Source organism: Rhinolophus sinicus, chromosome 4 (genome assembly GCF_057876585.1).
Source record: "Rhinolophus sinicus isolate RSI-liver-muscle chromosome 4, RSI-T2T, whole genome shotgun sequence".
Classification (NCBI taxonomy): Eukaryota; Metazoa; Chordata; class Mammalia; order Chiroptera; family Rhinolophidae; genus Rhinolophus; species Rhinolophus sinicus.
This window is the reverse complement of record NC_142504.1, coordinates 33,382,643-33,629,273: the sequence shown is the minus strand read 5'-3', so window position 1 is coordinate 33,629,273 and position 246,631 is coordinate 33,382,643. Positions and strand designations below refer to the sequence as shown.

Genomic DNA, 246,631 nt, shown 5'->3' with positions numbered 1-246,631 from the left:
ACCCACACATTCATTTCACGCTAATTTCTGAACATCTATGTGTAATCAGTAGGTGACTGGAAGCTGGCTCTGGGGCAGGACACAAAGATAATGAAGACACAGTCCCTACCTTCATGGGGTCTGATTATAACCTCGTAGGGAAGATAAACATACACAGGGCCACCTTGACTGCGTGTCATGTCATAATATTGTCAGTACACTACTAAAACTTCAAGGGAGGTGATGGGGCTTCAGAGAAGGAGTTATATTTAGTATTTATAGACCAAGGTAAAGCGAGGCCCCTCTGGGCCCATCTCAGCACAGTGTCATTAGAAAGTAATTGAAAATTAATTTGAATCTTTTCTGGAATCTCGGAAAATGGCAAAATTGGCCCCCACTCACTATATACAAGAAAACTCCTTAAAATCTTTTCCAGTTTGTCTTCCTTCCTCCCTTTCTCATACTGCATTGCACAACAGATGCTCCCAACCCCCATTTTCTCTCTCAAAACTTTCCCAAACTCTCTCAAATGAAGCTGTTAGTGGTTCTACCCCCCACTAAACGTTCATCCTCCTGAGTAACCTACTTTGCTTTTTACTGTAAATTAGACCTCCCGAGTTCATTTCTCCTAATCTTCCATGACTTAAGCTGAGGAACTCTCTGATCAAAGACAGGCTTCTCTGTGTGCCCAACAAAAAGAAGAGACTTTTTGAATATTAAGGTTTTTTTTCCATGGCTCATAGTATTTTTAATATTTAGGCACTTTACAGATATTATTTCCAACACTTAAGATAAGCTTGATAATACCCATGAGAGGATATAGTGTTTTTCCTCTTTAGCTCTTTCTTATCTTTCACTTTCCTTGGCTGATTAAACAGAATACAGAAATTTCAAAAACTATAATCATGCTGTAAGTCAACAGAAGGGTTTATATTTTCTGTAGATGTCTCCTCCTCTGGCAATGTACACAACCCCTCCCCAATGGAACATGGATTCCAGGGGAGGACAGAGAAACAGGAAAATGACCGAGGAGCATGTACTGATAATGAAGAATGCTAAAACTATTGAGAGCTCATCTGAGTGGACTCCATAAAGACTGGGTCAGTTCTAGCCTTCTCAGGATATAACTCACAGTGACTCAATAAGAAGAATAAAGAAATGCTTTACACACGTTCTGTATATGTGTGAACACATTTGCCTTCTAGCTATGGACCTACATGCCCTCCCAAATGTCCTAGGCATGAACAAATGATTACATTCCATTTTTCAGATGAGGAAAACTGAGGCTAGGAGAAGCCAAGTAATTTGACCCAGGTCCTATAACTAGAAAGTGGAGAAGCTGGGGATTCAAACACAGGTATGACAAACGTAAAAGCATGTGCTTTCCTTACAACATCACACTGCCTTTGGAGAGGTGAAGGAGAATTGAGAAGTGGTGTTACCAGTGGACTATGAAGGTGGGCAGACTTCCCACAGAGGAGCTGAGATGGAAGGACATTCCAAAGAGGGAACAGCTTAAGTAAAAGGAAAGGTGATGCAGTCAGAAGTGGCAGCATAGACCACATGTGGTATAGGGAAGCAAGGCTGGAAAGGAATGTTGGAGCTGTAGGCCAAGGGCCTTGAATGCCAAGGAAAGAAGTTTTATTTTATTCTGTAGGCAAACCATTATTTTTAAAGAGAGCTGTCTTTACACCCACTTTTTTTTTTTTTTAACTTTTATTTATTTTAAGTGTGTTTTTCCAGGACCCATCAGCCTCAAGTCAAGTGATTGTTTCAATCTAGTTGTGGAGGGCGCAGCTCACAGTGGCCCATGTGGGGATCGAACCAGCGACCTTGGTGTTATGAGCACTGCGCTCTAGCCCATGGAGCTAACCGCTGCCTCCCAGGCAAACCTTCTTGAACAAGGGAGTTACATGGGCATTGATGAAAGGCAAAGCTTTAAATAGTGACATAATAATAATAATAATAATAATAATAATTTACTGGGGAAGGGATTTTCAAATTAAAAAGCATTCAAAGATGAACTCAAATGGCATCTTTAACATTAAGTATGCTTTGATGCACTTGGATCTGTATCTAAACTTGATAATATAGTTTACTTTCATATACCTTTCATTATTGTGTGAATATTAAAAATTTTCAACAATAGAGAAAGACACAGAAACCCAATCCACCAACCCTAGTGTCTGTTCTTTGGGTGGGACTGGAGATGGAAGCATAGCACAGCAGCCATTGTGATCATCCAACTATATTAACCAAGAGAGCAAAAGACAGGAAACAAGTTAACTATCCATCCCGAGGGAACTGGCTAAAAAAGTATGGTATAACCATGAAATGGCAAACTATGCAGGCATCAGAAAGTGATGTACAGCTGTTTGTGCTAATATGGAAAAATGACCACTATACATTGTTAAGAAAATGAGAGAATTATAGAACAGTGCACAGAATATGAGAGCATTTGCAGTTACAAGAGGATATATTGGTTTAATCATATATAATTGTTGATGTTCAACAATTTCTAACCTATAAGAATGACAATTTCATATGGTTTAACATATATATACATATGCTTGAATATGTCCAGAAAAATTTCTGAAAAGTTAACACAATAAACCCTTAGTGATGGTTACTTCATAATAGTATCAGTGGGTTGAGGGGAGGCATAGGAATTTTTATTTTTCACTTCTTTTCTGGTTTATTGTACTTTATGAAAGACTTCTCAACTAATCAACTCCACTTTCTCTGATTCCACACTCACCCTGTAACTTCTGGATGTAATTTGCCTACATAGGAAGGAAACAATGATCAGTAAACATGATTATCTTGTGCTCTTGACAGGTATATTTCTCACTATAAAAGACACGAGGATTTTTAAACACAGAATTGGAATCATGAAAACCAAGTAGCCTTCACTTTAATAAACCTCTGGTTCAGTACTATTCATGGATGAAGGCAGTGGAAGTTACCAAGTAAAATGACTCAGAAAGGAAAATTCCTGATATTCATGAGAGCTTCAACTGAATCAATGCGTTATAGTTTCACTATAATTCTCCTCTTGTTCCATCCTTATTGAGGTGACTCAGAAGCTATAAAAATTTTTGGCCAATTATTTCAGGATGGCTTTTGTTAGCATTGAAAGAGAACACTTTTAATTAAAAAACAAACAGCTCTATTGAGGTATAGTTTACATATAATAAAATTTACCAGTTTAAAATGTAGTTTGATGAGTTTTGACAAATGCATACAGTCATGTAACTGCCAGTACAATTAAGATACAAAGCAATTTCATTTCTCTAAAAAGTTCCATTGTGCCTTTCTGCAGTTAATACCTTTCCGTGTCTCCCAGCCCTGGAAACCACTGATCTATTTTCTGTCACTAAGGTTTTGCTTTTTCTAGAATCTTATAAATGTAATCAAATAGGAGGTAATCTTTTGTGTCTGACTTCTTTCACTTATCATAATCTTTTGGATTCACCCATATTGTGCATATCAACAGCTGTTCCTCTTTATTGCTGAGTAATATTCCATTGTATTTATAAATCAATTGCTTCTTCATTCACCTTTGATGGACATTTGGATTATTTTCCGTTTTTGCCTATTATGAATAAAGCTGCTATGAACATGTGTGTGCACGTTTTTATTTCTTTCAAGTAAATACCTAGAATATACTGGGGGTTCCAAAAAAATGTATACACATGACTTGTACTCATCTTTTATTATTGGTATATATTATTACAATTTTAATAGTTTTTTTCCTTTCTTAAAATGTGTATAATTTTTTTGGCACCCTCTGTATTTACATTGCATTGTAAATACACTGAATTAAATTGTAAGTGTATGTTTAACTTTAACTCCTCCACTCTTTGCAAAGTGGTTGTATCATTTTGCATTAGTGAGATCAATGATGAGTGTTTCAGTTGTTCTGCATGCTTACCAATACTTGGTGTTGTTAAATTTAAAAATTTTAGCCATTGTAGTAGGTGTGTAGCAATATCGCATTGGTTTTTATTTACATTTCCCTAATGACTAATGCAGTTGTTCACCTTTTCAGGTTCTTGTTTTTTCTTTATATTCTTTGGTGAAGTGTCATTTCAAATCTTTTGCCCATTTAAAATGATTTGTCTGAACACCAGTCCTTTGCCAGAATGTGTTTTGCAATCTTTTTCTCCAATCTGTGGTTTACCTTTTCATTTTCATAAGACTGTCTTTCAAAGGGCCAGTTTTTAATTTTGATGAAGTACCATTTATCAATATTTTCTATTTGTGTCTTATCTAAGAAATTTTTGCCAAACTCAAAGTCACAAAGATTTCATTTTATGTTTTCTCTTATGATGTGAGATAAGCATCAAAGTTCATTCTCCCCCCATCCCCAATATGGATATCCAATGTCTTCAGAACCATTTGTTGAAAAGATTGCCCTTTCTCCATTGAATTAATATATTATTTTGCTGGGGCTGCAACAATGAAGTACCACAGACAGGATGACTTAAGCAACAGAAATTTATTTTCTCACAGTTCTGGAGGCTAGAAGTCCAAAATCAAGGTGTCGGCAGGGCCATGATTCTCATGAAGGCTCTAGGGAAGAACCTCTCCTTGCTTCTTTTGGCTTCTGGTGGCCTCATGCATTCTTTGACTTGTGGTTGAATGAATAAATGAGTTTCCAATGACTAGATGACTTAAACTGCCAACACATGCAAACAGATATAGTACTACTCATGGGAGCATTGTTTCATATAGTGAAAACTGGGGGTAGGGTGGGGAGAAATATCTATCACTAGAGGGTTAACTAATTAAATTATAGTACATTTATACAATGGCACGCTATACAGCCACAACAGACGGTGATGTAGATTTGTCTTTATTAAAATGACAAGTTATCCAAGAGATTATGTAAAGTAACAAACAATCCCTAAAGCAGAACTTTTTGAATGGGGTGTACAGCCATCTCCATGCTGTAAAATTATATTCATGTATCTTGCATGTTATCTATGTAAAGCTAGGTATCTAGAAATTATCAAAATGTTAGTAGTGATTTTACCTACAGGGTGGGATTTAAAGTAATAGTTTTCTTTGTAGTGTTTGCATTCTTTAAGCATTTTATGGTGAGCATGTAATCATTTTATTTTGACAGTTACACACCAATTGTCTGGTCACAGGAAACTCACTCACTTATCCATTCAACACGAATTGAACTTCTACTCTGTTTCAGGCCCCTCTACATCCCCGAGCATGCAGTAGTATTTCTTTATTATGGGTTATATGCAATCTTATTCCAGAACTGTTTGGAGCTGACCACACCATTTACTTCTTTTCACCTGGAGATAAGAATGGCCTGAGGAAACAAGATACAGTTTGAATGGCATGTTCCAGAATGCCTGGCACTGGGAGGATTCACTGAATGATAATTGCCTCCCTTCTCCTCTTGAACGTGCCATTTTTGCTGCACTGTATCACAATGAAATCCAACAAGGGTCTATTATCAATCATCACTGTTGAACCAATGCCGCTTGACACTTCTGCTTCTCTATCAGATGCTCTTTGAAAGTTGAGGCCAGTCGTAGATGTTCAGTGAATATGAGTAAATGTCACTTTCCTTAGCAGCATTCTGAATACACTGTCGGAACAGATGTCATTTTCCAATGAGGAATCCTGCAGACCACAGGAGGTACAGCATTCAGAAGAATGGGCTCCATTCCAAGTGCTACTATCTCCTCTTGGCTGACACAGTGCTTCTGAAAATTTTCCACAGGAGAGTGAATTATATCAAGGTGCGTCTGGTGGTGTAGTCCAATGTAGTTGTTGAAGTCATCAAATGTCTTTGAAGTCATCTACATTATTTTAAAATTTCGAATTTTGCATTCTATTCCACGTCTTTTTTATGTATTTTAAAAATAGCATCTTTCTTTCATAAAAAAACATTTTTATCTTTCAAGTCAAATTGATGCTCAAGGAAGGGTAGACCTTGTTTATCTAGACTCATATTCTCCCTTACACATCCCAGGTTTCTGGGAGCCCCAATTTGAAAAGTGTAGGCTCTATTTTTGTTCTTTTCTTAATTAAAACATTTTCAATTAGTTTCAGGTGTTACTATTTTTGTTCTTATCCACACTTAAATAAGGACAGTATTCTTCCACTTAGATTTTCAATACCTTGAAATTACAATGCAGTGCAGGGGCTCCAAGCTGCACTGCTGATAGGAGGAAGCAGCTGTATTAGGACTTTTGCTGTAATTAATAGAAATTTACTTGAGCTACCTAAGTTGAAAGAAATGAAAAAACGCTGGAGGCAGATTTCATTATAAGGGTATGGGGGTATTTCAGAGCCTAGGGGAACAGAACAAGAAGGTTGTCTGGATTCCGTCTCTGCACATTTCCTTCTGTCTCCACAGATTGGCTCCATGATCCTCTGTGCCCGAGTCATGTGGCCACCATTAGCCCTGAATTTACAGGTAATAGTTCCAGATGTGTAAGTGATTGACAGTCAGTCTCTTGGTCCCACATCCCCGTGGAATAGTCTGGTTGCTCCATCCGCTATGTCTAGGAAAATGACGTTTGCAGAACAAATATGGCCTCCTAGGGCCCATCGGGGCATGAGGAGTTCTTGGTGTTCTTTCCCAGAGAACAGGGAAGTGTAAATTGGGCTGACACTGTAAAGGGCAAAATCAGTGGCAAAGGCCTACTGGGCTTTTAATGGAATGAGTTGCTAAGTGAGTAGAGCAGAGATAAATAACTGAAGCACCTTTTTGTAGAAAATAGATCTACTTTGAAGAAAATAGTCCAGTTATACATTTTTACAAACCATAAGAAGCCCATGGCTTGTAAACATGTGTAACTATGACTGACCTCTTAATAAATTACAGACTTTCAATGTCTCAATAAAGATCAAATTCTTGACTCTCTGTGTTATACCTCCTGAATAATTTCATACAAGTTTTTTTAAATTAACATGAAATTTAGGGTCTGTTAAAAAAAAAAATTAAGGTGAGTCCTAACGAGAGCTCCCAGGAAATTCTGGGGGACTAATTTAAAAACACCTGACATTGTACACACAAGAGAGGGGAATATATGTATCAGAAAGCCACTATGGTCCTATTTTTGATTTGTTGTGCTCGGTTGATCACTCTGCATCTGCAATATAAGTGACTGAACAAAAATGGGCAAACATCAACAGAAATTATCTCCCTCTTTAAAACCTTCAGTGGTTCCAACCACTGAATGACATATTAAGCTCTTTGTGACATCACCTCCTCACTCCTTTACAGCCTTACCCACCCACCCCTAATTGTTTTCAAACATTAAGTCATGGCCTATTAGAGGGGCTGTGAAATCAATTTAGTGGGTTGCCACCAGTATTTTCAAAGAGTAGAGGATAATAAAATAGGAAAGAGAACACATGTGGAGCACATCGCATCATTTTGGGAAATGCAAGTTTCTGATATATGTACATGTGCGTCTGTGTATGTGTACCAGATCATGCTGTTAGATTCTATTTCTTTCTAGAGGTTATGATCCAGATGTTTGAAAGCCACTGCTCCAGCTGCAAGCTCACTGATCTTCTGGCTCTCTCAGAATTGCATGCCTCTGCACACACAGAGTATTTTTCCTTGTATGACTGGCAAACATTGACTTTGGTTTCTGAGTCCACTCAGGCATCATTTCCAGTGTGAAATCTTTGCTCATCTCCAGGTTCTCAGCAATTGGTTACACAAACCTTTTTCACAGACTCACTCTGTAAGCTTTGGAAAGGACCATCCATGCCTTACTCATTTCTGGGTCTTTGGTGTTTCACAGTCAACTCATAATAGCTTATTAAATATGTCACTGAAGCTCTAAGCTCAATGAGCTGCCATTTACTTTTTTTGTGTACATTTGAAACCTGAAAATGAGTCTCTTAAAACAAAAGTTTAAAACATATTCTGCCAAAACTTACTTTATTATATGTTACTTTACTCACTGTAATTATAGTCATTTTGCATTAAACAGAAAAATAGCTAGAATAGTAATTCATCTCCAAGAAAGCAGTTTAAAATTGCTGTTTTTATTACTTTTATTTGCTACCAATATTTTTATTGTAAGAAATACAAAAGGCATGGCAAATATACAAACCATTTTCTCTTTGTGCTTCAATTTAACTTGTGTGTAAGTGAAAACAATGAACTGGACAGTGATATTTCAACACCAATTCTTAAAAAACAATAAATTCAATGATCTGACAATAAATACCTAAATTTGCATTCTAGCACCCAGTAAGACATCCAGTTTCCAAAGGATTATTGATCTGTAACCCTCTGAATTTCCTGACATGTTACCTTTGCCATTGCAGCAGTCACCATTGGCAGTTCTGCCTCTCCAAGGAAATCTCAGAGTAAGGCAGATGCTAGCATGGCTACCTCAGACCTCAGAAACCCCAGGTCATAAAGCGTCCCTTACTTGAGCTACTTTTAAAAAACAGAATGCTAGGGATGGGGTATTTAATGTAAGTTTTGGTGCTCATTGCATTATATATTTTACATTTCACAAACATCTACTTTTCTACTTTTTTCTTCAGGTGGGAAGAGTCTCGATCATCAGACCTGTATTTTCATCTACCTAAAGGGAGGGAAGCAAGATCCTTCAGCTCAGGGCGCTATGAAGATGGTAACTGTACAGACAAGCTTTACTTCCTTTTCTTTGGGGGGGGGGGTGGGGAGCCTCAGGAGGGCTTTCTGGATGGAATGGAGAGATAGTCACTAGAGTGAGACGGCCCTCCCCATTATGTTCCCGAGGCCATTTTTCTTTGAGGGCTAAATGATCCGGTTATGTAGGGGAGGTCCCTGCTTTCAGAGAGCTGCACTGCGCTAACACTTGGGGAGAGCACAGGGTGTATGTACCCTGTGAGGAAGGCTACCCAGGTGAACTTGCCAGGCCAGTGTGGTCACTCTCAATCTTGTGTACAGAGAAAGCAGCACAAGCAATATTTAACACCAAACCATCTGCCAACATTCTTGTAAGACTGTGTTCCAGGCAGTGAATTTCCACACTGCTTCTTTGACCTGAGGAACCCAAAGCACCAAAACAGAGCATTCTGTAGCAGTATGAGCAAACGGAATGAGAGCAATTTTGCACCTTTAAGGAACATGCACCCTTATAAGTCTGTACCCTGATATTAAAACAGTGGAATGAGTTTCAAGTATGAAGAAATACAGTAAAAGTACAGCCTGTAAATGGATAGGAAACAGCAGCCTGGAATGTGGTGTATATTCTTGGTTAGTTTTTCTCTTTGTGCCACAGCCAAAACTGAACACACTGTGTAGAATAACTGGGTTTATAAATCAAGATATAAAGATGCCAGAGGGCATTTGTGATTGGTGTCATGAGTACACTCTGTGCCCAGCACCAGGAACCTTCTCTTATGACTGTTGCCAGCCGCAGGTCAAGTAAGGATGGTGGCCACGCCTGAGGAGGCACACCTGTGCTGCCTAAAGCATGTCTCATTATGTTCCTGATGCCCACCAAGCAGCAGAGGGAAGAGAGAGCACCACGCGGACTGGCCAGGATGGGGGCAGGGAGCACTTCAGAGGAAGGGGGGAGGGATGCAGAGGATGGGCTAGTACTTGTTACCCTGGGCTGCTTCACACAGTCTAGATTAGTATCTGACATGCACACGCACAATCTCTACATCTCCAGAACCGTGATTTCAAACACAGGAACCAACAAATCAAATGTCCAAAATTTGTTTTCTACTTTTAGAAAGATACAAGTTTTCTTTATAATACAAGTTTTCTACTTGTATTATAAGACAAAAAAAAAACCCCACAAAAAAACAAAAAACAAAACTCACTGGGTGTGACATCCTTGCCAAAACCTAGAAGGAAGTTTTAACTAGGCCCTATGGGAATGCAGAAACACTAATGCATTTTACACATCTCAGAAATGATAATCCTATGACCCTCTCAGTTCTAACCTGTACCCTACGGGAACCGATATTGTGCTTTTCTTAACACACACAGCTCTTCTATACTGAACACTTGCTATTTAACCTTCAGCTCAAAACCTAAAATACCAGAAATGCAACAAGGTTTTGAGGTGCTTGGGAACTGTTGGTTGTTAAAATCCCACTGTTGATTATTGTACATGCAATCCTTGTTTTTATTACTCGACTGGACTGCTTCTGTACAAAACCAAGTTGCTTGAAGCATGGAAACTGGGACTTCTCCATCTGACACATTCAGGAAGCCTCAAAGCACAAGCTGACAGTTCTGCTTCTACAGAAAACTTTCACACTGCTCTCCTTTCGACAGTACTACCTGTTCCCATTAATGCACACAACACCTACAAGGGCAATAGATCACACGAGGGAAGCTTCTTCTCAAGGCCAGACAAGAGGCACTGCCCAGGCACCTGTCTCTGCTTGGTACCTACTCCGATGGCCATCTGGCAGAGTTCCTAAATTAAGGCAGTATCTGATGCTTTTCTATCTGTAGTTTTTATTTTTGTTATTTTCACACTATACTATATGCACATTTGACAAAATAACAACCACAAAGTCCTTTGCTTTAATTCCTTTATACATGATAAAACACCTAGACACAAAACACTATATATCTATAGACTCAAATTCTATTATCATGTTAAAATGCATGCAGCTTATTTGGGGGTTTAGTATAATTTTTATTTTCTTAACTCTGTCAAGACAATGATTATGAACATTAAATGCTATTGTGGTCTGCCTTCAGTTGCACTTTCATAGGACTAGTGTGATACAGAAATAAATAATATAAATGAATAATAATAGAAATAACTTATGCAAATGTAGAACAACTTGAAATAGAAACTTCCCACCTTGTTAAGTGCTAGGGGTAGTTGATGCTATTCATTCCACGTATTAACTAATATATTACTTGTCATAGCGAAATAAATGAATGCAAAGTAAGTGAGGAACTATAATAGTCATACGGACATTGTTGCAAACACAGGACCAAGATGAGAAGATGTATAATGCACTTGGGAGGGGAGGGGGTTCAAGAAATGTATTGTTGCTGGGATCTATTATTCAGACTTCAAGGTCAGAGTTGCTGGTGATCACAGACCTATTGCTAGTTAATACGTATTATTGCATTTCATAACACTTAAAAGCAGAAACTTTCAAGTGAGGGTACAAAGGGTATCTTCAGGATTGTAGCCTAAGCACCTCAACGGAATCTGGCCAGAAAGCACAGAGAGTTTGAAATTAAGTGAGTGAGCCTCTATGCTTGTTGATTAGTGCTACCGTTGTAGTTCTTGGTAGCAGTATGTAGTTATGTGCCTCCCTGTAAGAAAACCTACATTTGACAATCCAAACTCCTGAAACAGAGAAGGGTTGATTATTTGCTCAACAAAACAAACGTCCTCTAAACAGGAAAATCCCCTACTACATGAGATAATTTGCTTACATACCTTTAATTACTTAACAAAGAAAAAAGAGAAAGAAAAAAATTAGGAACACAAGAGTTAGGAGCTTTTGCCAACTGAGGCTGAAGCAGAAAGATAAACAAATTTTCAAAACAAAACTTTCCAGGCATATCTTGTGCCATCATATACGTAGAATGATAGAAAATAAAAAAATAAAAAATCTTTCCTGTAATCATACATTTTCTCTTAAAAAAAAAAAAAACAACCCCCAAAAACAAAAACAAAAAACAAAGAACTGAGCTTAGAGCTTGAGAGATGCCTGATAGTTTCAAACAGAGTAGCATCTCTTTATACCCGAACTTTCGGAGAATTGTGTTGTACTTACTTATGCACAGAAGGCACACGTCTGCTTCTAGGGACATTTTACTTCCTAAGATTGCAGAACAGATGCCTCTAAGACAGCAGCAGGGAACGTGGACCTCGGACAGTTTCCCGCCGGGTCCCTACATCATTTCAGCACTAACAGGTGAGCAGCGGACCGGGCCCAGCCAGCTCCGTCTACTGCCACTCTACTGCCGAAGGGGCGGGGTAACGGTGCAGCGCACCCGGGAGGTTTTCAGGTGGGAGTGAAGTTTTAAGCACAGGCAAATAGAATTCAGACAGGCCCAACTGGTAACAAACTCAAGGTTTGAATTCGGCCTTAAACTGTAACCTACTTCAGGGGGATTTTAAGCAGAAGGATGAGGCTGACGATTTCTCAAAGCTTTTCACAGCCCCTGGTGTGTGCGGTAGTTTGACTCAGTACGCATTACCGACACTCGCCTGCTGGTTACTGTGTAGGCAAGTTAAGCAGGCACAGTTGAATTTTTGCCACTCAGAAGGAATAAACTGCCTTCTGTTAGGTTGCGCTAAGGAAATTCTGAAACATGTAATTTGCTTCCTCCTGAATTTCAGTGACACAACTGAGGAAAGTGATTTCTAAAATGAACTCAAGTCACCTGGGAGTTAATGACTCTCTGGGCAGACCCGAGAATTAAAACATAAGAGCATATGGATATCTATATCTTTATCTAAAATAAAGTTGCCAAAGAACTTCCCAAATGGAGAAATTAAAGACTTGTGTAGACATACTACTCCTAAATTATTATAGTCACATGTTTAGACAAAATTTTTAAAAGTTAGAATTTCTTGCGAATTTACACTTGTGAGTACACTTGTGAGTATTTCAGGACTGTTTCAGCATAGCCAATTCTTTAGAAAAAATAGTTTTGCCATTTAATAACTGATGTGCTATTTATTTTGTTCATCTGATTTTTAAATTAGGATTCAAAAAATTAATTGATGTCTAAAGGCAACCGTGGTAGGGAATGTGACAGGAGCAGACAGGGGGTTTGGTATTTTGACTGGGGACACTGGAGGAGTTTTACACTCCTAACAAAACTGTCCTGTTCACAGGTGAGTGTAGCCTTTTTAGTAGTAATAAACCTGTCTGTCCATCTTTGAAACATCTGCACCTAGAAAAGTGAGGTAATTAGGTACCTCAAAAAATGTTTCTTAAATAAATGAATGACTAGGCTTTCTTTATGCACTTAACGGATCAAAATGAGTGTATTATCCAATCTCAAGAACAATCCTGAAACATCTAAGTTACTGAACATTATGAAGACTGTTAACCATCCTGAAAAACGAGTGCTGGGCACGAGTTAAGTATGTGCAGAAAAATAAAGTTAGAATTCAGTCTTCAGAAATACCTTTTTAGCTTTACTCATATTTCCCCTCCCCCTGAAAGTGCCACCTTGTGGAATACCCTGGAATAAAATGAGAAAGCCTACCTCTTAGGACAGTGTGAATTTTAAAACAGACTTTTGCACCTCTTTTTCCTACCACACTAACTTCCCATTGCTGGAATATAATTTAAATAGATGCTTGACAAAAGCCTGCATTTGTTTTCAGGTGGCTCTTGTTTTTCCTTCTTGAAGGCCAGAGTACCAGTATCAAGGAAACAGAAATATGTTGATGGAAGTCCATTCATTTATCTAAATTCACTCCCTGGGACTGCTGAGAAATAGAAAACATTTTGAAAAGCCCATTTGCACTTCATTTAAAAATAAAACCAAACAACTAATTGAGAAAAACAAATTTAAAAATCAGAATCCTCCTCTTTTTGTGGTTGACAAAGGTCAGAAGATAGAAAAGGCCAAAAGAATATTTTTGGTTTATTTTCTGAAAAAGTACAAGTTAGAAATGCTTGAGATATAGGTATGTAACAAAATTAGGTTGAAAATTGCATCACTAAGAAATGAAAATGCTATTTTCTTCTGCTTTTGAGGGAAGCACTGTTACTAATTATCTGAGGACTTACATTGCTTGACAGGTTTTTGGCAGCCTCAAGAAGTTTTTCCACAGTGGAGGAGGAAGATGTAACGATCTTCCTAATCATATATCTGAATGTACTGAATGCACATGCACATGATAAATGGTTTGGGTTTCACAATTTTTCAAAAATTCTGGTGGCATAGAAAAGACATGCCTTTAAATTAAAAAAAATTTTTTTTTTTTTTTACAGTGAACATCTTTGGGCTTGCATAACAAGTGTAGCTTCATGTGGCTGCTTCTTCCCATGAAATGAAGAAGGAATACACATGATTTAGTTCGCTTAGCTCAACTTTTGAAATGGTAACTGTTTGGAATGGCTTTTTCATAAAATTTGTTTTTGAACATATCAAGTTCATAGTTGTCAGATGACTTCAATATAAATTCTTACAATATATTTAATAAACTATATATCCCTCAAAATATATGTGATTTTGCAACTATCCTTCTTTGAATACCTTCATTTTCTCTAGAATTTCCTCTATCCATTGCCTGCTGTTTTACGATCTTTAAAGATTTAGAAATTATATAACATCTTTATTTTTATACATTATTTTTGTGTCACAATGTAAAAACATGCATTCTTTTGAATTCTATTAATAGCTAAGAATTTATATTTCAATATTTTCTTTCCAAAGTAAATATTCTATAGTTTCTATACTAACACAATGAAGTAATAATAGGGGCTTATTAACTTTTAAATTATTCTTTCCTAGACCCAACTATGCAACAAAAGCCTGCTTTTGGAAAAATGTGCGACAGTCTCATTTGCTTATCATAAAAATAGTCATGTTGTCATTTGAAAAGAAAAAAAGCAATTCTTTGGAGAGAAGAATTTTAATATGTTTATGAAATTAAGAAGCTTACATGATTTAATTTCCATAATGGAATGAGGATTACCATTATTGACTTTTATAGGCACTACTTTTAAGAGAAGCTGCTATAGTTAGTTAAAAGCTCAATTTAAATACATAATTTAAGATTCAAAATGTTTGGTACAATTTAAGTTTTCCCTCGTCATTATGGGTAGTACCACATTCTGGAGTCAAACTATAAATTTCTCTATTAAAAGGTACACGTTTTCTTTATAAGATATTAACATCCCGTGTATTCTGAAATTTTCATTTTGATTTAAAGCTAAAAGGCTGAGATTCTATTCTTAGGTGAATATTTTGAACTGTTTTTAGTAAGTCACCTGGGGCTAAATGAAAAGTCTGCCATTCATAGTGTGTGTTTCCTGAGAGAAAATTATGAGAATACATGGGGCTGAAATGGCCTAGAGCGTTCCTCCAAAACTGGTTCTTTGCTTCGTGAATTCCCATCCACTTCAAAGGAGAGACAAAGTGGGAGGCTCCATCTCACTGGATTCTTAGGAATTGTGTTTTTAAGATTATAAGGTTAGATCCTTAGTACCCTTTGCCACACTATAGCTATGATGCCTAAAAGGAGGTTTCTCCCTTACTCTTTTTAAATGTAGTTTGTTACAAACACCACCCTGCACAAGTTCCCACAATGCCTGGGCTTCCAGAACAGAGTATCATATAGAAACTATCCAGCACATTTTTGGACCAGTCCTAGGAAATTCAAATGTGATTTCAAATTTGTCACCATATGTGTACTGCTCTAAGCTGCTTCAGTACAACCCTGAGGCAGTATGACCTTTTCGGCTAACCCCTGCCTAGCTTTTGGCTAAGATATCTGAAACCATATGTCACAAAAGAATAAGCTGTATTCAGTAAGTTCACGTTCTGCTGTTGCCTCAAAGTACCCTAACTGCAAGGGTGCTTGTGTGGGAGTTGGATTTCAGAAGCAGTGAGCCCCAATGTAACAGACATAAAACAAGAAAGTGACTACTCAGGTGCACCAACCACATGATGGAAAAGCTGGGGACAGACTCTTAAGTTCAGAGGGGCTGAAATGCCCTCTCATTCCGCCTCTCAGGGGATAATCTGGCTATTAGCTAATGCCAAAATGCTTGTGCCTTACATTTTCTTTATAAACACTACTGAGAAATGAACCAAAAGCATGTGCTAGAAATAAAAAAGTTGAGCTCCTATTTGTTTAAAATTCTAAAGAATGCTGAAAAAAATTCCAGTTTAGAACAGCTGCGTTTTTCTTGAGGAAACTTACAAAAACCCAACCTTTTGCAAAAGCAGAAACTCAAGTTAATGTTCATTCTAACCATGGATACTAACTGAAAAGCTCATGGTGAATCAGTGCAGTGAGTTTTAAAAGTCAACTTCTAGGCCTGAGCAAAAATGTCTTTGTATTTAGACCCCAATCAAAGGAAACACAGAACTCACTTTTCCAGGGGAGACCACAAATACACCTTGCCCTGAATGCTCTGGATTCATTATATCTCAAGCATTTACAGTGATGACAAAACATAATTATTATTGTCACAAGGAACAAAAGGGTAAAACATCCTTATGGCCCATCTTCATATTTTGCTTTAGAAAAATTTTCCTGCTCTTCAAGTTACTGAATTAGAATAATGTTAAATAATGTATGTATTAATAATAAATGGTTCCTGACTCAAAATGCTCTCAAGGAGAAAACTCTCCTAATTTTTCTCTTGGCAAGGCAGTCATATACAATATTAAGCGGTGAAGAATTCAGTAAGGCTTGACAATGCATAAACATCACTTGGAACATATTCTACTGAGTGAAGCAATGTCTATTATTTGAAAACTCTAACCCTAAACATGGTCTAACTGTTGCATGCGCTCAAAATGTGCGTCAGAAAGCAAAGGTAGCTAAAATTCCCAAAACATACTTAATCTCTGTGTCTTCCGGTTATTAGAGCCAATTGAGCACTAACCACATGAAAGGCAGAGAAGGTATGAAATGGAAAATACTAAATAGAAAACGGCAAGAGAAAAAATAAAGCTGTTCACAGTGCCCGGGTCAGGCTGACTCTGCAGAGAGCAGGAGTGTGCATAAGGCACTAGAAATGAGCAGAGCCTTCGGGATGGAGAAAAGATGTTTTATAGAGTAAATATTTATTTCTAAAAAAGAGTTCAAGATACTCTCTCAGAATATCTACAATGACAATCTATTCAATAAGAATGTAAAACACTAACAATACTTTAAAGCAATCTATATGGTAGTGATAAAGAACTAGTCCTCTACTCATTGCCTCGGTAACAACTGTGAATGCCAGGTAGGAAGACTGCACTAGAGCTAGAAAACAGGAGACCTGTTAATATTGGGAAATTGGAGCCGTAAGCCATAATCTGAATCTATTTACGACCGGTTCACTGAAAGCAAGAAAGTGCGTGGGAACAGCTTAAGCAATCTGTTATTAGTTATGTAATGGGTAGTCATATATACCGGGGGTGCCAAAAAAATGTATACAAGTGGACACTTTGGTTAACATTGCTCAAGGAGTAGTTTGCCGGAATCAGAAGTGTCTGGATGCTGATGGTAACCAATTTGAGCACCTCTTTTAACTGAAGAAGTCAAACGTGACTTGTATACATCTTTTGTTATCGGTATATATTGTGCATTACAGTTTTAATACAATTTTCCTTTCTTAAAATGTATATACATTTTTTTTGGCACCCTCTGTATATTAGAGGCACTGGGGGAGAGAGAAGATGCATACAAGGCAGTGCATGGTAGAAAAAGTACAGTGTAATAAGTGGGGAAAACTTAAATGGTATTCCCGTCTCTAGTCAGAGGCTATTCTCCAAGCCAAAACAGGAAACAGTTTCTGACAAATTCCTAAAACCAAAAACAGAACAACAACAAAAAACAAAAAGGAAATACATTTCAAACTAGGAAATAAAGGCTTTCTCTATTTTTTTTTTTTTTTGACAATTTTACCTATTTGAGGTACACTCCCTAAATCTATAGCAAGTAAGAAAGAGCTTATAGAGTTCCCCCCCACCCCAAAAACACAATAAAGCATAGTATATAGGTTAAAATTGACTTAGAATGAGTAAATTCAGCTTTTTAAAGAGTAAATAGGATGTATGCTTTAAAAAATAGGTCTCTTAAAAGATACTAGAATTTTTTTTTTCTCTTTTGTGTGTATAAAACTTCATCTAGATAGTGAAACTTTCACTGCTAGCAAATTTACTGCTTTTGGCCAGAAAAGAAATTCTGAGAACATACGCTCAACTTTCTAATTTGAGAAGCCCATTCTGGTGAATCACCTTCAGTTAACAGATGCCTGTTATTTATGGGTCACCCCGAGTCTTTAAAATTCAATTATTGTTGTCATTTACAGAAAGTAACACTTTTTTAAGAGATCAAGACTCACACACGCACACACACATGCTCACTCAGAAGTACCAAATTAGGCTCCGGCAGCTGCAGAGAGATTACATCATAACTCAGCTGTGCCTGGATTGCTCACTTTACACTGGCAGCATTCAAGGTTAGAAAAATGAAACGGCAGCACAATTGGTCAGCAGCTTCTCTTCTTCTGGAATTTTTCCAGGTTCTTGAAACAAACAGACAGACAAACAAATGAATGAACATAAAGCTGCAATTTGCTCTTGCACTGATTTCAAACAGTAAACTAGGCAGTTTCCTTGGAGAAGCGGACCCCATCCAGAAGAAGGCAGGTAGCAAGAAGGTCTCCTGCCCGTGGTCCTCAGCAGAGGTGCAGGGCTTACTCAGGGGACCCATCAGCCACCGTGGGTGTTCTGTAGGTGATCGGCTCAGGGCCGCGGCTGGGACCTCAGGCTGTATTCATCTCGGAGCTGTTCTGGCTGGGTGGCAGATGGGAATCCGGGTTCTCCTTGAACCTCTCCACGTCTTGGAAGTATGGGTGAGACAGGGCGCCATAGGCAGATATTCTTTTGGCTGGATTAAACGTCAAGCACTTCTGTGATGAAGAAAAAATAATTCACTGACATAAAACATGTCCTTTTAAATTATGTGTTCACAGTTATACATTTATTCACTGCCATGAATTCTGTGTGTCTATAATGAATGAATATCTATTTCAAAGGACATGAAATAAAATGTAGATAGTACTTATATATAAATGCCCTTAAGGTATAAACTGCCTCTCAGAAAAAGGCAACACCTTTTGGGTTGCCTGTCGATACTTATGTACCCAGGATTTCTCTCCAACCCACCCCAGGTCCTTTAAAAGATATTATTATTATTGTAACTATTATTACTGCAGCATGCATATAACTTTATTTAGGTAGTGATTTTTCTAATGATAGAAATTTGGTGCTATCGTTGGAGACTTCACCCTAACTTTGTACCCTTCCCGGAGGTTTGACAATGAGCAGGGAATGGAACGGCATCGTTTAGGCAGAGAGGGGAATTACTGAACTACTCTCCAAACCAAAACAGGAAATGGCTTCTGACAGATTCCTAAAACCCAAACCCAAACGAACGAACAACAAAAACCATAAAGGAAATGCATTTGAAGCCCGGAAATAAAGACTTTCTCTATTAAGAAGGGGGCAAGGAAGGACTAAAACCTAGATCCTAATGATCCGGATCCCAGCAAGCCATGCACCCTGCCCCAGGGAGGCACCAGGGAGGATGCCTCCCTTCTAATTCACATGAGGTGCCACACGGGCTAGCAGTAGCCCTCCCTATAAGGAGTCCGTTAGATTCAATTCAGTCACTAAACTCTGTTCCAGGCTGTCAACTCAAGTGCAAGTAGAAGGTGAAAGGAGGGAAAGGTGAACCTCTAGAGCCATAATCACTGTTCCCAAACTGTTGGATCCATAATCAGTCAGTCAGAATGTTTCCCTAATCTCAGTTCCATTTCCACTCCAACCCCAGGTAATCTTATTTTCAAACCTCCCTCCATTCCTTCCACCAACACCTTCAGACTGCCTAGCAGGTGGCAAGCATTAATTATCGATGAGTAAGACGCACCCATTGCCCCAGGCATTCACAAGTGGCAGAGAAGCCATACCAGCTTTTCCATCCTTGTGACACAGCGTCCACTGAAGTGAGCCAGGTATCTCAGATGTCTATGAATTTGAGTCTTCTATGTAACCTGAAGACTTAATATTATCTCAGTTATGCAGACCACTTCTATTTAATCTGGGTTTCTGTTCTTAAGGAGCTCACAGGCCTAATCAGATCCTGAGTGGATTAGGGACCCCTCTAATAGGCTGCTGAACACTACTGACCTAGCAAATATGAATAGAAAATTCTACATATAATTTCAGGAAATCTTTTTTGGGTCCCCTGAAATCTTATTTATTTTTAAATATATATATATTTATATATATATATTTATATATATAATTTTTTATTGAGGAACAGTGTGTTTTTCTAAGGCCCATCAGCTCCAAGTCAAGTCGTTGTCCTTCAATCTAGTTGTGGAGGGCGCAGCTCAGCTCCAAGTCCAGTCACTGTTTTCAATCTTAGTTGAACGGGGCGCAGCCCACCATTCCATGTGGAAATTGAACAGGCAACCCTGTTGTTAAGAGCTCAGCGGCAGCTCATTGTCTTCAATCTAGTTGCGGAAGGTGCAGCTCACTGGCCCAGGTGGGAATCGAACAGGCAACCCTGTTGTTAACAGTTCGCGCGCTCTAACCAACTGAGCCATCTGGCCACCCTGAAATCTTACTTATCTTGAGCTCCTTACCAGTCCATGGATGCTAGCTAGCCTTAGTGACTTCTGAAAATCAAAGGGTGAAAGGGCAAGCAGAGGAAAGAGCTCGTTCATAGAACGGTTCTACTGTCTCTAACAGCAATAAACATCTTGAGGAAAGCTTTACAAGGAAGGGCTGACTTCCCCAAGGATAGGAAAACAGGAGCAAAATTCTTAAGCCTGAGGTCTCCTCCCAGTGTCTAAGGAGGACGTTATTCGTGGCACTAGAAAAGGAACCTGCCAGCTTAATCCCCAGAACATGGGAAAGAATGAAAAAAAAGGGCGGGGATATGTTCAAGATAGACATGTCCCTAGAAGATTATCTGGGAAGAAGCCCTGTCCCCACAGCTATACTGATGGCTTAGAGCGGGAAAGGGGGTAGAAAGAAGGAGAAATTCTTAGCTTAATGTGGGTGTGTGTGAGAATCTCAAGTCGGAAGCCTTAAAGTACATTATGTCCTCTAGAAATATTGTTAGAAAACGTGGCTAAATTCTATTATTGCTCTACTCCAATAAAGCAACTGGCTGGCTTGAGAATTAAAAAAAAAAATCTTGTGTAATAATGTTGTTTCTGCCAGAAAATTTAATTTACTCCCTAAATTACTGACTTGTAAAATGAGCTTTTTGAATTACAACTTAGTCAGGAGTTGAATACTGCATTGGAGTGGAACATTTTTCAGCACATACTCCCTTTTTTCCCTTCCCTCCCTCCACGGGAGGGGTATTCTTTGCTGAAGTTGGCCTTGGCCATGAAACTTGCTTTGGCCAGTGGAAATTGGACAGAAGTAACAGGGTAGCTCTCTCTAGGGGCCTTCAGGGACATCACATGTTTCTGCTTGCCTCCTGGGAACATCCTCCTTCTAGCATGAGAAAAACATGCTCCATGGAGCCAAAGTCAGAGAGCTGGCCTGGGCCCCAGAGGAAGACACATGGAGAAGACCTGCACTTGACCCAAAGGCTGGAGCAGAGCAGTCGCTGCCAATCTGCAGACCCATGGGCAAGAAGAAAATGTTTACTGATGTATACTAGTGAGATGTTTTCTTGGTTATTTGTTGTGCATCAAAAGCAGACTAATACAAACACCAAAAAAGCAAAATAAATAAATAAAAATAAAAAAGTACCTCAGCCTCGGAAAGCAGTAAGATAGCAGGAATTCTAAAACTGTTTCCAGCCAGAGCAGCATATTTGGAATAAACACTCAGCTTTCCAAGTTAACCATGATCAAGGGGACAAAACTCATAAAGATGTGTAGGTAATGGTTGTTAAAAATAATTCTTCCCCTGAATTGTCTTATTACTGTACATTACTCATAAACCTATGTAAGAGCATTTATAAATGTTGATGTATATAGCCATACATATGTGACTGAGGCGTTATATAAAGCCAGCCATTTTACAGATGAAAATGAAGAGTAACTCCTAACGTGCCAAACTTTTAAATGTTAACTGTTTCTGAAATAAAACAAACTTTCTAAAACACGCTTCACTTTTCTTGCTTAGTAAATACTTTTCAATAGAAGCCACAGGTATTGTTGAGGTCTTAGCTGCCTATCTTGTACCAAATGGCCCATCTCCTTCTGCTGTACAGTTCTAGCCTGTGTCCTTCCAGCATGAAACAGGGAAACCATAAAAGGGTTCTGAGTTTTGAGATCCTTTCCCTGAATGCTCATGGATATTATGCTTTGTCCTTAAATTTCCCCTAGTCCTGAAGACACTGGCTATTCCTCTCCTTTGCTTCTTCCTTTTCTCTTTGGTACGTTTCTTTGTTCCTTTTTCCTCTTTGTTTGTCTCCTGCTACTTCTCCAGTCTAACAGTAGTGTGTTGTCTGACTTTGAAAGCCGCCACGGCTAATGGGGCACTCTGAATGAGCACGTGACATTATCTGCTGTCTTTACATTTTAAGTTCTTCTTGGTGATTCCTACTGATGTTGGAGCTAGGAGATATTTTGGCTTCTCTTTAGATGTTATGGTAGCTGAAGGAGTAGGATACTGCATTATTGAAGTTCATCTGTGACTGTCCAGAATCCTCTTCTCAGAGGAACATTGCATTCAAAATTCCTGCTGAAAGGAAAGCCCATGGTGGCCATGTTTTATACCACATAACCCTTACCCTTTCTCAGCACAGCTGACTGGACCAGGAATGCCACCGGGCCCTAGGTAGCAATCCACATCATGGCTTGGCAGAATGGTGAGGTGTGTCAGCCAGATTCCTCCTTTTAGGAATCTGATGTAGGAAATACTGACAGGGCAAACGTTAGCAGAGTGGGTTAGAGCTGAATGGATCCATGAGTTAGTTGAATTTCTGATAGTCAAGGGACTAGCTAAAGTTAAGCAGAACAGACAGTATAATTGAAAAGATGCAATGAGGTAAAGAAAAGGTATTTGGGGCAGAGAAAAGCAGGGTTGCTAAGAGCAGGAGATGCACAGGACAGAGACAGAGCATGTATACCCTGAATGGCTTTCCATTTCCAGGCCACATGAAACATTGCATCAAATCCCCCTTTCTTAAGCTAATGCAAGTACATGTCTGTTATTTGGAACCGAAATTTTTTCCTAAATAACAAGACAGCCAGCAAGTAAGCCTAGATATATAGTGCACCTCTGTTTATATAAATATTCTCCCTTCTAGTTAATTTATTTCAAAGGATGTAGGCCTTCGTGAGTGTCTTAGAAATAAAGAGTGGGGAGAACTATAGCTGTCCTCATCTGTAACTGGGCAGTGGAGGGAACCTTTGCCTAAACATCAGAAAATGAGTCACTATCAGGTGAAGTTGGAGTTAGGTCTTTCACTGGGAAAAGCCATGGCTCTGCAAACATGCCAATCAACGGCTGTATCCACACAGAGCTGAAGCATAACGTTTCTACTAAACGCTATACAACATATTTGAAATCAGAATATACTGAGCACCGGCTCCTTCTGGTCTAGGAGCACTTTCTTGGCTAGATGTCAAAGGTTGTTAATTTAGTAGGTACAGGATACACTCATGGCTCGTTGGGTTCCAAACACCAAGAGTAGCCCAATAGGTAGACTCCTCTACCTCCGATATCTGGCCTCCAAGTAGAGGAAGGTATACAAAAGGCCACATATTACAAGTCTGAGTCTCAAATAGGGCTGAAGTCCTTCTTTTCAGTGCGGCAGTTCACATGTGCATAGCACACTTCAATACTTATGAGAAGCATATATCTAGACGAACGGAGAGGCTTCAAAGGCCGCATTCAAATGAATGTTCAAAGCTGGAGAATCGAAAGTGTGTGGATCAGACTCTTTTTCTTTCTACAGGAACTGAAGACATTCCAGAATCAAAAGCCACCAGCGACTACAGGTGTGGAAATGAGAGCTGCTGAGGGAGTGTGGCCTATGCCGTGTGAGGTCACGGCACATGACACTGACCTGATGCTGGACCCACCCCGCAGTGTGGACAAGGCAAGTCTCTTATCAGCACAGTGCAGACCGACTCTGCATCGCCTGCACTTACCAGAAGTAGGTCTTTGCCTTGTTCATCAATATCGGTTACAAACTTCTCAATAGGCTGAGGAGGTTTTGAGTGGAAAGCCTGCCTGGGAAGGGCGACATCTCTAGGCCAGTCCTCTTCTCCTGGGAGTCCAATTACGCTACAAAAGAACGACATGTGAACATAAACATTAGCTGCTATGCAGAAGCTATTTTCCCATCAAGTTCTAGATGAAGGTAAAGTCTAAGGGGCAGGCACGGGGGACAAGGGGCCCCAGGAGCCCCTCACTTGTATGACTGGCAGGACTCTCATTTCTCTGTCCTACTGCAATACAGTGACCAGGGTTAAAGGGTAATCCCTCAGGAGAATAGTAAAGATACTGGGAAGAGGGAAGAGATTACTCTGGAAGTAGATACTAAATACAAGAGATAATGAAGACATGGAAAATATTATACCACCAATAGGCCCTTACATACTGACAGAGCAAGACCTATATATTCAAAGGAGACCCACATGGGCATATTGTATTTTCCTTTACGCCCAAGAATGCTTTTTGTGTTCTGATCAAACACTTCCATATTGATACTTTTATGATGTTCATCTAACATGATCTGTTACCACATAAATCTGGTTGCACTTTTGGTTAAAGACTAACTCCCCAAATCGTAATTATGTACGTTAGAATCAGACCAAAACAAACAAACATACAAACAAAAAAGAGGCTAAAAACAGTATGTTAGTCCTGTGCTATTAGCAAACACTATTTTAAAATTTAATATCAAATATAATTTACATAATTTATATTATATAACTATTTTATGGTATTTTAAAGAGAGCAAACAATAAATAAGAACATCATTTATGTTTTCTCTGAAAGCCATTCCGCAATCAGAAATGAGGAGAGAGCATCAAATAATATTAAAACAGCACAGGCTTTGGAAATAGGCAGACATGGGTTCAAATTTGGCACCTGCCATTTGTGGGTAGGTAAGGACAAATTACTTAACTTCCATGAGCCTTAGGGTCTTTTTTTATGAAACAAGGGTAATTTATGGTTGTTAGGAGGATCAGCGATAATTTAAAGTGTATCACACAGTGCCTGGCACACAATACTTGCCAATATCAATACATTTCCCATTATTATCATGAGGAAAATAATGTGATTAATCTAAAACGTGTAGGTAATACCTCACTACCACACTAAAAATATGTACTGCTTGGGTTCTACTGATGATGAACTTAAGGTTCTTTAGAAATATTAATAGGTCAGTGGCCTTACACAACATAATCTACATTATGGAGATGTTATTTATAGCTTATGTATAGATGGTAAGTAGGTTTGAACAAGAGAAATCAGGAGATGCAAGAACTTATATCTCACATAGACTCTGATGAACTCTGAACTAAAATTATAGTATCGTGAACGGAATATAAGACTATTCAAATACTGATCAAACTATTTAAAATATAGTTAGAAATGCTGCTGGTCTGTATCTGGGTCTTCTTGGCCTGCACTCGCCGGGAATAAAGCCCAGGAGGGGTATTCTCCTGAAGGGATTTCCAAGTTTCAGGAAAATGTGATGGTAAATGTCATAGGATCTCTGTAGGGCTTTGTTCTCCTTCCCTTACCTCAAGAGAGCCCAGGTCACAGACCTCACCTGGGAAGAGCAGACACCTGTGTCATAACTGCACCTGTCACTGAGTATCTGTGGAAAGACAATTCTACCTCTTCAGGACGTGCTGGGAGAGCCATATTATTGGGGCAGATAAAAACAGACTCCTGGACATATTTACTGGAACAAATGAATGGAAATGGCAACTTGAGCAATACACAATTTTGTTTAACAGGAAGATCTAGAGTAAAAAGAAAAAGAAGAAAAAAACTTCACTATGAATTATTAAAGGAAATGAACGTGTATGTGTTTGGATAGACTGGGACAAGTGGAGGAAGAAAAGAATCCTTATTAAAGAACTTTAAGATTTTTCTTTCATTCCTTTTTAGCTTTTTAGCCATTTTTATATTAATATTTTTGCATATCATTACCACCTACCTAGAAATTGGTTATAACAACTCTTAGCAGTAATTTAAAAATATTTTTATTTGCATCTTTCAATATATTTATATTGAGTTAAATCTGAATGCCAAAAGTCCTCTGAGAAACAGTGTCTCCATATGTATATGTATGTGTGGTGTATAATTATATATATGTATATATTATATTACATATATAATATATATTGTATACATTATAATATATATTATGTTAATATATAAAAACTTACATAAATAACTTAAAAGTGTCTTTAAATCTGTCACCTCCTCTGATCCCCATAACGACCCTGAGATATGCAGGTCAGCTATTATTATTTCCATTATACAGATGGGGACACTGAGGCTGAAGAACGAAATGAACTGCCAAAGTCACCATAGTGAGGTCAGCCACAGAGCCAGGAGTGAACCCAGTTCTCCTTATTCCAAATCCAATACTTTGTTTCTATTTAATTGTGACTCCACTCCTAAAAATGTTCTGAAGTGCCACGGGTTAAAAGCATTCATTTTTATTTTCAAAGTACTTGCCGTTCTTTGAAAGTATAAATATTCCTAAACACAAACATTTCCCCCCTTAGGAGAATGTGAATATAACTTTCCCTTAGAATAAATTCAGTTCAATATCCAGTATGAACTTTTATGGCCCACATATGAGTGTTGTGAAATTCTGATAGATCCATTAACAACCGCTTGCATCGAATTTCAGTATTTGGACAGCTGAACATAAGACTTAAAAGTTGACATTTGTACTGGAAAGAATGACAGCACAAAACCTATAAATGGCAGTGATGGTGGGGACAGAAATCATTTTTCAAGTACTTTGGAAGTGACACTAGGGTGCAGCATTGTCCCTTTTCTTGACGCAAAAGTAACGCATGCGTTCAGAGGAACGAGAACATAAATTCAAGGAACAATGTCAGAACCAAAAAGTAATATCTAATGGCACAGAGCATATAGAACTTTATGGCTTCTTTCTGTTGGCAACCTAGGATGTCAGGCCTTTGCCAGAAGTGGAACTGGCTTTCCCTGGGAAGCAAGTCAAACACACTAGGCAGAGGTTCCTTCTGGCCCACCTCACTGACTTTGCATCTTGGGGGCACTACCAGTGTTCACAAGATTGCAGATGGCAGTGCTAGAGGGGGACCAAACGCTCAGGTGGTGTCAGGAAGGGAAGCAGGTGAAGGACTTTAACGCCTGGGCAAGCTACTTTCAGTCAAGATTGCTTTTCCTTCTAAGAGGGTCACTGGCGTGTATGCCTGACTTGCACAGTTCCCTCTTCAAGGTCACATACACACAAAATACATTCAACAGTGATGGGGAAGAACAGATGGGAGTTCATCATTGAATGACAAAGAACTTGACATCCAGAAGCAGAAAATGAAAATTTTGTTCTGAATCCGTCCATCTTACAGAGTAGTCAGCAGTAGCAGCAGAAGCACCAGTTGCCCTGAACCCAGGCAGCCCCCAGACAATAAAACCGGGAAATGTTTTCCAGACCTTAAAGCCACTGGGTTCTGATCCAGCAGTGACACTGGCACTGACAGAAGTCTATTGGAGCTGCTTCCAGTCATCAAAGAACAAAGTTAGGTTCCAGTTGCAATCCAATTATTTTAAGCAGTCACGCTTGAGTAGCTAAGATTAAAATATAAGTCTTTTCTTTAGGGGCACTTCTCCCCAGTTTTAAAGACTGCAAATATCACAAAAATCACTGGAATTCCTAACAAATGTCACAGACCAATGATCAGGGCTATTTTTGGTTCTACAACTCCCATTTTCATCTTATTTCACCCCAATTATGATGGGACTTGGCAAATGCACAAATCCCAAAAGGATGCCACACTGCATGCTTTGTGAGAAGAAAAGCCCCCTTTTTACATTCTAGAAACATGGAAGCATACATACCCTCACATGCACACATGTAGACATGAATGAAACTCTGCAAATCAACGAGGAGCTATGTAACAGACAATTGGAACTAAAGAATCTGAGCACAAGAAAGGATCTTAAAGAGAATTTAGGCCAAAGTTTCATTTCTCAGGTGAAGAAGATAAGGAACAAAATGGTTCAACAATTAATGATGAATTATAATAACTGGTAACATTTTTAAAGCACGTACTGTGTACCAGACACTGTGTACACCCTTTACAGGATGTGTTAAATGACTTTCTCAAGATTGCATGGTTATTTAGCCATAGATATAAGATCAGAACCTAGGATTCTCACCTCCCGTTTCAGGTGCTCCAAAGAAAAATGGATTGTGTAGCATACCATCCTTTGTCCAGGAGAACAAAAGAAAAATGCAAAACAAACCTGGATGACTAATGGATACTCAATGGGGACAAGAAACCCAGTGGCAAGGATGCATTACCAGGCCACCAAGTGCCCCACCTCCAATGGTGGATATATCTGCAATGATCCCAAGCAGACAATGCTCTGAACTAAAGAAGTGGAGCTCAGCCAAGCAAAGAAAGAGGAGCAGCGCAAAGATCCACATGAACGACACACAAGTTTCCAGAGCAGAGCAGTTAGGCCACACATCATGATGGTCTCTGCATGAAACAGCACAGCCACCATGCCCCACTCACCACACAAATAGTAACATTGTCTGCAGCAGCAGCTTGGGGTAGGAAAGATAAGAGATAAACATATTATATAAACGTCAGAGAAAAGTCACTGTAATACATGTTTTAATGCTACAGACACTGATGTAAAAGTACTGCTATTACTTACTCCAAGATTTTTCCTAGTTGATCGACATCTGAACTTCCACGAAAAAGAGGCCTAAAAGAATAAAGACACATATGAAACAACGAATTTTCCCAGGTTACATTTCAATCATATTTGTTATTATCTGTGTTTAACAGGAAGCAAAATATTATTTGGGGGGGGGATTCAGACATCTTTCTTTTGGTAAAGGAACGTTTTTTTCTTGCACGTTACTTCCGGTAAGGGTCTCTCATGAGTACCTGGTGGCACCTGGTGTCCACGTTTTAGAATTATGGGTATCCTGGTCACAGTCATCGCAACAATAGTGCCACCACCACATACAGGCCTCGGCATCACGGTTCTCATTAACTTCATGATAGGGTCGAACACATCACTGCCCTAGCTGCAAACCAGGGGTACGGGACACCTTTAAAACTGTTCTTGGTCAGATGCTTCTCAGAGCACTCTTTCCTCACCATGTGCCTCTCTCCTTCTACTTGTCGTGAATACTGCAGTGAGCTATCTCTGGGTTTATTTTTCTGATTATACCACTTCCCTTTCTCCCATTATGGTAGGTAAGCGCTACAAGTTCAAAATCCTAACTTCAGAGGCAATTGTGGATACTCAGCCCTCAATGCCTACACTGAGCACTTAACTGGCCATTAAATGAGCTCACTTGGTGACATTTCTGGCATTTACTCAAGTGGATCAATACCCCTTGAAAGCAGGGATTTCTCTAGGCTTGCACCTACCCTTTGACCTGGTGTTTTACCTGAACAGGTGGCTCAATTAATAAATATTTTATTTGATTTTATAAACACCTATGGTATACACGTAAATGTTCCCTAACTCCCTGCTCAATGAATGACATAAACAGGTATTTTTTAATAATTATGTGTTTTAAAAAATATTTGTAGCTTATTAACAGAAACCATATTTTTAAAATATTATATATCAATTTATAAATCTTTAAACTTGACCTCAAATATTTTCTATGCACAGTAAATGACCTCCCTATCTAGGTCATATATAAAGAATCCTGCAAAGTTATAGCATTTCAGTGGTTAGAAGACACCTTAAAATTCTACAGCCATACTTTCCATTCAAGTCATTATTCCTGAAAGTGGTTCCTTTCAAATGCATTGGAAAATAAACTTATCGGTGGCAATGTTATGGGCTGAATTGTATCCCCTCCCAAATTCACATGTTGCAGCCCAACCCCTGGTATCTCAGAATGGGACTGTCTTTAGAGATAGGGCCATTAAAGAGTGAAAATGAGCCTGTTAGGGCGGACCCCCGATCCAATCTGACTGGTGTCCTTACAAGAAAAGGACATGGGGACACACAAGAAGACACCAGGAGCATGTGTGCACACAGGGAAATGACCATGTGAGAACAAAGCAGGAAGACAAGCCAAGGAGAGAGGCCTCCGAAGAAATAAAACCTGCTGACACTTCCATCTTGAACTTGCAAGCTTTCAAAATTGTGAGAGAATCAATTTCTGTTGTGGAAGCCACCCCCGTCTGTGTTCTTTTGTTATGGCATCCCCAACAAACGAGTATAGGCAACTTGCACATCACTAACAGCCAAATGCATAAAGCATTACGGACCTTAAAAGGCAGCAAGGTGAGAAGTCCACGTGTTAGAAAAGCCACACCATGGAATCGTAACAGCTGTTATTTATGGAGCACGAAAGGTATCTGGCACAGGCCACATGCTCCCCAAACACGATCTCACGCAATTCTCACAAAAGCTCCAGGAGCACAGTACTGCAGTCATCCCTATTTTCCGATGAGGACACTGAGGAGATGTGTCATGACTTCTCCAAGGAGACGTGAGAAAGTGCGGCCTCGGAATTCAAACCAGGTCTGCCATGCCTCAACGCCTGAATGCTTCATGACGGTGTCATCCACTTTTATTTCAGTCACTCATGTTCTCTGCATCACAGTCACAACAGCCAAACCTCTGGGTGAAACAGCACAGGGGCTGCACGAAGAGCAGTTGATAGAAAGCCTGGTGTTTGTTTCCCAAGTGGTGCCCTTGGGATTCTGTATCCAGTTGCTTTGCATGTATCTTTAAATTCTCACTCTCCTTGAACAAGGAACAAAGCAAGGCTCATAGAGGCTCTACTCTCTCCATAAACCTATTGACTGATAGCCCTTCTAGGTTTCTACATGCTTCTCCCAGTCCAATCTTTTACAGCTATTCTGCTTCTATCTTAATTGACATACCATTTTTCATTCTTTCCAAAGCGCAGAACTTGGGTTGCATAGAAACAACAATCTTTTTTCTGTTCACACTCATCTGTTTCCTTCATATTAAAGTATGAAATCATGAAACGAAGTATAACTGGCAGTATGAGGGAGCAAACACAAAAGACTCCCATTCTTGTTAAGCATATATCTCACCGGCTACAGTGATACGTGTACTGGGCCAGCAAGCATAGAGAGCATCAGTTTAATGTGTAAATATGCCAAGCCCCCCACCCTTCATGAAGACCGGTATCCACGGAAACATGGGTGAAATTACCTTTGAGCATCATGGAGCAGTTTAAAATAAATATGTTGGTCATGGCTACTGGGAAGCAAACCAAGTGGACTAACTTGAATGGATGTTGTTCCTGGGTGGGCACTGAAACCCAAGCCTGACGCTCAGCGGCAGCAGTGGTTTGTGCCCTAACTGTTTTGGCTTTCGGTTCCCTTTTTGTTTTGTCCCTTGGCAATATCCTAACTTTTTTTGCTGGCTCCATCATGCATTTAAACAAATGCTTGTTCTATCTGATCTTCCATTTGGCAGGTGTTTTAGCAGAGGATGTTCAAGTCATGTCATCCACCATACTGCCAGAGCCAGAACTCTTATCTTTACGTATTGGCTGGACCTGGCCCACAAAATGAGATCGAGATGTGCTTGCCGTCCTCAAGTTAGAACTGGCCCATCAGTTTGGCCTCCTTGAATAAAGAGTGTGGCAAGCAAAGGTCTGAATCATGACCACTCTTCGGTGAACACTCTACAAAATGTGCTACAGGGAATACTGGAAACCATAAGGCAGCAACTCGGTGTACAGCTCAGAATGACTTTTGCCACCTTAGGAAGACTTGGTGTGTGACTGAGGTCTATCTATCAGCTTGGCTTTGCAGCAGGTATGTGTTGGCCTGCATTATACAGAACCACTGAACTCTGACGGCATGCAATGAACTCTTAGAAAATGGATTTGGGGATGCCAAGACACAGTCACAAGACAATGGAAATAGGGAGCGTGAAGGAGGGAACAGGTCAAATTGGAACCAGTACTCTCAGCTGACCAAGGGGTTGGACATGGACATGATCAAACTCTTAGAACATCTATTGACTTTCTGCCTGAAAATTCTGAGTATTTTGTATGAGTTGGTTTTATGATAGAGGAGCAGGAGCATGGGGTGGGGGAGGTATAACAGATGCAGAGGAAGGGTGAAACCTTTCATCATGATGAACTCTTGGGTGTGCAGTGGAGTACAAAGATGTAAGACTAAGACTGCTCCAGGGGCCTTGTATGATACAATCTGTTTTGAAATAAGGCTCTACGGGAAAAACTTTTGGCTATATCAGGTCTCTGACCTGTGTGCACCATGTACTGTAGAAACACACAGGACTGAATTTGCATTGAAGTTATTTTGAATATTTCTTCCTTAGACTAGCTGAGTTAAGTGTCCTTTAAATCATGTCATCTATGGCATATTTTAGGTGGACAAATATGGACATAATTTTTGATTATATTCTTTGGTTTAGTGGTGAGGGACAGTTTAATTCTGCTGCCTTGAATAATTTTATAATTGTAGGAATGATTCAGCTAAAACACACACAGGCATGAGTCGGACTTGGCTGGTTCTTTATTACCATGACATAGAGCTGAGCTGGAAGGAAGTAGAGGGTTGAAGGAGCAAAATGGGGGAGAATAAAAGACACAGAAAGACTGAAAGACTTAGTCTGAGACAGAGATGGCCAGATAGAGACAACCTGAGGACGTTCAGGTTGAACTTTGAACTGTTTCTTCCCACTGCCTAAAAATGTACCCCCTGGAAACCTTTATAGAGGACCTGCACGAAGACTGAAAATGACAGAGGAATGTTCTTTTACATACCACGAGACAGAGGCTCATAAAAGATAAAAAAAAATGCATTTTTTTTGAGTCATGGCAGGGAGGGGCTCCTCTAAATGATTCTATCTTGTCTGTTTTTAGACATAAACCCCCTTGAGGTGACATACTTACTAAAAATTCTTTTAAACTACATATTTAAAGAGAAAATTAATAATAGAGGTAGTATATCGAGGGTAGTAAGTCTGAAGCCTATTTTTATAGTTTTAAAAATATTTCTTCCTTATACACACTTTTTTTTGGGGGGGGGGCAGTCAAATAATAAAATGGAAAGATTACACCTACCAAGAATATTCCCAAATAAAGACTTGGCAATTGCTTTGACTGGAGTAACACATTAACAAATCTTGTTATACAGGAAATTACTTAAAGTCAGTATACTTTTACGCATTCTACTGTATCAAAAATTACAATTCCTTACTTGAGATAACTTTACAATAGTTTACCCAAGTGCTTGGATAATGGTGCACAAACATTATCTGCTAAAGACCTTTGTTGAATCTAAATTTCATGAATCCCATTTCTAACTTTATAACCTACATTTCTTTTCGCTTCACCTCGCTTATGATCCTCCTTTTTCTTCAGAAGATTTTTCTCCACACTCACTGCTAGGGACTATTACATCCTGTTGCATAAACCTTCCTTCCGTCTTTCATGGCCCTGAGCCTCTTTCTATTTCGAATTCCCACAAAAACTACAGCGGAGCATACTGGAAGGTCTGTGCCATACTACCCTTTGAAAGCAAGCTATTTGACAAGATAAGCAATGTTTGGGGGGAAAACATCTGAAATCAAACATGAGTTTTTAATGAAAGAGAATTTTAGGTTATTTCCAAGTATTTTCTTCAAAATCTTCCTTCATCATCATTCTTGATAATATTTGATGCTGACAAGATAAATTCTTTATGAAAGAAACATATTTTTCATTTATACATGTAAGCATTTTTTTCTAACTAAGGAGATGATTGCAAAGTATGAGGGTAAAATTGCATTCATCTCAAACCATAGCAAAGTCGGTTCTGTTCTCACCTCACCTTAGGCATAGTCATGCCAAAACAAGTATGGTTCTTGGGGAATTTTTAGCAAGGATTTTCCCCAAGGCTTTTCTGAATAAGCCATAATGTTTTCCCTGCGTTTAACATGTTGATTTTTCAGGATATTTCTTGACTGGGGAAAGGGCCTAGATTTTGGTGATGGACTATCCTGGGTGTGAACCCCTACCAGCCATTTCTCCCTGAATGACATTAAAGCAAGTCATGGAGTCTCTTTACACCTTATTTGCTTCATCTGTAAAAAGTTCAGTTTATAGCAGACTTACGATAAGTGGCAACTAAATACACACACACTTTTTCACACTCACACATGGTTATCTCTCGCGTTCCTGGCCACTGTTATACACAGATGATAACATAAAGTATTTCACTTGGTGACCAAGACAGGAAGAGGACATTTGTCACCATGTGTTGGGTGCCTAAAGTCATATTTAAGCCTAACAGTCCTTCCTTTGGAGTCATTATATATTCTCTTACACCTGTTACAACTCTTCCATCTTTTTCATAAAACAAAAAGAATAAACGTCAAGTTTTCCAGTAAGGATTAATTAATTTTGAATTGCCAATATCATTTTTTCTTCTGTATGCAGTTTTAGCTAAAAACTCACTCATCGTGTCTTTTATTAGTGAAGTGTATTTTCTTGGGTCAAATTACAAATGGAACCAAGTTTAAGATTATATGCCTTTTTAAAAAACAACTAAAAGAATATATAAATATCATTTATCATCTCAATAAACAGCGGAAAACAACATTTAGAAGTGTTGTTTAGAAGTTTCTAGCAGATGAGAAGTGTATGCTGATGTCTGTTATAGAAAGGAAATGATTCATGCATAATGGAAGATGAAAGATTTCTTTTAGTTACAATACTTTCATTGTACTAAAAAGAAACAGGAAGTCATGGATCACCCTATAGAACACCTCTGTAACCTGCATTTGACCTGCAGCTATGCATTAGCTGTTATCTTTCTTGATTAGAAGAGGAATTTTCTATGTTCATAAAATGACCTTTTGAAAAATATTACCCAGAAAATGTCAACTATTTTATACTTGCCCCCATGCTCAGTCCTAGAGCTGTTAGCTGTTAAATTAAAAATGTTAACTTATCACCTTACAATTACCACCTATTCAAATAAGATTAAGCAGAAAACCAATTAATTGATTTACTTCATAAACATTAATTGAGTGATCACTTGCTAAGCACATACAGCTAGCTGCCTTAGGTGCTGAGAGATAACCAAAAATTATATATTAAATAATATAGGGTCTAAGTATATAACATACACATATTTAAATTATACATTTTAATATAAATAAACATTAAAATATAAATTTGTAAATCTCTATAAATATATATACATGGATATATACTACATACTAACATAATAATCCTTGCCCACATGGGAGACAAGATATACAAACACAGAATCATGAAATAGAGAAGTTTATCTCATCTTGCAGGAGGGACGCAGAAGCCCAGGACCATCATTTAACTTTTACTGGAATACTGGGAGGCAGTCAGATGAACTGTTTCTTACTTTCTGTCTTTCTTTCTTTTTTTTTTTAATAGATGAGAAGTAAAGTAACTTATCCACGGAAACAGCTCGGTAAGTGGTTAAGCTGGTCTGACTCCAACGAGCAGCAAACAGGAGCAGCGTTTTAGAAAGATTAATAGAGCAGACGTTTACTGAGTCCATCGGAGGAGATGGAGATGGAGACAAGATCAGTGCACCAGTGAGAAGACAAGAATCCAAAGAAGGTGGACAAGAAAATGGGGAAGGACGCAGAGACGTTTAAGGGAAGACGGTCAGAACTGGGTGAAGGACTGAACATAACTTGGAAGAAGAAGCATGATTTTAAGTTTGTGTTATTAGGAAAGCCAGGCTGAATGAGAAAGGTGGGGAGAGGGTGAAGGAGACTGGAAGATAATTAACTTAGTTTTAAATGTGTTTCTTTATAATGAAAAATAAAGTATAAAACAATACTTTGAAATTTGAGACTGAAAAACATGCAAAAAAGGGTAGCTAAGCAAACCCAAGAGTATTGAAAACATATGTCCACACAAAAACTTGTACATGAATGTACCTAGCAGCATTATTCATACAGCCCCAAAGTGGAAACTACCCAAATGCCCACCAGCTGAGGAAGGGACAAACAGAGTGTAGGAGGGCTATACAATGTGGCGTCTGTCATTCAGTCGTAAAAAGGAAGGAAGCACTGCTACCGCATGGATGATCCCTGAAAACATTATGCCAAGTAAAAGAAGCCAGTCACAAAAGAGCCCGTATTTATTGTATGATTTCATTTATATAGAGGAGGCAAATCTATCGAGTCAGAAAGTAGATTAGTGGTTGCCTAAGACGGAGGTGGGGGCAACCTGAGGTAAAATGAGCAGCGACTGATAATGGGCATGGGTTTCTTTTTGGGTTCATGAAAATGTTCTAAAGTTGACTGTGGTGATGGTTGCACAACTAAAAACCATTGAGTTGTACAATTTCCACTGGTGAACTGTATGGTATGTGAATTATATGTTAATAAAGCTGTTTATAAAAAGTAGTTAAGAAACTAGATCTCCAAGCAAACATTACCGATTCAGAAGGACAGTAAAAAACTGCTAAGAAAACTGCTGTCGGCCTAAGTTTATGAAAGGCTTCAGTACATAGTATTAAAACCCAGCAACAAACATTTATTTTACCATACCCATTTGAACACATGTGTTCTGAAAGTTCTGAATAAATTACTAAGATGATCTGAATTTCCCCCAAGCACCTGATGTATCAGATTAGGCTGAAATAATAAACCAAAAAAAGGTCTACGCATAAAAAAAGGCATTCTTACAACACTATGTTATGCTTGCCTCTGGGTGGCGAGATTATGGCTGATCTGTTTTCTGCCTTTTACTATCATTCTATAGTCAGCATTTAAGAGTGCTAGTTACTTTTAAAATCAGAAGAAAACAATCCCAACACTGCTACTTGCCACATGTTGCATGTATGCAATTTGTTCACCTCACCCACTCCTATGCTGTTCCACTTCTATTACTCGTGTACTTGTTGGTCTCTACAGACAGACTGGAAACTCTGTGAGGACAGGGCCAACCGGCCAACCCCTACTTGCTTCTGGATCCAGGGCACATAATTTACTACACTCTGTCCATAACCGGCACTCATTTAATACATAAGAATGGTTACTGTTCCTCCTACCAAGAGAGTTTCTCTCCATTCTTTCCATCAACTTCAGTCCCTCCCATCTCAAAATTCCCTTCCTTGGTTCATCTCTGGGTAATTCAAGTGCGAGCATGTGTATTTGCATAGATATGTATATATGAATAGATGTATACACACTTACAGCCAAAGCCGGATTTGATTTATATTGTTAGATCCATTTATGCTTCAACTGGTCTGTGGCACTAGAGAGTATCTGCCTGCAAATAATGGGTATTTAAAAATCAGGGCTGGCTGAGAGCTGGCTGACAGTCCTCTAAGTCTAAAATCTTGCCAAAATCATCAGAGAAGCGGCAAGAGGCATGCAGGATAGGAACTTTGCCCTGAGGTGCTTACTTCACCCAGGTATGCAGGACAGGGATGGGCTCTTTGGAAGACAAAGAAAGGCAAGTGTTGAGAAAAAGTTTAGCAAAGGCAAAACAGAGAGTAAGGGATTAAAGAGGGTGTGGAGGGGAAAGAGGCACTTGAAGGAAACCCGTCCAGAAAGGAAGAAGGGCTGGTAGGAAAGGACATGGGAGAAAGAATTAAAAGCCCAAGTAATACAAGGGAAGGACTGGAGCAAAAAGAAGAATCTGAGATGAAGCTCTGTCACTGAGACAAAGAGCAACAGAAAACACCTGTATGGGGGGGAGGGAAGTGCCATTCACAGACAAGACCAGATGAACGTAAATTAGAGTGTGCTGCCACATCTGTCCATAGCAGGGGACTCTGAATCTGGTAATTTCCTTAAAAAAAAAAAGGCTGAATTAATTCTTCTTGTTACCAGATGTGAATAATTTATTTCTCTACAGAGGGCATATTTATTGGACTCGGAGTAATTCCTCAAGAGATGGAGAGAGCAAGAGACAAAAAGGAAAAATCCCAGTTTTTCAATTCAAAATTGAGAATTAAAATTAAAACCAGAACACACCAAACCACTTGAGATTTCTGAAATATTACAAAACTTACTAATTAATATATTAATGGACGTAGTCAACTTTATATATGACTAAAGAAGGCTAAGTGGTCCTTAAGACAAAAAACAAAACCATTTCTTATCACTTCAACACTTACTGAGCATCTACTATTTGCCAGAAATAATTATTTCTCTTAAATACTTAAAGAATTGCCTTTCTGTTCTTCCAGTGCCATCTCTTCCTGTCTTAGCCTGAGCTGCCATAAAATACCATAGACCAGGTGGCTTAAACAATAGACATTTATTTCCCACAGTTCTGGACGCTGGGAAGTCCTACAGGAAGGTGTCTGGTGAGGACTCTCTTTCTGGCTTGCAGACGGCCACCTGCTTGCTGTGTACACACGGTGGACAGCAAACTCTCTGGTGTCTCTTCTTATAACAGCCTTAATCCCATCTTGTGGGACCCACCCTCATGACCTTATCTAACCCCAATTACCTCCAAAAGGCCTGTCTCCAAATACTATCCAATTGGGGGTTAGGGCTTCAACATCTAAATTTTGGGGAGGCATGCAAACATTCAGTACATAACACTTCCTTCCTCATGCCACTAAATACCTTTCAGACCTTTAAAATCAGAAAGCTGGGCTGGCACATTCTTGTGCCATAGAAGCAACAAACATGATTTGTCTCATTCTGCGTCTGGGATCCAAGTATTCATTTGATATACTTTGATACGTTTTCTTGCCAAATCACACGATCATGACTCCCCCAGAGCCTCCCTTATTTCTTTCCTCTCCAATCACACTGCTCAGGTGAGTTCTTAAGGCAAGAAAGAAACATTATGTATTGAGCACTTTCTAAAGTTGGGGTTCCTAAGAACATTATGGCATTTTCATTCTCATTCTAACCCTCAAGTCAGAGGACTAGCAAGTACTAAATTAACTTTGCATTTGAAAGGAAGTTTTAGAACCAGGAAAGGAAATCTGAGTCAAACCGAAGAAGTAATAACTTGCAAAGGGTGAAGCATTTCTATTAGTTTTACTAATTATTAGGACACTGGAGGCAGGTCCAGGGTCTGTGACCCCCATGGAATTACCTGTCTCCCATGGGCAATAAGCTTTTTTAATAGTCAGACATCTTAGGCTCCATGCCCAGGGGAATGTCGTCTTTAGCCTCTTCCTATAACCAAAGAGCATGGCCGACTGTCCTTTTCCCTTACGGAAATTCTAGTTGTAGCACTCACTGTATGTTAAGTCGGGATTGGTATGGAAAAACTTTAATGACAACACACTGGAAGATCATTTGGGGCAAGGGTGATGGTGGTGTGTGAAGACATAGAAGAGATTGTTAGAGATTACCGGCGATACTGGCGAAATCAATGCTGTAGATTAATCAGTCAGGATTTAATTATTAAGTGGACTCAGGGCTTATCAATTACCTCCACTCTACAGAAGAACTGTGAACTAGAGACATCACTCAACCAAACTGGAGCCTCACCATACCCCAAAATAAAATCATTCTCGCTCATAGCTCCTTGCCTTATTTCTTCATACTGTGGCTTCCTGGGAGAGAAAGAAAAGCTGTAACAGGGAGCTGGTCCATGAATGAGACTCTTAGAACTCATGTTCCTCAATACCACCAGCGCAGTCTGCCAGGGATGGTTCCAGTGTTAGCACTGAAAATCCTGTATCCTGGGAAGCCTCTCTGTCCCAGGCAGGCAACTTAGAATGGCTGGTCACCCTATCTAGAAGACCCAGAACAAGAGGTTGTAGAAAAAGAAATTAAAAAAAAAAAATCTTAAAAAAAAATTATCTTTGATATTTCAGAGGGCTGTTTTGAAAAATCAGATGAGCATCTCTCAAAACAGAAAGAACAGAGGTGGTCCATAGAGAAAGGTTTCATTCTCTTTTTCCCTAACAACTCACTGCAACTATGTAATAAGGGATCAGACCATTGGTTGCTCCCTCCTCATACTGTAATTTTAGCAAATGACCTTCTAAAACTTTATGCATCTTGCCCAGGCAGAGAGCATTGCTTATGAGTAGTCCAAAGGTTAAAATAACAGTCTGAGGGAAGTGCATGATCTAAAGAGGTGGCCACCAGTAGAGATTGGGGTGGAGCTGCCTCCATATCTAGAATGACAAGGAAAATTCATCTTGTCCGATCGGGTTGATTGGTAGTAAGTAAAAGGCTGCAAGTTGGGTTGAGAATGATTCTGAAGTGCTATCAGGTGTAGCAGAAGAGAATGCTGAGATTAACCAGCAACACATACCACAGAAAAGAAATTAGCCATGTGAATCAAGGTGACCTGAGTAAGTTTACTTGACATAAATTGACATTAAAGCAATACACAAGGAATAAAAGTTCGAAATATAAAAGTAAGCCTATCTAATGGCGACATACTCCAAGAGCAAATATTACACATAGTATGATAACAAAATGTAGCTTTCAAAGCCACTTATTTTTAATCTAGGAATGCTGGAAATGTGTCTTTGACATATATTTTTGCCAAAGGGAGTCTTATGGACTCTATTGTGGGTGTGTCTTGGAGCATATAATTATGGTCACCTCTATGCTCATATACATAAGCTTTCTCTTACAAGCACTCCAATATTGACTTCTGCCGTCGGTCAGCAAAACAATTACTAGAAATTTTCTGAAATAGAAGTGTCTATTAGTCGAAGTGGCTTATTTTTATTTATTTATTTTTAAAACAGCTCTGCTCAACAGGGAACTGAAATATCACTCACAGAGCATTACAAATGATCCAAAAATATCCTCAAATTGGATTCAATCATTGGCTAAAAATACTCCAAACAGTGGAAGACTGATTGTCTCATTTTTTCCTTAAAAAAAAAAAAAAATCTGCTTAGCATACAAATATGGCTGGCCCTTGAATGTCAGTGATGTTATCTACGTATGACTCTAGTATTGAGAAATTAGTGTAGTAATCAATCAACCAAAGTTAACATTTCTCAGGATAAAACCTTACTGACCTGAGAGCCAGCTTAATCTTTTATAAGGCTTATTTATTGTGTTTATATTTTTAATGATGGGTGGGTACTTTAAGAATATTTTGCTGATTATAAAATATATATATATATATATATATATATATATATATATATGTACAACATTTAGAAAATAGAGAAAAGTAAATAGAAGAAAAGGAATCATACAACATCGCTTCAATTCTTTTCTCTCTTTTATATACAAATGGGTAAGATGGTATCTCTAAATAACTCTTCTCTTTCAAACCAATGATGGCACCATAACCCAGAGCAAGGTCTGAATCCTGGCTGGATAGTCCTTAGTTGAACAACAACAAAGAAACAGAAAGTGGTTAGCAGTCATAACAAAGCTGTGACTGAATATGACTCAAGCCTCTATAAAGAATCAAGGACATATTTTTAAAAAATTATTTGCACGCACATTTCCACCTACCAACTTAGAGTTTATATCCTATGACAAGGAGCAGTAGTAACCTTTTCCTCTTTCCCCCTTTCTGAATGGTAAAGACAACTGGTATCTGTATGAATATAATATTCCTATCCAGCACATTTTGGGTGGAATCCAATAGTGTGATAACTCAACAATTTAGCACAGGAAGCAAAGCCCACAACATTCCTTAGAAATTTCACAGACTATCTAGACAGAACAGACCCATCTGAATGGGATTTTTTTTTCCGTGATATTTGAAGAATGCAATTTTTCATGGTGAACACACTGGGTTTGTAACGGATGCAAATTCAGATATGTAGAAAACACAATTAAATGATTCAGACTCTTGCGTTTTTGCTTCCACAGACCTTATTTCTGTATGGGTCAAACAAAGGAAAGTTGGTGTTTGACAACTGTGGATGACTCATCAGAGGAAGTTCTTACCATATGGATGTGCTTGTTGAAATAAAGCTGGTTAACAAAGCCAGCCTTTTTTCTCCCTGTGGGCCAATGAGGGTTTCATTTTAGGAAATGGAAGTGACAATGTGGACAAACTGTCCTGAAGTATTTATAGCATAATGTGTACTTTCCTTAAACTGCCTTTGAACAAAGACTATGTGAATGGAAAATAATTTTTTCACTCTCTTGTGTCATCTAACTGTGTTCTCTTTATAAAACCCATTTAGCACTGTGACAAATACATAATGTGATAGGAAAGTAGAATACTACACTGGGGTGTGCTAGTGGTTTCCCAGTTAATTTTAAGAGCTCTTTATTCATTAAGGACATTACGCCTTTGTCATATTCATTGCAAACATTTTCTCTCAGATTACCATATGTTTTTAAATTTTGCATTATTTTAATTTTTTGATGAAAAAGTTTTCAATTTTTATATAGTCAAATATATTAAGATTTTTCTTTGTGACTTTTTAATGCTTTAAAAGTCCATCTCCATTCTTGGGTCATCAATATTTTCCATAGTTTATCCCTTTATGGTTTCATTTTTAATATTCAACTCTTTAAACCATCTGTTATGGGCTTCGTGGTAAGGAACAGAGAATCTAATCAGATTACTATTTTTACCCCCCAGCAAGTTGACCAGTTACCCTATGTCATGTGTGGAACAAGTCATTCTGTCCTCCAGGATTTGTGATTTATGATAAATTACATCACTTCCTAAATGGGGGTCTTATTCTGGGCTCTCTATTCTGTTTCATTAATGCCTGTCATTTCTTCTGCTGGAACCAATTTGTTTTTATTACTGTAGCTGCATTAATGCATTTTAGTGCTTGGTGGTAGAGTTTCCCTTTATAACTTTTTCTTTTTAAACAAAAAATTCTTGGCTATTTTCACCAATTTAACTCTTCCCAAATGCATTTTAGAAAATCCCACTGGGTTTCTGATTGTAGTTGCATAAACCTATAAATTAATTTGCAAAGATTTTATATCCTTTCAATATTTAATTTTCTCATTCAGAAAAATGAAGTATCTTCCTAATATTCAAAGATTCTCTACATCTATGCAAGTCTTTTACATCTCTCACTCAGGTTTTATAGTTTTCTTCATAGTATAGGTCCCACACATATGTTTTCATTAGTCTACATTTTTTATTTTTACTGGAAATGAGATGGAACTGCTACCAACTAGAGAAACTGTCACTCTTCTGTCTGAGGTCAGAATCCTGACTGTTTCTTAAAATCATGGGTTATCTTACATTTGGAAAGTAGAAACAGAAGGAAATAAAAGGGGCCTTGTGGGGGATGGTTTATATTCATAGTGTGAAGACTGTGAACCTCCCAGAAAGGCTCTAAAGGTTAAAAAACATGTACCCAAAAGCACCGGGGGTTAGTAAAAAAGAGAAATCATGTGCTAATAAGAACTCAGAGTGATGACTCATTGCATTGGATCATCCTTGGGAAACTACCTACTAAGCAGAATTTAGCTGTTAAGGCGTTATTTTTGGAGCACCATTTACTGCTACTTCCTCTGGGGAAAAAAATGATTAAACGCTAGCTCCCTACCACACATGAAAACTGTCATCCTGGCAGATCAGCCTGTCAGGTAACAATGCTATTTCTAGAACAGGGGAGGGTTGTGTCCCCTGTAAAGACTGCCTTAGAACAAGACAGAAGCCCTTAGCCATGTGTAATGGAAAGGAGGATAAACCAGAGACAGAAGATCAGGCTTCTCATGCTGGCTCTGTAACTGATTAACACATAATTGAGTGCAAGCAGGTAACCTCTGCTCACCTGTTAAAGAACAGGTATCACAGCTTCTGTACCACTCTATACCTCAGACATGCTATAACAATAATAAACTATGTGGACGAAGCAGAACTGCTGAGAAGTAACATGAGCTGCTCAGTAAAGGTAATGTCATCAGTTGGGTAGCAAATATAATGAACACTCACTCATTTCAAAGTTTTTCATGTTTGCTTCATACTGTATTACCTTCTATATGTCCCTACCCACGTTGGTTTCTTTCCCGTGGTTCCATTATGGCTAACCATGTAAAAACAAGCTCAATGATGTTGAACTTTGGGCCTGTCTCCGTACCAAATCTCTGAATTTAATTTATTCATGATATTTTGCTGTGCAATTTACAAAGATCACTGGCTCAGAAAACTTTAAAAATGATGTCATCAGGAAGACAACAAAAATGAGGGAAAATGTGTTTCCTTATTCAATACCTATGGCGGTATAGCTAATTAGTGAGAGCATCCCTCTCCCCCTTCAACTGAGCGTGAATATACGGTCTTTTCCTTATAGTGATGAAGAAACTGAGGTCCTGAGAGATTAAATGACTTGCTTGACGCTTGATACATATTTGGTTCATTCAGTCATTCCTTCAGAGACTATTTACTGAGTGTCAGATGCTGTTCTGGATGCAAGGAATATAGTAGTAAATGAAATACACTCCCTCGCTGCGAATGCAATGATATATTGTTGTTAAAATGTGTATTTCTCTGATTAGTGGTGAGTTTGAATACTTTTATTTTTATGCTTATTTACCATTGGTAGTAATTCTGTGAATTCCTACTTCTCAATTTCCAACACGGCCAATTTTACTTAATGAAACAAGCTAAGAACTATAGGTAACATATAGGTTTTTCTAATCCTTACAAACAACCCTGAAACAGGCATTGCTCTCTTCATTTTATAGATGAGGAAGCTGGGGCACAGGAGAGTTTTATAACTTTAAACAGACACAGTCATGTATGTGGTTAAGCGGAGGAGCTGGAATCAACATTGCTAATCCTGATTTCTTATTGATATTATTTTATCACATGTATAAATGCAATCTACCAGAAACAAGTGCAACCTACCATAGCACATTTAAAAAATATATATTAAAAATGAAATATTAATATATGTTAAAAATGAAATATAATAATAAATATTGAGTCAATCTCTGGACTCAAGTACAAAGTACTTAATTTATTTACGACACAAATGAATTTATAAGAATCGGGATGTTGAAGGCATATGATTCAATTAATGATCTGTTGGCATTACGCATTCTCTAGAGAGGTACACCTCTATCTGCCATGTATTTGGCTTTACAATTATAACAGAAGGACATCATGGGCAAAAGGTTTTCTGTCAGTCACACAAATGAAGTATTTGGTAAAAATATACATACAGTAACAATTGAATTTGGTAAAATATATATTAAAAAGACTAGAAATATATATTTAATGTGTTTCTATAATATAAAATATATTGATATTATGTAAAAATAAAAATTATATCAAAAAGACTGAAAAAAAGGACATAAAGAAAACGTTAAGATACATGTTGTGTATCCATAAGTTACAGGCAATTTTCATCCTCTTTCTTTTTGCTTCTTATATTTTCCTAAAACAAACTTTCTAAAATTTTGCTAATATATTACTTTTAATATGAAAAATGCAATAGAAGTTGTTAAAAATGAAAAATAAAAATCTTGTCACGTGCTGCAACCTTTATAAACTTATGGGCTTAGAGAAAGATGAATATATAGACATTACAAAAAGCCTTGGCAGGTATTTCTTATATACTAAAGACTATGGGGCCACAGGGGCCTGTCAGGTTACAGAAAGTTTCACAGACTTCTTAACTAAATTGAAGATTTCAATGGCAACTGAATATTTTCCTCAAAAACTGCTTCAGGATTCAGAAAACACTCTGGTTAGATTTTAGACATAAAGCACATAAATGTTTACTGTTAATGATAACAGATGCAATTTACCAAGCATCTCCTACAGGTAGGGGCTGCTTTATTCCACGTATATCATATCCTTTAATTCGAACAACATCCTGTTAGGTAAATACCATTTTCCTTACTTTAAAAGGAGGAACTCAGGTTTAGAGGCTTGGAGAGGTGAAGTCAAGATCGAATATCAAAATGTAAAATTCACACATCTACTAAGTAACAAACAGCGGATAAACAGTAAACCCAATGGTACACACACAGGGTGATTTTCCTGTTTTGGGAAAGTAGACAAAAAGTGGGGCTCAAAAGAAATTAGAAAATTTGAAAGTCTGCACTATATTCATCTCAGCGAATTAATTAGAGCCCTTTAAAGCTTACAAAGCATTATGGGTGCAAATATTTAATATATTTCAAATAATATGTTGGTATAAATTTGATAGTAAGTAATATACATTGTATGCTTTGCTCATAAAATACACTTGCAGATTTTATAGCTTTAGCACATAACTTATACATACTTTAGATTACTTTGGTTTGGCAGGCTAAGAAGTCTAAAAGACGTTTAAATTTTATATGGTGACTGAACCGCTCTTCTTTATGAATTTAGCAAAACATATTTAGTGTATCTTCGTTGTTATTATTTTATTAGCATCAGTACTATTTTTTTTAAAAAATAAATGATTTATTTCAAAAGATAAACCTGGCACCTGGAAGTAGAAAGGCCTTGATACCAGGGAAGAGTCTGAGGGCTGAGTCTGGAGCAGCCGAGTAACACGGCCACACCACTCCCATGGCCAATCACGGAACAATGTTTTACTGTCTCATGTTTAACTGATCCACACATTTGAGGCTGAACTTTCCTGGTACCTTTCCCCACTTGTTTGGGAGTTCTGCCAATGCCCAGATACAAGGACGCTTCAGAGCAAATGTGGGGCTTGTGTCACTGAGTCCTGTTTTGTACGGTGTGGGCTCTGACAGGCGGCAGGACAACATACCCTGTGTAGACCCTCCAGGCTGGGCACAGACCCCAGTCCTGCTCTGCCATCCACTGGCTGTGACCTGCGAGGCCTATGCTAACTCTGAGCCTCAGTTTCTTTAGTCTATTCCTTGCATGCCCCAAGGAACATCACTTCCACACTAAATTGTAATAAAAATGTCTGTAAATCAAATACATTTTCTCTGCCAGTGCTTGAAAACCTCTCTGTGACCCCTAGACGTAACCAGCTGTTGGACACGAACGATATGCAGAAAATGATTAACTATTGCTTTTTAAGCAGAACTACTGTATTTCATCCAATCGACGATGCTACCAATTGATTGCAATTTACATCCTGATTCTAGAAATAACCCAATATTAAAAAGGTTCACCTTAGAAACACTGAAATATGGCAGAATAGTGGGTAAAAATAGCTCCTTTCTTATTGGAAGGCAGTGAAATGCTTCAGGTGTACTGTGCTCAGACTCTCCTTGATGTTACTCTGGAACTTATGTCCTTTGTTCTTTTATAGATCCATTTAGTTTTTTAGTTCACCGAATACAGATTTACTTAGCTTTTTTTTTCTTTTGAAAGTATAACGCAAACATCTTGGAGTTTTGGTGAACACACAAGGAAAGCTGCCCATCTGAAGTTCTTGAAATAAAAACAGCAAACTGGAGACCTTGATTGCTAAGCACTTCTCAGTTACAACATGCGTTTCATGATAACTGATGCATGGAAGCAACATTATGGAACGTTTGTTCTGGAAAATTCAGTAAAGAGGATTATGGGGTAAACTCTTTCGACATCATTTGGTGATCAGACCCTCCACTTCCTATGTGTATTAGTGATCTGAGAAGCATGTCAGTAAGCTGACAAAAACAGCTTCATTTAAACTTCAGTCATTCTCTTCCCTCAGGAAGAGTTTTCTTGCTCAGCAGTATTACTGGAGAGCTCAGGTTTGGTACTTAAAGCCTTCCTGTTCTCACTGGAAACTTGGAGTCAATGCCTGACACACCACGATACTAGCCTTTTCCCTAACGATCACATCAGACTACGCAGGCTTAAACTGCTTTGTACAACTTCCTTTGTTCCCCCCTTCCTTTTCTGTAACTTTTTTTTTTGTTGTTGTTGTTTCGTTGTTATGGGTAGTGACAGTTTCTGGTTTCTTTCGTTTATCAACGGTTTCCTTTACCACAGCCTCTATTTCTCCCGCTGGAAGCCTGGCACGATTGGAAGCTGGAAGAAAAACCACAACTGAATAGCCTGGCACTCACTTTAACAGTCATTTCCAACCACAGATTAATACTATTACTGGATTTGACTAACGGCTCTCAATCAGCCCAACTGTCATCACTTGAGAACATATGAGCCAGTGAAAGCCAAAGGGGAAAATATAAGCAAATCCAAATCATGGTGTAATTTACTGATTTCTCATCTTTTGAATCCAAAGGTACATCTCTGAATATCCTCTTCTTGATTCTCTTAATGATCGGAATACTGTACGGATCAGGAAACAATATCCCCCTGCTCTAACTAGCTGGAGGCTTAAGTCAGCCGGGAAGGGTTGCCATGGGCACCAGCTAGAATAAGAGGGCAAAGTGCTTGGCTACCTGTGGAGTGTGACTGTATCCTGCACCTTCCCCTGTCCACCTCTGAGAACTGCACTGGATGCTGGTTCAAGTGTGTTAAGTACCCAGCATCAAAGTCCAAACGAAGGAGGCCCTCTTGGAGGTTCTGTCGATAACAGTGGTATTCAATGCTAGCCTATCACCATCCGGAACCAGGTTTTCCTTTTCATCATTGACCTTGACATAGCAGACTCCAGGCCTAGGGCAGGTGATAGGGCTTTCCAACAGATACTAAAAGACTATGGTATAGGACTGGCTCAACTAAAATCAGGTTCTATCCCAACCTGGAGCTTTCTGCATTAACCAAAACTCCATTATAAGACTGAAAGCTTGGGAAAACTGTTAGTATTCTCCACCTTTTGTTCTCGACAGAAGCTAACCTACCTACAGAGAGAAGAGGACTTGAATGACTATTATTTTCTGACCGATGACCGTTTAGGTCCTACTCTGGGTGTTCCACACACATCAATATCCATCTTTCTCCTTAAAACTGGAGTGCAAGACGTGTTTAACACACCACTGGTGGGAAATAAAGTAGGAAAATCTTTCTATAGGGCAATTTAGTTCCATGTAGCAAAGTCCTCGGGGTTTTGAATCTTCTTTACCTCACTATTCCACTTCCAGGAATGAGTCCTAAGGATATGGTCGTGGGGATGCAGAAAACGTTAGGTTCAAGAATGTGCATCTCAATCTTGCTTTAAAAATCCTTGCAAATTCCACTCATTCAATAAATATTTACTACATGCCTAGTATCTGCCAGGGAATATTGAAAATACAAATAAATAAGACCAGGATATATTTTTATACGAGAAAAGCAGGTTACAAAAAAGCATGAGCTTTTCTCACAAGTATCTTATGAGAGCTATTTTGAGATTATATAAATCTCCTGATCGTTTATCAAATGTTCATTCAAAAAGTTTTAGCATTCATTGATGATTTTCTAACTCTATCATTCCTTCTATATTTATTGGCATTCTACTGGAAGAAAGTGCTTTCTCTTCTCTCCTATTTATCTGTTTATATCAGTATGGACACATATGGATTTTTATTTTATTCAATAGGTTGTAATCCATTACTATAATTATATATTTTGATGCTCAAAGTGTCTCAGATTTGTCCAGGGGCCCATTCAAGCTAACTTCTGTGCGCTTTTGATATGTTCCCATTATTATATTTTTAGCATTTTCTTACTTTCTGGTACAACAGATGCTCAAGGCCTATCTTATACTCTTTATTCATATTTAAAAAAAGAATCTACAATAACCATCTATCACTTGTTAAATGAAAGAACACAATACATACTATTTTTAAAGCAAAGCCAACTGAGATGGGAGAGGGGAGCATCTGCCTTACAAATCTGTATGAAAGGCAGTTATGTCCAGTAAGATCATTAAATGCATAAGTCATTGTTCTTTCCTTGATTGAAACCAGTGAGCCAGCCATACAACCCCAGATATGAAAGGGAACAGTTAAAGTACATTCTGTTCAATTAATGTCTCATAGCCAAATGTCTCCTGTTTCCCCCGAGAAAACTGCCTAGAAGAATGGTGAGACAAAATCATTTTCATCTGTGATTGAGTTTCTTCCTGCTGACTGTTTGGAGTTTCCCTATGATCTGGTGTGAGGCACTTCTTCCTGTGGCTCAGAAGACTCTGTGAGATCCACACACATTGGAGCCTGCACTGCTCATTCTGTAAGGTACTAAGGAAAATGAAACAGGCTCCCCCAAATCCCTCCCTGTCAAGGATTCAGTGACCCCTCCCCCAGAGTGCCCTGCCTGATTTCTCTAATCTTATTTACTAGACGGCTTTCTTGAAGCTCACTGTATGCTTAGCCTCTCCCCAGACTCCAGGATCAGTTGTAGCTGTTGTGGTGACTGTGGTGGGGTAGAGAGGAAGGGACAGAAGGAGGCCTGCGACGATTAGTCATTACTTAAGTATTGAGTCATTTGGCCATACTTCCCAGATGACTGTGACCTAAGTTCAGAATTTGTGCCCTAGGCATAGGGTTCTGCCTAGAATGCCAGCATTCCAGGTCCTAGGCTTTTTGACTCTGAATTCTTCTACTGCCCGATGTTATCGCTGACAAGAAGCCACCCCATATCCTGTTCTAGAAAAATGATACACCAAGGTACTTGAACGATATGAACAATAACAGTGACTAAGTTTTACTGAGCCTATGCAATGCAAATAAATACAAAGCTCTTTACATGTGCTTTACATGTGCTGATTTATTTAACCTCAGACAAGCACAAGGTGGGAGATCTATATTAATATCCTCATTTTACAGTTGAGCAAATTGAAGTTGAGAGATGGTTAATAATGAGTCACCCTACCCTAAGAAGTGATAGAGACAGAACTAGATGCTCCAAAGCCAGTTTTTAAAACCACTTCACTGCATTATGTCCTTCAGATATGACTAAGGAACTGTTGTTAGTGCACTTGAGACGCTGAACAAAAATTCCAGTGTTTTTTTTTAAAGAAAAAGTAATGAATGGAAACTACCCCAGTAAGCTTGGTGTTAAGACCAAGTAATGTTCCTTAGCTGAATCTAAGAAATGACATGATCTTAAGGAACTGTGAGTCTACTAAGAACACAGAACAAAGGTGCCACATAGCACTTCAGTAGTTCATTCATTCATTCCCCAGCCATTTGGGGTCTGTGCCCCACTCTTCACTGTGCAGAGTGTAGGGAATACAGAAATGATAGGACTGACATGGTCTCTGGCGTAGTAGGGCTTCCACTTTAGGTAGGGAGAAAGGAAAACAATCCTTCAAGAAGGGCTGAGTGCTGTGAAAAAAATAAGATGCTCTAGTGAAGAAGAATAATAATGGAGTGGTCAGGACAGGCTTCTGTAAGGAGGTGACATTTAACCTAAAGGATGACACAGAAGAGGCGGAGCCGATGTGGTCTATTCACTTCCTTTTCATCATTGGTAATAGCTGGAATTTTCGAGTACTTTTCAAGGGCACTTTACCACTTGGGTTCTGTAAAGCAGGTCAACCACTACTTTACAAGCTGTGTGCTTTATCACTAATGCTGTCTCCATCCAGCTTAAAACGTCACAAATAGGATAAGAATGAGATTTTACTATTCAGTCTAGGCTGTCCTCATCTTTTTTGTTTTTGTTTTTCCAATACAGAAAATCACTTCAGAATCAGGGATAAGAGGAAAGATCTCTGTGTGTTGCAGAGGTCATCCAAGTGTACCATTTGTTTCTGCCCTGCAGAACTGTCATATCAGCATTAGTAAAGATGATGAAAGAAAAGAAATGGGCCCATAGGGTCCTCAGGAAACAAGGCCAAACTTGCTATTCACATGGGCCCTCAGGGGGAGAGCGAAAGGCAAAAGCAGTAAATTGGGTCCAATTTTTTTTTTTTTCTATCAGTGCTGTCCATGTAGCAGTCAGACGTGGCACTCAAAACCCAAAGGCTTTTTGACCCACCTTCTTTCTATTTCTGAAAATGGTACTTTCATTACCTCACAAGTAGAGATGTTGGAGAGCCTCCTGAAGGCAACAGCACAGAACACCTAGGGGCCTTCCTTGGTGGATTCCAACTGCATTTTCTCTGGGAGGAGGGACGCTCCCTAAGAATAGGTGGGGTAAGGAGACCAGAGGCCATTGCTAAGAAGAGAACATTTTTGATGTGCACAGAATTCCACTCATGATTATTTCCTCGTGCCCAAAGACTGTAATAAAATAGCTGTGTACTCTCTTCATGAGCAATGTGACGTTCTGAGACCCTCCACTCCCTGGCTTCCAGAAGTCTATTTTTTCTCCATCATAATATTTCCTCTAACTACTGAATAATTAACCCTAGTGACTAATCTAGTCTCACAGGAAAAAGGCTTGTGAAATCTGCTCCTGATGCATATAATAAGTGCAGAAGGACATATGAAGTAATGTGTACAGTCTGAGAAGGCCAAAATTCCTTTCCCGAGGCCTGGTCCACCCTGAAAAACAGGGAGGAAAGCCAGTACTCTAATGATGGGAGCAGCCATTTTCTGGTTTCACAACCATTCAGTACCAGAGGTTTCTTCTTTTCACACAGCAGTGACACAGAGCAGCTTGCTCCCCTTTGTCTGCCAGTGGAACTCCACACCAACTGACCAAAGCTGTCACCGCCCGGGGCTGCCAATGTGGGCCTCCAGATTGTGAGGCCACAGGGTCAGATATGTGGCTGGCGCTGTGCCGTCACAGTGCTGCGTATCCAAAGAGGCCAGCAGCCAGGCAGAGCCCTCTCTGTAATAGCTTGACCACCTGTCTGCTAGGGAAGACAAATCCCATTTCATGAGGCTTGGCATGGTAAGCAACGTGTCCGACCCCATATCCAAAAGCACTTGAGTAGCTGAAGGAAAAGAGGAGAAAAGCGCAGACCCCAAGGGTGGATGTGAAAAGGGGATCTCTTCAGGGAGAAACCTTCTGGTTAATTTGGTTTGGATTCTCTGGTGTTTTCACCCAGCTCTCATCAGTCTTAAGCTTTATTTCCTAGGCTTTTAAGATTATTCTCTTCATGAAGTAATGCAGTGCCAAAGCTATGGCATCACAGGGCTTTGCCCTTTCCTGCTTTTAAAAGGCCATCAAAAACCATCATTCCCTAACATACCCATACAGGAAAAAAGATGAGGCTTATCTTGTTTTTAAGCTACTGTGTTACCAGCATCTCAATGGCATGAGAAAGATAAGTACATACTTGCAAAATAAGGTCTGACCCAAGGCTCACCTGATACGCAGTTTCGATCTTACTGAGTGCACACGATAATAAGATTTCAAACTCATTAGGAACCGTAGTTCAATCCAGAAGTGTGCTTTTACAACACAGGGAGGGCTTCTGATTGCTTTGCAGTGAAGCCACCGTCACAAACAGGATTTCCTAAAGAGAGAGGTCTTAGGGCAAGGAAGCTTCATTTTAACTTTGGCTCTGCCATCTGGGCAGCCCGGCTGCTCCTCCCCTACTGTAAACAGGCAGTTGGAGGGGACTAGGGGACACTCCTTTCTATTGTTCCTCATGCCTCTCACTTCCCTTTCATCTCTGGTAATAGCTGGAATTTATGGGTTCATTGGATGAACTTCCAAGTCTTTTCTTCTGAGTTTATTGACTTCATGGATAGTCCTTAGAAGGCCTCCATCTTTTTGGCCTCCCTTATCCCAGCTGTATTTGCCCAAAGGTGTGGCTTTATCAATATATACTGTAAAACGGAATGGAAAAAAAGTCATAAAGACTGTGTGCAGTTCTCATAGTCCAACAGTGATTGTGCATAAAAGACACTCCGTCCCAATTTATACCTTCCCCTCCAGTCAGGTCTTGCTTTTCCAAGAATACACTGCTATTTGTATGGCTTGCCTTGATGAAGTTCTTGTTAAAGATGCAATCAAATAGCTCCAAGATCCAGCTCAGACTAACTTCATGATTCTCTATCATTTCATTCTAGTCTAGTTCAGAGTAATACCGAATTTTTCTAAGCACTTGTAGTATTTAAAGCTGTACTACATAGCTTAGCACTTCCATATACAGAGTCTAATACCACTTGCTAATTAATACAAGCTAACATCACGTCCATTTTTCTTATTTGCTCATGTACGTTATAACTTCCTTGAGGTCCCGGCCACAGACCTTGGTGAGAAGAAATGGTCTTTCACCTCTTTGCTACCTCCCCCAGTACGCAGAATAATATTAACCACCTCGTAGGTTTTTCAAAGAATATTTCAAAGAATATTTGAAAAACCAGAGGCGAGCCTGGTTTCAGTAATTTTCATTTCCTTATGATGCAAGTGTGTTAAATATATAAGTGTAAACATTAGAATTACCCATAGGAATAATGCTAGGATCAGTATCTATTTAATATGTTTACATCATTTCGATTAGTAAAATGATGTAACATCTCTAAATTTTAAATTAAGTACTTTGTGGGGATATAAGATAAAAAAACAATTAAACTTCACTGAAGAAAAACTTTTGAGATTGTGTGAATAGGGAGAAATATGTCAAAACTGTTTTGAGGAGCGCAAGGGCCAAATAATGCATTTGGCCCGTTTTATGCCAAAGCTACTCAGAACGATAGGTTCTGAGCTACGGGCTGCAACATATTCATTCATTCATTACTTATTCACTCAGTGACCACTTAGGCCATGCTCTGTTAGCTATTAGGTATACAGTGGTGAGCAAAACAGAGATGGCCCACAGCTTCATGAGTAATGGCACAAACAGGGTTTAAAACAGAAAACACTACAGTAATACACATGTAATCGCAAACTGTGATTAAGTGCTCTGGAGGAAAAGCACAAGGTGTTATTGCAGTGAATACAAGAGAGTTCTGATTTTATTCTGGGTTAGAGAAGGCCTCTGTAAGGACATACATTTAAGATGAGATTTGAGGGAGGAGCTGGAACAGCCAGGAGGTGAATTGGGGGGTCAGTGGGGAATGTTGCAGGCAGGGGACTCCAGCAACCACTGTGGGCAGCCTCTGGAAGGCACTGATATAACTGCTGCATCTGTATAGCAAAGCCAATACACTTATGGATCCCAATAAAAAGGACATAGGACATTCGTTTACTCATTCAAAAAATATTTATTGAATGCAGACTATGTGCCAGATACAGTTCTCTGCCCGTGGGATATCCAAGTAAACAAAGTAAATGTCCCTGCTGCTCTGGAGTTTATGTTCTGTGACAAGACATAAAAGCAATGAACTTATAATCATCTAAATACTGCAGGTCTGGCCACAGACTTTGGTATGTGTATGATGAAACTAGAGGAAGGAATAGTAAAGTAAGGGGTGCAGGGGACAGATGTTACAATTTTGCACGGGTACTTTGTGTTTTCGTACATGTTTGAGTTGAAGCCCTGAGTGCTTTTGTCCTGGACTAGATTTCCAAGTGAATGGCCTTGGATAGTGTCTCTCTCTAGAAAAGGTTTGTTTCTCTTCAACATAATGTCTCCTGCTGGGGCAAAGGTCAGGCAGACATACTGCTTATTACAAAAGAGTCAGGTTCCCTAAGCTTGGGGTTTCTTTTCTGTAACAGTTGTTGTGTATAGAAGTGTCACCTGCCTTCTTCTCATTTCCCTATGGGAACTGAGGATCCGGGTACTGGAGCAAATGCAGACACTGTAGTTACTACTATTGTTGTGAGTAATAGATGATCATTTGTTTCTAACCTAGCACTCTTGTGTCTTCTGCCAGCACCCAGGAAACTGTGGAAGGCTAATTTGGTGTTTGCAAATGGGGTAAAATCTCAGATCCTTCACAGTTCTTGACATCAGTCACCTGACATACTGATGAGTGCAACCGTTTTAGTTTAGAAAGACAAAACCCACGAGGGGGAAAAGGAGGAAGTCTACAAAATCAGTAAGAGGAAACCTGGCTGTGTTCACCAACCCTGAATATCAAACCAAGGGCTCAATCCCTAATATTTGGGAGAGGTAAGTTTAGGACAAAGGAAAGGAACTTCTCCACATGGAGGATCCTGCTCTTACAGAATTTACCGTCTCAATAAATGGTACTGGCTGTAAATGCAGATTGCTTTTAAAAAGGCCTCACTGAATTTGTGGATGACAGACACAGAATGCCCAATTCAATGTGTATTTGATGACTCAGTCTTTGCAAAGTGGAGGATCATGTCCTTTAAAATACGATCCTCATTATCTTCGTCAGAAGATTATTTGGAAAGGTCGTGAATCTGACCTAGCCAGGGCCATTTTTAATCTTTAAAATAAGAATTAGACTCGTCATTGCTTTATCTAATTTGAATTTGGATAATCATACAAAGACACATATATTTGGGATCTGTAACTATAAAATCTCCTTTAGAATAAGCTATAATTAATAAAAACCTTAATTCATAAATGTGAAATAATCTTGGTAGAATACACTCATATTTTAGAGCAGTTGTTTTCCAAACTGGATGTACAGAACACTTCCAGGAAATATTAATAGGCGTATCTTGAAAAAAAATGTTCTGTGGTTAAATCTGTTGGGGGATCAAGGTACCATGTATCCTTGGAATTTCAAAATTTCCATTAATAAAGTGCCCTGATAAGTCCTGAGTAGGGAAACCTTTGTTTAACCTAGTATTTCCCGAATTATTTTCATGTTGTCCTACCATTATCTCATCTTATGAAACACTATGTCATAAAACAGCAGATAGAGAAATGTTCTTTTAAGGTGTTAAAAAAATGAAGTTTTATATGGTAAGGAACATACTGCTACTATACTGCCGACGTTGTCTATAAAGACTCACTAATTTGAAGTGGAAAATAATAGTGGACAGGGACAGAAAGGATTTCCTGGTTTGCCTAGCTGATACAAGATGGGTAGGTCATCTCCACTCGGGGGAATCCTTGGGAGCAACTGTTTCCTGGGTCCAGGAAGTCAGAAAGCCCCAATTTCATAAACATTTCTTTTTTTTTTTTTTTCCAGGAAAGCATAACAATCACAATTACAGCTAATATTTATTGCTGTCAATTAATATGCTAGGTGCTATTATGAGCACTTTACATGGCATTCTCACAATAAACTATGAAAGAGGTAGTCATTATCTATTTTCACAGAAAAGGAAACCGAGGTACAGCAGAGGTTAAGTAAATGGCCCAAGGCTACACAGCTAGTAAGTTTGAAAAAGCTGGGATTTAAACCCAGGCAGTCTGGCTCTAGACTGTCAATCCTTACATTCTACTACCTTTGGAATTACAGCATATATTAGCAAACTTCCATATCACTGGTGTAATTCATATCACAAAGCAGTTTATTGTACCTTAAAGTTGGGTTGAAACCTTATGTAACTAGCCTTCAGAACTTAGGGACACAAAGTATCACCCAGATCTTGCGCTAACACATCTTGAAAAGCTTGTCAAAATTTTACAGTTATACCAGAAGAAATGGGACAGTATGTACCCACTGTCAAAACAATCTCCCCTTTGCATAATTTCTTGTACTCACAAATTTGTTACTGTACACAACATTAACCTTTAAGTAAACAAACAAGAAACTATGACTATACCCACCCTCTTTTAATCACAGCACTGCACTGAGGCCACTTATTTAAAATGGTTCATCTCTAGTATTTTTTTTAATGACAAATGATACACATATACATATATATTTGTGTTCTCGCCCCTACACACCCAATCCTTTGTATACTCTTAGTCTAGTGCTGACTACAGCCCCCCCACTGGGTCCTTTTGGCCTTTGGAACTGGTGCTTCTCTCCGTGCAGACATTCTTAGCCAGAGAGCACTTCTACAACCATTATGAATTGTGTGTTGTGCAATGTTCAGTGTTTATTCCACTGTGTCCTGTCAGGGTTTTCTATTGTTGTGTTGCCATTATTTGATTTGTTAGTATGTTAATTTTCTATTGCTGCTGTAAAAAATTACCTTAAATTTAGTGGATGGGGCTCATGTGATTAGGCCCAGAAAATTCAGAATAATCTCCCTATTTTATGCTTTATAACCTTAATTATACCTGTGAAATTTCTTTTGCGTTATAACAAAACAAACACATTGGGGTCAGGGTGTAGATAGATTTAGGGGCCATTCTAGGTACAACTTTTGGTGAACATTTCTGTGCCAAGATGGCTAACAGTGGTGAGTGAGAATGCTAACCTGACCTCAAAAATCCAAACAAATAAATAACAACAAACAAATAAAACAAAGGAAGTATTTCAGAGTGTGATGTTAAATTCCAAGTTTTACCCTATTTCCAAAAGCGTTTCAGTCCAGGAAATAGGGTGAAAGATCAGCAGCCAGTTAGGGACCAGTGAAGGGTCTTTGATATAAAAAGTATAATGAATTGCCCTAGATCAGCAATTGTTCAAATGACAGCTAGAAGACACGACTGTCAGAAGCATAGGATGACTTCAGGGGACTTACAGAGAATATAGGAATTACTGCAAATATATATTCCTAGGAATGTATCTCCACAGCCTGAGATCATATTAAAAAATTTTTTTTCCCACAATATAGAAGGGCAGGAGCAAGTTTCTGGACAGCCTTGGTATGCCAGCTGGTAAACCTTTTGTTGGATCCTAGGGAGGCGGTGGGGGTCTTGGGAAAGGGAGGGGCAGCTAGGGAGGGAGCTGAGGTACTCTGGACAGTGGCTTTTTTTTTTTTTAACCAATGAGCATGGCCATATGTCAATATTCTACCAATGGTAAGGGATGCAGTAATATGAGCAACACTAAGATATCCAATAGCATCAATAACATAAGCGTTAGCAATCTCACAGGGAGGAATATTATAGCATACACACGTTCATATTGCAATACTACTCATAAATTGTATTAATACATTGTTATTTATTAAGCACTTCTAAGGTTGAACATTTTAATTTCACTTTTGGTATGAATATAATCTTTAGAGAAATTCAGTGTTAAAGAAAAATTTGGGAAATGCCAGAAATTATAGCAGAAGGAATAAATCACCCACCTGAAAGTTTAACCCAATTTGCTTTTTTGCATCACTTTCTCAGTTCTCGTACACGTCAATTCTGCTCTTTGTGCCTCCTAAGAGGACTGTAATTTGGCTACTCCATTTTCTGTCTTTATAATTGTTTCTTATCCCATTCATCTCCCTTCCCATTTCATCTTTAGTTTTTCACTTTGACCTACTCTTCTGTTTTTTTTTTTTTTTTTTTAAGGTCTTTAGAGACCATTTCTTTCGAGTCAGAAGTGGGCTAAAATGAAACATAAGTTTAGTCATATTTAATTAAACTTTTAAATCTGATGGTACATTCTGCCTGAAGCTTTTTCAGGGAAATTTCTGAAGTCCAATTACAGGGCTAGTCTCATAATAAGGACTATTAATTCATAACGAAATTATTTTCTTTAAGCTTCATCCAGATGCTGTTGTGAAAAATACACTAAGCCAACCACATTCCTATAGGGTCATTATTGGCATGGCCAGTACAAACAGGTGAGGTCTCCTCACACTTCTCAGAACTTTGTGAAGAGTTGGGTGTTGGATCTGCAGACAATCCCTCAGAGGATCCTACCAGTCCTTCCCCACTGTGACTTCCCATTCTTGATATGTTCATTTTGATATCCCTCTCAGTCAGCTCAAGTATGTTCAATCCAGTTGGTATTTAACCAACCAACCAACCAACCAACCAACCAACCAACCAACCAACCAACCAACCAACCAACCAGTAGTGGAATCCTTGCATATCTGAATCTTTTCTGCTGCCTTTACACATTTAGGACAACTGACCCGAGAAGAAAGTTCTTGCATCAGAGACTTTCCTCCACAAAGATACATATACCAGAGGTGCCAAAAAACTGTATACAAGTGGACACTTTGGTCAACGCTGCTCAAGCAGTAGTTCACCGTAATCAGAAGTGTCTAGCTGCTGATGGTAACCACTTTGAGCATCCCTTGTAATTGTAGAAGTCAAACATGACTTGTTTTGTTATCGGTATACATTGAGTATTACAATTTTTAATAATTGTTTCCTTTCTTAAAATGTGTATACATTTTTTTTGGCATGCTCTGTATTTCTCTATTCTCCTCTGGCCTTAGTTAAGCAAAAGAGAAGTCCAAGGCCAGCCTGATTTCCCTTCCTTTTTGTATAGTTTCCAAATAAATTTGGTCCTTATAGTCTTTTTTCTTACTCCATGCAGTTCAAACATTTCCTAGCATGTGCTTTGTGTCCGTCTTTGTAGTGGATTCCATGGGTTGCCTCCCCAGGATCCATTTTTCCCTTTCACCTGGTAACAGAACCTGATTTCTTCAGACTACTGTCTCTCTGATCGGCAAATTCCACGTCTCTAGTCTTGGTCTCTGGTTCAACTGCAGGCATATGTCATAAACACTCCTAAGGATGAATCTGGCACTCCTGTTTGGAACCCGCGTATGGAGGAATGTGTTGTCTGAGTGTCCTGAAATTACCATCGTCACTTTGCCATGAGGAAAGACAGTCTTCGAAGATGCCAAGACACAGAAAATGGAATCTTAAGAGAAATGGAGCTGCTGCATCTGGATTACGCCAACCCGGAAGCACACCTGTCTCTGGAATCACTGTTTATGTGAGCCAACAAATTCTTTATTCTGTGGCTGATCTATAGACAATCCCTCTCCTGCCAGTCTTTCCATACTGTGGCCTCCCATTCTTGATGTGTTACTCCCAGACTGAGTTTACTACACTCACAACTCTGAACATCCCAACTACCCGCATCTCTTTTTCAACGATTTCCCCGCAAATATTCTGAGACTTTTTAATCCGCATACTCGAGTCTTGTTTCAATTTAGGAACATGTTTAATTATGTTTTTGATGACTGCACTTTAAGACCATCAATTTCTTAGGCCACATTACCATTCTCTATCCGTCATATTTGTCCTTTTCTCACCGTTTTGTTCTGTTCCTCACATTCTGTGAGAACTTCGTTTTACAGTTTTAATTCTACTTTTTACTCCCTCCTGACAGATTTTAATTGAGTCAACTGTACTTGGTTTCTTTACAATTCCACATCTCATTCACCTCCAAACCATCTCAGTTACTGATTTTACATTTCAGAATGTTCAATTCTCATGGCCTTTTGTTTCTGTTTTAGAGAGGGATGTTTTCTAGCATTCTTTTGAGTTAGTCCACTGATAGTTAAAATTTTTCTTCTGATTTTTCTAGTGAATCACTTTCAGAGTTTTGTATCTTTTTTAGTTAGGCTTCTGGATAATGTTACTTGCTTTGTTCAGTTATATTTGTTCAAAAATCATAAGAATTTCATTCTTTTAGCTTGTTTTTTCATTCTTCTAAGAGTGGCAGTTTACCTAGACAATTTGTAGTCAACACAATGTAGATTTGCACTGATTTTGTAATCATTTAATGCTCTCTGAGTAGCTGTTATAGCAATTATAATACCTAGCACGTTTCAGCTAATATTGCTCTCATGTCTCTGTCTGTGCCTACTAAATACCCCATTCTTCTTGCCTCCTGAACTCCTGATCCTTTATTGCACATGTTTTTCTGGTATTTGTACTCCTATCTGAGAAAGAGAGAGAATTCTGATGGCAGAGGGGAGTCAACAGCACTGTGGAGATCTCGGTAAGTGTAGGGAACAGCTGCCCATTTTTTGAATTGATATCAACTTTGTGTTTCTGAAACAGGGAATGAGGGAGGGGGAAAAAGGTCTATCTAACTATTTCCAGGTGCACAGAACAAACATGAGTCACCCAATGGGCTTTTAAATCTAGTTCTGGCAAAATGGGAATTCTTCCAAATAACTTTGATAACTATTTCATTGCTAGTCTTAATTTTTGGTGTTGGATATTTTTGTAGTTTTAGTAGGAAATTGAGAGAGGGGCAGTATCATTTTAAACTAAAAGCTCCTAATATTTGTAATGATTTTTGATTGAAGGCTCACTGAGGTGATACACCAGGAAGCTGTTAATATGCAATGGGTAAAATACGTACCAATTTAGAGAAAAAGGACAGGCAAACTGGTAGTATTCAATTCAGCTCATAGCAAAATCTAATTTCCACTGGAAACCTGCCATTTTGAATGGTCCCTTGCAATATTTCAATTTGCAAATAAATACAGCTCACATGTCTGTAGCTGTCTCGGTCATACCTTTCTTTCTCAAATTAAGATTTTGTAAAATGCTTGTAAGAAAACAAGAAAAAGATTCAGAAATGCATTTACCATATTCCTGGTTTCCTAAAAGTACATGTGCACGTGTGTGTGTGCAGAAGCGTGCGCGCGCGCGCGTGCACACACACACACACACACACACACCCATAAGCAGCCAACAGCTCTTAAACCTGTCTTTGAGTAAATTCTAATACCTGTAAATTTAACTTAGCCAGCAAAACTGGAACAATAAATCAGAAACCCAATACTACCATGTAATATCAGAGAAAGTATATATATGCCATGTTGAATGTTGTATTTCCCATGGTTAAACTGGCCAGAAGAGAGTGGAGAGAATGACAGAGGTTGAGTGGAGCAGAGAAAGGGCAAGAGGGACAAAAGAGGAGAACAGAAATTTGGAGGCAGGGAAAAGGAGAAGAGATAAAGGGAGGCAAAGAAAGAAAACTAGGTAACATCTTTTAATTTTCTTAAGAAAAATGCCCAATTCTTCTCATTTAAGCCAAGCCCTAGGTCTTATCAGACACAAGCTCCTCCAGCCACCACAGGAAGGCCAGATAGGAGGCAGAAACTCAGAGCAAAACAATGGAGAATGGATCTCAGACAGACACAGACCATCCACAGCAGTCATCCACATAGAGCTACAAACAGACTGTCACTACAGCCTGTCATTTTAGGACAAGACCAAACAGAGTCTTTTGTCATATTTTACCATTTGTCATAATTTAGCACCTTGATTAGTACTGTTCTGTGGAAAATTATTTAGGCATATGATAAAATCTCATAAACTTGCATTTATCTGAAATACCTTGTACTTATTCGCTCTATTTATTGTCTTGTCTAGCAAATTTGCACGAATGTTATAAAGCAACAAGCGTAATGTTACATCACACTTTGAAGGAGTTACCAAGGCCAGACTCAACTCGGATCACAGGGGCCAGCTCCAGCTAAAATAACTGTCTATGGGCCTGCTACTTTTTAGTTTAGAGAGCTGCGAAGCCCCTCTTGCTCATGAGTGCCAGGAGACAACGACTAGAAGCTTACCACCAACTAAAGACTAGACTGGTAAGAAATGGCGTTCAGCGTATAAAACAGCTACTTGCTCTGCCAGTGTTTTATAATAAAAAATGGCTTCTTATCTCAAACCAACTATTTAAAAAAAAATTTTTTTTAATTCATATCAATGGTTGACAAATGGGACCAGAAACACCTGAGACTTTATGGCCAGAGCAGAATGGAGGCTTTTAGTCTAGTTCTTTTCCTGTTTAGAGGAAGGGGCTAAGGCAGGGGCTTCCAGCATTAGTCCAATGAGTAGACCCAGAGGGAAAAGCCTGAAGGAAAGATTCATGAGGTCTGTTGACCAAGGAGACTTAGAAGGACGAGAGGGCCTATGTCCACATCCTGCATGGAAGGAAGATCGGAACTCAACATACATTATTCTCCAAGCCCAGGTACTCTGGCACACTGCACAACCATCTTCATGCTGTCCATGCACTGGAAAAAACTAGTCTGAAAAACTGCTTGGAACTTTATCTGAAGATAATTTTTTTTCTGTTGATAAAATGGGGTTGATTTTGTCCCTATCGCTACACAACTGATACAAAGGAAACCCACAGTGAATTTTACAGTTGAAAGAGGTCTCTTAGGCTTCAAACTAAGCTTGACAACAGCTTTTGTAAGATTATCATGTTCACTTACATTTTCTTCTTGATATTATTTTTAAATAGTGGTAGAGGAGGGAGCCGAGGCTTACAAAGAGTCGTTGTCTTGTTTTACTCTTGACAACCTTTCTTAATCTTTGAGAATCTCAATCCTATCTCCTGTCTTAAGTTAAAAACAGAGTTTACTTGAAGCTTTTTGGAGGGCAATTTGGTTTAGCTAAGCAGAATTTTAAATATGAGTGTTATTTGACCCTGTAATTTCGCTTCTGGAATTCACCATACAGAAATACTTGGACAAATGTTCCACAAAATAAGCACAAGAATTTTACTGCAACATTGGTTGTAATAAGACCACAAACAAACAAACAACCCCTAAATGTCCATCAACGGGAAATTATGAAATAAATGAACTGACAATTATTCAGCAGTTTAAAACTTAAGTTAGATCTCTATGAATTGACATAAAAATCATAATAAAAAAAGGGAATAAGGCAATGGACAGAAGAGTATGGTGTACAGTATAAGCCCATCCCTGAGAGAAATTTACAGAGGTGAGTGTATGCTTATGTATGTATATACTTATAAAAACACACACTTTTGAATTTGTAATAAAGAAGATTTGGAAGTATATCTAGGGGGTGATCTTTGGGAAGCAGAGTATAAGAAAGACAATATTTACTTTTTATACTTCTATACCATTTGGCATCTTTGCAACCAGACTATTTTACTTTGTGGTAAAAAAAAAACACATTAAAAAAAAATAAAGCTAACTGGTCTCTAGATCTCCTAACTGGTTCTTTCCCTCAGCAATTCTTGAAAGTGGGATGTAGAGTGAGAAATCATACAAATGGTGAGGCTCCCAGGTGCAAGCAGTGTTTAAAGTGGGCAGATTAGGGAAGATCTACCATGTTTCCCTGAAAATAAGACTTAACCAGAAAATAAGCCCTAGCATGATTTTTCAGGATGACATCCCCTGATCATACACCCTAATGCATCTTTTGGAGCAAAAATAAGACCCGGTCTTATTTTCGGGGCAACACGGTATCTGCCAGTGATGATACATACACTTGGGTGTTGGCTCCCAAGTGCCACCAATTCAGGGGACAAAGGCCAAGCAGCTGCTTCAACCTCAGCTCTCTTGGTTTTACAGACAAGGTCCCCAACTTCTGTAAGGCCTCTACCCAAACTAGAAAAGACGACAGTGGAGGAGACAGGAGATTGAGACATCAACGACTATTTCGCTCCCACTTTCCCACTACATGGTAAGTGGCCTGTTTCTTCTTTAATTTATCCTTCTATATAATGGTTTTGACTTGTGCTGTCCAGCACAGTTACAGGTGGCTACCGAGCCCTTGAAATGTAGGTAGTAGAAATTGAGATGGGCTATAAGGTAAAATATACATTGGAGTTTGAAGACCTAGTACGACAAAAAAATAAAAAAATAAATATTACACCATTCATAGTTTTTATATTCATGATGTGTTGAAATAGTAATACTTTGGATATATTGTGTTAAATAAAATATACTATTAAAACTGATTTTACCTGTTTCCTTTTGCCTCTTTTAATGTGGCTATCAGAAAATTTAAAATTACATGGTGGTTCACATATTTTCTATTGGAAAGAGCTGGTTTAGACCTTCACAGATACTCCACATGGAATATCTACATATTTAAATATTCATAAAAAGGAACAGCAGGATGGGGGAGGCATGCACATAAGCATCCTTTTGCATGTGAGTGTATACACACACACACACACACACACACACACACACACACACACGCCAATTGTTATATCGCTGCTCTCTGTCTTTGCGCCTTTCGAATTTCCCAGTGTTGTTTGTTACAGCTCAGTGTACCTGTTCTATAGGTCATACGGCTCTGAGTTCAAGCTCTGCCAATGACCCTATGTGGGATCCTGAGGCAAGTCACTTTTAGAGGGATTAAACTAAATAATGTACATCAAGTGCTCAGAAGCACACACAAGGCTATGGAATGAGCTATGACAACAAATGTGAGTTGTGCAAGACGTGGTAAGAGCGCCAGAAATGACCAAGTCATTGTTCTACCCAGAAGCAAAGACTATCAGCATTGGCATGAATCTTGGACAATATCCACCCCCACATTTTAAAGCCCTTTTACATCTCAGAAGCCCAATATATAAAGAAGATGAAATCAAGCTGCTCTGGATAAAGCTGAGTGAGGGAGCACGCAGGCTGGGAACTCCTGGACTACACAGAGGAGGGGGCGCCAGAGTCTCGGTGAAGCAGTTTCATCACCATGGATGTGGTATCTTATCCCGGCCTCCCCATTTGACAGGTGAAGACACTGAGCTCCAGGGTTGATGGCTTGCCTTCAGTCACAGAACTGGTGGACACAGGGCTAGAACCCAGACTTAGGTTCCTAAGAAAGGACACTGCTCTGCATGACATCGTCACCGCAGCTGTGGGGACAATGGTGCATGCACAGAAAGAATGTGGCTGAGAACAGTGCTGCACCACAGGTATGGACAGAGCGCTGAGGAGCCGCTGAGGTGGGGGGAGGGGACAGCAGCAGGTCTCCTCCCCGAAGACGCATTTTCTAGGCTTTGCTTTGGAAGATGAAAGAGGGCAGGTGGGCATCCAGGACAAGAGAAGCGCATGGGTTCTAAGGAAGAAAACCTTGAGGCATAATTTGGGGCCACAAGGTGGGTTGCTGTCACTAACATGTAGCTTACTCGTTGGAAAGTAGTATGTGCTAAGGCCAGAATAAAGTTGGGGCTTCTTTAGAAGGTCTTGAGGGCCAAGGGTCCTATACTGGTTTTCACAAGTATTTGAAAAGGGCTGACAATACGAAGATTAATTTATCCTAAGTCCATGAATGGGCAGGAAACAGGAAAACAGGCGGTGGGTTGCTGCTCTGGGCTGGGTGGCTGTTAAAGAAGGCCCAAAGTGGGGTGATGGAAGACGTGCTAAAAAGGGGCAAGGTCTGAGAGACCCCGTGGAGACAGGGACTGGCACATATGGGAAAGAGGAGGAAGACCCCGGGGTGGCCTCAAGGACCCAGCTGGCTAACTGTGGGGATGAGGGCTCCACCGACAGGAAAAGAGAAGGGGCGAGGAGAAGCTGGTTTGATGGGTTTGGTGAAGGTAAGGTGTCTGTCAGGTAGGGAGTCAGTCCCTCAGGGAACTGAAACGTGGCTCTGGAACCAATCTGAGGGTTACCTGTACCTTGTCTAGACAGAACATGTTGGGAACATCTAGGTTTGGAAGGAGGGAGGTGAAGAAGAGCTGGTAAAGGAATAGAGGCAGAGGCACCAACAGCAAGGGCAGGGAGGGTCTCATGGAAGGAGTGGTCACAAGACTCCAAGGCTGGGGACACCGCGCCAGGTGAGAATGGAGAGAGGGGCACTGCCAACCTGCAAGGCGGCAGCCTGAGTGGCAGGAGGACTGTTCCATCATATAGCCTGGGTTCAGAGCCTCTCCTCATCATTTATTTGCTGTGGTCCAGTGCACTACTTAACCTCTTCAGAACTCAGTTTTCTTACCTGCAAAACAGTACCCTATAAAGTTATTCTGAGATTTAAATGAAATTTATATATTTCAAGGCACTGACTCATAGCATGTGCCCACTAAGTAGTATCTATCATTTATATCACTGGGAAGGATTTAAGGAACAAACAAGTGGTGAAGAAGTGGAGGCGGCAGGTAGAGACACTATTCTTTAAGAAGTTTGGCCATGAAGGGAAGGAGAAAGACTGAGGGAACAGGCAGAGGTGTGAGGTCTTTCCAGGATGGGGAGATGAAAGAGCTAGCAGAAGGGGAGAGTTTGAAGGGGCAAATCAGAAGGGGATGAAGGATGGGTGAGAGAAGGAGCAGGGTAGTATCACAAGCTCAGGGTGAACCTTGTAAGGAGCGAGAAGGCATCCTTCTCAGAAAACGGAGAGAGGGTGAAGATAAAGATTTTCGAGTTGAAAGAAGGAGCATAGAGGAGCTCGCTTTGGATGGCCTCACGCATCTCAGTTAAATGGAGTTGAGGCTAAACGTTGGGTTGGGAGTGTGGGAACAGATTGGGGCTTAAGGACTGTGGGGGATGGAAAGGGAGGGAATCGATGCACGGGACCAGGTCTGAGACTAAAGGAGGGGAGCCGGATGAGAGGAGACGTGCCCACCCAAAGCCCGGATGGCAAAGCCGCACAATGCATGCTTTCGTTGCCCTTACTTCTGCCTGTAAGCAGAGCTTTCTTTTTAATGGTGGAGCATGTAGATGACAATGACCTCTAAGATGCAGTGCCCCTGAGAAGTGAGCAGAGGACACAAGCTCATCAGAAGGTCGCTGCATGCTTAAGTACAGGCTGGGGGCAGGGAGAGTATAAGCTGAATGAGGCAGCTAAGACCGTCAGCAACCTCAGCCTACTGTCTCCTCCTATATGCGAAGTACCTCCATCCGGAACCGTTCTTCTATCCCTGTGGTAGCTCTTTACTTAAAAAAAAAAATAAAAAATAAAAATCACTGGTTCTGAATGTGACAGGTGATGCAATTGATTGAGACTGGGGAGGGGAGTGTGAGAGGACGGCAGAAAGAAGTCGAGAGGCTTCGGCAGAATAATGCCCCGAAGCAGCAGATGGATAGGATGGGTTAGAAGGCCCTGATTCTCTTCTCAGGAGGATCGAGCACTGATGGAAAAAGGTCTGGTTTTCAGTTACCCTGAAAAAGGAGACTGTGAGGAAAAGTTCAGGGGAGGAGGGTGATCTGTTGCCACAGAACAGGGATTCCAGAGGCAGAGTGGAAAGGATTAACAGAAGCTGAGAGCCAGGGAAGGGAAGAGAGGGGATGGGACCCTGGGAAGAAGTCATGGATCAGTAATTGTCAGTACAAGCGAAGCAATGACTTGGGAAGTTGGAGGGAAGGACATGAAGGCAGATGGCAGGAAAAGTACCAGCAGGATAAAATCTAGTTTGCGGAGAAGACCTCAAAACAGGCAGAGCCAGGGTGCCAAACTGGAGATTCTTGGGTTTGGGCGGCTGGGGAGCTGCAGGGTGCAGAATGGCCCCAACAGGGAAATACCAGGTCTCACGGTGGCTTCTCAGTGCAGGTCATGAGAACGCATGAGTTTCTCAAATTCATGTTCAAGTATGATACACACGCATTAAGAATGAGAGAAATCAACACTGCTTACATTAAAAAGTACTCTTGTTCTTACTTAGAACTACCCCGTATGCATTATTCAACCATGATCAGTTCTTTTTCTGGGTACCATCTTGGGTATTTCCTTACTCAAGAAAATGCTTCGTTGGCATGTTTCCCATTTGTGTTGGTTCTTTAGAGAGAGAGGAAAAAAGGTATATAGGAAAATATCCAAGAAGAGAGAAGAAATCGCAAAGTCCAGCTGAGTGTCCTGGTTCCCCACACACGTGTTCTGACCTAACCTGAGATGATGAGTTTCCACTCACAGGCTAGGGCTTACTTTCCGGTGCCTTGGTGTTCAGACCAGCTGGTTAAGGACCTCATTTCCTGATGTCATGAAGGATAGCACTCAAATATGGGGCAACACAAGCACAGTAACCAATGGGACAATTGGTAAGGCACTCGGTGACATTTTAAAGATATTTGCCCACAGACCACTCAGCCACAAAGGACAGTTTCACTGTTAGTTTCTCAGCTACTGGGTGTGTAATTCATAGAAATCAATGACGACCAGACTAGACAGGCCACCATACATGGGGTAACATAACCATGAAGCCTTGTTTGTTTCTTTCCAACAGTAACTGCATTTATTACATTCTTTCTGGTGGCATTTGGCATTTCTTAGCTAGGCATCAGCAGAACTGGCAACTCAAAACTTCTAAGAATTACTATCTGTTTATCACAATCTCCACATTCAAAGAATTCGTAGCATGTGTTATTTTTTAAACGTGCATTTCTTTTTATGACTTTGCTGTAACCTGGAAAACCCCACAGCTATCAAACCACAAACAACAGTGCTGACCAGGATCACTACGTACGTGACAGATACCTGGGGAGCTAACAATTGTGAATTTAATTTCCCATGAAGTTCAAGTTCAGTCTATCTCACCATCTGTCCATCTGTCTATCCACCCATCCCATCCTCCCATCCCATCCCATCCTTCAGGCTAGCTAGCTGTCTACTCACCAAATTCATAGCAATGTTTTTTTTTATTTTTAGTATTAAAATATAACTCAGTGTGGAGTAAAGATGGATGAAGAACTGAAGGAGGAAGATGGAAATGCAGCTCTTCTCCATTTTGTAGAATGCTACGGTGGGGCAATGCGGGCAATTATTAAACCCAGATAATAGTGACAGATGGTATTTAAACTTTCTGGCTCTTTGTCAACCATCTGCCCCAACACTATTTTTATGGAGTTCATATTTCCTAGGTATTCCATTTTAGAATAAAAGGCATGCACCCCTTAAGATTATTACAGAGAATTGGTCAACCCTTCCAACATGGGAGACTGAAAATCAAAGCTATTGATGTGTGGTTTGCTTCTTGACCTGTCTAAAATATCATTGCTGCCACACTGTAATAACATACAAAACATTTCAGAAAAAATATGGCCTAAGAGGTAAGGCCAACAGCAAGGGCAGAAATATGGCAGAGTGGGAAAAATCAGAGCTGTGTGTCCAGGGACACGTTATTTATCATCCTTGGGGAAGGCTCTAGATTGTCATCTGTAGACTGGATAATAGTCCTCAGAATGTGGGTTTAATGACATAATGCATGGGGAAGACCCTGCCATGGGTCTGTCACATGACAGGTCAGTGTTAACTTCCTTGTTTGTTTTTTTCTCCCTAGGTTATGGAGGGAGAACCTTGCTGATGTATAAATGATTATTTCTCAATGATTTTATATAAACAACTAGGGTGTGGCCTCAAAAGAAGGTTAATCCTGACGTCTAGCCTTCCACTGAGAAATCTCTTTCCCTCTCTGGTAAGAGTCTTCTCATTACACTCATTCGCAGAAGCCTACACTTCTTCATAGCACTCACCCCAGCTCTGGTTAACTGTCGTGCATGCAATGCCGCTCTTCCCCACTAGCATTTAAGTTACCCCACTAGAAAAGGGCCTTGCATATAGTAGCCACTCAATAAGTTATTTGTAGACTGAATGAATAACACCTGTTACAGGCTACCCAACATGTAAAATGTACCACTGGAGATATGTGAGATGATTTCAGGGGTTGAACATAGACTAGATTTCTTAATAATATTAATGGTTATATTGTATTTATTTCAGTGTGTATTAGACAAATAAATAACTGGCTCATTAAATGTGATTTTCATATATTTTTGCTTGGGATGAGTCTAAATAAAAAACTGATTTAGGGAAGTAAAAAATTAAGTAAGAATAGTTGTCATAAGAATATGGCAAGGGAGGATGGGTGGCTAACTTGGTTAGACCACAAGCTCTGGGCAACAGGGTTGCAGGTTCAATTCCCACATGGGCCAGCGGGCTAGAATGAAGACAACAAGCTGCCGCTGAGCTGCCACTGAGCTCCCTGGTGGCCGGATGACTCAGTTGGTTGGAGCACGTGCTGTCTACCACAAGGTTACCGGTTCGACTCCTGCAAGGGATGGTGGGCTGTGCCCCCTGCAACTAAGATTGAACAACCGCAACTGGACTTGGAGCTGAGCTGCGCCCTCCACAACTAAGGCTGAAAGAACAACAACTTGACCTGGAGCTGATGGCCCTGGGAAAAACACACTGTTCTCCAATAAAGTCCTGTTCCCCTTCCCCAATAAAATCTTAAAAAAAAAAAAAAAAGAATACGGCAAGAACTTCAAGAAAGGTGGTAAAAAGAGATGACAAAATTTGGGAAGTCTGCTTCAGAATCCATGGCTTGTGAATTTTCAGCTGGACACTGTAACAGGAGGGTCAGCACGGAATCAAGAGTCAAGCTGGAACCAGGTCAAACTGGGGGGCTGAACCCCAGAACACATCTGGCATAAGAAGCATCCACATTCAGATATCTGGGTGTTATCATAGGAAATACCAAACGTTAACTGAGCAGAAACAAGGGTCAGACCCCATCGCCGTATCAAGGTCACAGTCAAACCGGCAGGAACTGTGTAAGAGACAAGGCACTGGCCATAGGAATGGCCTGGATTCATTCTCTTTCAGCTTTAAAGGCACACGAGCCTGGATTCTGATATTATTATGTTCAAAATGTAGTTACATGATAGCTCACAAGGAGAAGTAGTCAGCCATTGCTTGCTTATTTGTTTGCGTCAAATGAAGTTTTGTGCATGTAATACATTTTGGGGCCTATTTCTAGAACTCAGCAGATCTATCTGTATCTCACAAGAAGGGATCATGGATGGCAAGGATATCAAAGTACACAGATGTTTAATGCTGGCCTCGTGTGTGCCAAGTACAGGACCAAACCTTTTCTCTTACGTTACCTTTTGATTCCTCACAAAAAGGGGTAACTGAGGTGTTGTGGTGAACTGATTTGTCTCACATCAAGCGTAAAAAGTAGCAGAGGTACGATTCCAAAAGAACTCTTGTGAGTTCTAATCTAGTGTTCTTTTTCTCCCAAGCAGGGAATAAAAAAGTAATACTGAATTTATCTACAATGTTTGCCAAACAGGCTAAATGCAGGCATACCTCCCTTTATGGTGCCTCACTTTAAATTGTGCTTCACAGATGTTGTATTTTTACAAATTGAAGGTAAGACTCTCCACCAGCCAAAAGACTGTGACTCACTTTACTGTGATACTTGCTTTATTGCGGTGATGTGGAACCAAACCTGCAATACCTCCACGGTTTGTCCATAAGTGGTTCTGGGAGTGTGGTTGTTGGACTAGCGGCATCAGTATCAATCGGGACCTTGTTGGAAACAATTCTCAGGCCCCACCCGAGACCTACGGGATCAGAAGCTCTGGGGCTGGGGCCAAGCAACCTGTGTTTTAACAAACCCTCCAAATGATCCGTATTCACCCTCCAGGGCAAGGAGCACGGTGTTGGATGACAGAGCCATCAGGGATGGGCAGTCTTTCAGTGTTCCAGTTCCACACCTCCCCCTTGAAATTCATGTTCATTGCTAGGTTGCGGTCAGGCCTTCTTGTTTTTAAAAGTGTTCATGTAATTCTTTTCATCAGACAAGTGCGGAAAACATCGGGTTAAAGGCTTATGGTCAGAACCAGGAATAATTTACTGTCAATATTGTAGGATGGGAGTTAGGACTGTCATTCCAATTCATCCCAGGAATAATGTCGTGCAGCTGAGAGTTAATTAGAGAAAGGTTTTTTGGAATTACATTTATGTATCTAGAATTGTCCTCCAATGGAAAGACTGAGTCCTTTCGTTTCGGCAGAAGGGTGGTTAGTTATTTTTCAACAGTATAAGACTTAAATACCCTCTATAATTGATGATAAACCACTATTTTTCTGAAAGATGTGAAAAGAAAGATAAAATGCAAGACATAAAAGTATTAAGCGTTCGCTAGTGAGGAATTTGCTATACTTTTAAGCATAGGGAGTCACCACCTATGGAATGGTTCAACCCAAATTTTCATTTTATAGCATCAAAATGTTTTCCCACTGATATAATTGGTAATCTAGTTCCCAGTCTGGCTTGCAGAATCCTATATAACCTGGAACATATATAACCATTATTTGTACTAATTCATCAAAACCTATGTTCTATTTATAACATTTTTTCCTGTGGGAAGATTCATTCTATGTGCCAATCCAAGGTGACAGGATTGTTTCTTGACCCCTACATTGCAGTGGGGGAGGGGGACTCAATGTTGGAGGTTCAGAGAAAGGCTCCTGATGATAGCAACAGGTTGCTGGGAAAGTGAGATACTGGGCTCTTCAAAGGTGCACTAAAGAAAGTACTTCCTCTCTTGGAGCCTTGCACAGTGGTAGTAAACTGAGACATAATTGCCTGGAAGCAATATCAGAATATCTTGTGAGCTACAGATAAATCTGCTGAGTTCTAGAAGTAGGTCCCCAAATTTATTACATGCACAAAAATGTCATCTGATTCAAACAAACAAATAAGTAAGCAAGCAATGGCTGACCACCTCTCCTTGTCAGCGATCATGTAGCTACGTTTTGAAAATAACATGTCCAATGGGAACATACTCGGCTTCCCAACTCACATTTTTCCCATGGAAATAAAAATAGAAAACAAAGAGAGATTAGATTATAATTAGGTTCTATGTTTAATTTTGACCAGGCTGAATTTAGTACCCAGGTATGGGAGATTTTCCTGGCAGACCTTTATTATATTGTTTGGCTATTTCTTGTGACCTGAAAATCAAACAAATGAATCACAGACTCTCAGAATCAGAGGGGACTGGAGGTCATCTAGCCCACCCACCCACGTTATGAATGCTGCTGAAAACACCTCCGTGCGTGGTTGTCCAGTCTTTTCTTGGACACCCAATGAAAATGCACTATTTTCACAAACCCCAATCTCCTCTTCAGATACCTATCTAGCCGTTAGATTTTTTTCCCCCTTCTGAGCAAAAATCTTTACCTCTGTAATTTTAGTATCTCTGGTCCTAGTTCTCCTCACTATGGTGCCCAAATATGTCTAATCTCTCTTCCGCATGACAGCATTTAAAGTATTCTGAAGCAGTGCTGACACCTTCCTTTTTGGTCTACACATTCTGTTTTTTCAACTATTCTCAGCATCAAAATTTCCACATTCCTTGGTCCTCCTCCTGCGGACAAAGTCCACCTTGAGGATATTTCCTACTAAAAATATACCATAATACCCTATATGTTTACCATGTCCCATTATCACCAACAAAAACAAAATAAGAACAGTGGAGTGTTCCTTTCCAAACAGAGTTTCTAAGAGCTGGAAGCCACAGTCATACAGAACAACACTATAAGGACGGGGAAGGCGGTGTCAGGACAGGGCTGGGAGTGGTAGCCTGAAGCAGGATCTGGGTACCACGATCCTACTTGAACCAGACATGCTGTGCTGCCCCTTAAATTACTGAAAACCCAAAAAATTTCTTTCCAAGGAAGACAGAGTGAAACAAAGTATTTCTTACTTTCTACGAAACATTTCTGCAAATATGCAGCCAACGCTCCAGAGATCCACGGGGGTGGCGTAGCTGGACTGAAGCAAGACTTCTGGAGCTCTGTACCACAGCGTGACGACCTGCAACGGCAAACGGTTCTGAGCGTTACTGAGGAAGGCGGCTATTTGCTTCAGCTCCTCATCCTGGTGGTTTAATGCCAAGATTCAGTTTGGAAAGACCACAGGGAGACACTGAGATAGAAACAATAGGTAAGTAGGACTCATCACTGACAGGCTAGGAAATGACGTCATCCCTACAATGTGGTTCCCACCTCAGACTCTGTGTGTCTTACTAGGAGGGTGAAATACCTGAGTTTCAGAAAGCAAAGCAAAGACGTAAAACACAAAACTTATTTTAAAACGATTACTTTTTCCTTAAAGGGCTTAAAAAAGCAACATGGAAAACAGGTGATGGTCATGACTCCAGCTCATTTCCCAGGTCGGCATTATTGGGAAACTGAGGATGAGTCTGTGGCTCCAGGTGAGTCTGGTGATCCTGACGTCTACAGAGACCCCAGGAGAAGCCAAAACTACTCTTAGCATGACACTGTGGGAATTAAAATACAGCCCCTTTCAATGCTGCTCTTTTCAGAAAAACAAATAAAAAATAAAGAAGAATTGAAGTGAAAAATACATGGTACCTCCCTGTACATGTTTTGCAATTGTTTACAAATCTCTAATTATTTCAAAATGAAATGTTTTAAAAAAGAATACTATGGACCCGGCCAATCAGCAGAGTAGGTAAATGCTGTGCTCATCTCCTCTCAGGATCATATCAAAATTACAACTAAACTACAGACCAACCATCACTGAGAATCAGCTGAAGTCTAGCTAAACAGAAGCCCTACAACTAAGGACATACAAAAGAAGCCACCTTGAGACTGGCAGGCAAGGCAGAGATGCAGACAGGCTGGTCTGACACCTGTGTGTGACCATTAAAAATTGGAAGGGATATCTCAGCTATGGAGGTCTCCCCCTGGAGTGAGGGGTCCCAGCCCAACACCTGGCTCCCCAGCCCAGGGTTCCGGTGCCCATAAATTCTGGCTGTGAAAATCACTGAAGATTGTGGCTGAGTGAGATGGAGGGCAGCTGGAGTCCCAGGCGTTCCTCTTAAAGGGCCTGCACACGGATTTACTTGCTGATGGACTCACTGGCTCTGAGCTCTACAGCTGGGGTGGCAGCTCAAAAGGTGCCAGGGACATATAGGGAGGAAGTGAATTGTCTGGCTCCAGGGCGAGGGTGAGGGGGCAGCTTTCTCCCAACGGAGGTGCTGGTGGAAGTAACTGTTTCTTTGTTGAGCCTCCCCCCAGCATGCAGACGCAGATGGTCGCCATATCTGAGTTTCCATCAACCTGGCTAACACTGGTCGACCTGCCTCTGCTGATGCCCTGAGACCACACCCCACCCAACTTTTGGGCCCACCCAAGCCACTTCCAGTGGCTTTTCCACATAAACTGCCTGCCTTGGCTCATGCTGCAGACTTTCCTAAAATCTCTCAAAGGTTTGCAAAATGCAAGCAAGCAGCATCTGGCCTCCACATGTCCCGTATGACTGAATGAGCAGCTCTAAGACTGGCACTAGCAGCAGCCAATGTCGATTCACAGCTTGGTCTCTCGAGGCACCTCCAAGCTCAATGCAGGTGGTGGCCACCTGTTGACTGCTTTGTGGCTCATGCCAGGTGGACCTGGGAAGGGCACAGGCAGCAGCTGACCTTAGGCTGAATTTGGCCTGCAGTGGGGCCACTCCCGGAAGCCCTGGGCTGGCATGACCGGTGGCCAGCTTTGGACCTAGCTGGAGCATCATTTTAAGATTCTTTCTTTGTCTTTAACCTTTGGCCTTTTAATTATGATGTGTCCTGGTGTGGACCTCTTTGGGTTCATCTTGTTTGGGATTCTGTGCTTCCTGGACTTGTATATTTATTTCCTTCACCAGGTTAGGGAAGTTTTCCATCATTATTATTTCAAATCTTAAAAACAGCAAAACAGTTACCTACAAGAGAGTTCCCATAATGTTATCAGCTGATTTCTCAAAAGAAACTTTGCAGGCCAGAAAGGATTGGCATGAAATATTCAAAGTGATAAAAAGCAAGAACCTACAACCAAGACTACTCTACCCAGCAAGACTATCATTTAGAATCAAAGAACAGATAAAAGAGCTTCCCAGACAAGAAAAAGCTAATGGAGTTCATCAACACCAAAACAGAATTACAAGGAATCTTAGAGAGACTTCTTTAAGACAAAATGAATGAATGAAAATAAAATGGCAACAACTGCATATCTATCAAAAACTATTTTAAATGTAAGTGGATTATTAATAAATGCTCTAATCAAAAGATAGGGTTGCTGAATGGATAAGAAAACAAGACCCTTACTTATGCTTCCTACAAGAGACTCACTTCAGATCAAAATACACACACAGGCTGAAAGCAAAGGGATGGGAAAAAGATATTTCATGAAAATGCAAACAAACAAACAAACAAACAAACAAACAAAAAGCTGGGTTTGCAATACTTACACCAGACAAAATAGACTTTAAAACAAAGGCTATAACAAGAGAGAAAGAAGGACCCAGTAATCCCACTTCAGATCTTTATCCAAAGAAACCCAAAACATTGCTTTGAGAGGTCGTGTGCATCCATATGTTCCCTGCAGCATTGTTTACCATGGCCATGATGTGGAGGCAGCCTGGGTGTCTGTTAGTGGATGAGTAGATAAAGAGTAGGTGGTACACATACAATGGAATATTGCTCAGCCTGGGAAGGGAATGGGTTCTTGCCATTTATGGTAGCATGGATGGACCTGGAGGGTAATGTGCTGAGTGGAGTATGTCAGACAGGCAAAGACAGATGCAATGTGATTTCACTAATATATAGAATTTAAAGAACAAAATAAAGCAGAAACAAACTCATGGATACAGACAACATTTTGATGGTTGCCATATGGGAAGGGGGTTGGGGATGGATAAAAAAGAAGTACAAATTTGTTGTTACAAAGTAGTCATGGGGATGTAAAGTAAAACACAGGGAATACAGTCAATAATATAGCAATAACTATGTATAGTGCCCGGTGGGTACCTGACTAGTCAGGAGGACCACTTGTTAAATTATATAAATGTCTAACCATTATGCTGTACACCTGAAATTAATATAAATGAATACTGAATGTCAACTGTAATGGAAAAATTAGAAAAGGGGGAGGTGAGGTGAAGGGGAATAAGAGCTTCAAATTTCCAGGTACAAAACAAACAAGTCATGGGGATATAATGTACAGCATAGGGAATATAGTCAATAATACTGTGATAGCGTGGTACTGTGCCAGATGGTTGCTGGATTTATGGTGATCACTTCTTTAGGTCTATAAATGTTGAATAACTATGGTGTACACTTGAAACTAACATAATACTGTATGCTAGCTATATTTTAATAAAAATCTTAAAAAAATGAAGAACTTAAGAGAGATGTGTAACCCAATTGTTTATACCATGTATAAAAAAGACACCCAGAGGAAGGGATTCCAAAATGGAAAAACTCCATTTAATATGAACACTGCATAATAATAGATGAAACAAACACAACTGTTATTGTTTCTGCCAGATAGAGAGGTGAGGAAAGCATATCATTAAAGTTTTAGATTTATAAGACTATAGAGAGAGAGTTAAAGTGCTTCTTTCTGGGGGGACAGTGGAGCTGATAGTCTATGGATGCCTGAAATGAAGGTGTATTTTTTATTGTCACATAAGGAAATCAATACATAAATCTGTTACATAAGCATTTTATATTATTCACATTCCTTTTATTCTTACTTATTGTTTTGTCTAATTGTATTTTTGTTGGTGTCTATCTAAATTTTCTGATATATTGCTGTATGTATTTTGATGCTAGAATACTTGGTGCATTAAGACTGTAGCAGCAAGTCTCAAAAACTGGCTGCCATCAATTTCCTTGTCTCCTTGTGTTCACACAATGTTCCTCCCATCAAGGGATGGCGTCTAATTCACCTTCTTTTGAATCTAAGTTGGCTTTAGTGACTTGCGTGACCAACAGAGATGGTGGAAGTGATGTCTGAGACTGCCAAAGCTAGGTCACAAGAAACCTGGTAGCCTGGTCCTTTAGGAATGCTTCATCCTGAGATGCTTCCTCTTGGAACCCAGCTAGCTGCCATGCAGTGAGAAGTCCACAGAGATATTCCCGTTGACAGCTCTAGCTGAGCTCTCAAGTACAAGCCATGTATGTGAGTGAGCCATTTTGGACATTCAAGCCCAAGTGATCCCCCAGAAGACCGTGGCCTCTGCCAAAGTCACATGGAGCAGAAGAATCGCCCAGCTGAGTCTAGTCAACCCACAGACTTGTGAGTAATAATAAAATGGTTGTTGTTGTTTTAAGTTTTGGGGTGATTATATAGCAATATCTAACTGGAACAAGATTCGTAACTGGTTCCTCTTCTTCATCTCATGTTTTGCTTTGAATTCACGCAAGGGATCAAGTTTTGTTTAAGGGATATCTGGTTGCTATCTCATGGAGAGATGCTGGTGATGCAATAGAAAAAAAGAAAACAAACCCACAATACCAACACAATGTTATTCAGTTATCATTTGGCTCCAATATATCTTTCCAGCATCATCTTCCACAGTACTTCCATATCCCTTACAGCTCGGTCACACAGGAGAGCACACCACAGGCTGTCAACTCTGGCTGAGAATCACTATCATCCAAGGGGCCTTTAGGAAAACACAGGTGTCTAGTCCTGCCCCTGGAGTTCTTTTTCTTTTTTTTCCTTTTTAAGTTCTTGGGTAACCCTAACTCTTGGGAGGTTTGAACACCGTTCAGTTACATACACGTATCCTCCAGTTCCTGCCTCCATGCTTTTGTTGACACTTTTCCTAGGCTGGAAAGCTCTTTTTTCTCTCCACATGTGGAAATTCTATTTAGCCTACAAAGCCCAGCTTTGCCGCCATCACCTCCCTGAACCCACTGCCAGCTGAAAATGATACCTTAAAACATAGGTAGTTCACAAACAATATGGTTTGTTCCAGAGGGTATGGACCCAGTTTTATTCATGGTCTTGTCTGTAAATGCCCACCACCATACTGTGCACATAACAATTGGGGTTTGACAAATCCCAAAGGAATTTTTTTTTGTTTTTTTCGTGAACAAAGCCAAGCAAGCCAAGTATTTATTAAAAGAAAATATAGGGGCTGGCCCGGTGGCTCAGGCGGTTGGAGCTCTGTGCTCCTAACTCCGAAGGCTGCTGGTTCGATTCCCACGTGGGCCAGTGGGCTCTCAGCCACAAGGTTGCCTGTTCAACTCAACTCCCACAAGGAATGGTGGGCTCCACCCCCTGCAACTAAGATTGAACACAGCACCTTGAGCTGAGCTGCCGATGAGCTCCCGGATGGCTCAGTTGGTTGGAGCGCATCCTCTCAACCACAAGGTTGCCGGTTCAACTCCCACAAAGGATGGTGGGCTGTGCCCCCTGCAACTAGCAACGGCAACTGGACCTGGAGCTGAGCTGCGCCCTCCACAGCTAAGACTGAAAGGACAACTTGACTTGGGAACCGTCCACGTCTTCCCACCCCTCCATGGGGGTCAAGCTCTCCAGCAGCTGCTCCTCCTGGTTTTCCTGAGACTGAGTGTTCATACACACAAACTGCTCCACTGCCTTTCGGAGGGCTTTGGCCGGCACCATACCCTGCTCCCTGCGCCATGTGTCATGCGGGGGTCCCTGCTCACTGCACCATGTGTCATGTAGGGTGTCATGCAGGGTCTCAGCTCCTGCTCCCCACATAAGAATGCAGGATATGGTGAGGCCAAAAAGGAACACCCACGGAGCCACAGGTAGGGGAGTCACACCACTATAGTCTCACTGGAGGCTGGATTCACACGACGTGCGACCTGCTGTCCGCTTTTCTGCCAACCGACCGACTCTTCGCTAACTGCACTCTGCCGTGTAAACTGCAATCCGCGCTTGCCAGCCACCATCTTCTTGCTAGCCCCCATTTTCTGCTAGTGTAGCCATGGCAGTTATATTAGTGGCCAATGGCTCACTGGTTACAGCTGACGGCCAACTAGCCACAGCTGATGGCCATCCAGTCACAGTTGATGGCCATTTACTACCCGATCAAGCACCTTTCCATGTGAGGCCAAGAGCCTGGAAACTGCACTCCTGGCTCTGTCCCCACAGTTATGTTCATGGGATTTAATATTCTTACAGGTGGCTGAATTTCATCTCAGTAAGAGAGAAAATGTGCTTCAATATGTGAAAGCAAGACAACTGGCTGGCCATTCATTTGGAAGAAAATAAGTTCAATCCTTACTTTACATCATCTATAAGAAGAAACTATAGATACATGAAAGATCTAAGCAGTAGAATTAGGAAAACGTATCAGAAAAAAAACAGAAGAGGGCCTTGGAATGTGGATGTCTTTTTTAGCACATGGGCAAGTCTAGAAGCCTGACAGGAAAAGATTCCTAGGTCCATCTATTATTCCTAGGTCCAACTGAAATCCTCTTCAACAAACACTATAAATAAAGGTAAAGGACAAATGACAAACTAGGAGAAAACATTTAAAACAAATTACATCAATAAAACCATACAACAGAAAAATGGATAAAGAATATGAAAAGACAACTCGCAAGAAGAAAAATAATAAGTTTTGCAAAGTGTGACATACATACAAATTTTTATTAAAAAGTTATGTGTGGGTGTAAATATAATAATCACATGCACACAAAAATGTCTGCCAGGGCACATAGACATCAAAGTTAAATGCACAACGGACAAAAAACATGGCAGCACAGGAGGTTAGAAAATTGGAAGGAAAAGGGGCTGGATGCCACTTTCAGAGGTGCAATATCAGTCAGTTGCTGTCAGTAAGCACATTTTATAGCTGAGAAAATGGAATTTCAGAAGGATTAATTAGGTAATACGGCCAGAGTCACGGAGCTGAGATGTGGGAGGGCTGGGATTCTCAGCAGGACTGTCTGACTTCAACCCTCAACATCGAACAGAACACTTTGAATTCAGCATTCTACACATCCACAAATTAACAGGCAAATATACAGGTTGTAATTAAATAACCAATAGGAAAAAATTTCAAATTTACTTTGAAATATTTAATGTGAACTTTTAATACAGTTTGACAATCTCAAAAACTCATCTATCCTTTGAGGTTAAATGATTTCCTTAAAAAAAACAAAACTTTAAGTAAAAGATTTCTATGAGTTCAAAATTCAGTCTGGACCACTCTGTATGGTATGACATCTATTCAAATTCCCATTTAATAACTTCAACGAAAGCTAAGATTTAAAAATCTCTTTGGTATCCCTAAGATTTGCTTGGTCTGTATGTAAATCATTTTAATAGAGTGAGAAGACTTAGATTCATTAATTATGTTTATACTCTATTTGAATTATCAGCATTTATCTAAAGAGACATCCTTTTGGGTTAATCTTTGTGGGATTCAACATATTTGAATTCCAAGACAAAGTATGAATTGTACAAGACTTATATTTCTAGTTAATGCTCTAAGAAGATACCCCAACAATGCCTAGGGCCGACATTTAAAAGTAACAAATTACTACTTTTTGCAATAGATATAAATCTACGAAACGAGTTGTTCTCTCATTTATGTAATATTATCTCATCTATCAAGAGGGCTTTCCCAATTTCAATTTGCTAATTTATGTAGCTGCTCCACATTCTCTGATTCAGAGTCCTTTAATTTTCACGTTAAGTCACTGTAATTTTAAGTATCTCAAATGATGAGAATTTCTGTAATTTCATGGGATTTAAAATATATATGTTCCAAGTTTTTGACAAGGAATTGTACCAAATTTTCCTGATGATAAAATATAAATTCTGTTTGCTTTGGAATTATTATACTTCTGTTCCTCTAAAATCTTCTGAGGGAAGACTGCCTAACTTAAAACTCATTTAAGTCACACATAAGCGGATTTATTAATTTTTGTTTGAAAGCTTTATAAAGAATAGACAAAACTGATAAAAATGTTTCAAATTTTAATGCATGAAGGAAGTTCTCATAAGGTAATTAACGTCTACCTAAAAGTTCTCTACGTTTCATAATTTCTAAATATTCTTAAACACAAAAATATAAGGGTAAAATTAAGTATAAGAATATGTTGGAGATAATGAATGCAATGTATAAAGATCAACATTTAGAAATCTATGACAAAGGTGGCTTCTAATGATAACAATGCAGTTATCTCCTAAGCAAAGATAACAATAGGAACTACTGACAGAGTTTGGTGGTTGGAGCCAGCTGGAACCAAAGCAAATACGATGTTTATTACAATGATTACATGTATTAACAGCCTCTAGAGGTGCTGAATGGATTTGGCAACAGGAGGGGGAGCGGAAGACTGGGGGTGGGGTGGGGTGTAGTTCAAGGATATTTACACAAGTGGATGTATCTGTTTAAACTGCTTTGATCTCTAGTCACAATTTTTTGAACCAGTTCAGTAACAATATAAGATAAAGTAGAGCCAAGGCCAACTGTGACTCAAAATACATGTCACAGGGAAACCAATGTTACTTCATATTCAACGGTCTTTTGTTCAAGTACCCTTTCAACCAAGAACCCGAAAAAACTGTAGCTGTTATGTGGACCTTCCTTATGATATGGTGACATGCTCAAAGAGCAGAAAAGCGCGTCTGGAGCACTGCGCTGGATATCTTCCTTTTGCCTCTCTGAAGGGTCTCTGCCCTGGAACGTGGATTGGTCTCTATCCTGTGCTTCCAGCTTCTTACTGGGTTTGCAATGGGAAGCCTAGATAGAACTCAGAGAGAGGGACAGAGTGAGGCAGAATCTTGAACGCCTTGATTTTCTCCCAGCAAAGCTGTTGAGAGCTTGCGGTGCTGCCATCACGAAAGTCCATGTCCAACCCAGCAGCCTACTCTGCCTGACTCCAGGAACTGCTCGTCCTCCTCCCTTCAAGCCTGGGAAAGGTAACAGCCCGGCTTCAACTATTACTCAGGATATAGCACCATCCACTATGCTTCCCTTAAACTCACTGCTTCATAAATCTTGTTCCTGTGAACGCACCTTCATGCATTATCACCTTTTGAGTGTAGTTCCTGTGGGGACCCTGTTCGTTTGTAGATGAAACTAGTGTGGGTGGTAAGCCTCACTCAGTCCTTTCATCTGCCAAGAGGACATTTAAACTGGATGATCTGTAAGGTGACCTCTGTGAGCATCTTAATCCCTAAACAATGTGACAATGGTAATAAAGATTTTAAAAATGTATACACTGTATACAGTATACACTGTAGACCCAAGGACTCTACCTTTGGACATCCTTGCCTGTCCTTTAGTAATTATTTATGGAGTGTATCAGTGTGGGAAAATTCTTCTTCTGGGGCTAGCTTCAACAAGTCTCAAATGCACACTTAGATAATGATTTCTGAGGAATATGGAAGCAATAACTCAAAATCTTTATATCATCCAAGTGAAGGCTTTCTAAGCTGTCCTCTCAGCTGTTTATTTGCTTCATACCAATATAAAACTCTCTAGTATGTACGCTTTTCTTTTCCCTTCCAGAAGACTATTATGGTTTTGCAAAGTGAAAATCAAAATTAGTGGTAATTTCACTGACTTTTCCTAAAGGGTCCCCACATTCAATTTTTTGAAATTATACATTTAAATTAAGACTATTATAAATAATCATAATTCTAATTCTACCAAGCTGTCTTGTGACACTTAAATGGAAACTATTAAGTTAAATGGAAACTACTGAGTTAAACGGAAACTCTTAAGAGTTAAATACCAATAAAACTTAACATACAAAGTACTTTGCAGGAAATAATAATGGAGTCACCCCAATGGACTCATTTATAATCTAAGGGCCAGAACAAGTTGGTTTTGATACCTGACAAAAAACGGAGAAGGTCTGCAGCATTGAGCATTGTGCTGATAACAATCCTGGCGTCGGCTCTGATGCGTCCATCACCAGCAGGAAGGCTGTCCGTCCTTCCCAGGACCTACAGCTGTTCTGGCTCACATGGGGCCACTGGCTCCCATTTAGATGTGCTGATTTCCAACCACCTGGCCACTGCTTCTGTGGCTTTCTCTGTGGGATAGGCCTTCCCTGAGTCTCAGCAGGTCCAAAGCCTCACATGTCACTTCCTCCATGAAGCCTTCTCTAATCTTGCAGCTCAAAGCTCTCCCCTGAGCTTCCACTTTCTATAGCACCGGGCCTTTTCTATTTTCCATTCTAGCCATTCAATTCATTGGCCACAGTGTGTATACAGTGCCACACATGAAAGATGCTCGGTACTTATCTGATGATTGGGTACATGAATGAACCACAGGGAACTCCCAGGGGCTGTGCTGATGGTGGACAGAGGACCCCGGTTAGCCTGCAGAATAGAGGGACAACTGAGTACCTGCGAGTACAGTTGGTCCTCTGTATCCTTATGTTCTGCATCTGTGGATTCAACCAACCATGGATCAAAAATATTTGGGGAAAAAACAAAACAAAACCCAGAAAGTGTCAAAAAGCAAAACCTGAATTTTTCATGTGCCATGCACTATGCTGAATCCACATGAATGAAGTGACGTGTAGGCACACCCGGCCGTAGCCTACATGCAAATAGTATAGGTCATGTGCAAGTATTAGACCATTTTATGTAAGAGACTTGAGCATCTGAGGATTTTGGTATCCATAGGGGTTGGGGAGGGTGTCCTGGAACCAATCGTCCGTGGATACCAAGGGACAACTCCAATCATATATCTTTTAAACAGGAACTCGATCTGCGGAGGGAGGGGGCGCTGGACCCAGTTTGACTCAAGAGGATGTGTAGAAAGACTTGAAAGGCAACAGCATATGGAAAATGAGCTGAGATGGGATTCCCTCCAAGCAGAGACAGAGGGAGTCTTTGCGGAAGAATCACTCAGTAGATAGCGGCCTGCGTACTGTGTCCGAGGGGGGATGATAGTAACCCAGTGAAGGACGCGTGGAGGTGGCGTCCAGGGATCCAGGCTTTGGGCCTTCCAAGACACCAGGGGCACCTACCACCTTTCGGCACCCTTATACCTCTCTCTTATTTGGTTATGTCTAAGCAAGTCTACCTAAAAATGGCTTTACTTCCAACATCAAATCAAGCCTTTAAAGGTCCAAGTGAGCTTCAGTTCATCACGTGACTGCTCAGTAGGAAAGGTACCCTGTTAATCCTGGATAGGGGGGTCACAAATTAGAAAAGCAGCAAGTCAATGAACTGGCTGAAGGACAACTGGGGTGCGGTGGGGGTGGGCATCCACCTGCATAGTGATTTAAGTGCAGAACGCTAGGGTCCTATCCTAGTGTTCCTCCTGGTTTCCAGTAACCCGTTGGAGGTCTCCTCCCCAACCAGTCCCTTAAATAATTGTTTTCTCTAACGCCAGCTCCTCAGGCATTTAATGCTCTTAAGTGACACATGATCCCTGGGAAGCATCATATGTGGATGCCCCAGGTCCGATGGTGCCCAGAACTCTGCAGAGTATCTGACCCACATACCTAACTGCCTCCTGAACATTACCACTTAGTATTCCCACAGGTACTTCAATTTCAAAATGTGTGAACTGTATTTTCTCTGAAACTTGCTTCTCTTAGGCTCTCTCTGCAGGCGAAACCACCCCCTACTCAGGCACCCCATTCACCCCACTATCAATGAAGTCACCCCACTGACAATTCACTGTGAACCTGTCCTCTCCTGATGGTCACAACAGCTTTCTCTGGGGTCTTTTCCTGCCAGTCGGTCGCCTTCCTCTATCTTCTCCACTGCAGCTGAAGCTGTGCAAACCACACTCTTGCTTAAAACCCTTCATCCATTCTCCAGAGCTTTTAAGGCCAAGTTCAAATCCAGTTGACTCACAATGTCCTAATGACCTGGCTCCCACCCTACTCTGGTTTTATCTCCTGTTCCTCCTTCACACGAAAGCTTCCCTCAGCCTGCTCAGAGGCTTTCTGGTTGTTCAAATATGCGTGTTGTGTCATGCCTCACTGCCTTCCCACACGCTGAAACCTTTCTGTGGAATGTCCTCTCACAACACCATTCTTAATGCTCGTGAACCTTGCCCTGCCTAGTCCTCCCCAATTTCACGGCACCACAGTACTCATCACACTGTCTCCCATTCGGTGTTCTTATTGCCTGTTAGGCCCAAAGCCAGCTTTTTGAGGACAGAGACCATTTCTAAGTGGACTTTGCATCCCCAGCACCTCACAGAACACTGCGTATAATAGGCATGAAATAAATGTCACGTTCTGATACGTGTATGGGGAGCCAGAACACAGCAGAATGGAGAGGTATGGGGTAGGATGGATAACCTGGGGTAGGATGCAGGGTTTGTATTATAGTATAAATGCACCGACCATGGTCGTGTACCCATACCCACACCAGGCACCCTGGGTTCACCAACACTATCTTTAGTCAACAGACGACTTTTTAATAAAGTGTGAGGACCATTTTAATTTTGGTCAAATGAAGTTTTAAAATGCCTGAAGGGCCCATGTTTTCCTTCAGGCTGTATTGTTTAAATTTCATCTTGAACTTGTGAAACTTAAAATAGTTACCACTTGCTAAATGTCTATTATGTTTCAAGTAATAAACTCATTCTCTTTTTAGAAGTACAGTATAGTTTTGATTTTGACACTGAACAATCACACACTTGATCTCTCTCTGCCTTCACCATAGAAACCAAGCAAATATTTGTAGACATTCCTTCAACCTTCACAGATAAGTAGAAATGAAAATTATTCTGAACACAGGATATAGCAGGCTGCACAGCTCATCATTTCCTCTTAGAAGTTATTTTAACTCTTAAGAGAGTCGATATACTTTGGGAGGCTACATAATCACTCAGATTTGTAAGAGAATTTAAAAATTGAGTTTTATTAAGAAAATAGTCAAATGTCTCTAAAGTCCATGACCTCTTTCTGCTTGGTTGCTATGTTCATTTTTATGTAGGCTGTATGTAAACCTACTAAATGAGCATTTGCAAGGTACATGGTTAGTGCAAGTGATAAGGAAAATGGAAGCCCAGTTTAAAAATCTAAGGTTAGGGTCAAACATTCTTCAACATCTTAAAATTCTGTGGGCACAGCCTTCCTTAAATGGGAAGGATTTGGAGATCTTCAGCAGAAGGAGCTACCAAGGTATAGTTCATTCTGTAACCCCTACTCCCCCCATAGTTTCTGCTACATGCCTCCATCTACCAAGCTTCACAGAGACACATGCAAGAAAAGAAAACCAGCCGTGCAATTTCAAAGTAATCTGGGCTACCAGAAATGAAATGAAAGTCTACAGAGGAGTCTGGAGCTGTATTTTGTGCTTTCGGTTTTAAAGGCAAGAACTTTTAAAAGAAAATATGCTTCTAAAGATTAGGCTGTTTCATTTAGCAAGATTAAAACAAAAAAGAAGGACACGACTGAGAGAAGAACTTAGATTGCAGTATTAGGAATTTGGGTTAGATAGAAGGAAGTATTTTCTGACAAGAACTATTAAATGTCAGATGGATTATTGGTGGGATTTTGTGATCTTTTCTCTAAAAAAAGTTTTCATTTTTATCCTATCTGGGGCAAAGACATGGGCTAGGAGGGCAGGAGGGACAGAGAACATTTGCAGGGCACAGAACATGTCAAGCATGGTGCTGGACTAACTTCATCTGCTACCTTATATAATCTTCAGTTTAACAGTATGAGGTGAGTATCAATGACTATTTTTAAAGATCAGGAAGCTGACACTCATATGAGTTAAGTAACTTGTCCAGGACCAATCACCTAGTAAATGGCAGAACCAGGATTTGAAGAAGGGTTATATGAATCAGGTTCTTTCTCCTCACTATGGAAACTAAATGACAGCGGGTCCATTTTTTGGTTTTTGTTTTGGTCTTAAGCCTAATTACAATAAAAAGAGTCTGTATTTCCCAAACAATCATTTCCATAGCGATGGAAGTTTAACAGAAAAGCTGACAGGAACAAAAGAAATGGTTTTTCTAGGATAATGGTATCCCAAAGGATTTCACCAGGATGGCCACCACTTGAAGGATCAGGGCCACGGATGTGCCTGTGGCTGAGTCCTGGGTGGAGGGTGGGGAGCTTCTCCCTACCCACAATGCTCTGCACAGGAGCCTGAAGTCTGGCGCTGTGTGCACAAGTGTGTTTCTGCTGACAAATGGTTCATGCTGTCCTCCCAGAACATTCCTTCCCTGGAGATCACAGCATTAGCCTTCCTCCCAAACTTGTTCTCCTTTTGTATTCCCTGTCTTTGCAGACCCAGTCACCATCTAACCATTCTCAAAGTCAGACTCTTCCTCAAACGCACCCCTCATTCAGTTATGCAGACCCGGTGTGAAGAGGGTGCTTTCTTATCTTTCCAAAAGAGCAAAAGGCATAGAAGACTAGAGTTGTGGAAATAGGAGAATAGAAAATACACAGCTTGGAGAACTTGAATACCATCACCCATCATTTTACAACACTGGTCCAGAATAAAAGAAAAATTCACATCACTGGGCATAAGAAATGCTCAAGTTTGAAGACTCAGCGCAATTTTATGGACATGATAACATCAGTTTGAATTTTACTACCTGATTTCAAAGTTACACACACAAAAAAAAGTCCAATATGTAACATGTGTCCTAGACCTTTATTTTCCCCCCTTCTTTTATAAATTTTATTCTTTTATTTTAATTCTTCCCTTTCTTCTTTCATTCTTGTTTTCATGTCCCCCTTCTTTATTTTGTAGAACACTTTGCTATACTTACAGAATTTTAAATATCTTTATATCTTCTATGGGGAAGGAAAGGATCACTGAAAGGGAATACAGTTCTGTTAATTAAATAGATAATTATAAAACATATAAATTCATTTGCTCTTGATGAGCCACAATGCTTCTCTTAAAATTGTTTCCAAGAAGAACCACATTACTACCAAGGACTTTGCAGAGTATTTCTAGGTATATCCGCTATCAGGAGAGATACACAAAAACCAGCGGAAGGCTTCTCACCTAGTCTCGGGGGCTCATGCTCACGTATGTTCGGGCCAGTGTGGTTGTTGCATGCAAACACTACTTGAAAGGAAAGTAACCCTTCAATTTAGGTAACACTTGGCTTTTACCTCAGAACTAATTCAGAGAAAGACTACTTTTCCATTTACAAACATTTCAAAGAATGTTGCTGCTTTCTAGAAATCTGTGGCAGGTAGCTTCTTTCATCCTTGAAACTGCTAGGGCTTTGATAAATGGTCTAAGAGGTGATTACAATGATATCTAAGGACACACATAGATCACACAAAATATTTATTTTTTAGGAACTGAGAAGTAGTCTTAAATTATCATTCTAGATGCTTAATATACAGAGGACCCCGATATATGGCAAAAATAGAGGCAGGGTCCAGGGATGCTAGCTGTGAGAGCCTTCCAGAACATTCTGAGAGGGGAAGAGGCTCCCTGCTCTACACAGCACAGGTCTCTTCTAGCCCCTGCTAATGTGTGGTGTGACAAGAATCTGCTTCCATCTGTGTCACCCCTACAAGAGTGAATATTAGGGACTGGGTCTTAATTACTTTGGATCTCCAAAGTCTAGCAATGTCTGGCACACGTCAGTCATTCAATAACTATCTGTTAAATGTATGACCAAGAAGTTCTTGCAAATTTGCTCCCAAACTACAGAAACAACAAAAACCAGGGAGGAAAAATAAAATCCATGTGTCTTGGATTATTCTGAATGTACAAAAGGTGTTCCACAATCATAAATATGGCAACAGAATCAATTTTCTTATAAACAGCAAATAAGTTTTTGCTACCTACTGGCATCTATTGATAGATAGGTAGATAGTTCAAGGCATTCCTTTATTTATTTACATGAAAGTATACATAAATCTTAAAGTGTACAATGCCTTTTTACATATGTATGCACCTACATAACCACTAGTTAGACCAACATACAGAATATTTACATCACCACTGAAAGCCCTCTTGCGCTTTTCTTAGTCAATATCTTTCCTGCACCACTATTCTGACTTATATCACCGTGGATTAATGTTGCTGGTTCTTGAACTTCATGTAAAAAGAAATACACAGTTTTTGTGTCTGGTTTCTTTTGCTCAACCTAATATGCAAATTGTCCATGTTATGGATATCAGTAATTTATTCCCTTTCATTGCTGTTTAGTATTCCATTGTGTCAACGTGCCAGAATTTATTTAGCCTTTTTTTTTTTTTTCTCTGTTGATGGGTGTTTCTAATTCTTGGCGATGGTGAATGAACATTCTGCTATGAACATTTTTGTGTATGTGTCTTGTTGAACACAGGCACTAATTTCTCTCAAGAGAGACAAAGAGGGAGTAGGCATATGCTTAGTAGATGCTAGACAATGGTTTATCCAAGTAGCTGAACCATGGTATACTCCCACTAGAAATGCATGAGAGGTTCCAGTTTCTCCATATCTTTGCCATCACTTGATAGTCCCAACTATTTCAGTTAGTGTGTAGTGGTACCTCCTATACTTTTGACTAACCAATTCATAAGAATATAAGGTTCAAAAAATGATAATATAGTCTGAATTTATTAAAGCACTAATTACAATCTCTGTGTGATGACTGAATAAATAATGATACCTATCATTTGTGCATAGATGTGTGATTCAATAGTTTAAGACAATTTTTTAAATGTTAAGTTTCTCTTCTCACTTTTGCCCCTGCTACATCTGCCTATTAGCAAATTCCTAACTTTTAAGTATTTGTTTGTCTTTCTTTGGAGGTGTATAAGCTATGTATTTATACAGAGTTCGTAGACAATTGGGGCAGTAAATAGGGAAATAAACTAAAACATATTTTGAAACATCTGTGCCAAGATTCTAAGTTAAAACATTAATAATGTAGAAACTTTCGAAGTTGTTGAATAGTAGTTGTTACTCGAGTTCCTCTATGGACAAAATTCTGAAACATCATTACAAACTAAAGTACAGAATAATACCTGTCAGTATATAGTCCTGTATGTAGTCCAGTATAAAGACAAATATTAGACAAGGCCTGTTCTGGAGGAGTTCGTAGTCTAGTGAGGCAAATATAAAAAGAAGTAACTATAATACAGTTTGGTTGGAACTATACTAAAGCATTGGAGAAAGTGCTATGGAAACACAGATGACTTCATGAAAGAGAATGGGTGATTTATTGCTTCTACAATAAAGTACACACAACCTGTATACAATAAAAATATGACTGCAATCAAAGAATTAATATTTATTGAGCACCTATTTTATACTATAAATCTGCATGCCAGACTTTCTTAAATGTCAAATTACTACTAGTCTCATAGAATTTCATATTGTTCTCAAAAGGAATGTAAAATATCTCTCAGATTCTTGCATGATTTTATATCCAGAATTAGAGAGAGCCAAACTAAAGTTTAATTTTACACTTTGGAAAAAGTCTAAGGCAAAGAACATCATATGTAATCCATCCCCTGGATTTGTATTTAGAAATATAGCAGGTCCTTGGATAACGTCGTTTCCATATAACACTGATGAGGAAAAGAAAAGATTCCCGGCCAGAGACACTGTCTGTGGGGAGTTTCACGTTCTCCCCATGTCTGCGTAGGTTTCTCTAGTACGCCCGTTTCCTCCCACATCTCAAAAAGATGAGCACGTTAGGTAAAGTGATGTGTCTACATTGTCCCAGGATGAGTGAGTGAGTCAGTGAGTGTGTGTGTGTGTGTGTGTGTGTGTGTGTGTGTGTGTCCTCTGCGATGCAAGGGTGTCCTCTCCACGGTGGGTTCCCGCCTGGCGCCCTGAGTTGCTGGGATAGGCTCTGGCCACCCATGACCCTGAAAACTGGAACAAGCAGGTTGGAAAATAATGATCTCCCTTGTTTTTATTCATCTTTCTTAAATGTATGTATAAGCTCACATTTATTTCAATGTTTACTATTAGAAGTGTTTGGGGTCTTTATTTAGAAGTTTGGTGATGTTTTTGTGATCAGAAATATGCTGTAGGAACTTAACTCTTCGTTATAGCAATTGGCCTGTGGTAAAATTGGTTTTGCTATACATCGTTTTGCTTAAAGTCGCAGTTTCCAAGGACCTAGCAATGCCTGTAAGGGTGGACTTAACGTATACTTATTACATGCCTTCATTTCATAGAGCCAGCAGAGGGAGTAAACTTCTTTAAAAAAAAAAAAAAGGCCTCAGTATATACGGAGAAATTAAGACTTCAGATGTAAAGTCTTTGACATAAAGGAAAAACCTGGGTGCAGAGACCCATATTTCAAATACAGGGAAGCGATTTAGCTCTACCGTTAAAATCTCTGCAATACAAAGAGAGTACAAAGTAATTGAATAGACTGAAAGATGCCATCTTAATCTCTCCAATGAGACGGGGCCTGAAAGTATGAACGCTCCCATCTGAAAGCCATGGCAATCAGAAATTTCTGTAAAATACATCCCGCAGCAAAATCTAATTAATTGGCATTAATCGGAAGGAACTTCAATAGTGCATCTGCTAATTAGCAAGAGCTACCGTCTGCCCGGTGCCAGTTCCACTCCAAAGAAAAGTCCACACACACCAATCACAGGACGTGTCTGCCTCAATTCCCAGGACTAAGAAGCTGCTCCTATGAGGACAATGGGAGCTTCCTGGGATTCCCAAATCCTTTGTGACTGTTCTAACAAATTCATTTTGTAACAGAGCTACAATGGACTAAGCCTTTCTATGATTTTCCTCATGAAGATCATTGGGAGAAAAAACATTTTATTAATGAACACCAGACATTTTTACCCACTTTCACTGCTGGTACTGCCATACATTTACTCCTGTCTCCTGATTTATAGCGGTATTTTTTTTTCTAATTAATTTATCACTATGTACTTCAACAATGTTTCTATTTTTCATGAGTATACATAACATTCATTTTTAAAAACAATCAATTCAATAGATGGCTTGTTGAAAAGAATTCATCTGCTTTTCCGGTCTTTGGATTGAAGGCTTTTACCTTTACATTCAATCCTTCCTTATCTAGTCGTAGAAGCATTTAGTGCTCTCAATTAAGCCTCCTAATCGAGCATAGCTTTAGTTACACTGTCAGCTTTTCTATCGAGTTCACTGTTGTGATGTGCATTCTCACATGAAGAGGCAAGATAAAAGAAGTTTCTACAGAAATTGCGAGAAACAAATCATAGCGAAATTGAGGTGTGACACACGGATGATGCGAATGTTGATATGCCAGTTACCAGGTGCCTCGGGAACCAGTAAAGAAGACCAAGACTTCATGTTACCTCGTGCTCAGTGTAGAAACCATCTCCGTATAATCACTTGTTCAGACTTCTACATGCTGAGGTACACCCACGATGCAAATACCAGCCACTTATAATCTCACCTTTGGTCATCGGTAAACTCATGCTACAGGACACAGGGTACAAGTCTGGACGGAGGAAGGGAAAGAATCCTGGACTGACATTTGGAGACCTGGGTTTTAGCCTCAGATATACCACTAAATAACTTCTGCGTATTATCTTGTAAAAAAAGTAACTTTATATCATTGGGTCCTAGTTTCTCCAACCAGGGGAAATTTCCAAAGTCATTTCAACCCTAGAATCCTATAATCAAGAGTAGATAATTCTACATGCTCAGTGACATTACCTGGATCTTGACCTGGATGTACTCATACTTGTACATCCAGGTCAGTGACTCTATTCAAAGAAACTTCACATTTAAAAAAATGGAGCTTTGATCAAGAAGAAAATTTAAAGGACATTAATTAGTACCCAACAGAATTTGTGAATCCAGAAAGCAAAAGTAGAATTCCAGAAGAGACTGTGAAGAACCTTAAAAAGTCATTTAGACGGACAGGCAAAAGGCTAAGGCATATCTCTGATCAACTGTAGTTATAGGCTAGAGAGAGTCACGTCTGCACGTCTGTGCAGTGGGGTAAGAGCTGGCGTTGGTCTTGAATTCTTTTCAGAATCAAGCATCATTCTTCAAACAGGAATGTACAGTGACGGATTGTACTTTCTGTAGGCAAGCACCCACATTTATTACAGAATATGCTCATAACTGCCATTTCAGAAGAGAGGGGTAAGATTTTATATGTCTGCCTATGAAATACAGTCCCTTCTAAAAAAAGACCAGCAAAAAGGAATAGTATGGGTTATAATTTTTCTGCCGCTACCTCCTGTACAATATGGATCTATCAAAATGAATTATCTGTTCATGCCTTGAGCAATCACTGAAGAGAAAAACTATTATATCAGATGACTGAAATTACATGAAATTACTGATAGATGGAATGATATTAACCCCTGTACAATGTATTAAAAAGTTCAGGAGGGAAAAATTTAAGCTATACGTATTATCTCTGGAAATTCCATTCTGTTTTCATGCAACTCAATTGATGGAGGTTATTACGCTAAATTACATGGATAATAATAACAATAAAAAACTTCTGAAGAATCAGATATAAATGGCAACATAAATATATGAGTCATCTTGGATTCTTTTAAATATTATCAAACAACTATGGTCCTAAGACCATGACAACTTTAAGTTAAAGAAAATCCCGCAACTCCTTTGCGGCTGACTAAAGAACTCTGAGTTTTAAAAAACAAGAAGCAATGCTCAAGGTAATAAGCCCTTTTATGTTACCAGTTCTCATATCCGAGGGCACTGGATGGAGCTAAAGGACAAAGATAAGGGTTAATATTGCTAGTTACTAACAAATGGCAGATAAAAGAGCTCTTCTGGGTTCTGATTAAGTGACAGCATTCTACACATTCTTTTGACTTGAGCAAGTCAGACTCAGAGCAGCAGCTAAGTTACATGTGAAACACCGCTAAATAAGCGTATCTGCGTGCTTTCACATTCCAGCGGGATAGGATTCCTCCCCTTTCATTGAACAGAAACATGTTCTCTGTGCTCCCAGCAATAATGCGCCTTTGCTTCAGCTTCCATGAAAAAGCATAAACGTATATGCTGAAAGCACAGAGAAGTTTTGTGCTGTGGGACGTGGTGGCCGGGCGCCAATGTTTACAATCCCCTGGGTGGGAAAGGCAGGGTGAAAGGCTCAGGACGGCCGGCTTTAAAAGTCTTTGCTGTCGCCGCCAGTGACCTTCGCCTCTGTTTTCAAAGCAGCTCTCAGGTTAACCCCTTGGATTCTGTGCGCATTGGGGCTGCACAAAGGAAATACCTTTCTTTGAAGGACACCTCTCTCACGCACATCGGTTTCTGATTTCAGGCGGAGCAGCTCAGAAACACTGGATTAAGAAGCATGTATTCAATCTCCTATTAGACCCACGGGCACGTCAGGGGTATTAAATCTGGATTTTGATGTGCGCTGTGTTCTACAAAGTGAAAGTTTCCAGCTTCAGGCAATGGACGCAAGCTTACAAACCAGGGGATTGTGAAACATGAGCATATTTGGTCTCCAGGGGAGAAGGAAGCATCCAATTTATGCAGAAATGCTCTTTTCCCAGCTAGCCAATGAGAGGCGAGGCTATGAGAGTGGGGCTTCCTATAGGGATCTCCTGACTGGAAGAATGGTGCTTAAAATTAAAGACAGGCTAAATTGCTAACAGCCCAACTTAAAAAGCAGCTGAAGAGAAAAAGCCAATTGCAGAAATGAAAAGGGAGTTTTCCAGTTTTAAGTTAAAGCTGACTACATTCAGCTCATTTTTATAGTTGTTATTGTTTGAGTGGGGGAGAATTAATAATCTTTTACTCCTAATGCTAAGAAGTAAAGATCCTATAAAAAAAACACAACTTACCCCATACGTGTATGTTTTATTACAGTCTTTACTCAATGATTCCAAAGATGTTATTCAATAGTCATATTATTTAAGGCCTCAAAATATTTTCAGGACATGAAGATTTACTTCGAGAAAAACTGGTCTGATGGCAAGGACTCATGTCTGTATCATGCTCATGCCTATGAGATATTTTGTGGATTTAAAAATGTTTGGGACGTATACATTGACCATCATTAATGCAGTTGCCCTTTATGGCACGAAGAGAACACTGAATTCCTGGGGTGCTGAAAAGAATCGTGCAATTCTAATATTCAGTCTATGCACCCCTAACACGTGTTTAAGGTGAAGGGTTAAGACTTCTGGGGATGAAAATGAAAAACAACAAACACCAGAAAATGTAACCAGCATGCACAAAAGTCATTAAAATAAGTCTTATGAAAATCATTCAATAAAATATGAGACAGAAATGGCCTTTGTGCTATCAGGCAGCTATCTATAACATCAGAAAGTATGTGTATCCTGTAGCTAGAAGTCCGTTCCGAGAAGAATGATGCTATTTGAGGATAATGTTTTTCAGTTTTTCTCGACTAGTAACTGGGTATTAATAAGTGATTAATCTGAAAAGTGATTAAAATTTCAGCTTTGCAAAGAATGTTTGAGAGTAACCAAAACCACTGCTTCCACTGCAGACCAAACAACCTGATCCTTGCTATCTGCTGTAGAAGTCAGTGGCGATTAAGTAACGATCTTCAACTCGAATGCAGACACCGACTAGAAATAATGTTTTGAGAAGCTAAAAGAAACCCCGGAGCTTCACTGCACAGAAGATGTAATAACAACCCCTAGAGCTCATTGTGGGTTTTCCCGATGCCTTGCCTTGTACTTCACTAAGGATTTTATGAATTTTCTGTCATTTAAATTCTGTAATAACTTGTGAGGTAAGCACTGCCTTTTTCTTTAACCCATATTCTAGGTAAGAAACTGATATTCAGAAAACAATCATAACTCTAGTAAAGTCCCACAGCTAACCATGTGTCAGAGCTCGAGTTCAAACCCCAAAGACTGCAGGTATAACCACTGGACCTGAGAGCCATACATGCAGACAGATCACCACCACTGCAAAAGAAGCTCCTGGCAAACATATTTCACAGCTCTAACGGTTTGGTATACATTATAATTATTATTACTGGGGACTCCCAGGCTTATCAATCTTTCAAGAAGGGAGCTGTGTTCAGTGGGAGATTTTTCATTTTATTACTGAATTAAAACAGTAACATATGACTTCTAACTGAGGTCATGAAACTTCAATACTTTGTTTCTGCAATAGATTTATGAGTATTTATATATTACTTTTGCATTTTAAATGGAATCTAGAAGTAGCAAAGGGGATTATCCCTATCACAAATTTTCATGTTTTACGAACCAGTTGGGGACTATTTTATTTGCAGGCTATAAGATCTAGTCACTCCCAGTCTGGAAACCCCACTTGTATCCCAAGTTTTTAAGACATTGTTTCTTGTTTGTCTCCATAAATGAACATTGTCTTTAAAAAAAAAAAAGAAAAGAAAAAAAAAACTGTTGTGAAATCAAAGAAAATAATTGTTGCCATCTTTTATACAGTAATGGCATGTCACTTAAAAGACTTTTTCGGCTTAGACTTAGTTTTTGAAACAGCTTCTAAATAACTAAGGACATAACAGCTATCCATGAACTTTAATTATTGCAATGTAATTATTAGGAATAACCAGTTACAACTGAGCTTCTCCACACACAGTATAAAGTTAAAACTGTACAAATGAAGCCAAAATATGCACAGCTAAAAGGAATGTTACAGGGGGGCCTCTCTTAGTGAACAAAGCAAGCTCAGTTTGGCTCTTTTCCCCTTGCGCTACCACATCCGCACATCGTTAGTTGGAAAATTCCTGATATATGCTGTAATTTTTTTGTGCTTTTTTCCCCCCAGTACACTTGGGCCTTTAATGTCCAGATGCCATTTCCCCCCTTATCTGTCCCTGTTTGGTGCTCTGCCAGCTATGGTCAACAATTAATACAGCCAAAGAAAAAATACAGTACACTCCCTGGCAACTGGTACAGCCTTGCAGGAAATACCAAATAAAAACTTGATTATGTATTGTTTAACCATTTTGTTTGCCTGTAGGCCACCCCTTCGTCGGTGTAATTCAGACGAGCATGCTTCATCTGGACGGTCTGTGCGCTGTACCATTGTTCCCAGAGTCTGTCACGCACAATCAATGGCTTCAGCCTGTGGCCCTCTAAATGAAAGGAGCAGATTTGTGGCAGCTTTCCAGCCAGCATTCCTTTTAATTAGTCAACTTGTGGCCCAATGTTATAATAGATAAGTAACCTCTTAATATTCATGTAATTAATTAATTTTTTTTCTCCTTCAGTCATAAGCCTTTGCATGGGGGGAAATAAAAGCTTTTTTCCTATATGGGCTCTGGCTTATGAAATAAGCATGTTGCTATTACAAAGAACATCAGAGACCATGTTTCAATGATTCTCCATGAGGACAGTTCCAGAAACCACATACTTAATATAAGTATACCCATACTTATATTTTAAGCATAGTAGTTTTTGCATTTAAAATAGTAACTGAAATCTTCCTTCTGCAAGATGAATAATCTTGCCATTTCAACGGGGTTGGGGAGTCTCTCTTGCATTTTAACTGATAAAACTAATAATTTACCATCGGAAGACAGAAGCTTACACTTGTTTAAGACCCCTCCTACAGCAAGGCTGGTAAGAGAAGTGGCCAGCAGTTCTAAAAGTTCTCTGCTGTACATCTTGATGAAGCCAGTAATTAAAAGGCTGTTACTGTGAGCTATTAGACATGATGAATGCTTAACAACCTAAGTTGCTTCCTATCAATATTAATAATGCCCACCGATAACAGGAATAACTTATAAAACTCAGTATTTAAGTTCTTTCAACTATTTAAGTTTTTCATGTAAACCAAATTCTCCTTAAAGGCAGCAACAACATTTTCACTTCTGTGAGGTCCTCAGGGACAAAATACATGGTGGGTGAAACACTGATATATCCGTACTACCCCTTAGTTATCACTTCTCATGCAGTTTATGAGACATTACAACATCACTTCAATGACTCATTCATTCATACATACCCTAATGTGCCTACTATGTGACGAGCGTTGGATCCCAGTTATAAAGATGATAGGAAGATGACTGAAGACATGGTATGTACACTTAAAAGCTCACAGTTGAGAAGGGGAGGCAGACGTGGAACTACCAATTGCAAAAGCTCATGTCCCAGGGAGAGACGTAATTTAAGGGCCTGGGTTCAAATCCTGACTCCTTGGTTATGAGCTGTACCACCTGGCTGAAATACTCATACATTAGCTTCCCCATGCCTTTGTTTCATCTGCAAAATGGGGAATCATAGTAGTGCCTCCTTCATAGGATGATCGAGAACTCTATGACATAAGGTCCATAAAGTACTTTGCAGGTGCCTGGCTCTATCAGCAAATGTTGTACATAGACCAGCTCCTCAGGGGTAGGGCAGGGTGCAGAAGAGGGGCACACAGTCTCAGCGGCTTCAACGAGCAGGCATGACTGGCACAGGGAAGAGCTTGAGCAGGAAGGCTGAGGAGCAGGAAGCTGCATGGACCAGATGACAATGACCTCGAGTGCCAGACGATGGAGCCTAGACTTTATCCTGAGGGGAAGAGGAGGCACTGAAGAGTTTAATGCAGGTGTTGTATGTCAGATTTGCATTTTAGAATGACTATTCTGGTAACAACAGAGGCAGGGAACGCAATCCAGGTGCCCTAGCAGGAGGTCCCAAGGTCCTACAGCAGAGAGGAGATGAGATCTAGGAGGGGTAATTTTAAATGAGACACAAGGGGGAGAGGAAAGAAATCTAGGATAAGTCCCAGGTTTCTGGCCTGGGTGACAGGTGGATGGTCGACCTGAATGGAGACCCAGAAAGGGAATGACAGGCAGGCTTGCTGCTCGTGACGCTGCCCAGTTGGATATGTAAATCCAAGGGATATGTGGCCCAAGGGGGAGGACAGAGTTGGACAGAATATGAGCTCTCTTCCTCCAGGATCACCTCCAGAAAGCAGGGGACAGAGCACACGTAGGACAGATTGTAGGGGGAAGACGGAAGAAGGCAGTCACCAAAGAGCAATGAGGTCGTGAGGATGAAAAGCAGGAAACTACGGTGTCACAGAGGCCAAGGTGGATATCCACAAGAGATGAAGAGAGAAGCGGACATGTATCAGTAGATGCTAATAAGCAAGATGAGGGCTTTAGAATATCTACTATAGTAACATGGTGGGGACCAGAAGGCTGCCTGCACAAAACTGAGGGTTAACAGCACTCATGGTGAAGGTGACATCTGACACGAAGGAAAATGTGGTGGAGTGGAGATAAGCAGTGTTAATCAACTGCATTTAAAACAGCTTAGTTCTGCAATTGAAAAAAAAAAGACCACATGGACACCTTGCTGCGGCCTTTCCCATGGCCTTGGAGTGTGTACGGGGCTGCAAGCGAAGGGCTCTGAAGCTTAAAATCCATTAGGCACAGTAAATCCACTGCTGCTCATAAATAGTCCCAGCTGAACTTAATTGAGTAATGAGTAATAACAGATTTTTAAAGAAAAGTCTCTTTTTATACTGCACAATAATTAATGATACTACTACTCATTGCACACACATACTGCAAATCTCGGGATGGGCAAAAACAGTTCAAATGATCTCATTAATTATTATAGTATCACTTATAGCTAAGTAATTAAAGCACAACATAAGTATTCTCAATTTTCTGGATAAAAATGTCATATTTTTATGACCGGAATGTGTCATGAAAAGAATGTGTGTTGTGTTGTGTGTGTATGTGTGTGTTTGTGTGTGTGTATGCAAGTCACTACTATTTTCACATCTCATTGATCTGGGAAGACGGATAAAGACTTAGCTAAAACAGAATTTCCAAGATTACTTAAGTTTCTCTCTTCAAGCTCTGAAACAGTATTACTTAAATCATTGAAAAATTTTCTTGCTTGTGTCCTATTATCAATTGTCTTTTTCCCAGCTGTTACACAACCCCCGTTCATCAATCTAACACCTTTCCTGGCTTCTTCTCTACTATGGACTAGGCCCCTTATTCAAAGCCCTTAGACGGCTTCCTATTATACTTAAAAATGGATTCAACCCTTTCACAACACACCCCTCAGAGCTGGACCCCGGACAACTTCCCGGATCTCAGTTGTGACGACCCTGCCTCTCATTCTATCACACCTTATCCTCTCATCCTGTCGTGGTGCTTCGTAAGTTATCACTACCTGAAATTATACAACCCATTAACGTGTTTACTTATTTATCATACATCTTCCCCACAAGAATGCGGGGAGATTTTATCTGTTTCATCAACTTCTACACTTTCAAGCCAGTGCCTGGCCAGCAAGAATCGTACAGCAAAACTTGAAGAAATCACATTACATGACAGCATGAGTCTAAATAAAAGGCCAAGGAGGTAAGTGCAAGGCTTTAATGATGCTGTGCCTATTTGGGTGTTCAGAGACCTCCTGCTTCCTCTGTTCTTTTTAATACTCTTTTCAATTCCATTCCCTTGCTTCCTTACCTCTCTTTGCCCCCACAGGTAACCACTATTCTAAGTCTGGTGTTTTTCACTGCCTTGTTTTAAAAAAAGTGTTGCTAGTTTTATCACATAAATATACCTAAATAATTTAATATTTAGTATTGCTTGTTTCTGAGGTTTATAACTATTTCCTATACTTTATAACTTTCTTTGCTTTGTTTTTTTTTTATTCAATACTGTTTCTAAGATTCATCCCTGTTGTTGCCTAGAGCTACAGTTCATTCATTTTCACTGCTGTATAGTTAGTTTTATTGTGTGACTATACCAGGGTTGATTTAATTATTCAGTTGTCTGGGAATATTTGGGTTGTTTCAGATTTTACTTTTACAAACAATGTCGCTATGAATTTTCCTGAATATAACTCTTGCTGCATAAGAGCAGATTTCTCTAAGGTATGTCTCTAGGCAAGAAATTGCAGGGTTTCATGGAATGAGCATGTTAAACTATATAGGTAATGTCAAATTATTTTCCTAAGTAGTGTACCATTTTATGTTCCGACAAGCAGAGGATCAAAGTTTTCTGTTTCTTGAAAAAGCAGAGTTGGTATTAGAAAAAATTTTAAAAATGCAATCTAACATTCTCTATCTGTTAACTGGTGAGTTTTGTACATTTACATTTACTGTGATTGATGACTTATTCAGACGTATTTACCGTATTTATGTACACACCATTCTTTCTTGCATCTCAGACATTCCTTTGAGGATTATTTTCCTTCTCTTTGAAGTATGTCCTTTAGAAGTTTCTTTAGTGAAAAGCTGGAAGTAAACTGTCTTGGTTTTTGTTTATCTGAAAATATCTTTATCTTGTGAGTAAACTCTGTACTTAGAATTCTACACATACACATTAATAGTAATAAAACATCTGGAATAGTAGTGGTATTTCCATTACGATGTCCTATAGGTACCAAGAGAAGGAGAGTATTACAAGTAGTTATTCCACCAAGCATCACCGGATCGCCTAGGTTTCTGGTCTACACTAAACATGCTTAACAAACACAAGTCATTGTCCGTGATTCAAGGAGCTTTGAGCAGCATTTAAAAAAAAAAAGAAAGAAAAAAGGAAGTCACCTTAAGCTTAAGTAGAGAGTAAAAGGCTTCTTGTAAAGGCTGAGTTGGGTGGCTTAAGAAGTGCTGTGGGGGGCAGCCGATTAGCTCAGTTGGTTAGAGCACAGTGCTCTTGATAGCAAGGTCGCTGGTTCGATCCTCACATGATCACTGTGAGCTGCACCCTCCACAACTAGATTGAAACAACTGCTTGACTTGGAGCTGATGGGTCTTGGAAACACACAAATAAATTTTAAAAAGTTAAAAAAAAAATCAGGGGGAAAAAAAAAAGAAGTGCTGTGGGAGTTCAGAGCAAGAACTGTGTGAAGAGAGCTGGATCCTAGTCAGGTCATATTGCAGAAGCTCCTGATTTCCACACAATGCCGCTTATGTCGCCAAACCACACCTTTACCTTGAATCTAAGAAAAGCCAGAGTACATTTTCTTCAAAGACAGTATCTTGGTTTAATCTGAATACTGACTTGGGTGCTAGGTTGATAAGAGCAACACTAAGACAATTGTTCTTCAAAACTAAATTAGAGACTAAGCAATTGTAGCAAATGCCACACGCAAATTCCCTGAATGGCAGACTGAATATGCCACTGAGTTATTGGCTTACGTACCAACTCCTTTTGTGAATGGGGGGCATTCCTGCATGGCTTTGTAAAACAAAACAAGACAGCGCAGGTTATACAAGGGCTGGGCTGAAAGCCTCAGGAATTTCTTTCAACTAATTTTTTTGAAAGGTTAATAGCTGGAAGAGTTCTTATGTGACACATCTTAAGCAGACTATGGGAAAGAAGTGTATGTTATTTGTGATATTAATTCCTAATCCATGGTACAATGAGTCACTTATTGACCGGGGAAGAATCTAACTTATTTGGAAAATGAAACTTTCTGAATATTAACTACTAAGCACCTACCCCCCAAGCGAAAGTGGTAACTGGAGTACAAAATGGTTTAGTCTAGAAATAAGATTAAAAGGCCCATTTTGAGTAGAGCAAGGAAAGGAATTTACTTTTATAATTTAGGAATTATTACATTTCGGTCACCTACCCTCCTCTCTATGGAGATTAAATACAGAACATGTCTTTTCTGAAAAATTTTTTTTCTTATCTTTCCGGACTTGGTCCTATGGGTGGTAAAGGAAAAAAAAAGAACAGTTATGAAGGTTTGTGCTATGGGGTCAAAACTCAAGTTTCTCTTCTCCCACCCTAACTCCTTGCCTGGCAGTTGAAAGTCAGCAAGAAGCAAGGACTGAAAAAAACAGCACTGGGTTTCTGGGACCCTGAGACCTCACACTGAGTGATGGTGCTTGAAAGCTAGATAGTTTGTACGACCTGTGCAGTTCATTCACAATAACATGCTCACCCATTCTCAGTCTCATTGCGATAATTCTGCAGCTTTCTGGATTTGCATATTCAACTTCCTGTATACAAAGACCAGGTGCAGGTATATTTTGGGAAAGAATTTTCCAAACATTGGCAGTGTTTAAACAATAGTGACCGTGGAAAGAAGATTTCCTCAACATACTCATTTCAGGAATACTAGAAACATTCTCCCTTTTGACAAACACTTTAATAATGAAAAAGGAGAGAATGGTCTCCCTGAGATATTAGTAACCGAAACTGGACTAGTGGTCCTTAGGTGACTGGTTAGCAGTAGGAAAATGGTTTAATTGGTTATACTTATTTCTGCACCTGTCTTCATCTTCAGGTGCAAAGATGAATATTACTACTACATAATTAAATTATAGGACTTTACTGATACTTATTCTTTTCATGTGTTAACTTAGTTAATTCCTACAACAATTCTATAAGGTAGGCATGGTTATTTTATCCATTTTTTAACAAATAAAAAACCCAAAACACAGAGACGCTAATGAATTTATTTAAGGTCACACAGCTTGTTAAATAGCAAGATAAACTTCAAATAAAAGGTGTGGGTCCAGAATCTACCCTCTTAACTAATGTGCTGTGCTGTAGTGCCTTGAATGAAGTAAGATTTTTTGAGGAAAATAAATTTCTTTGCTTATAGTTGAAAATGGTAAAAGAGAAAAAGGAATATTCTGGGAACTCCTGAGTCAACGTAAGGCTTCAAAAACAATGTTACCAAGAAGGAAGAGAGAAACAAGGGAAGAAATTCTAAAACAGGATCAATGGAGTCACTGTTTAAAGAAAAGAAAGGACGTATTCTCTTGGGAGGGTGTGAACTATTTATTCACCAAAACCTGATGAGATATAGAACACACACACACACACACACACACACACACACACACAACTAAACAAATGCAATATCAGAAAGAATACCAGTCATATAATGTTTTAAATTCTGATGTCTTCCCAAACCTTTCCATCTTAACATCTGGCTTCAAGAAAGTGACAGCGTTCTTTTAAGAGAAACATCCGTGATCGATTGTATGATATTTGGGGGCTGGGGAAGCACGCGGTGGTGATGGTGAAATTTTTATTTAGTTTTGTAAAAAACATCCTCAATCGCAACAGACTCTTCCTGGAATTATATCCAATACCTAATTCCTAAACTTGCTGTTCCTTAGGAACAGTGAGGGGAAAAAAGGTGAATGTGAGCAGTTCCCGTAAAAGAACAATCTCACAAAGGGCTGAAAAAATATTCTACACCTTTATTGACATCTTTCTTTTAAACCCCATTTTGACATTCCAACTTTGAAAACTGAAAAACAAATCCACGTTACCATTAAAAAAAAAAAAATGAATGCAAGAGAACAAGAGAATGCAAGAGAGAATCTGAGACCACACAAATTTGCCGATAATGAGTATATGTTACTTTTATAACGGATATAAACATCTTAAAAGTACATCATCATTACCAATTACTATTTAGTGCACATAATATATGTGATGCCGGGTTTCTTCTCTCAAGGTGCTTGTTGTCTAATGAAGAGAGTAAATTATGGTATTTTGTGGCTGTTGACATTACATATCCCTCATTAGGGTTTAGTCATATAATGACCACATGTGAGGTATATAATTTGCCAACTTTAGCAAAAGCTGGATTCTAGGGGTGAAAAAGGAGAAACAGAAAGACAGGTGGCTAATTACATAGAACACAACCATGTTACTGGGTTTTTAGGCCCAAGAAGCTAAAGCATCTGTCATGTAAGTCCTGAGGAAAAGACAGAGTTTTAGAAAAAGGGTCTATCTGTATACGGAAAAAAAAAAAAGTCATTTAATGGTAGATTCATCTTAATTACAATCGAGTAAACTTTAAACCATAAGAACACTTCAGATTCACACAATTACTAGTGAGATGTCTTATGCAGACTCACGACAATCTATTTCATTTTGAATGGAAATGTTTATCATATCAAAAGACATTATTATATATATATTTATACAACTGGCAATAAAAATAGCAACGATTACATCAGTAATGACTGCTATGTCCTGAGAATGGATCCACATTATGATCAACAACACTGTAATACAAAGAGATTTAAGACCACAGACACTTATTTGACTAAAAGGAATACTACTTTTTTATTTTCTTCTTTTTTCCCCCCATAAAGTTCATCTCATGTCTGACTGTGGTATGGATGTGTTTTCCCCACTTTTTTGTAGACCTTCATTGAACTATCTCTAGTTTCTACCCTCTCCGTTTTCTGCCTTCATTCCGCTTCTCTTTATACATCAGATACTATTAGAGGCAGATCAAAAGTACACAGAAGAACTGCCTGACTTTATTCTAGAGAGTCAGGCCAACTTCAGGGAGGAGGTGGCATTTGCACTGAGTCTTGAAGAATGAGTAGGAGTTGGTTAGGCTGAAAAGGGGAAAGGCAATCTAAGCGGAGAGAAGACTGTCTAATGGCATGGAGGCACAAAATCTACTGGCATGTTGTTTCAAACAGGAGGAAAGAGGTCTGGAGAGGCAAGATGACAGGGCTGTGTGAATGGGTTTGAAGTGGGTGGGAAAGCAGGGATGGAGAGAAAGGTTAAGAACAACAGACTGTTGCGTTCCGGAGCTCAGAGTATACAGACCTGTGGGCAATGGGCAATTTTTACTCCTTCCACATCTCCCTAAGCCCGTTGGTTTCTTTCCCACGGCTGGTCCATGCTACACAGCCCCTCCCACAGCTCCTCTCTATACGCCAGTCTTGTCTTTCCAGGAAAAAGAAAATCTGCTTTTCTAACTAACAATACTCCTGATGTTTCATCTACTCTGGAAGAGTGGGATCTTATAGTCAAGTAAAGAAGTGTTCATGAATCTATGTAAAGACCATCATTTTTGGAATTGATTTCATATACTTGATACTAGTAACTTTTCCCATTCTGTAGAAAGTTTTAGTTGTAATTTTTCTAACCTGCTTTTTCTAAACTAGTAAAAGCTAGTTTTCTGGAACTAGGTTACAGACAGACTTTGGCCCATTTAACAAGGTCAGACTGTTTATTCTTGACAGAATTCTTTCCCACTGTAAAAAGGTACTTTTAAATGCCACATTCCAAGAGCAGTGCCAGTAAGCCACTGAAGCATATTTTCCCACAAGAACTGATACCATGTACAGTCCCCACCTCACTGAAATCACCCAGTTACATAAGGTACAGATAGTATTCAACATCACTGTGAAATCTATTAACTGAAGTATGCCAGCAAATATTCAGGAAACTTCCATACATTTCAAAGCATCGTAACCTTTAAAAATGAATTAACCAAAATAAAAGGGAAAGAAAGGGAAGGACAGCTTTAGAAAGAAAAAAAAAAAGAATTTAAGACAGCGGAAGAATAGAAATCCTGTAACTTTATATTAGTATCCAAACCTAGAAGTAGTAGAGATTTTTCTCCCTTATTTTGGGGTTTTTATGGTTGAGTTGTTAAGTTTACAGCCTCACTTTTAGATTCTGCCAGCCTTCAAAATAAATACATGAGCAGCGCTAAAGTAAATTCTCCTACGCTTTCCCCTTCTTTCTTTTGGATGTTTCCCTGAGACTTGAAGGTAGATTATTCCTCTACAGCCAACTGTAAAGTTTAACATTCAAATTTATGAGGGATTTAAAAATCATCAGTATCCTTACAGATGTTGGGCGCAATGATGTCACTCAGCCTGTGTTTTAATTCCTAGAGAAAAGGAAAGCAGAGCGCAGGAGCAACAAGGGGAAGCGTTCCAAAGAGCATCATTTAGAAACAAACTTGGAATATTAGCAATAAAACAGGAAAGAAAACCCAGCATTACAAAGCAATCATATAAAAGTTTGAGCTTAACTTTTGGAGAGACCTGGACAAATTAACAAAGACAGGTACCTAATCTTTTCAAGGATCCAAGTGACCTATAAATAAGTAAATTGACTAAAAGAAATTACAACGCACACATTTTCAACCTTTTCCTGTGACACACCAAGGCTCACCAAAGATCTTAATTTTTCAAAAAACATGCCATGCAGAAAATGTAAGTGCACAGGTTGGGATGTGTGGAAGGTTTGTGACCTTGGGTAAGGAGGGATGAGGCACAATGATTACCAGAACGTTATGAATGGCTGTGCACGCAGACATTCAAAATGCAAATGTTACTCCCTCAGAGCTCAAGTTACTATCAGGGAGTGACGCAGGCTATTGGGAAGATTAGCTACAAGTTGCGTCTAAAACAAATAAAAACAAACAAACAAACAAACTTTAGCTGCTTATAATTATGACGCAATGGTCCCAGCAGCAACATGGAAAAGCCAGAGTTGGAAATTCATTCATTGATTCACTTGAAAGCATGGAGTTGGGAGAGAAAGTAAATTCAAAGAGTAGTGAGAAATTAGATGGTGTTAGATAATAAGCAATATGAGGCTATGTGTATGGGAGTGGTCTCTGGGTGGGAGTGCTAATGGGAAGACTACACTGCAAAAAAAACTGCATGCTTAGCTACAGAGTTTGGAATTCATTCATTAGGCACCAGAGAATCAAGAGGATTCATTTCATTAACACACCATGTACTGACAAGTGCCTACCATGTGCCAGGAAGGCACTGCGGGAAACACTAACATACCGTGTTTCTCTGAAAATAAGACCTAACCGGAAAATAAGCCGTAGCATGATTTTTCAGGACACTCGTAATATAAAATAAGCCCTAATGCATCTTTTGGAGCAAAAATTAATATAAGTCCGGTCTTATTTTCGGGGAAATATGGTAGGGCTGCTTTTATATTACGAGCATCCTGAAAAGTCATGCTAGGGCTTATTTTCCGGGTAGGTCTTATTTTCAGGGAAACGTGGTAGTATAAGATTTGGATTGAGTGAATAAAAATGGGTATGTCCAATGTAACAGAATTTCAATAACAAATCTTGACTTAGGAACTTACACAATGAGACTATCAAATCCAAGCAAAATGAAGATACTTCCACTTTTTCCTTCCTTCAAGGAAGTAGTGATATCTGTAAAACCAAGAGGCTCACATATCCGAAGAGTTCAAGAGGACATAAAAATCCAATTTATAGAAACATCGTTTTATATTCAATTCCAAGGACTGTGTCACATACGTCTGTGAATGAACATAACACAACACTCAAGTGAATTTAGTGGATATGGAATTATCTCATTAAATACAGTTCATCAGTCTAGCCCTTGATCAAGCATGAAAAGCATATTCCCATAAGAATGTTCAATGTTAAGAGGAAACAAATTTTTTTTCCCATTTTCTGTATCCCTGAGAAACCTTTTGCCTGCAAATCCTCTCTGAAGCATTTAGTGCTCTCAACATTAAGACAACGCTTGGTCTTTACACTGACACTTGGCCTCCAGCTTTTGAGATATCATCGATGGCATCATACAAGGAGTCTATATAACGGGATATAAAAACACCAGACCCTGTCTATACCATATCTTGATAGGACATGCTAGCTGAACAGATATATGGAGGAAGCAAAGAACATCCTGTCCTTTCTGAGTGAAACATCCTCCAGGCAGCAGCATTACAGTGAAACCGTTTTCGTCCAGAACTAATTAGCCACTTATGGAGGAGCTAGAACTAGGTGAGTCAAATGAATGACTATCTTTTATACATAAGGAAAGCAGTCATTTGATTCACTTCACAAGTCTACTTGGTGCAATTAAGTACCCACGCGTATGCACACACACCTCCAGTAGCTTTCTGTATCGTACAGCTTACAGTATCTTTCTACACGGGAGACATTCTCACCGTGGTCACCAGTGTTTGCTTCACTGAAGAGGCAGAGTTAACCTATCAGATGGTATCTCGAAATGTGTTTTATTACCGCCGAGAATGCGTAACGGAGGATCTGGATGGGTTTTCATGTTTGTTTTGGCTCTGGCATTTTCCATGTACCCAGCCCTGGGAATCCTGAAGCAAACGTGTCCTGTTCCCAGCTCTGTGCACTGCTCCATTGTGTTCCACTTCCCTCACTGGTGAAAGTGAAAACGAAACCGGCACAAACACCCCATTGTTAACTATGAAATATGTACTGGCAACTGTGAAGTTTTCACAAAACAGACCTGGTTGTGTCATGGCAAGGAGACGCTGAGCAGGGAGGGAGTTACAGGAGCCTTTCCGGCTTCAGAGGTGTGTCCTGCACTTTCCCTGAGGTGCTGAGACTACAGGGCTTTGGGTTTTTTCCATTATACTCGTGTAATGCTCTTGGTTTGATTTACTCAGTATGTACTGGCAGCATTTGCAGGCTTCTGTGGGAGCAAGTCGGCTGCCCAAGCCGAGGCACTAACCCTGCCAGGTCTCCATAGTAAATACAACATGCACGGAGAGGAAACAAGCATAAACAATTTATTTTCTCCTGTAAAAGATGACATTGTCCTCCGATCTCTGGTCCTGTTTCACTTTGTCAACTTAATGGTGCCAACTGGGTGCCGTACAATGAGCTATTCCAAACACAGACACAGAAAATAAGCCTGGATTGTATGATGCACATATCCATGGGGCCTGTGTCCAGGTGGGTTCCGAGAGGAGGATGCTGGCCACCTCTGTGAGCATCCCACATCCTGGCATGGGTGGGCAGGCCCGTGCCTTCCTTGATGCCCAGCCATTGAGGGTTCCTAAGTCACGTGGCCTCATACAACGGTGTTCCTTTATAGAACTTATCTCTGTTTGTAACTATACATTTCTTGGTATGACTATTTGATTAAGATCTGTCTCCCCGTTTTGATTATATGTTCTATTATAGCAAAGACCTTGTTAATTTCTGTCCACAGTCACCTCTCAGATTCATTGACAGTGCCTGGCATGTGATCAGTAATTATTTGTTAACTGAATGCCCCAACTCCATTTTGTTAATTTTCTCCCTTAGGCTCATCAAAAAGGTTCTGAATCTGCATGGTTGTTTTAGTGTTTTTTAAATGCTACCAACCCTGGGGTTGGAGGAGGAAACTATGTATTGCTAGAGGCATAAGAAAGGAATGCAAGCAATTCAATTTTTGTAGTATTTGTGGTATTAAATAAATGAATAATCTTAAATAAGGCAACTTTGGGAATCTTATCAATTCCATACGAGCAGAAGGAAAATCTCCAAGTGAATTTTTGTGCTTTGTAGGGCTGCCTTCTCATGTTTACTATTTACTTGTTGTCGTTTGTTGATTTCTACAGAGTGGAAAATGTTTTCAGAATGCTTATGTCTTTTAATAGGGAAGATGATACGGAACAAAAAGACCTTTGGAATGTAATTCACTGAGAATTTTATTAAGTCACTAAAAAGACAGGGGGATATTCTCACTGTGGTACATTATGGTACAAAGGGGAATTTTTCTCTAAACTGTGTGTGTTAGGCACAGGCATTTAGAGGAAAATTGCTAATTTTATCTTTTGTTTAGTGATTATAGAAAGGCCCTCCAAATACACTGAAAAGTTGCTGTACTACTATTCACTGTAGAGCAGAAATTGTTTTAAGGCAGACCCATCCTGGCCTCCATCCCAGCATGTTAAGTTACTGAGGCACCAAAAGGAACGACCTCATTTTAAGGTGTAGACTTCTTTTTATCCACGGGCGGCTTTATGTTGACTGTCCTAGGGAGTGAGTGGCTCTAACTGCCTGAGGGTTGGCAGTCACATCAGGATACAGAAATGTCAACACTGGCACTGCTGACTGGCCTCCAGGTGGTCTCATGTACAGTGACGACAGCACGATGTGTGTACTGCCACCATCTTGCACTGGTGATTTTAAAGAGGACATAGGAGTGAATAATCCAGAGAACACTTGATTTTTCCTAAGCAATGATATATTTACAAAACAATCAGGTGTGCTCAAGTGTGGCAGAAGAAGTTTCATTTGGAGGTCTGCATAAAAAATTAGCTAAGCAGGAGGCACTAAACTCATGCCTCAGGGTTATTCAACTGTGTCAAAATGTGGCATGAGCTAGTTTGTTGTTGTTTTTTAAATTACAATGTCAGCAAGACTAAACATATATATTAAAAAATGGGCTGTTGAACATTTGTGGAACCTCTGGATATGCTTTGTAGACCCAGAGAATCCTAAAGAACATAGTTTGATACGCTCTGAAGTACTGGAGCCTACGGTGGGGACAAGAGCGGAAGAGTCGGGGGCGGGGTGTGTGGATTCTCCAAGCCATTCACAATCTATTTGGTGAATTCAGCATGAACCTGGTCACAAATTGCCTGCCAGAGTTTCAGTTTCCCCACTTTCAAAACGAGGTGGTTAATCAGGAGTGCCCCAAACTCCAAACCCAATGGCAACATTAGCACCCTACATGCCGCATGGTTCAGTTTAGAAAAAAAAAAAAAATGAACGATTTTACATTGTACACAGAGAAGACTATTTTCTCCCTGGGCTGCTGTTCACAGCGCTTCACGATGATCAGCGTCATCATCGCGTGGCTAGTGATGGTCCAGGTCTGCTGAGACTCGCCCGGTCAGAGCTGGGGGCGCCATCGGGCGTGACCAAAACTGCTGGCTGAGTGGTTGGTCTCTATGTCCCTTTTGTCTTGACAGATAAAAATGAGTTGCACCATATACCATATTCGACATGGGAAGTACTTAGAAATGGTGACTTTAGAATGACTCTAAATAGAATGTTAGCTAGTCTTATGGTTGTTCTATTGAATAAGCATATATTCTTGAAACATTTCTGCCACGGAGGTTATATAATCACGAGACATGATTTTGTCGTATCACTTAGATGCAATGCAAGGGACCTCCCTGTAACCTGTTCTCTTTGGTGTTTCACACAAGTGTAATTTTTCAATGCAGGTCACAAAATTAATTTTCATGGTTTCAGAGAAACTCTTCTGATACAAATTACCTAAGTCGGGTGCTAAGCATAATGGCCTCCGCTTCTCGAGTCCTAAGGGGCCTCAGAGGCTCACAGACAGACACTCTAGTCCGAAGAGCCACACTCTGCCTGCCAGCTGCTGCCCCTTATGCTTGAGGCGAACCCACAGCTGGCACAATCTGCTGTTAGGAGGAAGACCCTGAGAATTGCTCATGCAGTTCCCATTGAGTCAGGGAATTCCAACGCCCTCAGCGTGGTAGTGTGGTGGTGGGGAAACGGGGGTTCTAGGAGGCATGCCACCTTGGCATCCTGGATTTCAGGCTCCATGAAGGGAGGAATGGCTGTAGCATGATGAGTGCAGGCTCCTCTAAAGCATGAGATCCAGGCCAGGGGCCCCCTCTTGTCAAGTCTAAGGTATACAATGTAGCCATACACATCTTAATTCTACAACCTTTAAAGAAATAGGTAGAAACAACCCTTACTCCGTAAGGGTACCTGTGCATACCTCGCTGTATACTGAGCAGCAAAAACCCACTAATGCACCTGAGTGTCATGCTGAAAGCAGCCCAGCAGAGTTAGGTGTCTAAAGGGCTTTGAACCTGCCTTATCAGATGGAGCAAGCTAAGTCACACCTACACACCTGCACCTACAGTCCGGACTTATAATGACTGTCCTAAATTAATTCCTCAACAGGTCAGCTCCTTCAAAGTGCTTATAGCCTGATAAATAAAACTTCCAAATAATTACAAACAAGATAGAAAGCAGTATTATGAAAGACATGAATGAGATATTACTCTGAAATCACTGAGGGAGGAAGGAGGAATTCATTTCTGCAGGGGGTACCAGAAGGGGACACTGAAGCCAGGCTTTGGAAGATAAGTAATATATTAGCATTTCTCATGGCTGGAAAATGTCAGTTTTGAATCAGTTAACTTGCAGTTCCTTTAACATTCCACAGACTAAGTTGACTCCCAGTTCCTGTATGACATAACCCACTAAAAAATGTGTATTTCCAGGAAGTGGAAAAATAAATACCAGTTTAGTCTGAAAAATTGGGATTCCAAGTCTTTATATGTCACCCTGTACTTGTGAACTGACATATTGCTATACCAAATGGATTTTTCCTTTAAATAAAAAAGTAAAACAATGGGAAAAAATTTACACGTAGTACTCTATAGGAATCATACCCGTTATTACTGCCATTAAATTCCAACGATCACTCTTTCAAGTAAGGTCTGCATTTGTTCTGGTGTCTTTCCCAGTTGCTAATGTTTTTCTACTTTATATCACCCTAAGTAACATAGAGTGCGCAGCACAAACTCGATATTGAAAAATGAGGTATTACGATTGCCCTTCCCCTCTTCCCTATGAAATAATTTGTCTACATTTTCCTGTCTGAACATATCGACTTGCAGCCAGAATGGAATGTTAATTGACGTTGTGCACAAGCTGGGCTATCATTCCTCAAATTTAATAAGGTTTCCTGTTTTTATTTATTGTTTTTAGTCCCCATTTGGGGGGATCAAAATAAAGGGTCTCAGTTATGGCTCATCCTTCCCTCAGTTAATGTACCCAAAGGAGGCCAGTTCCTTCCATCTGTTTCTCTGATGACCGTCCGGTTCCTATTCAAGCTTCTCCCCAGGGCCTTGAAACAACATGTATAACTACTTCCTAGGGAAGCCAGCAACCTACCTCACCCTTCCCACTGGGGAAACACACAGACTCAGCCCTTTCTGATGTGATTATCTAAGAAAACAAGGGCTCGCTTGACCTAGCCCAATGCTGGGCTATATCCTTTAATCACCATCTTGTGTCTGTCTTCTCAAAATCGATGGTGTGCAGACAAAGAGGAATCAAGTACAACTTCTCTTTTACCAGTGAGGGCACACTCCAAGGAATCCCCTGTAAAAATTCGGGTGCCCTAGGTAAAGTGTATAATGTTGGGAAAGTAAGGGGTCTCACTTGTCCAGGTTGCAGTGTCCATATTTCGGGGGTGGGGAAGCACAACCCTTTTGTAAACTGAATGTTTTTCTAAAGGCAAATTCTCTCTCTCAGATAATTTCCAACTCCCCTCCCAAATTTCTACTTCTCAGCGGAGGCATGACAGGAATGCGGGGAAACCATTTTTGTTGTGCAGAATATTGACCTCCTGGCAGCCACCTCCTTTTCCCAAGTCACTGTGATGACCGAAGACGTGGCTAAACATTTCTCAACAGTGCCCCACACCCAGGGCGGTGCTGCCCCTGAGCGAGAACCACCTCAAGGCTAAAAATGGACTGGATGTGAAAAACGACAGTTACCTGAGAGGATGCTTTTTGTTTTTTAAAAAAAGACTTTATCTAATGCTTTGAGGGTCATTTCTACAGACAACACTGAATCAAACGGATTCTCCCCATCGACCTTCTGCCTCAGAGAAGCAACATAGCAAAGGGCCATTCCTTGGCGTTTTGTATCTATGGTTGAATCACTATAGGTAAAACCGGTCTTTCAAAGAGAAGGGTTATCACTGCCTACTCCCGGGCTTCTCTTCTTATCTTTTGGGGCAGAATGTCACAAAAAGTCATCTTACAGGAACTACAAGGAGAAATAGAAGCTAACCAAAGTCAACAGCTATTATATTATGGTTTTGTGTCCCAATGAGACAAAGAACAGGATATGTAACTATCATCCTTTGCCAAAACAGAGCCCTTCAATTTATGCTTTCCCTTCTGGCCTGACAGAATGCTTTCCTTCTGAGCACCACCCAGCAAGGTGATGCTACTTATTCCTGGGTGTTCCAAGTTCACTGTACACTTACTTTTTTCTTTACAGTTGGCACTACAGCTTCAGAGGAGTGTTTTCTCACACAGCTGTGCAGGCACCCTGGCTGCTCCTCAGAGCAAGATGCTGCACACAGGTCAGCGTTCCTGGTGCTCTCTCTTCCTTGACCTTGAACTGTTTCCCCAAACATTATATATGCAGCTCTCAAAGTAGTGGTTATGCATTTGGAAACTTATAAGTGATTCCTTTCTAGTGTCTAAGATGCAACCGGCTGCTTCTGCAATGGGTCCTGCCCACAACAAGCCCCGTCCGGATGTGTCTATAGTCGTAAGCAGAATGCTTTCCTTCTCCCCACGGCCATATGAAAAAGTGCAGGCATTTTGTCTACCTGCTGACCACTGGCAGTAATGACAACAGAGGTTTGAATGGGGGGCAGTTTGCCATTTAAAAGAGGAAGAATAAATTTAATGAAATGAACAGCACTCTCTCACTCACCACTGAGGTAAGAGCCATCTGAAAACTGTAGATGCGGGCAAGGCCGAAGTCAGCCAGTTTTATCTGTCCACTGCTGGTCACCAGAATGTTCTGTGGTTTTAGATCACGATGTACTACTCGGTGAGAATGAAGAAAGTCCAGACCTCGGAGAAGCTGATGCATCATGTCCTAAATAAAAGCAAAAAAAGAAAATCAATGAACAGTCAAGATGGAAATTCAACATGCCAACTCCTCAGCATTTAAGAGTGCTTGGCACCCGGAAAGCATTTGATGAATATTTGCTGAATAAATGAATTTGTCTTCCTTCTTACCTTTCCACTCTCCCATTGTCAAGATCGCTACAAAAGATTATTTTACTACTCTCACCTCGTATTTTATTAACGAAAGGAAAATTTAAAATAGTTTCAGATGGTACAGGAAATATTCTGGAAGGATGTATACCAAACTGGTATCAGGGGTTAATGTTAAGGAGAGGAAGTAGGAGGTTGGTGAGAGGGGGATATTTTTTACTTCATATACTCTATATGGTTTAATATTTGATTTCAATAATTAAAACCCAGTGAATGATAATAACGTTAATGGTAATTCTTATTATTTTTATAGCGCCAGATACTAAGCAGACACGATGAGTCCAGCACTGTTCCAGCACCTACTGTTTAGTAACCCAAGTAATCCACACCAGCGCACTGAGGTCAGTCATATCACGCCCCATTTTACAGGTCAAGAAACTGACACACAGCAGCTGTATGTTAATTAGTCCAAGGTAACACCACTAGCCAGAATCTTGATTCAGAGACCAGAAGAACTGGATTCAAATCCTCAATGCACTTCTTTAGTAGACCAATGACCACATTAGTACGTAAAACTGGGTAAGCCATTTAACTGCCCCGAGCCTATTTTTCTGTCTGTAAAATGGCAAAGCAACAACACCTATTTTGTGGGATCATGGTTTACAAAGCACTAAGCAGAGTAGCACGCATTTAATAAACGGTAGCTATTATTGCCATCATCATTAACCAGCACAACGCAGGCAGGCATTCAGGAAATAAACCAGTACCACATCTTTTCCTAATTTTAGCACTGATAAAATTAGATACAAGATTTAAAACTCGGGAACAGTATCTGAAAGGAGGAATTTAAAACTCTGACCATGATGTGATCCTCTGAAATCTGGGGTTAATAAGATTGATCTACCCCTCAAAATACTGTGAGGACAATGTGTACAACGGAGGATAGAATTATCTTGTTCACGTAAGGGTTAGACAAATGACGAGGCAGCGTCCTGCGCTGTAGAGCTGGCGGGGGCAGTGAGGACACACCCGTTCAGCAGCCGGACCACTAATCCTCTCATGGAGAACCGTGTATCTGGTTATTGGCTTCAGGTACTGGTTCTTCCTTCAGAGTTGGCAGTTCTGTCTTTACGTCCCAGCTTGGTTAAAACCAAAGCCTTAGCTTTGCCCTTTATAGAACGGAGAAGATAGTGCTTCCTTTTCCTAGTATTAGGAGATTTAAATGAAGTAATAATGTATGCCAAGGGGTAGTGCGGTTTCTGGCACATGGTAATCCTTGCATAAATGATAATCATTAGTGTCTCATTTGCTGGGGGAGACAGTCACAAACAACTGTAAGAAAATGTGGCCCGTGCCACAAGGTCAGTGAAACCAAGTGCTAAGGGTGAGCGTGCAGTGTCAGAGGTGTACTGAAATCCTTTTTGTGATCCACCTAAATGGATACAGTAGACCCCCCCCCCCCCCCCCCCGGTTATCCGTGGTTTCATTCTCCATGGTTTCAGTTAGCCATGGCCAACGGTGGTCCAAAAATATGAAATGTAAAATTCCAGAAATAAACAATTCGTAAGTTGTAAACTGCATGCTGTTGAGTAGTGAGTGGTGTGACAAAATCTTATGCTGTCCCACCTGGGACATGAGTCATCCCTTTTGTCCAGCGTATGCACACTGTATACACTCTGGCTTTTAGTCACTTAGCAGCGGTTAGATCGGTTATCAGATGTTTTGAGAGAGAAAGTGAGTGAGCACATTCACATAACTTTTATTATAGTACATTGTTATAATCGTTTTACTTTATTATTGGTTATTGTTAATCTTTTACTGTGCCAATTCATAGGTATGTATGTATAGGAAAAATCATAGTATACATACGGTTTGGTACTATTGTGGGTTCAGGCACCCACTGGGGGGGTTTTGGGACATTTATATCCCCTGTGGATAAGGGGGGGACTACTGTATTCTGGACTGGCCGGGGTTACCTTCTAAATTTCCAAAGGTGAGAAGTCTGGAAAAGACTGCACCATCGAAGGACAGTCCTTCAAGACTTAAGAAACCGCTACAGGTCAAACAACTTGCAACGAATAAACAGGAGTGTGAAAATGAAGCACAAAATGTCAAGGAAAGCACTCTTCTGCTGTGGCAAATAAGTCTTTATTGGAAACATATGCACACACTTGTAAGCACTAAATTTTAAATAGCATGACTAACTTGAATAATGTCATGCTGGCTCATCATCTTTAGCTTCTTACGCATTAAGTACCAACCATTTAAAACAGCACAAAGAATAAATCTGCTTGGTTCATGTTTCAGTGTTCAAACAATTTAAGCAGCCAATTAGCAGAACACAATTTTTAAAATTTGAACTAATTAATAATAAGGCTCATCTATATTTATAAAAAGGCCTGAACTAGAGTTAAAAAAAAATGTGCATGGCTTTTATTGTGCATTTATTTATACAGCATATATTATAGTTTTCTTAATTATAAAATTGGTGTATGCTTAATGTGGAAAATTATAAAATTTTAAAAAATTCCAGCGGAAGAAAAAAAATCACTCAAAGTCCCACCACTGAGAGAACAGAGAAACCTTCAGTGTTAAATAATTTTTGTGTCTTTCTTATCTGTATTTCAAAACTTACATGTATTGCTGTATTTGTAGGTATAAATATAATGGATATTTATATTATGATTATAATTTATATAATTATAATCATTATATAAATATTACATACTTGTGCTATATTATGTTAAATATGTTTATAAATAAGATGCCTATTATTCTGTACACATTATTTTGTGGTTCTTGTAAAACATTTAACAATTCATTATGACTATTCTGCCACTTCAACAAAACTCTTCAACAAAAATTTTTTTTATACAATGTGATTTTTAATGGCTGCATGGTTTTCCTCCATGACACGCCTTAATCATTATTTGGTTTTAGTTGTGTTATTTGGAACTTATACCAAGAGTCTAGTTCTCCTTTGTTTAAAGGCTAGACTAGATGAAAATGACTTTGTATTAACATCACATCTAAGCACGGGTTAAGCAGTGCAAATCCACATACCTGCACTAACATTGATTCCACATTAATGATGCCAATTGATGTAGGAAAAGTTAGTCTACATAAGAATTACCATTCTTTAGATTTCGTTAGGTTACTATAATCTGTTTTTGGTTAGCAAACGGGGTTTTCTTTTAAACTTATAATACCTAGCTACCATTAGAGTTTTGAACTACTGAGATTTGAACTAATGATTTTTTAAAAAATCTTGCCAAAAATCTCATTACCTTCAGCAAACCAATTGTGAGATAGGCTGATGAACATAACAGACGTGTAATAAGTATGATTTGGGGACCCTCCCTCAATCTTTAACCATCATTCATTGGAACACCTAATCTCAAAAGGGAAATATACTCAAACTATTCTCAGAAACTCTGGTTACAATGAAAACATGGTCCCAATTCTCGAGAATGGTACGGATGAATGAAGCTGTAACACTACACCAGGTAAGAAAAACACCTTTCCTTCAGAATCACAAGAAGTGCTCGGATCGAGGATGTTTCAGAGGATTTACTACTTAAATTTATTATCTGTTCTACCTCAATATATAGTTTCACGAGACATACTTTTAAGTTAGCTCAAGATTTTAATCTAAATTAATCTGTCTTATACAAGGCAAATGTTTCACAGTAATCCTAGTGACGCAATGCAATGAAACTACGGATACTGCCAATTAAAGCTCTTTAAGTTAAACACAGGTTTCAAACCTTTTTATGTTACAGTGTACAATCCTGGTATGAAAAGTTTGAACATCTAGCCATCCTTATGATAAACAGTCACTTGGGGCTTCACTCTGTATCTTTCTGAAACAAGTGATGCTGAAGCAAGTTTCCAAAGGACACCATCACAGAACAAAGTCTGGCTCCTAGTGACTTTAGGTGGAGTTCTACCCTGGAACTCCCCTAAAAAGACTCTGGACTTCAGTCTGAATACCAGAAATATTTACAGCCTTGTAATTGTTTTTTTTAGGTGTTCATCCTCTTATTTCTTTAAAAACAAAACAAACAAGCAAACTGAAAACCTACCTCAAGCTTTTCTAACGGGAAAAAGTTTTACCCTTGGGTCTTTTTCTCCAACTACAAAAAAGTATATGTACTTCCCCAAGATACTAAAACCAGCCAATTTATTCCATATAGCAAGTCACAGAAAAGGCACCTTTTAATGGACAATTCTGTATTTTTGGACACATCTACCTAATCGAATTGATATATTCACTCCTCAAAATTTTAGCAACAAAAAAGCACATCAACAGTTTATCTATTAAAAAATTTTAAATAAGACTTCTACAACTTATAGTCAAGGATAATCATTTTTTCCTTCTTATGTGTAAACCACAGTCTTTTCACATTTGTTATTCAAGTTTCGACAGCAATATCTGCAGAATGATTTGTTGTTTCCTATGAAGGGTATCAGAGGCGTCTGCAGTCTAAAATAGATCACATATAACAAAGGTTTTTTTATACTGAACTGATAACACTGACTTCTGGTAGGGGTTACGATTATAGGAATAGAAATAAAAGATCACATGAGCCTACACATAAAGGGTGTTGATAAACTTATAGAAAGTAGAGGACTATTGACAATAATGAGGGCTAGTCCCAGGATCTCAAGATCTTTTCATTTTTAATATTTTTGCTGATATATATATATATATATATAATTTATATATATAAATTTATATATTTTTATATATTTACATTTTTATAGAAAAATTTATCTTTATATTTTACATAAATTTATATATACATAAAAATATATATATAAAATTTTTAGTTGCAGTAAAATATACGTAACATAAAAGTTACCCTCTTAACCACTTTTAAGTGTACAGTTCAGTGTTAAGTATATTCACACTATTGTGCAACCAATCTCCAGAACTTTTCCAACTTGCAGAACTGAAATTCTATGCCCATTAATTAAGAACATCTTCCCTATTTCTCCCTCCTGGCCCAGATCCTGGCGACCATCCTTCTGCTTTCAACCTCTGTGAATTTGACTATTCTAGATACCTCATATAAGTGGAATCATACTGTATTTGTGTTTTTGGGACCGGCTTGTTTCACTTAGTATGTCCTCAAGGTTCATCCATGTTGTAGCATATGTCAGAATTTCCCTCCTTTTTAAGGCTGAATAATATTCCATGGTGCACGCGCACGTGTGTGTGTGTGTGTGTGTGTGTGTGTGTGTATTATGTGTATACCACATTTTGCTAATCCATTAATCTGTTGATAGATATTTGGATTGTGTCTACCTTTTGGCTATTGTGAATAATGCTGTGATAAACATGGGTGTACAGATATCTTGTTGTGACCCCACTTTCCATTCTTTTGGATATATATACCCAGAAGTGGAACCCCTAGAATCCTTTAAAATTACAGTTCTCCTGTAAAATGTGTACAATACCGTGTTTCCCCCAAAATAAGACCTACCCCAAAAATAAGCTGAGTTAAGGTCGTCAGCCAGACGGACGCATTTAGTATGTTATGACGATGTTCCAGAAGAAGATGACATGACTGTATTTGAATAAATGTAGTTTGTTGTACGTGAAAAAATAAGACATCCCCTGAAAATACTCCCTAATGCATCTTTTGGAGCAAAAATTAATATAAGACCCGGTCTTATATTCGGGGAAATATACGGTATAAGACTCAGTCTTATTTTTGGGGAAACATGGTATTACTACATAAGCAATGAAGGAGTGAATAACAAAGCCATGTTAGGTCCTGGACATTCAGTCAGGAAGGTTCTTATGCTCACTCCTTCCACTTGTGTGCTCAGGGAGCATCTGCTGTAAGACCCCACATCAAGCTGACTGTACAGTACACACCTTTCCCTCTAGCTCAAACCTTGAAAGGAGCTCCTTCAAGCTTTCACTGATCAATCCACCAATGATAAAAATGGGCTGCAAAAAATTGCTTTGTAAACAGGTTTCCCTACTTCTTTCTCACTTTGGTCCTCAGGAGTACCCAAAGAATACTTCATCCAAAAATCACAGAGGGTAAAACAAATTCTGACAAAGCAAAACAAGGGTTAAAGCAGGTTCCTTAAAATGTCCTATCACTTGGAAAGTTGTAATTTTGGGTGAATTCAAAGCAGGCAATAAATGGGAGGACCTGGAGATAAGCTACAAGATACAGTGAGAGCTGTCAAGCTGGGCCATATTGCCAGTTACTTCAGCACCGTGGGTGTGGGGCGGGGGTGTGCTGGGAGGAGGGGAGGAGGCAGGGCAAGGAGATAACTGAGTAAGGTGACCCTGCCTTGGGGCTCTTCAGCAGAAGCAAATGCAAGGCCCTAATTGCCAGTGCTGACTTTCTATTTTAACTGCTTCTAGGCAACTAGATAAAAGCACAATAAAAGTGGCTGTGTATATAACTTTGATTAATAAAATATGTATTCTGAAGAGAGAACGAAAGAATTCATTCCTGGAAGCAATGATACTGCTGAGTAAGTCAAGAATCAGTCTGAACTAACCAGAAACAAGAACAACTGATTTTCACCAAGCCTGGAAATGTTATTGCTATTTGAGGCACAATGGACAGTCTGAAAGAAGAAATCATTACTTCAACACAACGGCTATTATTGACCCACAGTGGAAAGTCAAAAAAAAGAAACTGCAACTACAAATATGCAATGTTAATTATAACTTCTTCAGAGCAGGATATAAAAATCAACATTGTATAAATAAGAAAATATAAAGTACATAAAAAAAGAAAATACAATTTGGCTAATGACCCAAACAGTTTCTGTCCTATAAACATTGTTTTGTAATTCTTTTGAAAGCATTGAATAATATTCTGTGGATATTTCCCCATTTCAACATATTCTTTATAAATTTTAGTTTTTAAAAACAGTATGCTTTATAATGGCTGCATTTGGACAGAGTATCTTCTCAGAATCTTTCCCCAGTCTCCCTTTCAATTCCCTCTTTTGAGAATGGACCTCTCACTCTGTACTTCCCTCTCTCCAAATGAGGTAATGTACTAGACAAGTTGGTTTTCCACAGACTGGAGCGTATGACCATTTGCCTTACGGTGGCAGACACTGCTGGTTGCCAGCCATGAAGCATTGGTCCAAGGGAATCACATTCCCATTTGCTAGGAATGGATCTAGGGATGGACATGAGACCCAGTCCTGGCCAATGAGATGTATGGGCAAGCCTGCTACAGAGCTCTGGGAAGTCATTTCGTCCTTTACAGGAGGACCTCAGTATGAAACTCTTCTGGTGTACTTCCTCCTCCCCTCCACGAATCTTACCCTAAATGCTACTGCTCGAGGACATGAACTGGCAGCTGTAGCAACCATCTTGAAACATAAAGGGAGACGATCTGCACACATAAAATGCCAGCGTGTAATGAGAAAAAGTGTCTGGGTCTTGGATGCCATCGCTAAATAGCTGAATCAATTTTGGGGCTGCCCACCTCTGGCCTTGCAGTAGATGTCAACAATGAATGCCCTAATTTAAAGCTGCTTTGTTCACTGAGTGCCCTGTAACTTGCAGTTGAAATTTATTCTAACAAATCTAACTTAACTAAAATTGTATTAACTAAAACCTGTCAAGGCCATTACCTTTCATTTATAGCCCTTGTCCCATTCTCCCCAAGGAGACTGTACCGACATTCCTTTCTTGTTGCCGAAGATCTCTTCCAGGTCGTTATCCTGTTCTCTTTGAGACTTATACCTCCTTCCATTAACGTTCACGATATCCCCTTCTCCATTGTTATCACTTGCTGTCAAAACTCCATATTCCAGAGCTCACCCTCTCGCCATCTTCCTGCATGGCTTCAACATCCCTAGGGTGCCCGAGCTAACACCTTAGCTTCAGAGAACTTTGACTTCCTTATCCCCACTCCATTTTTGCCATCTACTCCCATGGCTAAAACCAGGAAGGTGCTAATACTCACCTCCGATCTTTTTATTTTTAACTAAAAATAATTTTTTGAAGTTATTTTAACTACATTTATTTGGATATCAAAACACCACTTCAATTAACATAAGCTTATTAGAGAGCATAATTAATGAAATTTGGAGAGCAACTTAGTCACGCACCACTTGCTAGCTCTGCCAATTCCCTCACCTCTCTTGCTCCATGGTCATTCTACCTTATCCTTTATGCAAAGCTTAATCCTCAATTAGCCCCACTGCGCTCTTTCTCGCCTGTAATACCTGTGTTGCAGAGAGCTGTTACGGGGAATAAATGATCACGTGATCAACCCTGACTACCTTAGTGACGCCTAGTCAACCCTCGGCTGTCCTTGTAGGACAGTCTGATTTTTTCCGGCTGTCCCCTACCTTAGCATCTCCCTTCTTCTTTTAGCAAACTAGTGTGCACTCTACTTCAAAGAGAAACACAGACCACCAAGGGAATGCTATCAACTCCTGTGCTCCGCCTACACATTTATAAGCACTGGCATCTACCCTTCTCCCTCATCTCTTGGTAGGAAAGGTTTCTACTTCTTTCTCTGCAGTATTCATCTTCCTCCTATGCTCTGGATAGCATTCACTCCAGCTTCTTCAAGCATCTTGCCTTGCTCTCCTAACCATTCCCCTTCCCTACTATACCTGAGACTTCCTCCTTCTCTATTGTCTCTTGACCAGAAAAAACCCAAGCAATCCCCTTCTTATCTCAGCCAATGGTCTGTATACAGCAGTGCACATTGTCTCATTCCTCACCCATATCACATCACTGCAGTGAATGGAGATACAGCAGCTCCTGAAAGACCACCAATAACCACCTTCTTGCCTCAACCAATGGGACATTCCACTCTTAACCTTGCCACGCATTTCACAACGGATACCTCCTCCCTCTTCACTGTTCTCCAAAATGAAAAGATCTTCTTTTGATTAGAATCAAAGTGCTTTTGATTAGAAATGTAACACATATTAACTTTTAAATTAAAAAAAAAATCAAAACACAAGGAAAAGGAAGGAAATAAATCCCATCCACAATTCTTCCATTCAGAGATAACCACAATTAACATATTGGTGTATCCTTCCATTAATTTTTCTCTATATATACACTAATACGGGTATTCTGTTTTATAAAGGGAATCATAGTGCATACGATTTTGTAATTGCCTATTTTATATCATAATGTATACTGAACTCATTTGCATGTCAATAAATACAGATCTATTGCTCAATTTTTAATGGGTGTGTGCTATTGCTATTTTATATACTATCTTTAGCTAAAGGTTTTAAGCATTTATTAAATTACCCACTTTTTAAATGCCACTTTTCTCATGTTCTAAGTTACTTGAATTTGTTTCTGGATTTTGACTTGTTTGGCTGTTTAAAGAAAGTACCTCTCTCCTTTAATAATCAAATATTTAGAATATGTTTTAATATCTACTGTGTTTCCCTGAAAATAAGACCTAGCCGGACCTTCAGCTCTAATGCGTCTTTTGGAGCAAAAATTAATATAAGACCCGGTCTTATTTTAATATAATATAAGACCTAGTCTTATATGATGCAATATAAGACCGGGTCTTATATAACATAACATAACATAACATAACATAACATAACATAACATAACATAACATAACATAAAACATAACATAACATAACATAACATAACACTGGGTCTTACATTAACTTTTGCTCCAGAAGACGCATTAGAGCTGATGGTCCAGCTAGGTCTTATTTTGGGGAAAACACAGTAATAGGGCAAGTTTCCTCTTCCCATTCTTTATAAAACATTCCTGGATAGTCTTACATATTATTATTCTAGACTGATTTTAAGATCATTTTACTGAGTTCCCATATCCTCCCTCAAATGCCTTTAGTATTTTCACTGATTTTTAAGAAATTAAAAATTAATTTGAGGAGAACTAATACTTTTACAATACTGACTCTTTTCTTTTCACAACAGGGTGTGGTTATTTGTTCAAGTCTTCTTTTGGGTCCCTCACTCAAGTTTTGTCACCCCCCCCCCCATATAATTCCTACACCTCTGAGGCCCCCACCACAGTGGATCCGGTCCTCAGCCTTCCTTCCATATACTGTATGTACCGTCTCCCTACTGATCTCATTCCTCAAATCTATCCTTAACTCTCTGGCTAGTCTGATCTTTTTAACATGCAAACCTGATCTTACCAGATCGTTCTCAGGCTTGAGCGCCCTCTGACATAGCCCGCCTAGATATCTGGTTTTGTTTGCTTCTATCTCTGCTCACTCATTGCCCGATGGCCCCATCTTCTGCGAGTGCGGTCTGCTTTAATTGCTCTTCCTCCAGATATACTAGACTCCTAGCATACTGTATTAACAGGTGTCACTAAATGTTCAATGACTTTTCATAGTGAAGTGAGGGCCAAATTAAATTGGAAATGACCATGACATCTATAGAAGCCATTAGCTGAAAAAATAAAATAAAATAAACATGACTGACTCCTCCCAAGGAGGAATATTTTAGCAGGTGATGGAACTCCAAGGGAATCAGAAAAAGTAGGCAGGTTTGGATTAGGGGATAAAGACCAAAGAAACATGGCATATAAATCAGTATTCCTACCTACTAGCCATTAAAATATCTTCCTATGTGTTACGACTTTTGGTTTATTATTTCAGAAATATAATACTCCTACGCCTGCAATGAACACTGCAGTATGGAATTAAAATAGTGAAGCAGGTTTCTGTTCTATTTTACCACCCCTGTTCAGACTTCTTTTCGCTACTTGCCCATCTAGAGACATGGATTTTAGTACGTTGTTCCACAGCTAGAGTTACAACTATAAGCCACTCACTCAGCCTCTCTCATCCCTAAGAGAAGCATGTTACATACAAACACCTGAAGACAAGGAGCTCCTATTTTAATGGAGAGAGAAGACATAAATATGCACCTACACACTTCAAATCAGTATGTGGCACGGACCCCAAATGACAGAGTAATGAGTAAGCACAGAGGAGGAAGCAGCATCTAAGCCGACCTTGGCGGTGGGTTACTATTAGGTTTGGTGCGGGGGGAAGCATCTGCCTGAAAAAACACAGTAACGGAGGCTTAGAGGAGGGCAACTGCTTAGGTATTCGGAGGCCAGTAACAGCCCCTGGGGAGGGCGCACTGCTAAATGGGACCACACTGCAAAGGACTTCATTGCTGGGCTGGTGCGGGGAGTTTATAGTGCCTTACAACGCGGGAAACGAGTGAAAATGTGCACAAGAATAGCATGTTATTGTCAATATTGTAGCATATAGAGTAGATGGGAGGTGGTGTCAGGATATTATTCTACTGTGGACATGAGATAGTAAAGGGTATGAACTAGACATGTCAGAAAGGTCAACTTTAATGGGCCATTTTTTGAGGGCTCTACTACATCTTCAGCTTACACAATGGGTGACCTTGGGCCTGTTATTTAACTTCCCCTCTCCTAGCATCTAGCCTTAGTTTCCTTAGCTGTAAAATGGGGACAACACTTTCTCGTAGGGTGGTAGTGAGGACTGAAAACAATGTGTGAATCTCCCAGCTTGGGTAACAGGTCTGGAACTAGTGCACTAAATCAAGAAGAGGACCCACCACTAGCAATGGCATCTGGAAACACTCTCTCTAGTTTTCTCCTGTTAGTACACAGTCTCTCATCTTCCCAAACAGCCATTATTAAGATCAACAAATACAATTGTGTGTATATTTAGAGGATACAATCTATAAAATATTAATTGTTTTAGTTAAATCAAGTATTATGTTTCCTTTTCTTAATTTTAAAAGTCTAAAAATTGCTAGCATTTTAGGTCTGGAAGGTCCTTAGAAATCATCTGTTCTTATTCATTGAATGTACTATGTCTCTTTTTGTAAATAACCCAGCTTTCTAAGGTTGCTTTAAGTTATTTTCTCTATGGGACCGCCAACTGTCCTGTGGGTACTCTCACAGAATAATAACCGTGTACTATAAAAATGCTATATAAATTTTTACTTAATCAACATATATATTCAGAAGCCACTGCTGAGTAAGGAAAAACATTACTAAATGAACTTTCTTACATAATTAACTTTGGTTGCTTTCCCAGCTTAACAAATAGCAACTAGAATTTGTGATATTATTTCCTCATGCTATTCTATTAATGCTGAACTGTGTGCATTCCAATATAGAGAGGGGGAGAGGAACAAAGGAGGGCTCTGAAAGGAACACTTAGCTGCATTTGGTCAAAAAATGGTCTTTACAAGGGTTTTTATTATGGGTCATAAAACACTGCTTACCACAATGTACCTCTTCCCTGAAGAAGAAAAGAAATCCTTGCCGTAGTGAGAAGCCGAAAACAACACAGAGGGTATTTGTGCCTCCTTCCCATAAACACATCTGTGCGTATTATCTGCTTTGGGCACAGCTGCGTGCACAGCTGTTTATGGGGGGGGTGTACAGAAGAGATGGCACTTCAAGACTTTTTATTTCGTGTGGTTGCAAGGACTGCATGTTTAAGCTGAAGCCTGTTAGGAGAGAGGCAGCAACTGTATTTTGGGGCGGGGAGTGGGTTGGGGGTGGCGGACGGGGAGGGCCACAGGCTCCTCACCAATAACTTCTTCAATCTACAGATGAAGAGGCTCTGTGTGGTCATATCGAGTCGGGAAATGCATGGAGGCCAAGAGAAAAGGGGATCCTCTGGCTAAATGGAACTGAAGAGCTATTCACCAAGGCAACAATGAGAACTAGGTTAAGAATCTCATAAGTAGCTTACAAAGAAGAATTCCGCAAGGTAACATTAAAATAGGCATTACAACAGGAATTCTCCAGGGAAAGATGGGCAACCCTACGGCTAGGGAACTCTGAGTCTTACAAGTATGAAGTCACTTCTTGGATGGGTTGTTGTCTCCAACATGTCCCTCTTGCCTTCAAATCTTTTCTTGGCCCACCTAAAACTCCCCATCAGCTTTCTGGATCATTTTCTTTCCAGGCACCACAAAATCATCCTCCACTTCACCTTACACTGATCTTTCAAGACTTACCTTAGTAAATACCTGCCCATCCCTACTCCTAAAATTAAAACTGCTGAGAGAAAATCACCACACAAACGCTGGAGGGGTTACTCGTCATGGTTGCCAGTTTCATCTGGGCTTTCAGTGTTGCCTTCTCTGGGTCCCTGGGAAGAGAAGTTACCTTCTCTGGGTCCGGGGAAGCTCCCTTTCCTGTTGTCCAAAATGGTTACTACAAATAGTCACCATTTGTTTCTGAGTCCCAATCATGTGAATCAGAAGTATCTTAAGTTCTAAATTCTGCTTTCACTTCCTCAGCTCATTCATTCATGGCTCCGAGCGTGATTTAGTCATATTCTGAAGCATCCCAAGTCATCATGGCAGCTGGGACTGCTCTCTTATTTCAGACATGCAAACTTCAATGCTTTCTGCTCATGTTTTCTAGAATATTCCACAGCAACTGCAACCTCAATATGTCCCCAAATAACAACAGTGTCTTTACCCCCATAAAAATCTGTTCCTCAACCTGTATTTCTTACCTTGTATAATAGTAGCACCACCTACCCAAATGACCAATCCCCAAATTTGACATTTTAGATTCCTTCTCTCCTAGCTAATCTGTTTCTAAATTGCCTTTCAAATCCGCCCTTTTATCCCATTTCCACAGTCCTTGTCAAGTCACCGATCTCTCTTCCCTGGATGGCTGCAACAGTGTCCCAATACAGATAGCTCCTATCTTTACATTTACGCATCTCTAATCTTTTCTCCACAGTGTTGACTAAATGATATTCCTAAAATGTACATGTGAATCATACAGAAGTCCCTTCCTGTTCACTGTAAGACAAAGGTAGAACTTAACTTGCTACCAAAAGCACTTTAACGTCTGACTACCTACCTAACTAACTCTGCTCATTTCTGGCTGCTTCTATGCTCTGAAGGTGATATGCTCTATATTATCGCTGCAATGCTATTACACCCTGTGCCTAGAATGTTCCCTCCATTGCTCTACCCTCCAGCACACACATTTTGTCTGTCTGGCTGTTTCCAATTTGTCTTTCAAGACTTACTTTAAGTAGCCCTTGGCAAAGTCCCAGGCAATTCTCCTCACACCCACAGGCTAAGCTAAGTCTCCTCTTCTGTAGCTGCACAGCACTCTTAGTAACGGTCTGGTTACAGAGCTCACCTTACTTCGCTATAACCGTGACGTCTCCCTCACTAGGTTAGAGCCCCTGTATGCTGAAGAAGAAACTGGAAGTAGGATGGGGTGAGAAAAATAAAGGAGCATCCCAGGCATTTTACAGACATTATTTTCTCCCCAGGCACTTTGCATACATTATTGCATTTAATTCTCAGCAACCCCTTGAAGTAAATTCATATTCATTCATTCTAAATTCATGTCACGGGCCAACTCTGTGGCAGGTGCTGTGCTAGGCTTGCGAACAACGGTGCCAGGTCTCATGGAGCTGACAATGAGGGGGACGGGGGTGGGGGGAGGCTGATTCTACGAGGTCAAGCCAGGTCCCTACCACGCAGTATCAGCTCCACACGTGACCAGCTGCTTCAGTTCAGCAGCTCAGAACTCAGGCCTCAGTGAATAAGTATGAAGGAAATGAATAAAAAAACATTTAAAAAATATGCTATGATTAAGCAATTCCACTTCTGGGAATTCATCCTACAGAATCAATAGCACAAGTTTGTAAGTCAATACAAAGAGGATCAATGCTATTTTGTTTGGAAGAGTGAAAAACATGAAAACACCTAAAATGTCTACCAATGGGAATAGTTAAGTTACAATGAGCCTACAATGTAATATTAAGCAGCCACTAGAAAGAACCTGAGTAATTCTAACATGTAAACTAGATAAATCAATAGTGAAAGGATAAGCCTTAGCGGAATACATACAGCTTGATAGACGTGTGCATGTGTGGATATGTCTGCATCAGGGTGGCCAGATAAAATATGGGACACTGAGTTAAGTTTGAATTTCAGATAAACAACAAATAATTTTTTCATATAAATATGTTCTATATATTGCATGGGATGTATTTAAACTAAAAAAGTATTTGTTGTTTACCTATTATTCAAGTTTAACTGAACGTCTTTATTTTATCTGCCAACCCTATCTGAATATATATAAAAATGCCTGGAAGGAGATATTGCTAGTTAAAGGTGGTTACTTCTGGGGGTGGGGGTAGGAAGGAGGAACAAAAGGAAGATTTCTGCTTTTTTTATGGCGAGTGTTTAAAGTGGTAAGATTGTGGGTAATTTTTACTATTTTGTGTTCTCCTGAAGTAGTCCGTTAAAATTATATATATATATCCACACTGCATATATCTGACAAATGACATACCCACAATACATAACGAACCAGAAGATAATATACATATTATCTTTTACCAACCACATTTTTTAAGTTAGTAGCTAGCAATCTTTTGAAAATATAAAATTTAATAAGTCTCTGCTAAAGTCTGTGAAATGAGAAAAATCCTACAAGGATCATTTAAAAAATACTCCATAGAAAAAGAAAGCAGAATGCTTCAGAATTTTCTAAGAAACGACACATCATTGTCTAAGTTATATTTACACTGTTGTTTGATGTCCTCAACGGACTGCTGCTGCTTAAAAATTGATTTTTTTAAACCTCCATTTCCTGACACAGATCCTACAGAAGAATAGGTGGCTCAATAAATGTTATACTTCTAATATTTAAAGTAAAAGCTAGAGGTGGTTCTGAAAAACAATAAAATTATCCATTTTAGGGAAGACATAATGATACAAATAATTATTGGGTTTTTAGACTCTTACTTAGCTTAACTGTTGAAATATTTTAGAATGAAAGCTAAATCAACAATGCCCTTTCAGAATTATCCCAAACTTTCTTTAGGCTGAGAGTCAAAAGCGTAAAAGTTTGCAGACAAAATAACCAATGTAAACACCTGAGTTGCATCCATCACAGCAAGACATTATCTTGCCTTGACTATTTCCAGTCCTTGCTTCTTTCCCCGTTTCATCTGGCCTCTAAGGCTGTGAGCAGGCAACTGTTTCGCACAGATTTTAGGGTCACTTCAGACTCTGGCCAGACGTGACACTGGTTGGTTTGCCAAGAGATACCAGGTCTGTCAGTGCTGGTGGCTCCTTAATAGCTTATACTTGAATGTAGTTTGCTTTTTAAAAACATATACTTTTGTAGTACATCTAAGAGGAATATGGTATTTTTGGCCACCCACACTCCCTTACACCCATCAGACTCTATCTAAAAGATAAGCTAAAATTTTTTCTTCCTTGAAGTTTGTAAAACTCTTTTTTTCTCTTCTGGCATTATAGTTTCAGCGTTTTTTTGGTAGACAAAATGCACAATAGAAATTAAAAATTTTTTAACATTTAAAAGCCTAGCTAGGAGGTTTCACTATCTGTCACATATATTTAGTTTATAGTTAACAATATTTTCCTGGCGACTTAAAACATACCAGTATAGAATATTAGAATTCCATATCAAGAGTGTCAAAATAGGCTAAAAAGGCATTACGGAAACGTTCTGCCTCTATGTATTTTTAAAGTGCTCAGACATAAGGGAGGTGCAACTGATGATAAAATCAAGTCTGGTGCCCTGAGTGAAGAGCCAGGGGAAGAATCCCATTCAAAGTCCTACACCTTGGGAGAATATTTTAGCACACTGCATATACCTGACAAATGACATACCCACAATACGTAAAGAACCACAAATCAATTAGAAAAAGACACCCAACATTTAAAAATGGTGAAAGATGTGAACAGGCACTTCACAAAAGAGGAGCTCCAAATGTCCAGGAGCTTATGAAAAGGTGTTCACCCTTATTAGTCATCACAAAAGTGAAAATTAAAAGTATAGTAAGAAACCACTACCGATGGTTTAAACTGACATCGAGTGTTGGCAAAGATAGGGAGCAACTGGCCCTCCCATAGCTTTGATGGAGAAGCACTAAATGGTTTAAACCACTTGGGAAAATGCTTGGCAGAACTACTGGTACACAGAAGAACGTAAACTTATCGATATGATGGTGAGTAACAAAAGCTATATACAAAACAGATTTTCATATGAAATAAGCAGTGTAGTGATGACCTCTACGGAGGGGATTACAGACTGGGAAGGGGCAGGAAGGTTTTGGCGTGGGGGGTGGTTACTTTAGTAAAAAGTCACCAAGTTGTACACATGCTTGAGATTAGCACACTTAGACGTTAGTATACGCCTCTTATACCTCAATTAGAAAAATAATCTGTCTTCCCAATACTCATCCAACTCTAGGCAGTTATTACAGTGCAGGCACGCTATTCAGGACCTCTCTGACCTCAAGGTTTCATGGACCGGGACAGCGATCTCAGTTTTCCTTTGGGATCTGCTGCTTCTTCCTTCTAAGTAGTATAATTACTTCGCCTAATTTCCACCTGTATCAGTTTCTTCATTGGGAAAATGACATGTTTTTCTCATATCCTATTATAAAAATTAGGTAATATGCATGTATGTGAGTGCTTTGAAAATATTGTTATATGGATGTACATATTATTATTATTTATTCAGCATTTGGAACAGTTTCTCCAAATAATGTTAAAGACACAATACTTTTTACCACTGCTCGTGCTCTGCCAATTCTCAATTTCTTAAAACACAAAACATCAAAAGTTAATTATCCTCTTCCTTTAACTCAACAATGCACGCAGTGACTCAGGGTTAAGGGCTTATGAGGTTCTGACTGTACTTTTCCCGCTGAGTGACCTTGGGTATGTTTGTGTATTTCATCAATCTAAAACATCATCTATTTTAAGATTTACTATTATTTTAATGTACCACTAAGAAAGAAAAATGATTGTCAATTAAACTATGGCACAACTCTGTATCGCATAGAAGTTTTAGTTACACATAGTAAAAGGGCTCTTTAGACTTCTTCAGGCTTGGATTTTTATCATACTTGTATATCATTCTTGAACATACATCAAAATTAAAATTTCAGTGAAATAATTTGATTACGGTATTCCAAGAATGTTTTCACCCACATAGTTCTGCTCTTTCGCATCACTGTTCCACTCAAAGAGTTTTCGACGTCTGTGTTTTCCCACACAATTCTGTCCTCGTACAATCAAGAATACTGAGGGCTGAGCCATAGAGCTCCACTGTAATGTCTAGGGTTTTCATCCATGCAGTTGACTAATTCTGCGTCCTCAAGCACAGTTAACAACTCAATCATGACTGAGCCTGCTGACAGGACTGTAAAATGCATTCCAAAACGGGCATCTTAGAACTGACGAAATACAGTACTTACCCTCTTGAACCCCCATTTCCTCTTTAATAATATTTATCCTCACAGGATTGTTATAAAGATTAAATTAGATAATGTTGAGGTAGCATATTCTAGTTTGAAAATAATTTTCCATGAGAAAATTTAAAATGTGGCATCATTATTTCCAGGGACTCGTGTTAGTGGATTAGCCTGTTGCTTTTTCACTTTGGGTTGAAAATATGCTTCATACTACAATTCATTTATCCAATAAATATTCACTGAGTAGTACATAGCAAAAAAAAAAAAAAAAAAAAAAAAAAAAAAAATGGTGGGAACTCGTTTAAATGCCGGGGATCCTAAATTAGACTCTTTCTCAATCAAAATCTTGTAGAGCTATAATAGTCTTTAACCTACCAGTTTAGCAATCCTCCTTGACATGAAAATAAGACTAGATCAGGAGACGTTAAATCTTGATGAAACTAGGCTAACTCCCAGTGATTACTACATTTTTATATATGTGTAAATCTTATTTTTTATCACACAAAGAATGGATGAATACATTTGTGTTATGAAGAGGAAAACTTAAACATAGAGTTGAAGTTCTACTCGACTACCTACTAGGATTCGCAGATGAAGGTCAGTTAAATTTGAATGTCAGGTAAATAATGAATAATTTCTTAGTGTAAGCATGCTCCATACATTACATGGAACATGCTTATACCGAAATTTTATTTTTATTTATTTGAAATTGAAATTTAACTGAACATCCTATTTTTATTTGCTAAATCTGGCAAACTCACCACCTGTTCTAACCTCAGGGTGTCTACCAAAGAGGTAGCCACTAATATTAGTTTGTTGTATATTCTTCCAGACTTGGTTCTGTGAGTTACCTAAGATATACATGTACTTCAGATAAACGGAATCAGGCTGTCCTCATAGTTCGAATATTGCCTCTTTTTTCCTTTTCCTCACTCAACACTATGCTTTAAAAGTAATTTCTTATATATCTACATTATTCTTTTTCACTGTCACATAGAATTCCATATAGTATCACAGTCCATTTGGCCACCCCCTACTGATGAACCCTTAGGTTATTTCCATTTTTTCCCTGTTATAATTAATGTTACATCCAACTTTCTCATTCAGACCTCCTTTCACACTAGTAGCAGGGTATCTCTGAGAAGTGAAAATGCTTGGTTACTGAATCTATGCAGTTTTAGTTTTACCAGATACTATCAGTTGCCTCCAAAATGCTATACCAATTTATATTCCCATCGGCACTACCCAAGACTGTCCACTTAACAGTTTCACTAATAGCTGACATTATGGAACACTTGTTTTCTTCCTTGCCCCAATTTGATGGCAGAAGTATTTCACTATTGTTTTACTTTTTATTTCTCTGATTATACTGAAGTTTGGGCAGCTATTCATATTTATTAACCAGTTATTTTTCTATCTGCTCATAACATACCCTTTTAATAACCAAAGACCAGCATCAACTTGCTGGACTGAATTCCACAGAATTCATCTTTTTTCCTACCTTTGAAAAAAAAAAAAGGAACATATCCTATTTCCAGTATTTTGGCATGTCTAGATTCCATGACTCTTCAAAGGTTACCTGGGGCTCATCTTTGGAAGCCATGAGTTCTTGCAATGCCCTTAGATATAATCTCCCATTCCAGGCCAAATTCAATAAGACTAAAGTAAATAATCACCTTCCTCTCTACACTGACAGTTGCTCTCTACTTACCTATCTCTCCTTCTCTTTTACACTGGACGAATAACCAAGTCCTGTCAAGTCTTTCTTCACAATCTCTCATTTCTTTCCATTGAATCACCACTGCTGGTAGACACCCTGATTATCTCCTTCCCCAAACTACTGGAGCAACCTATTTCATCTCCCGTTGTAATCATTCTTAAATGAGCACATCGCCACCAGATTAACCAGCTTAAAACAGTGTAATGAGGATGTCAGCCACCACCCAAACACCTGGCATTATTTCCCAGCACTTCCCTGAGGAAGCCCCTTCCTCTCCTGTGTAACTGACTTCTGGTCCTCATCTTTCTGATGTGCCCAGCTGAAGGTCGTCTTTCCCCACGTGGAAATTGGCAACTCTTGAGCAAGAGTTGCCAAATCCTGGCTTCTTCTGGGTTGTGTTACTCATGTCTCAGAGTGACATCTTCAAGGTACTAGACAATTGCTACTTTCTTTTTTTTCTTTAATTTTATTCATTTTTTTTAAACTAGTTTGTTGCACAAAACAATGTAATAGACATTTACCATTTATATCCCTCACACAGTATCAACACCCCTCCCCCCATCCACTATCCTTCTGACATCACACACAGTCATTATATTTCCACTGTCTCTATTCCTAATGCTGTACTCCGCTTCTTGTAACTATATATATATATATATATATATATATGCATATATATATATGTATATACACACACACACACACACACACACACACACACACATATATAAACTTGTAGTTGACATTCATTATTGTTCAGCTTCAGCTTCAGGTGTACAGTGCAGTGATCAGGCATCTACATCATCCCTGAGGGGTCGCGCTAACAAGACAAGTGTCCATCGGATACCCTACAAAATATTTACAACATACGCAGCCATAAAGAAGAAAGAAATCTTACCATTTGCAACAACATGGATGGACCTAGAGAACAATTGCTACTTTCTTCATAAGGCCAGTCCTTATGCTTCCCGCCTTTGAATTCCTATAGCACTGTCATTTTAACACTTACATGGCATTTGTCATAAACTGCCTTACGAGGTGGCTATTTCTCTATATATTTTAGCTTCCCTTTCTAGATTTTAAACTATACAGAAACTGTGTTTATATAATATATTCAAGTTATTTAGCACAGTGACTTGAACATCTGTTACCCAAATTAGATACAAAACTAGAACACATTTCTTTGCTAGTAGGCTTTCTTGTTCCCACTTAAAGCATGCCAATGAAAGTTGATTCATTTGAAGTACATCAAATATTAGAATATTTTAAAACTTAGCAGTTCAATTTGATCAGCTGCCACCAGGAAAATATGACTAAAAATTGAGGGAAAATGCACAGATGTTAAATATACTATATTATTCTCAGGGCTTTCACTTTTGAGGTGTTCCAGTACACAACGGAAAATTCTTAAAATCAATTACTTAAACTTATGATGGCATATTGTGTGTTCTATACTTAGAAATTTCAGAGATAAAAGTTTATAAGATTTGACTTTCCGGAGAATCTAAAGTTTTTTTTTACAGTAATTCAGGAGGTAACAGTTATATCATCAGCAAAAAAGAGATGGAAGGAAATGCAAAAAGGCATTTTCTAGTCAACAAAGGACCAAACCAGAAGGAAGAAAGGCCGTTATGGACACCAAATAGATCAAGTGACCTTGGTGGTTCATTAAGACACCCATGCATTATCTACTTGGTATCACTCTAGACAATTCTATTAAGCTACTGTCATCACCAGTCACACCTTTGTGTAGTACTGTGCCCAGTTTGGGTCTATGAGGGTAACTAGAGGATACACAAAAGAACAATTATCACACTTTATATCGTGAGGATGCTAGACTGTTTATAAAATACTTTACACATTTCAACTCACTTGATTTGCACATTTTTTATCCCCATTTTACAGATAAGGAAATTGAGGCTCAGAGAAGTTAAGTGACTTCCTCAACTCACATGGTTAGTAACCAGCTCTCTTGTTGCCATGGACTTTCTTTCTTCATATCAAATAAATAAAATGAAATAAGCAGATGCTGTCTCCAGGGCCTGGAAATCTTTAAGTAGTGTAGAGCTTCCCCAAATCTAGTTGAGGCCCTGATTGCTTCCTGAGGCTCCACAGAAGGCAAATGTACGACTACTCGTATTCCCTTTCCTCACTTCCCCATCCGCACCTGTGGAATTCATGACTGTGAATGCAAAGTTTATCAGGTGATTTTGTAACTTAATGTCAACTGTGAAAATAAAACATATGCCAGTGTCCAAAACCAAACCTGAAACTCTTCAGGGTAGGCATGCTAAATTCTTGTTCCTTCATTCACATGTGCATTTTTGATCCCAAGCCTCCGCTGCACCTCTTCCATTACATATCTCAAAGGGATGTCTGACTGCTTTACAGCACTTGCTCTGTGTGTCCTGCAAGTTTTTGAAGGCATTCAAAACTAAAACATAAAATTTACTTATTTTAGCCCTCTCTAGTCCTGTGATAGCACAGTGCTTTACATATAGAAGACGTGCAATAATTTTTATTGAATTGAATAAAAGCCATGTACTTATTCCACATGTATCCCAATTTGACATACAGGCTAGTAACTGTGCCAGAAGCTACCAGGGAAATAGAATAAGGAATAAGAACTTTAATAGCGTATAAGCATTACTGAAATGAAATAGGAAGACAGAAATCATTCTAACTCTTCATGGAGAAAAAGAAACTCACTTGGACTGAGGCTCTAATTGAAGAGAATAAAGTGTTAAGAATGAAAGCTATAGCAATGAAAGCAATAAGGATCCTGGGGTTAGGTCAGTAAAAATGAGGGCAAAGTTCAAACTAACATTATTTTTAGAGGAATGTGCAAGTAAGTATATAACTCATTCAAACAAATAACAAAATGCTTTAAGTATAAGTTGTAGTATAGGAAATAATTCCATATAAATGAGAACAAACCCACACATATATGACTTTCGGAAAGTCTATTGGACTAGACTAATAGGACATAGATTAAAGTTCTAGCACCAGTCCTAACTGCATGGCAACTCATCCAATTTCTTTGGGATTCATTTTCTTGACTATAACATGGGAAGGCCGGACTATATTGATACCAAGGTTTTTTCCAATTCTGAAAGTTTTATAATTTCATTGATATGTGTATAAGTGATGCCTTCATGCCTAAGTAGGTTAAAAATGATCCCTCCAGTTTTGTTTACACTTTTAATTTGTAGATCCTACTAGATAAACCTTGTCAAGTTCTCAAGATTTCAAGTGGAGTTGGCACCATACCATGTTTAGAAAATTATAAGAAAGAGTAAAATGAGAATGCGATAGATATACATGATTTATAAAGAACAATACTGAGTCATGGTGATAAAACCTTATTGCAACAAGCCATTTTTGAAGAAAAGCAAGACAAAGGAGTGGATTTATGTCACGCTGTGGAAGGTCAGCTTTCCCCCATATCCCAGTCACCTTTTGAGACCTGATGGAACAACTAGAACACCGGCTTTGAAAATCTGACCTGTTACATTTGCAATGTGAATTTCAAGTGCATTCTAATATATTTTTTTCAAGCGCTGCTTTGCTTTTAATTAAGCAGCTCTCACAATATAAAAATGTATCTGGCATAAATGAGGTTTAAAAAAAGGATTTAATTATATTTAATGATAGAGTTTATAATGGGTTATTAAAACTATCCCTAGGTTTTGAGGCAGAGTGTGAATTACCAGTTAAACAACTATAAGGCATATTTCTACAGGGATGTCATATTTGATCATTATAAAAGTCAATAGTAAAAATGACAGCTTGGGAGGCCTTACTATTTTTTACAAAGGAAATAGACACAGAATTATCTATAAAGCACTAAATAAATAAACTCCAGGAGTGGTTTCTGAACTGCTTGGAGGAACAATGTAATATAATAATTCTTTCAAAATACTAAAATTCTATTTCAGTGGTCCCTCACAATCCTCATTTGTTCTCAAATACAAGCATAAAATATTAAGTCGCATAAGAAAAACCACTAAGAAATTTTAAGGTCATGATAAATCTCCTATTTGAGTTGCTAGATTATTACTGGCATTTTACGAAGAACGGGGTGTTTGTCTTAACCAAGTTAGGCTCTAATTCACAATTGTGTTGAAGTTCATGTGTTATTCTCCCAAAATTTGAAAATAAAAAGGGCAGGATTGAAAACAGACTAATATATTCCTTAAAAGTATTCTGCAGAAATAAGGGTATATTCTCCTTAACCCTGAACATAATTTATGACACAATATTCTGTTAAACAAAACACAATATTTGTAATAAATAGCCCATATCTAATGAAAAGCTTTCAATTCTGAATCCTATCACTGACACCAAGGTGTTTAAGCATAATGAAATTTAATGGATCTGTCTTCATTTTGTTTGGGTTTACTTGATACATTCAGAGGATTGTAACAATTAAAATTATAAAAATAAAGTGCCTTAATTTCCCAGAGGGCACGGAAATGCTAAAACATTTATGTAAATAGGACTTATTAAATAGCACTGACAAAGATACATAAATTGTATTTAATCCTATGGATTATGCAAGAGTCACAAAGCTAGCTCCTGGCTGTTTACTTGTGAGAACTTGGGCAAGTCATTAATTAGCTGGTTCTGCCAGCTGCTTCCATCTGTAAAATGAAGACAGTGCTACTTCCCAACTGCATGCGAATGTCCCAGGTCAGCTTTGAAAAGCTTCCCCCAGAATTTAATCTTTTTAAAAATCCAAATCCAATCAAGATATAAATGTACAGGAAATGTTAATTTTCCCTAAACTTGCAGACTAGACAATGTTTTCCAATGGCATCACAGACATTGAACTAGTCATCTGTTCACGAAAATAGTCATGCCTATTGATTCACTAGGCTTGTGTCTACATGAGAGAGAACGCTGAGGGTAAACAGGGGATAAGTTCTGGGGAAAAGAATGCAGTGAGTCATTACAACTAGAAGTGAAATGAAATGCTATACCAAATCCTATTGAAATGTCGGGACTTAAAATGAGAAACTACTTTTTCCCATGAGAACTTGGCAATTCGAATTTTTAATGAGCACTAGGAAAGATTTTCAAGTTCTTAGCTGACATGTTTTAATGCAAGCATCTCCAACGAAATATGTCATTTTATAAAATACAGTCACTATTAATTAATACCAAAACCAAGAGAATTTTTACGGAGTTACATATTATGGACACATGACTACCAAAGCAGCTCTTCACGACTGATGTTATGATTCTGAATACCACAGGCATTAGTAATGATTCAATGCTGACCCATGAAGTTGAAGCCAATGTTGTTTTGTCTCAGTGGTTCATCATTGTTCACAAAATTGGTATTTTCTCTGCTATCCTGTTTCGCATCATCTGGTATTCCTCTGGAGCCCACACAATCTTCAGGTATGTGCTTCAACTAAAGCCTGATCCTGTATGCCAGACCCTGAAATCAGGCCTACGAAACAACACTGAGACAACCATGGTATTTAAACATGGATAATTTAGTTTCTGTATGTTTTCATTTTTAATGAAGAATCTACCTTTATGGTGAATAAATCCACTACTGAACATCAAACTGTGACATTTAAATTAAATTTTATGCTTCAATATTTACCTAAGCTCAAACAGAAGTCAAGTACTGACTATCCCCTAAAATCAGAGATTAGTAACATGAGTAATAGAAAAACTCATACACGGTCTACCCATCTATTGAATGAGGGATTGAGCACATTATTTATGTGGGTTCAAATTTATGTATACTTGACTGATTCTCCTTTGTGACTGACTATATAAAAGATTATAAATACCCAAAGAGATAAATTTTCCAAATCTATATATTATTTTGACAGTAAGAAATACTTTTATGTATTAATTAGCTGTGCGTAAAATTGGACAAGACAATCTTTTAAAATTGGTATCTCTTGCTCTCATAGGACCAACTAAAATGAGTGCATCAAATCTACAGCCTGACGTCATGGCAGAAGTTGACTATGTCCCTTACTGAGGAAAGTCACCTCTACCCCAGATTTGTGGTTCCTTCCGACTCACACCTGTTAACAGGGGAGGGGGGACCCTTTTGCTGCTGCTGTACTAAGTCAGCCCATGGAATGATATAAATAGTTCACCTAGGAAGGAGAGGTTTGCCTTGTGCTTCTGCTTCCCCGTGAGATCTTAGACAAGTCCCTAACCTCCCTGCGTTTCTGATTCCTAATTTACAAAATGAGGGTCTCGGACTAGATAAGGCCATTAGAGGATTGGAATAGCTCTAACATTCATCCTTGACAGTATCTCCAAGCTCTCCTTGGTGATCATGCCGCCTCTTCTTCCGTATAGGAATAGATGAAATCTAGATAATATGGCACATTGCTACTTCTACTCAATTAACCTCATGGCTACTCTAACCCTCACTGAAAGTTATTTCAAATGGTGTCAGAACTTTCCTCAGTAACATTAAGGAAGAACTCAGTGAAATCCAAATATGATTATTCCTTCCAACGTTTTGTCCGTGGTGCAATCATACAGATGCACACCAGCTCATGTGTCCTGCACTCACCATTACTGATCATTTTCAGAACACCTGTCTGATAAAGAGATACTCATGCCCCCGAGCAAAATGGTATCTTGTCAGAAGAGAAAGTTCCATCTTCACACATATGAACCCAATACCCGTTGGAGTTATTTTTCTCTAGGTTTAATGATTAGTTCAGACAAATAAGTTTCAACAACACAGTTTCACATGAGACTGTCTCATTCATCCATCCCCTTGTACTGGGAATCATTTTCACTAGACAAATAGACCCCAAAATAATGTGCTTACAGAGGTTACTTGGGACTCTATTTGGGTGACAACAGCTTAATCATCTCAAACTTTTAAAAATTTCAGTTTTTGGAAGCCTCTAATTTATTCTGGTTTCTTTTCTTATCTTGGATGGCCTTCCTCCTCTAAAACTGGTCTCATTTCCCAAAGCTCTTGTTCGTGCTTTAAAAACCACTGCAGCTCTTGGGGAAGACGGCCTGACAAAAGTCAGTCAGCAAGATCGATCTCTTTGGAAATGGAAGCCGTCTGGAGCCCACCAATTTTAACGACTTCAGTTTGAACTGAAGAGGAGTTTATTGCCTCTCTAGTCTCCTTCCCTGTGGCAGTAAATCACCAACGATTAAAGGGCCAGTTTTCCCTCACGCTCTTGCCCCTACCACCCTTCTCTGCTCCCAGCAAAAACATAAAAAAAACGCTCCCCAAAGGACAAAACCCGCCACCAAGGCAGCAGCACTGTGGTAATTTCCCAAGGCATTATGATTGATAATGATCAGCAGAGCGTGGGATAATAGCTCCCCTTAATTTACCGGTCCCTTTGAAGGGTTAAAATATGGCAGATGTTGATAGCTGACACTCCTTGCTAACAGGAAAGACACATTGCTGTGGGGCCCACTTATAGGCTTTCCCTTCCCCACAGCTGTCTGTGTAGAGCTAATTGTATCCACTTGTTTAACCTCGGGGAACGTCTGGAGGGGACCCAGTGCCACAAGGGTACCTTTTTTTTTTTTTAACGGTCATTTCCTCTCTGGTGTAACTTGCATGACAGTATGTGACAAGCAGAAATTAATGGGGACACTGCTGTGCCAATTCCTCCTGAATTGCTGACACTGGCTACAGGCTGCCTGTTTGCCACCCAGCCAAGACCTCACATGAAACATGGCGAGGGGCCCACAGCTCTATTCACCAACAAGCCAGCTGGTCAGTGATGAGAGGAGTCGAAACAATGCGGGGCGCACAAACCAGGAAGAAAATGCTTTACAAACTGCTTCAAACCAAGGAGGTAGCATTTGCTGGGAGTTAATACGCTGGTTTATTTTCCTGAGTGGGAAACTGCAGACTCCTATTTTCCAAAGTACCGTCGATATAAGAAGTATCCCTCTTCCATGGCCTTCTAAGGTCTATAAGTTAGGATAGGAACATCACTCAGGCAAAAAGAAACCACGGAAAATTCATCTCCAAGCAGTCTATTCCAGCAGGCAGCTTCCAGGAAGGCCTAGGAGCCAAGAGGGTATCTCTTGCCTCTAGCTAACTACCATAAGTGCTGCCCAGTTAAAAAATTCTATGCATGGGGTACCTCTTTCACGCTTTCTCTCACATACAAGCACACACACAAAAGAATCTTGAGTTCAAACCCATTAATGTAATTGCATGCAACGTTTTGCAAGATTGAGGAATCTGACCCAACTTTGACAAGATCCACTTTCTCTCAATATAATCAGGAATCAAACTCTGCCGGGGTCACTGAAAATGGTGGTTCTGTTATAGATTAGGCCTTGCTGATTTCAGCTCAGGTGAACAAATAAAGGCACATAATTAAAAAAAAAAAAAAAAAAAAAAAGGAAAAGAAAAAAAAAAGGCACAGCAGAAGATCGCCTAACCATGATCTTGTGTAAGACTCAAAAATCAAGTTAAAAAAAAAGTCAAGTTTAAGGAGAAAAAAATGGAAAGTTGTAATGGGTAAATCACACTGAGAAGCGTTTTTATAACAAATTTGAGAAGTCCCAAGGGCATTTCAAAAAGACACAGCAAAGAGGCTCCTCAATTTAGTGTCTGGGCATAGCACGGGGTGAAATTTTGGTGCCCCTGAAGTAGTGAATATGCTCATAAGAACAATAATTTATTCAATTCACTTTTTCTTCCCTCTGATGTTTTGAAGTGTACTCGTTGATATGAAAATGTAGTCAGTTTCTCAGAAATTTCTTAAAAATTTCTAGGGAATACTCATAGCAACCAGGAAATTCAGTAAGTGAACAATGTGCAAATTTTGGTGTAAGACAGTCATCTCATTTTGGGGTGTGAATAACAGAGGAAGAGAATGCAATAACCTGCAACATTACTGACCCTGGGGGAGAAAGGACGAAACCAGCATTAGAGTGGTGGCCTCAGAATGGCCATTCTTTGGCCACCAAGAGTTAGGGATACGCAGTCTATCTTTCCACCAACAAATGGAAGTAACAAAATTCTCCAACTCACTCTGGTAAGAAGCACAAGGCCAGAGAGGGAATAACATGGTACACATGACCACTTCCACCAGGTAAAGGCTCTGGAAATAACTTTAGTGGATGGGCTGTTATTTCTGTAAATATCATCTGTGAGAGACCTACGGAATTTAGGAAAGGTTTAAATTTCCTATCTCAGAACTGTAACATAGGCCTGGAAAAGGCACAAAAAGAAGAAGTCATGGAAGTGGAAATGCTAATCTCTTAAACATTTCCCAAATATACTAGTATATAATGTTGCCTGAGCCTTTTTTGAATGTTTACTGCCAACAGGATTCCTGATTTCTGATCACAAAGTAATATTTTAATGAAAATTTAAAAACTCCAAATCCGTAAAGTGCTGAGAACAGTGTTGAAATAACAGATCCTTTTTTGCTAAGACCAACATGGAAATGTTAATAAATAGGAATCCCATTCAACTTCAACCATTCTCTCTCAGGTGACAACTTAGATGGTGTGAACTGGAATCTCTCAGAATTGATTCTTCAAATATTACCGAAGACATGTGCTACCCTGAGCTTTAAGTGCAATGCCCTCAGCTTCCTCAGCAGCTCTGCACCCTACAACCAAGGGTTCTGGCAAGAGGTGTGCTTTGGGGGTGCTTCTTACGTCATATCTCATTAAAATATTACTTGCATTTATGAATTTAGCTCCAGCTTACGTTTCTGAGCTCCCCAATTTTCCCAGACTATAAATATCCAATTTAACAACGCCAGCAGAGTAAAAGAATTCTACATATGGAATTTCATGACACAGATAAATTTATAGAAATGCAAACAGGGGATACTGGTCCTTATGAAAATTGCCTCTCTCAGCTCACATGCCACCTTGTAGTGGTCAAAAGCCGCATGGCTTGTCAAAGGCTATCCAACTGCACACATGTACACTTTAAGAGTTAGGGAACTATGAGCCGTATTTTAAAAGGCAATCGAGCAAGCAGCTGGATAGAACACATTTACAGGCTTCACAGCCCTCCTTGATGCTTCCTTAGGCCTCTTATCAGAACAAGAAGAATAGAGATCTCTGTTATGGCTTTCCTGTGGCAAGTAAAAGACAAGGCGACGATTTTCCAGTCCATTTCCCCTGGCAACATGCTCATCAATCACCAGAGGCTAGGACTTTGTTATTCTGACTGCAAGAAAGAAAGTTCAGTGGTCTCTGTCTGAGTGAAATGGGACTCTCTCCTACTCAACACTTTCGGTTACCATCAAGGGCTTGTTGCCTCCACCTCTGACAGCTTCGGGCTCAAAGGGCTGAGCTGGAGCACAGCAATTTTACCTACCGTGCAGATGGTTCAGTATGGGATAAAAGCTATTTGGAATGTGTTTGGAGATGCCAATTTTCTAAATCCAACAAGGGGACTACCAAAGCTGCGGGTATTTATCTTTCTGTAAACAGTGCATCCTCAGCAGTTTCCATTTACTATCGTCCATACTGGTCTATTTTCATCTTCATACGTTCAAAGGGCCACAATGGGAAGGGACAACAGACTTTAAAGGAAGACAGAAAAAAAAATAAGCTTAACGATAATAAACACACATTCAAATTTCCTTTGTTTGGCATCCCTTTTCCCCTCTTTCCCCTCCTTTAATTTTTGAAGAAAAAGTTAGTAGGTTGTCTGAGTGGATAGTGGAGTTATCTGTGTTATTGTAAGGGCACGTATATGTTGTGAAGATCACTGTTAGTATTTCGAGTCTCGAATTAAATATTTTGTTACTTCAGGACAAATTGGAAAGACATCTGACAGTCCTTCATTAAACTATTCTACATTCACAATATCTTATCTGTTTGTGGGCAACCTCCCTGTACAGGTCAATACAGGTTTGAAAAGAAACATTCCTTTTTTTAACAAAGAATAATGCATACATCCTAAAAAGACATTGCTTAACTGTATTATGTAATTGTTATGAGCTCATTTTTAACAAGAGGACTGAAAGTTGATTTCAAGTAAAAAATATTGAAAATCTAAAGATCATTAAAGAAACCCACACCAGTGCCTGCCACTGTAGTAAAACCAGGCTTGTAACTTTATTCTATATGCAGATATTACCTTAGAAGTTTACAACTCGCCAACAAGTGCTTCTATGTACAATCCAACGAAATTCTTCCATAGCCCAATTATACTATTTAATGGTCAAATGCCAGTAAGATTAGACATACTAACAATTGTGTCAGTCAGTCTTATTAGAAAATCTATCATATTTTTTCCCTAGTCTTTCCATGTTTGCTGTTTTATCAATAGCAGCATCAGTAAATACGTACTAAATGTTTTTTTAATGTCTACGTATTGATTATTTTACAAACTCTCTCCTATTGTGTTGCCTAACAGCAAAGGGAATGATACTAAATTGCTAATTCTTATGTTGGGCTATAAGGAAAAGGTACAGATGTAAGAACTTCAACTTCTCTGTAATAGAGGGGCATTCTCTATAATACGTAGGGAATGTTAAAATGATATTTTGTCAGATTACAAAGATAATGGGTTAAATCATATGAAAATTCCATTTTGGTAGGGCAAAAGCAGTCGACTACTGGCAATTCATATGGTTTACTGCAGTAGTCGTACACACTCATTTTAGACCAAAAACATAAACAATGGATAATACCACAACAGAGATAGAAAACTATTAGTATTTTAGTATATTTCCTTTTAGTTTTCTATACATGTATTTGAAATGTATTTCACAATTGGGATATTATATATACAGTTTGGATCTCATCTTTCTTTGTGCAATTATTCTTCAAAAATGAGTTTTTTTGAAAAATCATTCCATTGAATTCTTATAATTTATTTAATCATCTCCTATCATGGTACATTCTGATTTTTTAATGTAAATTTCTCTGATTATCTGTGAGGTTGAATATTTTCTCCACCTATCTATGTGTATACATGTATTTCTTTGTGAAACTGTTCATGTTCCTGATCCATATATAAATTGAGTAATTTTTTTTCTTATTGGTTTGTAAGAGCTTTTTATATGTTAAGGGTATTAAACCCCTGTCGTAATTTTTCAAGTATTTTATTTGCCTTTAGTTTTAATTTATATTTTAAGATTTTTATAGTATGATCTATGGATTACTTCTTTTATGATAATGCCTATAGTTTTTTTTTTCTTGGAAAGTTCTTCTCTACTCTCAGATCTAATACTTGCTTATTTATTATTCTGTTCATTAAAAAAATTGCAGTCCCCCTCATACACACATACTTTTTGAACTATAAAGTGTTTGGACTTTACACAAAATCATATAAGACAGCACTTGCTTGGTATCCAAAGCTGAAAGTGCTGTCTTCAGCCTCCTAACCAGCACTAAATGTTACTAAATCAGGCCTATTTCTAGCAAAATTTACAAGCAAACTCAGCTGTCTCTTTTCTAAGGAAAATTTCCTGCTGTACAAAGGGTTACCTCTGAACAGTATCTCCATTATTTCACCCATGACTCCATTCCTAATTTTCTGTTTTCTGGCAGCTGCTCTCTAACTTACAAATAATGTGTGTCTTTGTTTAGAGTTCCTTAAAAAAACTGTATATTCTAAATGTGGAAGAAAGTTCAATTTATTTTACTTTGAAACCTGAGAAATCAATAACATGAACCATATGTTAATTATGGAACTTGGTGATAAATAAAGTAAGAAGTCCTGTGAAACTGTGGTGGTGAAAGTGATGGAGTTGAAACAGAAAAGGCAAGAAGTCCTTTCTCTTGGTGTGTGATGCTTTCATAAATCTCTCCGCTTGGGAGGGTACCAAGATGCAGCTCTGTTTCTTAATTCATTCTAATGTAATTTATATTTTACTTTCTTCCCAGTTCCTAAGTGTGTTTATCAAGAGCTACAGCATGGTGAGATGCATATCAAGGGCTGTTAGTATAGTAGCAACATTTATAATAGATGATGTCAAAGACAAAACTTAACCAAAATTTTTTGTCTTTGTACGTCATTTATTTGCATTCATATCGTTTTGCACTGAAGACACGAATCAACCCATCTCTTATATCTAGTTTAAATATTAAAGAACTTCAGGTTTACAAGATAAATTGCTATGGCTAGAGTAATAATCATCACGAGAGAACAAGAGTTGGTAATGTAATTTTTCTGATATTTATACTCAGAATAATCACATACTTTTAATAAAGATACTTTGGGTGGGGGTTATTGCAGGTACATAAAACTCTCCTTTTTTCCTGGCACCCATTCAATCAATTCTTCTCTTGTTATCACCAACCAACTCCTTCCTTCTTCTTGTACCCCATCCTCCTGACCCAGAATATATTTTTATAGAAGGAATGGGACGGGGGAAGCAGCGGCATCACCTATAGCTTTTACACCATCTTAGTCTCAACAAACACTTCAGGTCTTCAGCTATGGGTGATGGTGAATTTCTCAGTTCCAGGCTTGAACATTAAAGTGTGATATATTAGTGAAACTAAAATGTCGATAAAGAGTAATGCCAAGTGTTCATTCCATACTAACCATATCCATAGAACATCTTACATTGAGGATAACTTTCCAGATCGATCAATACCTGATTGCTCAATGTAGACTTAATTAACCATTAATGCTGCAGTTCCTAAACTTAATTCATAGTGAAACTCCCTATGCCCTGTGGTCCCCAGTTCCCTGCTATGTTCTATTTTAGCTTTCCAATCTAAAAGTGGTATGACTATACTAAAATAGAATGATAAATATTTCTTTGGTTTTGTCCAAGAAAGGAAAAAGGAACAAGTATGGTTAGGGACAACAGAGAGCAATGGTAAATACAAAAATCAACAAAGCTACTAGTTTATATTTGTTAAAGACATAGGACCACAACTGGAAGAAATTCTGAGCCCTCGTGGCTTCTAATGCATGAGCCTCAGGGGGAGTACCTGAATTAATATGTGTGGTCACACTGGTGTCACTGCTAAAAATCCATAACAAACACCATTTAAGGCTCACATAGTTTTGGTTCCTCATCTATAAGACAGGGCTGGGAATTCTGATCAGTTACATTTGGAAGTCTGATAATGGTTTACTAATTTAAGACCACAGAGAACTATGAAAACATAAGTGAAATGAAACAAAAAGCATCTTTCAAAGGTTAAATTATGATGTGTCGTGAACACTTCTTTTTTAAAGACTAGATTTCTGAATGGCTTAATAATTTTTAGGTAGAATTCTCCTGTTCCTAAGCGTCTTCAATTTGTATTAATGAGTTAGCATTTTCCAATAGAAATACATCTTAAGTGCTTTTAGAACAAGTGTATGTACAGGTGACTTCATCTGGTCTTAGATTAGAGCCTTCTGAATGGCCGGGGTTACCTGTGCACAGGCAACCATCTCAGAATGGAAGGGAAGTGTTTCCATTTCCTAGTCATGTCATATGTCCCACTGCAGGAGAGTATTTTTTAAACTGTAGTGTCAAAAAGCATCATCAGAGGGTACTTATTAGAAACTCCCTCCTGGGATTATGTGTGGGACTGGGGAATGATTTAGGGCAGGGCTGCCATGTGAAATGAGCACCCCAGTCGGTGGTCCATAGATGATTCACTGACCACACTTGGAGAAACAGAAGATCACATTTACCTAATGTCACTAACCCTTTATTAGGCAGTAACTCATTTTTGCAACATTTGTTGAGTCTAGCCTATTTTTCAGGCATCCAAATTAAGCTTACTGTTGTATGATAGTGGCCAGAGTTTTCAGAGATTAGATTTACACTTGATTATTTCTGATATTCAAGGAATTCTCTTTTCCTTCCTGACACTTCAAGTGTCACAGTGTGCAGAGGCTTGGCGATAAAGCCCTGATTTAGATATAGGAATCCAAATTCAAGTCAAACTCTCCTCTGATTTTCCAGTGGATTCAACCTTTTTTGGAGAATTTTGCTCTTGAGAGTGATAATGAGGAAGAGGAAGAGCAGAGTGATAGTAATCCCAACACATATTTCATATGCTGGAGATATCTCTCATGATTGCCAAAGTTTTATTACAAACTATTAGTAAAAGCACTTACTAATTCAACAAATATTTACTAGAACCAGTACTGATTTCCTTAAGTGCAATGAAAAGGATTGATTAATCCTTTCCACCTTTCTTAGGAATGAGAAATAAGATACTATCTTAGATAACTGATGGATACCTTCTCTACATGCCTTTAACAGATTTAAAATGTAGTGACTGCAAATTATTAGCAATTGCCCTGGTAGAATGGTGTTTTCTTAACTTCCAAACTCCACAATACATAAAGGTATCTGAAACTTATGGACAAGAATGATAAAAATACAAACGAATAAATATTGGAGAGTATTGTCAATTAGATTTTTTAAAAAAGAAACTTAACTCTTTGAAGCTGCTACTTCTCATGGTGGATATAGGGAAATTGGCATACAATGGTGAATATATACAAACTTATGTTTAAATTTTTAAAAAATGTGTAACTAACCTAATTATCTTTTAGATATATACCCCTAAGAGATGAGAATGGGGTCTAAAATTCATAGCTTCGGTCAATTTCTTCACTGGACTTGGTTTCCCATCCTTTGTATAAAACGTATTTAAAACAGTCCAACACTGAAAGAGAACAATTTCTGCAATTTTGTTAAGTCAGTACAATAAAAGAGAAAATGCTGCACAGCTTTAATGGAGATCAGTTATTGCTTTTAGACTGTATCTAAACCAAACCAACCAAGGAAATTCTTAGTTACAACGTGGATAATCCCACGGTTTCCCTGCCCACCATCAAGAACTGAATGTGGTGAGACAAGAGGATGTGTTGATATATGACATACCCTCAGCTTATTTTTCTAGTGTGTGTGTGTGTCTGTGTGTGTGTGTGTGTGTGTGTGTGTAGTGCCAAAAAATGTACACATTTTAAGAAAAGAAAAAACTGTATTAAAATTGTAGTATGCAATATATACCGATAACACAAGATGAATACAAGTCATGTATATACAGTTTTTTGGCACCCCTGGCATCTCCGGTATACATGACATAAAATCTATCCTTGAAAAAGTATAACGGGAATATTGATGCCTATATTTCAGTTAATTAGAAGGTTAATAGGGTAAGACCTAGTATAGTTACCAACACTTGTTTACTGAGGTTCCCTGATATTTCAGGCAGTATGCCAGTACTAGGGATACTGCAACAAACTAGAGGTCTGACTTCAAAGCTCTTACTGTCTTCTAGTTGGTAAACAACAAACATAAGAAATTACTTTCAGCTCAGTCGCATGAGGAAGATAATATAGGACAATTGTGATGTAATGGGGCAAACCGTCATTAGATGTGGCGCTTTAGCTGAGGTGGTCAAAAAAGGAATTATGAAAATATGACATGCGTTGGGGCTAGAATGGTAAGAAATAGAATCCTCCTTGTGGGGCTTGGGAGGCAGAGGTGTGGAACATTCCAATGAACAGGAAGTACACACACTCTGAGCTGGAGACATGTAGGAAGAATAGAAAGAAAGCGGGTGTGGCTGAAGAACAGTGAACCAGGAGAAGGGTGGAGACAGACTAGAGTCTGGAGGGTGTAGGAAGAAAGAGCACCAGATCACGTAGGACTTTTGATTTTATTCTATAGGTCATAGGTTGGCAACCACTGGAGAAAAGTTTTCATTAGGGAAATAACACTTCTATTTATGTTTTAATACAGTCCCTCTAGTTGTTATGCAGAGGATGATGGAAAAAGGGGCAGAAGAGGAAGCAGCATATTGAGTTAGGAAGCTGGTTTGATGGGTTGGACTAGAACTTTAGCAGTGAAGATACTGAGAAGTAGTTGGACTGGGGATATCTTTGGAGGGGGAAGGTAAATCACAAGTACTTGCAAATGGATTGGATGGAGATTGTGAAGAAAAACAAGAAACCAAGGATGATGCCTAGGTTTGAGGCTCAAACAACTGGGCAGATGGGGAAAGCTTGAGGTCGGGAGAAGATTCTTGGTCAATGTTTGATGAAAAGGTATCAAATGGCTGGCTGACCACAATGCATTTAGAGTGGGGAGGAGAGGTCTGGCTGGAGAATAAATGATATATGAAGATTCTGGACTAAATGATATCACCTGGCCAGAGAATGTAGACAGGGAAGAGAACAGGGCTGCGGGTAAAGCCTGGGATATTCCAACATTTAGAGGAAAAGAGCCAGAAAGGAGACTGTAACCAAGAAGTTTACGCACATGCTAAACTTAACTGAGGAATATGCGTCTTCTATGCAGGCCGTCCCTCTGCTATCCGTCACAATAGTGGTACAGACTGGATACATACTGCCTGTAACCTTTTAATGGGCTCTATCAACAGATTCAGTGCCGAAGGTGAGGAACCATTTTCTAAAGAAATTCCAACTTACCTGTTATTAGCTTCGTCAATGTGTCATTTGCTGATTTTAGTGAGTCAGCATTTGTTTTAGTGAGTCAGTCTTGCAGAACCTTTAGAAAACACTTTTTTTTTAAACTCATATTTCCTGTTAGAAAAACAAAAAACAAAAACCACCAAACCTCCAAATAGCTGTTATAGTATCCTTTTAGATAATTATGTATTTGCATAAGTCTGTCCTCTTTCTCCCGATATTTTCAGCTACTACAAGGGCCTGTGAAAGTGCTTAAGGATTTGCTACTAGGACAGTCCTCTAAATCTAGATTATCTAAAAAATCCTCCCTGAAGCAGTTCCTTGAGTTATGGAAAGTTACAACAGTTGTAGCTCACTCATCCTACATTTCCCCTGAAACTCAGCGTGGACTCACTTCCTTCGTATCATTCTCTCCCATGTGAGTCAATGGCCAATTACTGGAACTACTTTGATTTAACTAACTAGTCTCCGACAGGCTGCTTAACTTTTGCTTAGCAATACATCTGATGTTCCTTTTAAAAAAATCCTCCCAAATTCTGTGTGTGTGTGTGTGTGTGTGTGTGTGTGTACACATACACAGGTAAGGGTGTGGATGAGGGTGTTTGGTTGGAAAAAACATTTCCTTTGAGTCAAAAGGCTATATTTGATGCTGACTTTTCACAGAGAAAAACTGTAATATAGATTACATTCCTGATACAAGTTTCGATGCCTGCTTTTTTTTTTTTTTAAAGCAGAATGCCTCTAAGCACGATAGTTAAATACTATAAATACTACAAATAATGTGCCTTTTATAAGGCATAATAAGGGTCTAGAATGTGTGTAAATCGTTTAGGTAAAACATTATAATAACGAATCTTACAAAATGCTCCGTTAATGTGGAACGTTAGTGGAACTAAAAGGAAGACTCTTAGGTCTGAGGTTGGAGAGAGCCTACAGCCAGAGAAGGGGAAGCTGCGGCAGAGAAACGGCAGACCCTAAGAAAGCTGTGTGTGTGTGTGTGTGTGTGTGTGTGTGTGTGTGTGTGACAGAGAGAGAGAGAGAGAGGAAGAGAGACAATCGCAGTGATGAAGATGGTGGTGGGTAGAGGAGGAGACACTGATGGGTAAGGGTGTGGGGAACATAGGATCTTGAATACCAAGAAAAAAATAAACTGGGAAACCACACTGGCCAGCTACAAGCTCTACGAGACCAACTGTACTATAGGAGTGAATTATTGGAAGTCAAACTGCTATAAGTTGAGGCCCATCTGAGAGTAAAAATCAGACTGACCTATGAGACATCCTTTGCATCAGACGTACTGTTATTGTAACGTCTCACATTGCTTATTAAAATTAATTTTATTAAACAGTCCTCTCAGGCATCTTTCACATACAAGTAAGCATGTTATTTTAAAATTATTTCATGTTACTATGAAAAGCAGTGTGCATTAAGTAGCAGAAGAGACGTGCACATGTGCACGTGCTTTAAAACCATGGTCTCTTCAATTAGTCCAGCCATGATAGGCGATTGAAAAAAAATTCCTTCCAGGATCCTTATCATTATTGTGGAGTATTTGTTCTTTGAATTTCTTGCCATGTTTTTAAGATCACTTTATTATGCAACATCTGCTCTGAATTTCAAATGTGATAAACAGAGTATGAGTGTCAGTGGCAGATGGCTAATGACCAGAAGCCACAGGGCATTCAAGCCTGCCTTGTTTTCAGAGTAGCGATATTTTCATGTTAATTTGCTCTGTGTCCTGCAAAGATGAGACAAATCACCTGCTCATAATTCAGGCAAAGTGGAGACCACCAGAAGCTGAGAGGGGCCATGGCTTGATTCCTTTAGGAATGAGAGGAGGGAAGGCTCTGGGAGCCTTTCCTCATCTGCAGTACAGGGGACCAGTCAGTCACTTTGCATTATGTCAGCTCGAGAAAGATGAATCAGCCCTGGGCATCCCATACTGACACCAGAGCCACTGTTTACTGCAAGCAGATATTATTCATGAAAACAGATATTTCCCAGAGGCAGAAAACAGGTGCTATTAAGAGTATATGTCAGTCTCTGAAGTCTGGGTTTTGTAAAATAAACCTAATAGTATGCTTTATCTCCTACTGAAACTATTACAACCAACAGAAATCTCTAGGAAACATTCAACTGAAGATAAAACGAAATGTAATTCACAGAGAAAATGACCCACACAGACACACAAACTTTGAGCTTTTTTGGCCTTCTCAAGCCCTATAGAATTCATTTGTCATAGAGATACATAAATAAAATAGAATTTTTATTCCAAGATTGAGTCATCCAAAGAGGCCATATGGTCTTGAGCTAAAAGAACCTTGTCCTGTTTTGGAGAGACAGTTGATCTTCTTTTTGTGTGACTTTTCAGTGCCTTTGAATTTCTACTTGTGAAGTTATATTGCCAATTGCATCAAACATGTTACATTCACAGAATGTCCAAAGAATGATACCAGGTTCTCATAGAGTTTATAAAATGAGAAGCCAGGTCATGTACTAGGAAATATAATATAAAGGGAGGCCTAAGTACCACATTTTAGTTCAGTAAAACAGGGCATTACATTTTGAAAGCATGGAAAGCATAAGATTGTACACAGGAGTCTCTTTCCATATATATCCCACCATATATGTGTAGTTCTTTTTCTGGGTTACGAATGACGAAGGAAGAAGGTGAGGGAATGTTCTTCCCGATCTTTTCTTATTGGTTGGCAGATAAAGGCATGAAAGACAAAAAATAACAATCTGAAAAGCCTGTTTTTTTCTCGTAAATCTCCATAAACAGAAGGTACTAGGTAAGCACAGACTCAAAATTTATCATGAACCCTAAAAGAAAAAAATATGACAATCATTAAGGTGTCAACTACTGAATCATTAAGGCTTAGAAGGCCAAGAAGACAGTATGAAATCTCAAACGATCAAATAAAAATTAAATAAAGACAGCACCGAATTCCTTCATAATTAAGTAGATCAAAAAGTAACTCCTGAGTTAGAAAGAAGAAAGCAAGATATGGCAATGATAAGCCTATGAAGCAAAATATGATATTTATTGACTTCACAGTAGAGCAGGCAATAGACTTCTTTATGAAAACGTCACCATCAACATGAATGGATACACCTTAGGACATCAAGAAAAGAGCTTCAAGAATGTGATGAAAACCTCATGATGAAGTATGAATAAGATGTATCTGTTTATGTTTCTTTTTAGAATAAGGTAGATTTTAAAATATTGGAAAGAACCACTTATACTTTTATCTTATTCTCATGAGCCTCTCAATAACAATTTTCAGTTCAATAGTATCCCCTTAACTCACTTTATCAAAGTCTGACATGAGCACTATGCAATAATTACAAAATTTCCCTCTGAGTTCACCCAACTATCAACCTTCACAAAAACTTAGGGATTCAGGGGATGGTTTTGTGCCTTAAACAAACAAACAAACAAATGGTATTTAAGTGCATTCAAAAAACTGTAATATGATATAAACAAACTGGGAAAATAAGCCCATTAAGGGGTTATTAGAAAACAAACAGGTTTGATGAAAATGGTATTGAACACAGAAATTTTACTCCTATAATATCTAGTCAAGAGACCACCGAGCACCCCAGTTTTATCCAACCTCTGCCCACCAGTGCAATTTATGTCCTGAATGAGCACTAGAATATCTGGAATTTAAGTGGGCTGACAGGGAACCAGTGCCACAGTAAACACAGTGGGAGACACACAAGTGGTTGAGGAAAATTCCCTTAGCCTACGCAATCCTGTTGGCGGTCTTCCCTTGATTTTCTACTTTACATATATTTCTTGTCAAAATATTTTACATATTTATAATATTTTGCAACATGGCATGTTCTGATACATATCAGACAATGTCAATAATATCTATGATTTTAAAAAACATTTTAGAAGATATTTTGGGATCATAATGCAAAAAATCTGCTATAGATTGTGCTTATGGACAAATAGGTTTTTGTTTTTGTTTTTTCACTTGCAAACACCCCCCAACCTATTTAACTATAGAGAACGTGTACCATATGTTTCTGTGTGCCCTTACCTCTTCCCTGATACTCTAAGGTCCTGGAACCTATGTTCATGACTAATTTAATTCTGGGTCCCCAAAGTGCCTAGCACAGAACTCTCCCTGTACATGGTCAATTAATATTTGCACAAGTATATGCAGAAAAACTCATTACAATAAAACATTCTATCTAAAGAATCCAATCTATGTTCTCAATAGGTTGTTTACCATATGACATTCTCTTGATACAGTTGTTGAGGCTTCTCACAAATGAAGTCTATGTAATAATGAAATATTTGTTCTCCAGTTATGTGCTTCAATTAACCAGAACCTCAACTAGCCGCAACCTCCTCCCTAGCAGATGTTTATCCTGCATACCAATTCTTAAAAAGAAATCAATCCCAGAAACCATGTAAGTAGTTATTAAAAATATATATTGTATCAATTATATATTCAGCTTAAAACTGTCCACTGGATAGTATTCTAATGCTTTTCAATGATTATTCATGTTTTCAGTAATGACCTTAAAGGATCACAAATGCTCAAATTACCAGAAAAACAAACAAACAAAACCAAAAAAAAACAAGCAAAAAAACAAAACAAAAAAACCTCCTTAATATTTAATAAGGAAGAAAAGTAGATTAGCATAGTTCAGAAAATGTTTAAAAATTAAGAATGAAGATAAAAAGGGAGAGAAAAAGTGCTCAAGTGCTTCAAGACAAATGAGATTACATCCAGCTGTAAAAGTTGATCAAATGATATTTGGGGTGAGCCTTGGAAATTTTAAGCAGATGGTTATGGGCGGGGGGAGCAAAGAAATGGCAATGAGAAGGAGAGCCACAGAAGCAGGAAATTATGAGCCACACTAAGAGAATGGGGATTAGTCCAATTTGGTCAGAAAATAAGAGCTCATGAAAACGGGCTATGCCCCTGCATGCTGAACATGGGGTTTTGGTCAAACTCATAAAGGAGAGAACTGAAGCCATAGGACTGGAACAGAATTTCAGAGGGAAAGGGGTGAAGAGATAGAGCAGATAATTAGGAATACCTATACTTAAAGGGATTTACTGTCCTTGAAACTGTTCAGGAAGAAATGAGACCATTACTGAGCACCATTTTTTTTTAAATAATTTTTTTTTATGAAAGGCAGATGGGAGAAAATAAATTCTATATTAGTCTAAAACCAAAGAAATAAATCATTCAATATGTCAAGTTCTAAATGTGTCAGTATCTGGGAATACCACCTCGCCACTATCACTAAAAGACATTTCTTGCTGTGTTCAGAAGATAAACTATTTTCAGTTATTCACTCCCTATCTAAAATGATGCTGAATTCTTTAAAATATTTTTTTAATTTTTCAATTACCGTTGACATTCAATATTATTTTTATATTAACTTGAGGTGTATAACATAGTGGTTAGACATTTATATAATTAACAAAGTGATCCCCTGATAAGTCTAGTACCAACCTGTCACTATACAGTTATTACTGTTTTCTTGACTATATTTCCTAGGATGTATTTTATATCCCTGACTATTCTGTAAATACCAGTTTGTATTTTTTAACCCTTTTAACTTTTTCACCTGCTCCTCAACTTCCCCTCCCACCCGGCAATGGATGCTGAATTCTATAACTCATTTCTAAACAGTGAATTGATAAGGTAAGGAGTGTGTTTAATTAAGTCACCTAATTCACAAAACAAAAGGGTCTTCATGAAGACCTGCACATAATGTGCATAGATCTAAAAGATCCAGTGGGAAGTTCAATTAAGCAAAATGGAATTAAGATCAACAAGACTTTATAAGTAGCTTTTTCCATGAGACTTAAAAGAAGAAAGAACTCCTAGGAAGTACGCTGTATCTAGCTTGCTGACCTCTAAGGAGTTCAAGTCGTCTTTGAATCCCAGGAGTTTGGGATGGTACCTGGCATTTAGGCTTTCTATGTTTTATGAATGAGAAAAAATGGAGAAAGGGCCTAATAATCAGTATTTCACACTTACATAGCATAGATATGTCCTGCAGCCAGTATACAATTATAATATTCAATGTGCTCATGAATGTTTCAAATTATATCTCTCAGAGTTCATGAACCATCAGAAAAAGACTGAGCTATATTTACACTATACTTTACAGATTAGAGCTAGATAATGTACAAATAGATGTTTTTCAATAAATGTATTAGAACTAAAGGATTTTCCCACTGTGTCCTAAGATTAATGAACTAGAAGATATCTTATTCTGTAAACATCCCACTTAGTTGTATTGGGTATATCTATATATATTGACTTCCAAAAGCTTTAATTCTATCAATTTGCATAAGGAAAGAATGCCATTGCTTAATAGACTATAACAGTGTGACTGTTTGACCAGTCACACTGGTAGAAAGATGATTCTTAGTACCTTTATGGTTTCCGTGGGCACTCCAGGCTCTGGAACTTTATCCAAATAAGTGGTCAAGTCTTGATCAACATGTTCAAATACTAATGTTAGTTTGGTTTCTCTGTCTGTTCGTGACACTGTGCACACATCAAATAACCTAAAAGAAAGAAAGAAAGAGATATTAAGTAGGTGGCAATAAGCCAAGAAGTAACCTGTATGTCTTACACATAACCTTCAATCTGATTAAACAGAGGAGAAAAAGGCAAATGTTGATCATGTGATAATATGTCAGAATACCTAAAGGGATATGACACTTTAATATCAATATGAGAATTTCCGGTCAAGATGTCAGAGTAGGTAAACCCTGTGCTTGCCTCCTCTCACAATCACATCAAAATTACAACTACACTAAAAAAGAACCATCAACGAGAATCGCCTGAAGTCTAGTTGAACAGAAGTCCTATAACTAAGGACATACAGACGAAGCCACATGGAGACTGGTAGGAGCGTCAGAGATGCAGAAAGGCTGGTTCCACACCCGCGTGTCGCAGTTAAAAATCTGGAGGGCTATCTCAGCTGTGGAGGTCCCCTCCCCTGGAGGAGTGAGGGGTTCCAGCCTCACACCAGGCTCCCTAGCCCAGGGTTTCAGTGAGGAAAAGAGAAGTCCCCACAACTTTTGGCTGTGAAAACCAGTGGAGATTATGGCTGAGCGAGATGGAAGGCAGCTAGAGTCCCAGGTACTCCTCTTAAAAGGCCCGTGCACAAACTTACTGACTGATGGACTCTCTTGCTCTGAGCTCCAGTGTTGAGGTAGCAGCTCGAAAACTGCCAGGGACATACGAGGAGGAACTAAATTGTCTAGCTTCACAGTGAGGGCTGGAGCGGCAGCTTTCTCCCAGACAGAAGTGCTGGTAGAAGGCACTGTTCCTTTGTTGAGACCTTCCATCTCCTACCATGCTGGTTTAGGCGAGCACCATATATGAGTATCTATCAACTTAGCTGACACTGTTTGCCCTGCCCTAGTGATTTCCTGAGAACCCAACCCCATCCAACTCTCAGGCCTACTGAAGCAACTCCCAGTGGCTTCCGCATACAAGTAGCTTATCTTGGCTTGTGCTATGGATTTTCCTAAAATCTCTCAAAGATTCACAAACCCCAAACAAGCAGCATCTAGCCTCACTGTGACCCATAACTCTTGCTAAGCAGCCCAAAGCCTGTCACTAGTGGCCGAGGACTTTGTTCACAGCTTAGCCCCTCCTAGAAACCTCCGAACCCCATGCGGGCAGTGGCTATCTGTGGATTGCTTTGTGGCTCATGCCAGGTGGCCCCAGGCAGGGCACAAGCTGCAGCCAAAGAGCAGACTGGGCAGGCACCAGAGCCCTGCTAAAGAAATCCTGCTCTGTAGGGTCAGCCCCTGCACAGCAGCTCCTCCACTGCAGTCACAGCCAGTCCTCACCAATCAGCCTGAGGGTCAATCCCTTCCACCGATGTGCAAACATCAACCAAGACTCAACTACAACAGGAGGGCACACACAATCCACACAAGGGACACACCTGGAGTACCTGGCTCAGGTGATAAGGGAAACTGCACCACTGGGCCCCACAGGACACCTACTATATTAAGGCCACTCTATTAGTACTGGGAGACATAGCACCTCTACCTAGTACACAGAAACAGACACAGGGAGGCAGCCAAAAAGGGGAAACAAAGAAATGAAAGAACAGGAGAGAGCAAAGCTCCAGAAAAAGAACAAAACAAAATGGAGATAAGCAATTGACCAGATTCAGAGATCAAAACACTGGTTATAAGGCCACTCAATGATCTCAGTGAGAACTTCAACAAAGAGATAGGAAACACAATAATGGAGATAGAAAACATAAAAAAGAATCAATCAAAAATGAAGACTAGAATAACTGAAATGAAGAATACATTACAGGGAATCAACAGCAGATTAGATGAAGCAGAGGGTCGAATCAGTGATTTAGAAGATAAGGTAGCAGAAAACACCTAATTGGAACAGCAAAAAGAAAAAAAATGAATCCAAAGAAATGAGGATAGTTTAAGGGGCTTCTGGGACAACATCAAGCATGCCAACATTAGCAACATAAGGATACCAAAAAAATAGAAAGAGCAAGTAATTGAAAATCTGTTTGAAGAAATAATGATGGAAAACTTTCTTAACCTGGTGAAGGAAATAGACATACAACCCCAGGGAAGCATAGAGTCCCAAACAAAATGAACCCAAACAGGCCCACATCATGACACATCATACTGAAAATGCCAAAGGTGAAAGACAAAGAGAGAATCTTAACAGCAGCAAGAGAAAAAGCAGTTAGTTACCTACAAGGGAATTTCCATAAGACTGTCAGGTGATTTATCAACAGAAACTTTGTAGGCCGGAAGACATTGGCACGAAATATTCAAAATGATGAAAAGAAGGATCTACAACCAAGATTACTCTGCCCCCCAAGACTATCATTTAGAATCGAAGGACAGATAAAAAGCTTTCCAGACAAGAAAAAGCTAAAGGAATTCATCATCATTAAACCAGTATTATAAAAAATGTTAAAGAGACTTCTTTAAGAAGAAAAAATATGAATAATAAAATGGCAACAACTATATATCTATCAACAATTACTTTAAATGCGAGTGGATTAATTGCTCCAATCAAAAGACATGGTGGCTGAAGGGATAAAAAACAAGATCCTTACATATGCTGCCTACACTTCACGTTGAAGACACTCAGACTGAAAGTAAAGGGATGGAAAAAGACATTTCATGAAAATGGAAACAAAAAGAAAGCTGGGGTAGCAATACTTATACCAGATTTTAAAACAAAAGCTATAATAAGAGACAAAGAAGGATCCAGCAATCCCACTTCTGAGTATTTATCCAAAGAAACCCAAAACACTACTTCAAAGGGACATGTGCATTATGCTCATTACAACATTATTTACAACAGCCAAGATATGGAGGCAACCTGGTTGTCCATCAATGGATGACTGGATAAAGAAGAGGTGGTATATATATACAATGGAATATTACTCAGCCACAAAAAATAATGAAATCTTGCCATCTGCAACAACATGGATGGATCTAGAGGATATTGTGCTGAGTGGAGTAAGTCAGAGAGAGAAAGACAAATGCCATGATTTCACTTACATGTGGAATGTAAAGAACAAAACAAAACAGAAACAAACTCATAGATACGAGAACAAACTGATGGTTGCCAGATGGGAAGAGGGTTGGGGGACAAGTGAAAAAGAGAAAGGGATTAAGAAGTACAAACTGGTAGTTACAAAACAGTCAAGGAGATATAGGGTACAGCATAAGGAATACAGTCAATAATAATGTAATAACTATGTATGGGTCAGATGGGTACTAGATTTATCGGGGTGATCACCTCGTAAGTTATACAAACGTCTAATCACTATGTTGTACACCTGAAACTAATATAATATTGCATATTAACTGTAATTGAAAAATAAAAAGAATATTTAAAAAATATCAATGTGAAAGTTCAGGAGAGGAGCACTTGGTTAAGTGGTGACAAAATGCATAGGAGCAAAGAGAAAGCAACATAGCTGGAGCATGAGAACATCTGCTTGGAGAGTTTCCTTAGTTAAGATCTTAGGTAGAACGTGCTGATGGAGATAGTTCCAAAACTGCAGCCTAGGAAGTAGATGGTGCTTCTCAATTCACAGTTCCAGAATTATTAAAGAGACAGATTGAGCATTCTTTGGAGATGTGGACACTGCAATGAAGTTTCCTTTTTCCTGGAATTTAAATCAGGCCTGTGAAAATAAGTATGATAAAATATGGAGAAATTTCTTTCTTTCTTTCTTTCTTTCTTTCTTTCTTTCTTTCTTTCTTTCTTTCTTTCTTTCTTTCTTTCTTTCTTTTTTTTTTCGTAAAAGAACCTTCTCATCCTGATAAATCATGTAATTTTCCTGGAAAGGGCATAAATTCTTAGTTTTAAAATTCCGAATGTCATGCTAATCAAACTGTGAAATTTAAACTTTCTTCTGGTGGTGGTGGGAAAAACTGCATTGGTAAACTCTATCACTTTTAAATGGTAAAGACAGACTAACAAATGTAATAATTAAGTTTGGATGGATGAATTCAGTATCTTCTATTAAATCCTACAACTAATACAATATTTAAGTTTTAAAAACAAAGCCTTTAGTAGTAAAAAAAATTTCAGGCCAAAGGACAAATTTTCCTTTGATTTCAACCATACATAGCACACTATTTGGTACATGAGATGTTCACCAAACGTTTGAAAAATTAAACAAACCCTTATAAACAAGCTGTAAGTAAATTTCTTGATGAGAATATAATATAAATACTAGGAAAAGCAACAAAGGAACAAGACAAAGAAACAAAAACTCATAGACACAGACAATAGTTCAGTGGTTACCAGAGGGTAAGGGAGAGAGGGGGAATAGTAGAAGAGAGTAAAAGGGAGTCAAATATATGGTGATGGAGGAGAACTGACTCTGGGTGGTGAACACACAATGATATATAGATGATGTATCACAGAATTGTACACCTCAAACATATGTAACTTGAGTAACCATTGTCACTCCAATAAACTTTAATTTTAAAAACTACTAAGAAAAGGCTAATAAAACGCTATTCATATTATTTTCTTTCATTTTACAAAGTTTAATAACACTCTTTTCAAATAGACTAACTATAAATGCGCAAATAACCCAATTACTAAAATGCAGGCCTGACTCTCACTTATCCACTTTGTATATTACCATGATTACACTTGCAATGCCTAGATGGTTCGCCACGCCACGCCACAGCATTTCTGGGCTATACGGGCCCCACAATATTTGGTACTTCTCTGTGAATCTAAATGAAACTTTAAAAGAAACTAAAGAACACTATAATTAAGTTAAATCTGGTGGGGTGAACACCACCACCACCAACCACACAGACTTCACAGCCAGATCCAAACTACTTTTTAATTATGGGCAGTTTGGGGTGAGTTCTACAACTCCATTACAATCAATTAAGATCAACTGCATTTCTTCTTCACATTTATTTACTTCCAAATATTCTGAGTGCTAAAGTTTTAATCATCTATTTCCAAAGTTAATTTTTTTAAATTTTAAAGTCTTCTAATGTTGCTAATGTGACTTACTGTGAAAAATTATTCTGCTAAAGTAAAGACACCTAATTAGTAAATTTATTAAAGATAGTACCATATATTCTGAGTGCCATACTATGAAAAATATGATTGCTATTATGCATGGATTTGATGCCTGGGATGTTTATCAAAACAACTCTTTCAATTTGGTAATTTGAGTTAACTCCCATTTATTCATAGGTTCCTGTGAACCATTTTCTTTCCACTAAATCCACAAAGTTTGATAAGCTTCACTTTTTTCTTCCTTTTGAAGAAAAAGGAGTTCCACAATCACCAAGCTTCTTTCTATCTCTGTTGCTTCTATTTTTGTAATAAAACAAAACAGCAATAAATTAAAAATGGTATGTACTAAAATCAAGCACAAACACAGGAACTGCACCATTAGTTGTGCTTCTTAAACATTACTTTAAAATGTTTTCCATTATTATTAATACAGTTCCTTAATGAAAAAAATACAGTGCTTATCACTGCCTCGGGTAAAGAAGTGCAATAGTAACTCCAGTTCTTTTTGCACTTAGAGTTTGCAATATACAAGACATTTTAGTAATTTCTAAAAGGAAAACAAAATTTTGACGGGGACATAATTGGAGAATGAAGTGATCATAAAATACTGCTGAATCAATGTCACCTGCTCTCAGACCGTTGTTAGTTACCTAACAGCCGCGGCAGTATGCTATGTTGCTTCATCTCATGAAACCGTTTTCAAACACTCTTTGTATGACACAACTCAAGAACAGCATCTAATCCACCCAAGCTATTTTCCTCAAAGTTAGATCACTCTCTTCAAAATATTAAGACTCACTGATGCCACCTGTAGCAACTGGACTCCACCTGAGATATGCAAAGATGAGCTCACCGAAGCCAATGCTAATTGCACTAAATATTAAACCATTTTGAGAAAAGGCCCTAATTTTCATTGGTAAGTTTTAAAAAGGGGAATTTTTAAAGAGATGTGTCACAGTGCACAGAGTAGAGCATCCTTGTATGAATTTTAATGTACATAATCATATATTCTTTAGGCTACAGAAAGAATGGTGTTAGGTAGAAGTGACTCATGCTGGTTCAAGGAGATCATGCTTTTTCTTTTTCTAAGGTGCCATTATTCATTTCACCTGGGAAATGGAGTGTATCACATTCTCCTCCAAAATTCACAAGGGTCATCAAGGGAAGTGAAAGTCCTAGGAGGACCCTTTATGATGCTCAACGCTGGGTATCAACATCCTATGGACCCAGTACTCCACAGAAGACATTTTGGGAAATATTGCTCTACACGAAAACATGAACTTTCGTCTGACTTAATTATTTAGTGAACACTAGCACCGTAAAAATTAAGGTATATTACTCATAAAGGGTAGGAAATGCATTCTGAGTCAAAAGTAATAAATATGAATCTTAAGAATTTTAGGACAGAATATGCATGATGCTTTTTTATCTACAATGACTCCCTCTGGAATTACCCCAAATCAAATAACAGTCACTCTGGTGGGCAACAAAGAGACGACAGACGCAAGTCTCACCTAAAGTAACGGAGCTCCACAAGAACTGGAATCCCTGATATTTGGCAGGAGGTTAACAATCTGTAATATATTTATATAAATCAATGAGGAATGTGGCCTGGCTGCCTATAGCCCCTACACGTGCAAAACCAAAGAGACAGACAGGTCTGAACATTTGAGCATAAACACTGGAAAATAACTTCAACTGTAGGAGCCCTTGTGTTGACCAACAGCTTAGGGCTGTTTAAAACTTTATTATTTTGTTGTTGTTGCTATTCAGTAAACTGACAAAAAGTACCGTGTCCATGGCTGCGTGACTGCAGTTCCATAAGAGAAACATAATCACACTGTGCTGAATGTGAACAAAATAGCTCAAATGACTTTTTAGAGGAAATGAAAACTACCGTTCGATATTTATCTATCAGAGCTTGGCTGAACGTGACCCAAGTGAATGTTCAAAAAGTAGAAGTGAAAAGTAGTTCTCAGCACTTACTGAGTCTAGGAATCCAGTTTAGCTGCGCAAAATGCAATGCAAAAGAGGCAGGTAGGTCGTTACCATTTCACAATGAAGTCAGCCAAGCTCCTCAATACCTCGTAAAGTAAGTTCTCTCGCTGTCTGTGTTGTCCTGACCCCCCAGCTGCAGGGCAGAGAGCACGCATTGCAGTCCAGCACAGCACACAGCTTTCCAGTGGTCCCAGTGCTGTGATTATCTCCTTTAACAAACTATGTCTGTAAATTAACTGCATCTTACCTACCCCCTGTAATTCTTAGAACTGCTCCCTGTTCATGTTCTCCATTTACCTTGCTCTTCTGGATTTACTGCATTCGCAAGTTGTCTTTATCTAATGGATGAGATTACCCGCGGGAGGGCTTGCCATTTCCAGATTGTAATTTACAAAGATCTCCCAAACAACATGCTTTGTAACCACAAGCCCTGCCTTTCTATTGGGGTTATAATAAATGGGAAAATCTGCATTATTTGCTCTGATTAAACATTAACCTGTCACAAGAAGTTCTATGAGGATTTCTTTTCCTGTCACTTTTATTTTTCCATACTCTTGAATGTTTGGACATCAAATAATTCAAGAGCTGTGGGAAGTCCGGCCCAACTGCCTAAGGGCGCTAAACAAAATTTTATTTGAACTACAGCCATTCTTTGGAATTGAGCAAAAAAAATTGTTTTAATCTCTCATCTCTTCCTCTGTAGTCCATGAAGCACATTCTATAGTTTGCATGCACCAAATGTATGTTCACACATCGCACTAGCCCAACAGTACTGCAGACAGGCCAGGGTGTTCCTTCTCCTTTTGCTCATTAAATATGGGCTGGGGACACACTTATTCTCAATCAGCACTGGACGGCACAACTCCAGAAGTACTTCCCACCAACACTAAGGAGCATGTTGCAAGAAGGAAACCGCCGTTTCAGCAGCATCAATAAACATTTATCAGTACTGACCATGAGCACATACTGTACTTGCTTTTAAAGAGTCCGGTAGATCTAAGATGGCTATTGTTTTTGAGAACTTCGCTATCCAGTTGGAAGAGAGAACACTGACATGTAAAACTATAAGTAATGGTATATGGATATGCATTCATTCCAAATCATTTTCTATAGACAGTGTGTGAAACTTTATATATCACCTCAGAGTCAATTCACTCTATAGCCTATTACAGGATACACCTGTGGTGTCTGCCTTTCCAATCTCCATTACCTCTTCTGCAAACCATATTCTCATTTTTTGTTGAGGAACCACTCCCACCCCCATACTCAGGCAATATGGTTTTGGGGGCCTGGGCATAGGATGGCATATAACCTGCCTTGGACAGACAGTGACAATGACTGATTCAGGGATGAACAGGACCATGACAACCAGTCCCAGGAATTTTACTAGAAGGTCTGGGGGAGGAGAACTCTCTTTATTCTGGAATTACCAAACCTGTAGCTGCTTAGGGCATCTTTGCCACCACTTTAGTGAGCCTACCATGGTGAACACGGCCAACACCAAACAGAGCCAGAGAAGAGAAGTGATAGTCAAGAGATTCCAGATGACACTGTTTAAGCACCTGGACCCACCTGGGCCTAACTTACCTACCCCTGCATTTATTAGTTATGTGAGCCAGTAACGTCGCCGTCGTGCTTACCCAGTTTGAGTTGGGTTTTATTATTTACCAAAACACCAAAAAAAAAAAAAAAAAAAAATCCTCAGACAGCTACCCAAATTTTGAAATGATTCAATGACTTTGAAACATCAATATCTATCCTCAAGTACATTTTATAATATTAAACAAAATGAAATAAGCTCAAGCACATAAGCAGTAGTAGTTTTCTCTAGGTGACTACACCAGTTCTCTGACTTGCTAAGAGGCGATTCACCTTAAATGGTTCCTCCATGAGCCTGTCCAATGGGCAAAAGTAACTGACAGCAGCAGAGCAGACTAATTAATCTCTCCCCCAAATCCATGAGGCTTCTTTCTAGAATTCCTATTTGCAGTTCCTGGTCAGACCACAGAGACATTTCGTCAAGAAAAAGGAGGGAAAGGAAGAAGACAGACAGACAAGCTCATCGCAAACAGTAATATGGAACTGAGAACAGGAAAGGACTCAGTGGGTAAAAGTAAGTAAGGAGGCAAAAAAGAAGTATTTTAAAATGATACAAAGATACAGAATTTAATTAATTGAAAGGCTGAGTCCAATGCTCAGAAGCATATCCTCCTGAGCCCTCAATGAAACAACGCCTCTCCTGCTAGCTGTTGCTGAAAAGTGGAAATGCACGGGAACGCCGTAGCAACAGCAGCTCTCAAGCAGGGACCCACCTGTGTTCATATTGTTATACTTAAGGCTACCACAACCGGACAAGGGAATGCAAAGTCAACGACTTCTCTTTATGAAATCATTTTATGTCTCTCGCCTTAAAGAGAGTGTTCATAAGAGTGTTTCACAGTTCATCTTCTTTCAGTTCATCTTTCAAGTTTCTACTCATGTAGTTTGAGCATCTATCTTCATGCATCTGGTGAGGAGGGTCTATGAGTTAACACCTTTGCACCAGGAACTAAAAAATGTTTTACGAATTGAATGGGAATCCCCCAATCTGGGCAAGTTTACAAGATGTGACTTGCACTACAGTAAATATTTAAAATTGAGCAAACAGTACAACTTGTATATATGGCAACACACTGCCACCATATGATCAGCACAAAACTGGTATCCTACTAGCTAGGCCCCAAAAAGGCGTTTGGGGTGTCATAATGGGCATATGGGATGCATGTATGCTGCCCTGCTCCTATTCAAGATGAACTCCTGAAGTGGATATTAGATAATAGAATTCAAACTTCTTTCATAGTCATACAGCAAAGCACTAGAGTCACTCTTACATTATCAAACACAATTCTTCGAACTGCTAATGCATTTTAGCTGAATGAGAGGCAGAGAGAAGAGGGAGTTAGCACATCACTCTGTTACGCTAACTATATGCTGTTATAGGAGGAAGGAAACAGAGCCAAATCACATGAAGAAATCACAAAAACATGATTGCTCTCTTGTAGGAAGAGAATGGTAGCAGGGGCCAAATATTCAATAAGTGAATTCACTCTGTGGATCACTGTCTCCCAAAAGTCAAGAGCAAGAAAGGAAACACAGGCAGCTAAACAATGATGAGTTGATACTTTTGCTGAGTCAACCTCCAGTACAAAATAGTTGTGTAAGTTCAAAAAGAACATAAAAGTCAACTCGACGAAAGGAAGAAACATGCCAACTGAGAAACTTAGGGGCCATTATGTCTTGATCAGAATAAGCGCCATTTACCAACCCCAGCTACTGCCAGGGATGAGGCACTGCTCTTACCTGTTGAGGTCTCTACCTAAACACGATTACCTTAGTTTTAGCCTTTTCCTTATACAATAGTTAGCTTCAGTCAGCCACTGCACAAACATAAATCTGTTGGTCAAAACGAGGACCTCACAGAAGTGAATGGACTGAGAGCAAAACACCTGTGGCATTTGGTGTGAGGGAGTGAGTGATTGCGGGTCCACATGTCCTAAAACCCACTGGCAGGTTAGAGATTACAGATGTGCAAACAAGACAGCCATAAACTGGAAGTGCTTCTCCATAATTTTGCTTAGTCTTTTCTTTTAATTCTCCATGGCACCCAACAGTGTCTAACATACACTAGGTGTTCAATGAATGTTTATTGAATGAATGACATTTTTACAAGTTACAACTCAAGGAAAAGTCAGGAGCAAAGTGAAAGACAGGACCTTTAGCGAGACCATTAGGAAAGCATGGTCCTCTGATTAAGCCAAATCTCCTACCTGATGTTAAATGAGGACTCACACACTAATATATTGCATTAATATGAACTAACACTTGTTAGTTTGCTCGCTATCTACTAGCTACCTCTACATATTTTGATGTTTTGAGTCCTCACAACAACTCTGAGATGTTACTCATTTTAAAGATGAAGAAACAGATGTACGTACACAAATGTTCATTAACTGACGACGGGATAAACAGAATGTGGTATAGCCATATAATGGAAGAATATTGGCAATTAAAAGGAATGAAGTACAGACGCATGCTATGACAATGGATAAACCTTGAAAACAATTATGCTAAGTAAAAACAAACAGTTACAAAAGGCCACATATGGCATGATTTCTTTTATTTGAAATGTTCAGAATAGGCAGATCCACAGAGACAGTGATTGTCTAGGGCTGGGGATAGTCAGAGGAGAAGAGGAGAGGGAGGAATGGAGAATGACTGCTAACGGGTACTGGGTATCTTTATAGGGCGATGAAACGTTCTAACATTAGATCATGATGATGTTACACAAGTCAGTAAAAATACTAAAAACCACTGAACTGTACACTAATGCAGGTGAATTTAATGGGATGTAAAGTATACCTCAATAAAGCTGTTTAAAAACAAGAAGAGGAAAGAAACAGCCATAGAGAGGTTTCGTACTTCGCCTAAGGCACAGGGACAGTAAGTGGTGCAGATGTGAAATCGGGCTATCTGGTTCCACAGCCGAATTTCCTAACCCCTGTGCTATCCTACCTCTGTATGTAGCACAGTATTTGGGGCAGAGACCTCTGTGGCAGATGAGACACACCGCTGATGGGCATTGTGGGAATGCCAGTTCTCAAATGTCTTTGGTAAGCTTGGACATGCTTTATACGCTGGGCTGAAATAATAAGTGTTGAAAATTCACAGGAAAAAAAATAAAGCTCAAGACTGTTGATCTCCTAAACCTGCTTATATTTTCCCCTTGACTAGTTAGAAAAATAACATGCTTCAATTCACCCAACAGAGCTTAAAAAGCTATTCTGATCTCAAAAATATATGAGTGAAATGATATTTTTGAAAGCAAAATGGACAGCTCTGGCTTGAGTTAAAATGAATAAAGGAACATTCTGGACAACTTACAACATTCAATTCTGTCTTCATTCCTGACCTGTAAAGGCCCTGTTCTCCAGCTCTGGGCCTCTCTTGAGGAAAAATGACGAAATCAGCCCAAACTAGGCAACCATCTGTGATGAAAACTGTCTGCTGGGTCTTAGGAAAAAAAACCAAGCAACTTTTACCTATATCATAAGCTAAAACATTTCATAATTATACCTCTACTCGGTGAGTAAATTTCTCCAGCACTAATTCAGTCAAATACTTACTCTTAGGTTCTTATCTAATAAAACCACCACTGAAATTAGTTCCTCTTAAGGAAACATATATGAGCATAATCATGAGAAAACGTTAAAACTACAGTAAGAAAAAAGAAACATAAATGAAAATATCAGGGATATACTATTTAAGACCCTCAAATTAGATAACAAAACTTTTAAATGATATAACAGAACAGCATATATGACGGGTTGTGCAAATGGGCCTACATCATTGTGGGAGTACAAATTGGTGAAAAAAAAAAAAATCCTTCCTGGAGAATAACTTGGCCAAAATACAGAAAGTGCCAAAAAAATGCATACACATTTTAAGAAAGGAAAAAACTGTATTAAAATTGCAACATTCAATATATACCGATAACAAAAGATGAATACAAGTCATGTGTATACTTTTTTTTGGCACACATGTATGTGTGTGTGTGTGTGTATCATACCACATGGTTTTTAAAATGATGATACAGATTCATATTTATTGAACATAGAATGATGGAAATGCATTCATAATATATTATTAAAAGAAAACACAGGATTCAAAAGAGTATGTACAGTAAGAGTCCACGCACAAAAGGGTAGAAAGATAAACTAAGATGGTAAGAGTAATTATTGCTGCTGGATGATGAGATAATGGAATTGTGGTCTCTGCTTTTTGTTTAGCTGAACTTTCTACAATGACAGTTTATCAATTTTTAATAAGAAAAAGAAATCACCATTTAAAAAATAAGAATTATAAAAGCTTATTTTCCCATTCAAGTTTACTCCCTTCCACCACTCATATACTTTTCTTCAATCTGCTCCTCTGAGTTATCGAGAAAATCCTGATTAACGATTCTAAAAAGGTGGTTTTTAATATTAAATATGTTAACAACTTAAGTCCTTAATTCTGTTCTAGGAGAAAATAATATTATGCATGCATTACTGTCTCTTTAAAGGTATGTGATTTTTATGGAGTAACTCCATAACAAAGAATGTGGGAAAAATAAAATTATTTTTCTGATATCTGGCTAATTGTCAGGTCAAAAATAACAGAAGTAAAAGAGAAACAACAGCTCATGAAGTCTTCAAATTAATGTTCATCATACAAGCCAAGGAAAAATCCTGCATGGTAGAATTATGGAATTTTTATAAGTATGGGGAGCTTTAGAGATTATCTGGTTCTGCACAGCTGTCTTACAAATTAGGAAACACAGGCCAAGACAGTGCTCAGTGACAATTAAATAGAGGAGTAAGACACCTAGATCTCATGACTAAAAATTTTGTGCCCTTTCTAATATAATAAAGTATAAGCAACTAAAATAACAAAAGCATGGTTTTAAAAAAAGGTCATTATGAAAATTAACATCTAACATCTTACATTTTAAAATGAGATTTACTGCAGCAAAATTTTCAGGAGCTACTGTGGTAAATATTGAGAAAAATTCTGTAAATATTTTAAGAACACCATCAGGAAATTATTAAAAAGATAAGAAAATAGCACACAGTTGAAAAAGTTAGAAGAACTGGTATCTCTATCATCGTCTAAGCCTAAGGATCTGAAAGTAAGTTGTTTTGTTCGGATGTAAAAATGTGTAAATACTAGTTATGATTTTTAATATGTCAATTTTATTTAGAGTTTTTATCTTTGTTCTAGGAATATTTCAGATAATAAACTAAGTATTTCATGGTGTTAAGAGCAATTGAAAATTAAAGGAAGTAAGAATTTATAAATGTAGCTGCATCCGTATCTCCTCCAAGGCAGAATTTTTCTTTTGCAAAGAACCATAGGAACAACTTACACTGGGAATCTGTTAACTAGATGATAACTAGATGTAAAAGTGAATATTTTACATCCTGATTCTTACCCATCTTAAGCCCTCAAACTATTTTTAAAACTTAAAAGTTTTTCAAACAAAAACAAACACACAGATATAATCAACAGAATGCTGGTAACCTGAGGGGGAGAGAGTGGGGGAAAATGAAGTAGGTAAATGGGATCAAATATATGGTAATGGAAGGAAACTAGACATTGGGTGGGGAGCACACAAAATATACAGATGTTGAATTATAATTTTGTGCACCTGAAAATTATATAATGTTATTAACCAATGTCACTACAATGTATTTAATTTAAAAAATTAAAGTTTTTAATGGAATTCTTTGTAGCATGCATTGAACATTTTCTTGACTTTTTAAGCACAATTTATTGATTATGTTCTACTGATGGATGATTCCTGATCATTATTATTATCATTAAAGTATAATCATTTAATTCTGGACCATTATTATGACCCGTTATTTGCATGCTTTCTAGACACATGAACACGAGGCAAGGTAATCCACATTGAGACAAATTATAAATCAAACTGTAGAAAAGCAAAGAAAGAATCTTGAAAGCAGCAAGAGATAAGCAAGTCATCACTTATGAGGGAAACTCGATAAGACTGACAGCTGACTTCTCATCAGAAACCATGGAGGGCAGGAGGCACTGGGACGACAAATTTAAAGTGCTGAAAGAAAACAATGTTAACCAACAATTCTACGTCCAGAAAAGTGATCCTTCAAAAATAGGAGAAATCAAGACATTCCCAGATAAACAAAAGCTTGAGGGAGTTTGTTGCCAGTACACCTGCCCTAGAAGAAATGCTAAAGAGAGTTCTTCAGGTGGAAATGAAAGGACACTAGACAGTAACTCAAAGCCATACGAGTATGAAGAAATAAAGAACACCAGCAGAGGTAACTAACTATACAGGTAAGTATAAAAGCCAGTATCAGAGTATCTTGGTTTGGAACTCTTTTCTTCCTAATGTGATTAAAAAGGCAAATGCATATGACAATAATTATAAATCTATGTTAATGGTTACACAATGTATAAAGATGTAATTTGTGACAATAACAACATAAAGGGGGAGGGACAGAGCTGTACAGGAAAAGTTTTCATAAACTATGGAAGCTAAGTTAGTGGCATGTCAAACTAGATCAGTTATAAGTTTAAGTTGTTAATTGTTATGTTATCTCCAGTGTAATCACCAAGAAATTCTGTTTTGAAATTATCTTCATATCCTGAGAAATATTTTCTTAAATCCCCTCTCTAATCTATCATTTATGAGCCTAGGACCATATCAGACTCACTGAATATAGAAACTCATTGAATTCTTTCAGTATCTCTATTAAGTGGGTACTATTATTCTCGTTTTACAGATGAAGAAGCTGAGATTCAGAGGGTAATTTGTCCAGAATGACAGAGCTCATAAGATGCAGAACCAGGATTTTAATTAGAAACCTTCACAGGCTGCTCTGTCTCCTCCATCTGGATCTTCTATATCTAGAGTCTGAGGGTCCTATTCTCTTCTCACCACCACCACCACCACCACCACCACCACCCCCCCCCATAAACAACAAATGACAATGATCTCCTTCACGGCTATGGCTGATAGTACCTAAACATGTTGAATTCCCAATCTGTCTCTCTAAAACAGTTCTCTCCCCAAACTCCATACCCAGTTACTTCTTGGACAACTTCAACCAATCTTCTGAACACCTTAGTTTCAAAGTATCTAGAACAAAGCTCTCATCTCCTTGGTGAACCACACCATCATCCAATCAATCTTCTAAGTCCAGAAACCTTCAAGTAATCTAGATTCTTCCATTTCCCCATTTGTCCAACCAACCACCAATTCCATCACTGAGGTGTTTCTCCATTTACTTACCACTCCAAGTTCAGGTACTTATCGCTCTCGCCTAGATTTCTACAGAGGGCCTTTATCCTGTCTCCCTGCCTTGTGGGGACTTCCTGCACTCACCCCTCACTCTGGTCCATGAACCTTCTACAGTGTACATTGGATCATAACACTGAACAAATGCATTGAGCCAACAAACAGTTATTAAATATTTGTTATTTTCCAACATTGTATTGAGTGCTACGATAGAAACATCAATGGATAAAATACATTGCCTTAAGTTGTTCAGAGTCTAGTGGGAAGGCAGACATAAAAAGATGAATATTAACTAACCTGGAAATGTTGAGGTAGAGCTATATACAGGGTATTTTAAGAGTAATAAAAATGGGCTCCTCACCCAAACCTATAGGAAAGGTTTGTAGAGGAAGTGACAATTCAACTGTCTTAGACTATCAGGAGTTACCCAAGCAAGTGACAAATAAAGGGCTCTCAAAACCAAGAGAAAGTATAAGCAAGGGACAGCAAGACGTGCTACCGGGGAAAAACCTTGTATGCCACAAGGAACTTCTATCCTGTGGAAAATGGGTATCTATTTTTGATTTTTAAATAGGTCACTCTGATGGGCATGGATAAGAGAGGAAAAGTGGCCAGAAGACCAGTAAGGATACTTACTGCAGGTAAATAAAGAAGGCCTGTCCTAAGGAATTGGCAGCAAGGACGGAGAGGAGAGTACAGATTCCAGAAATATTTAGGAGGCTGAATTGGCTTGCTAAGTGTCTGAATGTAGCGGAGGTGGAGGGATAAGGATGGAGGAGAAGTCAAGGATGACTCATAGGCTTTTGACTTTAGGGCCTTGGTGCCACCCCATGTGACAGAGAGTGTTCCCAGCCCTCTGGTTGGTAAAAATCTATAACATTTCCAACAAATTGAGGGCTCTGACAGAGCCAACTAAAGACATAAATACATTCTACCATCTACTATCAATATCATTTCATAAAGAAAGCACATTTTCACACCCGAAATGTAGTAGATTAGCTTTCTGAAAAATTTACCACAGGGTCCTTATTTTTCCAATTTCATCACAGATGATGGAACATTGGTATCAGACCTCAGACCAACACTGGGAAGCCCTGAGCTGGAGATATAGGAGAAGACCAGTCAGCAGGAAGACGATGAGTTGAAGACAGGATATATAGTCTCTGCCCTCGCTACCTCTCTAGCCCTATACCTCATACACATTACACGTTGTATAGAGCTCAAGAGGTATGGGAGCCCTAAAGAAGAGACACTAAAATGTGTCCAGAGGGGACGTGGCTGGGAAGATGCGTTTCAAAGGATCTTCTGGAATTTGCCAGATAAACACAGGAAGTTTAGCATGGTTCAGGTGGAAGGAATGGCATGTCCAAAGGTATGTAGATATGCAGGACAATTCACATTTGGGGAATTGCAGATAGTTGGGCATGACTTGGTGATTATTTGGAAAATGGCAAGAGAAGAGCTGGAAAAATACACACAGCGAAATTGCAAAGAGTTTGGTAATCCAGGCTAAGAAGTCTGGATATTACTTTATGGGCACTGGGGAGGAACTGCCGGACTTCACAGTGGGCAACACTATGGGCAGTCTTAGCGCCTGGAAATACCACTCTGACGGCAGACTAGAAGTTAGACTGTGGGGAAATAAAACTGAAGGTGAGGAAAACGCGTAGGAAGCATCGGCAAAAGTCCGGGTAAGACATACAGACAGATTACAGAAATAGGAGCAGCAGAGAGAGACCAACACAACCAACCAACATTTACTGAGCACCTCCACTCTTCAGGGAGTATTAAGGTCAATGAGCCAAGAGCCCTGCTCTCTTAGAGCTTATTTTCTATTGTTGTTAAACAAAAAGAAAATTATACTTTACATGTTCTGCAATTTAGAAAATTTAACAATGCAGCAAATGCAGTCACAAGTCTTTCTCTCTAGATATACGTATACGTGTATATAGAAAACCATTTTTTAAATTGCACAAATTACATTATATATGTAATTCATTAAACCATTTCCCTATTCTTGTAACATTGGCTCATTACCTTATGATAAATTCCTGTAAGTGGCATTGCAAAAATCAAAAGGTATGCACGTTTTTTAAATCCAAATATATAATCTTTAAAACACTTTTTGATCCAAATGGCCTTACAGATGATTGTATCAATTTATACTCCCATAGTGGTATCTAGAAGGTGGAATCCATGGGATTTGGTGACCAATAAGGATGTGAAAATTGAAGGAGGGGAAGAAAGTTAGAATGATTTTCAGAATTCTGGTTTAGGCAACAAGGTAGATGTTGGTGCTATTTCCAAAGAGTAGAAGAAAAGAGGAGAAGATTTGATGAATAATTAATGAGTTCACTTCAGAAGAAACAAACCTGAGATGTTTATGACATTCAGGTGGTAGTGTCCAATGAACAACTATAAACACATACTTGGAGCTTTGGACACACACCAAGTGACAGCTGGGAAGCTATCAGCATACAAGTAAGACAGAATGTTGGGGGTTATCACATGCAACAGGAAGAACAGCATCCCTGACTGAATCAGAGAGGTGGGTAAGAAAACAGCTGAAGAAAATGATGTCACAAAAAAACACGGGAATTAAGAAAACAACTCTACTTATAACAGCACCAAAACCAATAAAATACTTAGGTATAAATTTAACAAAAGACATTCACTCTGAAAAACTACCAAACAATGTTAAAAGAAAGACATTTACATTTATGTTTCAGAAGGACTTAATATAATTAAGGAGCAATACTTCCAAAACTGATCTATAGCTTCAATGCAATTCATTTCAAAATCCCAGACTCTTTAGCAGAAATTGACAGGCTGATTCTAAAATTCATAGAGAAATGCAAGGAACTCAAAATATCCAAAATAATCTTGAAAAAGAAAAGCTGAGGGAGTCACTGGTATCAGTTTCAAAACCGATTATAAGCTATAGTACTCAAGACAGTGTGGTACCTGCATAAAGATAAAATATAGATCAATGGACTAGAACTGAGAGTCTAGAAATTAATTCTCATGTTTATGCTCATTTGACTTTCAATAGAGTGTCAAAACCATTTAATGGGGAAAGAACAGACTTTTCAACAAATGATGCTAGGATAACTGGATATCCACACGCAAAAAATGAAGTTGGATCCCCTACCACACAACATTTAACAAAAATGAACTCAAAATGGATCACAAACCTAAATCTAAGAACTAAACCTCTATAACTCTTAGAAAAAAATATAGGAGTAAATCTTCATAACCCTGGGTTAGGCAATGACATCTTAGATATGACACCAAAAGCACAAACAACAGAAGAAAGAACAGATAAATTGGATTCATCAAAATTAAAACCATTGTGCTATAAAGGACATCATTAAGAACATGAAAAGATAACCCCAAGAATGTGACAAACTATTTGCAAATCATATATCTGATAAGAGATTTGTAACCAGAATAGTAAAAACTCTCACAACTCAATGAAAGACAAATAACCCAATTTAAAAATAGGCAAACACTGTCCATTATACCTTAATAAAGCTGAAAATAAAATACTACAAAAAATATAAAAATGGGAAAATGATCTGAATAGACATGTCTCCAAAGAATGATATAACAAGGGCCATTAAACACATGAGAAGATGTTGACATCATCAGTCACTAGAGAACTGCAAATCAAAACCATGACATATACCATTTCATATACACTATGATGGCTAAAATAAAAAAGACAATAACAAATGGTGACAAAGACGTAGATAAAGTGGAATGCTCATATACTGCTAGTGGTAATGTAATATGGTGCACCCACTGTAAAAAAGTTGACAGTTCCTCAAAAATGTCAAACATAGAGTAACCATATGATCCAGCAATTATACTCTTCCCTACATACCGAAAAGAAAACATGTCTATACAAAAACTGATACAGTAATGTTCAATAGCCAACAAGTAAAAACAACCCAAATACCTATCAGTTGACAAATGGGTTAATAAAATGTGGTATATACATGCAATGAAATATTATTCAGCCACAAAAAGAATCAAGTACAGACACATGCAACAACATGGACGATTCTTGAAAACATTATGCTAAGTGAGAGAAATCAGTCCCAAGAGACTACATACTGCATGATTCCATTCATATGAAATGGCCAGAATAAGCAAATCTATAGAAACAGCAAGTAGATTGTGGTTGCCTAGGCTGAGAGAGAGTGGGGGTTGGGAGGTAACGGGGAGTGACTGTTAATGGGTACGAGATTTCTTTTAGAGGGAAAATGTTCTAAAATTAGATTGTGGTGATGGTTGCACAACCCTGTGAATATACTAAAAACAGTAAATCACCCACTTCAAATGGGTAAATTTTATGGCATGTCAATTATGTTTCAAAAAACTGTTATGTTTAAAAAAATAAAAAGAAGAGACTGTTTCAAGAAGAAAGTAGTGGTCAATGCCAAAAAGTACACTCTGCTCTTTAAAAATAACTTCATTGTCGTTCGTCTCTTATGCACAGAACAAAATAGCAGTACAAAAAGCTAACATTATTGAGTGCTTACAGTGTGCCAGGCACGGCGCTAAAAACTTTATCTGCGTTTATGTATTTAAACCTCTTCATTCTATAAAGTGGGTATCTTGATCTCTTTTACAGAGGAAAAGAACTAAGGCATTGAAGATGAGTAGACTGCCCAGCATCAGAAAGCCTATAAATGAAGGAGCTAGGATTTCAGCTCAGATATTCAGACACGAGAACCCTCGCTCTTAACCAGTATGTTCTCCATTCCATGGCTTATTAGGACCCTCATGATCTCACCCCAATTACCATTCCATTCTCATCATTTCACTAGATTCTATCAATTCTGAAATATTTGTAGTTCCCGAAATGTGCGTAGTTTTTGTGCTATGCCTTGATAGCAGCTGTCACCGCTGTGTAGAAAGCTCTCCTTTTCTGTCCATCTGGTGAGCTCTTCTATTCATCCACAAAGACTGCACATGGGGGAACACGCTCCTCCGTGACCCTCACTTGTCTCCCTCCTACCCTCCCACTTCCAGAGCCAAGTCTCCCATGCATTAATTACCACAACATACCTGATTCACTGCAGGCACTCAGCCATGATGGCCGAGCGAATGAATGAATGAATGAATGAATGAATGAATGAATGAATATATTCAATTGTCCCACAAGAGAGTACACTATATTTTTGGAAATAGCCTGAGCCAAATCTGATAAATTAAGTGGGGGATTAGGCTGAGTAAAATTCTTCCGGGTCCCCAGAAAAGTGTGACAATCAAGATGCTGATTTTGGGGTTTGGCTCATAAAACAGTTCTGAAGATAATTCCAAAAGAGTCTCAAAATGTTTTGCTCAATTAGAACAGAGCTACAAAAGCTGGACTGCCTCCTGTAGAACAAGATTTATTTTGCCATGTAAGTTCTAGTATGGTGTTTTCCATTTTTTTCTTTGTCTCCTTATGTTCAGGTCACACAGTATAATGAGGCAATTACACTTTTATTAAACAAATTTCCTAAAGAGCAAGCCACTAAGTAAGTTATCCCCATTTTTCCCCCTCATGCTGCCTTTCCTCAGTAAATGTCTTGACATGTGAAAGAAATATTTTATTATCAGAGGGTGATTTTGCTTATTTCCAAAGAGGGAAGCAATTTGCTACTCTTTAATTTAAACCCACCCTTAAATCCAAGGAATGTCTGGCTCACGAAAGGAAAAACAAGGTCCAGAATCTATTAACGTGTGATCCACAGCCTTCAAAGCAATTTACATTCAGTGTACATTTGTGTTCACTTAGCTGTTAAGAGGAAAGCCTACATCCCCTGTGTATCTTGCCGGTATACAAGTATACTTAGGCCAAAACTAGGTCACAAAATGTTTTAACACCACAACATGTTTCACCATTCCAACACTTTCAGAAACTTCCAAGGGACGACAAAAAGAAAGCTTCCTGAAAGAAATAACTTCATCCCCTAAAGCACATCCTAGATAAGCCCTGCCCCAACTTGGATTCAGGACACTATCAAAACAACAGAAGATAACTCATCTGTGCCCGCGTCTCACATTCAATCTTCCTGTTTCTTCCAAGTTTAAATCTCGACACACCAATAAGCCCATCAATATTTAACTGTCCTTCAAAAATTTTGTCTAATTCTCTAAGAACAATCATCCGTATACTTTAATTTAACCAGTTTTTCATATGTCAGAGCTTTATAGATTTTTATATTATGCCTTTGGAATTGGTAGATACAAAGGTTAGATCTGTAAGCATTAGCCTAATACCGTTTCCCCGAAAAGAAGACCTAGCCAGACAATTAGCTCTAATGTGTCTTTTGGAGCAAAAATTAATGTAAGACCCAGTATTATATTATATTATATTATATTATATTATATTATATTATATTATATTATATTATATTATATCATATTAATTAAATGCATTATATTATATTATACCAGGTCTTATATTATAGTAAAATAAGACCAGGTCTTACATTAATTTTTGCTCCAAAAGACGCATTAGAGCTATTGTCCAGCTAGGTCTTATTTTCCGGGAAACATGGTAAGCATATCTCTGCTGACATCAGCTACTGCTATTTCTTAGCTGTTAATAGGATTTCACTCTACTTAAAGCTACCCTCTTATTATCTGATATACAGGACTGATTTGAGTATAAGATCACTGTCTGCAGAATATCCACTGGATCCAAGATGGGAGATGGTAAACACAGAGCAATGCTATCAAATACAGAACAAAGGCAACATCACCAGCAGCTGAAATTAATTGGAAAAAATCCTACCCTAAAAAAGAATGTCACTTGGAGAATATTTCAATTTTGTTGTGTAATGAACAATAGTTTTGAAAAATATAACACTAGAAATGAATATACTTGTACAATTTTAAAAGTTACACACATGTGGATATTTAATCACTGCCCTCTTGGCTTATATTACTTCATCAGAAGTAAAACCAAACAGCACAATTGGCTACATATCCCCCTTTACCAGAGGAATGAGCAGATAATAAGTAGCTCTATGAGATCACAGTTTTTACTGACTTGTTTTGAGATGCTAAAATGATATTAAAGCCAACAGTTTATAGTCTGCTTTCTACAAGTTTTTCTAATCATTCTCATAGGATAATTTGACAGAAAATTATATTTTATGTTTATTTATTGTAAATACATTGTTTTTGACCGCCTTCTTTGATATTTCATTTTTCTTGTCTTCGTTTTCCAGATATATAGTATATTTCCCTTTTAGAATTAGACTAGCAGTTTCTCAAAGGAAAATCAAGTTGGTAAGAGTAGGACATTTCCCACCTTAAGTATATACATATTATTTTTTTAGACATTCAAAAGAAAACCAAAAAATTTAAAACCTCAAAGTATAAAATTTATAGTTTAGTACTTGTTAGTGATAGAAATAAAATAATAGGGAACTCTAAAATACTCCAGTTATATACCAGTTAAACTTTTTTCAAATACCACTGTCAAATCATATGTCAAAAAGTTATCTCTAGGAGGTTAGTTTTGGGGAAATTATTTCAATGAACAGACTACAAAGGTCTTCATAAATAGGACATAAGGCAGAAAACATGTTAGCCCCTCAAACTGAAGGAGAAAAACTCTGAAGATTGAAGTAAAAATCAAAACGTAGGTGACGAGGATGAGCTACCAGCAGAAAAGGCCCAGGAGACTACGGCCACCCCAAATCTAATAAATAAGACTGTGATGCCAACTATTGGGTTGGTGCAAAAGTAACTGCGGTTTGAAAGGTTAAAAATAACTGCAAAAACCGCACTTACTTTTGCACCAACCTAATAACAGAGAGCAATGCTATCAATCGAATTTACTTTTATAAAAAGCTGGTATTTATCTATATTACAGCAAAGTCTGGAAAGACACAATTTGGCCATGTGGCTTGCACCCTGTCACAGGTGAGGGAGTTTGTGTAACATTAAGATCATCAGCCAACTCCCTTCACGGGTTCCCCACGCATTTTGCAACTGTCCCACTGTCATCTGGCTTTCCCATAGATAAGCATGCAAGGAAGGCAATGCCTTAAGTTGGCAAATCCCAGTATACTTAAAAAGTACAGCTTTTATTGGAAAAGAGTAAATGAACATTTTGGTTCAAACCTTGGTTTCTTGTGAGCTTGGCATGATCTCTCAATCCCTTCAGGTATATTAATAAAATCAGGTTTCTAGCCTTTAATGCCAGGGGGATCCTGGAACATGGCAACCACACCACAGAATTGGCTCTCTGTGTGTAGGCAGCCAGCCATCATTCTAACTGCCTCCTGAAAATGCAACAGTGGTTACCTTGACCTTGAGACATACCTTTTCTTCACACTGTAACAGAATGTTTCTGCATTTTGGTTTTTAATTCATGCAACTCTAAACTGTAAGACTAAAGACAGCGTCTCAGGACATATTTACCCAGGTTTGCTAGAAGAACTTCTAAGGAAACCATCTCTTTGGGTAGCCCAGACGAGCACCGGTGAAAAGACTAATTCTCAGTCTACACAGTCCTGAATTGTTTTTATTATAAATTGCCTCCTGGGGTGGGAAATGCTAGAGGGTGAGGACCTGATAATATAAAATCCCCTCTAGGGCCTTGCCAAACAGCTCTTCCTTACCCTCCACTGAGAATCAACAGTGGATTCTTGGACACCCTTGATGTACTAACACTGAGACATGGCAGTTGGCACAATTGTCCCCTCAGGAAGTTATGGGAATCACTGTCCTGTGGAACCACTAGCGCTGATGAGACAACTTCCTAGCTCAGGTGTGCTGCGGCAGAAATATGTTGAAAATGACTCCCCCTGAGTGCGATTCGACTTTTCAAGTGAATGTTGTCCGCACGGTTACAGAGAATTTTGTTCCTGGCTTTAGCTATTCAAAACACAAATTTGTTCTATTCATCTGATAAGACTAAACAAAAGCATTCATTAATAAAAAGCAGAGAAAACAGTGCCAAAAAATCTTTGTATATTTTAGTGCACAATACATTTATCTTCTTCCAGGCAAACGGCATGCAACTTGTTTCTAATTCACAGAAAGATAATGGAAAAACACTGTTTATAGTAGAACAATCTTCAATAATTCATAGCTTGATGATCTAATGAAATTATTTTAAAATGTCAAATGTGGAAATGCTGTATCAAATCTCCTTTTGCATTTCAACTCTAAGTCAACAATTTTGATGAAAAAGGAATTCAACAAACAGTAACTGTGTTTTTATGGAAGGCTCGCCCAACTTTTACTAAGCCCAGTTACACACAGTAATTTTGACAGATTGGCAATATAAGAGTTCTTACTTTTTATAAAATGTCACCATAACAATTTTTAAGTGTCTACACATAAATTAATTAATCCACTCTTAGTATAAACCAAAAAATTATCTGTATATATATCTAGGTCTTTTAAATAATAAGAATGCAAAACAAGGGAACTACTTTAAGCTAAACTCATCTATATAGTAGGGTTGCTGTGAAGAAAAAACCATTTCCTACAGGCAAGCTAGGGCTTGGGACATGTTAAGTGTTCAACTAAGATTAGTTGTGAGATGATGATGAGTTATTCTTAAGAGCTTTAATTTTTATTTCATATATTACAACTATTTCTTTAAAAACCATGAGGCTTCTCTTGAGGCATGCCTTTAGCAAATTACAAAACCTTCGTTTACTAATGAATGAGGGACAATCTTTTTTAAAAAAATGAATGAGGGATGGTCTCTCTGTGGCTAATGGACTCCAAGGGTATTGACCAGTTTAGATTCTTCTACCCATTCAAGTCCCTCTTAGGACCGCCAATTTCTGTACTTCCTGGTTTTCAACATGTGGCTCTTCTTTCTTTCAATTCTAGACACTTACTTCAGCCCTCACAGCTCCCAATGCCTAACCTCTCCTGTAACAGAAGAAAATCACAGCTGTTCACCTCATCTATGGATCTTCTGTCCTTCATGTTTCATAGGAAGGGATCCTGCTCTCCAAGGAGAGATGTCCCTTGGAGACATCACATTTTGATTGGAGGGCACCAATTGTGCCCTCCACCCCCTGGCTAAATCTTCCTTTCATCAGTTTTTACTCTCTCTGATTCCTCCTCAATGGCTCCTCTACCGGCTCTTTCTTATACACCTACAAATATACGCATATCCCTTTGTATAATAACAAGAACAAAAATATTAAACCACTCACTTCTAACTTCAGTCTGGTTGTCAATCTACCACTCCCCCAATTTATTTAATGATAGTCTACACTGTGGGCTACTCTCTCACTCCTTTGTTATCTGTTAACCGGCTTCCTTTCTTCTCTTCCAGCAAAATCTGTCTCTCAAATAGAGACTGGTAACTTCTCACTACTAAATGCAATCTTTATTCTCTTCAACCTCTTGGCAGTCCCTGAGATATCTGAATGAAATGCCCCCTTTTTCTTGAAACTCTCCCCTCCCGTGCTTCTCTGCGTTTTCTTCTATTTCTCCCTCTGCTTCTATGGTCTCTGCCTTCCTCTGTCCTTTTTTTCTCCTTCAATCCTAAATGTAGGTAATTTCAAGCTTCCACTTTCAGTCTTATATTTTCCCCTCAAAATATGGCTATTCTTTCTCATTCATTGATTTAACATAAGGGTCCTCTTTGCCAGTGACCCTGAAGACCTACTCAGATGGCAATTGTGTTTGCGGCATGATTTGAACCACCTGTGCTGTGAAAGCTGGTGTGAGTGAACAAGTCACTTAGCAGGTGACACAAACTTAGTCATGTGCTCAGTTTTCACATCGGGGCATTTGTGGGCTGCTCTTGTGGGACCCATGATATGCAATAGTGTTATTTCAAGTGTGGAACTCAAGAAGACCTATGTCTCCTTCAAGAATGTTACTGGTTTTCTGGACTCCTCTCTGCAGCTCCCACTTTCCTGTACTGCAACTATAGCTCTGCCTTGGCTGTTATGAAAGCACGTATAACGCAACACGTTCAAAATGGAACTCATTAGTGTCCCACCAAACACGCTCCTTCTCCTGTGAATCCTATTTCTAACAGCAGCATCACCATCCTCTCACCTAACCTTAAAAGTGCTATTCATTTTGTTAACTCTATACCCCCATTCATCCACATACCAATTACCCAGACTACCCAGTTCTTACACTCAACTATCTCTCATATTTAACTTCTCCTCTCATTTCAAGGGAACTACCCCAGTTTAGGCTACTTTTTTTTTCTTTCTGCCCATCTCCTAACTAGTTTGCTTGTCTCTGGATTGTATTTCAACGTGGTTTACCCTCTGTTACTATTCTGACCCCACCACGTGAGCATCTCTCTGCTACTCCCTTTTTCTCCTCACGCTCTGGTCAACTCAGCGCCTCAGGTTTGTCTGCCATGCATCATATGTCATTCCTTTCCACTTTTGTGATTCTGCTCACATCGTTCACCTCTGCTATGGAGCCTAACTGTCCTGCTCCTGCAAGTTAAACAATTTCTTCTTCTGAAGAATTGCATCTGTACCTCTGAACAGTCCTTATTACTTTATTCTTTGTATTACAGCAGTTTGCATAGGTACACACACACACACACTGAGTTATAAGCTCACTTATAACCTCACTTGGATAAAGCAGGGACTGAGCAATACACATTTTGATTCTCCACTGTGCGTACTGCCTGTAGGAGGTGTCGTGCATTGAGGAGGTGCTCAGTTAACCTCTGCTAAATAGAAAGTCATCTAAGGTACTATTTTAAGAATGTCCCCTATGTCATATACTGCTATTCCCCATAAGCAACGTGAACTCTGGGAATGAGATCCAAACTGTACCTGGATGCCCTTCGCATCAATTCAGGCAATTTACTCAAGTTCTAGAATAAGCCCTGGGACACAGGAATATGCCAAAACCAATCTCCCAGTCTCTTTAGAAAAGAGACCACAGAAGCAAGCTTCATTTCTTGGGATACTATAATATCCCCAACGTTGTGAATATCTGAACTGCTAACTTTGGGAATAGAAAAAGGAGAAAATTATCAAAGTCCCATTTAATTTTCCATCCAGCAAATAGCAAAGCTTCATCATTTTGTTCAGATTCTAATAACTCACTAAATGGTAGACTACAAACCTTAATAAAGCTTCCAAATGTGTTTCACCTTTACAAACCGGAAATTTCTTAGATCTGGAAGCAGTTAGCTTAACATAAATTATGTGAAAAATTCAGTATTATTAGTACTATTAAAATATTTTCTTTACAACAGTTGAGTGGTTACCAGAGGGTAAGGGAGGAGGGGGGAGGTAGAAGAGAGTAAGGGGGTTAAATATATGGTGACGGAAGGAGATTTGACTTTGGGTGGTGAACATACAATGCAATATATGGATGATGTATTACAGAATTGTACACTTGAAAACTACATAATTTTATTACCCAATGTCGCCCTAATAAATTTAAAAATATTTTCTTTATTTTTAAGTATGAACATATAAAAGAAAGTGGGAAAACTTTTCAAAATTAGCTAAGAATATTTTTAAATCAGTTATAAATCTCACTTGACTCTTTATTTTGGAGGGGGGTGGGGACAACTTTTACTTATAACAGGAATTTCTTTCATTTTTTAAAAGAATTTATTGGAGTGACAATGTTTAGTAAAATTACATAGGTTTCAAGTATACAATCCTGTAATACATCATCTATGTATCACATTGTGTGTTCACCACCCAGAGTCAGTTCTCCTTCCATCACCATATATTTGATCCCTTCTACCCTCATCATCCCATCCCCCTTTAACCTCTGGTAACCACTAAACTATTGTCTATGTCTATGAGTTTTTGTTTTATTTATTTGTTTTATTCCTTTGTTGCTTTCAGTTTTATATCCCACATATTACTGAAATCATATGGTTTTCGATTTTTTCTGTCTGACTTATTTTGCTTAGCATCATAATCTCAAGATCCATCCATGTTGTTGCAAATGGCACTATTTCATCTTTTCTTATGGCTGACTAGTATTCCACTGTGTATATATACCACATCTTTATCCAACCATCTACTGAAGGACACTTTGGTTGTTTCCATGTCTTGTCCACCATAAATAAAGCTGCAATAAACATTGGAACACACATATCTTTACGGATAAATGTTTTCAGATTTTTAGGGTAGATACCCAGGAGAGGATTGCTGGGTCAGATGGTAATTCTGTTCCTAATTTTTTTAGGAACCGCCACACTGCCTTCCAAGAATACTATGAAGGACTATATGCCACCAAATTCAATAACCTAGAAGAAACAGACAAGTTCTTAGAAACATATAGCTTTCCTAGGCTGAATCACAAAGAACTGGGAAATCTATAAATAGACCGATCAACAATAAGGAAATTGAATTAGTCATCCGAAACCTTCCCAAAAGCATAAATCCAGGAACAGATGGCTTCATTAGTTAATTCTACCAAACATTCAAAGAGGATCTAATATTTGTCCTACTCAAACTCTTCCAAAAAATTGAGAAAAAGACAATACTCCCTAACTCATTTTATGAGGCCCACGTTACCCTGATACCAAAATCTCATAAGGATAACATAAAAAAAGAAAATTTCTTTCTTACAACACTGGAAGTAAGCCTTTGCAGAAGGGCAGATTTCTAAAGTTTTGAAGAAACAAACTGGAATAATTAATACTTTCAAAGTTTCTCTCATAAAAGACTTCACAAAAACAACCTCTTTTTTACTATTTGAAAACTAACAGGAACGTAGAATTTTAATGTTAGAGGTCACCAAGCCTTAGTCCTTCTTTTTGTAAATGAGAAAACTGAGGCAGGGAATGGTTAAGATGACCAGCCCACGATGGCCCTGGGAACTGTCCTCTCCCTAAACCATTCTGCCAATGAATGCAGCCAAAGTACCTCCCAAAATTAATTTCAGGAGGAAAACCATATTATTCTTATACCTTAAAAATTATCAAGTATTCTTCAAGGAAGCTTTTAAAATATTTGGAAAAAGAGAAGGAATGTATGCTTCAATATTGTAATATAACTGTCAACCCTTTCAGAGGAATTCCAGCTTATTAAAAATGTGACCTAATATTCCATTATTCTATCCTAATAATACATCCTTCTGGGTTTGCAAATGCCTCTTATTTTCTAAAACTGTGGGATATGCACATTCAATCTTAAGAAAATTCACTCTACTTAACGTCCTCTCTTCCCAAAGACACAGTCAAAAACATAAAGTGCCCGTTTATTACACAAGCACCATCACATGTCTCTTTAACTGTCAGACTATACTGTATACTTACTGGTTTCTGTACCCAGCTGCAGTGCCCACTGCATAGGAGTTTATAACATATGATCATTTCTTCCATATAAAAAACTACTTTTTGCATGTTCTCATTTCTTTAGGTGGTGAAGAATGTTGATGGTGGTGCCCACACAATGCTACAGATGAGATTTCTCAACCTTGGCACGTTTAAGGCCAGATAATTCTTTGTTGTGGGGGACTGTCCTGTGCATTTAGGTTGTTTAGCAGCATCCTGAGCCTCTACCCACTAGGAACCAGCAGTATCCCTCCAGTTGTCAACCAAAAAGTGTCTGCAGACATTGTTAAATGTCCCCTTGGGGCAAATCACCCTCACCTGAGAACTACCGTGTTTCCCTGAAAATAAGACCTAGCTGGACAGTCAGCTCTAATGCGTCTTCTGGAGCAAAAATTAATATAAGACATGATAACATAACATAACATAACAACATAACATAACATAACATAACATAACATAACATAACATAACATAACATAATATAATACTGGGTCTTATTTTACTATAAGACTGGGTACAATATAATATAATACAATATAATATAATACCGGATCTTATATTAATTTTTGTTCCAAAAGACGCATTAGAGCTGATGTCCGGCTAGGTCTTATTTTTGGGGAAACACAGTACTGCTGTTGAGGGAGGAGAGTTTACTATTCATATGTTCTGATACAATTTTTAAATCATACCCTTTCCATGCAGCCCCAATGTTAGGATGATCAGTAGTAATTAATCTTCTCAAGTTTTCTTATATACCGTCATTGTTACTATTTTTGTGTACATTATTTCCATGTCATTTTTGAAGAACTAGAACATCTCACACAATGCACCAAAAAGCAAGCATTTATTAAGTACTTACAGTAAGGTCAGTAGTATGCTAACCACCAAAAAAAAAGATAGAAGTCGTGGGCTCTACTCACAAGGAGCTATGAGAGTTGAGGAAAGAAGACATGCACATGGGAAATACACATGGGCACCCTAGGACAACACAGAACAGAACTAATCCAGGTGAAACAAACTCCTCCAGGGAGAAGTGACCAATGGTAGCACTCAAGTTTCCAGAAATGCTCTTAATGGAGCTGATGAGATCCGAGCTTAAGCCTTTGAAGATGAGTGCATATCAAATCGGTAACGAGAAGAAGAGAAGGCCAAGCCATACACGGGAGCTGCATAAGCAAGGCTTGCTGGGGAGAGCAAACAGTTTGTCTGAGGCCAAGTAGGCAGAGCTCACTGAGAGGATGGCGGAGCACGAACATGTAAGACAGATCCAGATTAGGGAGGGCTCTGAAAGACAGGCAGGAAAATCTGGACAACTGGATGTGGTCGGCATTAAAGGTCATTTTGAGCACACAGTGATACAGAAAGAGGGCATGATATGAACTAGAAGATAGTTAACTCAAAAGAGAGGGAAAAAGTCATATAGTTCTGCATTGATAGAACCCTGGGATGATAATGACAGAGATGAGAAAAAATGGGCACCGGGAACATTTTAAAAGGAAAACTTATCAGACCCTGTCAAATAGAAGGGGTTACTAATCCTCAAGGTTCAAATCTGGATGACTAAAAAACAAGTGAGCCTCAACCTGTCTATATTCTTACATATTACCCACCTTCATTAATCTTAAAGAGTTCTACTCCATAGATTATTTTATTTAATCACTTCATATGGACCAATGACATTTTACAAATGGAGGCATTAGAAGGTCAATCATAAAACACGATATACCAACCATTGTGATATACACAATAAAGAGCAGAGATGAGACAACACATCCATAATTTGGAGGGAGCTCTAATCTGAGTTGTCAGTTTTCTGGAATTACTTTAAACTCTCTTTACTTGAGTGTAAGTATATCCTTTTGTATGGACATTATCACTGAGCCATCTAACTTTCTTCACCCTTTTTCTAAAAAAACAAACAAATAAAAAAACCCAGATTCCCTAGCAGGGTCAAATACAACTAATTCAAAAATTCAGTAAAAAAAACAGACAAAAAATTTCAACTACCTTTTACCTCTCTACCTGCATTATGGATTCCTTCTGAGCCACATTCTAAAGAAATTCCAAAGTTTCCAGTTGCCTTTAGCTCCATCCATCTCATCCCTTTCTCATCTTGCTCCCAATTAAACAACTAAGGAAATAAAATTATCTGGGTTTTCTTCCTCACCCATCGATGGGAAAGGAAACCACTGACATTGGAAGTGCTGGTCATATGAATGTTAAGCTTATTAATGCTAGATGGTGCTAGGCCCGTTTCCTCCGATTTATTCCACAGACTTTTATTATTTTTTGCTTCTTACACATTGATGTTAACCTAGAGACTTTTTCTAATGCAGGTCTTCAGGACCTCAGACATTTTGAATTTTCTTTTTATTGTGGGAGCTGTCCTGTGCATTGTATGATATGTAACAGTACCTATGACCTCTACCTATTAGATGCCAGTAGCAACACCCTTCCCCAGTGTGACAAAGAAAATGTGTCCGGATATTGCCAAATATCCCCTCAGAGATAAGAGACTGGCGGTCCCCAGTTTAAGACCACTGCTGTAATGGGATCCTGGGAGACAAATACTGGTCGAACAGTGCTTGTGGAATCCAGGTTCACAGACTTAAATGAGTAGAAGGAGTAGATAGGAGTAGAAGAAATCGCTCTGCAAGTTTATGATTTCTTCAACTCTAAAAATCATATTGCCCTTTCTCTTGATTCAAGAGTGCCCTAGTGAAAGAAAACTGGACACATAACTGCGCCCTACTGGGCAGTAGGAACTTGGTTCCTACTGCGCCCAAAGTAGGAACACAGAGTGGCATGGCTGGACCTGGGATGAGTAGGAAGCTGAATCATGCAGCTGCCTGCTCTACCTCTTCCTCGTCCTCCTCCACTACCACCACCCCACCACCACCACCATGTTGCCACTTCCCTGGGCTCAAGTCATTCAGGATCAAAGAGATGCGGCTTGGGGTTTGTTGATAAAAGCGTCATCTCATGAGTCAATTATACATAAGGTGTCTTCTAGCCGTCATGAAGCCAAGCAGCATTTCTGCTCAGTGGTTTAAAATAAAAATCTATTTTCTGTAATGATGTTCCAACTTTTCAATCTGAAGAGCACGATTTTCCCACCAGAATCAAGGCGCTCAAGGCATCATGGTGGCCAGGAACTGATTATGCTCGTCCATGCAACCTACTCTTGATGAACTGCAGTGTTTTCAAGATGTGCTACGGTTGAAATTTCTCCCAGGTTTTATGACTAAAAACTACTGTTAAGTCTTAGCATGCAATTTTAAACCTGTCTAGTAACATATACATCACTTTGCAACGCTTAGTCAAACTTCAAAATGATTTAAAAATTATCCTAGAGCTGCGTTTTCATGACAAACATGGTATTTTGCTTCCTAAAGACTCAGACTTTAGCTAGAACAACAAAGCATCAAATGTCAAACAATTTTCTTAACCATGTAAAACCAGGACCAAAAATTCAGTCTCTCCTAGAGTGGCACTCTTCCCCCACACCATGCCTCAGACTCTCTGGAATCTGAGCTAAGAACCAGTGGCTGCATGCTGGGGTGGAACACACACCAAAAGCCTCACGCAGAGCCAGTGCTGTGAGGACCATGACAGCCCCAGGGGTGTGGAGGTTATGAGCGAGGTTATGTGTGGAGATGCACAGAAAGCCATGAGGGCAAACACTCAGAGGCAATTCCCTGGTGCAAGACAGACCACGGACACTCCTTCCAGACTCCTGAATCCAGAACCCCTGTCCCAGGAGGTGGAGTGTGTAAAGATTCTATGAGGGCCCTGTTCCCTTATGATAAAATCCCTTCTTCCTGAGCTTGCTTCAGTGGCTCTTTATAAGTTCTAATCCTAACACTAAGCCTACTGACTAGGGCATGAACTACCCCTCTGGTTCTCATTTTCTGGTCATAAAATGTCATTTAAAAATCTATCTTCTTGTGAGGGAGGGGGGAATGAGCAATTATTATTTAATGAGTACAGTTTCCATTTAGGATGATACGAGTCCTGCAGATGGAGAGTGGTGACGGCTGCACAACAACGTGGATGTATTTAATGCCACTAAATTGTACATTTGAAAATGATTAAAATGGTAAATGTTACATTATGTATATTTACCACTAAAAAAAAAAGTTGAAATAAATCTGCCTTCTTGAAAAAAGTATGATTGAAATACTATTATGTTGGAGCAAAAGTGCGGTTTTTGCAATTATTTTTAACCGTTCACACCGTAATTACTTTTGCACCAACCTAATATCCTGTCAATAGAAGATTAGAAGCTTCTAATCCTCAACTTTAAGTAAAACTAGATAGCTGAAGATTTTCCCTGACAGAATATGTATATAAAATTACATTCCAAACTCTCCTGAAACTCAGCAATGTATTTTGAGACTGTATCTAGGAATACTGAAAATGCCCCCTTTACAAAAAGTAAACAATTGTATGAAGAAGATACAAATAAATGGAAGTATATGCCCTGCTCATAGACAGAAAGAATTAACATTGTTAAAATGTCCATACTAACCAAAGCAATCTATAGATTCAATGCAATCCCTATCAAAATACCAATGGCACTTTTTACAGAACTAGAACAAATAATCCTACAATTTATATGGAAACACAAAAGACTCCGAATCGCCACAGCAATCTTGACAAAGAGGAGCAAAGTTGGAGGTATCACTCTACGTGATATCAAACTATACTACAAGGCTACAGTAATCAAAACAGCATGGTACTGGCATAAAAGCAGGCACATAGATCAATGAAACAGAATAAAGAGCCAAGAAATAAACCCACACCTATATGGTCAATTAATCTATGAGAAAGCAGGCAAAAATATATGATGGGGGTAAAGGCAGTCTCTCTTCAATAAATGGTATTGGGAAAACTGGACACATACATGCCAAAAAAAATGAAACCGGACCACCTTCTTACTATTTACAAGAACAAACTCAAAATGGATTAGACTTAAATGTAAGACCCAACATCATAAAACTCCTAGAAGAAAATATAGGCAGTAAACTCTTTGACATCGCTCTTAGTAATATTTTTTTGGATCTATCTCCTTGGGCAAGGGAAACAAAAAGAAAAAATAAACAAATGGGACTACATTAAACTAAAAAGTTTTTGTACAGCAAAGGAAACCACCAACAAAATGAAAAGACAACCTACCAAATGGGAGAAGACAACCTCCAGTGATACATCGTATAAGGGGTTAATATCCAAAATTTATAAAGAACTCATACAACTTAATACTGAAAAAAACAAACAGCCCAATTAACAAATGGGCAGAGGACCTGAATAGACATTTCTCCAAAGAGGACATACAGATGGCCAACAGACATATGAAAAGATGTTCAACTCCACTAATCATTAAAGAAATGCAAATAAAAACCACAATGAGCTATCACCTCACACCTGTCAGAATGGCTATCATCAATAAATTAACAGACAACAACTGCTGGTGAGGATGTGGAGAAAAGGGAACCCATGTGCACTGCTGGTGGGATTGCAGACTGGTACAGCCACTATGGAAAATAGTATGGAGGTTCCTAAAAAAATTGAAAATAGAACTACCTTATGACCCAGCAACTCCACATCTGGATAGTTATCCTAAGAAATCCAAACACTAATTCCAAAAGATACATGCATCCCTATGTTCACTGAAGCATTATTTACAATAGCCAAGATATGGGAGCAAACTAAGTGCCCATCAATAGACGACTGGATAAAGAAGTGGTACATATATACAATGGAGTATTACTCGGCCATCAAAAAAAATGAAATCTTACCATTTGCAACAACATGGATGGACCTAGAGGATATTATGCTAAGTGAAATAAGTCAGACTGAGAAAGACAAACGCCATATGATTTCACTTATATGTGGAATCTAAATAACAAAATAAAGGAACAAACAAAACAGAAACAGACTCAGAAAGAACAAACTAATGGTCGCCAGATGGGAAGAGAATTGGGGGGATGGGTGAAAAAGGTGAAGAGATTAGGAAGTATAAATTGTTACAAAATAGTCGCGGGGGATGTAAAGTATAGCATAGGGAATATAGTCAATAATATTGTAGTAACTATGGTGCCAGGTGGGTATTAGACCTATGGGTGGGGGGAGGGTGGAATCACTTTGTAAATTATATAAATGTCTAACCACTATACTTTACACCTGAAACTAATATAAAATACTGAATCTAAATGGTAATTGAAAAATTTAAAAACTGGGAAAAAAGTAAACAATTGTAGACTCTGAAGTGACTTTGTTTTTCAAAAATTCCTCACCACCATCACTCCTTTATTTTTATCACTACTTACCACATTTAGCATCTTTATAAACATATGCAATTAAGTGCAAAATACACGTCTACCTACATGAAGAAGAACCTGGAGGGGAGGTGTGGGGAATGTGAGGAGGAAATGAAGACCACAGCGTCCTAAACTGATTACCATTTATCCATATGTTTAAAGTCAGTTCATATTTTAATAACAGGACCAGAGTTTCTCTGTAACCTTGTACACTTAAAATTAATTATAATATTGTATGACAACTATAATTGAAAAATGAATTTTTAAAAAGTTTCTGTAACCAGATAATGGGAACAGGATACACCACGTATAATAATGCCAACAATAAAAACCAATGAATTTTACAACCTGTGAAAACAGACCAAAAACTCTTGTTTGCAGGTCAGGTATAACAATTCTTTTATCCCTATTTTTCTATTATAAGACCAAAAGCTGAACGAATGCAAGAAGAATTTACCTTATGTTTCCCACAAGAGACAACATACGAAGAGAACAAACAAATGGATGTTTGTTTAGGTTTGGGGCAACAGGTCAACTATTTATGATAAAGCATACTGAAGTTGTAGCTTTTACCAATTTTGGAGCCAAAATCATTTTAATTTATATTACTCCTTTGCACTTTCAGGTATGTTTTTTTCCTTCTCTTTTTCCCTTTAATTTCCTCTCTTCTTTCTGTCTAGTCTAGAGATAACTTGCTCAAAACCAGAAGTTTTTTTTCCAATCTAATTTTGATTTTTTAGTGATATTTTAAAACTGAAAAATAACTTATTTCTTTAATTTGACCTCTTCCAATTTTTTTGGTCATTTTCTATTCAATTTATCTATATGCTTTCAGAATTTTTTTCTTCCTATACACATTTTTTCTTTTTTCATTTTACTTTTCATCTACGTGAACTCCTGCTTGCCTTTCACTATTACTACCTCCAACCTTTCCCTATGTAAATCTCCAACCTTTCCCTCCATAATCTATAAGTTTAAAATAGTGAAATTTTATATCTAACCAAAACATAATAAAATTGATTTTGTTCCTTCAACAGACATGACATAAGGCCTTCTCTTATCTATCACGAATAGCCAAACTATATACTGAAGTAAACATTTTTATCTATAATTCTGTAATTGCAGGCATAGTCAGTGGTCATCATAACTGTTAATAAGGATTACAATAATGGATAAACATTGAAATATTTTCTCAATCAACAAAGTATTAAATTACGAGTTTCAGTGTAAGTGTATTTTGTCATACTCTAATTCTTTGAACATGGTACTTAATGCACAGAAAAGATGACACCTTTCTATTAATGAGGCTTTCTTATTAATTGCACTGCTCAATTCCTCAGTTATACAAGTTAACAAAAAGACTTCCTTATTAATGTCAAGAAAAAACAATTAAAAAAATTAGACATCGCATATGGCAGTTTTCTTTTTTAGTGATAATTAAGAAGAACTGCCTGCTATAGCTCAATATATAGAATGTTCACTAAATCAGCAGATGAAAAACGGCACGTGGAATAAAAATGTCAATTACACTGTTTTGGGCAGCACCAGAAACTTGGAGTCTCGAGCGTGTTACAAATTCTCAGATTTCTAGAGCAGCATCTCAGGGAACACACAAGAAAAGAAGGGGTTTCATTTGCTTTTGCCTTTATTGGTCATTATTCTCGTCTTCTCTGTAATGATTTGATGCTTCTGAATGCTCTACATCTTCATGTTGAGTTGGCCAGAATGGATGGTAGAAATACTTACAAACATGTCGGAAACAAATGATTCACATTAAGCACCTTCTAGATAGTAAATGCGGTTTAAAGTAATTCACTCTTGATTGGACAGGTTCTGCTTGGCAAAAAGTGGGCTTGTAAATTCTGTTTATCTTCTCCCACTATTTGCTTTTTATTTTAGTCATCAATGGAGTGAAATTCCATCTTCAATTTTTCAATGGTCTGAACCTTTCTGAAAATCTTATGCTTTGGAATGAAGCTCTTCATGTAATTTCTCAAGTATTAATATTTTGAGGTTGGGTGGGTGTATCAACAATGAGAACATAATCCATTTTCAGCTAGGTAGGACAGTCAAATAAGCAACAATATGTTTCTGAATGAAAGATATTCAAAGGAATACATATCACTGCATATTTTCAGTATGATGATGTAACAAGATGCCACTTCAAAGGTAACTTCGTTTGGATTACATGAGCAAAAAGGTCAGGGCTATGTTTTCTGTAGGAATTTTTATTTTTACTTTTTGGAAGCCATTAAAGGGCCAAAAATTCTTTCTGTATAGAGGTTTCTGTAAAGATGAAAACACATAAAGAAACATTCAATAATAAATATTTGTCTTTTAAATACAGCAGTACTCTTGCTATAATATAGGTAGGTATTCCTTCACTGCAAACTACGGATTTAAGATTGTCTTCAATAATAAAAATATATTTCTAAAGAAGCTTTATGTCTGGATAATCTATAAAATGGCTTTTAAATTGTTTCACACATTTTTAAAAACAAATTGGTTGTCAACAGATGTAAATGCTCAACTACGTCCTGTAATTAAAACAGCCCAAGAAAACAGGTTAAAAGATGTCAAGATTTTCTAAAATGTTCAAGGTTTCCTGAAACATTTAATCTCCAGATGTCTCAATATCAATCATTTTGGGTCTAACAATGTGGGCTAGTTCTCAGTATAAAACTGATTAACAAAAAACAATCTGCTTTCACTCACATAGTGGCCTCCTTCTGGACTATTCAGAAAGTGATGAGGGTCTTCATGAACAGATCCTCCATTTCCCTCCCTGCCTCAGCCTCTGGTCACTGAGTCTTTCTGAAAACCGAAATAGCAAATACACTGCATCTGTAGTTTGAACTTCACTTCCTTCATGTCCTGCCCCAGTTGTTAGATTGCACGGAGACACTACAAAGACCAATGAATTGTAACAGAACTGCCTTAAACAGAGAGGTAAGGATGTATTTATTTATAGTTCAGGGCCAAAGCTACTTCCTTGGATTGTGAACATCTTAAGACCAAAAAGCATCTAATCCAGTGCAGAGTCTAATGGTTTATCCATAACACCATTAATTAATTAAAAACAGAAAGGAAAGAATGATTTCTGAGTTTTGATGATGAGAAAACCAAAGCTCCCTGAAACCCTCAGTTTGGACCAAGGTCATTCGATATTATTTGCCTGAGCAAGGCTGCAAAGAGAAACAAGGAAGTGCTGAGTCATCGTGAACCTAAGTGACACCAACGTCAGCACTTCTGGTGCCAGATTCAGAGGTGAGTGTACTTCCTCTGACCTGCCATTCTTCCTTCCTTTTGTCACTGGACTAGAGTAGGTAAAGGAAAGCTCACTGCCACCCAGTTGAGAAGCAACATGAACAAATAACATTATTTAACAGTCCCCGTTCCGTGTGCATTTGTCTCTACATATGGCTACTAGAACAAACTGTTAAAAAAATTAAATGAAAACACATATATATTGGCATTTAATATCTGTAAGAATTAAGTGATCGATTATACTTCTAGTTTCTGGTAACAGAAGATAGTTTTCCTCCTCAAACAATCAGCATGCCTTGGTCAGCATGCAGTTATTGCGCATTTAATTCCCAAACAGGTCTTACTGAAACAGTCATATTCCAATGACTCTTGTAATGCTAGATGGAAAACTCTACAATAAGGGAAATAACACCTGGAGTAACCTTGAACAGGTCATTTAAATTTTCTGTGTCTGTTTATTTACAAAACTGGAATAACAATCTTCCCCCAGCCTCCGTTACTGCTGTTGCTGTGACAATAACTATATTAATAGCACTTAAAAAGTGCTTCTATCATGCAAAAAGGAATGACATTCATTACCTAGTTAAAAACAAAATAAAACAAAACTTCGGTCTTAGGCTCGCTGCCATGTATTTCATTAGACATGTCCAGTAATTTCATTGGATTTGTATGTTTGCATTGTCACCCAGTTTAGAGTCCACACAAGCCAATAAATCTGGGAACACTAACAGTAGTAGTCCATGGACAGTATTCAATAGTACTCGGCTATATAAAAGTATACTTTTATAAAAGGCAATTATATAGAGAAATATCACAATCATGCTTCACCAAGGAAAAAGAAGGTTTGAAGTGACACAAAAAATTCGTACTCAGCATTTTCCTGCAGAATCCCTACAGGTCTCCAAATACCTCATTCAAAGAAAGCCAACTTTTTTCTCAATCACCAACAATTAATTTTTAAAATCTTATTTAATATTATAATTGTGGTAATTTGAAGAAAATAGAATCAGCAAGTATTACTTTTTGCAATACTTTATTGCACTGTAGTAAATTATTCAGTTATATTATGGAACAAATAAGCAATAAGAGCTAGCCAGGAATTCAACTGCATTTACTAAGTTGTATTTACTAGAGTCTCAGATCCAGATTTAGTAGTGGCTTTCGGGCAATAGTTTCAGTCCCTTTACCATCTTTGGACACCTAGATGACACAGATGTAACTGAAAATATTTATGGTCTCCCTACTGTGTACCAAAACAAAACAGAAGATGGCCTCTTGGCCCTTGACTCTCAAAAGAAAGAACAGACTAGGGTGATTTCAAGAGTATTAAGTCTTGAGATTAAATGTGGAAATGATTCTAGCACCTGAAGATGGCAGAAGATGGAAAAGAATTCAAGATAACAACATAACTTTATCCAACAGCAAACAGTGATCGAACAGTTTCCATGTCCCCAGTGCCCATGTCTTGCCACTATGTACTTACCACCTGGTATGATGTCCGCCTAGGGCTTGTTATCTATAGGAAAACTAGGCAGACCTGATAAGATTACCGCTGGACATAATCATTTTGTCCAAGGGAATAAGAGATGTATGTAACATTAGAATTTGAACCAGCACTTCAACTGGTTGAGCTACCCATTCCATGAACAAAATCACTCTCTTTCAAAACATTTCATGTAGTTAAGTGGTTATAGCAAGAAGGAGAGAGGTAACTAAATATGTCAAGTGTCAAGCCCATAACAGGAAACTAAATTCAGAAACATCATTTAATATGTTCTAATTCTACAAATGAAGAAACAATAAGAAGTATAACATGGCCAAGCATACCATCATGTAGTAGAATGAGGTGAACCCACATTGATAACCTCCACTCTAGGTTATCAATAATATCCAAGGGTCAATAAATGATAATGTGTTTGTATTTACAAGGTCTCGTGTACCTTCAAACTTTTTATTTAAAATTTCATGCTCAAACTTTTTAATTTAAGATGCCAGCCAGCACAGTACCTTTCCCAACACCACCATTTGCTAAATTACTGAACTGTGGTTTATTACTGTGTTCATGATTTACCCTACAGACATTAAGGGTAATCATTTTCAATAACATGTGTAAAGTTGATGCCAACCCACAATCAGCAGAATATATTGTCATACTAACTGACTGATCAGAACCTCTATCTCAGAAGCGAAGTACGCATATGAGTATGTAAGATAAATGCCCAGCAGCAGGGCTGCAGGCTTCTGATGGGGAGCAATTTTTTTCTCTACAAGCTACAACTAAATTCCCAACCTTAGTCTACGTACCCCTGGTCTAAAAACTTTTTTCACCCTTCCAGCCATGGCCAAAAATGCACTTGCAATTCACAGGAATTTATGATTTGAGGTTCTATTTCTATATAAAAATGGGATTATTTTTAAGGACCTCAGAACCCTTCAAATCATGTTAGGTAGTAATCTACCCCTGCCAAAATCTTTACTGGAATTACTAAGAAAATAACTGTGAAAAGGAGACGGAGGTGAAAATCAAGCTTGTAGAAAATTTGAGAGGAAAATAGAAAGAGAATCAATCCTATATAACACTGCTTGCCTCAACAAAAAAAAAAAAAAAGAAAGAAAAAAAAATGCACCAAAGCTTTCTTCATTCGAGCTGTTGGTTTTGTTCCCTGACTGCTCTCCCACATATCTAAGTGCAGTGAGTACATTCCCAACTCCTACTGCCAAGTTAAAATGAAAACGTTCTCAGTCTAGAAATGATTGAGGTGGTTTTCTTTAATCAAATTAGAGCAGCCAAATGTTCCTTTCAAAGGTAACTGTCTACTCTGCAGCTGTATGCAAACTACCACATCAAATGTGAGGGAAAAATAGCGATAGAACTGTGTCCTTACAGTACAGTGCTGGCTGCAGACAGAGATGGAGAAACAAAAGCATCAGTACAGCTAAGAATGACATTAACATTGAGCTTCCAGAAATATGCTGACTTCACAGACTGTGAACAATGTACTGAAACTCCCAGTATATAATTAGCTATTTTGGGGAGGGGAGGAATATGGGGGGAAAGTCCCCCTTAAAAACAGCTAAGAAGCAATAGATACCTTGATGAGCCTCAATGAGAAACATTAAATGACTGGCTGAGACTTCACACACACACAAATCTCATAGACCTTGCTTTTTCATTTTCTGTCTCCATCAAAAAAATACCACACTGAGTAATCTTGAATATCCAACAAGCTTCAATTAAACTTGTAATGATTCAATCACATGAAGAATTTATTCTTTTAAATAATCAGACATGGGAAATTCCTGCAAAGAATTAATAGTGGGCTTATTTTTTCAGTTTGTTTCTCCTAAGAAAAAAATCAGTGGTTAACATTCCCAATATGATGTCAAATTAATTACTGTATGTTATGGGTTTGTACCAGCTACGGCTTTAGGGATGGTATATTAATAGTATGGAAACCTAAAATGACAACGAATTTAGATAGTCAGGTGCAACAGGCAATGGAAGAATGAGATAATATTCTTTCTACATTTATAGCTCCTCTCCAGATGATTATAATGTCCCCTAAGTTAAGGAATGTAGCAAAAATAGGGAAGAAGTCTATCTCACATGATCCCCATATTTCTCCAGAGCAGATGGTTCTTAACTTTTTTGCAGCTGGTAAAATTTACAGACTACTTCCTCCAATCACAGTCCCTTTGACATACCCAAATTTAAAGACTGCTGCATAAAAACAGCAACAACAACACATCTCCTGCAGGTTGGAAGCAATTCTGAGGCCACTACCTTTAGCTCCACCCTTTGACTCCCACTCAGGAAAAGCAAACTAAACTGCAAGTTACAATGACATTTTAATTATTCAAAAATTTAATTTAAGAAATGTATCAGATGGACTTCCAGGTTAAAAGGGCAGACCTATCACAAACATTTGCCTCCAGCTTTTCTCAGGTACTGCACTGCTGAAGTAAAAGTAATAAACTCTTTAATACAGAAGGATATCACCAAAAAAATGGGAGTCTCATGATTTTTCTAAATGACTGAAAACAAACAAGAGACAGTGGTCTCCAAAGTGGAGAACACAGAATCCAAGAGGTATATTAAGAAAATACCTTCTATTTATAGCATTGTTAATCTCTTCATTTCAAAATCACTATTTTCGTACATTTTAATGTATATGTATGTAATTTTTATAAGTCAGTGAATTATCAGTGGCATGCTTAAATATTTTTAATGTAAGGCAGGCCACTGCCTCAGAACAAGCTGTGAAGAACAATCTGTGGAGAGGAAGCAAGAGCTGGACTGAGTCATAAGGTACAATGGAGAAAGGGAGAGAGAAATGCAGCGCAAGCAGGGGAATCAACTGAAGGTCTGTACAAGGTAACTGCACCAGTAAGCGTCACCACTGCCATCCCCACACAGAGGACCTTGCAGGTAAAAATGATAGTATTTGGGGGTTCTTCCACATCCTGATAGTTTCACCCTTCATTCAAAAGTAAAGCCTGATAAAGGATACTCTCACCCCAAGAATCCCTATTCCAAATAAGCTTCCCAGAAATTTTACTCACAAATTAGATCTACTCGTAGCAGGGAAGAAAAAGTCCTATTTAACAGCCAAAGCAACTACTCAATTTTTATAAAAACTAATGGATATATAAGGCAGTAAGAGAATAAGGGGGTTCAGACATACCCACCTGCCATAAACAGTAACTAAGAACTGGACAAATACATGAAATAACTGTTTTCAGATACTGGACTACAGGTAATACAGGACTGTGATCCCTGAGAGAAGGGAAACAAATGAGGGGAGCCCTAAACTGCCCTGGCTTTCTGCTTGGAGGCAACTTACAGAACACAGGGCACAAATTCCCTGTGAGGTCTATAGACTCACTGAGTTGAGTAGGTACCATAGAGTTGAGAAAGCAAGGAAGCTGAAGTGACTAAAATTTGTGAGACAGAGTATTGAAGAAAAAGCTACCCAGAAATAAGAGCTTCAGAAATCACATGGGGTCTATTTAGTCCTTGTCTGAATATCAACTTGCACATGTGGACAAGGTCAGGCAAAAAAACTGCTTTGAGGTAAGAACAATTACCAGCAAGTAAACTGAATGAATCTTAGAGCTCATACAGGGCAAGACATCTTTCTAGTTCCTAGCAGCCAAAGAAGAGAGACCGTAAAAGATTAATGCCTTAGTAGTGGGCCTAAAGTAGCCCCAAGGAAAGCCTACATTAGATCCCCTTCCCATCAAAACATACAAACAAAAACACACAACAACAACAAAAACTGAAAATAAAATAAGCCTTGGAAGGATCAAACAAGTAACTTCATTGCCCATCAGAACAAAGTCCAACACTCTTTGAAGAAATAGAAAACAAATCTATCAGTCAGCAATGTAACATTCACAATGTTTGGCATCCAATAAAAAAATATTAGACATGCAGACATACGGAAAAATGTAGCACATACCCAGGAGAAAAATCAGTCAATAGAAGTAGATCCAGCAATGGCAGAGATTATGGAGTAGCAGACAAAGACATTAGAGAAACTATTATATTAATATGCTCAAAGACTTAGAGGAAAACATGAACATAATGAGGAGAAAATGAGAAATATTAAAAATGAACCAAATGGAACAAATACCAAGACAGACCCTAGGGACTAAAACAAGTCTTACTAAATTTAAAAAGGATTAAAATCAAATAGAGTTGTTCCCTGATCACAACAGAATTAGATAGAAAGGTATTTGAAAAATCCTGTACATATTTGGAAATTATAAAACACAAATCAAAATAACTCATAAGTCTAAGAAGAAATCACCAAAATGAGGTTAAAATAGTTTGAATCCAATGAAAATGGAAGTACAACATATCAAAATTTGTGGGAAGCAAATAAAACTTATTTGCTTATATTAAAAGAGAATTACAAAATCAATGAACTAAGCTTCTATTTTTTAGTACATAACAACCACAAATCTTTTAATTCCATGAATTAAATTTTACAGGGATTGAAGGGAAAATGAGTGTGATGCGGAATAATCTGAGAAAACGTTTGTAGGTGGTGCTTGAGATGAGTTAGAGGAGGTATGGATAGAGTAAAAGAAGTTCAAATTTCTAAATAAATATGGAACACATAACAAATTTGTGTGTCATCCTTGTACAGGGGCCATGCTGATCTTCTCTGTATCGTTCCAATTTTAGTATATGTGCTGTCAAAACAAGCACATGAAGCTTCTACTTTAAGAAGCTAAAAATAACACACAATGGGATTTATAGATGATGTAATACAGAATTGTACACCTGAAATCTATGTAACTTTACTAACAATTGTCACCCCAATAAATTTTAAATAAATAAATAAATAAATAAATAAATAAATAAATAAATAAGCAAGCTAAAAATAAGAGTATCTTAAACCCAAAGTAAGTAGGAAAAGGAAATAAAAATAAAAGTAAACGTCAATGGAATAGACAATAGACAAATGATAGAGGAAATTAATGAAACCAAAAACTGGCTTACCATCAATGAAATGAACAAAACTCTTTCCTGTATTATGAAGGAAAAAAAAGGCAGAACATACAAACTATGAATATCAAGAATGAAGGAGACACCACTACAGATTCTACAGACATTAAAAAGATAAGAAAATAAAGATAAAGAATTTATACCAAGAAACTGAAAAGCCTAGATGAAATATACAAATTCCTTAAAAAACACAAATTGCAAAAAGTGATTTAACCTATATGGCCCCAGGTCCACTAAGGAAACAGAGGTTGAAGTTAAAAATGTTCCTGTAAAGAATATACTAAGCCCAGATGACTACATTGGTAAACTTTATCAATGTGTAAGAAGGAAATAACACTCATGAAGCAAGAAATCTTTCAGAGGAGCTGGGAACACTTATCAACTCATTTTATGAGGACATTCCCTCAAAACCCAAACCTGAGACATTATAAAAAAAAGAAAATTAAAGAACAATATCCTTCATGAATATAAATATAAAAATTCTTAGCAAAAAACAATATCCTTCATGAATATAAATGTAAAAATTCTTAGCAAAATTTGAACAGGCACAATTGCAAAAACAATTTTGAAAAAGAAGAACAAAGTTGGAAAATTTACACTACCTGATTTCAAGCCATACCGTACATCTATAATAACAAAATATCATGGCATTGGCAAAAGGGAAGATATATAAATCAATGAAACAGAATAGAGAGTCCAGAAATAGACCCAAATTGATATGGCTGATTGATTTTTGGCAATGGTGCCAAGGAAATTCAAAATAATGAAAGCATACTCGTTTCAACAAATGATGCTAGAACACCTGGATATCCATATAGAAAAAAAATGAACCTTGACTCTTATCTCAAGTCACACACAAAGATTTAACTTGAATATACTGTAGACTTAACAGTAAAGCAAAAACTATAAAACTCTAGAATAAAACATTAAAAATTCTACATGCTTTTGGGGTAAACAAAGATTTCTTAGCTAAGATACACAAAAAGCACAAACCATCAAAGAAAAATATGATAAATTAGACTTTGAAAAAATTAAAATCTTCTCTTTGAGTGACACTTAAGAAAATAAAAAAGCAAGCGAAAGACCTGGAGAAAATATCTGTAATACATGTATCTGACAAAGACTGTTCCAGAATGTATAAATAACTCTTACAATAAGATAACCCAGTTTTAAATATGGTCAAAATATTTGAATAGATAACTTCCCAAAAGAAGGTAGAGAATGGCCAATAAGCAAAGGAAAAGATGTTCAACAACATTAGTCATTAGGTAAATGCAAATTAAAACCACAATATGTTATCAGTTCATACCTAAAATAGAATGGTTATAATTAAAAAGGCTGACAATACCAAATGTTGAGTAAGATGCAAACCAAAAGAAACTTTCATACATTGCTGGTAGAAATGTAAAATGCTATGACCAGTTTGGAAAAGTTCAGCAGTTTCTTTAAAAATTAAACACACATTTTCCAGTAAACCACTTGAAATGAAAGCATGTCATATCAACACAAAGACCTGTATGTGAATGTTCACAGCAGTGTTATTCATAATAACCCTAAACTGGAAGCAACACAAATAACCACCAACAGGTAAATGATTAAACATATTGTGGCAAACCCACATAATGGGAGAAAATGAACTACTGAAACAGTCAAAAACATGAATGAATCTCAAAAATACTATCTGTGAAAGCCAGATACAAAAGAATACCATACTGTTTGATACCACGTGTATGAAACTCTAGCAAGGACAAATACAGTCTATAATGACAGAGAGATTAGTGGTTGCCAGGAGTCCAGGTTAAGGGGAGGAGATTGATTGCAAAGGGGCCTGAGGGAACTTTTTGGATAATAGAAATGTTTTATATCTTGATTACAGTTATGTGGGTATATAAAGTGTCAGAACTCATTAAAAACACACTTTTATTGTATATAAATTATATCTCAGTAGACCTGATTTTTAAAAAAGCAAAAGGATAAGAACAAGGCCAGAGGTATCACACTCCCTGAATTCAAATTATAGTACAAAGTGACAATAAAACAGCATGGTATTGGCAGAAAAACAGACACATAGACCAGTGGAACAGAATTAGAACCCAGAAACAAATCCTCATATATATAGGCAAATAATTTTCAACAAAGGAACCAAAAACATACAACGAAAAAAAGACCGCTTCTTCAAAAAAGCAAAAGAATATCTAAACATCACCAGGCATTTCAAGGAACCCAGCAACAAGAAAAACAAAATAGTTAAAAACTAAACACAGACGAAAACAGAGATAATACAGAGAACTTCACAAAAATTTAGAGCAATTCAAGGATATATTGCTTCCATATCACCAGAATAAGATGCTTAAAAAAGAAAATAAAACAAACGAGGAGACCAAAAAAAGCAAGATGCTTTGAGGTAACAATAATTGTCAAAAGAGTAAATTTAATAGATGTTTGGAAAATAATATAGAATTGTTTAGAATATAGAGTAAAACAAAACCAAAGAAAATAGTTAGGAAATAGAGAAAGAGAAGGTAAGACACACAGAGGTCCAATCTGTAAGCCTGACCTTTAAGAGACTTAGAGTTCCCAACTGAAATATCAAACATCTGACTAACGGGAATCTCAGAAAGAACAGAACAAACAGAATGGAAGAAACAATTTTTAACAATAAAACAAATCTGCACTGAGAAAGATCCCATGGAATGCCTAGCAAATTGAATTTCAGAAAGCACCACACCTAGACACGTATTTCTGAAGAACATATCTTAGCAGCTTCCAAACAAAAAAGTCACTAAAAATTAATTAGAAAATTATCTTAGCAGATTACTTCTCATTGGCACACTCAGTACAGAGAGAACAATGGCTTTCAAGTTCTGTGGTAAATTTTTTCATCCTGGACTTCTAAAAACAGTCAAACCATTATCAAATGTGAAGGACAAGAAAGATGTTTCCAGGTGAGGATTCAGAAAGTTTATCTCCCATACACAGTTTCTTAGGAAGTTACTCATACATGTACAGGAGCAAAACAGGGTGCGGACCACTAAAGAGGAAGAGCCAGGATGCAGGAATGAGTGGAGCAGTCAAAAAAGTCCCAGGAAGACAACTGATCACCAGGCCTAGTAAATGAACAGTTCAGAGTAGACCAAACTTCAAAGAAATTTTAGGAAATGGGACAATAAATGGATGGTACTAGAAAGCATTTGGGCGGGGCGGGGGGGGGGGGGGGGAGTTTAGGCTGTGATAAAGGTAAACAGTGCCAGAAAAGTTAGAAAGGCAATTATAAACTGCCGGAAAAACAAAACTACAAGAAAGTCATGGTATAAATAAGAAGTACGTAAAATAGGGTATACTTTTAAAAAAGTGATACAGAGTAAGAAGAGAGAATCCAGATGTCTGTATTTAAGCAAGAAGGGCTCTTATGGCCTCCAGGGTGGTAACATTGGACTTGCAGTTGTGATTGCAAAGTGGAAAGCAAATGTCTTAATTTAAGCAAAGTAGCTGATAGAAATTATGTTAAAGGGAATACAAAAGTGGAAGAAAGGTCAGGGGGATAAAATACTCTTGTTAAACAGAGACTCAAGAGATCTCCCAAAAGTGAAAGAACAAAAAAATGGTGTCTAAATATAAAATTGTATGATGTTAAATTTAACTTATATGAAATAAAAATATCCCTATGTAACAAAAGGTGAACAGGGAGTAGCATCAACTAGCTAAATCCTCATCTTTCAGAGTGGGAAGTCGATAGATATTATCTGAGGTTTAAGTATCAAGAAATAGAGCATAGCCTATCATCTAGATTTACGGAGGGAAAAGCCCAAATCGCCAAAAACAGAGTTAAGAGAAGTTGTAGTTGGGTACTGGGACTAGGGACAGTTGGGGCAGGAGCCTTGCTTTTTTATCATAAACCTTCTGTACTAACCACTAAGTACTAATGTCATGACTACCAAAAAAGGGGGAAGGCACAAATTCTTTAACTCTTTCCAGTAAGAGATGCGATATGTCCCCTCCCTTTGAATCTTTGAACTCACTTCTAACCAACAGAATGAGATAGAAGTAACATCTCCTGTTGCTAGGGTCACTGATGGCTTTTGGAGCCACTGAGTCACCATGGAAGTCCAACTACGTACTTTGAAGCCTTGATGCTAAGAGGAAGCCCAGGCTGCATGGAAAGGCCCAGTGTTGGTGCTTGGTCCACAGCCCCAGCTCCGGCCCCAGCCAACACCAACTAGCTCGCATGAAACACCAGACTTAATAGTGAAGACATCTCAAAATGAATCAAACCCTCGGCTGCTGTGTCATTTTCAGCTGCAGCCTCAAACATGACGGAGCAGAGATATACCATTCCCCTTGTGCTGTCTGAATTCCCCGCCTACTGATTCCTTGAGCATAAGAAAATGATTGTTTTAAAACCCTAAATTTTGGAATAATTTACTACACAACAATATTAACCACAATTACTTTAACAGAAAAATGTAATTACTTTAAATAAAAAACTGCACACAACTCCCCTGGTACTCCACTTTAGTAACTCCTTGCAATATGCATGACAATTGTCTGGGAACACCACATATTTCTTTTTTTCCTATCCTAGCCTATCCCTCCCCCTTTCTTCCTTCCTTCTTTCCATTTTTTCTCCCCTCCTTTCCTTCTTCCCTCCCTCCCCATTACTATTCTTCATAGCTGTTCATGACTAAGTAATGTCAGACCCCTTAGATGATCACAATCATCTGACCTAACAGAGAAGGAACGTGCTTCGAATGGTAGCATTAAATTGGAGTACTGGGGCAAGCTTCACGATGGGCCTGGTGACTTCTTCTAACGGTAACTGCAGGCATTTACACAAGGGCTTTACTGCTTATGTAAAATTCTTTAGGAGAATGTGTGTCAATCCTCTTAATAAAATCTCACAACCCAGAGAATCTGAAACCATGTCTTAGAATTTCCACCAAAACATTTAAATCAATTCAGCCACAAATGATATAACCATTTAAATATCACTTAACATTGTTTATTTAAAATTATATTCATAATTTAATGAAACATCAGTGGAAGAATTAGCTCAGAAGGGATGAATCTTAGTGTGCAATCTACTCACTAATCATTAAATTATTAACTCCTTATTTAATAATTTACTAGTATAATTGTCAGAATCCAATTTATTAGTATAATTATTAGAGACTATATAAAGAATTTTAAATGCAATACTAAAGAGCGAACAGGAAAATAACACATCTGCTAAATTTTGGTTTTAATTTACATTTTTACTGTCATTACAATTACTATAAAAAGAGTAATCTTTAGTCACAGTTTAGTCACTCAGTCACTTGAAAGATATTTACTGAACTATATGCCAGGCACTGCTCTAGATACTGGGGATAAAGCAGTGAATGAAACAGGCAAAACCTCCTGCCCTCATGGAGCTTATCTTCCAATGGGAAGCCTATGTTCTAGATTAACTCATGTATTACTTCAACAAATATTTGAGTGCTAGGCACAATGGACCATGTAAAGGTGGGTAAAATAAGGTCCTCAGGAACAAGAAATCAAGAGCCATACCATTTTATTACTATGGAATTAAAGAATGTACTCTGAGTTTACTTATTCAACAAGCAATGACTGGAGTCTTCCTAAATATGCCTGAATTTCCATTACTTTCAGATCACTGGGTTTCAGATTTTGAAGTCTAAGAAACTTCAGATATGCGCCAGCTATCCCAGGTTCTGTCACCATATTCTACCTTCACCATATAGTATCTCTGGCCTCTACCTCATCTTCTGCCACCTTCTTCCCTCCTTTTAATGAGCGAGAAGTCCCTTCAGAACAAGATATACCTCTAGACCATCCTCTATTTGCCTAATGATAGATTCTATTTTATTAAGTGGGAAAAAAAATCGATGTAATTTTTCATAAATAAAGATGGTATACTCTTGACTCATCCTAAATGTATTGTTTTTCTAGCATTAGGAACTGGCACCACTGAGTCAACCATGCTTTTACATAGTTTTCCTTGAGATCCTTGGCCACCACTCTGAGTCAGCCACATTTAAGGGGTAGAGAGTAATGCTTCTGAAATAGCCTTTTTCTCTTTGCAAAGTTAACTGGTTTAGTTGAGAACCCAACTGGCATCCTCAACCTGAAGTTCTAGTCTAGTGAATACTAATTAGCTGTATTACCACTGATTAAATCCCATGGGTTTAACATACTTTGCAATGACTGGCAGGATGTCACAACTTTTCTTCTGTGCCTTTTTTTTTTTTTAAATAGAATTATATTTTAGAGCAGTTTTAGGTTTACACAAAAATTGATCAGGAAGTACAGAGTTTCCATATATCTACTCACCCCCCATTTCCTGTTATTTATTTTTTTTAATTAAAGTTTACTGGGGTGCCAATGGTTAGTAAAGAGGGGGGGTAGATGAGGGTAAAAGGGATCAAATATATGGTGATGGAAGGAAAACTGATTCTTTTGTATCTGAATGTTTAAAAGGTGTATATTTCAAAGAAGGGTTGCTTTCCCAGTTCTTTAAGGGGACTCCCATAATTTAAACACACTTCATTGATGATGGACACTCGGAGTCCCTTCTAGACCAGTCTCTAAATGTCTCTTGGTTTATCATGGCTCAACAAGAAAACACCCCCTTTTTACCAAGGATATTTCACAGCTTCTTTAAGTGATTCTACACGCTGGGAATGTAGAACATCATCTAAAACCCCCAACTTGAAACCACTCAGGTACTTTCTTGGTTTCCACTCATACATTTTAAAATGGTTAGTGCCAATAACCTAAAGTTTAAAAGTCTGCCCTTAAAACGTAAAGATGTCTGTTGTTTTCCTTCTACTGTTGCTGAATAGGTGTACATGTTAATGTTCCCAACTTTGTATCTTCTAAAAGTAAAGCATTTTAGGAAAAATGTTTTATACTAATCATTAGGAATGCCTAACAGAGAAATTACGACATTACTTAGCAATAAAAGGAAGCAAAGAAAAAAAATATTGTAGTTCCCCCCCTTATCACCAGGGGATATGTTCCAAGTAGATGCTTTAAACCACGGAGAGTACCGAACCCTACATATGCTGTTTTTTCCTATATGTACATACCTACGCTAACGTTTAATTTATAAATTAGGCAAGAGATTAACAACAGTAACTAATAATAAAATAGAACAATTATAACAATACTCTGTGATAATTCAAGTTATGTGAATGTGGTCTCTCACTCACTCACTCAAAATATCTTAACGCACTGTACTCACCCTTCTCCCTCTTGTGATGTTGTGAGACGATACACGATGAGATGAAGTTTGGTGAACTTCGTAGCAACCTCAGCATACAATTTTTTTCCTTATTAAGTTGAAAACGTTCACCTTTTCACTTAAAGGAAGCACTTTACAGCTTCTCTTTGGCATGTCCAAATTGCCAGCATCACTACTCTTGTACTTTGGGCCATTATTAAGTGAAATAAGGGTCACTGGAACACAAGCACTATGATACCGGTACCACCACAGTCGATCTGGTAACCAAGATGGCTACTAAGTGACTGAGGGATGAGAGGGCGTGTACAGTGTAGAGACGCTGGACAGAGGGATGAGTCACTCACGTCCCTGGTGGGACAGCGAGAGATTTCATCATGCTCCTCAGAATGGCGCAGGATTTAAAACTTATGAAGTGTTTATTTCTGGAATTTTCCATTTAGTATTTTCAGACCATGGTTGAATATGGGTAACTGAAACTGCTGAAAACAAAACTGCGTATGCAGGGGGGACTACTGTATTTCATTAGAGATTAGTGTCCCTTTAAGAAAACTGCTTCCTTTCTGTGGATAGAAGTTCTTAATGACTTCACCAGAATACATGGAACAAATTTTCAAATATTATATGGCAGTCATGCCGTAAGAGCCTCAGAAAATTAACAAGCAGAAATAACAATGTGTGACATAAAAAGTAATAATTCTGTTTGAGATTTCAAAATTGAAAAGGAGAAGGAGAAAGAACAAGCAAAGAATTCAACTCTTCTTTGAGTTAATCTGAATAGTGAAATACAAAAGAAATCATTAGGCTCCCATCCATTTTGACGTGTTCTCAGGAGCACTGTGCCCTGGGACCTCCCCCAATAAATCCATTAATGACTAACATACAGACTGAGTAAACGTGACATCAATAACCAATACCCAGATTAAAGATCGTATTTCACTATAACAAATTTAAATCCAATACACATCTTTTCAGAACTATCTACCTCCATTCATACTTTCACACTGTGGGGGGAAAAATGAAAGTACTACCAATCAGCAATATAGGTATCTGTACATGTCAGTTTCCTGCACAAAATTATAAAGTACTTGAGGGCAGGAATTCATGTTGTTAATAATACCTTATATTGTATAACATTTGATCTTCATATACATAATTTCTTTTGATCATAGTAACTCTAAGGTCAAAAGAGTAGTAATAACTCCCATTTTATCATAGGGAATCCTCAGTTAAGAGACATAAAGGAATTTACTCTAGTTCACTCAGCTAATCGGTGGAGGAGTCAGGATTGAATCCAAGTATTTTGACTCCTGGTCCAAGACTAGAAACACTTTTAAAAAGTATTATGATGGAAAATTTCAAACATACAAGAAACTCCCATAGCTTCAACAATGACCAGCTTGTTTCATCTATACTCTACGGAGTTCATTTGAAACAAACTCCAGACCTAATACCATTTCTCTGGTACTCATTTCAAGGTGTAGGTACTTTCTGTGATCACTGTCAATCACATTTAACAAAATGTTGAATATAGCAGATAATCAATAAATACTTGTTGAATAGTATAGATCTCATATATGCTCTCAGGCATTATTACTCAATTTTGACTTAAAAAAATCAATTCTGAATTACTAGGTGGTACATACTCATTCGTTCATTCACAAATATTTATTCTGGGCTACAAGATGCTAACCACCATGGTAAGTGCTTGGGAGCAAGAAACAAGAAAAAACAGCCCCCCTTCTTTCATGGACCTTGTATTCAACACTTCTGGCTGTGCACTGTGCACGCATACACACATGTACACACACACCTACAACATGTGTGCTGAGAAACTGGAATTAATTCAGGCTGTAAGAATACTTCTTAGCTAAACCTACCAGTGTGCCAAGGTGGAATCCAAATTCTCTGTGTACAATTTAAGAAGAGGAGTAAAAGACAAAGTTTTAATGGAGTTCAGAATCTTCATATCCTTTCAGGAATTACATGGAAAGTATTAATTCTGCTCCTCCTAAGAGTTTTTTCCAGTATACAAAGCCAATGATATCAAAATTAGTGAGAAAAAACAAAAGTAAAAGAATTCAAGCACTTGATTAAAATATATTCCTTACATTATTACATTAAAAAATGTTCAAATCATTTTCAACTTTTACTGAATGTGTGCACATTTTCTAATGTTAATGTCTTCTTTACAGTATATGAATTAAGTCCAAGACTATACAGTTAACTATGGGAATGACTTATATTCAAATTCCTTTAATATAAATGACATATATTGGAGTAAAATAAAAATGAAACTTTTCTCTTTTCAGTATTTTTTATTATGCCTAGGAATCAAATAAGTATAAGCCAATATACAGATCCATTCTCCATCTTTATTTGACACTCCTTAGTACTGACATTCATGTGATAGAAATAATCTCTATGGTTCCCTCCTTAATAACTGGATCCGCTTTCCATTATTTCATTCATTTGTTCATTTTCTTTCCACTGGATGTAGAACGTAAATGGCCAGGACAACAGGACACTCCCTGCCTCGAGGGCTTACAATTGGGGCGGGGAAGGGCGGACGATCAGAAGAGGGTGGTTGGGGGGGAGATTAAAATTATATCTTATATAACAGACATAATAACATAAAAGGGGCAGACATATACTAAGTGCCATAAAGGAGGCCCAAAGTTATCAGGGTTCAAAGGAAACAGAAATTTTATACAAATGGAGGTACTGAGGAATACACCACACACACACACACACACACACACACACACACACACACACACGTGCGCGTGCATTAGAGCTTAGCTCTGAAGGATGGGTAGCATTTCAACAAGTGGGAACAGTGGTACAGGGAGGGGCGCTGCTTGCACGTTCTGAGATCAGCCCCAATTAAAGTCCCAGAGGTGGACGCAAGGAACATATTCAGGGGAAATAGAGTAGTCTGTTTGCCTGCAGGATATATGTAGCAACTGCACACAAAGAACACATGAAAATCCTATCAAAGCCAAAGCTAGAAGTGAAAACAAAAAATAGTCAGAGAAAAGTTTAAAATGTCAATAATATTTGAAGGCTTTTACTATAGTTTTGGTGTGCAGATTCATTACAGTTAAGGTTTAATAATTTCCCACTGCACAACTCTAAAAGGATGAAAAGTTCTCATTGAGGGGTTTATAATTTAACTTATTCTACTTTGTTCATTTAGGAAACATATACTGGACAACTGATAGTTATGGACACTGTGTTATTTATGGATATAAAAGATACAATCCTTGTCCTCAAGTCAGGAAACATAAAATCATTAAATTGAAAATACTTTTACATCCCAAAGGAGTGTTTTCAGATATGCCGTGACCATTAGTCATCCCATCCTGCTAACACTGGATATAACCCTGTGCTTGAACCATAGCTTTCTTCAATTTGTATCTACAATGCATATAAATGTAGAATAAAATAGTTGACGAAAAATAAGACAATTCTTTCACACATTTACAAAACAATTCCTACACAGACCCAATGGCATTGGACTAGGTGACATCTAAAACCCCTTTCAATTCCAAAATTCTTATACTGAGATTCTAATTCTACTGAACTAAAATCCTTTAGGAAGGCCGGATAATAAGAATCAATAATTAAAATGCCTACTTAAATGAAAAAAGCCAGTAGTTGCCCTAATTTAGGTAAACTACCAAACGTTTAATAATTATCCGCCGCGAGGCACTTCCAGGCTACTACTGCAAACCCCCCCCACACACACACAGATTCCTGCCACATGCCGAGGGGGTGCCTTTACTTCACCTTTCAATGGAGAATAGCTGCATGTGCAGCTGGCAAAAGAAAATCAAGTATGGCAGCCAACTAGTGACATTCAAAACAACTGCCCAGTGGGTCTTATGAAACTCCTCCTCCTGACTGCTGACCTGCCTGCCCCACCTGACTCAGCATCTACACCAGGGGTACCAAAAAAATGTATACACGTGACGTGTATTCATCTTTTATTAACAGTGTATATTATCACAATTTTAATACAGTTTTTTCCTTTCTTAAAACGTGTATATATTTTTCTGGTACCCTCTACAGATCATCACTCAAATGGTGACCTTTATGTAGGCACACTTGTCCCTAACCACCAGCGCCCATTCTCAGTGCTACCTCCTGGCCCTTTGACAAAGCCCAACATTACACAAACACCTCCTCCTATTACCAATCCGCCTGCACCTAGATTTCATCTCTGCCATGTTCTACCACACCAGGCAGCTCACAATTAATTTCCTTCCCAAGAAGACAGAGAAGCCCATCTGCACCTCATGAGAAATAGCAATAGTGTGATTATTTCTTCAAGAAGCATGGGTAACATATCTGCTTATGAGGCTGGAGGTTGTCATGCTGCCTAATTTTCAAGTGTTATGGTGTTTATTTCATTAAATGAGTAGTAGATGCCAGAGCCACATTATGGAATAGTCCATTCATTAGACAAGTATCAAGCGGTTAGATTTTTCCTACTGTTCTTTGTCTAAAATGAATGCAATATTATTACTTAAGTATTTAAATACATTATTCACTTTTATTATTTAACTATAGCTATTTCAAAGATGATAGGTATTACCCAAATTCCTTAAAAGCAGAACTTAATGGATAATCATCATACTTTTTACAGATAGACTTCAGTAGAGTATACTGCAGAATTCAGGAATTTCCTGAATTGGTATGTCATTTATTCCTGGCAAACTATCACCTTTGTCTACATGTAGTTCATATTTTCCAAACTAGAAATGTACTCGCTTAATTTAACTTCTTCCATCACACAATAAAAAAGAATTTTTAAAAAAATTGCTACTCAGCTTTTAAAACAAGTCAATAACTTCAAAATGGCATGATAGACAAGTTGCTTGACCTCTGGGCTTTAGTTTCTTTGTAACCTAAAGGCTGAAAGACTTCCAGCATGTCTTCCAACCCTAATATCCATGAGTTTACAGTGCCATAGTACAAGAATTGGATGTGTTGTTCTAAAAAACAAACAAACAACAACATTCCTGGGGAATAATAGCAAGACATATATTTTTTTAAAAAGGTAATGTACTTTTAACAAGGAGTCTGTTTTCATAGATATTAATTTACCCATGCCTAAAACATAGGAAAATCTATACTGCTAGATATTCAAGTTTATACAAGTTTCCCTCTTGTACGCCACTGTCTCCTTAATAAATCCTAATAATTCCATGGTGATAATAGTTGTATAAAAATAATAGAAATGCAATGTCAACAATTCAGTATTACCAAGTTCTGCTGCAGAAACAGGAATACGCAGAACATCATTGTGAAAATATTTATTTACTAAATAACCCTGATAAATTGGAACCTTTTCAAGCAACTCTTAGAGAATGAAGAACCAAACATACTTTTAACATACTGAAACTTAAATAGAGAATTAAACTCCTGCTTTCCCTGCTTTCACTGAAATAAGCCCAATAAGCGTATTGTTCGCTTATAAAATAACACTTTTATTCAGAAGAATTCCCATGAACCAAACTGAGGACTTTGCTCTATGCTGCATCAAATAATATATGCTTCTACTCTGTTAATGATTAGGTTTTCCTGGAGAAAATCATGACTTTGATTCTTTTTTTATAATATATACTACTAAGATCTTTAGAAAGAGAAAATTGGAAAACTCTCCTTGAATAATAATCACTGAGCTGGGAGGATTTTTCTGTTGGCTTGTTTTAAAACAGTGATTAAATATGCTAATAACAATAATTGAACATATTTAAACATCACAAGTTTATTCACTGAAATGCCATGAGTTTTAGTTTCCAGAGCCAGTACTTGAATTTGAATTACTTTTACTGCTACACTAACAAATTTGACCCCTGGTGACAGCATTGGTAGCACTTAACGAGGATCTTTGTAATGACCCAATACTATCATGTATCAGGGTTATAGCGATCATCTTATTCCGATTACTCGAGGGGAGGAGCCAAGCATGATTTACCCAAGTATCTTTCCTAGCACCTAGCCCCATGGTTTTTAAACAGTGGGTCCTTCCTAAATCCTTGCTGAATAAATGGAGCTCAGATGTTCATATATACTAGTTATGTGTCAATGTCCTCTTATATAGATCGATTTGTATGTCTCTAAGGTAAAATTTAATCTTCAGAAAGCATTTGATTCTGATTAATGTTGGTTATCTTACCTATTCAATCAGCACACTCCTGGTAACCAAATTATCACAATGAGTTGCTCTACAATACTGGTTAGGTTAAATATAGCAAAACAAGCCAATGGAAATAAAGAAAAGTGAATTTTTAAAAGAAAAAAGAACTGCTATCCATTACCAGGTAAGTTCTAGAAGTGTAGACTTTTTCTGACTTGTTCCCTATTGTATCCCCAACTTCTAACAGTGTTTGGCACATAGTAGGCCCTCAATAATTATCTGGTGACTGAACAGATTGTTGATAAAACATATTACTATTTTATCTACCTATATGTATTAAGTTCAGAATGTAAAACAGAATGCCTCTGTAGAGTGCAGAAGCTCCAATATAAGTTCATCCTGAAGTCTGATTCTGGCAAAGGGTCCAGGATTTGGAATCACCAACTGTAAAATAAGTAAATTTACATCCCAGACACTGATGGGGCCCAGGCCTGGGATCCTGGGATCCATCAAGCGCAGGTCAGCAAGAATTTCATGTCATTATTCCCATGCATACAGGTGGTGCCAGTGCCAGCAACAAGTCAGCTTTTCTGGCAAATCCATCAAAATTAAATCTTAATCTTTGGAAAAACTAATATGTTTATTATGCTCCTTCAAGCTTAGAGGCTTAACTATCTATGGGAAGGGCCTATAATTACGATCAATTACTTACGACTTGAAGGCATCTGCCCTTTTAAGAAACCTTTAAAGAACCATCATTGTAATGCTGATACTGTGGGGCAACAAGAAATCACAGGTTTAGGGGCCCAACTTTGACAACTCTCCCTTGGAAAGAAAAGAATTGTTGTCACCTGTCCTTTATATCCTGGCCCTGCCTGAGCAAATATCAGCAACATTTGAAGTTCAGAATTCCTAATGTAGCCAAGCAAACCATGAGGGCCTATGATTGCTCCAAAGCAGAGGTGGAAGAAAAGAAACGGGAAGGAAACATATTGGAATGGAGATCTGTAGCCGGTGAGGATGACATCAATAATTTTCTCAAGTGTCACTGAATTTTATGGTATTTGACTTTTCTGATAAACTACAGGCTCATTATATTCAAGTAGTTTCTTAGTTTCAGAGCCTATTATATCTGGGTTTGAATATGATTTGTTCTATAGAAAAGATCCCTGAAACTGATGCCTTACTCAGAACTTGCTCTGAAGAAAGGGCCCCACTAATCTGCCTGAACACCAATAATACTTGGACACCAGAAGCATTTTTGAACTGACAAAGTGCTCTCCTACATACACCATCTCAGTTTCTCCTCGCAACTCTTGCAAGGTAGGTGTCACCATTAAGACTTAATATGTAAAAATAATTTTAGAAAATGACCCCTTTTTTTCTTCAATCCTTAAGTAGAGCCTCCTGAAATTTCTCAGCGCAGAATCCAAGCCATGGGTGAGTTAAAAAAATCTCTAAAGACACACAATCTCAAGGGATAAATCAAGAGAATAAGATGGAGTAGCAAAAATCTACCAGCACAATGGCAAAAACTTTCCCGTTAACAAGAACAAACTGTGCTTTATAAAGGGTAGTGTTACACAGGGGTGCCTCTAAAACACTTCCAAGTTGAAACGACAGCATTTTATTTATAAACATGATAATCATCCTTGATTGGATACTCTCCGTAGGTAACAGACAAAATAAAACAAGAACATTGGTCCTAAAATTTTAGTGGTGGAATTCATCCTTTGGGAAGCACCTAGACGATTCCTCTAAGAAGATAACTAAGTTACAGGGGACAAAATGTACCCTCCCCTTTCCCTCCAACATCACAAAGACTCCCCAATAGGGTTTCTGTTGTTTTTCAACAAAGAAAACACACACACAAAAGGTAATCTATTGCTTTTATATATGATCCCATCTTCCTAACTCATTCTCCCAATCTCATTATCTTTTGTACCTCTCTGCTTTACTGGCTAAAGCAGAGGTATAATGGAGTCCTTATCTTTATAGCCATTTACTACCTTATTTATGTATTTATGATTCTTTGCTGCCTTCCAGCCTGAGTCTAACTGTGTCAGGAACAAAGCGCCACACAAATCACCCAGCCTGGGATAAGAGGAGACAAGTTTAAACCTCCCAGGAAGATTCTGTAGACACTTGGGCTCCCTGAGTCTGTAGAGGGCTTGGTATTTCAAAGGTCAGTCTTGGGTCTCTCTACTTTGATGACTAATGTTAAATTGTTTGACTTGTTACAAAAATATTTAGCCCTGCTTATTTACATAATTTCATCCACAACGCACACAGTAGGCATGTATTTGTTGAATAGAATCCCCAGACGGATGAGAAGACAGGAAGAAGACCCCAAGACCTCCTTTTTTCAATACATTATCTTAAGAGTTGAGAAAGGTAAAATCACACTGTAATTTGTAGAAGCTTCTGTGAATTCCTTTCCGACTTAAAACTATGCATCTGTTTAGAAAATAAAAGGACAACACACCACACAATGTCATCCACACAATGGGGAAATTCCAGGATCACTAAAAAACACCATTATCCTAAGTCACACACACTTTAATACTGGTTACCACACAGGAGAGGCTTTAACAACTGCTGTCTCCCCATCCACTTGCACAACCCTCCAGGAACAGCAAGGGCAGACAGAGCATTTAGAATCTACACATTCCATATCTTGGACTCACATCTAAACCTTTGGAGAAGTATGCTGGCCCAGAGTCATAAAGTAATACAGGCAGATAGGCAACATTTCTGGAATAAAAATTTTAAGCAACACTGTTGGAAAATGGGCATCAGTACTTAAGTCCGTAAGCCTATCAGGAATCCTGCTTATCATTATGCAACTTTAATAAAGAGAAACTTGTGGGTAGGACTGGCAAAAATATTCTTAAGTTTCTGCATTATTTTAAACCTTATTTATATTAGGCTCCACCAGTAAAGTTCTCTTCCTTCTACTTATCACCCATTCCTGCTATCTCTCACTTATTCTCAGTCTCTCAAAAATTCCCCAACCTCCAGGGAAAATCTGTGAGGTCTGGTAGAGTGTCTCAGGTTGGCTTGTTCTGTCACTGAAAGGCACCCAACTTCCCAGACCCCCTTTCAGGGTCGGCAGGGAGGGAAGCCTGCGCAGGTCACATTTTCTGACTTGTCTTTCGGCTCGCTGTCTGGCAAGGTCACCGGCTCGGGATCGTGGCTCTGTCGACAAAACTTACTCTCACTCTGTAAGATCAACGGGTCGCGCCTCCCCAGCCAGCTGTCCCGCACCTTCCTGGACCCGTGGATCCCCGACCGCCCTCCCCTGGCGCGCGGCCCCCGACAGCTCCCGTACCGCTCCCCGGCTCACCTGACCACGTTGGGGTGCTCGAAGGTCTCCAGGTGCCTCAGCACCGCCACCTCGCGGATGGTGGAGAGCGGCATGCCCTCCTCGCCCGTCTGCACCCGCACGCGTTTGAGCGCCACGAAACGACCTCCGTTCTTCAGGTCCCGGGCCTTGAACACCTTCCCATAGGCTCCCTCCCCGATCTCCGCCACGCACTCGTACTGCTGGTCGGCGCGGCTCAGGCCGTCCTTCTCCATACCGCTCGGACGCCGCCCGGCGCGGCGCCGCTAGGGAGGGCGGGGGGCGCGCTCTGCTCGCTCGCGGCCGCCGCTCGCCTGCTCCGGGACTCCCCCGCCGCTCCCTTGCGCCCAGGAGCTCGGTCTCGATCTCGCTCTCCCTCACCCCCGCCAACTACCGCGCTCCGGCGCTCGGGCTCTCGGGCTCTCGCGGCCGCCGGGGCTGGATGGAGCTACCTCCTCGCGAAACTCCGCCTGCCGAATCGCCGAAGAGCCAGCCGATCCCTCCTCTTCCCTCCCCGAAGCGCAGAACTCTGCACAGACACCGAGGCGATTACATAGTCTCTGCCCGAGCGCGTCTCAGTCCACAATCATTCCACCTAAAAGAGGAGATGGGAGGACAAGAAGAAAGTGCAATCAGACATCCCAGGCGCCTTCCTCGGGTTTTCTGCAGACTTCCCTCCTCCTCCTTCACGAAGCCCCTGTGGCTACTCTCCGCGCGCTCCTGCCCTCTCCCAGGCCGCTTAATCCTTCCTGGTTCCTCCGAGAAAAGCTAAGTTACTTTTCTTTCCCTGCAGGGCTGGAGCCGTCTTTGCGCGGAGAGGTTGCAGGGGCCCCTCCGGGATGAACGCGCGGCGCGGGACGCAGTGGAACGGGAGGGGGCGTGCGGAGCAGCCCAGAGTGTGCCGGGAGCGCGGGGGAGGGGAGGCGCCGGGCACGTCAATGTCACGGCTTAATATTTATCCCTATATCATTGTGTAGTGCTGCTACCCTCCCCCGGCCTGGAAGCGCAAGGAGAGGGGCTCCCGGGGTGCCGAGGGGCGTTCAGGGGTCGCGCACAAGCTGTTGTCGAAGGACTGTGAGTCCACCCGTGTGGGGCCGCAGAATGTGGGTGGGGGCTCCCAAGACCCTGTAACCCGATGCTGGGAGTGTGCGAGAAGGGGTGGTCAGACATCTGCTCGGAAATTGCTTCCTTTCTACTTTCAGTTTTTCTACGAGGAGACATTTAAAAACGACTTGCACACACAAATGGTCTTTTAGGGGGTAAAGGAGTCTGGGTTGGAAACGGAATTCTTCCTCCGACTCGGAGGACCTCCCTGGTGGAAACCCATCAGGTTGGGGAGGGCTGGGGTTCCCGCTACTCCGAGGTGGGTGAGCAGTGGGGGGAGGGAGTCTCCCACGGGACCCTAAGGGTAGGAGAAAGGGGTGTTCGCCACATTTTAGCTTGTGGTCTCTTTAAAGAATAACTTGAGAAAGGTAACATAACCGTGACTCGCCCTGAAATTTTCAACCTGAGCAAAACTCAACCTCCCCTTGAAAAAGGGTGGCAGGAGAGTAAATGCTGAGCCTCTTCGGGTGAGAAAGGGCTGCGCCCTCGGGGCCGGGACTCGCGAATCTTTCCCCACTCCCAGGATCTTCTCCGTTGTAGGTAGCAGACAGAGGTTTCCATTCCCCTTTCGGCTTAAGGCCTGGTGCCGTCTGCAGCCAGTCGCTCCTCACCCCCCATCCCCCCCTCCAGCCCACAGCACAACAAACTGCGGGGTTCGGGGGTCACCTTCCCTCCCCATTCATTTGCAATCTAGGACCCAGGAATCCGCCAACCCACGGCCGCCCCGCGGCCTCGGAGGGACGTTAGCCATGCCGGCCGCGTGTCCGGAATTCCCGGGGCACTTCGGAATTACCTGCCCCGTAACCGCTGGCCCGCTCGCCTTCTTCCAGGAATTAAAGAAACAAATGGCGCGACCCTCACGGTGTGAGGGCGGAGGGGACCACAGTGAGGACAGACACTCTCACACTCACTCCAGTCAAAACTCTCCTTAAAAGGTGAAGGTGAATCCTGGCGGGGACCGAAGAACGAGCCCCCAGAGCCTGCCCGGGGGGTCTGAGCCAGGCCCAGGGCCACACAGGTAGCGGAGGAGCCACCGCCAGTAGCGCAGCCCCCTCGGCGTACCCGCGCCCCTCCTCCCCTCCAGCCCCAGGCTCTGCAGCGAAGGAAACGTCGCCGACGTCCCACCCCCGCAGGGAACTGCGCCCGCTGCCCCCACCAGGCCCCGCACAGCCCGCCCAGGCTCTCCCCCCCCTCGCTCCCGCGACCTTCGGCTCCGGCGGAGAGAAACGGGAGCAGCAGTGCCTTCCCCCCACCCTTCACTTTTTTTTGTTGTTGTTGTTGTTGCTTTCCCACGCTGGCTGAATGTGACTTGACCCCATTTCAAAAAAGTTTGACATAGTGCTTCAACATTTCCGCATTCCTCTGCGACTACAAAGACTATAGCCGCCTCCTTCTGCTTTCTGTCTCTGCTCTCTGTCTTCACACTCAATGAAATGCTTCATGTGCCTCTCCCGATGCCTGCCAAGCACCGCAAGGGTCGCCACCAGCGCAGCGACAAGAGGCCGCACCGGCGACCAGGGCTCCCGCGTGTGCGCACACGCAGATGCGCCCACGTGCACACTGGCCGGCGCGCTGTGGGGAGGGAGCTGCTCACTGCCGGGTGTGTTTTAACTCCGATATTTTAAATTATAAAAGTAAACTGGGAAACTAAAGCAAACGTGAGTCCTTACCGGGCTCCAAACCTGGGCACTGGCAGCCTGCGTGCACTCTTCTAAGTGTGCATAACACGCCCGCAGGGGTTGCCAGCAAGGAGCCTGCGTTAACATTTATCTCGTATCTCGTGGTGGGAAGGTGGAGCCCACACCCACACCCACATCTCAGCGAGCTGGAGAGGGAGCTCTCGTGGGGAAATCAAGATGGGGTACGGAAACACGTTCTCCCGGACTAAGTCCCCCCATTTTCAACCCTAAATGTGGATTACTGTGTGAGTGTCCGAGTGGAGTTTAAATTCTGTTTGAAGAAACTGGATAAGGAGTTCTTGCTTAAGTAGGTGTTTGTGCGCGGGTTGTGAGGGAGCAGGCACAGGATCTCTGTGTTGGGGGTGTCCCTAGTGTGGTATGTCCTCTTGCCAGATTAGGAAAAACTCCTTTAGCTCCCCCACACTGGCCCCCGTAACTACCCCGTCTCGGTTAGTAAGGGGTTAACTTACGCAGATTCCGAGGACGTACCCCACAATAGTCTACCCACACCCACACCCACACCGTCGCTTCCGACCCGAGCCAAGCCCCCCAATCTCCCCAGGGACCCCCCACCCCGCAGCCCACCCACCCGAGTGCACAGCTCCTCACCTGAGGGGCCTGGCCTCGTCCAGCCTCCGGAGGGGGCTGCAAGTGTCAGTCTGATGTCCGCACGTGTCCACCGCGGCGCGGAGCAGGTAACCCGGTTTGGAGGAAGGAGTCACCAGCTCTCTCTCCCGCAAGGGGGTGGGCACAGCGGCGGAGGGCGGAGGGACCGCGGAGGGCGCCGCCTGCGCGGTTCGCTGAGAGATACGAGACTACGGCCGCCGGGATCTGGCGGAGGCTCGGGGCAGAGCCGGGGAGGCAGCAAGGGGCGGGGGCGGAGGCCCGGGAGACTTACTCTGCCCGGGAGACTTACTCTGCCCGAGACCCACCCGGCGGCGGGGTTGGGGACTCGCGGTGCAGTAGCAAGCAAGTGTGCAAATTAAAGCCTTCCGGAGAGAGGGGAGGCGGCCGAGACCCGGCTGTGCTCTGAGCCTCCCAGCTCCCCAGCTCTCGGCTCCAATTGGGGGGCGAGTCGGAGGTGGGGGAGTTAAATGAAAATTTCCGGCTTTCACTGCGATTGGAGTGGGTGTTCTTGCGACTAAAACAAGAGGCGTGAGAGGGAGAGTGGGATGAGACGTCGGGAGTCGGCAGAGTTTCCAAACCCAGGGTCGCCCACAGTTGGGGTTTTGACAGAGTGAGGCGGGGGTATCAGCAGTCTGTGATGTGGACGGATGGGAAAAACACAAAACAACCAACAATAATTATGAGAGGCCGGTGGGGATGGTAAATACCCACACTTTCCAAGAAACTGAGAAATCAGACCAAAAAATAACTTGTCTCTATTAAAAAAAACAAAACAAAGTTTGGCAGGACGCCTTGCAGAAAATACTAATCTGTCCAAGCACTTTTCACTTTCAACATGAGCTACATTTGTTTTGTTTTCCTTCGCTTCCTTTCGGCCTCACAAAGCCCTATCTTTTCCTTTTGGACAGAGGATATGATTTGGAAATTGTCAGGCACTTTTGTGGTTAACGATCTACTTGAAGGGGCTGGCGGGTTCACAATTATTAAGTGGTTAGCAACTGCTGAGGGTTCACTAAGGTATTTCTGGGGAGCTAAAAAGACTAAAATTCAGTGTAAATAACAGAACAGCAAGATAATAGACACACACAAAGAGAAGAGAAAGTGATTCGGTGGGTGCTCAGTTTAAATGCATTATTGGAATTCTGAAATTTGAAACCTTGTAAGAATTTATACTTTACCTGCTGAGAAAACCTGAATACAATTATTTCAGGTGAAAATGAGATTTTGGAAAGAAAAAAAAGTTTCCAAGAGTTTTTACCATAGAGTAAAACAAAACTTAAAATTAACTATTTTTTGGAAAAAATTCAGTGTTGTCCAAAAATCTGTATCTGTAGAATACTTGAAACCATTTAAACATCTTAAACCCAAGCTAAAAAAAATTATTTCAGTGCTCTGTGGAAAAATTAAAACCCAGCAAAATTCTGTTTAAATTGGAAATATTACCTCTATAAATCTTTTGACTTTTTGAACTAAACCATGTTGCTAATTTCACACTAGATCAAAATTTTGCCTTTATAAAATTGATTTCTATACTACAGTGTGAAGTGACAGGTTAAGTAACTAAAAATTGTTGCATTTCCATTAGCAAATATTTAGCAATGTATTCTAATAATTTTTTCTTAAATAATGAAAGTGAATAATTGTGTTTCTTTATGCTTAATATAATTCATAAAATACTTTTTGTGTTTAGGGTCATGTCTTCTAAAATAAAATCCAATTTCAGAACAAAATTTATACTTGTAAAGATATCTATGATCTCATATATCTTCTAGACTTAAGAAAGCAAATTGTTGAATTTTGTATTTATATAAAATATTGGATCACTACAAATCACAAATTAGACTTTAAACCTGAGACACAAATGACAATCCTCCCATTTTAATAATTACACTTATCAGTGCTTTTAAAATCTTAAAACAAGATTTACTTGCTGGTAATCAACACGTTTATGTAATTCAGAAATAATTGTCAATAGTCAGAGGACCCAGTAAATGATTGTAAACATTTATTTGAGTACATAATTTGTTTAAAAAATATTAAGCTGTAAATATCTTTAAAATTAACAGAAAAATGTCTTTTCTGTACTGCATTGCATTTTTAATTACTTAACTTGACAACAACCATAGGTGAATTAGAAATTCCATAATTTAGGTTACTAGATCACTTAGGCAATGTAAAAAAACAATGAAACTTTCATTACATATGTCAATACTGAGTGTTAACTCTCTTTATATCATCTGCTTTCTCTGATATTGTTAATTTATCATTGTTCACTCTCCCTGGTTATGGTTCACATTGATACCTGGTTGCTTAAATCTTCAGACCAAGAAGTTTTACAATGGATTTTATAAAATTAGCAAATACCAGATTGTTTTTGTTTATGGACAACTTCCTCTGTGGATAACAGGTTATCATAACAAAATCTGTGCAAAGTTTATAAACTGTGAACCAAATTCCGACTCTTTTGTTTAGGAATCTTCGATGAATGAAAACATAGCATTTAAGAATAAATAATGATTTGCACCAGTATTTTCACACCACACATCAGATATTCTAAAGTTGCAAATCTTCTTACAGGTCTTTAAAAATTAGAACTCATGGATTTATATCCAAATATGATGTTGTAGCTTACACTGAAAGTTTTCTTAAGTGTCACAGAAAAGATATATTCCATGTGTGAATATTTTATATCATATATCTGTAAATTTTTGTTTTCACTAAAATAAAATAAAAAATCTCTTTAATTATGGTCTATAATTTATAACCTTGTTTAAGAAATGAGTAATTTATTTAAAATTAGTAATTATATAATGTACATCTAATTCTAAGTGATCTCTGATTTATATTAGTATTTGAATTTGTAAAATACATTTCCCAGAAATTCAGAAGTGAGATTTTGCTTAATCTACTACACAATAGTTTTAACTGGAGGTCCATGTAAATGTATACTTTTTGTCTATAAATCTCTCCTGTTTGTTGTTTTGATAAAACCTTTTCTGGTTTAATAACTGTGAAATCCGTTACCCTTGTTTTAAACTTGATTTTTATGTGTATGTAAATATACTTTGTTAAGTAATTACCACGAAAAACTATAATTTTAACAGAAATAGCAATTTATAATTCAGTGCATTTTAATGCATTCTTTTTCCCCCCAGGCATTTCCAAGGTGTTTCCTTGGGTTTTCCCTTAAAATGTAACATTGAAAATTTGCTAATATTCTAGGAAAAATCAATTGTATTACCAACTTTTGCAACTGTAAAATTATGAACTTGAAATGACTTTTTAAGTTCAATCTTCTAAATAAATTACTTGCTGTCAATTTGGAAATGACCTGGGTTTTTTTGGTTTTGTTTTTGCTTGTGATCTAGTGCATTGCATTTGAGCAATGAAACTTGAAAAGATTTTGATACTTGCTGTGAGGGAAAAAAATATATGGGGTAGTAGCTTATAAAATTTAAGGGAAAAAAAACAGACATTATTATCTTTTGGAACATTCCGTTTTTATGGATTCTACAGCTCTATAATTATCCCTGGGCTACATGTCAGTACTATGTTCATATTTGTATAATTGTCATCATCTTTCCTATTTTTTTGCCTTTTGACAGACACTTACATCTTCTTTTTTCCTTTGTGTGTGTGTACATGTGTGTGAATATGTTCTTGGCTATTGTGACATGTTGGAAATGTGTTCTTAAGATCCTTTCACTATCTATATCAGAATTCTGAGTAATCAGAAGAATAACTATGGAAATACACTTATAAAAGTTAGTGATAATCACATGGAAATACCTACATTTCCTCTCCATTTAGAGTATCCTGTAATTTTTTTACTGACTTCTAACATTTCTTTTTTAAGATAATAAATACTTGCATCTCAGCTGCACACATGGCCTAACAATTGTGTTGCCATAGCTGCCTTTGGTTGACCTAAAAATGTATGTACATGTTTTAGATAGGTCATTCAGATGAAGAAGTAGTAAAGGTACAACACAGTAGGGGTGAATGATGATAAAGTGGGATATGGGAGGTGGGAGGAAGTAAAAAGAAAGGCACCTGGGACAAACCTATTAATGGCCTGGCCGCAGGTAAAAGTGAAGAAAGCACATGTTAATGTCTCAGGGCCAAGAGATGTTCCCCGGTGCTCTATGTATGGCGTATCTAGGCAACTTGATTCTTTCAGAATGAACAGCATTCTATGTCTATCCTATCATGCAATGAAATCTATCTTATTGAATGCGATTGTATAATGTATGCATCCATATACATGTAACTATTTTATGTTGTCTCATTATGGATTTTCCCTGAAAATACACATAATGGAATTCTTTGCAGAATTCTTTTTCTTTTAAATTAAATTTTATTGGGGTGACAATTGTTAGTAAAGTTACATAGATTTCAGGTGTACAATTCTGTAATACATCATCTACTGTGTTTCCCGAAAATAAGTCCTAGCCGGACCATCAGCTCTAATGCTCTTTTGGAGCAAAAATTAATATAAGACCCGGTATTATATTATGTTATGTTATGTTGTGTTATATTATACAAGACTGGGTCTTATATAATAGTAAAATAAGACCAGGTCTTATATTAATTTTTGCTCCAAAAGATGCATTAGAGCTGATGGTCCATCTAAGTCTTATTTTCGGGGAAACATGGTATATATTGCAGAATTCTTTAAATGCCTAGAAGAAAGTATATAATAGAATAGCTCCGTGGATCAAACATTTTACCATAAATTGAAGAGAGGATCCAATTTTTAAACCCTACTATAAATTTGTTCCAAGTTACTCATAACTTCTTATATCCAATATCTAGCACAGCAGCAGTCAAGTATTTTATGTCCAATAACTTTTTGTCAGTGGGAAAATTGGCTTTGTACCTATTGTCCGTCGTCTTTGGGACTACTTCTTTCAATTCCCTTGAAGGGGTTATTTTAAAGTATGTTTAATATAATCCCAGCAAAGGTTTAGGATCAGTGTGCTGATTTCAGTACCTCAGAAACGTGTCTTCTCTACCTGCAGCTCCCTTTCCCTTCAGCCCTCTTCTCTAAATCCTATCATCATTTCAAGGCCGAGCTCCTCCTAAAACCTTGATTCTGTCAGCAGAATGGCATTCCTCTTTGCTCTAACTCCTTGAAGTCATCTGCTTTCTACCTTCCTAAAAGCTTGATGCTCTGCTACCCACCACCCTGAGCTCCCCCAAGGGCGTCCACAGTGCCTTGCTCCCTGTGACAATGCTATGTATGCCACGTGGCCATAGTAGGTGGTCAGTAAAGGCAGCAGAGGGTCCTGTTTCTCTCCATGAGTGTTACTGAGTCAAGCAGACACAGAACAGAATAATGTGACATCACTAGAATAACATTTGAAAAGTTGAGAACGGTGTTCCAATTTGCTTACACGGGAAAAAAACAAAAAAACAACAAATAGGTCATCCTGCCACTTTGTGTGGCTATGTTATATTTTCTCCTGTGTTGCAGGTATTAGTTATTGAAAATAATTTTGTCTAAAAGAAAATATGTTTGGATGAATTTCTAACTTTGCCGGAAAGACAAATTCTCAAATCTCATCTGAAAGAAAACGTGTTTAGATAATTTTCTCCACTTCCTATCCCCGAAAATTTCAATTAAATGATTTTTCTTTAAAAAGAAGAAATACTAAACTCTGAGGTAAATTAAATACTATATAGCCCAGAACCTGGAAAGATTGCTAATTTTATTTGCCAATATCCTTAATAACTATGTGAGTTTCTCCTAAAGGACAGAAACCTTGATTTTTAAGTCTGGAGCCTTATGTTTTGTTCCTAGCTCTTCCTCTCTCAGTAATGTTCATTGTACACTCAGGGATCAGTCATTTAACCTTTATGACCTTCAGTGTCTATGCCTATTAAATGGGTTTGCTAATCAGTCAGAAAGATGTTATGAAAATAATTGGGAGCAAGGCAACAAAGAGTTTTACCTGAGTGAGGAAAGACAGGCAGGTATAATGGAAGTTGCTGGTCTGTGTGTCAGAGGACCTGAAATTTAACCTGAAGTTAGCCACAAACTACCTGTATGACCTTGAGCCACACACTTAAGCCCCTGGGCATTAAGGTCCTTGCCACTCAGAGAGATGATGAGGATGATTTGGACAGGAGTGCAGCTTGAATATAGCCCAGTCCAGCATGCTATGTCTGGCACCATCATTATACATCCATTTTATAAATCCCCTCAACAAGAAGAGGGCCAGAAGATGAGACTCTGATGTCAGCAACCCAGACAGGGGTCTGGATTTCAAATGTGAATTATATTGGGGTTTCTCTAACTTAACCATCTGGATTTTCAAGACTGAACAGAAATGAAGACTTCTAGAAAAACACTGGGGAAATTCACTAGTGTTTCTTTATGGGAAGGCAGGAGCCAGATTTCATTTTTTTTGCTGAAACTCACTATGATGAATTAAATCAATTAACCCTCATTAATAAAATGTGATAACTAAATTACAGTAGCACACATAGAACCAGGACACTCAAGATTAGAAATTTTGGGTGATCACCGAAATTTTCCAAAGATATCATGAAGTATAATTTTGGGAGATGTGACAGATCTATATAAACCACTGAAAACGTCGATGGCAGCCAGCCTCCCATGAGGCAGTGGGGAATGGGAAGGAGGATCCAAGGCAGTATGCTGTGAACCCGAGGGGCTCCAGCAATATCAGAAATCCTGAGAGCTGCTGAGCTAAAGCTGAGAGCAACGTGCGCAAAGCAACAGGCTGTTGCCTTTGTTCTGATTTTCTACCACAGCAGCTCAAGTGCATGGTTTCCCGGTCCTCCCTAGGTGTTCAGGGAAAGGACATTTAGGCAGTTGGAACCAGACAGCCCTGGATTATACACCTGGCTCCACCATGGGACCTTGGAGTAGGTTCTTAAACTTTCAGATCCTCAGCTTCCCTCACCGATACAGTAGGGATACTATTATCAGCCACAGTGGGTTGGTATGAGAATTAAATAAGTGTCTACTATGTGCATTTCACATGTAGCAGACACTAATAGATATTAGTACACAATATCTCTTTCATGAAATCACATTTCCTATTCTTTCTTTTTTGGGGGGGACAGCTAACCCTTGGGCTGACATGTCCTTCTTTTTAACTAAATACAATATGTCCACCCATTGCAGGAGAAGCAACTAACCAAACAGACCGCCCCTAAAATGATTTAGGGCCTTGACAAAACCACAGCTGTCTCTGGGCATGTGAGGAATGGAGGCGAGGGTGGCTTGTCTCACCTGAGACCTCTCTTTCCTGTCCAGATCTTATCCCAGAATTGCTCAGGCTCCTTAGTCTGTTCTTCACTGTCTTCCTCACTCTTTACCTTCCAAGTGGCTCTCTTCTTCCTTTTTCCACTGCTTTGGTGTGGCCCTAGGGGCATCCCATTCTGCCCCTTAAATCTGTACCCATAATTGCTGACATTTGTCTTAAAAGCTCTATGCTCTGCAGCTGCCTTCCCTGAAGAGCTCCTCTGCTGATCACACTGCCACAGCCACTGGCTACCTACCACTTCTCTTGCGTGAAGTGCTGAGTGTCAACCTGTTTGTCGTCATATCAATCTCTTCCCTAACCTTTGACCCGGTCTTCTTGACTTACCAGAAGTTTCCTTGTCCTTAGATGACATTGCATTTCCCTCCCCATACTCTCCCTAGAAACCCTGAAGGGGAAACCCTGCCTTTCCAACTTCCCAGGGATACTCCCACTCCTCAGCTTCTTGTCCTTTGATACCCAAATGCTTCCTTGTCAGCCGTTTTCCTCAGCTTTCTTGTCAGCTTTCTAATCCCTACCCCTGAGCCATCAGATACCTGAACCACACGTTTCTGGACTGCTGTTCTCCACTGTCTCCTACTGATGTCCGCAAAAGGATGACGGACTCCTTCAACGTGGGGTCTCTAGCTTTTATTTCTTCATCACTAAGTCCTGGCCCAGAGTCAGTGAGCACCATGTGTTGGTTGAATGTTCATAAGAAACACGGGTGCCAGCGGATCATTTTCCATCTGAGCATAGACCCGGCTCTCTCCCAGGCCATACTTTGCTCACCTATTTCCTCCCTGTCCTGGATCCTCTGCTGTCTCCTTTAAGGATGAACCGTTAGGCAGGGTAGATAAAGGTCTCCATGTTAGTTGTTCCAGAACCCCAGTCTCCACCTTTGGGTTGTATCATCATGGCCTCCCTTGACAGGAACACATACGATGGTTGACAGAAAGCTCATGAAGCCGAGTTGATCTGACCCACCTGGGTTCGTGCTTGGTCAGGAAGAGCCATGAAATCCAGGCAGGGAAGTTTAAACTTACTATTAGGCAAAACATGAAAGATCTGAGCAGAGAAGGTGGCTCTTAGAGCACCGACAGCACAAAAGTAATATGCAAGGAAGATGACTTTGGTAGTAGCTGGCCCAAGAGGCTGCAGTAAGGAAGGCCAATTTACAGGTTCTTGAAAGTGGTATAAAGACCCAGGATGATAGTTTAGGAATTTAAAAAAAGAAAGAAAGAAAAAATGAATGGCTACAACAAAGAATTCAAAGGATTTGACAGGATTTGGTTAATAACAAGATAAACAGAGTAATGAATAATGAGAAGCGTTAACAGGAAATATATATATGTATATATATATCCTGCCAGGATAGCTCTGAGCACTTTATATAAATTAAGCTATTTAAACCTCCTAATTATCTCCATTTTGCAGACAATGAAATTGAGGCATAGAACCAAACTTGTAATCTGCTTTTGGGTTCAAGGTATCAAAATAGTGATAATAATAAATAATAATAATAATAATAATTTCATAATGGATAAAAGAAAGATGGTAAGAGAAGATGGCCTGGTGAAGGTTTAGGAGTTTCACTTCTGAATTTGAGATGACAACCAAATGAAAATATCCAGTGGTCACATGGAATGGAGAGCTTTTCACTTTCTGCCTTAAAATATGCCCAGAGCCATCCTAGAGAAAGCCTCTGGTGTTTTCAAATGGCCTTCTGCTTTCCTTCCTTCCTATCTTCAGGGCTAGTTTCAGGGGTTGCACAGAAGGATCCAGTGCTTGTTCTAATGCATTGCTGTTGCCATCTTAATAATTTTTTAAAAAGAGGCCCACATTTTCATTTTGAACTGGGCCCTGCAACTTATGTCGTGGGTCCTGCCTTCCTGATGAAATGTCTGGGGCAGACATTCCAGACGTGGGCATTCACTTCACAGTTCAGGCCTCTGCCACCTTCAAGAGAGGTTTGCTTCTTCCACTGCTTCCAACAAATTGTTCTTTCCAACGTCATCACTGATGCCATCAACGGCAGTTTTTTCTTAGCTGTTAAGCTCTGCACTTCTAACACTGGTTTTCAATCTTTTTTTGAAATGATCTCCTCTCTTAGCTGTCATGACAGATGACTTCTGCCACTTCTTGATTTGATGTGGTTTTTTTTTTTTGGTCTTACATTGCCAGCTTTTCCTCTTGGTCCCGCCCCACATCTGGAGGTACCTTCCAAGATTGAACAATCAATGGTTGAATTGTTCCTCTGCAAGCTCGTTTATTCCCATACAAGCTATCTATCACACCTTCTGTGCGGTATGCACATGAAAATGGATTTCCATCATACTTCCATCACTGTCTCAAACCTAACCACAATCTGGACCTGATTCACTCTCATTTTCCCTACTAGTTTTTTTTTTTTCCACCTGTTTACTTCATAACTCTTCAAATTTCTGGCCCCTTCTTCTCTACTCAACCAACAGTCACGGCATACCTTGATTCTATTTGTTTTAGGCCACCCTGGGAAATACTTTGCCTAAGCCAGCCCTGTTCTCTGGGCTTTCATCTTGACCAGACACTAGAGGCTGATGTTTCTACCAAGTTTGCCGTCACTCTGTTAGTGTCCTTCCCCGACCTCTGCAAATCTTTCTGACACTGAAGCTGAACAAGTCTGACGTTGAGTTTTGAATCTCAGAGCCACCTCACCCACCCTGCTCCTATGCATGTGTTTGCCAAACGTGTAACGTTTTTCTTTTAATTTATGTTTTAAATTTATTGGGGTGACAATTGTTAGTAAAATTACATAGATTTCAGGTGTACACATTTTTAACAGCACACTCCCTCTAGATAGTACTACGGTATTTCCCCAGTCAATTCTCTATTCTGCCTTCCAGAAGATTATTTCACATCTTTTCCTGTCTTCTCAAATCTCTAGCACTTTCTTCCCATCTTCATTGTCAGGTTGCGTTTGCTTTTTATTTCACTGAGATAGTAGAAGAAATCAAAGGAGAAATTCCATACACTTCCATTACTTATCCTTCTTGAACTGCTTTCTTCACTGTCTCCAGGACTCCACTCTCTTGCTTCTTTTCCCTCATATCCACTCCTGGTCACTCTTCCTCGTTTGTTACTTTTCTTCTCTCCAGCTTCTAGGTTGTTTTTGTCAGTCAGTTCTGGCTGCCATAAGAAAAATACCACAGATTGGGTGACTTAAAGGACAAACATTTATTTCTCACAGTTCTGGAGCCTGGGAAGTCCAAGATCGGGGTCCCCCCATGGTTGAGGTCTTGGTGAACACCCTCTTCCGGGATTTACAGACAGTCATTTTCTGCTTGTATCCTCACATGGCAGACAGCAGAGAGGGAGGCAAACTCATTTCTCTTTTTGTAAGGGCACTAATCCCTTCAAGAGGGCTCCCATCATGACCTAATTACCTCCCCAAGACCTCCATCTCCAAACACCATTGTGCTGGGGATTAGGGTTTCAAAATTCGACTTTGGAGTGGATGCAAACGTGGAGGCAGTAAGTGTTCTGAGGAGTCGGCCTCATCTCCCTTCTCTTCACTCTCACACTCAGAGTAACCTCATCTAGTACCATCACTGTAAATGTCACTTGCATAGAGATATTCAAATTTTTATATCTCCACTTGGATATCCCTTCTGAATTCCAGACATTTATATCTAGCTGCCTACATGATATTTCTGCATAGATGTCTAATAGGCATCTCCAGTTTAACATATCCAAAATGGAACCCTTCATTTTCTTCCCAAACTTGCTTCTCCCATAGTATTGTCCATCTCAGAAAACAAACAAACAACAAAAACAAACAAACTACATTCTTCTGGTTCCTTACTCCAAAAGGTAGCAACCAAGTTTGACTCCTGTCTCTTTTTCATACTGTATATCAACAAATCCTGCCAGCCCTACAGTCACACTTCAACCACTACTGCAGCCACCTTCGCCTGTCCCCTGGTCTATTGCAACAACAGCCTCCTAACTTGTTTCCCTGCTTCTATCCTTGCCCCTCTGCCTTCTCCACACAGCAGTCAAAGTGATCTTTTTAAAACTGAAATCAGCTCACATCACTGCTCTTCAGAGTCAAGACTCTTCAGTGTCATTCCATTTCCCTTCCGTGGTTTACAAGGCCTTACACAGACTTGCCCTGCTTCACCACTACTCTGATTCTTCTCGTCACTCTGCCTCTTGCTTCCTCTGCTGCAGCCGCACCGGCCTCTGCTGTTCCTCAACCCAACAAGCACGTCATGCCTCTGAGCCTTTGCACTTGCTGTTCCCGTTGGCTCAAACGCTCTTCATCCACTCATCTGCATGCCCACCTTCCTCACTTTCTTCAGGTCTCACTCAGAAGTCATTTGAGGGAAGCTCCCTACACAATGCATCCATTCCAGTCTCTATCCCTCTTACTTCACTTTTTCTTTCTTAGCACTCATCACCATCTAATACATTATAGGTTTATTTGTTTATTTGTTTAGTGTCAGTCGCCATCCCACCTCCAGAATGTAATCTCTAGATGATCAGGACCTTTGTTTTATATTCTGTTCTATCACTAAAATAATCACTTGGTACATAGTGGGAACTGAATAAATACGTGTTGAATGAACGAATAAATGAGCTCTTCTCTTACCCAGGCTTGTCACTAGCGAGTCCTTGGCTGAGTGACAGTTTATTAAGAATTACTATAATACACACTTTAGTAGGTAATTTTAGGTATTTCATAAATTATATAAATTTAGGCATTTTGTATCCAACCAATATTCTGCTAGGGGCTTCAGCTGGGCTTTGTTCACAAAGGTGTTACTTAAGGACGACTTGATTTACACACCATAGATAAAATTACATCTCGAGTGACTAAGACTATAAAGTCAGTCTATTCAATTAATTGAAATTATCTCTTACACTGGAATGTGTGTAACCGTGAGTTTAAAATATCTGTCTCTCCTCATATAAAGAATGGGAAGCAGTGTGGACGCCAGAGGTGGTCACGTTCGTGTTTTAATCCACGACGCTTCTTTCCCACCATCGTATCACTCCCGCTTCTCCCGTGCCTGGTGCGAATCAGTGAGGGGGTAGCACGCGTGTAAGAGTAGGAACACGGGAGCCAGGCTATGTTGGTTCAAATACAGGCCCTGCCTCTTGTTAGCTTTGTGTTCCTGGGAAAGTTATTTTTCTGAGGCTCAGTTTCTCTATCTGGGCTAAGACTCTCTTCCTCTAGGGTCATCCTGAGGATTTAATGAGTTAATCCATGGAAAGCACTTACAGGATTGGCACGTAGAAAGTGCATATTTGCTATGAATATTACTGATAAAACAGCTGTCACTTCTTAAAGGTTTACTGTCCTTGCTCCTGGGCACCTGGCCCAGGATTTACTGCAAAAACTCGGTGTCCAATCGGTAGAGCCACCACACCCTGGGAGCCCTTGCTACGAGTGTTCTATGCTCAGACTTCTTCTTTTCTCCTTTTCTCCCTTTGTCCTTCTCATAAATTCTGCCTTTCCTTATCTTCCGCTAGACTTCCTTTTTCATAAACTGCACAGTCTGTTCTGCATTAGCTCTCTGTGCTCTCTTCCATTCTTCTGCTGTTTCTTTCTGCTCTCATTCACAGAATAAGAGTTCTGGAGGAAAAGGACCTGTCATGACACCAGGACCTGTCATGTCCCCTGAAGCAAATCTTTCAGAGCTCTCACTTCCTGGGTAGAATTTTGTTCCTTCAAGCAGTGTCTGCTTTAGAGATCAGAGGCCTTTTATCAAAGACTGTTTGAAGCACAAATTGATCAGAAATGCCATCTCAGCACTTTCAATCCCTGTGTGGGTTATGCCAGAAGCATCCCGTGCTTTAGAAAACACTGAGCTGTCTCCGCAACAATCGTGGGCTAACCAAAAAATTGACCATAACCTATTGTATTGCTAGGAGGCATCTATGAAATAATGTGGTTGCTTTGGTGCCTAATAAAATTCAATTCCAGTAATGGTGAGAATGTAGGAAGGAATGAAAGATATATTTAGTGGAAACATGTTTTTTTCCTTCCCTTTCTCCTATTGGATTAGGAACTCCTTGAGTAAAGGGACCACGCCGGCTCTCTTCATTTGCAGTGTATATGACTAGTGTCTGGCTTAGTGCCTCACTCACAATAGGTGGTCAGTCAATAAACATTCCCTGAATTTTTGCTTCCCAAGAATTAGATAAATGTGGTAAAAAATTCTGAGTACCCACAGACTGAAACAAATAAAACCATGAATAAAGGTAGCGCTTTATGTGATTGTCATTCTGGTAGCTTTGTAAAACATAAAATTCTAAGCACTAAATTGTCACACTGGTAAAAGTATTACCACACATCTCTATAGTCTTATGAATTTTTCTAGCATCTTTTTTTGTGGAAATTCTTACTGTAAGTTATAGTGATATGGAAATATATCTTAATTCTCTCAATTATTTGTAAAACTCCTTGGGGAACTAGTTCTTACTGTTGTACTATACACATCATATACATCCAATACCTGTTTGCTGAATAAATGAATGAATGATTAAATGGATGACATTATACTTCCATTCATTCAAAGTGTTTGAAAAGGTTTTACATGATTGAATGATCTTAATAAGTAAAAGTTACTATCTATATGATCTATATAGATTGATATTAAAATATAAAATTAAATAGGTCAAAATTATATTAAAAATGTTAATTTTTTTTGTGATTCAAAAGGCACTTCAAGTTACAAAATTGAGAGAAGCCAACCAGTGTCCTAAAAATATATCTTCATCTTTTGTTTCTGTCTACCAGTACTTTATGATGCCTTTAAAAGGAATATGCTTTTTCAAGTTATCTAGTTGTATGGATTCTGAATAGAAAGCAATTTTATATTTTGGTTGGAAAGCTTTAAGAAGGCTAAAGTACCTAAAAAAAGACAATAGAACACTGAACCAAAGTGATGAAAACGATTGTATTTTAATTTTTCTTTAATACATTTGTATCTCTTGACAGATTACATTTCTAGACCAAAATAGTTTGTACATCTCTGTTGCTTCAGCAGGAGGAAATCATTATAATGCAAAGAGCTATTGAAAATGGTCCATGTTGTGTAATTCCCAGGATAAATGGGCTGAGTAGCAAATATTTCTGTTGTGAACTATTTTATACTGAAATGCGCATTATTAAACCCATTTGTTGAACACATTGAAAGATCGAATATCTTCCTAACCCGACACTGGAAAATGTTTATTTGCCATTCCTCTCTTTCCTCTGCTCAGATCTTGTTAGATATTGTTTTTGGGTTTTTTGGAATCCGTCCACATTAGAGGGAAAAAACAAAAACCATAGATGAAGAAAACAGAAAAACAGAATTTACAATTTATAAACACATTTTAAACAAGATCATAAGAAATTTAAAATAGTATACATAATAGAAACAGCATGTGGGAAAGCATGTAGAACGATGTGGAGGGCGACTGTGTTTTACACTGTCATAAAGATCCTCTATCTCTGAAGAGCACGAAAAGCACAGTACTCTTTAGGCTGTATGTAAGAATTTGAGTGTAGCGAAAAGAATACGAGTGATCAGGATGGTTTGGGGGTGATGTTACTATGTCCCTTTGATTGTACAAGCATCTTACTTTATGTATAGTGTGTGTTTGAGTAATATACATTTAACAACTGCCCTTTAAAACACTGTGTGTGCAATCAAGTTGTTTTTATTTCAACATCAATGGAACAGCCAAACACTAGAGTTGACGGTAATAGCAAGGTAAAGCTGGAGTGGAAGGAGCAGAAAGCCGTCTTCCTCTTTGATGATCCTTCCTTCTCCAGTAACATCATTTATCTGGAGTTGAATTGGAAGTAGGACATCCAAGAGGAGGTTCATTCATTTACTCATGCATTTGATAAATATCTACTGAGTGTCTACCAGCTTCGTACTAGGCATGGGGACACGTTATAAAAAGTTGGTAATGTAGCATTGAACTTCTGGAGAGATCTCAAATTTAAAATATAGAATTGGAAGTCAGATAAATGGTGATAGAAGTGCCTTCGAAGCAGATGGAAACGGAGGGAAGCTAAGTGGAGAGAAAGGTGTCATGTTGAAGAGATGTGGAGGGGATATGAGACCAGTTATGTTGGATCGTTTCAGGAAGTCTTTGTCGTGAGTGATATAGGAAAGAGACAGAGGTTTTGAAGTACACAGGTGGGAACGATGTGCATCGAGTTGTTGGGGACAATATTCCTAAGCCATGAATCGGGATGGTTGTTGGTATTCCCAGCACAGGGAAGCAAGCATGAGTGTGTTAGAGTGAGCCAGAGCACGCCCAGGTTTTCTCCAGCAATGCTCTTGGGCACGAACAGAAATACTGGACAGTGTGTATGATGTGTGTTTGCCCACGGACATGGTGGGTCACAAGAACCTGACAGGAGCCTTGGGGTTAGAGAGGAAAGTAATGGCTGAGAGGAGTTCATGGATAGATTAAACCATGAAGGGTTTAGTGTTTATTGAACACTGGTCAATATTGGCGTTGTGTATAAAAAACATGAGCTGTCATGGTGGAATTCAGGGAGTGATCTCGCTGGTGCATGGCTGGAGGAGGGTGGAGTTAGACGACTGCAGTCAACAAGATCACGGCACTCGACATTTTCGGTAACTGGTGGGTCCCTAGGATGAACTTTGAAGTTGTCAGAAGGGATGATGAGGAATGAGGATGTGGAAGAAAATCATAAGCCAGTGTTGTATTCATCTAGAAAGATGGTAGTGGGTCTCACAGGAATTCTACAAACAACAGTTATGGTGTCTTTAAGATGGTGGGACAGAGAACTGGTGTCAAATTTAAATGAGGAGGAAAAAGAAGTGGACAGTTGAGTAGCCAGCCCACCAGTTGAAAGTCTGGGCTTGTGGGTTACTGGAAAAAAAATTGCAAGAGAGCCAGAATTTATTTTGAAGACATTCATATACTACATGTAATCAGACAACCACATGTTTTTCAAGATTCATTCAAATAAATGTGGTTGTTGTTGATTTGATTATTCATCATTATGGATAAATGTTTCCCCACCATACAAAGATGTTCTCTTATATTCTGCCTCTATTCCTTTTTGTAGCATTTCTCCATAGTTTCTCAGCTTTAAAAATGTCAACTAGTGGGTTGACTTTCAACTAGTGTCAACACTTTCCCAAGTATCAGATACCTTAGGCTTTTTACATACATCAAGAATGAGACCCAGTGGGCAGAACCACTAAACCGGAAAGCATGTTATTTTTCAAAATAATCATCTGCATCTAAAAGGAAGACAATGGATTATCTCTATTTTCCCCCTAAATTCCATAACTTATTTAATCATACTTATTAAATATAATCATAGTATTGAACTAGTTTTTGAAATCACCATTATATTACATATGTAAACTACAAGTGATGTGATTATTGAAATGTGTATCTTTTGCATTAGAATAAAGAACACAAATTTTTATGAATTTTCTGACATATGAATAATAGTCTGATAACTTTACAAGCACACTAGTATATTTGTAGATATTGTGATTATTGCTAAGCCAGTTACTTGCATGGATAGCTACCTAATTTATTTACAAAGCATAGTGAATGCTATTTAACCCACCATATAATAAATCCCTTCCAAGAAAATTCTTTAGTAGGGGTAGTATATTGTGGCAGTAAAGGCTAACACAGACAAATACCTGTTCTTTACAGTTATTTGCTAAAAGACAGGTGTTCTTACATTTATTATGTGTCTATTATGCTTTTCATCACTACAATAATATTTACCTGCAAATGTGGATAATTTGAAAGATTTCATAGAGACAATACTGTTTGTGCTTTATCGCTAAGAGCAAACAAACCCTATTCATTCACTGGATGAATTTATTACTTTTCAACCCTTATTTAAGAATGCCAAGTTCATGGAATTCCCAAGTAAGATATTACCACTTTCCTTCCTGCAGTGTTAATTCTCCTTGGAAGACAGTCATCTTGCCTGCTGTTTCATAGGAGATCAAAGGGCTTTCATTTTCTGTATCAATTAGTCTGGCTGTCTTGTCTCAATGAGATTAAGTAGACTCTGGAGACTAGTGACACCAGAGCAGTCGTGGATGAGCTGATGGTTAGCATACAATATGACTGTCTTCATGCTTTCTAAACGATAGTTTGTCTAGTCTGATGTCTTTCTTTTATGGTTACGTCCGTGACTTATTTGTTCAGGGCAACCATGCAGTACACACCAGACCTTATTATCAGCTGTTTGAGTTTCTAAAAAGGCTGGAGAGACACAGCAATTCTCTTCTAGGCTTAACATGTTTCCCTCCCATACTAAGGAAAGGCACAGCTTTTTGGTTGTTGTTTCTTTGATGTTTTTTTTAGAATATGAAGCACCAGAATATTTTATTCCAAATAAAGTCTAAATTCTATATCCAGAGTTTACCCCAAAGTTGCTTAAAGGAAGTGTTATCAAAAGCATTTGTTGAGCCAAGACAAAACTATGTAAGCCTGGTATTAGTCCTGCTATAATGTAGACTCTTCTGTATCTAGAAGTTTATAGTCTGAATTTTCCACAGTCATATTTAACCATGTTTCTTGAGGTAGACTTTAATTATCTCACTAGAGAAAGTGAAGCGATGTTTTTAAAAGACTAAAGAAGACATTGGTATTTATTAACAACACTCTCTCTCAGTACATTCAGTCTCACTTTACTTTCAGAGATTTCCTAACCAGCTGCTTCGTCAAGAAAAAAGAGATCATCTGGCATAAACTCACTGAGTTTGCCTTCCTCACCATCTTCAGACTTCTCTAGGGTTCAACTTATTCTTTACTATTACCCCAGAAGTAAAATGTTACCCCTTTCTAAGACTCGGCGTTTAACATGTGCCCCAAAGATCTGGCTTCCTCAGTATCACCCCTGATACTCCCCTGATGTTTTTGACTCATCCTTTCTCTTCTGGGTACGCATGTGCTCAAGACTCCACCAGACGTTAAAGAAATTAAAAAACAGCAACAAAAACAACCACTCTTTCTCTAGCTCTACTTCCCTTTTTTCTGGGCTAGTGCCTTACGTTTCACCTTTTCTGCATCATCAAATTCTTAAGACAGAAGACTACATACATGACTCATTCTGTTCATTAGCTCCTATCTTCTTTTTATTCCATTGCCAACTGATTTTTGCCCCCACTGTGCTATTCTCCCCAAGGTGGATAAGAACACTCAGTTACCAATTAATGGACACCGTTCAATTCTCCTATCTTCCCTTCTGAGTTCAGTTTCACTTCCTTCTCTTGGCCCCCCTCCTATAGCTTTCTAAGTGTTGTACCTCTTGCTGTATTTTCTGTCCCTCTGTTCATCCCTACAGTTTCTTTCTCATCCTTCTCTCCTCCTTCCCCCTCACTTCTAGGCAATCTTGTGCTTTGGTGTGACTTTTCCTCCAGCCACAGATCTGCATCTCCAACTACTCATAAGAATTCTCCTGAAGGCACTTCAAAATTCAATACACAGTAGAGAATTGACACAGCACCCTCCCTACGGATTGTTCACACAAATTTCTCTTCCCATTCAGCCTAGCTCAGTCAGGACCTCATCATCCTCCCAGATGCCCAAGAGTGAATCATGACCCTCTATCTTACCTCCTTACTTCCTCTCAGTTCTCCCTCCTGAGAAGCCTTCTCTGCCCCTTCAGTCTTCATTCCACTGCTTCAGTCTAGATTACAGCTCATCACCTCACACCTGGAAGGTTGTATCCAGGCTTTTTCTTAGTCGTATGTGCACATGTCACTACCAGGATTAAAGACTTTCTCCAATTCCCAGCTACCTACAGGATATACTTTAGTCCAAACTCCTAATGTGCCATATGACCCCCTTAAGAATGTGTCTAAGTCTAGTTTTCTAATTATTTTCTGGTCTTTCACCCCCCTGTGCCTTTACACACTCCAGAATGTTCCCCATCTGGGCCTTCTGCTCCTTTTCCTGATTGTTTATTTTTCCTCTGTCTTCTTCTCTGCCAGTCCAATCTCGATTGCTCCTTCACGAGGAGTTCCAGTGTCATCTCCTTTCTGCTGCACTGGTCTTCACAGACCACAGCCCCCACCCCATTCCCACAACTTCCACAAAAATAGTTGTTCTGCCTTTGGTGTCCCGGGAGGTCTTAATGTCTGCTTCCACTTAAAGTCGTCTCGTTGTCTTATAGCTAATTGTCTCCTGGTCTGTCTCCCCCATGAGACTACCAGCTCCTCTAAAGCCATGTTCACCTTTTCCCCCTTTGCCAAAGGTGCTCCCCAAGCTTTGTGTCTTCCAAGACGAAACAGAGAGCCTTAGCTGACCGCCTCTGGCAGCATAGCTGTCCTCTGTCCTGCAGTTTTCTACTCGTGTTCTCTCTTAAGGCACTTGTTATTAATATATTACAGTTCTGTGTTTACTTTCCCATCTCCTCCCACTACACTGAGAGCACCTCAGAGCAGGGACCTCATCTTATTCATCACTGCCATCCAAGTGCTTAGCACAGGGCCCATGTTTGGTAAATAAACTGTTTGTTAGCACATGTTTGTTAAATAAACTGTCAACCCCTAAGCCTTTATTATTAGTCACTTTTAGATGTCAAATGGTGCTTTTGTTTGGCTTTGT

At 38.9% G+C, this 246,631-nt stretch overlaps 1 protein-coding gene, 2 long non-coding RNA genes and 1 other non-coding gene across 10 annotated transcripts; 2 read left to right on the top strand and 2 right to left on the bottom strand.

The window, feature by feature from the left end:
• Window positions 1-7,996: 7,996 nt before the first annotated feature.
• On the bottom strand, window positions 7,997-227,096 carry CDK6 (cyclin dependent kinase 6). Of its 7 annotated transcripts, none has more exons than XM_019729705.3 (8): window positions 226,731-227,096; window positions 223,342-223,933; window positions 160,233-160,368; window positions 116,204-116,371; window positions 74,306-74,415; window positions 28,535-28,585; window positions 23,779-23,914; window positions 7,997-18,558 (listed from the first exon to the last, which is right to left on the bottom strand). In XM_019729705.3, exons 2-8 carry the CDS (start codon window positions 223,572-223,574, stop codon window positions 18,412-18,414), a joined length of 981 nt encoding a protein of 326 aa, XP_019585264.1. In that variant the 5' UTR covers window positions 223,575-223,933; window positions 226,731-227,096; the 3' UTR covers window positions 7,997-18,411. The 7 variants fall into 7 exon arrangements, with proteins under 7 accessions (XP_019585264.1, XP_074196827.1, XP_074196828.1 ...); XM_074340726.2 differs by lacking the exon at window positions 226,731-227,096 and adding an exon at window positions 225,236-225,883; XM_074340727.2 differs by lacking the exons at window positions 74,306-74,415; window positions 226,731-227,096 and adding exons at window positions 28,390-28,421; window positions 225,236-225,883.
• LOC109446378 (uncharacterized) lies at window positions 101,478-116,197 on the top strand. Its single transcript, XR_002137204.3, has 3 exons — window positions 101,478-101,571; window positions 115,760-115,844; window positions 115,962-116,197. It is a non-coding gene; the product is annotated as an uncharacterized LOC109446378 (long non-coding RNA).
• LOC141567042 (U6 spliceosomal RNA) lies at window positions 206,201-206,307 on the bottom strand. The gene has a single exon (XR_012489439.1). It is a non-coding gene; the product is annotated as a U6 spliceosomal RNA (small nuclear RNA).
• On the top strand, window positions 224,169-230,078 carry LOC109446379 (uncharacterized). The gene is made up of 2 exons (XR_012498874.2): window positions 224,169-224,412; window positions 225,137-230,078. It is a non-coding gene; the product is annotated as an uncharacterized LOC109446379 (long non-coding RNA).
• Window positions 230,079-246,631: the final 16,553 nt, after the last annotated feature.

Coding starts and splice junctions, on each gene's coding strand:
- CDK6 (XM_019729705.3), bottom strand. CDS start 223,574: ATGGAGAAGGACGGCCTGAGCCGCGCCGACCAGCAGTACGAGTGCGTG. Junction 74,416..116,203: donor AGATGGCTCTTACCTCAGTG/GTGAGTGAGAGA, acceptor TTGCCGTTGCAG/GTCGTCACGCTGTGGTACAG. Junction 28,586..74,305: donor GCAGAAATGTTTCGTAGAAA/GTAAGAAATACT, acceptor TTATTCTTTTAG/GCCTCTTTTTCGTGGAAGTT.